General features: G+C 44.5%; 11 protein-coding genes and 4 long non-coding RNA genes across 55 annotated transcripts in view; 10 read left to right on the top strand and 5 right to left on the bottom strand.

The window, feature by feature from the left end:
- The window catches only part of fads6 (fatty acid desaturase 6), an 8,237-nt gene extending 5,127 nt beyond the window's left edge, over positions 1-3,110 (top strand). Inside the window, exons 5-6 of the mRNA XM_023820232.2 lie at positions 750-929; positions 2,117-3,110. Coding sequence (XP_023676000.1) covers positions 750-929; positions 2,117-2,266 — 330 coding nt within the window. The 3' untranslated portion in view covers positions 2,267-3,110. The remainder of the gene's footprint in view (positions 1-749; positions 930-2,116) is intronic.
- Positions 3,111-4,776: 1,666 nt separating this feature from the next.
- Positions 4,777-13,677, top strand: trim16 (tripartite motif containing 16). The gene is made up of 6 exons (XM_023820231.2): positions 4,777-5,813; positions 8,736-8,831; positions 10,278-10,511; positions 11,042-11,213; positions 11,811-11,894; positions 12,358-13,677. Exons 1-6 carry the CDS (start codon positions 5,121-5,123, stop codon positions 12,990-12,992), a joined length of 1,914 nt encoding a protein of 637 aa, XP_023675999.1. The 5' UTR covers positions 4,777-5,120; the 3' UTR covers positions 12,993-13,677.
- A 1,583-nt stretch (positions 13,678-15,260) lies between these two features.
- Positions 15,261-80,235, bottom strand: LOC111848432 (uncharacterized). The gene is made up of 4 exons (XR_002839305.2): positions 80,000-80,235; positions 16,387-17,427; positions 15,811-16,117; positions 15,261-15,671 (listed from the first exon to the last, which is right to left on the bottom strand). It is a non-coding gene; the product is annotated as an uncharacterized lncRNA (long non-coding RNA).
- Positions 27,450-29,733, bottom strand: LOC140581358 (uncharacterized). Its single transcript, XM_072703909.1, has 3 exons — positions 28,952-29,733; positions 28,715-28,860; positions 27,450-28,608 (listed from the first exon to the last, which is right to left on the bottom strand). The coding sequence occupies exons 1-3, from the start codon at positions 29,187-29,189 to the stop codon at positions 27,916-27,918; spliced, it is 1,077 nt and encodes a 358-aa protein (XP_072560010.1). The 5' UTR covers positions 29,190-29,733; the 3' UTR covers positions 27,450-27,915.
- Positions 30,966-33,277, top strand: LOC140581349 (uncharacterized). Its single transcript, XM_072703866.1, has 3 exons — positions 30,966-31,784; positions 31,874-32,019; positions 32,126-33,277. Exons 1-3 carry the CDS (start codon positions 31,547-31,549, stop codon positions 32,816-32,818), a joined length of 1,077 nt encoding a protein of 358 aa, XP_072559967.1. The 5' UTR covers positions 30,966-31,546; the 3' UTR covers positions 32,819-33,277.
- Positions 36,547-39,623, top strand: LOC140581350 (uncharacterized). The gene is made up of 2 exons (XR_011984439.1): positions 36,547-36,736; positions 38,560-39,623. It is a non-coding gene; the product is annotated as an uncharacterized lncRNA (long non-coding RNA).
- On the top strand, positions 48,414-49,013 carry LOC140581340 (uncharacterized). The gene is made up of 3 exons (XR_011984418.1): positions 48,414-48,503; positions 48,666-48,827; positions 48,944-49,013. It is a non-coding gene; the product is annotated as an uncharacterized lncRNA (long non-coding RNA).
- tvp23b (trans-golgi network vesicle protein 23 homolog B (S. cerevisiae)) lies at positions 80,233-84,363 on the top strand. Its single transcript, XM_023820444.2, has 7 exons — positions 80,233-80,469; positions 81,311-81,387; positions 81,571-81,715; positions 82,428-82,517; positions 82,764-82,883; positions 83,300-83,428; positions 83,696-84,363. Exons 1-7 carry the CDS (start codon positions 80,458-80,460, stop codon positions 83,720-83,722), a joined length of 600 nt encoding a protein of 199 aa, XP_023676212.1. The 5' UTR covers positions 80,233-80,457; the 3' UTR covers positions 83,723-84,363.
- A 295-nt stretch (positions 84,364-84,658) lies between these two features.
- Positions 84,659-97,034, top strand: exoc7 (exocyst complex component 7). 13 transcript variants are annotated; one of them, XM_072703483.1, is made up of 22 exons: positions 84,659-84,845; positions 85,788-85,853; positions 86,266-86,450; positions 86,808-86,913; positions 87,167-87,389; positions 87,653-87,820; positions 88,102-88,113; positions 89,596-89,688; positions 90,156-90,224; positions 90,929-91,074; positions 91,377-91,529; positions 91,616-91,714; positions 92,126-92,188; positions 92,353-92,419; positions 93,748-93,786; positions 94,510-94,578; positions 94,952-95,072; positions 95,807-95,902; positions 96,095-96,158; positions 96,354-96,395; positions 96,530-96,663; positions 96,761-97,034. In XM_072703483.1, exons 1-22 carry the CDS (start codon positions 84,774-84,776, stop codon positions 96,861-96,863), a joined length of 2,190 nt encoding a protein of 729 aa, XP_072559584.1. In that variant the 5' UTR covers positions 84,659-84,773; the 3' UTR covers positions 96,864-97,034. The 13 variants fall into 13 exon arrangements, with proteins under 13 accessions (XP_072559584.1, XP_072559585.1, XP_072559576.1 ...); XM_072703484.1 differs by lacking the exon at positions 88,102-88,113; XM_072703475.1 differs by lacking the exon at positions 89,596-89,688 and having other exon boundaries at positions 84,660-84,845.
- Positions 97,035-103,226: 6,192 nt separating this feature from the next.
- Positions 103,227-220,922, bottom strand: LOC111848429 (galanin receptor 2a). 18 transcript variants are annotated; one of them, XM_072703496.1, is made up of 11 exons: positions 220,791-220,922; positions 198,454-198,538; positions 189,966-190,046; positions 143,413-143,534; positions 142,380-142,502; positions 114,897-114,941; positions 106,980-110,204; positions 106,785-106,805; positions 106,263-106,416; positions 105,600-105,858; positions 103,227-105,304 (listed from the first exon to the last, which is right to left on the bottom strand). In XM_072703496.1, the coding sequence occupies exons 7-11, from the start codon at positions 106,992-106,994 to the stop codon at positions 104,545-104,547; spliced, it is 1,209 nt and encodes a 402-aa protein (XP_072559597.1). In that variant the 5' UTR covers positions 106,995-110,204; positions 114,897-114,941; positions 142,380-142,502; positions 143,413-143,534; positions 189,966-190,046; positions 198,454-198,538; positions 220,791-220,922; the 3' UTR covers positions 103,227-104,544. The 18 variants fall into 18 exon arrangements, with proteins under 18 accessions (XP_072559597.1, XP_072559595.1, XP_072559593.1 ...); XM_072703494.1 differs by lacking the exons at positions 198,454-198,538; positions 220,791-220,922 and adding exons at positions 192,112-192,211; positions 192,323-192,422 and having other exon boundaries at positions 189,977-190,046; XM_072703492.1 differs by lacking the exon at positions 198,454-198,538.
- On the top strand, positions 157,669-186,254 carry kcnj16a (potassium inwardly rectifying channel subfamily J member 16a). 3 transcript variants are annotated; one of them, XM_023820441.2, is made up of 5 exons: positions 157,684-157,787; positions 158,119-158,469; positions 167,998-168,076; positions 178,972-179,044; positions 182,076-186,254. In XM_023820441.2, the coding sequence occupies exon 5, from the start codon at positions 182,105-182,107 to the stop codon at positions 183,260-183,262; it is 1,158 nt and encodes a 385-aa protein (XP_023676209.1). In that variant the 5' UTR covers positions 157,684-157,787; positions 158,119-158,469; positions 167,998-168,076; positions 178,972-179,044; positions 182,076-182,104; the 3' UTR covers positions 183,263-186,254. The 3 variants fall into 3 exon arrangements, 2 of the variants coding, with proteins under 2 accessions (XP_023676209.1, XP_023676208.1); XR_011984367.1 differs by lacking the exons at positions 178,972-179,044; positions 182,076-186,254 and adding an exon at positions 181,203-182,066 and having other exon boundaries at positions 157,669-157,787; XM_023820440.2 differs by lacking the exon at positions 178,972-179,044.
- kcnj2a (potassium inwardly rectifying channel subfamily J member 2a) lies at positions 187,496-194,286 on the top strand. Its single transcript, XM_023820424.2, has 2 exons — positions 187,496-187,772; positions 191,653-194,286. Exon 2 carries the CDS (start codon positions 191,888-191,890, stop codon positions 193,175-193,177), a length of 1,290 nt encoding a protein of 429 aa, XP_023676192.1. The 5' UTR covers positions 187,496-187,772; positions 191,653-191,887; the 3' UTR covers positions 193,178-194,286.
- A 10,448-nt stretch (positions 220,923-231,370) lies between the features above and the next one.
- Positions 231,371-244,484, bottom strand: map2k6 (mitogen-activated protein kinase kinase 6). 6 transcript variants are annotated; one of them, XM_072703649.1, is made up of 12 exons: positions 244,392-244,484; positions 238,607-238,679; positions 238,234-238,282; positions 236,726-236,839; positions 236,507-236,626; positions 235,715-235,831; positions 234,771-234,822; positions 234,516-234,643; positions 233,508-233,585; positions 233,125-233,264; positions 232,197-232,242; positions 231,371-231,829 (listed from the first exon to the last, which is right to left on the bottom strand). In XM_072703649.1, the coding sequence occupies exons 4-12, from the start codon at positions 236,762-236,764 to the stop codon at positions 231,752-231,754; spliced, it is 798 nt and encodes a 265-aa protein (XP_072559750.1). In that variant the 5' UTR covers positions 236,765-236,839; positions 238,234-238,282; positions 238,607-238,679; positions 244,392-244,484; the 3' UTR covers positions 231,371-231,751. The 6 variants fall into 6 exon arrangements, with proteins under 6 accessions (XP_072559750.1, XP_023676175.1, XP_023676174.1 ...); XM_023820407.2 differs by having other exon boundaries at positions 238,234-238,285; positions 238,607-238,676; positions 244,106-244,462; XM_023820406.2 differs by having other exon boundaries at positions 238,234-238,285; positions 244,106-244,461.
- A 2,108-nt stretch (positions 244,485-246,592) lies between these two features.
- Positions 246,593-254,176, bottom strand: LOC140581315 (uncharacterized). Its single transcript, XR_011984383.1, has 3 exons — positions 253,452-254,176; positions 252,931-253,092; positions 246,593-246,621 (listed from the first exon to the last, which is right to left on the bottom strand). It is a non-coding gene; the product is annotated as an uncharacterized lncRNA (long non-coding RNA).
- A 2,888-nt stretch (positions 254,177-257,064) lies between these two features.
- On the top strand, positions 257,065-286,510 carry LOC111848394 (LIM domain-binding protein 1). 5 transcript variants are annotated; one of them, XM_072703647.1, is made up of 12 exons: positions 257,065-257,186; positions 257,871-258,012; positions 277,934-278,036; positions 279,561-279,605; positions 280,691-280,766; positions 280,959-281,061; positions 281,164-281,336; positions 282,231-282,353; positions 282,525-282,608; positions 282,914-283,037; positions 283,187-283,335; positions 284,092-286,510. In XM_072703647.1, the coding sequence occupies exons 2-12, from the start codon at positions 257,985-257,987 to the stop codon at positions 284,320-284,322; spliced, it is 1,239 nt and encodes a 412-aa protein (XP_072559748.1). In that variant the 5' UTR covers positions 257,065-257,186; positions 257,871-257,984; the 3' UTR covers positions 284,323-286,510. The 5 variants fall into 5 exon arrangements, with proteins under 5 accessions (XP_072559748.1, XP_072559749.1, XP_023676114.1 ...); XM_072703648.1 differs by lacking the exon at positions 257,065-257,186 and adding an exon at positions 257,213-257,308; XM_023820346.2 differs by lacking the exons at positions 257,065-257,186; positions 257,871-258,012 and adding an exon at positions 266,249-266,385 and having other exon boundaries at positions 283,187-283,329.
- The last annotated feature ends 1,848 nt before the right edge of the window (positions 286,511-288,358 follow it).

Raw genomic sequence — 288,358 nt, 5'->3', positions numbered from 1 at the left:
TGTGACTGTGTGTGTGTGTGTGTGTGTGTGTGTGTTTATGTATGTGTGCGTGTGTGTGTGCGTGTGTTTGTGTGCGTGTGTGAGTGTGTGTGTGTTTATGTATGTGTGCGTGTGTGTGTGTGCGTGTGTTTGTGTACGTGTGTGTGTGTGTGTGTGCGTGTGTTTGTGCGAGCGGGTTTACCTATCCTTATGGGGACACAATGTCCCCATAACGTGATAAATATCCATTTTTTTTCCCTTATGGGGACCGGTTTCCTGGTCCCCATAGGGGAAAACTCTATTTTATAAAAATCGGTGACTGCTATGAAAAAACTAAAACTGCAAAAACTCTTGTATTTTGTTAGGTTACTTATGGTTATGGTTAGGGCAGGGTAGGGGTTAAGGTTGTCATAGTTAGCGTTAGCATTTTTCCCATTGAAATGAATGAGCGGTCCCCATAAGGATATGTTTACCCTACGTGTGTGTGTGTGTGTGTGTGCATGTGTGTGTGTGTGTGTGTGTGTGTGCATGTGCGTGTGTGTGTGTGTGTGTGTGTCTGTCTGTGTGTGTGTGTGTGTCTGTGTGTGTGAGGTGGCAGTGCCTGAATTTCCTTGTGAGATACGTGTGCATGCATGGATGTTAGTGTGTGTGAATGTATTAGATGTGTGTGCAGTATTCCCGTGACACACACGCATGCGACCCCTTGCCTTGTCCTCCTCATTGCACCTCCTCCCATCTCCACCCTTCTCCTCTTGCCTCCGTTCTTGCAGCACATCGGCCTGTCCATGTTCTCCCCGTCCCGCCGACCAAAGCGCATCTACCAGATGACCTACGGGGTCCTGAATCTGCCCCGAAACCCGCTGCTGGACTGGACCTTCGGCCACTCGCTCATCAGCTGCCACGTGGAGCATCACCTCTTCCCCTCCTTGTCTGACAACATGTGTCTGAAGGTAGGGCGCCCCCTACAGGCTAAGGCCTCACCTGCATTCAGGATGAATCCCTGTGCTGTTGTGTGTCTGCGGCTCAGATTTCCGTGATCTCTTGGTAGGCTAAGGGTGCGATAGCAGATGGTCGAAGCAAAGATGTGCACGGTAAGACCTGAGATTCAGTGTTAGGTCACGCCGGCTTGGAGCCCAGCCTGGGATGCACAAGGCTCAAGGGCCACTGTCAGCCAAAAGCACATCCACATCTCACTGCAGCAGCAAGAGCCTTATGTCAGCATCTTTTTAAACCTGCTTAGCTGCTACTTTGAACTTGCTGCTGAAAAGCATGTGAGACGCAGCTCAGTCTTACCAGGCAACATGGCCGTCCCGTTTCAAAATCAATCCCCCACCATTCCTTGTTAGTTCCAGCAGTTGGCCTGGCCATTCTTAGTCCTTCTCTACAAATATGTTACACTCAGCCATGTTGATTCTTTACCATTCAGTTAAAACCAAAATCGGAGAGGCTGCCAGGTCATGGAGTGCAGTGCTAATCATCACATCGCCATGGATACAGCTGGCAACTGTTGCTTAGCAACTACACGTTCTTGGTTAGAATTCGAAAGGTAGAATTTTTGTAAACTTTATAACGAAATCGTAATTAAAAGTATCGTCATGTCCATGACGTATAAAAGATAATAAAAGTAAAATTGTATATCTGTGTACAGCGAAGTGGATCTCTTCATTGGAATCAAGAGAAATGTAGAATTTGGTGACTTGATGGGGTTTCAGGATCTGCAATGGAATCTAGTCTCGTTCCAGAAGGCCTCTTTCTTTGGGAGTTCTTTGGTTACTTTGTTCTTCTTTGTTAACAGAAATGACTCCTGCTGGTTCAGTTTGACTTATCTCAGGCTTACATTATCCTGAGCTTCAAGCCAAGGCGGTGTCTTGATTAATACGCACTAAATGTTGGTCAGAACAGAAAGTCTGGCACCTGCTATTACAAAGTGAAAGGCATACAGGAACCGCTGAGCAAGGGGTCTGAGGGAATCAGTCACCCACACAAAACACTGCAGTCTTTTTACTTCTGAAACTCAGCAGCATGTATATGTCCTTTAAATTGATTTCGATACTGAAAAGCCAGAGAAGCTGGGTGGTCTGAACCGTCCTCCCTTACGTGCGATATTCCCTCTGTTCTATGTACCCCCCATCACCAGGTGAAACCCATCGTGTCTAAATACCTAAAGGAAAAGAAGCTGCCGTACCAGGAGGACAGCTACCTGTCACGGCTGCACCTGTTCTTCCACAAGTACCAGGAGCTGATGGTGTTTGCGCCCCCCATCACAGAGCTGGTCGGTGTGCAGTAGGAGCAGAGGGTCTCTCTCCTGCCAGGGTACAGAAATAGCACAAGCAATGAATGTAGCTCAGACTGAATCCAAAAGACTAAAATGAACTCTTAACAGCAGACAGCTGGAGCCCTTCGATTCGTCCACAGTGCTGCCCAATTAAACATTTTCTTCGTTGGGGTCCTTTAGGAGGGTGATACATGCTACCGCATTTTATCAACAGCGGCTTGTCTTCCTTATGCTTGGGGGTCAGTCATGTGACACTGGCGATTACTACATCGATTTGTCTTCCTGCTGCTGGTCTTCTAGTTTAGATCCTTCTTGGCTTGAAGCTGCAGACCAGGGTCATTTGTCTTTGTTGGAAAAATACTTCACACTAAGAGAAGAAGAAGATGTAAGGTGTTGGCTGTGGTTTATCTAGGCAGGATAAAGGCGTTCTAGGGTCTCACTCGCACCTTTGGCCACAGTGAAATGCTGCTTTCACATACTAATATGCACTTTAACCTGCAGCAGAGCTTCTCATTTCCCGCTTGGTATTTTATTTGCTGGAAGATCAGCCTTTAGCATGAGACACAAGCATAGCAGACAGCTATGTGCTGAACCAAGATGGCGAAGTCCGCAAACTTCATTAAATGATGTCGACTACGTAACCACTAAGTCACACGCAAAAGCTTTAATTATCCCAGAAACTTTTACTAGATCTACAGCTATAAAGGGAAAATGTACTAATTGAGATAAATTAATCGTGTAATACATTTTCAACGATGACCACTGGATTAATGCACTGTTAACAAGCTGAAAATTTTTAAGACTAATTTGTCTATCTTAAACAACTGTAATTAAACTTAATAAACATTTAAATCTATTCTGTTTGTTTTCATTATTTGTCATGTGATTTGTCATTCAATGGCATCCAACATCAATAGTATAAGTAGGGATTTAGTAGGGATACTTAAGTCCAGGAAATTTTCCTTACTTAGCTGTTTTTCATTCTTTTGTTTAACACAACAAAACTGACATACTGATAGTAACCCAGCATTGTGCCCCATTCCCTGACCATGGTAATTGTTTAGGTGATGGATGGATGGATGGATGGATGGATGGATGGATGGACAACAAGAAAAGTTACATTTTTGTGTTAGGTACGCAAAAAATGGACATAATGGGGTACACCACCACTAATGCAATAAAAATCTCAACATTCTCATTTACAGTTACGTCTTGATGATCATCAGGTGACATTAAAATGAGGAGACCACTTCATATTTGTATAACGAGACCAATGTCTTGATGTGTTTCAGCAAGTGGCCATTGAACAAAAGTTCACTTGCTCTGGGTGAAACCTGCAGTTCTAAAGACAGACGTTAAAATAAAAAAGGGAATTTAAAAGTCTCCACCAGGTGTCAGTATTGAGCACCTGAATCAAGCAGCAGGAAAGACCATAACTCAGAGAAAGTAACCTCATCTATCAGTGGGCCTGATGTGTATCATAGGTCAAAATTAATATATCTTAGGCTCATTTGCTTTTCCTGTACAGTGCTAATAGAAAGTCTTCCCTAATTCAGTAAAAATATTGCAACTTTTATAACAAAATAATTATTTAATTCATTTACAAATAATATGTATCACATTAGAAACAACTAGTAGTTTTAAGTAAAACATTTATTTCAAGTAGTAACCCAAACTATAGCTCTGAAAGAGCTGTTCTGAGTAACAAAGTTATTGACAAACATCACTGGGTGCTTTGTAATGAGTAACACCTTTGCAATAACATAGCAACACTAAATATTTGTAGTATCCCTTTGAGAGTCAATGACTACAATTATAATTAATAGCAATTTTTTTTTTTTTCTCTTTTGTTTTTTTTTTCTGTTTTCTTTCCATTCCTCTCTCTCCTTCTCTCTCTCTTCCCTCCTTCTCCTTTGTCCCCCCCTCCCTCTCCTTCTTTTGAGGAAGTAAATAAAAATATAAAATAAAATAAAAAATAAATTAATAAATAATAATAAAAATAGAATAAATTAATTAATAAATAAATAGATACAGATAAAGTAGTCCCCCGCAGAGGGGGGGTGGAGGAGGGAATATAAAAAATAATAATAATAATAAAATAAAATAATTAATAGCAAAATGGCAAGAACAGGACTGAATGAGTCAGTCAAAAAAATGATGACATGAATAAAAAAATGTCTGTGTGGAAGATATGAGCAGATATATTAAACATCGCTTGTCAATGGACTTGTGCTATGAAACCAATAAATCTGCAACATTGTTACAGAATTACACAATCGTCCCAAGACTTTCTGTGAGCACTTTACATAAAGAAATCTTTTGGACTACTGTCTTTCTCGCTGAATGTTACAATAATAAACACTTATAGTCAATACAGAAAACTTGACTTTACTTGACATCTGAATGGGAAAACCTCCCCTTTGGTCTCCCATTATGCCTCCCATTAAGCTCTGTCATTGCCGCCTGCGTGAGACCAGCCTAGCAAGTCCCTCCCATTGCAAATGTAAAGAGTTGATAAGGAAACAAACAGAAACCTGATTTGCTACTTGATTTGGGCACGGCTCTCATTTACGCAACAGATCCTTCTTCCACAGAGACTACCCCACTCCGCTCTTCCTATTCTGCTGTGACTCTCTGAGCTTGGGGAGGGACCAAGAGAGCAGGTGTGGTGGCAGGGGGGGCGGGGTGAGTAAAACTATGAGAACAATGACAGCGGACGTTCCTAAGGTGTAACAAGCTACAGTGCTCCACTCCGCTTCACGAGATACCGCGACAGGTGTGACGGAGCACGCCTGCCAAGGAGGTGGCCAGGAGAACAAGAGCGTGAACAAGCGAGGTCAGAACAAACGAGATCCAAAGATCAGCCATGGCCAACACGGACACAGACTCGCCTGCTGGATCGGCGCAGCCCCAGAACCAGTCTGCTTGCCCAGACGTGTCATCAGACCCAAGGCCGGTCCCCTCACAGCAGCCTGCCAGTAAGTCTTATCACAATGCTCATGGAGGCAAAGCAAAGAGCTGCTCACCAGACAGAGTCTCAGAAGATCCCAGACCTTTGGAGGCTGTGAATATCCAGGTGAACGGCACAGGGGGCAAAACGGGGCCAGACCCCCCCAGGATCATGGGCACCAATAACGAGATAGAAGATCCAGAACTTGGGACATCAGAAGAAGTTCAAGACCAAGAAAAAGGTCCCGAGGAGGCCAGTGAACAGGGAGCTCTCATGGAGGCTGGAGACCCGGAGGACGCCCTGAGCCCAGGAGAGGTGGTGTGTGACTCGTGCATCGACAGCCCCCGCCGGGCATGCAAGTCCTGCCTCACCTGCCTGGTGTCATACTGCGAGGCTCACCTGCGCCCCCACCTGGAGAATGCACGCTTCCAGAGTCACCGGCTGGTGGAGCCACTGCAGGACATGGAGGTCCGCACCTGCGACATCCACCGCTGGCCCCTGGGGCTATACTGCAGTCAGGATGGGTGCTGCGTGTGCCAGGAGTGCGCCGAAGGGGGGCACGGAGGGCATGACATTATGCCCGTCAGACAAGCGCGGCATCTGATCGAGGTACAGTGGGCTAACGCCTCCTTCACAGTGTTAGGTGAAGACAGAATAGGAAGAACAACAGGGGCACCATTAGCTGTCATCAAGCCATGTGAATATTTAACTCATGTTAGCATTCAGTGCTCTGGGAACTACGGGGACTCGTGTTAGCATTCAGTGCTCTGGGAACTATGGGAAATCATGTTAGCATTCAGTGCTCTGGGAACTATGGGAAATCATGTCAGCATTCAGTGCTCTGGGAACTATGGGAAATCATGTTAGCATTCAGTGCTCTGGGAACTATGGGAAATCATGTTAGCATTCAGTGCTCTGGGAACTATGGGAAATCATGTTAGCATTCAGTGCTCTGGGAACTACGGGAAATCATGTTAGCATTCAGTGCTCTGGGAACTACGGGGACTCGTGTTAGCATTCAGTGCTCTGGGAACTACGGGAAATCATGTTAGCATTCAGTGCTCTGGGAACTACGGGGACTCGTGTTAGCATTCAGTGCTCTGGGAACTACGGGGACTCGTGTTAGCATTCAGTGCTCTGGGAACTATGGGAAATCGTGTTAGCATTCAGTGCTCTGGGAACTATGGGAAATCGTGTTAGCATTCAGTGCTCTGGGAACTACGGGAACTCGTGTTAGCATTCAGTGCTCTGGGAACTACGGGGACTCGTGTTAGCATTCAGTGCTCTGGGAACTATGGGAACTCGTGTTAGCATTCAGTGCTCTGGGAACTACGGGGACTCGTGTTAGCATTCAGTGCTCTGGGAACTATGGGAACTCGTGTTAGCATTCAGTGCTCTGGGAACTACGGGGACTCGTGTTAGCATTCAGTGCTCTGGGAACTACGGGAACTCGTGTTAGCATTCAGTGCTCTGGGAACTACGGGAACTCGTGTTAGCATTCAGTGCTCTGAGAACTACGGGAACTCGTGTTAGCATTCAGTGCTCTGGGAACTACGGGGACTCGTGTTAGCATTCAGTGCTCTGAGAACTATGGGGACTCGTGTTAGCATTCAGTGCTCTGGGAACTACGGGGACTCGTGTTAGCATTCAGTGCTCTGAGAACTATGGGGACTCGTGTTAGCATTCAGTGCTCTGGGAACTACGGGGACTCGTGTTAGCATTCAGTGCTCTGAGAACTATGGGAACTCGTGTTAGCATTCAGTGCTCTGGGAACTACGGGGACTCGTGTTAGCATTCAGTGCTCTGAGAACTATGGGAACTCGTGTTAGCATTCAGTGCTCTGGGAACTACGGGGACTCGTGTTAGCATTCAGCGCTCTGGGAACTATGGAAACTTGTGTCAGCATTCAGTGCTCTGAGAACTATAAATAGTCTGTAGGGTTTGCAAACCATTCCATAAGCTTCTGATGTAGCTCATTTTCAGATTATAATGAAATAATATGGATTTGCTGTAATATTACTTGTGTGAGCGTGACAGTTCGGTATTGTGAGTCATGCCAGATGCGTGAGATTCGGCAGCCCTGCTAAACGTGACACTGACTGGGTTTGGCTGCATAGTGACTCAGAAACAGCGAGAGGGACAGCGGCAGGTAATTCACCCACCTGTCCCCTGATTCATGTCCCTTTGTACTGTGTTCAGGGCCTGTGAATGAAGGAGGATGGAGGTCAGAGCTGGGGGTAAAATATACATTCAAATGCTTCCCAACCATGGTGTCCCCCCCCCACAGTGTCTCTGTTGACGCTGAAACAGGTCATTTAACGGGCCAGAGTAGCTGAGCCTGTCACGCTAGTCTTCCCGTTAGGACACCTACACCTGAGGTGTGACTTTACGTTGGCGACAGGGTGCGACGTTAACGCCGTCTGGCTCAGAATCAACAACACAACACAGAAAACCTGCTAAGCGAACCCTTAATCTCTCGTAGATCGACAGCATTAATCATTTCAAATTCCTGTGTTAATTGTCAGTCTGGAAATGGCTACTTGGGATGACATAATAAACAGGGTGGCCAACTTTGGTCAGTTGGCTGGCATGAGATTTTCAGCTTGAGACGAGTCTGCACACGCAATTACATGCATGTAACAGTTTTATTACTTTGTAAATAGTCTGTAGGCTTTGCAAACTACCCAACACTTTTGATGTAGCTAACTATAGGTTTATAATGGAATAATATACATTTGCTGTAAGATTTCTTGTGAGTCTTGTGTGAGTGTGAGAGTCTGAAAGTGTGAGTCACGCCAGATGAATGACAGTTGGAGACCATGAATAAAAACAGAACTGAGAGTCAAAACCAGCTTTCCACACCAGTCAGGAACGACGTGCTCGCAGTGCCCATACGCCCTCCTGACCATTATGACATCGCAGTGCGTTTCTGTCGCCTGAATGGCAAGCTAAGCCTTCTGGGAGCTGGGAACAAGGCGATCGCATGCTAATGGATATGCCCCAAAGGCATGAATACCGTGTGGCTACTGCAGTTTCCCACAAAAGGTCTTTCTGCTCCCTATCTGACCTCAGCAGAACAAAGATAGTGCAAACAATCCTGAAAGAATGATTAAATCCAGAACGGCCCAACAAAGAACTGATTTATCCTCAGAAATATTTGTTTTGTAGCCTACATCAAAATCTCAGCATTTACATTCTGGGAAAGTCTGACCAATTTTTCAAAAATATATCAACACAACTCAAGTCAAGTTGTCATACCGTCCTTATACAGGTATACAGTGGCACAAAATTGCATCCCCCAGGAATTCAGTGCAACATTACCAGTGGCAGGGGAGGGTTTTCATGGGACTTTAAGTGCAAAAATACAGGAGAGTATGAAACAGGGGGGCTGGACACAATTTATTGTACTTTGGTAGGTTGTTCTACTGAAGCATACGCCATCAAATCTTCATTCCAAATCTTCAGTAAATCAGTAACAATCGTTTTTTACCAGCCGTATGTCTGCCTGCTTCCCCATGTCCTCACATGCAGAAGGAGCTGGAACACAAGCGGATGGAGATGCTGAGAAGTGTGACAGCCGCGGAGAACGCCATCCAGAAGCTGCACAGCAACGCCGCCTCCATCGAGGTGCTCCTCCTCCTCCTCCTCCTCCTCCTCCTCACGCCGGCCTCGCTCCTCTCTCCCCCACCCCCAGCTGCTCTGCGCCTCGCTGGTCACTTCGTCCTTCTTCTCAGTAGCCACTTTATCGCTCACTTGGTTAATCACAACTAGAACTGCAACCTCCAAACGAATCAAGGAGACGTGATAAAATCGGTGCGCCTTTGTCCGGTTTATCTCCAGTGTTTGCACTCTACGTGAACTGTGCGAATTCCACTCAGAGAAGCCACTTATTACATACGCCCACAGTGTCAGGGAGATACCTGTGGAGCCTTTTGTAAAAACATTATTCTTCAGAAGGCTGTCATATTATAACCCCCAACTGGCTGTCTGTGTACTGTTGCAAAGTCCATAACATTATAGAGGTGGTACATCGCTCAGTGGGTTCGAACGCTGTTCTTGTGATCGGAAGGTTGCACATTCATATCCCAGGTTTGGCAGAGTGGTTTCAGAGTTGGACCTTTGAGCAAGGCCTTTAATCTCCATGCTCCCGGGACTGTTTGACCCTATATGTCACTTTGAATAAAAGCACCTGGAAAACGTAAAAGCTGTCTTTTGACTGAGCAGCTAGACTCTATAGTGTGTGAGTAATTCCATGTTGATTTACTGCATTCCCGCTTTTGATCACTGAAACCATCGCTACCTCTCCTGGTGGGTGGGGTCCCTTGGATGATGTCATTGAACAGAGGTTTGGTCTGGCCCCCTTGTGATGATCGGGCCCCAAGCAGCTGCCTAGATCCCATCCTGAAGAATCGTGAACCCAACATGTGGGACACTCTCCTTCCCCCAGCCTTACTCACAATGCGACCGCTCCTCATTTAGTGACTAGCGCAACTCACTTCCTGATCAATGCGTGCATTTATGACCAAATTTAGCATGGCTGACAGTAACGCACGCTGGAGTGAGAACCATCTTTGAAGTAGAATATACAAAAGGTCAAAACTGTTAAAAACATCCAATTCATGAAGGATTACAGAAATTAAGTTTGGAAGGCTGGAGGAAAGTTGTACGCACAGTTATAGTCACACCTAGGCTACTGTGATTTTCACTTAGTGACCATTTCGCTGAATGACCTGGTCACTGGTTCACTAAAGGAGGATAGTTCGACGTCCTTCCCTCAACGAATGAAAGGCTAATTCATTTTCTAACAATCAGAAGTCAAAGGCTAAATGGAATAATAGCAGCATCACGTGTTAGGATGTTTATTGTGCCTTCCCCTTTCACTCCCTTCAAGAAAATTCTGTATTTCTTCGATTTACCGTGACACCCATCCAGCCACATAGTAACTAGTCCCTGTACTTTGAAGGCTTCTGGGAAATGGAGTCCTGGAGGGTCGTCCATTTTATTCAGCACTTCTATCAGTCTGCCACATTGGTTATATTCACCCGCCACTCTTTTGTGTTCCCGTCTCCCAAGGCCTCTGTGGCTGAGGTGCACGGCATGATCAGGCAGCAGTTCAGCAGACTCCAGGCCGTGGTCGAGAAGACCCAGAAGGAGGTGACGGAGATCCTGGAGGGTGAAGCCGGGCAGGCCTTCAAGCAGGCCGACGGCATCCGGACGCACCTCGAGCACAAATGCAAAGAGCTGAGGAAGACGCAGGCACACATGGACAAGCTCTCCAGGCAGAGTAACGACATCGACTTCCTGCAGGTACCACCGAGGAAAACAGGCTGTATGTCCTTCACTGGAGCTTGTAACCTTTAATCAAAACCACAAATCAACTAAACAAGACTATGAGCAAGCTGCGTAACTTACAAACAATACTTATGTGTCAACTTTCTGGATTTACTTTAACACCTGACTAACTACAAACTGGTTAGCCTAAGAACTGCAGCCTCCTGCTCAACTGAAGATCCCAATAACACCAATATTATCTCCAGTCCGTTCTGACGATGTATGAAGAATGTAAAAACTCCACATCAGGGATGTGACACATTGTGCTTACATCTCCCTAGGAAATGACCACTACAGAAGGACTTAATTGGTTTAATTACATCTTCTAAGTTTCTAGATGGTCATTTTATTCAGTGTTTTAGCCAAACATCCAGTCTGTGCTTGCGTAGGAGGCTTTGTGATCAGCCCTGAGACATGACAGGAGCCACTTCCTGTGAGAGTAAGAGTCCCCCCTAACTGTGGCCGAGCTTTACTAACAATGTGTATGTGGTGCATTTTGTTGGCAGGAATACTCGCAGTGGAAGCAGGAGTCTCTGGATTTCTCCCTGCCCAGTGTGTACATCAGCCTGGCGGATCGCATGACCTGCTTCAGTCGCCTCGTCATCGAGGCGACCGCGGAACTGAGCGAGCGTCTGCCGTCCATCTACAGGGAGAAGCTGAAGGCATCGGACAAGGCCGGTGAGCCACGGGACTGGCGAAGGGGTCAGAGGTCACCCACAAGCAGAGATGGGTAGTTCAGGTCCAGAGAGTAAAAGTCCAGACCAAGATTTTGTTTCAACGAACCAGTCGAGTACTCTGTGACTGTGACTCTTTATGCTCAACTGATTGGTTGAAACAAAATCCTCGTCTGGACTTTCACTCTCTGGGTCTGAACCACCCATCTCTGCCCATAAGTGCTAATTAAAACAAATACTGAATATGGTTCAAGTTAGGCTTTACTTCAGTTACATTTGTTTAGGGCCCAACATGTTTTCACATGTCGGGGTTAGCAGGGTGGAGTGTAGATTTTTGTTACTCCTTCGCTTGTTGTCCTGTCACCGAAAAGGCACAAGCACAAACATGTACACACACACATGCCACAGACACACATAAGGCTCAGAGAGTTAACCAGGTGTGCTGTGACTAAGCAAATCATTCTGGGTCTCAGCTTGTTGTGACATGAAATTGTGGATTGCGTAATCTCACAGCAACGTGCACTCAAGTGATAAATGATAATCATGTGTGGGATCAGTGATAGTATCACCTGATTGAAATTTTTCACATTCTTCTCTTCAGATAAAATTAGGATAAAGATGATGGTTCATGCATTGACTACCCTGATTCACGTCAATCCGAAGACCCGAAATGACTTTCTGAAGTGTAAGCCTGATCTTCTTCCTTTGAAATGTTATTTATTCAGGGTGACCTTTTACGTACTATATATACATATATATGATTCAGGTGAGGTTCATCAGTCAAGGGTACAAAAGACCCTCTTGCATTTCACAACAACATCCTTTTGATCTCAAGATCAACTTTCCTGATCAACTTTCTAAAGTCCCTAAGGATGTCTAAGGAGATACTTTACTTCATCAGTCTCAAAGCAAAAACCAAGAAAGTTAACCAAGCCCAGAGTCCTGATCTCTTCACTGAGAGTTTAGCAGCCTAATTCCAGTGATGCTGTGGCAATGCCGTAATCTGTACCCAATACAGCTCAGCTACTAACTTTGCTGGAAATAGCTGCACGACTTTAATCGAAGATGAGGTGCAGTTGAAGGACAATGAGATGTTTTTATTCTCACGGTCCACAAGCTCCTCACGGCTGTGCCTGACACCCTTCCAGATTGCACCCCGCTGAGCTTTGACGCTGACACCGTCCACAAGTTCCTGCGGCTGACCAAGGAGAACAGGAAGGTGACCAACACCACGCCATGGCAGCACGACTACCCGGACACGACGCAGCGCTTCGAGCACTGGAGGCAGGTGCTGGCGGCAGAGAGTTTCTACCTGGGCCAACACTACTTAGAGGTGGAGGTGATCGGAGATGGGGTGCATGTGGGCCTCACCTACAAGAGCATCGACCGGAAGGGCGAGGGCACCAGCAGCTGCATCATGGGTAATAACTTCTCCTGGTGCCTGCAGTGCGGGAAGCGTGGCTTCTCCGCCTGGCACGGTGACGCCGAGACGCCCCTGAAGGCGGACGGGTTCACGCGTATCGGCATCTACGTGGACTACAGACGATCCTGGCTGGCCTTCTTTGGTGTGGCCGACACCATGACCCTCCTTCACGAATACCGCGCCGAGTTCCTGGAACCCCTGCACGCTGCCGTCTGGCTGCCCAAGAAGGACGACTCGGTGATGCTCATTGGGCCTGATGACGCCCCATCTGAGACGGGCTCCTTGGCCCCCTCCACACCTCCCGATGCCACCACCGTGGCCACCAACACCAACGGCCCCAGTGCAATGCAACAAAGTTAAGGCCTCAACCGTTTAGTTAGTAAGCGTCAGCAGAATTTGAGACGCTGCTTTAGATTAACGAGGAACCAGATCATAATGGTCCAGCAGAAACATACATGCATCAGTGGAAGCATCACTTCCTAATGGTTTATTGCATCCAAATGATTTCTGGTTTCTTAAATAACATCAACCCTAGCAGATAAAGTATAACATTATTAACATATTTCTGAATGAGTCCGTTTACTTTTCAACACTAAGGGGAATGCAGCTCCTGTGCCCACGGGGCAGCTCCTGTGCCCACGGGGCAGCTCTGCTTTAGCCATTTCAGAGCACCTGCTCCTCGCTGGGTCACCTGACACAGATGAGATTGTGGCGTGACTAACCGCCGGAAACCAAAAGGCATGCGTCACTTTGCATAGCGGTGGAGAGCAGGCAGGTGGCAGGCGACAGGGGCCACGCACAGGGGAAGTGCTGAGGACCTGTTCAGCCTGTTTTCCTCAGGAAGTCCCAAATGCCTTTCAAAACACAACGAAGCAGTGAGTATTATGTTAGCTTGTTTACCTGGGTTGACCTGTATGAATTACTGCCCGGTCAAAACTCAGCATTAACTTCTGGTCACTGTCACTGTCACACCTGAGTTCTGTTTGTCTATTTCTCCCCGACTTGCAAGTCGCTTTTATTTTTAATAAATATTTATGGATAAAAACAGTTTGTGTATCTTTATTATTAAAATCAGTTCAGCAATATTTTTAAAGATGGCACTGCATTTATTACTCTTATAAATTTCACATTTTATATTTCACAGCAAGTTTGCACAGTTCTGTACAATTCTAAGTAAATGAAGATTCACTGAGACCTGGGAGGATCTGGTACCACAATTCAGTGTGAAAACAAAGACAAACAAGAGCAATTGTAAAGTGTGTCTCTCCACAGGGAACGAGCTTAGAACCATTTAAAACAAATACTTATAATAATGATATTTAAGACATGGTTTAATTAAAACAATTATTTAAAACTGAGGATATTTAAATATTGAAAATTACAGCCACAGATGTTACTTAAAATGTGAAATAAAGTATTTCCACACACATTGTAATGTAAAATATCCTCGGACATACACAATATGGACAAAGGTATTGGGGACACCTGACCATCACACCTACAGGAACTTCTATGACGTCCCATTCTAAATCCACAGGCATCAATATGGAGTCGGTCCCCCCCCCTTTGCTGCTATAACAGCTGCCGCTCTTCTGGGGAGGCTTGCCACAAGATTTTTTTTTTGTGGGAATTTTGCTCATTCATCCAGAAGAGCTTTTATGAGGTCAGGGGCTGATTTTTGGCATGAAGACCTGGCTCACAATATCCATTCTAGTTCTGGTTGAGGTCAGGGCTTTTTGGGTGCAGTCAAATTCTTCCACACCAAACCCCCAGTACCATGTCTTTCTGGACCTTTCTTTGTGCACTGGGGCACAGTCATGCTGGAACAGAAAAGGGCCCCAAACTGTTCCCACAAAGTTGGAAGCATAGAATTGCCCATAATGTCCTGGTATGCTGAAGCATTAAGAGTTCCCTTCACTGGAACTAAGGGGCCCAGCCCAACCCCCTCAGGCATCTGACAAACCCAGACTCGTCCATCAGACTGCCCCACAAAGAAGCATAATTCATCATTCCACAGAACATGTTTCCACTGCTCCAGGGTCCAGTGGCAGCGTGCTTTACGCTATACTCCATCCGACACCTGGCCTTGTGCTGGGGTTAATACCAGAGGAAGTTTGAAACTCTGTAGTTACTGAGTCAGTTGAGTGTTGGAGACCTGCACTATGCACTATGCACTTGGTGAGCCTATCCTGTTACTGTACATTGCCACATCGTGGCTGAGTTCCCGCAAAAATATTATTGCATTTTATTTCACGTTAATTCTGTTTTTAATTAAAGCCATTTGATTGTAAAGCTATAAGAATAAAGAAAATGTTCTGCACTTTCAGTGTAAACTGCCCAGAAACATCAACAGCAGAGGTGGACAAAGTACTCACATTCATTACTTAAGTGACAGTACAGATACCACTGGTCAAATGATACTCCAATACAAGTCAAAGTCATGCAGTCAAATTTTTACTTAAGTTAAAGTACTGAAGTACTTGCTTTTAAAGTATTAAAAGTACTTTTTCTTTCACCGCATTGTTGCATTATTGGCACAACACATACGATGCCTAATGCCTCTGACTAGCCTGTAGAACCTCTAGAATAAGAAATTAGTAAAATGTTACAGAATGAAACAACACAAGCTGACAAAGAAAACAAGTAATTTATTTTTAACAAGTAATCAGGACAATCCCAGGGTGGTCAAATTACTCAAACTTGTAAAAGTCCTTATTTATCTTAAGCAGAAGCTGGTTCTCAAAGTTGCATGAGCTGATTGCTGCCCATCTTGTGGCCTAAAGATCAATCCAGCTGTACTAAAAAGCCTCTCGCATGCTGCCGAAGCAGGCAGGGCCGTGTTTAGCTTAAGTGATAGATTACATACAGCAGGATAAGCGGCACATGTTAGGTATGCATCTAACTGTTTGGTTGTCTTCTGTGTCTGTGTATGCTTGATATTAGAGAAGAAATCATCTTCATCAGAAGTACTTAAGGAGTTGTCAGCAGACCGAACACCCTCATCATGGTCAGGAAGGTGCTCCTTAATGTAACTGTGGCCTAAATCAGAAACAATTATAGATTAATCACAATTTTTTTGTACATTGTCATTAAGCTGTAAGCTTATGCAACTACAATATATTTATTTTTTGTCTTCCAAAGAGTAGATGAAATTAGGAAACGATAGGATATTTCTTACCGAGTCTAAGGACCTCTTCATCACTGGTCCAGGAGGTTTTAAACTTTGGATGAAGAATGGCTGCTGCAACTAGTTCAGGATCAGAGATCATATCTCCAAACCGTTTCCTCAAACCATCTAGGAGGGCATCAACTAGCGGCTTGCAGAATCTCAGCGATGCTCTCATTTTGTCAAGTTTGGTCACAAGGGTCGTGATTATAGGGAGCAGCCATCCCATCTGAATGTTGGATTCTCCTTGCAATATGTTTATGATTGGCTCATGGTGGTGGTGTATTCACCCAAAAAGGCTATGTCAGCTGGACTGTACCTAACAAGAAAAAGAAAAAAGACCAATCATAAAAAAAAGAAATATTTTATGTACATTGGAGGAAAAATTAACATACATTAAAGCACCGTCACAAATGGATAATTTCAGATCACACCGGAATTAGCTTTATAAAATCATTTTATAACTGTTCCTTGTTTTTATGTTACTTATTTGCATATAATGCACAAAAGGTGACCTGACCAGGTAATGAGGCAAGCATTTATGTAGCCAATAAAATGAGTAGAAGATCCCAGACATTTGTGACTCACATAGGAATTTTGAGAGCAGTACAGACAGCTCTCATAGGCCCTTCTCCTTGATCTCTGAGGATTCTCACTATGCGCTCCACAGCCAAATAAAAGGAATTCCATCTTGTTGCATTGGGCTGTACCAGGTGAAGCTTACAATGCTTCTCGACGGTCTCTGCAGCAGTAGTAGACCTTGAACTCTTATTCCAGAGAGCCTGGGACTTAGAGAAGGGTGACCTTGAGAGTTTCCTGTAGGCCTCTGCCCTGTTTGCACTCTCAACATCCACTGTGGAAACCAAATTCAGCAAATGACAGGCTTTGATGGTGCTTTGGCAGTAGGTACTGAAGGCCATCATCTTCAGCCATAATTGCATCAACATCAACAAATTTCACTTCTGTCTCTTCATCATCAGAGCAATCATCTTCATCAGTTGCTTTTTCCTCAGTTGCCTCTTCAGCGGCGTCGTTTTCTTCTAGTCCGAACTCACGAAAAGCTTTAATAAAATTTGAACCATTGTCAGTTGTGGTTCTGACTATTTTCTGACGAATTTCATACTCTGTGTGTATGTCATTCATTGCACCTGCCAAAGCATCAAATATATGAGGACCCTTTAACCGATTGCATGCAAGAGCAACAGAATGGCTCTCAAAACTGCATGGATCCAGCCAATGTGCTGTTACACCGATGAAACTCCTCCTTCTCCCAGCAATCAGTTGTTGTGGCAACGTATGAAATCTTCCTCATTGCTTCTTTCACTTGTTCCTTCATGATTGCTGTGGCTGCATCAATCTTGCGCCGCACTGTAGATGGAGACATTACCACACACTTTGGCTGCAAATCCAGGACAAGATTTGGAATGAAGGCTGTTCAACGAGAGAGAAGGGCTGGAGACCTTGAACTACGAAGCGGAGTACAGCGTTATCCACTGTTTTCTGAGAGATTTGTCTTGTTTCTTCAAGCTTCATTTTTTTGACATTTGAAGATGTCCCAAATTCAGTTTTTCTTTTGCAGGCAACCCTGGCTAGTTCACAGTATTTCTGCAACTGACATCCATGCTTCCTCTATAAAAGACAGTGAATAATGTCACAGTTAATAATAATAATAATAACTAGAAACTGCAGGCAGTTACTGAAGGGTCCAAAGGGTATGACAAGTAGGACAGGTAGGACAGGTAGGACAACAGATGGTTTGAGTAGAAGGTAGAAATCAGGATGGAGATTGTTGAGTGTCCGTCTAACAGGTCAGGAAATGTAGGACAGAATGTAGGACCCTGTGGTGTAGTGCCTGAACCTGACTGAATGTAATGTTTTGGTGAGATAGTCTGAGTAGTAGGTAGAAATCAGGATATAGACTAGTTAGTATCGGTCTAACAGGTCAGCAAATGCAGGACAGAATGTAGAACCCTGTGGTGGAGTGCCTTAGCCTGACTTAATACATGTTTTGGGTCAGATGGCCTGACTAGTTGGTAGATTTAGGGACCTTCATACCTGGTCTGGTAAGTGTAGATATTACATAGTTGCTTTTTTATACTGCCTGTGTAAACATAGGCTGTGTTGCATATTCTTAACAAAGTGCTGAGTTGCGGGAGTGTGACATGTAACAGCAGTAATATCATGCTGTATGCTATTCTAGGATGTATATTTAGACAGGAGAAAGGCTAAAAGTATTGAAGGCATTATTGAAATGGAGCGCTGACTCCACCTGCTGGCCAATTTATTATAAAATTGTAATTGCTGTAGTGTACACAGCCTGAAGAAAGATTAAAGTTTGAAAGATTTGTAAAAGTCAAATGGCAGGAGAATATAAGCAGATTAAAAATATGGACTTAGATGAAGGTTAAGGTGATTAATATTTTAATTTTTAAATAAACAATAAGCAGATTTCAGCTGCATTAACCAAGGTTGGTCTTAGACATATTATGACAGTGGCTGTAGTGCCCCCGTTTGACTGATTGCCACCAAACTTGGAAGGTCTTTTGCAGCTTGGCTGAGGCAGTCTAGTAACACAGCCGTGCATCAAATTTTGTGAGGATTGGATGAAGCATGCCAGAGATATAGCTATTTGAATGAAATAGGCATGGAAACAGTGTGGCCAGCAGGTGGAGTCAGCGCTCCATTTTAGAAATTGTATTCAATACTTTCAGGCCTTCTTATGTGTAAATTAAGTCTGATAATGTTCTATGAGGCAAATTGGTGAAAAATGAAAGTGAATAAAAAATATGGACTCAGGTGAAGGGAAAGGTAACAATTCTTTCAAGGTTTTATGAGAAATAAGGACATTTCAGCTGAATTTGCTAAGGTGGGTCTTAGACATATATGGACAGTGGCTGTAGCGCCCCTGTTTGACCGATTGGCACCAATATTGGAGGGTCTGTCTGAGGTCCCTTACTACATTAGGCCGTCAAATTTGATGAGGATTGGCTGAAGCACGGCTGAGATTCAGATGGTTGATTGAAATGAGCATGGATATGGTGCAGGTTTGTTGTAGCTGGTGGCCATAGCATACAGGTCAAGATATTTTTATGAATTATCCATAAGGGCAATGTCCTGATTGATGTACTACCAGAATGACCTACTTGGGCTGGATATTGTAGAAGTTACAGTAATATGTTATTTATTAAGTTATTAAACATCACAAGGGAATGAAAATGACTATCATTGGGCATTGCATATGTCTTGATTTGGCATGACTCACAGAACTGGCAGTACAAAATATTTTAACCAGTAATATGTCACTAGAACAGAAATGAGATAAATGTAAGTTGAACTGATTTTCAAGGTTTATACAGACATGTTATATTGTTGTAGCGCCCCCGTTTGACCGATCGGCACCAAATTTGGAGGGCCCTTCCGGACTACTATTCTACAGGATATATTAAAGTTTGGTGATGATTGGCTGAGGCAGGCCTGAGATATAGCTGTCTGATTGAATTGGGCATGGCACCTGTATGGTTTGTGTGTGGCTGGTGACTATACCTCATGGAAAGTTTATGATTTTTTTATGAATTATTTATTATGACTGTCTCCTGATTTAAATGATACCAGATTTGTGTAGGTTTGGTGAAAATCCTAGGAGGTTAACGAAATGTCTTGTTTTCAGACCAATATGAATTATGCAAAAACGCAAAGATGCAGAAGCAAGTTCTACATGTTGTTTGATTTGGCATGTCGTACTTAATTGACCGGGCAACAATTAGACTGCCATAACAGGATGGAGATTTAGCGTAGCTCTAATGTGACAGGAGATGTAGGGCAAACCGTAGAGGAGGATACTAAAAAGTCAGACAGAACTACAGGTCAGCAGATGTCAGACAGAACAGAACTTGTTTAGGTCAGATGGTTTGAGTAGAAGGTAGAAATCATGATGTAGATTGTTGAGTGTCGGTCTAACAGGTCAGGAAATGTAGGACAGAATGTAGAACCCTGTGGTGTAGTGCCTGAACCTGACTGAATGCATTGTTTTGGTCAGATGGTCTCAGTAGTAGGTAGAAATCAGGATATAGATTAGTTAGTATCGGTCTAACAGGTCAGCAAATGTAGGACAGAATGTAGAACCCTGTGGTGGAGTGCCTTAGCCTGACTGAATGCATGGTTTGGGTCAGATGGCCTGACTAGTTGGTAGATTTAGGGACCTTCATACCTGGTCTGGTAAGTCTAGATATTACAGAGTTTTCTTTTTTATACTGCCTGTGTAAACATAGGCTGTGTTGCATATTCTTAACAAAGTGCTGAGTTGCGTATTGTGACATGTAACAGCAGTAATATCATGCTGTATCATATTCTAGGTTATACATTTAGACAGGAGAAAGGCTAAAAGTATTGAAGGCATTATTGAAATGGAGCGCTGACTCCACCTGCTGGCCAATTTATTATAAAATTGTAATTGCTGCAGTGTACACAGCCTGAAGAAAGATTGAAGTTTGAAAGATTTGTAAAAGTCAAATGGCAGGAAAATATAAGCAGATTAAAAATATGGACTTAGATGAAGGGAAAGGTGATTAATTTTTTAATTTTTAAATAAACGATAAGCAGATTTCAGCTGCATTAACCAAGGTTGGTCTTAGACATATTAGGACAGTGGCTGTAGTGCCCCCGTTTGACCGATTGCCACCAAACTTGGAAGGTCTTTCTGAAGTCTAGTAACACAGATGTGCGTCAAATTTTGTGAGGATTGGATGAAGCATGCCAGAGATATAGCTATTTTAATGAAATGGGCATGGAAACAGTGTGGCCAGCAGGTGGAGTCAGCGCTCCATTTTAGAAATTGTATTCAATACTTTCAGGCCTTCTTATGTGTAAATTAAGTCTGATAATGTTCTATGAGGCAAATCGGTGAAAAATGAAAGTGAATAAGAAATATGGACTCAGGTGAAGGGAAAGGTAACAATTCTTTCAAGGTTTTATGAGAAATAAGGACATTTCAGCTGAATTTGCTAAGGTGGGTCTTAGAAATATATGGACAGTGGCTGTAGCGCCCCCATTTGACCGATTGGAACCAAAATTGGAGGGTCTGTCTGAGGTCCCTTACTACATTAGGCCGTCAAATTTGATGAGGATTGGCTGAAGCACAGCTGAGCTTTAGATGGTTGATTGAAATGAGCATGGATATGGTGCAGGTTTGTTGTAGCTGGTGGCCATAGCGTACAGGTTAAGATATTTTTATGAATTATCCATAATGGCAATGTCCTGATTGATGTACTACCAGAATGACCTACTTGGGCTGAACATTGTAGAAGTTACAGTAATATGTTATTTATTAAGTTTTTAAACATCACAAGGGAATGAAAATGACTATCATTGGGCATTGCATATGTCTTGATTTGGCATGACTCACAGAACTGGCAGTACAAAATATTTTAACCAGTAACATGTCACTAGAACAGAAATGAGATAAATGTAAGTTGAACTGATTTTCAAGGTTTATACAGACATGTTATGTTGTTGTAGCGCCCCCGTTTGACCGATCGGCACCAAATTTGGAGGGCCCTTCCGGACTACTATTCTACAGGATATATTAAAGTTTGGTGATGATTGGCTGAGGCAGGCCTGAGATATAGCTGTCTGATTGAATTGGGCATGGCACCTGTATGGTTTGTGTGTGGCTGGTGACTATACCTCATGGAAAGTTTATGATTTTTTTTATGAATTATTTATTATGACTGTCTCCTGATTTAAATGATACCAGATTTGTGTAGGTTTGGTGAAAATCCTAGGAGGTTAACGAAATGTCTTGTTTTCAGACCAATATGAATTATGCAAAAACGCAAAGATGCAGAAGCAAGTTCTACATGTTGTTTGATTTGGCATGTCGTACTGAATTGACCTGGCAAGAAATGTCGATTGTAGGCTTCACCGTTCTCGAGAAATAGGCAGAAATGCAAAAGTTGTCACTGTTGCGCCCCCATCTGGCCGAGTGAGGTGTCCTTTACAGTTTAGGCAGAGGGTCAGAGCACAAATGTATCACCCAAATTTGATTTAGATTGGTCATTGAGAAGCCTGTGAAATGCCTGCTTGATTTTGATTGGCTGATGGCGGCCACTCTTTAAGGAATAATTACTGCCATTGTAGGTGACTGACCACAGGCTGCTTCCTAGTACATATCTACCAAATTTCAGTTAGATTGGCAAAGGCAGTCAGGAGATATTGCCAGTTTTTAGTTGTAGCGCCCCCTATTGACGAAATGCGGCCCGCCTCGGACCGTGTCCCCAGAATGGTGTAGGGAGGTAGCATTTCAAATTTGGTCAAGGTAGGCCAAGGCACGGCCAAGTTATAGCCGTCAGACCAAAACGGGCCAAATTTGGACATTGTTTGGGCGTGGCTAATGGCCGTAGGATATAAAAATGTCTGAATTTTGTGGATAATTCTTGATCAGCAGAGAATTCTGATTCGTCTGACACCTCATTTGTCTGATTTGGTAGGACAAGCCAGGACTTTAAGGAAAAAGTAGGATTGGCAAATTATGCAAATTAGCAAAAAATCTAAGTAGGCGGAGCTTCATAGTCCAAATGGCAAGTTGGTAGGGCTTTGCTGTCTGTATATGTAGAACAAAGAATTTCGATTGTAGGTCTAACAGGACAGGAGATATCGACCGAAACGTGTTGGGGGGCGCTAAGGCGCCCCCATCTGGCTGGCAGGACTGGGTAGGACAACCTGAGTAGTGGGTAGGAATTGACATCATCTGACCAAGTTTGGTTGGTCTAGCTCTTACAGTTTAGGCTGTACATTCAGTTTTAGGGCAGAAAAATAATAATAATAATAATAACTAGAAACTGCAGGCAGTTACTGAAGGGTCCAAAGGGTATGAAAAGTAGGACAGGTAGGACAAGTAGGACAGGTAGGACAAGTAATAGAGCAATAACGGCAGAGGACTGGTGACCAGGGTAGTAGAAAGTCAGACAGAATTAGACTGCCATAACAGGATGCAGATTTAGTGTAGCTCTATTGCGACAGGAGATGTAGGGCAAACTGTAGAGGAGGGTACTAACAAGTCAGACAGAACTACAGGTCAGCAGATGTCAGACAGAACAGAACTTGTTTCAGTCAGATGGTTTGAGTAGCAGGTAGAAATCAGGATGGAGATTGTTTAGTGTCGGTCTAACAGGTCAGGAAATGTAGGAAAGAATGTAGAACCCTGTGGTGTAGTGCCTGAACCTGACTGAATGCATTATTTTGGTCAGATGGTCTCAGTAGTAGGTAGAAATCAGGATATAGATTAAATATTATCGGTCTAAAAGGTCAGCAAATGTAGGACAGAATGTAGAACCCTGTGGTGGAGTGCCTTAGCCTGACTGAATGCATGGTTTGGGTCAGATGGCCTGACTAGTTGGTAGATTTAGGGACCTTCATACCTGGTCTGGTAAGTCTAGATATTACAGAGTTGCTTTGTTATACTGCCTGTGTAAACATAGGCTGTGTTGCATATTCTTAACAAAGTGCTGAGTTGCGTAGTGTGACATGTAACAGCAGTAATATCATGCTGTATCCTATTCTAGGTCGTACATTTAGACAGGAGAAAGGCTAAAAGTATTGAAGGCATTATTGAAATGGAGCGCTGACTCCACCTGCTGGCCAATTTATTATAAAATTGTAATTGCTGCAGTGTACACAGCCTGAAGAAAGATTGAAGTTTGAAAGATTTGTAAAAGTCAAATGGCAGGAAAATATAAGCAGATTAAAAATATGGACTCAGATGAAGGGAAAGGTGATTAATATTTTAATTTTTAAATAAACAATAAGCAGATTTCAGCTGCATTAACCAAGGTTGGTCTTAGACATAGTAGGACAGTGGCTGTAGTGCCCCCGTTTGACCGATTGCCACCAAACTTGGAAGGTATTTCTGAAGTCTAGTAACACAGATGTGCGTCAAATTTTGTGAGGATTGGATGAAGCACGCCAGAGATATAGCTATTTGAATGAAATGGGCATGGAAATAGTGTGGCCAGCAGGTGGAGTCAGCGCTCCATTTTAGAAATTGTATTCAATACTTTCAGGCCTTCTTATGTGTAAATTAAGTCTGATAATGTTCTATGAGGCAAATTGGTGAAAAATTAAAGCAAATAAAAAATATAGACTCAGGTGAAGGGAAAGGTAACACTTCTTTCAAGGTTTTATGAGAAATAAGGACATTTCAGCTTAATTTGCTAAGGTGGGTCTTAGAAATATATGGACAGTGGTTGTAGCGCCCCCGTTTGACCGATCGGCACCAAATTTGGACGGCCCTTCCGGAGTACTATCCTACACGACATATTAAAGTTTGGTGATGATTGGCTGAGGCATGCCTGAGATATAGCTGTCTGATTGAAATGGCCATGGCACCTGTATGGTTTGGGTGTGGCTGGTGGCCAGCGATTATTGCGGCTGGTGTGGCTGCTTCCCAGCGATTATTAATTGCTTTTATAAAACCAAGACCTAAATGAGAATGATACTAAAAAAACATTAGCATAACTTAAACCATCTAAAAACAGAAAACAGCAAATCGTCAACAAACTACAATTAAAAAGATGTGCCGTCAGACAATATTACAGATATTCTTACCTCTTGCAATGCCAGCAGCAAAATCTAAAAGACAAGCCTTGCAATGGCGGACACCGGAAAGCGGTCACGTACGGCAGCCAATCAGAACCGTAAAAACATGTCCCCCTTTTGGCGAATGTCTACTGAGCACAAACAAAATGTCCGCCACAGAAAGGCGTCTTCGCCGCTATGTAAGGGATAATGTACAGTCAGCCGGTAGTTATCGCAGAAATAAGCCCCGACAGTGTGATCAGGACCCGACGCGAAGCGGAGGGCCTTGTATCACACTGAAGGGGCTTATTTCGCGATGACTACCGGCTGCCTGTACATTATACCGCTTATTACACAGCTATTTGTCACATAAGGAAAAAACCTGGACATCAATATAAATTTGAAACATTTTATTGGCATATTTGTTTTAAATTAGCATTTTTACCCTTCCGCGAAACGATATAGTACCACGTGACCATGCGTTATTACTTTGGAGAGGTTATTTGAAAAGAACGAACCTGCAAATGTCTCAACTGACCAATCAGAATCAAGCATTCCAGAGAGCCATGTAATAAGCCGAATTAATGCTTAACCAGTTTATCCCTTTATGAAGTTAGTTTAGTCTAAATTAATAAATTCAACAGACTTAGCTCTTAAAGCATATAGCAGCAAACCTTTAACATACAACTAAAAACACCTTCGGCTGACAAAGAGCATATGATAACCTAGGCTGACCAGATAATCCATGTCAGGGAGGACACTTTAAGCTACTCCAGGTTTTACAAACTACTTTAAAACTGAAAGGCACCTGTGTTTGGCTAAATAGCTCACTTCTTCTTGTGCTTTGACTGGTTTGATTGAAAAACTCATCCAGCTGTTACACATTAACATTAGTGGCATATGCATGATTATAGGAGACTGATCAATCAGCACACAGCAAGAATTCGGTGCTTAACTGAGATCCAGGTCCTTTTAATTTAAATGGTATTTTACAAATCCTGTCCTAGCTCAATGTGTCCTCCCTGACATGGATTATCTGGTCACCCTAGATAACCCAATTAAAAAAGTAATAAAGTACAACTCCGACACTGACCAAAAAGCAATCATTTGCGTGCCGTTTGCGGTAAATCCCTTGTTGTAAACAATAACTACTAATCGAATTTTAATAACACAGAAGGATTCAAACATCGCCTGGCTGTTTCAGAATGCTTCGTTTTTGCTTAACCCGATAACATGTCTTATTGTAGGCAGTCCGGGCTAAATGTTAGTAAACGAAAATAAAGTTTATTTATTTAAAACTGAGGTACGCCTATCTAAAATCCAACAACAAGCAATCCAGCGAAAGAGGAAATGCTGCTTTCTGAAACTGACCCCAGCCGTTCGTAAAACTATTTATATTCATGGCTATATTTCACTGTTTGTCCGCTTTTTAGTCTTCACCGAGTAGGCCTATAGTCAATTAAACCGCAGATAATACCTAAGTAATAACAGGCGCTCTAAAACTACTAAAACGTTAAAACTGGACTGCATTATGCGTCTAGTTTCGGTCGCAAACCTACAGTCGATTTGTACGACAGACACGCGTATTTAATAAATGCTTCCCAGCGATTATTAATTGCTTTTATAAAACAAAGACCGAACTGAGAATGATACTAAAAAAAACCTTAGCATAACTTAAACCATCTAAAAACAGAAAACAGCAAGTCGTCAACAAACTACAATTAAAAAGATATGTCGTCAGACAATATTACATATATTCTTACCTCTTGCAACGCGACCAGCAAAATCAAAAAGACAAGCCTTGCTGTGGCGGGGGAATGTGGTCACGTACGGCAGCCAATCAGAACCGTAAAAACACATCCCCCTGTCGGCGAATGTCTACTGAGCTTAAACAAGAGAAAGGCGTCTTCGCCGATATGCCGAATTAATGCTTAACCAGCTTATCCCTTTATGAAGTTAGTTTAGTCTAAATTAATAAATTCCACAGACTTAGCTCTTAAAGCATATAGCAGCAAACCTTTAACATACAACTAAAAACACCTTCGGCTGACAAAGAGCATATGATAACCCAATTAAAAAAGTAATAAAGTACAACTCCGACACTGACCAAAAAGCAATCATTTGCGTCCGTTTGCGGTAAATCCCTTGTTGTAAACAATAACTACTAATCGAATTTTAATAACACAGAAGGATTCAAAACATCAAGATTTCAAACATCGCCTGGCTGTTTCAGAATGCTTCGTTTTTGCTTAACCCGATAACATGTCTTATTGTAGGCAGTCCGGGCTAAATGTTAGTAAACGAAAATAAAGTTTATTTATTTAAAACTGAGGTACGCCTATCTAAAACATTAAAACTGGACTGCATTATGCGTTTAGTTTCGGTCGCAAACCTACAATCGATTTGTACGACAGACACGCGTATTTAATAAACGCTTCCCAGCGATTATTAATTGCTTTTGTAAAACCAAGACTGAACTGAGAATGATACTAAAGAAACCTTAGCACAACTTAAACCATCTAAAAACAGAAAACACCAAATCGTAAACAAACTACAGTTAAAAAGATCTGCCGTCAGACAATATTACAAATACACTTACCTCTTGCAACGCCAGCAGCAAAATCTAAAATACAAGCCTTGTATAGCGGACACCTGGAAGCGGTCACGTACAGTACGGCAGCCAATTAGAACCGTAAAAACACGTCCCCCTGTCGGCAAATGTGTGTCAATATGTTGTAATTACATATTCTAAACTACAAACATTTTCTGATATATTAGACTGTGAAACTAACATATTTGGCAAGCTTGTAATAAGTGTAGTCTAACAAAATACAATTAAGCAAATCGCCTGCACTGTTCATTAGCTCAGAAAATGCGGGCTTTGACACAATTTAATGTTATGAAAATGCGCTATACAAATGAACAGTATATTTTCATGAGAGGTCGATTTGGCTACATACAGTATGTATATGCTCTCCTCTCAATAAATAGAACATTTTAAATCATAATGAAGTTCACAAACAAACATTCCCATAGTACGATTTGCCTTTAAACCCAAACAACTTCAAAAACATGAAACATTCACAGTCAATTTGACGTGGTTTTACTTTATAACACATAAAACACAAACCAAAATACAACCGAATTCGCCCTTCTCATGTAATACAAACTGTCATGTCACAAATAAATAGGTCAAACAAGAAGTAATGTACAGTACAATTAGTAGTCCCATACTACTGCCATTTACACAAACTTTATACAAAAAACTTCAAAACTTCACGCTCACAGCAACAGTAATGTACAGTACAAGTAGCCCTATACACCTGCTATTTACACAAACTTTATACAAAAAACTTCAAAACGTCACGCTCACAGCAACAGTAATGTACAGTACAAGTAGTCATATACTACTGCTATTTACACAAACTTTATACAAAAAACCTCAAAACTTCACGCTCAGACTGTCAGAGCAACACAACAAACATATTAAACTAAAAACAGAACACGCTAATACAAAACAAACTACTCCGGCGAGTCATCACATCTCTAGCTAGACGAAGGGACTGCGCTATCTGCAATGTCTACAATAGAAGAAACGTTGCATTCGTCGTCAAAAGAGAACTGAAGGCATTCCTCAAAAAGAAGATGCTCTTCAATAGCTTCCTCTTTGTCCATTAATGATGTTATATTCCGTCGTTTTAAATAGTCCACCAGAGTACAGTGTCCGACAGTCAATGTATAATCTGCGCCGTCATCATTTTTCACTTTTAAAGTTCCGCGTAATACTTTTGAAAATGCCCCCGATTTCTGCAGCATCCTGCAGCTCTGGCATCGTGCAAACCTGCTCTGGCTGTCCCAAGTATCCTGCCGGCTTCCACACAGGGCACACTTCAGGCTTGCCTTAATCTCAGCTCCACATATGGAAGCCTTCACCGTCACAACCGATTCCTCTTCTTGTACAGCGTCCGCGTCTCCCACATCCAAATCGCAGATCTTCTCAATCATGCTCTCTACGGTTGTTGTTAGTTCCACTTTCCCTTCAAAAACTCTAGTCGAAAGCTCCGTAAAGACGTAAGATGAGTCAACCTCCACGTCATGGATCAGTCTCTCCCAAACGCAAAGACTCATCTGGGCAGTTCCATCAAAGACTGTGAATCTCTTCACCTCTTTGTCGCTGCCTCTAATGCTTACAGTTTTCTGCAATGACGCTGCCACGACCTTGGCTTTCACCAAAGGCACCTATAGGAATGAACACCAGTCATTACTTTTCTAAACTTCTCATCCAGAAATAGCGAAATTTTACAAAAGGTGTACATTGTCATTGCAAACTTATTCTTAAACGCACCTTCTTGCCTGCCGGCAGAGCTGTGACATCAACCAGTGTCTGCCTAACGGGTGCTGCAGGTTTCCGAAAAGGAAACGTCACCTTCGTTACAGACAGCTCGGTCAACTGGTTCCCCATCACGTCGAAGTCAGACGTGCCTTTAAAACCTACCAAAAAAAAAAAAAAACCAACAGACATTAATACATACTCAGTAACAACCATGTCCTGGAAAACTGTGCTCTGTAAAGCAATACTTACTCAAAGCCTTTCTGACATGTGTCAGGCGTATTGCCGTGCCATTATCTGAAGCTTGGCTGAACAGCGCACGCTTTCTCGGACTGAAGATGGTCACATCGTGAAATTCTTCACGTCCAGTCTGTAGTACAGCATTAAAAAAACCTCTGTTTTTAGTGGTGAATTTTAATGCTGAGATAGAGTGGATATAGCCACTGACTACGTCTGTGTCCATCCTCATTTTCTTCGCTGGAGTCTCCATGTCGAAAAAGCAATTAGAAAAACATGCAAAACACCCCAATATATATACTGCTGGGACATGCCATTAACCTCCCCTTATTACACGACTCTCTGGAATGCTTGATTCTGATTGGTCAGGTGAGACATTTGCAGGTTTGTTCTTTTCAAATAATAACCGCTCTTTTCAAATAATAACCGCTCCAAAGTAATAACGCATAGCCGCTACTACTTGTATGTTTAAAATGTTAGTCACGTCGTACTATATCGTTTCGCCGAAAGATAAAAATGTTAATTTAAAACAAATATGCCAAGAAAATGTTTCAAATTCATATTCATATATTGTCTCGTGTAGAGTTAATGTTGTCTACACTGACTATAATTTATGTTTTTGTATTTGGGTACATATGTTTGTTCCTTATTTTATTTTTCCTTATTTATATAATTCTCTATGTCCGACATGGGGACTGCACCTAATTTAGTTGTACTTGTTACAATGACAATAAAGTTATTCTGATATTCATGTCCAGTTTTTTTCCTTATGTGGCAAGTAGCCATGTAATAAACTGGATAATGTACAGGCAGCCGGTAATTATCGCGAAATAAGCCCCGACAGTGTGATACAAGAAGCGGAGAGTCTTGTATCACACTGAAGGGGCTTATTTCGCGATAATTACTGGCTGCCTGTACATTATCCCTTACTTACACGGCTACTTGCCACATAAGGAAAAAAACTGGACATGAATATGAATTTGAAACATTGGCGTCGGGTCCTGATCACACGGTCGGGGCTTATTTCGCGATAACTACCGGCTGCCTGTACATTATCCCGCTTATTACACGACTCTCTGGAATGCTTGATTCTGATTGGTCAGTTGAGACATTTGCAGGTTCGTTCTTTTCAAATAATAACCGCTCTTTTCAAATAATAACCGCTCCAAAGTAATAACCCCTAGCCGCTACTACTTGTATGTTTAAAATGTTAGTCACGTTGTACTAATTATCGCGAAATAAGCCCCTTCAGTGTGATACAAGAAGCGGAGGGTCTTGTATCACACTGAAGGGGCTTATTTCGCGATAACTACCGGCTGCCTGTACATTATCCCTTACTTACACGGCTACTTGCCACATAAGGAAAAAAACTGGACATGAATATGAATTTGAAACATTGGCGTCGGGTCCTGATCACACTGTCGGGGCTTATTTCGCGATAACTACCGGCTGCCTGTACATTATCCAGTTTATTACACGGCTACTTGCCACATAAGGAAAAAAACTGGACATGAATATCAGAATAACTTTATTGTCATTGTGACAAGTACAATGAAATTAGGTGCAGTCCCCATGTCGGACATAGAAAATTATATAAATAAGGAAAAATAAAATAAGGAACAAACATATGTACCCAAATACAAAAACATAAATTATAGTCAGTGTAGACAACATTAACTCTACACGAGACAATATATGAATATGAATTTGAAACATTTTCTTGGCATATTTGTTTTAAATTAACATTTTTATCTTTCCGCGAAACGATATAGTACGACGTGACTAACATTTTAAACATACAAGTAGTAGCGGCTATGCATTATTACTTTGGAGCGGTTATTATTTGAAAAGAGCGGTTATTATTTGAAAAGAACGAACCTGCAAATGTCTCAACTGACCAATCAGAATCAAGCATTCCAGAGAGTCGTGTAATAAGCGGGATAATGTACAGGCAGCCGGTAGTTATCGCGAAATAAGCCCCTTCAGTATGATACAAGACTCTCCGCTTCTTGTATCACACTGTCGGGGCTTATTTCGCGATAATTACCGGCTGCCTGTACATTATCCAGTTTATTACACGGCTACTTGCCACATAAGGAAAAAAACTGGACATGAATATCAGAATAACTTTATTGTCATTGTAACAAGTACAACTAAATTAGGTGCAGTCCCCATGTCGGACATAGAGAATTATATAAATAAGGAAAAATAAAATAAGGAACAAACATATGTACCCAAATACAAAAACATAAATTATAGTCAGTGTAGACAACATTAACTCTACACGAGACAATATATGAATATGAATTTGAAACATTTTCTTGGCATATTTGTTTTAAATTAACATTTTTATCTTTCGGCGAAACGATATAGTACGATGTGACTAACATTTTAAACATACAAGTAGTAGCGGCTATGCGTTATTACTTTGGAGCGGTTATTATTTGAAAAGAGCGGTTATTATTTGAAAAGAACAAACCTGCAAATGTCTCACCTGACCAATCAGAATCAAGCATTCCAGAGAGTCGTGTAATAAGGGGAGGTTAATGGCATGTCCCAGCAGTATATATATTGGGGTGTTTTGCATGTTTTTCTAATTGCTTTTTCGACATGGAGACTCCAGCGAAGAAAATGAGGATGGACACAGACGTAGTCAGTGGCTATATCCACTCTATCTCAGCATTAAAATTCACCACTAAAAACAGAGGTTTTTTTAATGCTGTACTACAGACTGGACGTGAAGAATTTCACGATGTGACCATCTTCAGTCCGAGAAAGCGTGCGCTGTTCAGCCAAGCTTCAGATAATGGCACGGCAATACGCCTGACACATGTCAGAAAGGCTTTGAGTAAGTATTGCTTTACAGAGCACAGTTTTCCAGGACATGGTTGTTACTGAGTATGTATTAATGTCTGTTGGGTTTTTTTTTTTTGGTAGGTTTTAAAGGCACGTCTGACTTCGACGTGATGGGGAACCAGTTGACCGAGCTGTCTGTAACGAAGGTGACGTTTCCTTTTCGGAAACCTGCAGCACCCGTTAGGCAGACACTGGTTGATGTCACAGCTCTGCCGGCAGGCAAGAAGGTGCGTTTAAGAATAAGTTTGCAATGACAATGTACACCTTTTGTAAAATTTCGCTATTTCTGGATGAGAAGTTTAGAAAAGTAATGACTGGTGTTCATTCCTATAGGTGCCTTTGGTGAAAGCCAAGGTCGTGGCAGCGTCATTGCAGAAAACTGTAAGCATTAGAGGCAGCGACAAAGAGGTGAAGAGATTCACAGTCTTTGATGGAACTGCCCAGATGAGTCTTTGCGTTTGGGAGAGACTGATCCATGACGTGGAGGTTGACTCATCTTACGTCTTTACGGAGCTTTCGACTAGAGTTTTTGAAGGGAAAGTGGAACTAACAACAACCGTAGAGAGCATGATTGAGAAGATCTGCGATTTGGATGTGGGAGACGCGGACGCTGTACAAGAAGAGGAATCGGTTGTGACGGTGAAGGCTTCCATATGTGGAGCTGAGATTAAGGCAAGCCTGAAGTGTGCCCTGTGTGGAAGCCGGCAGGATACTTGGGACAGCCAGAGCAGGTTTGCACGATGCCAGAGCTGCAGGATGCTGCAGAAATCGGGGGCATTTTCAAAAGTATTACGCGGAACTTTAAAAGTGAAAAATGATGACGGCGCAGATTATACATTGACTGTCGGACACTGTACTCTGGTGGACTATTTAAAACGACGGAATATAACATCATTAATGGACAAAGAGGAAGCTATTGAAGAGCATCTTCTTTTTGAGGAATGCCTTCAGTTCTCTTTTGACGACGAATGCAACGTTTCTTCTATTGTAGACATTGCAGATAGCGCAGTCCCTTCGTCTAGCTAGAGATGTGATGACTCGCCGGAGTAGTTTGTTTTGTATTAGCGTGATCTGTTTTTAGTTTAATATGTTTGTTGTGTTGCTCTGACAGTCTGAGCGTGAAGTTTTGATGTTTTTTGTATAAAGTTTGTGTAAATAGCAGTAGTATATGACTACTTGTACTGTACATTACTGTTGCTGTGAGCGTGACGTTTTGAAGTTTTTTGTATAAAGTTTGTGTAAATAGCAGGTGTATAGGGCTACTTGTACTGTACATTACTGTTGCTGTGAGCGTGAAGTTTTGAAGTTTTTTGTATAAAGTTTGTGTAAATGGCAGTAGTATGGGACTACTAATTGTACTGTACATTACTTCTTGTTTGACCTATTTGTTTGTGACATGACAGTTTGTATTACATGAGAAGGGCGAATTCGGTTGTATTTTGGTTTGTGTTTTATGTGTTATAAAGTAAAACCACGTCAAATTGACTGTGAATGTTTCATGTTTTTGAAGTTGTTTGGGTTTAAAGGCAAATCGTACTATGGGAATGTTTGTTTGTGAACTTCATTATGATTTAAAATGTTCTATTTATTGAGAGGAGAGCATATACATACTGTATGTAGCCAAATCGACCTCTCATGAAAATATACTGTTCATTTGTATAGCTCATTTTCATAACATTAAATTGTGTCAAAGCCCGCATTTTCTGAGCTAATGAACAGTGCAGGCGATTTGCTTAATTGTATTTTGTTAGACTACACTTATTACAAGCTTGCCAAATATGTTAGTTTCACAGTCTAATATATCAGAAAATGTTTGTAGTTTAGAATATGTAATTACAACATATTGACACACATTCGCCGACAGGGGGACGTGTTTTTACGGTTCTAATTGGCTGCCGTACTGTACGTGACCGCTTCCAGGTGTCCGCTATACAAGGCTTGTATTTTAGATTTTGCTGCTGGCGTTGCAAGAGGTAAGTGTATTTGTAATATTGTCTGACGGCAGATCTTTTTAACTGTAGTTTGTTTACGATTTGGTGTTTTCTGTTTTTAGATGGTTTAAGTTGTGCTAAGGTTTCTTTAGTATCATTCTCAGTTCAGTCTTGGTTTTACAAAAGCAATTAATAATCGCTGGGAAGCGTTTATTAAATACGCGTGTCTGTCGTACAAATCGATTGTAGGTTTGCGACCGAAACTAAACGCATAATGCAGTCCAGTTTTAATGTTTTAGATAGGCGTACCTCAGTTTTAAATAAATAAACTTTATTTTCGTTTACTAACATTTAGCCCGGACTGCCTACAATAAGACATGTTATCGGGTTAAGCAAAAACGAAGCATTCTGAAACAGCCAGGCGATGTTTGAAATCTTGATGTTTTGAATCCTTCTGTGTTATTAAAATTCGATTAGTAGTTATTGTTTACAACAAGGGATTTACCGCAAACGGCACGCAAATGATTGCTTTTTGGTCAGTGTCGGAGTTGTACTTTATTACTTTTTTAATTGGGTTATCATATGCTCTTTGTCAGCCGAAGGTGTTTTTAGTTGTATGTTAAAGGTTTGCTGCTATATGCTTTAAGAGCTAAGTCTGTGGAATTTATTAATTTAGACTAAACTAACTTCATAAAGGGATAAACTGGTTAAGCATTAATTGGGCATAGGCGAAGACGCCTTTCTCTTGTTTAAGCTCAGTAGACATTCGCCGACAGGGGGACGTGTTTTTACGGTTCTGATTGGCTGCCGTACGTGACCACATTCCCCCGCCATAGCAAGGCTTGTCTTTTTGATTTTGCTGGTCGCGTTGCAAGAGGTAAGAATATAGGCTATGTAATATTGTCTGACGACACATCTTTTTAATTGTAGTTTGTTGACGACTTGCTGTTTTCTGTTTTTAGATGGTTTAAGTTGTGCTAAGGTTTTTTTTAGTATCATTCTCAGTTCGGTCTTTGTTTTATAAAAGCAATTAATAATCGCTGGGAAGCATTTATTAAATACGCGTGTCTGTCGTACAAATCGATTGTAGGTTTGCGACCGAAACTAGACGCATAATGCAGTCCAGTTTTAACGTTTTAGTAGTTTTAGAGCGCCTGTTATTACTTAGGTATTATCTGCGGTTTAATTGACTATAGGCCTACTCGGTGAAGACTAAAAAGCGGGCAAACAGTGAAATATAGCCATGAATATAAATAGTTTTACGAACGGCTGCGGTCAGTTTCAGAAAGCAGCATTTCCTCTTTCGCTGGATTGCTTGTTGTTGGATTTTAGATAGGCGTACCTCAGTTTTAAATAAATAAACTTTATTTTCGTTTACTAACATTTAGCCCGGACTGCCTACAATAAGACATGTTATCGGGTTAAGCAAAAACGAAGCATTCTGAAACAGCCAGGCGATGTTTGAAATCCTTCTGTGTTATTAAAATTCGATTAGTAGTTATTGTTTACAACAAGGAATTTACCGCAAACGGCACGCAAATGATTGCTTTTTGGTCAGTGTCGGATTTGTACTTTATTACTTTTTTAATTGGGTTATCATATGCTCTTTGTCAGCCGAAGGTGTTTTTAGTTGTATGTTAAAGGTTTGCTGCTATATGCTTTAAGAGCTAAGTCTGTGGAATTTATTAATTTAGACTAAACTAACTTCATAAAGGGATAAGCTGGTTAAGCATTAATTCGGCATAGCGGCGAAGACGCCTTTCTGAGGCGGACATTTTGTTTAAGCTCAGTATAGACATTCGCCGACAGGGGGATGTGTTTTTAGGGTTCTGATTGGCTGCCGTACGTGACCGCTTCCCCCCGCCATAGCAAGGCTTGTCTTTTTGATTTTGCTGCTAGCGTTGCAAGAGGTAAGAATATATGTAATATTGTCTGACGACACATCTTTTTAATTGTTGTTTAAATTGTTGTTTGTTGACGATTTGCTGTTTTCTGTTTTTAGATGGTTTAAGATGTGCTAAGGTTTTTTTTTAGTATTCTCAGTTCGGTCTTGGTTTTATAAAAGCAATTAATAATCGCTGGGAAGCATTTATTAAATACGCGTGTCTGTCGTACAAATCGATTGTAGGTTTGCAACCGAAACTACTAACATTTAGCCCGGACTCCCTACAATAACACATGTTATCGAGTTAAGCAAAAACGAAGTATTCTGAAACAGCCTGGCGATGTTTGAAATCCTTCTGTGTTATTAAAATTCGATTAGTAGTTATTGTTTACAACAAGTGATTGTCAGCCGAAGGTGTTTTTAGTTGTATGTTAAAGGTTTGCTGCTATATGCTTTAAGAGTTAAGTCTGTGGAATATTAATTTAGATTAAACAACTAACTTTATAAAAGGATAAGCTGGTAAAGCATTAATTCGGCATAGCGGCGAAGACGCCTTTCTGTGGCGGACATTTTGTTTTCGCGGCAGACATTTTCTTTACGCTCAGTAGACATTCGCCGAAAGGGGGACTTGTTTTTACGGTTCTGATTGTCTGCCGTACGTGACCGCTTCCAGGTCTCCGCTATAGCAAGGCTTGTGTTTTAGATTTTGCTGCTCGCGTTGCAAGAGGTAAGAATATATGTAGTATTGTCTTTGTGCCATTGCACTACTAAGAATGGTACAGTGCAAAATCTGTCTGTACGTTTATGGGAAGTTTATCATGCAGCTGCATATACTAATGAAATGTATGTACAAATGCACCTGTCAATCATTAACTGATGCATGTTGTCTTTGTAGACTGAAGGGCTGTGATATCACAGGAATCAAAAGTAAATATTTTTAGGGTGATGTCTATCAGCAATCGTGTTTGAGGTTTTCTTAAGTTGAATAACATTGAAAGGTATATCAACTTTACATGGTGTTTTCAATGAAGGTGACTGTTGGCAAATGTTTATGAAATGAAACTTGTGTGTCACTTTTCTCTGCAGAGTTGTGCTGGACTGCCACCCTTGAGGAGAAAGTGATATACGGTATGCTTTGTGTACTTAGACAACATACACTGACATACACTGTGTGCAGAATTAGGCAAGTAATATTTCCGGAGATATTTCTTGCCAACAGTTGGGCAGAATTATACATTCTGAAGTTTTTCTTTTGCTCTAAGTAAATGTACTTAGAGAAAATGTTACATTATAGTTTCACAAAGGAAAATAAAAGAAAAGCACTTCTGTGGGCACAATTATCAAGCAATCAGAAACTAAGTGGATTTTTTTCACTTAACTATCAACAGAAATAATAATGAAATTGTCTGAAGTCTATATAAGGAACAACGAACGTCACCAAGTTTATTGTCCTGTATCGTCACCTTTATTCTGAATGACCATCATCAGCCTGTTTGCCATTGAACCACCGAAGTCTTTGTTTTGATCCTGTCTTATATTAGCCACGTCAGCTAGGACCGTGTCCCAGATGCTGATCTGAGAAGTGTCCTGCTTGCTTGGTAAATCTCATACTTCACTCGGGCTGTGTAGCTCTTAATGGGCGTTGAGTCAGGCGATGATGACAGCCTGGTCATAAGTCAGTGACCTTTTTTGTCTAATCTATGGAATACTTTGATGCATGGGAAGGGGCACTGTCTTGCATGCATATCAAGGAGACAGGCACTGTTGTGCATGAATATCATAGGAAGGGGCAGTGTTCTGCATGCATGTCATAACATTTTTGAAAGCTGCTGAAATTTCCTCTAGAAATTGGCAGTAGTTAATTTTATACCACCTGGAAGTCTGAAAGAGCCAACAAGTTCATCACTGATAACTGCAGCCCACACCATCACTTCTCCACTGCCCTGTGGGTGCTCGAAGAAGATGACCATCCATGGACCTATCCATCTGCTACAAGAGTCACTCTCACCTCATCTGATTTTTTTCACAAAACCTTTATAAAATCATTCTTGACATGTCTGTGTGCATTCTTGACTTTTTAGCTTGCATACCTTTATTGCGTAGAGCTTATATTACAGCAATTCTGATCCTAGTGATTTCATGTAACACACTACAAAGTGCTTCCAGAGCGTTCAGATTGCAGTTGTTAAAAGTGGTGGCATTTGATTCTAAAGTCTTCTTTTTAATTGAACACATAACTTTGGCAGTTATTTTGTTGCCTCGCTATATGCTGCTTCCATCCTCTTTGTGTGTTGCCCACAAAACAATCAATTGTACAATAATTATGTTTTGAATGTTTAGCAGGTTTGGTTATTTCGACTGGCACTTTAATATTTTGATTTTCTTCTGTCTGCAAGGTGCTTTTCTGGCCCATTTCAGTAATCATAAACATGCTTCATTCTGCATAGGAAAGTATGTTTTCCTGTTATCAAAACAAAGTACTCAGATCAAAAACCAAACATTTTGCCATTTTTAAACATTCTGTTTTAGGTTCATCTGGACTGAAAACATTGGTCGACAAGATACAAATAAAGTACATGCCTAATTCTGCACACAGTGTACATATCACAAACGTGGGTCAGTTAGTGTTGAGGTGAAACTTTTGTGTGTAATGCAGATGTGACAGGTAAGTGTTTTGTCTGATTAAAAAAAAAACATAAGTCATGAGGCATATTTATTTTAGGATAATGAGTGTAATGGTTAAAATTCAGTTTGTAGGTTGTGTAACTTCCAGACAGTTGCTGAGTCAGCTGCATCACTGACTTACTGTAAGTGGTGAGAAAGCTGTTAGTGGAACTGCTCCTGATTGATGTGCACTATGTATACACATTTGATGGCTTTGTGACAACATCAGTGCAAAGTACAGTTGCAAGCAGGTGTGCTTCTCCCCCCCCCCCCCCGTTCATCTGCAGATGCCTCGCACAAAGGCTTCCCGGCGTTCCGCAGCAGCGAAGAAGAGGCTGTTGGACCGGCAGCGAGCTCCTGATAGTTTTGATGTGGCTATGACTGATGACGGGGTTAACCCGTTTCCCCCCTCTCGGAATACCAAAACGGCGATGACTGTGACTAATCGGACGAGCCACAACCAACGGACTGACCCCGCTGCTGCTGCCGTCCATGTCGTGGCTATGACTGATGACGGGGTTAACCCGTTTCCCCCCTCTCGGAATACCAAAACGGCGATGACTGTGACTTTCCTGACGAGCCACGACCAACAACCTGAGCAGGCCGCACAGCAGCGGCCTGTGTCCGTCATGGCTATGACTGATGACGGGGTTAACCCGTTCCCCCCCTCTCGGAATACCAAAACGGCGATGACTGTGACTTTTCCGACGAGCCATGACCACCGGGTTCCCGCCCTGGGTGCCATTTGTAGGACCGTCGACGAGTTCTGTATGCCTTTTCTTGATAAAGATAAGGCAAGGACGGACGAGGTACTGCAGCCCCCTCATAAAAGAAAGGCTGCAAAGTGGACTGACCCCAAAAGTGAACCAGAATGTGAACCAGCATGCGAACTTGAAACAAAACTTGAAACAAAACTTGAAACAGAACTTGAAACAGAACTTGAAAGTGAACTTGAACTGAGAAATACCCTGGCAGTGCCAAACTATTACCCAACCGTGGATCAACAACAGCATGTGAACCCTGTAACTATCTGTGTATCTCCTCATTTTCCTCAGGCACGTGCAGTGAGAGGCTCATTCCATCAAGGACACCCACGATTTGGAGTCAACAGTAACAAGCAATGTGTTGCTAATAGTTTGATTGCTATAGTAACGTGTAAGGTAAAGAATGTTTTAACCTGGTCAGTCACAGACATTGATCAAGTGCTGCTGAAAGGAGATGACCTCTACACTACCATCAGAGATGCTAGGAGAATTGGAGATGCTTCTGGGTATCTGTTAGTTAGAGATCTACCAACAGAGTACACATTGAATGGTGATAAATATGAAATAAACTACCATGATGACATGTTTGTTGGCTTGTTTGGTGTCAGTGAATATGGAGATATGGGTGACATTTTCATGTCAGCTGATGCAGCGGTAAGAAGAGTATTCTCACAGTATGATGCGTGTCTTTTTACTCTTAAAGTAAATACATGTGCCATCATTAAGCAAGGGTCATGGTATGTGGTGATCGACTCCCATTCCCGACGAGGAGATGGAGCAAGCGACGCATCAGGCAGAAGTATATTGGTGTGCCACTCTACCATAGATTCTTTGCTAGACCATGTGGATACCCTAGGACTATCTTTAGATGCAACAGGGGAACAGTTTGAGATTACAGCTGTGAGTGTGACTAGTCGAAGCATCCTGCACCAGCATCCAGATGGCAACTGCCCAGCCACCAGCGTCAACCAGCTTACCAGCATGTCAGGCCATCCAGACGGTAAGTCCTCAGTCACCAGTGTCAACCAGCGTACCAACATATCAGACCATCCAGACGACAACTCCTCAGTGACCAGAGTCCAGCAGTTTGCCAGAATGTCAGACAGCCAATATGGTGTGGTAAGGCCAAATGTGACACATGGTACAGACCCTGAGGTTGATGTCCGTGTGAACAATGAAGGTGATGTAGTTTTTATCAGTGAGCTACGCAGTGAGCAGTTTCTGTTCAGTCCTTTGACAATCCAGCAGCAAAGAAGGCTTTCCTGTAAGCTTGGTGTGGTGTACATTGATCATGGCCATGTAAACATGGATGCAGAGTTTCCAATGGGTGATCCTTGCAGAATGGTGCCAATCACTGGTGATGGCAACTGCTTTTTCAGATCTCTGGCTTTTGCTATTACTGGAAATGAGAAAGAACACAGGAAAATTAGGTGTGCTATTGTTGCTCACATACTAAGAAATGAATCCAGGTATGTTGCTTGTCTTAGAGATGGTCACTCTTCTGTCACTGAGTATGTCACTGCATCACGGATGAAATATGTTGGTACTTGGGCATCTGAGGTAGAGATTCAAGCTGCCGCTGATCTGCTTGGTGTGGATATTTTCACATACTCTGACAACAAATGGTTGAAGTACTCCACATGTATTGGTTCTGATCAGAGAGGTATATACCTGAAACATTGTAATGAGTCACATTATGAGGTTGTAATTTGTGTGAAAGGGCATGACACTGAGGGTTGTGCAACACAATGCTCTGAAATCGATAACACACCATCTGAAATGGCATCAAGTCGACGAAAACTTGAACGAGAAAAAAGACGGTATGAAGTAAGTATGGTGTACAAGGAGGAACAACTTGAGAGAAGCATAAAGCGCTACCGTGAGGATGAAGTGTACAGAGAACATGTTAAACAGTCAAGTATAAGTAAGTATGCAACAGATATGGGGCACCGCAAATATGTACAGCAGTCAAGTGTGAGCAAATATGCAACAGATGATAGACACCAGCAACGTGTAAAGCAGTTGAGTGTGAGCAAGTATGCGACAGACGTTGAACACCAGCAACGTGTGAAGCAGTCGAGTGTTAGGAAATATGCCACAAATGTTGAACACCAGCAATGTGTGAAGCAGTCAAGTGTTAGGAAATATGCCACAAATGTTGAACACCAGCAACGTGTGAAGCAGTCAAGTGTAAGTAAATATGCCACAGACATTGAACACCAGCAACGTGCGAAGCAGTCAAGTGTAAGTAAATATGCCACAGACATTGAACACCAGCAACGTGCGAAGCAGTCAAGTGTAAGTAAATATGCCACAGACATTGAACACCAGCAACGTGCGAAGCAGTTAAGTGTTGATAAATACAAAACAAACAGCGATTTTGCTACTGCAGTAAAAAAGAGAAATGTTGAGAAACGAACTAAGCAGAAGGATAAAAGAACAGATATTGCGTATGTGATCGAACAATTTGGAGAGAAAATAAATACAGGCCCTGTATACATTTGCTCAGTTTGTCATCGAATGTTGTTTAAATACCAAGTTGTGATATGCAGAAAAGATGAATACCTAAAAAAATCACAAGGAGTTGCATTACTGGCAATGCAGTGCATAACTGACACATACTTACACAAATGTATAGATACTTGTTCTGATGATTGTAGCAGTCTGTTGGGCCCTACAGGTTCATTATGGATTTGTCACACATGTCATAGAAAGATTCTTGATGGGAAAATGCCAGCAGAGAGCGTTGGAAACTGTCTAGCTCTAGACCCAGTTCCTCCTGAGTTGCAGTGTCTAAATACTCTGGAACAACATCTGATTGGTATTCATATTCCTTTTATGAGAATTGTGTCTTTGCCAAAAGGTGGACAAAATGGTGTTCATGGTCCTGTGACTTGTGTCCCGTCAAGCATTTCGAATGTAGCTGAATCTTTACCAAGAGTGAATAATGATGACCTTATGATCCGTGTGAAGTTGAAGCGGAAGTTAACTTACAAAGGGCATTACAAATATGAATTTGTGCATCCAGAAAAAATAAAGAAGGCTTTGGTGTATCTTACAGAGAATAACAAATTTTATAGCAATGTGCAGTTCAATGATGACTGGATTAATCCCCTGCAGAAAACTGAAGTGCCTGGTGATGTAAGTGACATACATGCAGATGAAGAGCGTAATGAAAATAACATGGAGGATGAGGAGATGGATGAAACTCTGCATGATAGACAACAACATGGCATGCACATGGATACGTGTCTTCAACCTGTCGACATAGCACAAGAGGTGTTGGATCAACACTTTGATGGAATCATGTCTATGGCACCTGCAGAAGGAAACAACCCAGTGAGGCTTCTAACTGATGAGTCAAATGAAGCTAAATGTTTTCCAGTCCTTTTCCCAAAAGGAACAGGCACTTTTCATGACAGAAGGAAGGGAAAACTGACACTGTGTAGGTATTTAAATACAAGAATTCTTAATGCAGATGGACGTTTTGGGAAAAACTTGGACTATATATTTTATGGGCAGTATTTGTCTGAGCTTCAGCAGGTTGTGTCAAATGTGTCAATTGCTGTGAGAAAGGGCTATGATGCACGGGATAAGTGTCCTGTCACATCAGAAACTTTGACAAATAAGGAGTCTCTACAAAAGATGTTCAATTTTGATGAAGGTTATAAATTTCTAAGACCAATCAGAGGCACCCCTGTTTTTTGGCAAAGTGTTCAGAAAGATCTGTTTGCAATGGTAAGACAGCTTGGTATTCCCACATGGTTTTGCTCATTTTCTTCTGCTGATTTACGCTGGAGAGAACTTATGACAGCAATCTTCAAACAAGATGGCATAGATGCATCAAGTGCTGAGCTTGACTGGTCAGAAAGGTGTGCACTGTTGAAAAACAATCCTGTGACAGCTGCCAGAATGTTTGATTATCGATTCCACTGCTTCCTAAAAGATGTCATCATGTCAGAAGCACAACCCATTGGCAAAATAGTTGATTATTTCTACAGAGTAGAATTTCAGCAACGAGGATCACCTCACACTCACTGTTTGTTTTGGGTGGAAGATGCGCCTAAGGTTGGCAAAGATGATGAAGATGAGGTATCAGCTTTCATTGATCAATATGTGACATGTGAAATGCCAGAGGGTGACGATGAAATGCATGAAATTGTATGTAGTGTACAGCAACATAGTAAGAGGCACTCAAAAACATGCAAGAAAAAAGGGAAAACTTGTAGATTCAATTTCCCACGTCCTCCAAGCAACAGAACATTTGTGTCATCATGCAAAGTTGGAGATGGTGAGACAGACGGACAGCCCCTGAAAAAAGAAGTAGCAGACGCTATCATGAAAAAAGTGAAGGATGCTGTACTAAACCCTGAGGCCAACTATGACTCTGTTGATTCCTTATTTAGTACAATTGGTATCAGTCAGGACATATTTCAGGCTGCGTACTCAAGAATCACAAAGAAAACTACCATTGTTCTTAAGAGGAGACCATGTGAAGTGTGGGTCAACCAATATAACAGAGACCTTTTACGCTGTTGGAATGCAAACATGGACATTCAGTTTGTGGTTGATGCATATTCATGTATTGTGTACATCATTTCCTACATTTCCAAAGCTGAGAGAGAGATGGGACTGCTACTGGCAAATGCTCAGAAAGAGGCCTCCCAGCAAGGTAACCTTGATGCAAAAGAAGCTCTTCGCCAACTTGGCAGTGTTTTCCTGCACAATCGTGAAGTTTCGGCCCAGGAAAGTGTTTATCGTCTGACTAACATGAGGTTGAAAGAGGGATCACGAAAGGTGCAGTTTATCCCAACCGGAGAAAATGTGGTAAAAATGAGCCTTCCATTGAACATCATACGGAAGAAAGCTGAGTGTGAGAATGAGGATGAACAAGGTATTTGGATGAACAGTATCACTGATAGATATAAAGCCAGACCAGAAACAAAAGAGTTTGCAGTAATGTGCCTGGCGAGATTTGCATCTGAGTACAGAATACTATGTAAGTCTCAGAGCTCATGCCCTGGAAGTGTGCAGTTGGACAGAAAATTAGGATTTGTGAAGAAAAGGACACGCACAGAGGCAGCCGTTGTTCGGTATGCTCGCTTTTCACCCACAAAGGACCCAGAAAAATATTACCACAGCATTTTGCAACTTTTTCTGCCACATTATTTCGATGCACAATTAAAACCTTCTACTTTTGGCAGTTACCAGGAATTCTATGAGACTGGTTGTGTCAAGTTCTTTGATGATGAATTGCATTCAGTAAAACTGGTTGTGCAGTCAAACATGTCAAGTTTTGAAAAGGAATCACATGCAATTGACAAAGCTGAAGAAGACTTACAGCAGCATGGTGTAATGGAAGATGCCTGGGCAGAGATTTGTCCAGAAACTGAACGTGAACGGCTAGAGTGTCTTGCTAGCAAATCCAACACTACACCAGAAATGAGAGAACAACGTGATGAGATACCAGATTTGTTACCAAGGCCGAGGCGCTATATGTTGCATGACAATCCTTGTGGTATGTCCAGGCAGGAAGCACTGGCTTTGCTTCGCTCACTGAATAACAAGCAGTCTGAGACTTTTTACAAAATACGAAACTGGTGTTTACAGAAGGCACGTGGTGAAAACCCAGAACCATTTCATGTATTCATATCTGGACCTGGAGGTGTGGGCAAGTCAGTCTTGATCAAAGCAATACATTATGAGGCAGCTCGTATCTTGCGTCAGTTGTCACAAAATCCAGATGAGACACACGTGTTACTGACTGCTCCAACTGGGGTTAGTGCTTACAACATCAAAGCTGCAACAATACACGCCTGTTTCCATATTGCAACGGACGCAAAGCTGCCATATGAACCACTTGGAGATGAAAAAATAAATTCATTGAGAGCTGAACTGGGAAACCTGCAAATATTGATCATAGATGAAATTTCAATGGTTGATCACAAGCTGCTTGCATGTATTCATGGCAGATTAAGACAAATCAAACAAATTGGAGATTATTCTGCTTTTGGAAATGTCTCAATCATTGCTGTTGGAGATTTCTACCAGCTTTGTCCTGTGAAAGGGAAAGCTTTGTATACTGAGGGTAAAGCTGTTGATCTATGGCAGAATCATTTCGCTATGGTGGAGCTGACTGAAATTATGAGACAGAAAGACATGCAGTTTGCACAGTTGCTGAATCGGCTAAGGAAACGCAAAAGGGGTGATGCAATGCTGGAGGAAGACATTGCTATGCTGAAACTACGTGTGACAGGTGAAGGACAAGACAGTACTGGTCTTCATATTTATGCAACCAATGATGAAGTTGATCAACATAACTACCATATGCTGCGGAAGATCTGCTCAGACCATGTCATCATTCATGCTCAGGATTTTCAAAGGGTTGCTGCAACTGGCAGACTGGAAAAGAAACATGGACATCATGCTAATGTTCAGAAGACATGTCTCCCCGAATCACTACATGTAGGTGTCAATGCACGAGTAATACTTCTGAAAAATATTGACGTTTCAGACGGCTTGGTAAATGGTGCATTTGGTACAGTTAGTGACATCTGCTTTGATACTGATGAGGATTTTCCATCAGAGATATACATCACATTTGACAACGAAGCAGCTGGAAAGTCACTCAGGGGAAAGAAGCCATGCCTAAAAGCAGGGTTGGACAAAGCTACACAAATCAAAGCAGAGGAGGAGAGAGTGACAAACAGTGGTGGAACACGACGGCAGTTTCCATTGAAATTGGCTTGGGCTTGTACAGTACACAAGGTACAAGGTCTGACAGTAGATAAGGCTGTTGTATCACTAAAGAAGATATTTGCAGCTGGACAGGCATATGTAGCATTAAGCCGTGTCACTTCTCTGGAAGGCCTTATAATAGAAGACTTTAAGGAGACTGCTATATATGCAAAACAAGACATTGAGACTGCAATGCAAAGCATGCCTGCATTTATTGAGCCCGTCATGGAAGTGCCATCATTATGTAAGATTTTACTGCACAATGTTGAAGGACTTACATGTCACCTGGATGACCTAAAGCAAGACAGAAGGTATATGGAAGCTGATATCATCTGCTTGACAGAGACATGGTTAAATTCAAAGGAAGACACAGAAGGTGTACAGCTGCCTGGATTTTCATACCATGGGAAGCCCAGACATCAGGCATATGATGGTAGTGATGCTATCTCTGCTGAACTGAAGAAGCAACAACATGGTGGTGTGGGTTTGTATTATAAAGAACATACCAACTGTACTGTGACTGATGTGCAGTGTGTCAACATTGAGTGTGTGCAGTTCAGTGTGGGCCTACTAAGAACAACAGTCTTGGTACTATACAGACCACCCTTGTATAATCTAACAATCTTTCAGAAGAACCTGATGCAGTTGATCACTCAGTTGGACAGTGTGGAAGGTGGGAAAATCATCATGGGCGACTTCAATGAAAATCTTCTGGCAGTAAGTACAATTGCTAATTTCATGGAAGAACATGGGTATGCTCAACTTGTGAAAGAAGCAACCACTGGGAAAGGCACTTTGATTGATCATGTGTATGTGAAAGACATTGTGACTAACAGCATCTCTGTTTCAGTAATGCCGACGTATTTCAGCCATCATGAATGTGTAGTGCTACATTATCTGTAAGAAACTGTATAAAAAAACAAAAAAAAAATTTGTCATGCAGTAAATCATTTGGCAGTAAGTACAATTGCTAATTTTATGGAAGAACATGGGTATGCTCAACTTGTGAAAGAAGCAACCACTGGGAAAGGCACTTTGATTGATCATGTGTATGTGAAAGACATTGTGACTAACAGCATCTCTGTTTCAGTAATGCCGACGTATTTCAGCCATCATGAATGTATAGTGCTACATCATGTATAAGAAACTGTATAAAAAAATATGAAAAAATTTGTCATGCAGTAAATCATTTGACAGTAAGTACAATTGCTAATTTTATGGAAGAACATGGGTATGCTCAACTTGTCAAAGAAGCAACCACTGGGAAAGGCACTTTGATTGATCATGTGTATGCGAAAAATATTTTGACTAATAGAATTTTTATTTCAGCAATGTAGATGTATTTCAGCCATCATGAATGTGTAGTGCCACATTATCTGTAAGAAACTGTATAAAAGACATTATGAGTAAGAAACATAAATTTTTTGCTGCAGTGATAGTTTTCTGGGGTGCGTCAGCCTCGGGAGGCTGGCACTGCGACTGGGGCTATGGCTGTACTAGGGGGGATTGGCAGGGAGGCTTGGCCTGGTGCCAAGCTTTGGGGGTTAGGCCTGGGGCTGGCCGTCAGCTGCTACCACTGGGGTTGCCGGTAGGCTGTGGGGGGCTAGGACTAGGGCTGGCCTTCAGAAGGCTGCAACTAGGCCTCAGAGGTTGGCAGTGGAGCTGGTGTTCCAGGGCTTGGCATTTAGCCTGAGGCTGATGTTGGGCTTTGGGGGTTGGGGTCGACCTTGAGGGGGCTGCTGCTGGGCCTGGGGCTGGCACCATGCTTTTGGGGGCTGCGGCTGGGCTTCAGGAAGCTGGCACTGGGGCTGAGGCAGGGGGTACTAAAGCTGGACATGGCGGCCTGTTGCTGGGGATAAGTCTGAGGTGGGCTGCTTGGGTTACCACTAGGCATAGGACTAAGGTTACGGGAGGGTCACTAGGGCTAGGCATAAGGGGGCTAGGATGGGGCACATGGCACTGGGGGTTGGTGTGGGGGCTAGGGGAAGTTTAGGACAGAGCAAGCAATGTGGTCTTTGAAAAGGGAGGTAATGTGCTCTGTCAAGTACCTCACAACAGCAGTATGCCAAACTTGTTAATGTCATGAATTTTCCACAAAAAAATAAACAATTTTAGATGTCCTGTGATATAATTCAGTATTTATTAAATGCATTGTTGCCTATATAGAAATTTTGTGTTGTGGGCCAGTACAGTGCACTGAACCTCTTTACAAAGCACCACACACTTGGAAAATGTAAATGTATAGTTGCTTATGTAACGTAGAATATATAATTACAATGAATTAAATGTAAGGAGATGAAGAAGTACCATCAGATGTAGACACTACCAAACTAATGTCTTGTACCACAAAACGTGCTGAAAAGACACAGAATTTCACAAAGCAAGGCTTTGATTGAAAAGAATGGTGAGAGGGTGAAGAGGCACAGACATCTATGGGCAAAGGTAAGACCATATACTGACATGTCTCTGTATAGTGTCGTAGAGTGTACTTTCACACTGTAAAAGGAAATGGACATATGTACACTGACTGTATTATGGCATTATGTATATGATGTAATTTTTGGAGTAATGTGTATGTTTTGTGTGTTTCTTGAAACAGCTAAAATGAAGTAACACTAAACAGTCATACATGTCGATGACCTAAAATCTAAGTGGGAAAGCTGGGCAGTGTGTGTGAGACATTCATCTAGACACAGTGGATGTGCCATGACTGGGTGGGCAAAGCAAAGGTACGTGAGTGACAGTTTCTCACTTAACATGAGCATGCTAGTTAAGACATACCAGTTTGCAGTGTATGAGCTTATAAATTGGGTAACTAAGTATTGTCAGAAATCCCTACTACATTGTTATATTCCATGTTTTAACCTGCCTTCTCCTATGTATAACCTCAGGTTACTAAGGCACAACTGTCATGTGCTTCCCTGATGATCAAGCCAACACACATCTGTCTGTTGAAGCTCTGCTATACTGCATCCTCCGTCATACAGCTGTACATTGGGAGTGTGACACATCACACTGAATGCTGCATAGCCAGAGGAGCAGGCGCTGACCTTGTGAGTTTGCCTTTTTCAGACATTTCTTCCTCTTTGGTGTAGTTCTAGTTTTACTCTGTCAGTGTTTGTCTAACTTACATGCCAGTTCATGCTTTTAATCTTTTAATCTTTTCCAGCGCCTGCTGTTGATGACACTGACCCCATGCCCACCACATCAACTTTCGTTAACACATCACACTGCCTGGTACGTTGGAACAATGAGATGGGCTGGCCTGGTGAGTTTGCCTCTTTGATGGATTATTTTGTCTGTGAAGTAGTTTCACTTTACAACTGCAAGTGTCTGATTGGCTGACATGCAGCTTTCTGGTTTTACTCTCTTTTCCAGTGCCTTATCTTCATATCAGTGACACCGTACTCACCACATCAAGTTTCCCTGCGCCCATGTTGTCGACAACCAAAGCGTTCTCTAAAGGACTCAGAGACTGGACACAGACAGTATGAACTACACACAGATGCCTGAAGTGAAATGCACCAGAAATCATCTCCACACACTATAGTCTGACAGCAAAGGTACTTTGAGTGAAATGTGCTGCTGCTTGTGGATGTTTATTGCTATAATGTCTCACAATTTTTCTTGTAGTATTTATTGAGTTATTTTCACTTTTACTCTGCAATAACAAAACATTAATGATGTGTTGTGACAGTTCTGTAGTACATAATATGTCATGTAATTTACAGTCATGATGCCATGGTTAAATTGATGTCAAAATAACGATCCAGCTTTGTTTGTGATGCCTGTGTTGACTTACACCAAATTGTATATTCAAAAGAATATTGCCATGTAGGGAGTTGTGTAGTATATATATACAGTATGAGTGCTACTATCACACTTTGTGGTCTTTGTACACTGTGTATGTAAGAATGGCATACACATCATATGCGAAATATTATGTCAATTGTGCTGGCTCAACTATTGTGGCCTCAATGTACTTTTTCAGCCTCCTCAAACAATGACACAAACCTAAATGTTTGGTTAAGACAAATGTAGTCAATTGCAATTTTACAATGTGTATAATGTGTTTTATATTATGTCTCTAATGAATAATAATAAATATTATAATCATTAATACAGTCATCATTCTTAAGCATGTTAAATACACATGTAAATGTCAGAATAAATTTTAATTAGCGTATAGGTGAAACAGGCAGTGAAGAAAATACGCATACAAAAAGTGCAGTTGAACCCGGTTATGTTGCCGGCCTAGGTGGTTGCCAAAAAGCGTCGAGATAACCGATGATCGAGATAACAGAAAACCAATATGGGGGCAATATACCATGTTGACATATGCTTGAAATTTATTTATGTGCGTTAATAAATGAGAATGTACATGCACTGGTTTTTGGTGTTTTTTTACACAACAGCGTTGCCGCGATTTGTTTGCTGACGCGATCGGCATGTTATATAAATGTACATACATGTTGGCTAACAACAAAAGGCATATGTGCACCAACCAAAAGCAGACATTTACCAGTATATAATATAAACCACCGTCGATTCTCGATAGAAGCCTTTAATTATATCATCCAACATTGCAAACACAAAGATCGCTCACAAAATCACATAAAAACCTGTGGGGTGTAGTTCGTTGTCACAAAAAGCAAACCAGTGTCAAAATCAAATTCACAAGTAATTTCGCTCTGACAGCTCTGAAAAGTATCGTACACGCAATTAATATGGTTTCTTTACAAAGTCTAAAATGCTTTGTTGCTTTTTGCCTTTGACAGTCTACTTGAAAATAAATGCTTCGATATTACTTATGCTGTCTAAAACAGTTTCATCCCCTGCAAAAGAACCATACCGTCGATTTTTTGTAGCATTTTTATCACCTCACTGGCAGAGGGAATTTGTTCCAAATCTTCGTCCGCATCTTCTTCATCTTCGTTGTCATTGCCGCATGCGGATATGCTTGGCTTTGGTTTTGATGGGGATTTACCTAGATCGCGTTTAACCGCTGCGTTGTTCAGCAAATTACCATGCGAATGGGATTTGAGTACGCGCTGTTTAGCACGTGAGATACATTTTAAAAAGCCGGCGATTAGTCACAGGGATCGAGATAACCGATGTTAAGTGGCGATTTTGGCCCTCTTTCGGGCTCGAGATATTAGGGTTCAGCGACATAAAAGAATCGACATAACCGATGAGAAATGCTAATGCAAAGAGGGAATTTTGGTGATTGCACTTCAAAAACATCGACTTAATAGGGTTGGCGAGTTAGCCGAGGTCGAGATAAGTGGGTTCGACAGTATTACAATGCCCTGAGCAACATTTAAGAAAAAACACACTACACTATAATGACATTCTATAGTGACTGGCCATAATGTATAATATGAACCTGCTGTATGCATGCATTAATGAAATACAGGACGAACTACTGGCCAATCTATAAAAAAAATCCAAAAAAGTACAATATAAGTAGAGCACCATCTCCACCTACTGGCCAATTGAATACAAAAAAGCGAAAAATCTGCAATATACACTGCCTGGTTTATAAATAAAATCTGATAATTTTCTGAGTCAAATAGCAGAAAAATGAAAGGAGCTTAAAATATGGACTGAGGTGAAGGGAAAGTCAACAAGTCTTTGAAGGTATTATGAAGGATATTTCAGATGAATTAGCCAAGGTAGGTCTTAGACATATTAGGACAGCGGCTGTAGCACCCCCGTTTGACAGATTGCCACCAAACTTGGAAGGTCTGTCTGTAGTCCAGTGATACAGAAGCGAGTCAAATTTTGTAAGGATTGGATGAAGCATGCCAGAGATATAGCTGTTTGATTGAAATGGGCAGGGAAATGGTGTGGCCAGCAGGTGGAGTCAGCGCTCCATTTTAGAAATTGTATTCAATACTTTCAGGCCTTCTTATGTGTAAATTAAGTCTGATAATGTTCTATGAGGCAAATGGGTGAAAAATGAAAGTGAATAAAAAATATGGACTCAGGTGAAGGGAAAGGTAACAATTCTTTCAAGGTTTTATGAGAAATAAGGACATTTCAGCTGAATTTGCTAAGGTGGGTCTTAGACATATATGGACAGTGGCTGTAGCGCCCCCGTTTGACCGATTGGCACCAAAATTGGAGGGTCTGTCTGAGGTCCCTTACTACATTAGGCCGTCAAATTTGATGAGGATTGGCTGAAGCACGGCTGAGATTTAGATGGTTGATTGGGTCAGATGGTTTGAGTAGAAGGAAGAAATCATGATGTAGATTGTTGAGTGTCGGTCTAACAGGTCAGGAAATGTAGGACAGAATGTAGAACCCTGTGGTGTAGTGCCTGAACCTGACTGAATGCATTGTTTTGGTCAGATGGTCTGAGTAGTAGGTAGAAATCAGGATATAGATTAGTTAGTATCGGTCTAACAGGTCAGCAAATGTAGGACAGAATGTAGAACCCTGTGGTGGAGTGCCTTAGCCTGACTTAATGCATGGTTTTGGTCAGATGGCCTGACTAGTTGGTAGATTTAGGCACCTTCAAACCTGGTCTGGTAAATCTAGATATTACAGGGTTGCTTTTTTATACTGCCTGTGTAAACATAGGCTGTGTTGCATATTCTTAACCAAGTGCTGAGTTGCGTAGTGTGACATGTAACAGCAGTAATATCATGCTGTATGCTATTCTAGGTTGTATATTTAGACAGGAGAAAGGCTAAAAGTATTGAAGGCATTATTGAAATGGAGCGCTGACTCCACCTGCTGGCCAATTTATTATAAAATTGTAATTGCTGTAGTGTACACAGCCTGAAGAAAGATTGAAGTTTGAAAGATTTGTAAAAGTCAAATGGCAGGAAAATATAAGCAGATTAAAAATATGGACTTAGATGAAGGGAAAGGTGATTAATATTTTAATTTTTAAATAAACAATAAGCAGATTTCAGCTGCATTAACCAAGGTTGGTCTTAGACATATTATGACAGTGGCTGTAGTGCCCCCGTTTGACCGATTGCCACCAAACTTGGAAGGTCTTTCTGAAGTCTAGTAACACAGATGTGCGCCAAATTTTGTGAGGATTGGATGAAGCATGCCAGAGATATAGCTATTTGAATGAAATGGGCATGGAAACAGAGTGGCCAGCAGGTGGAGTCAGCGCTCCATTTTAGAAATTGTATTCAATACTTTCAGGCCTTCTTATGTGTAAATTAAGTCTGATAATGTTCTATGAGGCAAATCGGTGAAAAATGAAAGTGATTAAAAAATATGGACTCAGGTGAAGGGAAAGGTAACAATTCTTTCAAGGTTTTATGAGAAATAAGGACATTTCAGCTGAATTTGCTAAGGTGGGTCTTAGAAATATATGGACAGTGGCTGTAGCGCCCCCGTTTGACCGATTGGCACCAAAATTGGAGGGTCTGTCTGAGGTCCCTTACTACATTAGGCCGTCAAATTTGATGAGGATTGGCTGAAGCACAGCTGAGCTTTAGATGGTTGATTGAAATGAGCATGGATATGGTGCAGGTTTGTTGTAGCTGGTGGCCATAGCGTACAGGTTAAGATATTTTTATGAATTATCCATAATGGCAATGTCCTGATTGATGTACTACCAGAATGACCTACTTGGGCTGAACATTGTAGAAGTTACAGTAATATGTTATTTATTAAGTTTTTAAACATCACAAGGGAATGAAAATGACTATCATTGGGCATTGCATATGTCTTGATTTGGCATGACTCACAGAACTGGCAGTACAAAATATTTTAACCAGTAACATGTCACTAGAACAGAAATGAGATAAATGTAAGTTGAACTGATTTTCAAGGTTTATACAGACATGTTATGTTGTTGTAGCGCCCCCGTTTGACCGATCGGCACCAAATTTGGAGGGCCCTTCCGGACTACTATTCTACAGGATATATTAAAGTTTGGTGATGATTGGCTGAGGCAGGCCTGAGATATAGCTGTCTGATTGAATTGGGCATGGCACCTGTATGGTTTGTGTGTGGCTGGTGACTATACCTCATGGAAAGTTTATGATTTTTTTATGAATTATTTATTATGACTGTCTCCTGATTTAAATGATACCAGATTTGTGTAGGTTTGGTGAAAATCCTAGGAGGTTAACGAAATGTCTTGTTTTCAGACCAATATGAATTATGCAAAAACGCAAAGATGCAGAAGCAAGTTCTACATGTTGTTTGATTTGGCATGTCGTACTGAATTGACCTGGCAAGAAATGTCGATTGTAGGCTTCACCGTTCTCGAGAAATAGGCAGAAATGCAAAAGTTGTCACTGTTGCGCCCCCATCTGGCCGAGTGAGGTGTCCTTTACAGTTTAGGCAGAGGGTCAGAGCACAAATGTATCACCCAAATTTGATTTAGATTGGTCATTGAGAAGCCTGTGAAATGCCTGCTTGATTTTGATTGGCTGATGGCGGCCACTCTTTAAGGAATAATTACTGCCATTGTAGGTGACTGACCACAGGCTGCTTCCTAGTACATATCTACCAAATTTCAGTTAGATTGGCAAAGGCAGTCAGGAGATATTGCCAGTTTTTAGTTGTAGCGCCCCCTATTGACGAAATGCGGCCCGCCTCGGACCGTGTCCCCAGAATGGTGTAGGGAGGTAGCATTTCAAATTTGGTCAAGGTAGGCCAAGGCACGGCCAAGTTATAGCCGTCAGACCAAAACGGGCCAAATTTGGACATTGTTTGGGCGTGGCTAATGGCCGTAGGATATAAAAATGTCTGAATTTTGTGGATAATTCTTGATCAGCAGAGAATTCTGATTCGTCTGACACCTCATTTGTCTGATTTGGTAGGACAAGCCAGGACTTTAAGGAAAAAGTAGGATTGGCAAATTATGCAAATTAGCAAAAAATCTAAGTAGGCGGAGCTTCATAGTCCAAATGGCAAGTTGGTAGGGCTTTGCTGTCTGTATATGTAGAACAAAGAATTTCGATTGTAGGTCTAACAGGACAGGAGATATCGACCGAAACGTGTTGGGGGGCGCTAAGGCGCCCCCATCTGGCTGGCAGGACTGGGTAGGACAACCTGAGTAGTGGGTAGGAATTGACATCATCTGACCAAGTTTGGTTGGTCTAGCTCTTACAGTTTAGGCTGTACATTCAGTTTTAGGGCAGAAAAATAATAATAATAATAATAATAATAATAATCCTAAGAAAAACAATAATGGTCCATAAGGACTTCGTCCTTTGGACCCTTAACTAGAAACTGCAGGCAGTTACTGAAGGGTCCAAAGGGTATGACAAGTAGGACAGGTAGGACAGGTAGGACAACAGATGGTTTGAGTAGAAGGTAGAAATCAGGATGGAGATTGTTGAGTGTCCGTCTAACAGGTCAGGAAATGTAGGACAGAATGTAGGACCCTGTGGTGTAGTGCCTGAACCTGACTGAATGTAATGTTTTGGTGAGATAGTCTGAGTAGTAGGTAGAAATCAGGATATAGACTAGTTAGTATCGGTCTAACAGGTCAGCAAATGCAGGACAGAATGTAGAACCCTGTGGTGGAGTGCCTTAGCCTGACTTAATACATGTTTTGGGTCAGATGGCCTGACTAGTTGGTAGATTTAGGGACCTTCATACCTGGTCTGGTAAGTGTAGATATTACATAGTTGCTTTTTTATACTGCCTGTGTAAACATAGGCTGTGTTGCATATTCTTAACAAAGTGCTGAGTTGCGGGAGTGTGACATGTAACAGCAGTAATATCATGCTGTATGCTATTCTAGGATGTATATTTAGACAGGAGAAAGGCTAAAAGTATTGAAGGCATTATTGAAATGGAGCGCTGACTCCACCTGCTGGCCAATTTATTATAAAATTGTAATTGCTGTAGTGTACACAGCCTGAAGAAAGATTAAAGTTTGAAAGATTTGTAAAAGTCAAATGGCAGGAGAATATAAGCAGATTAAAAATATGGACTTAGATGAAGGTTAAGGTGATTAATATTTTAATTTTTAAATAAACAATAAGCAGATTTCAGCTGCATTAACCAAGGTTGGTCTTAGACATATTATGACAGTGGCTGTAGTGCCCCCGTTTGACTGATTGCCACCAAACTTGGAAGGTCTTTTGCAGCTTGGCTGAGGCAGTCTAGTAACACAGCCGTGCATCAAATTTTGTGAGGATTGGATGAAGCATGCCAGAGATATAGCTATTTGAATGAAATAGGCATGGAAACAGTGTGGCCAGCAGGTGGAGTCAGCGCTCCATTTTAGAAATTGTATTCAATACTTTCAGGCCTTCTTATGTGTAAATTAAGTCTGATAATGTTCTATGAGGCAAATTGGTGAAAAATGAAAGTGAATAAAAAATATGGACTCAGGTGAAGGGAAAGGTAACAATTCTTTCAAGGTTTTATGAGAAATAAGGACATTTCAGCTGAATTTGCTAAGGTGGGTCTTAGACATATATGGACAGTGGCTGTAGCGCCCCTGTTTGACCGATTGGCACCAATATTGGAGGGTCTGTCTGAGGTCCCTTACTACATTAGGCCGTCAAATTTGATGAGGATTGGCTGAAGCACGGCTGAGATTCAGATGGTTGATTGAAATGAGCATGGATATGGTGCAGGTTTGTTGTAGCTGGTGGCCATAGCATACAGGTCAAGATATTTTTATGAATTATCCATAAGGGCAATGTCCTGATTGATGTACTACCAGAATGACCTACTTGGGCTGGATATTGTAGAAGTTACAGTAATATGTTATTTATTAAGTTATTAAACATCACAAGGGAATGAAAATGACTATCATTGGGCATTGCATATGTCTTGATTTGGCATGACTCACAGAACTGGCAGTACAAAATATTTTAACCAGTAATATGTCACTAGAACAGAAATGAGATAAATGTAAGTTGAACTGATTTTCAAGGTTTATACAGACATGTTATATTGTTGTAGCGCCCCCGTTTGACCGATCGGCACCAAATTTGGAGGGCCCTTCCGGACTACTATTCTACAGGATATATTAAAGTTTGGTGATGATTGGCTGAGGCAGGCCTGAGATATAGCTGTCTGATTGAATTGGGCATGGCACCTGTATGGTTTGTGTGTGGCTGGTGACTATACCTCATGGAAAGTTTATGATTTTTTTATGAATTATTTATTATGACTGTCTCCTGATTTAAATGATACCAGATTTGTGTAGGTTTGGTGAAAATCCTAGGAGGTTAACGAAATGTCTTGTTTTCAGACCAATATGAATTATGCAAAAACGCAAAGATGCAGAAGCAAGTTCTACATGTTGTTTGATTTGGCATGTCGTACTTAATTGACCGGGCAACAATTAGACTGCCATAACAGGATGGAGATTTAGCGTAGCTCTAATGTGACAGGAGATGTAGGGCAAACCGTAGAGGAGGATACTAAAAAGTCAGACAGAACTACAGGTCAGCAGATGTCAGACAGAACAGAACTTGTTTAGGTCAGATGGTTTGAGTAGAAGGTAGAAATCATGATGTAGATTGTTGAGTGTCGGTCTAACAGGTCAGGAAATGTAGGACAGAATGTAGAACCCTGTGGTGTAGTGCCTGAACCTGACTGAATGCATTGTTTTGGTCAGATGGTCTCAGTAGTAGGTAGAAATCAGGATATAGATTAGTTAGTATCGGTCTAACAGGTCAGCAAATGTAGGACAGAATGTAGAACCCTGTGGTGGAGTGCCTTAGCCTGACTGAATGCATGGTTTGGGTCAGATGGCCTGACTAGTTGGTAGATTTAGGGACCTTCATACCTGGTCTGGTAAGTCTAGATATTACAGAGTTTTCTTTTTTATACTGCCTGTGTAAACATAGGCTGTGTTGCATATTCTTAACAAAGTGCTGAGTTGCGTATTGTGACATGTAACAGCAGTAATATCATGCTGTATCATATTCTAGGTTATACATTTAGACAGGAGAAAGGCTAAAAGTATTGAAGGCATTATTGAAATGGAGCGCTGACTCCACCTGCTGGCCAATTTATTATAAAATTGTAATTGCTGCAGTGTACACAGCCTGAAGAAAGATTGAAGTTTGAAAGATTTGTAAAAGTCAAATGGCAGGAAAATATAAGCAGATTAAAAATATGGACTTAGATGAAGGGAAAGGTGATTAATTTTTTAATTTTTAAATAAACGATAAGCAGATTTCAGCTGCATTAACCAAGGTTGGTCTTAGACATATTAGGACAGTGGCTGTAGTGCCCCCGTTTGACCGATTGCCACCAAACTTGGAAGGTCTTTCTGAAGTCTAGTAACACAGATGTGCGTCAAATTTTGTGAGGATTGGATGAAGCATGCCAGAGATATAGCTATTTTAATGAAATGGGCATGGAAACAGTGTGGCCAGCAGGTGGAGTCAGCGCTCCATTTTAGAAATTGTATTCAATACTTTCAGGCCTTCTTATGTGTAAATTAAGTCTGATAATGTTCTATGAGGCAAATCGGTGAAAAATGAAAGTGAATAAGAAATATGGACTCAGGTGAAGGGAAAGGTAACAATTCTTTCAAGGTTTTATGAGAAATAAGGACATTTCAGCTGAATTTGCTAAGGTGGGTCTTAGAAATATATGGACAGTGGCTGTAGCGCCCCCATTTGACCGATTGGAACCAAAATTGGAGGGTCTGTCTGAGGTCCCTTACTACATTAGGCCGTCAAATTTGATGAGGATTGGCTGAAGCACAGCTGAGCTTTAGATGGTTGATTGAAATGAGCATGGATATGGTGCAGGTTTGTTGTAGCTGGTGGCCATAGCGTACAGGTTAAGATATTTTTATGAATTATCCATAATGGCAATGTCCTGATTGATGTACTACCAGAATGACCTACTTGGGCTGAACATTGTAGAAGTTACAGTAATATGTTATTTATTAAGTTTTTAAACATCACAAGGGAATGAAAATGACTATCATTGGGCATTGCATATGTCTTGATTTGGCATGACTCACAGAACTGGCAGTACAAAATATTTTAACCAGTAACATGTCACTAGAACAGAAATGAGATAAATGTAAGTTGAACTGATTTTCAAGGTTTATACAGACATGTTATGTTGTTGTAGCGCCCCCGTTTGACCGATCGGCACCAAATTTGGAGGGCCCTTCCGGACTACTATTCTACAGGATATATTAAAGTTTGGTGATGATTGGCTGAGGCAGGCCTGAGATATAGCTGTCTGATTGAATTGGGCATGGCACCTGTATGGTTTGTGTGTGGCTGGTGACTATACCTCATGGAAAGTTTATGATTTTTTTTATGAATTATTTATTATGACTGTCTCCTGATTTAAATGATACCAGATTTGTGTAGGTTTGGTGAAAATCCTAGGAGGTTAACGAAATGTCTTGTTTTCAGACCAATATGAATTATGCAAAAACGCAAAGATGCAGAAGCAAGTTCTACATGTTGTTTGATTTGGCATGTCGTACTGAATTGACCTGGCAAGAAATGTCGATTGTAGGCTTCACCGTTCTCGAGAAATAGGCAGAAATGCAAAAGTTGTCACTGTTGCGCCCCCATCTGGCCGAGTGAGGTGTCCTTTACAGTTTAGGCAGAGGGTCAGAGCACAAATGTATCACCCAAATTTGATTTAGATTGGTCATTGAGAAGCCTGTGAAATGCCTGCTTGATTTTGATTGGCTGATGGCGGCCACTCTTTAAGGAATAATTACTGCCATTGTAGGTGACTGACCACAGGCTGCTTCCTAGTACATATCTACCAAATTTCAGTTAGATTGGCAAAGGCAGTCAGGAGATATTGCCAGTTTTTAGTTGTAGCGCCCCCTATTGACGAAATGCGGCCCGCCTCGGACCGTGTCCCCAGAATGGTGTAGGGAGGTAGCATTTCAAATTTGGTCAAGGTAGGCCAAGGCACGGCCAAGTTATAGCCGTCAGACCAAAACGGGCCAAATTTGGACATTGTTTGGGCGTGGCTAATGGCCGTAGGATATAAAAATGTCTGAATTTTGTGGATAATTCTTGATCAGCAGAGAATTCTGATTCGTCTGACACCTCATTTGTCTGATTTGGTAGGACAAGCCAGGACTTTAAGGAAAAAGTAGGATTGGCAAATTATGCAAATTAGCAAAAAATCTAAGTAGGCGGAGCTTCATAGTCCAAATGGCAAGTTGGTAGGGCTTTGCTGTCTGTATATGTAGAACAAAGAATTTCGATTGTAGGTCTAACAGGACAGGAGATATCGACCGAAACGTGTTGGGGGGCGCTAAGGCGCCCCCATCTGGCTGGCAGGACTGGGTAGGACAACCTGAGTAGTGGGTAGGAATTGACATCATCTGACCAAGTTTGGTTGGTCTAGCTCTTACAGTTTAGGCTGTACATTCAGTTTTAGGGCAGAAAAATAATAATAATAATAATAATAACTAGAAACTGCAGGCAGTTACTGAAGGGTCCAAAGGGTATGACAAGTAGGACAGGTAGGACAGGTAGGACAACAGAAGGTAGAAATCAGGATGGAGATTGTTGAGTGTCCGTCTAACAGGTCAGGAAATGTAGGACAGAATGTAGGACCCTGTGGTGTAGTGCCTGAACCTGACTGAATGCAATGTTTTGGTGAGATAGTCTGAGTAGTAGGTAGAAATCAGGATATAGACTAGTTAGTATCGGTCTAACAGGTCAGCAAATGCAGGACAGAATGTAGAACCCTGTGGTGGAGTGCCTTAGCCTGACTTAATACATGTTTTGGGTCAGATGGCCTGACTAGTTGGTAGATTTAGGGACCTTCATACCTGGTCTGGTAAGTGTAGATATTACATAGTTGCTTTTTTATACTGCCTGTGTAAACATAGGCTGTGTTGCATATTCTTAACAAAGTGCTGAGTTGCGGGAGTGTGACATGTAACAGCAGTAATATCATGCTGTATGCTATTCTAGGATGTATATTTAGACAGGAGAAAGGCTAAAAGTATTGAAGGCATTATTGAAATGGAGCGCTGACTCCACCTGCTGGCCAATTTATTATAAAATTGTAATTGCTGTAGTGTACACAGCCTGAAGAAAGATTAAAGTTTGAAAGATTTGTAAAAGTCAAATGGCAGGAGAATATAAGCAGATTAAAAATATGGACTTAGATGAAGGGAAAGGTGATTAATATTTTAATTTTTAAATAAACAATAAGCAGATTTCAGCTGCATTAACCAAGGTTGGTCTTAGACATATTATGACAGTGGCTGTAGTGCCCCCGTTTGACTGATTGCCACCAAACTTGGAAGGTCTTTTGCAGCTTGGCTGAGGCAGTCTAGTAACACAGCCGTGCATCAAATTTTGTGAGGATTGGATGAAGCATGCCAGAGATATAGCTATTTGAATGAAATAGGCATGGAAACAGTGTGGCCAGCAGGTGGAGTCAGCGCTCCATTTTAGAAATTGTATTCAATACTTTCAGGCCTTCTTATGTGTAAATTAAGTCTGATAATGTTCTATGAGGCAAATTGGTGAAAAATGAAAGTGAATAAAAAATATGGACTCAGGTGAAGGGAAAGGTAACAATTCTTTCAAGGTTTTATGAGAAATAAGGACATTTCAGCTGAATTTGCTAAGGTGGGTCTTAGACATATATGGACAGTGGCTGTAGCGCCCCTGTTTGACCGATTGGCACCAATATTGGAGGGTCTGTCTGAGGTCCCTTACTACATTAGGCCGTCAAATTTGATGAGGATTGGCTGAAGCACGGCTGAGATTTAGATGGTTGATTGAAATGAGCATGGATATGGTGCAGGTTTGTTGTAGCTGGTGGCCATAGCATACAGGTCAAGATATTTTTATGAATTATCCATAAGGGCAATGTCCTGATTGATGTACTACCAGAATGACCTACTTGGGCTGGATATTGTAGAAGTTACAGTAATATGTTATTTATTAAGTTATTAAACATCACAAGGGAATGAAAATGACTATCATTGGGCATTGCATATGTCTTGATTTGGCATGACTCACAGAACTGGCAGTACAAAATATTTTAACCAGTAATATGTCACTAGAACAGAAATGAGATAAATGTAAGTTGAACTGATTTTCAAGGTTTATACAGACATGTTATATTGTTGTAGCGCCCCCGTTTGACCGATCGGCACCAAATTTGGAGGGCCCTTCCGGACTACTATTCTACAGGATATATTAAAGTTTGGTGATGATTGGCTGAGGCAGGCCTGAGATATAGCTGTCTGATTGAATTGGGCATGGCACCTGTATGGTTTGTGTGTGGCTGGTGACTATACCTCATGGAAAGTTTATGATTTTTTTATGAATTATTTATTATGACTGTCTCCTGATTTAAATGATACCAGATTTGTGTAGGTTTGGTGAAAATCCTAGGAGGTTAACGAAATGTCTTGTTTTCAGACCAATATGAATTATGCAAAAACGCAAAGATGCAGAAGCAAGTTCTACATGTTGTTTGATTTGGCATGTCGTACTTAATTGACCGGGCAACAATTAGACTGCCATAACAGGATGGAGATTTAGCGTAGCTCTAATGTGACAGGAGATGTAGGGCAAACCGTAGAGGAGGATACTAAAAAGTCAGACAGAACTACAGGTCAGCAGATGTCAGACAGAACAGAACTTGTTTAGGTCAGATGGTTTGAGTAGAAGGTAGAAATCATGATGTAGATTGTTGAGTGTCGGTCTAACAGGTCAGGAAATGTAGGACAGAATGTAGAACCCTGTGGTGTAGTGCCTGAACCTGACTGAATGCATTGTTTTGGTCAGATGGTCTCAGTAGTAGGTAGAAATCAGGATATAGATTAGTTAGTATCGGTCTAACAGGTCAGCAAATGTAGGACAGAATGTAGAACCCTGTGGTGGAGTGCCTTAGCCTGACTGAATGCATGGTTTGGGTCAGATGGCCTGACTAGTTGGTAGATTTAGGGACCTTCATACCTGGTCTGGTAAGTCTAGATATTACAGAGTTTTCTTTTTTATACTGCCTGTGTAAACATAGGCTGTGTTGCATATTCTTAACAAAGTGCTGAGTTGCGTATTGTGACATGTAACAGCAGTAATATCATGCTGTATCATATTCTAGGTTATACATTTAGACAGGAGAAAGGCTAAAAGTATTGAAGGCATTATTGAAATGGAGCGCTGACTCCACCTGCTGGCCAATTTATTATAAAATTGTAATTGCTGCAGTGTACACAGCCTGAAGAAAGATTGAAGTTTGAAAGATTTGTAAAAGTCAAATGGCAGGAAAATATAAGCAGATTAAAAATATGGACTTAGATGAAGGGAAAGGTGATTAATTTTTTAATTTTTAAATAAACGATAAGCAGATTTCAGCTGCATTAACCAAGGTTGGTCTTAGACATATTAGGACAGTGGCTGTAGTGCCCCCGTTTGACCGATTGCCACCAAACTTGGAAGGTCTTTCTGAAGTCTAGTAACACAGATGTGCGTCAAATTTTGTGAGGATTGGATGAAGCATGCCAGAGATATAGCTATTTTAATAAAATGGGCATGGAAACAGTGTGGCCAGCAGGTGGAGTCAGCGCTCCATTTTAGAAATTGTATTCAATACTTTCAGGCCTTCTTATGTGTAAATTAAGTCTGATAATGTTCTATGAGGCAAATCGGTGAAAAATGAAAGTGAATAAGAAATATGGACTCAGGTGAAGGGAAAGGTAACAATTCTTTCAAGGTTTTATGAGAAATAAGGACATTTCAGCTGAATTTGCTAAGGTGGGTCTTAGAAATATATGGACAGTGGCTGTAGCGCCCCCATTTGACCGATTGGAACCAAAATTGGAGGGTCTGTCTGAGGTCCCTTACTACATTAGGCCGTCAAATTTGATGAGGATTGGCTGAAGCACAGCTGAGCTTTAGATGGTTGATTGAAATGAGCATGGATATGGTGCAGGTTTGTTGTAGCTGGTGGCCATAGCGTACAGGTTAAGATATTTTTATGAATTATCCATAATGGCAATGTCCTGATTGATGTACTACCAGAATGACCTACTTGGGCTGAACATTGTAGAAGTTACAGTAATATGTTATTTATTAAGTTTTTAAACATCACAAGGGAATGAAAATGACTATCATTGGGCATTGCATATGTCTTGATTTGGCATGACTCACAGAACTGGCAGTACAAAATATTTTAACCAGTAACATGTCACTAGAACAGAAATGAGATAAATGTAAGTTGAACTGATTTTCAAGGTTTATACAGACATGTTATGTTGTTGTAGCGCCCCCGTTTGACCGATCGGCACCAAATTTGGAGGGCCCTTCCGGACTACTATTCTACAGGATATATTAAAGTTTGGTGATGATTGGCTGAGGCAGGCCTGAGATATAGCTGTCTGATTGAATTGGGCATGGCACCTGTATGGTTTGTGTGTGGCTGGTGACTATACCTCATGGAAAGTTTATGATTTTTTTATGAATTATTTATTATGACTGTCTCCTGATTTAAATGATACCAGATTTGTGTAGGTTTGGTGAAAATCCTAGGAGGTTAACGAAATGTCTTGTTTTCAGACCAATATGAATTATGCAAAAACGCAAAGATGCAGAAGCAAGTTCTACATGTTGTTTGATTTGGCATGTCGTACTGAATTGACCTGGCAAGAAATGTCGATTGTAGGCTTCACCGTTCTCGAGAAATAGGCAGAAATGCAAAAGTTGTCACTGTTGCGCCCCCATCTGGCCGAGTGAGGTGTCCTTTACAGTTTAGGCAGAGGGTCAGAGCACAAATGTATCACCCAAATTTGATTTAGATTGGTCATTGAGAAGCCTGTGAAATGCCTGCTTGATTTTGATTGGCTGATGGCGGCCACTCTTTAAGGAATAATTACTGCCATTGTAGGTGACTGACCACAGGCTGCTTCCTAGTACATATCTACCAAATTTCAGTTAGATTGGCAAAGGCAGTCAGGAGATATTGCCAGTTTTTAGTTGTAGCGCCCCCTATTGACGAAATGCGGCCCGCCTCGGACCGTGTCCCCAGAATGGTGTAGGGAGGTAGCATTTCAAATTTGGTCAAGGTAGGCCAAGGCACGGCCAAGTTATAGCCGTCAGACCAAAACGGGCCAAATTTGGACATTGTTTGGGCGTGGCTAATGGCCGTAGGATATAAAAATGTCTGAATTTTGTGGATAATTCTTGATCAGCAGAGAATTCTGATTCGTCTGACACCTCATTTGTCTGATTTGGTAGGACAAGCCAGGACTTTAAGGAAAAAGTAGGATTGGCAAATTATGCAAATTAGCAAAAAATCTAAGTAGGCGGAGCTTCATAGTCCAAATGGCAAGTTGGTAGGGCTTTGCTGTCTGTATATGTAGAACAAAGAATTTCGATTGTAGGTCTAACAGGACAGGAGATATCGACCGAAACGTGTTGGGGGGCGCTAAGGCGCCCCCATCTGGCTGGCAGGACTGGGTAGGACAACCTGAGTAGTGGGTAGGAATTGACATCATCTGACCAAGTTTGGTTGGTCTAGCTCTTACAGTTTAGGCTGTACATTCAGTTTTAGGGCAGAAAAATAATAATAATAATAATAATAATAATAATCCTAAGAAAAACAATAATGGTCCATAAGGACTTCGTCCTTTGGACCCTTAATAACTAGAAACTGCAGGCAGTTACTGAAGGGTCCAAAGGGTATGACAAGTAGGACAGGTAGGACAGGTAGGACAACAGATGGTTTGAGTAGAAGGTAGAAATCAGGATGGAGATTGTTGAGTGTCCGTCTAACAGGTCAGGAAATGTAGGACAGAATGTAGGACCCTGTGGTGTAGTGCCTGAACCTGACTGAATGTAATGTTTTGGTGAGATAGTCTGAGTAGTAGGTAGAAATCAGGATATAGACTAGTTAGTATCGGTCTAACAGGTCAGCAAATGCAGGACAGAATGTAGAACCCTGTGGTGGAGTGCCTTAGCCTGACTTAATACATGTTTTGGGTCAGATGGCCTGACTAGTTGGTAGATTTAGGGACCTTCATACCTGGTCTGGTAAGTGTAGATATTACATAGTTGCTTTTTTATACTGCCTGTGTAAACATAGGCTGTGTTGCATATTCTTAACAAAGTGCTGAGTTGCGGGAGTGTGACATGTAACAGCAGTAATATCATGCTGTATGCTATTCTAGGATGTATATTTAGACAGGAGAAAGGCTAAAAGTATTGAAGGCATTATTGAAATGGAGCGCTGACTCCACCTGCTGGCCAATTTATTATAAAATTGTAATTGCTGTAGTGTACACAGCCTGAAGAAAGATTAAAGTTTGAAAGATTTGTAAAAGTCAAATGGCAGGAGAATATAAGCAGATTAAAAATATGGACTTAGATGAAGGTTAAGGTGATTAATATTTTAATTTTTAAATAAACAATAAGCAGATTTCAGCTGCATTAACCAAGGTTGGTCTTAGACATATTATGACAGTGGCTGTAGTGCCCCCGTTTGACTGATTGCCACCAAACTTGGAAGGTCTTTTGCAGCTTGGCTGAGGCAGTCTAGTAACACAGCCGTGCATCAAATTTTGTGAGGATTGGATGAAGCATGCCAGAGATATAGCTATTTGAATGAAATAGGCATGGAAACAGTGTGGCCAGCAGGTGGAGTCAGCGCTCCATTTTAGAAATTGTATTCAATACTTTCAGGCCTTCTTATGTGTAAATTAAGTCTGATAATGTTCTATGAGGCAAATTGGTGAAAAATGAAAGTGAATAAAAAATATGGACTCAGGTGAAGGGAAAGGTAACAATTCTTTCAAGGTTTTATGAGAAATAAGGACATTTCAGCTGAATTTGCTAAGGTGGGTCTTAGACATATATGGACAGTGGCTGTAGCGCCCCTGTTTGACCGATTGGCACCAATATTGGAGGGTCTGTCTGAGGTCCCTTACTACATTAGGCCGTCAAATTTGATGAGGATTGGCTGAAGCACGGCTGAGATTCAGATGGTTGATTGAAATGAGCATGGATATGGTGCAGGTTTGTTGTAGCTGGTGGCCATAGCATACAGGTCAAGATATTTTTATGAATTATCCATAAGGGCAATGTCCTGATTGATGTACTACCAGAATGACCTACTTGGGCTGGATATTGTAGAAGTTACAGTAATATGTTATTTATTAAGTTATTAAACATCACAAGGGAATGAAAATGACTATCATTGGGCATTGCATATGTCTTGATTTGGCATGACTCACAGAACTGGCAGTACAAAATATTTTAACCAGTAATATGTCACTAGAACAGAAATGAGATAAATGTAAGTTGAACTGATTTTCAAGGTTTATACAGACATGTTATATTGTTGTAGCGCCCCCGTTTGACCGATCGGCACCAAATTTGGAGGGCCCTTCCGGACTACTATTCTACAGGATATATTAAAGTTTGGTGATGATTGGCTGAGGCAGGCCTGAGATATAGCTGTCTGATTGAATTGGGCATGGCACCTGTATGGTTTGTGTGTGGCTGGTGACTATACCTCATGGAAAGTTTATGATTTTTTTATGAATTATTTATTATGACTGTCTCCTGATTTAAATGATACCAGATTTGTGTAGGTTTGGTGAAAATCCTAGGAGGTTAACGAAATGTCTTGTTTTCAGACCAATATGAATTATGCAAAAACGCAAAGATGCAGAAGCAAGTTCTACATGTTGTTTGATTTGGCATGTCGTACTTAATTGACCGGGCAACAATTAGACTGCCATAACAGGATGGAGATTTAGCGTAGCTCTAATGTGACAGGAGATGTAGGGCAAACCGTAGAGGAGGATACTAAAAAGTCAGACAGAACTACAGGTCAGCAGATGTCAGACAGAACAGAACTTGTTTAGGTCAGATGGTTTGAGTAGAAGGTAGAAATCATGATGTAGATTGTTGAGTGTCGGTCTAACAGGTCAGGAAATGTAGGACAGAATGTAGAACCCTGTGGTGTAGTGCCTGAACCTGACTGAATGCATTGTTTTGGTCAGATGGTCTCAGTAGTAGGTAGAAATCAGGATATAGATTAGTTAGTATCGGTCTAACAGGTCAGCAAATGTAGGACAGAATGTAGAACCCTGTGGTGGAGTGCCTTAGCCTGACTGAATGCATGGTTTGGGTCAGATGGCCTGACTAGTTGGTAGATTTAGGGACCTTCATACCTGGTCTGGTAAGTCTAGATATTACAGAGTTTTCTTTTTTATACTGCCTGTGTAAACATAGGCTGTGTTGCATATTCTTAACAAAGTGCTGAGTTGCGTATTGTGACATGTAACAGCAGTAATATCATGCTGTATCATATTCTAGGTTATACATTTAGACAGGAGAAAGGCTAAAAGTATTGAAGGCATTATTGAAATGGAGCGCTGACTCCACCTGCTGGCCAATTTATTATAAAATTGTAATTGCTGCAGTGTACACAGCCTGAAGAAAGATTGAAGTTTGAAAGATTTGTAAAAGTCAAATGGCAGGAAAATATAAGCAGATTAAAAATATGGACTTAGATGAAGGGAAAGGTGATTAATTTTTTAATTTTTAAATAAACGATAAGCAGATTTCAGCTGCATTAACCAAGGTTGGTCTTAGACATATTAGGACAGTGGCTGTAGTGCCCCCGTTTGACCGATTGCCACCAAACTTGGAAGGTCTTTCTGAAGTCTAGTAACACAGATGTGCGTCAAATTTTGTGAGGATTGGATGAAGCATGCCAGAGATATAGCTATTTTAATGAAATGGGCATGGAAACAGTGTGGCCAGCAGGTGGAGTCAGCGCTCCATTTTAGAAATTGTATTCAATACTTTCAGGCCTTCTTATGTGTAAATTAAGTCTGATAATGTTCTATGAGGCAAATCGGTGAAAAATGAAAGTGAATAAGAAATATGGACTCAGGTGAAGGGAAAGGTAACAATTCTTTCAAGGTTTTATGAGAAATAAGGACATTTCAGCTGAATTTGCTAAGGTGGGTCTTAGAAATATATGGACAGTGGCTGTAGCGCCCCCATTTGACCGATTGGAACCAAAATTGGAGGGTCTGTCTGAGGTCCCTTACTACATTAGGCCGTCAAATTTGATGAGGATTGGCTGAAGCACAGCTGAGCTTTAGATGGTTGATTGAAATGAGCATGGATATGGTGCAGGTTTGTTGTAGCTGGTGGCCATAGCGTACAGGTTAAGATATTTTTATGAATTATCCATAATGGCAATGTCCTGATTGATGTACTACCAGAATGACCTACTTGGGCTGAACATTGTAGAAGTTACAGTAATATGTTATTTATTAAGTTTTTAAACATCACAAGGGAATGAAAATGACTATCATTGGGCATTGCATATGTCTTGATTTGGCATGACTCACAGAACTGGCAGTACAAAATATTTTAACCAGTAACATGTCACTAGAACAGAAATGAGATAAATGTAAGTTGAACTGATTTTCAAGGTTTATACAGACATGTTATGTTGTTGTAGCGCCCCCGTTTGACCGATCGGCACCAAATTTGGAGGGCCCTTCCGGACTACTATTCTACAGGATATATTAAAGTTTGGTGATGATTGGCTGAGGCAGGCCTGAGATATAGCTGTCTGATTGAATTGGGCATGGCACCTGTATGGTTTGTGTGTGGCTGGTGACTATACCTCATGGAAAGTTTATGATTTTTTTTATGAATTATTTATTATGACTGTCTCCTGATTTAAATGATACCAGATTTGTGTAGGTTTGGTGAAAATCCTAGGAGGTTAACGAAATGTCTTGTTTTCAGACCAATATGAATTATGCAAAAACGCAAAGATGCAGAAGCAAGTTCTACATGTTGTTTGATTTGGCATGTCGTACTGAATTGACCTGGCAAGAAATGTCGATTGTAGGCTTCACCGTTCTCGAGAAATAGGCAGAAATGCAAAAGTTGTCACTGTTGCGCCCCCATCTGGCCGAGTGAGGTGTCCTTTACAGTTTAGGCAGAGGGTCAGAGCACAAATGTATCACCCAAATTTGATTTAGATTGGTCATTGAGAAGCCTGTGAAATGCCTGCTTGATTTTGATTGGCTGATGGCGGCCACTCTTTAAGGAATAATTACTGCCATTGTAGGTGACTGACCACAGGCTGCTTCCTAGTACATATCTACCAAATTTCAGTTAGATTGGCAAAGGCAGTCAGGAGATATTGCCAGTTTTTAGTTGTAGCGCCCCCTATTGACGAAATGCGGCCCGCCTCGGACCGTGTCCCCAGAATGGTGTAGGGAGGTAGCATTTCAAATTTGGTCAAGGTAGGCCAAGGCACGGCCAAGTTATAGCCGTCAGACCAAAACGGGCCAAATTTGGACATTGTTTGGGCGTGGCTAATGGCCGTAGGATATAAAAATGTCTGAATTTTGTGGATAATTCTTGATCAGCAGAGAATTCTGATTCGTCTGACACCTCATTTGTCTGATTTGGTAGGACAAGCCAGGACTTTAAGGAAAAAGTAGGATTGGCAAATTATGCAAATTAGCAAAAAATCTAAGTAGGCGGAGCTTCATAGTCCAAATGGCAAGTTGGTAGGGCTTTGCTGTCTGTATATGTAGAACAAAGAATTTCGATTGTAGGTCTAACAGGACAGGAGATATCGACCGAAACGTGTTGGGGGGCGCTAAGGCGCCCCCATCTGGCTGGCAGGACTGGGTAGGACAACCTGAGTAGTGGGTAGGAATTGACATCATCTGACCAAGTTTGGTTGGTCTAGCTCTTACAGTTTAGGCTGTACATTCAGTTTTAGGGCAGAAAAATAATAATAATAATAACTAGAAACTGCAGGCAGTTACGAAAGGGTCCAAAGCGCAGGACGATCGGACTGGTAGGACAGTAGAGGAATAACGGCAGAGAACCGGCGGCAAGGGTAGTAGAAAGTCAGACAGAATTAGACTGCCATAACAGGATAGGAGATGTAGGACAGAGCAGGACGGTCTCAGTAGTAGGCAGACATTACGATGTAGATGCTTTTAGTGCAGGTGTAACAGGCCAGTAAACATCAGAGAGTACACTGTGCACATCAGGATACCTAGCTGAAACACCAACCTAAGCTGGGTTCGAACCAGCGACCCTCTGATTACAGGCACACAGGATTAGCACACTGAGCCACCCGCTGCTGTTGGTAAAATGAGTGAGCTCAGTAGACACCTTCCTACCTGATCTGGTAACTCATTATACAGTAGCTTAATTAGACTAGGTCGGTTTTAGACATATATGGACAGTGGCTATAGCGCTCCCGTTTGACCTATTGACACAAAATTTCAAGGGTCTCTCTGCGGTACAGTCATACATCAGTGAGCCAAATTTTGTAATGATTGGCTGAAGCATCCCTGAGATATAGCTGTCTGACTGAAATGGGCAAGACAACAGTACAGTCAGGGTGTGGCTGGTGGCTGTATCTTACTGAAAGTTTAAGTTTTTTCTCTAAATCTTTAAAAGGACTGTCTCCTGGTTTTAATGACACCAGATTTATGTATGTTGGGCGAAAATCCTACGAGGTTAACAAAATAACCTATTTTCAAACAACTATAAATCATGCAAAAAGGCAAAGATGTAGAACCAAGTTCTATATGCAGTTGAAATTCGTCATGACATAGTGAATTGGACTGGCAATAAATTTCAACTGTAGGCTTGACAGTTCTGTAGATATAGGCGTAAATGCAAATCGGGGTGCTGTAGCGCCCCCCTCTGACTGACTGCGACGGGTCAGTGGGACTGAGTAGTGGGTAGGAATAGGAATCTTGTTGCCAAATTTGGTCAGTCTAGGACTTACGGTTTAGGCTGGGCATTTAATTGTAGGGAAGAAAAATAATTATTGTTCAACCCTATGAAGGAGTCCCTGAGCCCGTCTAAATTATAAAAAAAGAAGCTTCATTAATCCACATCTCCCCAGCTCACTTTATGGAGGGTATGCTGTGCACATCGGGATGCGTAGCTCGAGTACCCACCGAAGCTGGGTTCAAACCTGCAACCCTCTGATTACAAGCATACAAGTTTAGCCCACTGAGCCACCCACTGCCGTGGGCAAAAAGGGTGAGATCAGTAGACACCTTCCTACCTGATCTGGTAACTCATTTTAGCTCAATGAGCCTAGGTGGGTCTTAGACACATACAGACAGTGGCCGTAGCATTACCGTTTGACCGATCGACAAAAAATTTGTATGGTATCTCTGCGGTACAGCCATACATTTGCGAGAGAAATTTTGTAATGATTGGCTGAAGCATCCCTGAGATATAGCTGTCTGATTGAAATGGGCGAGGTACCAGTACAGTCAGGGTGTGGCTGGTGGCTGTACCTTGCCGAAAGTTTAAGTTTTTTTCTGTAAGTCTTTAAAAGGACTGTTTCCTGATTATAAATACAGCAGATTTATGTAGGTTCGGTGAAAATCCTTGCAGTTTAATGAAATAACCTGTTTTCAAAGAACTATAAATCATGCAAAAACACAAAGATGCAGAACCAAGTTCTATACGTTGTCAGGTTTGACATGACGTTGTGAATTCGATTGGCAATAAATTTCAACTGTAGGCTTGACAGTTCTGTAGATATAGGCAGAAATGCAAATCAGACTGCTGTAGCGCCCCCATCTGACTGACTGGGACGGGTCATAGGGGCTGAGTAGTGGGTAGGAATAGGCATCTTGGTGCCAAATTTGGTCAGCCTAGGTCTTATGGTTTAGGCTGGGCATTCAGTTTTAGGGAAGAAAAATAATTATAATCTAACCGTTTGGAAGAGAGCCTGAGCCCATCTGAATGGCTGGTTTAAATAAAATTTTGTGTATTTTTTTTCCCTCATGTGGAAAACACCTTTACGTCTCCCCACTTGCTTTACGGAGAGCATGCTGCGCACATCGGGCTGTCTAGCTCGAGTACCCACCGAAGCTGGGTTCGAACCGGCGACCCTCTGATTACAAGCATGCAAGTTTAGCCCACTGAGCCACCCGCTGCTGTTGGTAAAATGGGTGAGATCGCTGGACACCTTCCTACCTGATCTGGTAACTCATTTTAGCTGAATTGGCCTAGGTTGGTCTTAGTAACATATGAACAGTGGCCGTAGCGCTCCCATTTGACCAATTGACACAAAATTTGGAGGGTCTCTCCGTGGTAGAGCCCTACAATAGTGAGAGAAATTTGGCAATGATTTGATGAAGAATGCCTTAGATATAGTTGTCTGATTGAAATGGACATGGCATAAGTATGGTCATGGTGTGGCTTTTGGCAGTACCTTACCGAAAGTTTAATTTTTTTTCTGTCAATATTTAAAAGGACTGTCTCCTGATTTTAAAGACAACAGACTTATGCAGGTGAGGTGAAAATCCTAGGAGGATAATGAAAAAGCCTGTTTTCAGAGAAATATAAATCATGCAAAAATGCAAAGATGTAGAACCAAGTGCTATATGCAGTTGCATTCAGCTGGACATAGTGAATTGGACTGGCAATAAAATTAAAGTGTAAGCTTGGCAGTTCTGGAGAAATAGGCAGAAATGCAGATGGGGGTGCTGTCACGCCCCCATCTGGCCTAATGAGATGTCCTTAACAGGGTGGGCTGTGGGTCAGAGCACAAATGTACCAGCTAAATTTGATTTGGATTGGTCATCATTAAGCCAGTCAAATTGCTGCTTGATATTGATTGGCTGATGACGGCCACTGTTTCAGGACTTATGACTGTCATTGTAGGTGACTGACCTCAGGCTGGGACCTAGTACATATGGGCCAAATTTCACTCGGATTGGCCAAGGCAGTCAGGAGATATTGGCAGTTTTTAGTTGTAGCGCCCCCTATGGACGAAATGCGGACCGGTTTGGACGATGTCCCCAGAATGCTGTACGGAGCTGGCATTTCAAATTTGGTCAACGTAGGCCAAGGCACGGCCAAGTTATAGCCATCAGACCAAAACAGGACAAATTTGGACATTGTTTCGGCGTGGCTAATGGCCGTACAATACAAAAATGTCTAAATTTTTTTAGAAATTCTCGATTAGCTCACAGTTCTGATTCGTTTGACAACTCATTTGTCTGATTTGGTAGGACAAGCTAGGACTTTAAGAGATAAGTAGTATTTGCAAAATATGCAAATTAGCAAAAAATCTAAGTAGGCGGAGCTTCATGGTCCCATTGACTTTTTGGTAGGGCATGGCTGTCTGTATAAGCAGAAAAAAGAATTTCGGTTGTAGGACAAACAGGACAGGAGATATCGACCGAAACGTGTTGGGGGGCGCTACGGCGCCCCCCTCTGGCTGAGTCGGACGGGTCGGACAACCTGAGTAGTGGGTAGGAATTCCAATCATCGTACCAAGTTTGGTCAGCCTAGGACTTACGGTTTAGGCTGGGCATTCAGTTTTAGGGAAGAAAAATAATAAAAATAAAAATAAAAATAATAATAATCCTAACAAAAACAATAAGGTTCCATAGCACTACGTGCTTTGGACCCTTAATAATAATAATAATCCTAAGAAAAACAATAATGGTCCATAAGGACTTCGTCCTTTGGACCCTTAATAATAATCCTAAGAAAAACAATAATGGTCCATAAGGACTTCGTCCTTTGGACCCTTAATAATAACTAGAAACTGCAGGCAGTTACTGAAGGGTCCAAAGGGTATGACAAGTAGGACAGGTAGGACAGGTAGGACAACAGATGGTTTGAGTAGAAGGTAGAAATCAGGATGGAGATTGTTGAGTGTCCGTCTAACAGGTCAGGAAATGTAGGACAGAATGTAGGACCCTGTGGTGTAGTGCCTGAACCTGACTGAATGTAATGTTTTGGTGAGATAGTCTGAGTAGTAGGTAGAAATCAGGATATAGACTAGTTAGTATCGGTCTAACAGGTCAGCAAATGCAGGACAGAATGTAGAACCCTGTGGTGGAGTGCCTTAGCCTGACTTAATACATGTTTTGGGTCAGATGGCCTGACTAGTTGGTAGATTTAGGGACCTTCATACCTGGTCTGGTAAGTGTAGATATTACATAGTTGCTTTTTTATACTGCCTGTGTAAACATAGGCTGTGTTGCATATTCTTAACAAAGTGCTGAGTTGCGGGAGTGTGACATGTAACAGCAGTAATATCATGCTGTATGCTATTCTAGGATGTATATTTAGACAGGAGAAAGGCTAAAAGTATTGAAGGCATTATTGAAATGGAGCGCTGACTCCACCTGCTGGCCAATTTATTATAAAATTGTAATTGCTGTAGTGTACACAGCCTGAAGAAAGATTAAAGTTTGAAAGATTTGTAAAAGTCAAATGGCAGGAGAATATAAGCAGATTAAAAATATGGACTTAGATGAAGGTTAAGGTGATTAATATTTTAATTTTTAAATAAACAATAAGCAGATTTCAGCTGCATTAACCAAGGTTGGTCTTAGACATATTATGACAGTGGCTGTAGTGCCCCCGTTTGACTGATTGCCACCAAACTTGGAAGGTCTTTTGCAGCTTGGCTGAGGCAGTCTAGTAACACAGCCGTGCATCAAATTTTGTGAGGATTGGATGAAGCATGCCAGAGATATAGCTATTTGAATGAAATAGGCATGGAAACAGTGTGGCCAGCAGGTGGAGTCAGCGCTCCATTTTAGAAATTGTATTCAATACTTTCAGGCCTTCTTATGTGTAAATTAAGTCTGATAATGTTCTATGAGGCAAATTGGTGAAAAATGAAAGTGAATAAAAAATATGGACTCAGGTGAAGGGAAAGGTAACAATTCTTTCAAGGTTTTATGAGAAATAAGGACATTTCAGCTGAATTTGCTAAGGTGGGTCTTAGACATATATGGACAGTGGCTGTAGCGCCCCTGTTTGACCGATTGGCACCAATATTGGAGGGTCTGTCTGAGGTCCCTTACTACATTAGGCCGTCAAATTTGATGAGGATTGGCTGAAGCACGGCTGAGATTCAGATGGTTGATTGAAATGAGCATGGATATGGTGCAGGTTTGTTGTAGCTGGTGGCCATAGCATACAGGTCAAGATATTTTTATGAATTATCCATAAGGGCAATGTCCTGATTGATGTACTACCAGAATGACCTACTTGGGCTGGATATTGTAGAAGTTACAGTAATATGTTATTTATTAAGTTATTAAACATCACAAGGGAATGAAAATGACTATCATTGGGCATTGCATATGTCTTGATTTGGCATGACTCACAGAACTGGCAGTACAAAATATTTTAACCAGTAATATGTCACTAGAACAGAAATGAGATAAATGTAAGTTGAACTGATTTTCAAGGTTTATACAGACATGTTATATTGTTGTAGCGCCCCCGTTTGACCGATCGGCACCAAATTTGGAGGGCCCTTCCGGACTACTATTCTACAGGATATATTAAAGTTTGGTGATGATTGGCTGAGGCAGGCCTGAGATATAGCTGTCTGATTGAATTGGGCATGGCACCTGTATGGTTTGTGTGTGGCTGGTGACTATACCTCATGGAAAGTTTATGATTTTTTTATGAATTATTTATTATGACTGTCTCCTGATTTAAATGATACCAGATTTGTGTAGGTTTGGTGAAAATCCTAGGAGGTTAACGAAATGTCTTGTTTTCAGACCAATATGAATTATGCAAAAACGCAAAGATGCAGAAGCAAGTTCTACATGTTGTTTGATTTGGCATGTCGTACTTAATTGACCGGGCAACAATTAGACTGCCATAACAGGATGGAGATTTAGCGTAGCTCTAATGTGACAGGAGATGTAGGGCAAACCGTAGAGGAGGATACTAAAAAGTCAGACAGAACTACAGGTCAGCAGATGTCAGACAGAACAGAACTTGTTTAGGTCAGATGGTTTGAGTAGAAGGTAGAAATCATGATGTAGATTGTTGAGTGTCGGTCTAACAGGTCAGGAAATGTAGGACAGAATGTAGAACCCTGTGGTGTAGTGCCTGAACCTGACTGAATGCATTGTTTTGGTCAGATGGTCTCAGTAGTAGGTAGAAATCAGGATATAGATTAGTTAGTATCGGTCTAACAGGTCAGCAAATGTAGGACAGAATGTAGAACCCTGTGGTGGAGTGCCTTAGCCTGACTGAATGCATGGTTTGGGTCAGATGGCCTGACTAGTTGGTAGATTTAGGGACCTTCATACCTGGTCTGGTAAGTCTAGATATTACAGTTTTCTTTTTTATACTGCCTGTGTAAACATAGGCTGTGTTGCATATTCTTAACAAAGTGCTGAGTTGCGTATTGTGACATGTAACAGCAGTAATATCATGCTGTATCATATTCTAGGTTATACATTTAGACAGGAGAAAGGCTAAAAGTATTGAAGGCATTATTGAAATGGAGCGCTGACTCCACCTGCTGGCCAATTTATTATAAAATTGTAATTGCTGCAGTGTACACAGCCTGAAGAAAGATTGAAGTTTGAAAGATTTGTAAAAGTCAAATGGCAGGAAAATATAAGCAGATTAAAAATATGGACTTAGATGAAGGGAAAGGTGATTAATTTTTTAATTTTTAAATAAACGATAAGCAGATTTCAGCTGCATTAACCAAGGTTGGTCTTAGACATATTAGGACAGTGGCTGTAGTGCCCCCGTTTGACCGATTGCCACCAAACTTGGAAGGTCTTTCTGAAGTCTAGTAACACAGATGTGCGTCAAATTTTGTGAGGATTGGATGAAGCATGCCAGAGATATAGCTATTTTAATGAAATGGGCATGGAAACAGTGTGGCCAGCAGGTGGAGTCAGCGCTCCATTTTAGAAATTGTATTCAATACTTTCAGGCCTTCTTATGTGTAAATTAAGTCTGATAATGTTCTATGAGGCAAATCGGTGAAAAATGAAAGTGAATAAGAAATATGGACTCAGGTGAAGGGAAAGGTAACAATTCTTTCAAGGTTTTATGAGAAATAAGGACATTTCAGCTGAATTTGCTAAGGTGGGTCTTAGAAATATATGGACAGTGGCTGTAGCGCCCCCATTTGACCGATTGGAACCAAAATTGGAGGGTCTGTCTGAGGTCCCTTACTACATTAGGCCGTCAAATTTGATGAGGATTGGCTGAAGCACAGCTGAGCTTTAGATGGTTGATTGAAATGAGCATGGATATGGTGCAGGTTTGTTGTAGCTGGTGGCCATAGCGTACAGGTTAAGATATTTTTATGAATTATCCATAATGGCAATGTCCTGATTGATGTACTACCAGAATGACCTACTTGGGCTGAACATTGTAGAAGTTACAGTAATATGTTATTTATTAAGTTTTTAAACATCACAAGGGAATGAAAATGACTATCATTGGGCATTGCATATGTCTTGATTTGGCATGACTCACAGAACTGGCAGTACAAAATATTTTAACCAGTAACATGTCACTAGAACAGAAATGAGATAAATGTAAGTTGAACTGATTTTCAAGGTTTATACAGACATGTTATGTTGTTGTAGCGCCCCCGTTTGACCGATCGGCACCAAATTTGGAGGGCCCTTCCGGACTACTATTCTACAGGATATATTAAAGTTTGGTGATGATTGGCTGAGGCAGGCCTGAGATATAGCTGTCTGATTGAATTGGGCATGGCACCTGTATGGTTTGTGTGTGGCTGGTGACTATACCTCATGGAAAGTTTATGATTTTTTTTATGAATTATTTATTATGACTGTCTCCTGATTTAAATGATACCAGATTTGTGTAGGTTTGGTGAAAATCCTAGGAGGTTAACGAAATGTCTTGTTTTCAGACCAATATGAATTATGCAAAAACGCAAAGATGCAGAAGCAAGTTCTACATGTTGTTTGATTTGGCATGTCGTACTGAATTGACCTGGCAAGAAATGTCGATTGTAGGCTTCACCGTTCTCGAGAAATAGGCAGAAATGCAAAAGTTGTCACTGTTGCGCCCCCATCTGGCCGAGTGAGGTGTCCTTTACAGTTTAGGCAGAGGGTCAGAGCACAAATGTATCACCCAAATTTGATTTAGATTGGTCATTGAGAAGCCTGTGAAATGCCTGCTTGATTTTGATTGGCTGATGGCGGCCACTCTTTAAGGAATAATTACTGCCATTGTAGGTGACTGACCACAGGCTGCTTCCTAGTACATATCTACCAAATTTCAGTTAGATTGGCAAAGGCAGTCAGGAGATATTGCCAGTTTTTAGTTGTAGCGCCCCCTATTGACGAAATGCGGCCCGCCTCGGACCGTGTCCCCAGAATGGTGTAGGGAGGTAGCATTTCAAATTTGGTCAAGGTAGGCCAAGGCACGGCCAAGTTATAGCCGTCAGACCAAAACGGGCCAAATTTGGACATTGTTTGGGCGTGGCTAATGGCCGTAGGATATAAAAATGTCTGAATTTTGTGGATAATTCTTGATCAGCAGAGAATTCTGATTCGTCTGACACCTCATTTGTCTGATTTGGTAGGACAAGCCAGGACTTTAAGGAAAAAGTAGGATTGGCAAATTATGCAAATTAGCAAAAAATCTAAGTAGGCGGAGCTTCATAGTCCAAATGGCAAGTTGGTAGGGCTTTGCTGTCTGTATATGTAGAACAAAGAATTTCGATTGTAGGTCTAACAGGACAGGAGATATCGACCGAAACGTGTTGGGGGGCGCTAAGGCGCCCCCATCTGGCTGGCAGGACTGGGTAGGACAACCTGAGTAGTGGGTAGGAATTGACATCATCTGACCAAGTTTGGTTGGTCTAGCTCTTACAGTTTAGGCTGTACATTCAGTTTTAGGGCAGAAAAATAATAATAATAATAATAATAATAATAATCCTAAGAAAAACAATAATGGTCCATAAGGACTTCGTCCTTTGGACCCTTAATAATCCTAAGAAAAACAATAATGGTCCATAAGGACTTCGTCCTTTGGACCCTTAATAATAATAATAATAAAACAACATCTCAATGCCTCCAAAGCAGTAGGACCAGACAGGGTACAAGGCTGCACACTGAAGTCATGTGCTGATCAACTAGCAGGGGTGCTAACAAACATGTTTAATCTGTCTCTGCAAGAGGCTATAGTTCCCACATGCCTCAAAACCACTACCATCGTCCCAGTGCCCAGTCAGGAAGAAATATTGAATCTACGTTGATACGCGACGTTGAAACCAAATTGAAAGCGCTCGTTATGTTTTAAGTTGAATCAACAGCGGATTTTAATCCGATTAATTGAAAATAAATCAACATCAATTTAACCCTAATCTAAAATGTCAATCTGGAGCTATTTTTAGTTGATTTTATATTGAGAAAACATTATCGATATTGATTCAACCATCATCTAAATTCTAAAGCCAGTCCTCCGCTATCATGCTATGTTTTGAAATGTTTACATACCTCAATATGTTGGCGCAGGTTGGAGGGCGAGTTCTTGTAGGCCGTTATATAGTTCGTTTTAGGCAAACACAGCACACAATTAAAACGAAATGAATCTTTGATCCTTTCGGAAAATATAAACATTTTATCAAGATATGGCAAAGGATGCGAAAAAGTCACCGAAGAATCACCATCTCCGTCCATCGTCTCGCGTTGCTGAACCGCAATACCGGCACACACTGCCACAACAAACATGGCTGCCGACCGCCAGTCTTTCGTTGGGGTCCTTTCTTAAGTTTTGGCGCAAGTGTTTCGCGTTAATTGCTTCGTCAAAACTGTACATTTTCAGGGATGCGTGTTGATTAATTCCCGGTTGATAAGTAAATACAGGATCGCTGCTTTGGGTCTTTCAGGCGCGAGAGGGACACGCTTTGTTTGGTTGGGGACACGTTACCAGGAAGTGTAAGGCTGAATTCAGCATGATGAGACAAGTAAGTTAGTGACTAGCTGTGTAATATTTTAAACAGACATACGGCGAACTTTTTGTTTCGGAGAGAAATAACATGTAGTGTGGTTTAAATACACGTGTTTACGTTTTAGGCGGTGTTACAGTATCATTGTTGACTAGTGACAGCAGAATAATCAGTGTTGCAAAGTGTGACGGCTGGTTGATTTTTTTTTTTTTTTAACTCGTCACTCCAGTTTTTTAAGTTTGTTACTTGCAGAACAGTTTCCAATTTAGATACTAACTTGCCGTGTTTATAATTTTCTTCTTATGGCTAAGTGTATGTAAAGAATTTCAATATCTTTAAAATGTAAACCGTTTAAGTACTAAAATCATTACAAGGGCAGAATATACCTTAATGGTCAAGGTATTAAGGTCACTACACTCTTACGGGGTTTAGGTCATTAGCTGTTTCTCATTTGCCTGCTCAGTTATTTTTTTTATTAACTTTATTTTTTTACTGAAATAAATTTGCCCCGGTCTGTTTGTTGAAGTGAAGTGAAGTGAAGTGAAGTCTAGGCATGTCACTCCAGCGATTGATCGTGTTAGTAGTCCTGATGAGGCGTCTGCATCTTAAAGATCCAGGATCCATGTCTGAGGCGTTACTCCTACAGTGTCCGCTGCAGCTGTCTGCCTTCCTGCCTTATTCTGCCCTGACGTTGGAACTGATGATGAACACTGTTACGGTTGCCTTGGTTACCGGTTGTTGTGCCCCATACTGTTAATATATTTTATTAAACACCCTTTCCAGTTATAATAAATTGATGAGGATGATATATACATTTAACACTTCAGTGATTTTTACAGTTGATGCCTTTCTTTGACAGAACTTGAGTGAAGAGGATGTGTCGCTTTTTGATGCAGAAGAAGATGTTCCTGGAAGGTCACGCAAATCGAAAATCAAGTGAGTTCAGCATGAGCTAATTCTCCTTGAAAATCATATAATTAACCAGTAATGGTGTAAAATTCACTTGGATGTGCTGTGGCCGGTGTAGGAAATGCAGGGTCACGAATGCAGTGAGTCAGAGGGGACTTTGCGGGACCGTGGTTGGTGCTTCTGATCCCCAGCCTGCCGCTCTGCCCCCAGGCACCCTATGGCCAGCTTCTTCCACCTGTTCTTCCGCGTCAGCGCCATCCTCGTCTACCTGCTCTGTGAGATTTTGAGCAGCAGTTTCATCGCCTGCATGGTCACCATCATCCTGCTGCTGTCCTGCGACTTTTGGGCCGTCAAGGTGCATGTCTAAGCGATTACAATTTTGAAGTTACATTGTCTCATGTGAAGATCACTTGGCTGGCTGGCAGTTTTGCTAATCCGTTGTTAAGCACTTAGTAAAATACTACGCTATGCTCTCTTCCCAGCTTATCTGGCACTAAGTGCATAAAGAAATACATAGTTATCCGACATACACATTGTGATTAAACCATAAGCATCTGTATCCAATTTCCACCTGAAAATTCGAAACAACGGAAAATCTCTTATCCACCCTGGTGTTTGCTGTGGCACTGTCTGGATTTTGCTGAAAATGATCAACTCCGGAGCCTGTTTAGTTCTGTAGTGATTAACTTTAATGCATACTAGAAAAAAATAATGGAAGTATGAAATAAAAGAAAAGAGAAAGATGAGCACTGTTGGATATGTGAAACGTTTTTCAGTTTCTAAACCTGTCTGGGGCTCTCCACAAAGATTCGATGTTCTTAGCCTCTAATGCCAAGGACGTATACTAGTGTTTTTCGCAAAAACTGTCCTTGCCATATGAAAAACAGCCTGTCAGTCCACGTTGTAGGTGACACAGTGTGGAGAACACTGCAGTTATGAGGGAGAAAGGCAGGGGGCATGTGTTGTACCGTAGCGACGTGTCGCAAATAACGTGATTAAAAATACATGAATTCCCACACCCCATAGTCATGAGACATTAACATCTGCTTTGTTCTGGATTCCCTCAGAATGTCACTGGCCGCCTGATGGTGGGTCTCAGGTGGTGGAACCAGGTGGATGACGATGGAAAGAGCCACTGGGTATTTGAGTCCAGAAAGGTATGTAACCACCCACCCAGTTTGGTCTGCGTTTGTATTCTGCATCCCAAAGAGCTTCTGTACCAGCCCCACTTTCATTTGTTTTCTTGGACTTATTTTATCCTTCTTGATGGAAAAACTGTAGCCACATGACATTAAAAGCTCCCTAAAGTCTTCAGTGCCAACATGCCGGTGTTTCTGTATTTTCTCATATTAACCTAACGACCAGTTTGAGATACCAACCTGTAGAAATGTCCTCCATCGTAGGATAAGAAGGCATCCTCGGATTCCGAGGCTCGGATCTTCTGGCTGGGCCTGGTCGTGTGTCCTGTAATCTGGGTTATCTTTGTGTTCAGCACCCTCTTCTCCTTTAAGATCAAATGGCTGGTGAGTTTAGGGGGAGTACCATCTCTACCCTCCCCATGATCAGGTCCTTCCTGTCTTAGTCATGCTGCCATATTAGGCTAAGCAGTTAGCATTTTGGGCTTATGACCTGAATGGTGTTGGTTCAGATCCTAGCTGCGAACAAGGTACTTGAATTGCTGCAGTAAATTGTCAAGCAGCCCCCCAGCCTTGTGCTCTACACTATCTGGGCTAGGCTCCAGGCCCCTCAGCTTTGTGCTCTATACTGTCTGGGATAGGCTCCAGGCCCCTCAGCCTTGTGGTCTATACTGTCTGGGCTAGGCTCCAGGCCCCTCAGCAACTCTGACCATAATAAGTGTTTAGAAAGTGGATGGATCTGTAAAGTGAATTGATGATTAAAAATGGAAGGAAGGGATAACCCCCCTCCTCCCCCCCCCCAGGCAGTGGTGATCATGGGGGTGGTTCTCCAGGGTGCCAACCTGTACGGCTACATCCGCTGCAAGGTGGGCGGCGGGACCAACCTGAAGAACATGGCCACCAGCTTCCTGGGTCGTCAGTTCTTCAAGCAGGTGTGCAAACCTTAAGCTTTGCTAACATGGATATCGAAAGACACACAGCTGCACCCTCCAACCCCCCCCCCCCCACATACACACACACAGTGCACCCACGAATCTGCATCATCTCCTGTAGCCGTTGGATCACTATATGCAGTATTTCTGTGTGAATTTGCCCGTATGTTGTATGTTGGCCCCATGTTTTGGCAGATGTACAAACATGATCCGTATCCTTGTCTGTAAAGAGTTTCATGTTTCTTCCGGTTTTTTTTCCCCCCACAGGCAATGGCTAAGCAAGAAGGATCGTGAGAGATTCGGACTTGTGGTTACAACGCATTCTGGATCAGTTGATATTAGCTATGGGATTTTTTATAAATGTAATTAGAAAAATCTTTCTCAGAATTCCTTATTAATTGGAAGGAGTATCCTGACCTACTTTTTCAGCTACTGTATAACACCATTTTGACATCCCAATTATTTGTTATTAACGTTAGTGCTACAGAGACTAACAAATTAAGTCTGTTTGGTTTCTATGTTTCCTCTCATTTAGAATGTTTTACTAATGAATGGGATTATTAATGATTTCGGCGACCTACCACAGTTTTGTACATACAGAGATGAGTTCATGATTTCTGTGGTGACAGAATGGTATAACGTTGTAAATATTTATTTATATAAAGATGGAAGAAGGACTTTCAGCTATTTTTTGTGTTTCCGGTTTGAGCGGTTCTGGGGAAGCCGGGTGCTAAACGGTAACTACTCGTTTTGGTGAAACTGGGTGTCCAACACTGCTGCTGTCTTAATATTCATAGCTGTAGGACATTTGTCTTTGTTCTTTTTTGTCTCTTTCACATCTGAAGGCTGAAATACAGCACTTTGTCCCAGTAGATGCCCTTGCTGCACCATAAACTGGAGTCACAACCACAATAAAGTTACTTTAAAAAACTGTATTTTGCATCCAGCTAAAGACAGCTGACATGGGGGTCGAATCTATTCTGATCTGAGTCGGTAAAAGCATTATACATTCTGCAGCACAGCGTCACATTGTGGCACACGGGGGTATTACAACAGCTCAGTTTCAAAGAGACGACTTCGGGGCAAAATTGTGTTTTAAGACCGTTTATCGACTTTTTTTGGTTAAGTAGAAGTCGCAGATCACACCAGTGAAATGAGTCTGGAGATAAACTGTGGATGTCTTTTGCCACAACACTAATGGAGGCTGGAGCTGGCTGGGTGGAACCGGAACGAAGCCCGGAACGGGATCACGGGACTTCCTGGGGATCCCTTCGAGCAGGGAGTTCCTGTAGGGTTTGTGTTTTCTAACTGAACCCGCTACCGCGGAAAGTCCAGCGGAGCCCGGATGCGTCCCAGGATGATCCCGACCGAGGATGCGTCGGCCCGGAAGAGGGAGATCGAGGAGAAGCTGAAGCAGGTCGGTTCGGGGGACGTGGAGAGATGGACCGGGAGGCCCGGGGACCGTATGGGGCGGCTCCAAACCGCTCCATCTGAACCCGATCATGCCGCTGTCACTGGTCGCCGCAGCACCGAGCCGTCCGCATATCTACAGACGCGACACTGCACACTCCTTTCCGACATTTGCTAGCATGAACATTTATTTTTTATCGAGAAATGTTCTTGATTTATTTGTATTGGCAGGGGCACCGTCTGCTGCATAGTGGGCACTACGATCGGTGTTTTTAAACCATATATGTATCATAGCCAGATGTACAACAATCAGACGGATGCATGTGTGTATAGTTACAATGTAAATTTAAATGCTTTCAGAAACGCACGAAAACGAACTATGTACTACACCAACGCATCCAAATACTACAACCTAACCGCTAGTACGGGGATATAACACACAAATAGGTTTTACTTAATATTGATTTTAAACAGATTGGGGGATTTTTTCATGTGTCAACCCTGTATTTTTGTACTAGCATGACGAATGTAAATAGGTAAATTAAATCGCATTTATAGTTAAGTGCCGTCATGTAGGTACGAATTGCTGGTTTCCAAATGTCATGTTCATGTTATAACTAAATCCTTCCGCCTGCTTACTGGTCGTCCACATTCTCTTTTTTCAGCTTTTGCAGTCATCACTGTCTTCTCACATGCACCAAGTCTATTCATAACATGCTCAAAATAAGCTTTATTCTGGTAATTTTAATTCCACTCGCGCTTCCTCAGGCTCCCCGTCATCTTGAATCGGGCAGTGAGGTCATTATCCGTGTCATTCAGACTTGCACATGAGTAGTTCATGATCTGCTCCGCGATCTCCTCCAGGCCACACCTTCGCCGTTTCATTCGTGCTCTTCCGTCATTCCGGAATGCTCCCTGACCCTCCTTTCGTTTCGCGTTTGTTTCACAGGAGCAGGACCAGCTTTCCTTCATTCGTGAAAACCTGGATAAAAGCAACCAGTTAACCAAAAGCATGGTAAGAGCAGGTAGAGCCCCAGAGGTCTGGCTGTGTGTCGCTCTCTGTGGTTTCGCACGGCTGTGCAAGGACAGTGACAGACAGTGAATGACAGTGGCTGACAGTGACACAGCTGGCCACAAAACTTGAATTATTTTAATACCAAGTTAATCTTTTTTTTTTGTTAGTGCTGTATATTAGCATGTGGTTTGTAGTTTTTAGCTAAGTGTCTTTGGACCCTAGGGGTGTGTGTGGGGTGGGGGGGGGGTCCTGTTTATACCCAGCCCTGTAGCTGCACTGACAGTCAGGGAAGTTCTGAGCATCTCTGCTTAAAGAAGCATTTTCACTCTGCGTGGGTGAGCAGCAGATTTAATTGAATGCAATGGAATGAGGTGTGTAAATACTGCCCCCCCGCCACCCCCCCACGTGCCAGGTGTCCATCCTGTCATCGTTCGAGAGCCGCCTCATGCAGCTGGAGAACTCCATCATCCCCGTGCACAAGCAGACGGAGAATCTGCAGCGGCTTCAGGAGAACGTGGACAAGACCCTGTCCTGCCTGGACCACGTCATCAGCTACTACCACGTGGCCAAGGAGACCGACAAGATCATCAAGGAAGGGTGAGGGTGGTGTGGGGGCGGATGTGGCTGCTGTGAGGGATGATGCTGTTGCAGTGCCCCTTACCCCTCCTTAACCGAGCAGAGTCTGATGTACATGTCAAGCTTGCCAATTGGGCAGCCACAGGAAGCAGCATGGGATTATGGGAATTCTGTGATGATGTCACCTAAAAAAGAATTGCTTCACCAGAAAGGTGATCAATTCCAGGAAGTTTTTTTTTTTTAAGTTGCCTGTAAAGCCTATGTTTTGCCGTGTGTCGGTATTCAGGTTTCTGAGTGAGATAAATGGCAGTAATGTTGGTGTCTGATAACAGAAGGATCATTCTGTATGTTGTTTTATTTTATTTCTTTTTTATTCAGACCTGCTGGTCGCCTGGACGAGTACCTGGCCTGCATTGCAAAGATCCAGAAAGCGGTGGAGTACTTTCAGGATAACAACCCCGACAGTCCTGAGCTCAACACTGTGGTAGGAGACACCGTTTCACGTGTTTTATTTCTTTTTACTGGGAGAACGAGCCTGATTGTTGCTCCAGGCCCATAACAACCTCAGATATAGTTTTTGTCAGACGTAAACCGCCCCGTGGACATCAGTAGGCTGGGAACCCCTGATCTAGTTGACTAATAGATATACTAATTAAATCCTGAGGTAAGAACGTGATATGTGTGTCGGATCCCCTGAGCCGGCTTACTTGCATGCTGCTGTCATTGGCCATTTGCAGAAAGCACGTTTCGAGAAGGGCAAGGAGCTGCTGGAGGCGGAGTTCCGCAGCCTGCTGACACGCTACAGCAAGCCGGTGCCACCCATCCTCATCCTGGATGCCATCGGGACGGACGAAGACCTGGAGGTGCAGGAAGAAGTGGTGCTGGAGCACCTCCCCGAGGCCGCATTGCAGGACATCATCTGCATCTCGGCCTGGCTGGTGGAGTACGGACGCAACCAGGGTACAGGACCACGTCGCTAGCGAGCGTGTTCTGTCGGGGTTTCCCCACAGGGTCGTGGTTGCGTGTCCTTGGGAGTTAGGAGGTCCAGGTGCTCCCAGACCTCGAGGCGAGGGAGGGGCCAGGAATGGGGGGACGTCCACTGACGGGTCAGGTGACAGGTTATGTGACACAGATGTTTTGCAAAGGCAGGGGGCCTCACATGGGTGTCCGATGTACTCGTCTTTCTGACCAGGAGTTTGCCTCGTCCTGCTTCCCCCCCACAGACTTCATGAATGTATACTATCAGATCCGCTCCAGCCAGTTGGATCGCTCCATCAAGGGCCTGAAGGAGCACTTCCGCAAAAACAGCGCCTCCTCGGGAGTGCTCTACTCCCCTGCTGTGCCAATCAAGCGCAAGGACACGCCCACGAAGAAGCCGCCCAAGAGGCCGGGTAAGCACCCCTCTGCCCTCCTGCGTAGCGGACGTACTCCACGGTTCCCCCTGCAGGCTCAGCCTGTGCATCGCACCCAGCGATATCCCACAATCCCCTGCACTGGTCTTAAATCTCAGCCAGACACGCCCGGAAATCGAATTTATCACAAAAAAGGGGGCGCTTAGAGCACTGATGATGGGTAAATGGCTGTCCCTGTACATTTGCCCCCCCCCACTTGAATATACTCTAATTAACAGGCTCTCTCTTCTCTTTTGTTTGTTTGTTGATGTCAATGGCAGTGTACATCCCAGGTAAAAATCCTCCCTCAGTTTGTCATGCACCCTCTGCCATCGCTTGCTTGTGTCCGACTGAAACTCGTGTTTCACTGCACTGCAAGAGTGCCTTGGCCACCAGGGCGGCGCCACAGCCCCCCCGGAGGCATAATCGTGAGGCGGCGTGCACTCTGACGCCGCTCAAGAGGGCCCGAGCATTCACGTAGACAGTTTTAAGTTGTCTGGGCCTTCAGGGCTCGTCGTGATTGGGTGAAGCGTCAGCCAGAGGGGATGTTAAACCTCCAACAGTTTGCAGAGACCCAGAATGCAGGACCCCCCCCCAAGCCAGGAAGCTGTACTCACTGCTAATGTGGCGGGCAACACAGAGGCGGAGTGACTAATACAAAGAGGGTGGGCCAATGGGAGAGGTCCCACTGCATTGGCCGACCAATAAAAACAAGCCAGAGAAGCTTAATATTCACGGAATCGGTACTCAGGTTGCCTCCCGCCACTGGCCCGGATGATTCCGCCAACGTCATGCTAACCTCTAGCAAGAGTCGTCTCTTCGCGCTCCTAGTCCCACACCCGTGTCTCATCTCTGATTTCCACGCGTCACCAGGCTTTCATTTTCTTAATTTTGTTCCCTGTTCCCAGCACAAGAGAAGCATAGTCAGAATCTGCAGAATTAAGATCGAGGTGTTTCAGGAAGCGTTAGCGATATAGCTGAATCCTTGACACATCTGTTAGCTCAGCATCTGTTTTTATCGGAGCGTGTCATGCTCCTGCATTTCCCATAATGCTTTGGGGCAGCAGTTAGCCGGTTGTACGGCGCTGCCGCGGAGGATCCGGCTTGACATCAGGAGGTCAGTGATAGTGATAGGCTGATCATCTTACCCCCCTTGGTAATTACCACGGCATCGCATGAATACCCATAATCCATCTGTTTAAACTCATCGGCTCATGGTCTCTCTGTGATGTGCACTTACTAACACAGCACGCCGATCAGGCCATCGCTGACTGCGCCAGCTTTGCCATGTGCCCGTGAAGTGTAGGCATGCTCAGCTCACAGTGAAACTGAGGAACACGATTAAAACATGCTATGAGAAGATGATGATGATAGTGATGATGCATCTGTAACTGAATGACAGTATTAACACTGTTATTGATGAAATGCATTGGTCTGTGTGTATTTTCATGTGAATAATGACGAATAACCTCCACTGTATGTGTTTGCTTTAGCTGCTGTTGTGTGTTCCTCCACCCTGAGGTTGGGGTGTGTGTTGTTCTGCTGTGTTCTGCTGTGTTCTGCTGTGTCCTGCTGTGTCGTGTAGCTAGCCCGTGGTCTCCAAGGACTCCCCCCACCTCGGTTCTGTGGTGTTTGGTGGAGGGACTTTGGGGCTGCTGGTCCAGTTCTCACTTCCTAGCTTTCCTCCCTGTTTTCTGACCGATCCTTTCACTTCCTGGGCTGCCCCCCTCCCCCACCCCGTCTCTCTTTCTCTCTCTCTGTCTCCGTGGGAACAGGGACGATCCGTAAGGCTCAGAACCTTCTGAAACAGTACTCTCAGCACGCGCTCGAAGGGAAAAGGGGGGGCTGTAACTTCACTCCTCTGGAAGGTAATCCATCCTCGCCTCTTTCCCGGTGCCGAGTTGCTGTCCCCCCCCCCCTCCCATCCTGGGATTTTCTTTTGCTCTTTTGTTTTTTTAACGCGTTCCGTTGTTTTTGACCCAAAGCCAGCGGACAGGAGCCAGCCGGACCGCAGCAGCTCTGCTGATGCTTTTATTTAAAGATTTTATTTTTTAATTGGTTGGGCAAGTCCTGTAAATCACACGTGTAAAATGACACAGAGCTCCGTTGACGTCCGGCTTCCCCTGTAGCGTATAACAACACGGGTAAAACACACGCACACACACAGGGTCTTGTGCCAAGCCCCCCACCCTCTGCTTTTGCTTCTGGGTGTCTGGTGGTCGGGGAATTTCTCTAGGGGAGTCCCAAGTCGACCCTTTGGCCCAGCCGCACGCACAACTGGATTAACAGCCAGTTGCGTGACGCATCCCCCCCCCCCCCCCCAATACTCCATTAGGTCACGATCTTGACCTGCGGGTCAGACACGTCTCTGACGCCCTGAACGAGAAGCACGGGGCAGCCGCAGGTGAGTACGCCCGAGGCGGACACGGGGTGGGCGTGTCTACATCACCCACAGGATTCTGGGTAGAGTGGGAATCTCCCCTATCATTCAGGGGAGAAATGAGTCCAGTCATTACCTTATGGACAAATACCTTTTTTTACATACATTTTATGAAGGTTTCCAGCTGAAATTTCTGTTCCTGGAGGTTTTCTTTGACCATTTATGAAACGCCACCTATATTCGGGACGGACGTGCAGCGTTATGATGTCGCCTGAGCATTTCTCACGCTGGGTTGAGATTTCCCGCTGCCTGTATTGCTATGCCCTCCTACCAGATTTTTCATTTTAATCCTATTTATCTGCATAATGTATTGTAATAAGCATTGGATGGAGCAGGAGAGAGCAGAGCGTGGCAGGTGACCTTCAGGTCACTCTCATCCCTATCGTGTGATTATGTGCTATTATGTGCTATTGGCTGCCTTGTCGCTTTGGGTGAACTAGCACCTGTTCAGTATAATAATAGCCATCAGGTCTGCAGGCATTATGAAGTTTAGAAGTTATCATGTAAGACTAAACCGTAGAGCCCCCCTCATTTTCATATGCGGCCCCTCCGAAAAGGCAGCCCCATCAGATATGACAGGAAAACAGTTAATATGTTTAGGAGTGTGAAATCTGATGGCCAGGCTGAAAGCCCCCTCGTTTACCGGCTCCCTGCCGCACCCTCCTCAGGCAAGGACGACATGCTGGACGTGGAGATCGACTCCTACATCCACTGCATCAGCGCGTTCGTGAAGCTGGCGCAGAGCGAGTACGCCCTGCTCACGGAGATCATCCCCGAGCACCACCAAAAGAAGACCTTCGACTCGCTCATCCAGGTCCGGGGGCGCCGGCTTTGCCTGCTGCATCGTGGTGACCTCTGAGGTCTTTCACGGCCGAACCTTAAAGCTTCAGGATATCTGAGGGAATTCAGAAATGATATGCAGGTGGCTGCGGACGCTGTTGACCTCATTTCCTGATTAAACATGGGAGTGAGTGGCCATATCAGGCTGTTTCCTTGTAACCACCGCGCCTCCTGTCCCTGAACAGCCTTAGGGTTAGGTGTTATGGGTAGGGTTAGGTGTTAGGGTTTTCCTCTCTAGCGCCCCCTGGTGTTGGATGAGCCACCTCTCGTCTTCAGGAGGCCCTGGACAGCCTGATGCTGGAGGGTGAAGGCATCGTGTCCGCGGCGCGCCGAGCCACCCTGCGGCACGACTACTCGGCTGTGCTGACCATCTTCCCCATCCTGCGGCACCTGAAGCAGACCAAGCCGGAGTTTGACACCACGCTGCAGGTGGGGAACCGGGATGGTCGTTCCTGTGTCGTGAGACGGAGGAGGCTTTCCGTCACATGACACCGTGACGCCACATTGTCCCCCAGGGAACTGCAGCCAGCACCAAGAACAAGCTCCCCACCCTCATAACCTCCATGGAGACAGTTGGTGCGAAGGCTCTGGAGGAGTTCGCCGACAGCATCAAGGTGCGGCTCTGTCTCTTCCAAAACCTTTAACTAGTAAAATATCCTGCTAGGCAGTGGTGTTTACTGCCACTCAAACCACATGTCTGTGCGAGGACTTCGATGTACTCTGCTGAGTGCTGCCCTTTCTGGCTCGGTCCGGCTCGGTGCTGTCCGTACCGGCTCGGTCCGGCTCGGTGCTGTCCGTACCGGCTCGGTGCTGTCCGTACCGGCTCAGTGCTGTCCGTACCGGCTCGGTCCGGCTCGGTGCTGTCCGTACCGGCTCGAGAGGAGAGCCTCTGTGTGTCTATCTGTGTGTCTGTCTATGTCTGACTGCATCTGTATGTGACTGCGTCTGCGTGTGACTGCGTTTTGGAGACTAGCTACGTCACAGGATCCATCCGTAACTCACATCCGCTCCCCTCCTTGTGACAGAATGACCCAGACAAGGAGTACAACATGCCCAAGGATGGCACTGTGCACGAGCTGACCAGCAATGTAAGCAGGCCACCGGGAAGTGCCAGGGAAGACGCTAGAACAAGCGGGGATATCGTAATGACCTGCCGCTGGCCTCTGGCGACTGCTTTCCTGTGCCGTGTTGTATTTGCTCCCCACTTCCCTGATTCTCCTTGCATCCTTGCCGTGTCTTTGTGCCCCCGCAGGCCATTCTGTTCCTGCAGCAGCTGCTGGATTTCCAAGAGACGGCAGGGGCCATGCTGGCTTCGCAAGGTGGGGCAGAAGGCGTGGGGGGGGGGGTGATTGTGGTGCATGGGTATCATTATGTAGAACCGTTCTGTCAATTACAGTGCAGCGTGAGGGTTTTACTGTATGTTTTGTCCTACGTCTTCGTTTTTAGCAAAGACTGAGGCTCCTCCCTTTCCTGTCATGTGACAGTGTACAGAGCACATGGGTCTCCAGCTTACAATGGAGTTCATCCACCACTTAATCGGTTTATTGACAAATTAATATAGAAGCTATTTTAACAAGCAGCCCTGCACTGTGACTCCAGGCTGGTGAAGAGTGGGATGCATATTAATCTTGTCCTGTGAGCTTGCTGCTGCACCCCAGTGGTGGCAAACGTTTGGTACATACACTTGTTTGTGCTGAAACAGCAGGCCATGTCATTTCCATGGTGGGGACCTCAACCTCATTTCTTGGAGTCCCTTCATTTGAAATTGCTGTCCCATTTGCCCTACATCGCCCCCTGGTGGGATACATCTCCTGCATCTTTATTTCTTGTACCTTTGCCTCCTGTCGCTCGGCTCCCTGTGTACCTCCCTCACTTTCCCGGCATGTTGGCTTACCCGTTTCCTTGCCGTCTCTGCAGCTTCCTGGCCAGCAGGGGGAGCTGTCCTCTCCCTAGAGAGTGCCTACATTAGCAGGCATATCCACTGCTTCTCTGTACCTGAAGGTGATGATGTTATAGTAGATCTTACCAGACTCTGAGAGTGGTGGCAGGTGGACCACAACATCTAGCAGCAGACGTCAGCTGTCAGTTATATTGGGAAGGGTCACTGTGGAAGCTGAAATGAAGCTGAAATGAAGCTGAAATGAGCTGTTACCAAATTAATGAGCTGTTACCAAATTAATTCGGCAAATAATCAAAATCAGTGTTTATATTTGTAATATACAGGTGTGACTTTAGTCAAGATGGAAGCTCTAGTACTGATTGAGAAGTCCCAAATTGTGATGCTTTGTGAAACCTCTTTTTGAAGATGACTTTTTGATGTAGAACCCCTTGTACACTCTGGTGTAATGACTGTAACTCGCCTGAGAGCTTCACAGCGCCCCCTTCCTGTCGCACAGGTCTCAGTGTAAGCTTTATAAGATGCTGATGACCCCTGACTTCAGCAGCTGTTTTTGGTCATTCTGTCTCTGTGGATGTCGGATGGCGCCCCCTGCAGGTTCATCGTCCCCCCCATCAGGCCATGGCGGGTGGGGCTGCTTACTGTGTACTAACAAGACTTTTTAACCTGTTGCACTGTGCCTCTTTCTCCCTTCCCTCGTTCTCTCTTTCTCTCTCTCTTCTGTTTCCCTCCTATGCCTCTGCCTTGTAGTCCTTGGGGATACTTACAATATACCCTTAGACCCCCGAGGTAAGCAGAGAAGAGCGCCCCCTTTTGGGAATGGAGGGGTGTATATGTCAGACTGTTTTGAAATTTAGAATAGGAAAAAGAAAGGATGTAAAGAAATCGTTCAACCACCTTCCCCCCAGTATCCAAGGACTAGTTGAGCCACTATAATGGCAAATTGGTGAGTTAAGTCGCTGTCCTCGTTAGAATTTTTTCATCACTTTTATTTTAATTTGTGAAATTCTCAGGTACAGCTCACTTACTCTGCCATCGTTGCATGAACAGGTGCTCTGCTGCTGTTTATGACGATGGCAGTATGATGTTGATGATTTGTAAAGGCAGTTTACTCTGCTGTCTCGGTTGTTACCCTGCTATCTCAGTCATTACTCTGCTGTCTCAGTCGTTACTCTGCTTTCTCGGTCGTTTCTCTGCTGTCTCGGTCATTACTCTGCAATCTCAGTCGTTACTCTGCTGTCTCGGTCATTACTCTGCTGTCTCAGTCGTTACTCTGCTATCTTGGTTGTTTTCTTTTTCCTCCAAGTGTTTCTCCCTGTAGTTAATTCTTGCCAAACATTCAGGAGAGATCCATGTAAAAGGTATTCCATGTGTTGTTCAGAAAAGTGACATTAGTGTCTTTAGTGAGTCAGACAGAGCTGACGTCATTATTGGGGTGATTTAGCAGCAGTTTGTAGTTACTGTAGAAGCTGCTGTGATTTTTACTTTGTTTTTCTCACACTCCTTTTTCAGAGACGAGCTCCTCAGCCAGCAGCTACAGCTCCTTAGAGTTTAGCCGAAAACTTCTCAGCACCTACATCTGTAAGTCCCTCAGCTGCCAGGACTGAGATTGTATGCATGGAGAAGTGAATGGATCTTCTCATCCTTAAACCAAAAGGTTATAGGTTGAAGCCCTGGGAGAGTCTCATGTCATTGTGCTCTTGTGAAAGGCTCCCCCCTGTGGACTGTTCCTGAACTACTGCTGTGATTGCCTTTATGTATATATGTGCTTTGTGCAACCAAGGATTGCTCTGCTCGAAGGACTTTGTCAACACGACATTGATGGTAGCTATTCATAATATGAACTGATGTGTTTGACGAGGGGTCCATCAAAGTGTGGGTTTTGCAGGTCGCCCTTCCTACAGCGAATGGTTTGTGTTGAGAGTCACAATGGGGGATGCTTTTCTGTTCTCAGGCAAGGTGCTAGGGAACCTGCAGCTGAACCTTCTCAGCAAGTCTAAGGTGTATGAGGACTCTGCCCTAAGCGCCATTTTCCTGCACAACAACTATAACTACATCCTCAAGTCCCTGGAGAAGTAGGTGCCTCTGTTTACCCGTCTACTCGTCCATCCATCCGCGTGCCCGTCTATCGCACTGTTATACGTATTACAAACAGAGACTCAGCTGATGCTTAAAGGGACAGTTCACCCCAAAACTGAAAAACATATGTTTTAGGGGGGCTTTAGTGCTGTCTATCCATCTCGGTTGTTCTGCTGGCAGTTGCCTAATGTTGTAGATATCGGCCGTGGGAATGTCAGGCTTCTCTCGAATATAATGGGAGTGAATGGCATTCTTTCTGCGGTGATTAAAGGGCTGAAAAATACATCAGGAAAATTGAACAGCAGCGTCTCTTACTAGAAATCATGACCCTGTTACTCAAGACAATACTCAAGACTTTGAAGTGAGCAGTTTAATGTAGGAACTATTTTCTTCTACCGAACTCCACACACCGATACATGGATACATGGCACTAAAGTCCCTCTAAAACGTTCTTATTATTAATCTTATTTCAGTTTTGGGGTGACCTGCCCTGTTAAGATTACGTTGGCTAACTGCAGACATAACCACATGATGACCGCAGACGTACAGATCCATACACCATGACTACACTATGGCTACCTGCTGAAGTCCAGCATCTCCAGGATGGTCACGCTGAAAGCCCCACCCACTGACCGCTCACTGCACACGTAGCTGGCTGATACTGACCCACAGCCTCTTGTCGACTGGGTTTTTTCACATGTCAGAACCTGACCCAGCGCTAACCTTGCAGGTCAGAGCTGATCCAGCTGGTGGCCGTCACCCAGAAGAGGGCGGAGAGCTCCTACCGTGAGCTGATCAAGGAGCAGATTAAGATATACCAGCAAAGGTGAGCATTCCACCCAGTCTGTGAAGTGGGGGAACTGGCTGGAATGACCACCATCGTACCACCTGAATGTCTGAATGTGGATTGTGGAAGGTGTGAAACCTGCATTTATGATGTCAGGGTGAGGATCAGTGCTTATGGTCAGTCTTTTGACCCCCCCCCCCCCCCCCCTTTGTGCTCTGTCATGTTTTGCAGCTGGGTTAAGGTCACAGACTACCTGAATGACAGAAACATGCCCATGTTTCAGCCAGGAACCAAGGTGAGAAGCTTCTCCTGGTCTGCATGATACATGCAAGCTTCAGCAGAAGAGAAGGCGTCTTCAAAGAGACCTGTTGCAGGCTGACATTGTGTTTTCTCCTGTTAGCTCTTGTGAGGACTTGCGTAATTGGTCGGCTTGATGCTTTCCTCTCGCTCACAAAACCTTTTGATCTGTGTTTCTGTTTCCCTTCTTCAGCTGAAGGATAAAGAGCGTCAGATGATCAAAGACAAGTTCAAGGTAGGAACGTTGAAGAGCCACTATCTGGTGGGGGCCATTATGAGCCCCAGCCTGGATCGATTTTCACGATAGCGGTTCCTCTACGAGCCTCTCGTGGTTAGAGGTGAACTTTAACCTTGGGAATGTGCCTGCAGGGCTTTAATGACGGGCTTGAAGAGCTGTGCAAGATCCAGAAGGTGTGGGCCATCCCAGACAAGGAGCAACGAGATGCCATACGGCAGGCCCAGAAGAAGGTGGTCTCTGAGGCCTACCGGGCATTCCTAAACAGGTGGGAAGGCCCTTCCATGCCGCCTGCTGACACGGCCTCTTATTCCCATAATGCTTTGCTTTCTGTTGATGCGTGATCCCTCACCTGCCCCTCACAGGTACGCCAACATTTCATTCACCAAAAATCCCGAGAAGTACCACAAGTACAGGCCAGATCAGGTGGAGGAGATGATCGAGAAGCTGTTTGACACTTCGGCCTGAAGCTCCGCCCCTCCCAGCTGCACCCACCCGCCCGTCCAGACCACGCCTGGTTCTTCTGTCTCCCGCATCTTTGTCTTCTGGGAGTCTGATTCGCTCTTTTTTTGTATAAAGATATTTATGTATTAATTTCCTCTCTGCTGGGACTAATAAAGAAAGTCCTTTCAATATTGAGTTTTGTTGATTGAACATGAATTATTTAATCTAATAATTATTCTGCAAGAAGATTAAGAAAATTTTCATATAACTGTGTTCATATTCTCACTTTGATTTACACCAATCCAGTAACACATACCTCAGATTCTTTTCCGTAAAACAGTCAAATAGCAGAAAACAATAGCAAATGCAAATTAAAATAGTTTTTAAGACACAATATCCCAGGAATTCTGTTTTCTACATAATGTCCTGATAACGTCCTTCCACGATAAAGCATTGTATTTTGGTATCCAAACATTGTATTTACGATTCACCTGTTCCACATATTTTCTCCATTCAGAAGGGTTGAATTATCAAAGGATTGGTCAGCAGTCCCTTGAAATTGGATGATTAAATCATGATTTATTCTGTTTTAAATTCAAACAAGATGAGGACCGTATATGTTAAAATATATAAATCCTGTTTTTGATGAGAGTGCTGGTGTACAACTCAAAAATGCAAAGAAACACTATCAGAGGAAGGCTTTGTTTTTTAAGTATATACTGCACACCCACCCTGGCTGAACCACCTCAGGCTCGCTGTGAATTACACATTACAGATGTACTTTAAAGATTCAGGCCTTCATATTGTTTCAGGTGTGGCTTGGACGTAGTGATGGACTAAATGACTTCATATACCATTCACTGTGATTTTTGACCCCACTAGATGGTGCTCTTGGTTTGTTTGGGGACATGCTTTGTGCCATTTTTTTTTCCAGAGAGCTCCATCTAGTGGGGACAAAAAATACAGCAAATGGTTCAGGAAGCATCACTACTCAGACGACTTATTTGTACAGACTATGTGTGACTAATGTATGACCTCCATGTGCCAATACTCATTAGCTGCTGCATGCAGAATGTCCACGTTTTGCATATGATTCTAATTGCATATCAGGAAAAAAAAAACAAAAAACGTCAAACTAGTACTTTGTTTACGGAGCCGTGTTTTTCTCTGTGAGCCTGGCAGGTCAGCGTAGCCCCAGCACCGCCCTCCCGCCTCGTGTTGTTGTTCTTGCTAGGACAGATCGCTAATTAGTCTGCTTTGGCCCTGGCGTGGTATTCCAGCCTGGGGGATACTTAAGGGGGGCTTCCACCACATGAACTGGTGGCCATTTTCAGCTTCTCACTGTCACAGGAAGGGGGTGGCTTTAAAAAGGTATAAAATGATAGGATGTACTACACCAACAGTGGGGGGGGGGGTTACAAAATTATGTTGGTTTATGTGGCAATCCCATAATGTACGTCACCAAACAATATTAATAATTTATGATGTCACACAGCTGAGATCAAATTAAATTAAGGAGATCCGTTAAATAGATTAAGTAAATTAACACACCTTAATTAGCTATTTAGCTAAACTATACTCGGTCCGAACCAAAAGGCAGGGGCGACACTGTGCTACATGCACATTTTGCACTGAAACATCTAGTTTGTTTCAGCATCCGACTGCTTAAAGGTCTGCTCTGAATGTCAGGCCAGGGACCTCATTTATAAAATGTGCTTATGCAAAATCCATGCCAAAGTTCAGATTTATTAAGGGAAAAGTACTTATATCCATGTCAGATTCAGACTTGGCGTACGCACTTTTCCTTGTAGCAATGTTGGGGTACTGCCGGTACTCAGAACCCTAAGAGCACCAGCATGCCATTTGCCATTGGATCTGCATAATGATAATAATAATAATAATAATAATAATCGCCAAGCACTACAGTATCTACAGTATTAGAGTTTTGTGACCGGAAGGCCCCAATTTAACAGAATATAGGCATCACAAAAATAATACTTCAGTACCAAGTCTATGCCAAAATTCTGAAACATGAAACAACAGTACGACAGGTACAGGGGATGCAGTTCTTCCAGACATGACGGGACCAGCATATATGCCTACAAGTGTTCTAGCCCCCCTCTGACGTGCCCCCCGCCCTTTAAAAATAGAAAAAAATAGGCCATACCCATAAAAATAGGCCATAAAATGCTTATCGCTCTTGAGCCACTTGTGCTGTATGTGGTCTGGTTCAAAACCTGGCAGCCACAAAATGTTAACAGGTCACAAGCTGATTTCTAAACGTGTTACTTACATGGAGAAAAAATACTTTTACTGTAAAGTTACCAACCTACATATGGCCAAGATATGAAAAAACATGGGAATATTAAATAGATGTAATACATAAAAACAACTATTACTATTACAAAAAAATAAGACACAGGGACAGTGCAGTGCCCGTGCAGTGCCCGTGCAGTAGGACATTAGTAGGACATCTTTTCAGCCTGCTGCATCGCTGTTCGCCTGGCCTTTAGTGTTTCAAAGAGACTACGCATTCCTGACACCACCACCGACCAGTAACGACCAGTAACGACCAGTAACGACCAGTAACGGGCAACCATGCTCAATGAGGATGTGCCTTCATAACCGATCACTGCCAGCCTGTAACCGTACACACGCATCATTAAATGACTACCAGTTACACTGAAAACTGAACACGGTAAATAAATCTCTTTCTTAAAAAAAACTGCTCACTGATGGACAATTAATTGCGAAAAGGGCTGGAACAGATCCCAGAATGCACTTGCAGAAGTTTGGCGAACTCCGAGATGTGGCAGCGTTGGGCTGAGAACACTGGACCATCCATGTGGTACCCTTCTGTAAACAGTGGGCCTCGGTCCCGTCCCATGCCTGTCCGCCCCCGAGCCTGGACTGTGTCAGGGATGGAAAGTCCCCCTAAGCAGAGTTCTCTTGCATCACTCTTTATTTAAAGAAAACTGCCGCTGAATAATATTAAAATGGAAGAATCTGGAAATAACATGAATCACTAAGAGGTGTGAGATAAATCAGACACAGACATGGTCAGTGACTGCAGAATAGAAACGATTTTTCTCATTTTACTTTAATAATGCAGTGGTCCCCCCTTATCTGTGGTTTTGCTTTCTGCGGATTCAATTATCTGTCAGGTCAAAAACATTAAACGGAAAATTCCAGAAAAAAACAATTCATAAGTTTAAATTGCCCGCTGTTCTGAGTAGGATGATATCTCACGCCATTCCCCCCACCATATACACAACCCACCCCTAAATCACTTGGTAGCTGTCTCAGTTATCCGACTCATTGTCATGGTATTGTAGTGCTTGTGTTTAAGTAACCTTTTTTTTAAATCAATGTGTCGCTCAGGGGGTTGGGATACTGTTCTCGGGGTCAGAAGGTTGTTGGTTCAAATCCCCTGGGCGGCAGCATGATTTCACCCTTAAGCAGGGCCTATAAGTTCCAGTTGCTCCAGGGACAGCCTGACCTTGCTTCTTCAATTCTATGTCAGCTAAATAAAGAAAATGTGTCTAGAGGGTCAGAACAAACACCTACCTGAAATTTTACTCCATTTAAAAAAAAATCAACAGCTACCACTCCCCAATCAGTGATAACGGCAGTGTTTACTTGACACAACAAGTGCTTAGGTGAGATTAGGCAGAGTGGCGCACAAACTGAGGGTGTGATACAAACTGAGGGTGTGATTCAAATTCCCATCCCTGGGATGGGAGGTGTGGGGAGAGACTTGGTTATGGTTAGGGACGCGCACTTGTAATTGAAAAATTGCTGGTTTGAATCTCCAACCAACAAAGTACCACTGAGGTACCCTGAGCAAGGTACCGCCCCAAGCACTGCTCCCCGGGCGCTGAATTAGCTCCCCCTGCTATGTCACATTGTCACATATGGGTTTAATGCAGAGGACACATTTCTTTGTTGTGAACTGTGTGCTGTGGTGCATCAGCAATGACAGCTAATTACTTTCCCTTTCCCCTTAATAAGGTCCTCAGGCCCCCCGCTTTAATACAAGTGATCAGATGAACGACTCAGTGAACATCATGATCAGACTTGCAAATTCACATATCTGATCGGATGACAGATGCACCCACAGGAGGAGCGATTAAATGTGATTAACACACCATAAAATATTATAATAACAAGGGATATCTTTGAGCCAGATTAAACCCGGACTTCCAAAAGCAATCCCCTAACCAGCTTGTCACAAATGTGTGGAAGAGGACAGACCAACAATATACTAAGCGTTAAGTACAAGTTAATATAAAAGGCAGCTACACGCTGTAGGTGATTTACAGACCTCAGCTAGCCTAGCTACATGTCCCTGGCATGCTAACAAAGTGTCTTTTGTCTTTGGTATGCAATGTGGATTTCGTTTTCTGCGTACCTGTCACTTTAAGATGACTAAGAAGGAGATAATTAGCTTGTTAGTGGAGGGCGTGAATCAGATGCTAGTTTTCTGAGCTCCTTTTGCATTATGGCTGCACTGAGGCTGCTCGGGGAAATGGCAGGTGTGTCAAAGTACTTATTTACATCTACCAGATACTTCCATCCAAATAGGAAGTACAAGTGAGGAAGTGCAGGCCAACCCAGCATCCCTGGAGCAGTTGGGGTTAAGGGCCCTGCTCAAGGGCCCAACAGTGATATTATCCGAGGTGGAAAGTCCAGGCTCAGAAAGTACAAATCCAGACCAAGATTTTGATTCAACCAACCACTTGAGTATAAAGAGTCAGACTCCCAAGGGTACTCAACTGATCGGTTGGAACAAAATCTTGGTCTGGATTTGTACTTTCTGGACCCGAACTTTCCACCTCTGGATATGATTACTCTGCTGGCTCCAGAATTCGAACCCATGACTTTCTGGACACTGGCACAGCTCTCTAACCCATTAAGACAGATACCACCCAGCAGCTGAGTTAAAACCAAAATGTGGTCACAGGAATCAACAATTACCTGTCTTAAGGAAATGTTCTTAAGGGGCGTGTGGTTTCTAGGCTGTCTGCAGGTGAAACAGAGGAGCCATTCTTCTGGGCTGTTGGTCCGGAACACCGGCCCGCTTCCTGGGGGCTCGTCTTCCCTGAAACATGGTTCCCAGAAAACTGAGTGGGACACGGGGGAAGACTAAAAAAGGGATTCATGCTGAAAAGGCACCTGCTTTTTGGAGGGGGCTGGGACCCCCTCTAACGGCACAGAGAAGGTTGGCCTCATTTGCCTCTGTCTGCGCTGACAGCACTTAAATAAAACCGTCAGCGTGAGGTGATGCAGGCCTTGCCTCGCCGATGTTCCCTCAGATTACTCTGATCTCAGTTCACCATCAATTACCCAGACACGAAAAAGCTCTCGTTCCACTAAAGGACAGAACCGGTGCTTGGGTGGAAATATGATGTGTTATATTCCGAGTACTGGCTGCTGTGCCCCCCTCCGCATGCAACACCATGTGTCTATTTTTGTTATTTTAACAATTATTAATACATTTGTTTTTTTTCTGCAGCTATTGGAAAGAATAGCTTGGGGATTAAAGTTATACCCACTATCATTTATCACGCACCCCCAGAAAAGCCCCTTACCAGCCCTTCTGTCTCGATCGCCATTCTGACCATGTATGCTGATTTGTTACTTCTGGCAATCAAATCGTGATGCTTAAGTAATGAGCCTTAAGTTCCCCCAGCAGACGACTTTCCTGAAAAAATGTACAATTCACTGACTCTTACATGTTATATGTGTAAAAAAATTCACATCAATATTGTATATATTATTTGATATTGTACATCTATAGTGTATATACTTCGGTTCCATGTTATTTTCTTATTCATTTCTATTTTATTTATCTTTTATAGCTTTGATAGGAAGCACACAGAATTTTATTGTTCAGGTAAAATAATAAAAAAATTCTATTCTATTCTATTCACACGGTCACTCACACCCTCTGCTTGACAGGGCCAATCAGCTTTGCTCATATTGCATAGTGGCCTGCCAATGGCGTGATCCGAGCCTTGCCAGCCAATCAGAGACTCAGCCGAGTTTATTGATGTGGAACTTAATGTAGAGGCGTCAGTAGCAAAATATATGCTAGGAAACCCGAAACTGACAAAGCCGAAGCACCTCGTAGTAGATAAAGGCACTGACGTGTCTCCTTTCTTTAAACCAGTGACATGGTGTTTGCCCAAAGAAAGCTGCTTTAACGGGACAGGAAGCTCAACACATGATCCTGCTTGTTGGCTGAGAGGACTAGCGTGGACACGGTCAGTCAGTGGGGACTACCTGAGTGGCCAAGATATCACTTTCAATATAGTGTTTCATCCCAGTCTGCTTTCAACAAAACTACAACGTGGCTGAACTCTCACCAAAAACAGCGGCCTCATAGCAGACACACCAAACTGAGAATTTATTTGTGAGCCACAGAACTGAACAGTTAATACGGTTCACTCAATCTAAAAACGGGCATGACAAAACAAAGATATTCGGTAAGACTTTCTGTGAATGCCATGTGTATAAGAATGTATATCACGTTATAATGCATTCATAGAGCATTATAAACATGGCTATAAATATTTATAAAAAGGCATAAGACATTATAGCCTTGTTTATTATGCATTATGAATACAGTACTTTATGAAGCTCTCGTTTATAATGCACTATAGATACCTTCATAATGCAGTACAGAGCATCCCTAATTCTTATACCAATCATTACAATGCATTATGAAGGTATTAATAGTGAATTTCATTGGAGCTTATTTAGTATTATAATCAACATTATAATGCCTTATAACTCTCAATAGAAGATGCTATAATGCTTTATTAATTCGTATACCAACCTTTATAATGCACTATGAAGTGCACTATAGATGGCAGCTTTAAGTAGAGTTACCAAATATTCTTTTGAAAATGAAACCATTCTCATATGAACAAAACACACAAAATCACAGAACTGACTGCCAATGGGCAATCTACTACAAACTGCCAAGGTGTACAGGTCCACAAAGTCATTTAACCTTTAATACAATCCTGGAAATTCACTAGAGTCAAAGGTAGGGTGATGACAGCCTCTTGCTGTTAAAAGATGACACGAGAGGTGAGATCATTTTACAGATTAAATACATTTTGCTGAAGCCGCTTGTGTATCCAGCTTAATCAGCAGTGAACGGCACTACATTTCAGTTTTACCAGAATCATCTTTTCTTGTTTGTCTTTTTCTGGTTTGTGCTCCTTCTTTCCAGAAGCTAATCGATATGACGCAGGTGCACTGAGCACTGCTGACAGCGGTAAATGAGCGTTAAATTGCCCGTGTTTTGTTTTTGTCGATAGTCCTGTCCTTTTGCTAAGGACAGGTGGTCTGGGAAAAACATGGCTGCCGGGCTCTAATGTCGGTGTAGAGGCAGCGGGATGCTGGGACACCGTGTTAATCACCCTAAATGTGTGTGAGTGTGCTTCTAAGCTGGTTTCCACTTCATCGTGGAGTAAAGTACAATGCACTCTACCAATGGAAACAGCCCCCCCGGCAAGTACAAAGAAGAATCACAAAGCAAACACACAGCAAACATCAAAGCCCCCCTGTCAGGCAAAGTCTCTCCTCTAATGATCTGTAACTAAAGGAGAACAAACCCTCTTTGTGTTCAGGTCCGGCATACTCCAAAAGCGGCAGGAACCTAGAGACGAGGGTGGAGTGGGTACGAGAGTGACTATGTCACATTGAAGGTCAAAAAGGTGCTGCTTGCCTTAACCTGGCAGCTGGAGCGGTCCACTGAAGCCCAGGGTCCGGAGCCGGGGACACCCTGCTGGGCCTGGGAGACCTCCACGGTGGCCTGCTCTGCCACACTGGCAGTGTGCGCAGGCGGCACTGCGTGCACACGGCCCGCCACCCTTCCACGCCGCAGCACGGGGCAGCTGAAGGCCTTGCGGAAGCCCTTGCGGAAGTGGCGGGACACCAGGGCGTAGACGACGGGGTTGAGGCAGGAGTTTGCGTAGGCCACCAGGTGGGAGAGGATGCGTAGGGCGTAGGTGGCCTGGTTGAGCGGGAAGCGGCCCGACCACATGCACAGGATGACCAGGTGATGCGGCAGCCAGCAGAGGCAGAAAAGGGTCGCCACCACGACGATCATCTTGGTGACCTTGCGCTTGCCGCGACGGGATTCGCCGGCGTCCTCCAGCGGGTCCACGGCCGTCCACAGGTGGCGGATGGTGCAGGCGTACGTCAGGCCCAGGACACAGACGGGCACCAGGTAGCCAAAGATGAAGGTGCAGACGTCCATGGCCCGCCTGTCCCGGGGCCCCCACACGGGGATGCAGACCACGCTGCCGTTTAGCACCATCTGCTGGTAGTAGCTGAGGTAGGGGCCCGAGAAGACCAGTGAGAGGCCCCATACGCAGCTAATGGACAGGACGGCGTTCCGCGGGGTCCTGAGCTCCCTTGATCGGAGGGGATACCTGATGGCCAGATACCTGGTGATGCATATCAACTGTCACTGAGACATCTGTACAATTTATTTATCAAAATTTTTTTTTTATTTAATTTTATGTATTATACAATAAAGTAAATAAAAACACATTAAATAACATAAATGCCTTTTCCATTTTTTATTATTAATAATTATATTTAAAAACCGTTCCGCTGCAGTATCTATAAATGAGCATGCGTTATATGTAATATAAAGTTGATGGGGCATTAGTGTTAAACGATTAACAGGTTAAACCGTATTATGGCTGTATGAATCAGAATCAGATATGCGGTCCTCACCTGTCCAGAGACACCGCGGCCAGCGTGAAGACGCTGGCGTACATGGTAAGGTATATTAAGAAGTGCACCGCTTTGCATAGAAAGGAGCCGAAGACCCATTCGTCCATGGTGTAGATGGTGGCTTGGAAAGGCACGCAAAAAACGATGAAGCAAAGGTCCGCCACTCCGAGATTCAGGATGAACAAGTTGGTGGTCTTGGTGTTCATCTGGCCGTTTCGGAGAAGAACGGCCAGCACCAGCGAGTTCCCCACCGTACCGACTAAGAAGATGAGCGAGAAGACCAGGGAAATTATGACAGACTCCGCTTTCCAGGTCGTGGCGGTATGGTTCACATGAGATGCGTTCATTGCTTTCTCGGCTGGTCTTTAAAAGCTCCCGATGCCTCCGTTTCCGTTACCGAAAGCCGCAAGTGTGCGTCACTGAGGCGCGCATAGCTTTACTTCTAAAACGCAGGATCATTTTCACACGGACCCTTCTCCAAAGCCCGTCACTGATTAACTATACCATGAAATAGCAGCCCTTTTATATAAGACTAATGGTTAAAAACGTTAACTTTAAATGATTTCTCATATCGCCCAGATCTCATTGAGGACTTTAAACGCGGACTTCTTTTGGGAAAAAATAAGCAGTATGAAATCACGGCATGTGATAAATCTACTTTACCGTCGTGGCACGCCGTAGCATTTACAGAACTCCGCCCGATTCCCGTATCTTCTCTACCTCTTTCTGGAGCCTGTGGCCGCTTTTTGAGCTGCGCTCTCCCTGACCGCCTCGCCGGGCGTCGTGCGGAGCCAAACGTGGCGTTTCTGAGTCGCTCCTGATCATTGCCTCCAATCACACAGTCACCACGGAGACAGCAAGAGCTACCAAATTGATGGTGACTCTGCACCCCGCTACTCTGAAACCCCAGCTACTTACTGCCGTGGTGTAACAATAACTCCCTAAATGTGGGTACGCTTCACAGAAAAGATTCCAATTTAATTGTTCACACATCAGCATTAGTTAGAAACGCGCGGCTGATAGCGTTGAATTTTGTATCCAAATAACTGCAATATACATTACAGTTCGGACTGATTTTCTACAGTCTGGCAACTTTTTATTGCTTTAACGCAATAAAACTCATTTCCATAAATTAACACATCTCCGTGGTATTTTATCTGGCTTGTTCTGCATCTAACCTCTCACCTGCTCACACATCAGGTAGACCTAGATAAAGGCATATAACGGGCAGTTATTAGACAGAAAAACATACCCCTATACCCATAACTCGGCTGCTATGTTTGCCATTTGACTGCTACTGCTGCTGCAGATGCATCTACTTGCACATCACCATTCCTCCAGCCAAAGAGTCTGTTCTTCTGGCCCTGTGTACTCAAATACCTGGAGGGGGGTCATGTCAGACGTGATATTTTACTGCAGAAAGTGGTGGTGGGTGGGATTAAGATGATGACTGATGGATTGACTTTTTGGCTTCTTCTTCCTGACTGCGCTCAGCAGAACAGTGAAGTTCAGATGTTTTTCTTCTGTATCCAGTAAAACCTGAAACTCTGAAAACAACAGAATTCCTGTACTATGAACAAAATGCAAGAAGAGAAACGGAACACCCTTAAAATAAATACCTACCTATCTAAAAAATAATGATACACCAAATATACAAATTAATTATCAACAGACATACCTGTAAGTCCCATAGGTCTTTGTCTCAATTCCATAATTTGCTGCAATGCAAGCAGCCCACCCAGCCTAGATCAGATTTAACCCCCTTGGACTAAGGTGACACAGTGGTGCCCACAATGTAACCTAGAGAGGTGACAGCATTGCTGGCTGAGATGCCTTTGACAGCATTTTTGAGGTCATGTGATCCCCATTTCCTTTCAGTTTTCACCAGTATAAACGCAGGTTTCTGATTTAAATTCTGACATTTTTGTGGGTACTGTCCTGTTGACGACCCAGAAGCTGGCTTCTGGGCTTTGGCTACAGCAAGCCTACTGCAGATTACAGCTGTTTACATTCCTCTGCGTTCACACAGATGGCTGCATGATTCGACAGCAGGGTACAGGCCGCAGATCTCCACGGTGACCTGAGCCAAGCGGGAGGCAGCTCCAGACCGGATCTGCTTGAGCTGGGGCATGATGTTAAGGATTTGACTTTAAGATTTTCAGTGCTGGCTAGATGAATCATACGTAGCGACCCATCTACTTCTGAAGCACTGACCTCATGTTCAAGGTGGGATTGGCTCTCAGGAACTGAAACTAAATATGTTAACTGAGCTGCTGGGGGTGCAAGCATCCTCAGAAATTGTTAGCTTTCAGACCAGGCTTTTGAACAGCTAAAAAAACACAAACATCCCTTTATATAGACACAGGCTAACAGCTGGTCTTGGTTGCTCTGACAGTTTTTCTTATCAGTTACAGAACAATCTCCTACATCTGAATAATGTCATTTTTATTGTCAGTAATAACATTTTTTGCTAATTATAAGCCAGATATTTTTCATATATGTTAGCAGAGTACAATTAGGAGATTTGTTTTTGGAACATGAACTTTCCTGAACTTCCCATCAATTACCAAGAGAGGGCAGCACTGTAATAGTAAATGGAATGTGCCTCTGGAAACTGCACTTGTCTGCCTTTAGATCCAGCCCGCTGTCTCCCCCTGTGGCCAAGCACCCACAATGCGTGCAGGTACAACAGAGTGCCACTGATACTGTGAATATCACCCTAGCACAGTATTTCTCACCCGGGTCCTTGGGGACCCCAGACAGTCCACGTTTTCGCTCCCTTCTAGCTCCCTGCTAGATAAAATCCATCATACTGGGAGTTGGGAGGCAGCAAAAACAAGCAGCCTGACCAGTTTGATAAAAACTCCCCATGCCATATAGGGACCTTTTCCACCGCACCAGATACCGTACTTTCGGTACTTCCATAAAGTACCAAAAGTATGGTACTTCTTTTGTGTCGGTTTTCCACTAGTGTAAAAACTGGTACTGGCACCAAATGACATCATCAGTGACATCATCAGCGCGGCATGGTATTTCTTTCGCTGAATTCTATTATTATGTTATTATTTCACTCCTGTTATTATGATCCTTCACTTTCCTGTAGTCCTGCTTAAGTTTTTTGATTTTCAAGCAGCATTGTTCGGTGTTTCGCATGTGCCCCATTTCTTCCAAGCAGCTTGTTATTACAGTAAATACGTTTTTATTTCGAGTCGTGCCATCCAAATCCCGCTGGATCTGTTCATCCGACGATATGACGATTAAAGCCTGTGTTTCCTCGTTTGTCCATCCTTCCATTTTACTTTTTAAATATTTTTGTTTGTACTGCTTTTTATTTAGTTTCTCGCTGTTGGCTGTGTGTTTCAAAAAATGGCGGTTGTATTTTGTGTTTCAGCGGAAGGCTATTTGCAAACCAATACATTTGCAAGTCCCACCCCAAAGTACCAAAGTACCAGAGAAGTACCCCAGCTGGTTTGGCAGTTTTGGTACTGGAACTTTCGGTACTGGTACTCAACGGGAAGTCAATGGAAAAGTGAAAGTACCGAAAGTACCGTACTTTGAGCAGTGGAAAAGCGCCCACAGTGAGCCAAAATGTCCTCATTTCTCCCACCTTCATGACACCCCAGCTCGTCCATCCAGGTGGAAATTAGATGCAGCAGGACGTAAATTAGTCACTGAAATCTATGGTGGCCTTAAAAAGCAATTGCTACAGAACCCTGAGGATGAGGTTTGCAGTGCATACCAAAGCAGCTGAGTCTTCTCAATGTCGCCCTCATGTGGCTAGATAGAGATAAGCGGTTTTCGCAACTACATGTCCGCTCATACCACTGAATTGTGGATGCTAACAAAATGTAGAAAAACACAAACTCCTGCTCCGCCCCCCCCTCCTTTGTGTATTTATTTGTTTATATTCATGTTCATATATTTAGGAGCCACCCCAGTCAGTTAGGCTAGTTAGCTTATATCCCCAAGCTCAGGACTGCTGGACTGAAAACTGATCCTAAATCAGTGAACATCAGGAATTCACCAAAGCTCCAGCAGCACATGTTTTTTCTCCCAGAGCCAAATTTGCAGGTCCATTTGTAATGGCATTACCAGGCCATGCCTGGAAGACAAAGGGACACCACCCACGACATCCTCCCGCGGTTCCCACCGGATCAAAGCGGCGGGCAGCGACCACAGCGATTCACACCGGGACGCATGTGGAAGCGCTTCCAAGGAGAACAGGAGCAGGCGTGGGTCTCCAGGCGGGCGGTCATGGGCATGCGACACTTATACAGCTTCCCGCAGCGTTACTTCCAGCTGACCACAGGATGGCACATGAACTGGGAATGCTGGGAAGTCACTCAATCCCCAGCTCACTGGTTATTTTCTCTCTTCCACAGGAAACTTGCAGTAGTACAAGATAAATATCAAAGATGCCAGGGATCTGAGGCAGAGCAAGCAGAGAGGAGTCTGTTTCCGTCCTGCCGGCTGGCCACCTGTACGGCCTATCACTGTGATCTCGCTGCTCCTGTAGGGTCCTGTGGAGACAGTCCAGCCTGTTTCCGTCCTGCCGGCTGGCCACCTGTACGGCCATCACTGTGATCTCGCTGCTCCTGTAGGGTCCTGTGGAGACAGTCCAGTGTGTCCCATTTCGAGATATACACCAGGACAACAGGCCGCCCGATTTCCCAGCCACATCCTTAGCAGGAAACGTCAGCCCCTTGGCATGGTTTCCCGAGTCGGCGAGGACACGCCAAAATGCACCATGCGATCTCTGCGCCTGTTTCTTGAAAATGCAATCTTCCCGGTCGCTCTCCGGCACCAGCTGCAAGGACCTTCATGGGGACGTCCTGCCTTCACCATCGCTGGCCACATCCTCGCACCCCAAGGATTTGCAAGCCATTTTGTTTTTTGAACCGTCCCGGTGCCTGGTCATAAAACGGCTTGTAAGAGACAGTGTAAGAGCCAAATGATGTTATAAGCTCCCTTTTAGCAGGATCCTCCCCTCCTAGCTGGGAGTGCCCCTCTTAATTATCGCTTTGGGGGGGGGGTTCACTTAGACAACTGCCTATACGATGGAAAAATTACAGAAGCGTCCGATTTTAATCAGTATTTTGGGGTGATGTTTGGGGTGTGCGCTGACCAGGAATGCTAATCCATTACTGAGCACTCACGCACACACACACACACACACACACACACACACACACACACACACACCTGTGGACATGAAGGGCCAGTCAGACTGTACAATCAGTGAAAGCATGGCTGTGAGAGGTCACCAGACAGCCTGGAGGGACCCGAGCAGACAGAGAGAAAATGTACTCTCCACAAAGACAGATTCAAACACGCGTTCCTTGGCCGATTTTACATGTTATAAATTGGCTACTGCTGCTTCATATCCATGCAGCCGATGAATAACATTACAGTCTCCTGCCATTAAAAATTTATGAGCGCACACACACAGACACACACATACTGACACACAGACACCGACACACACATACTGACACACAGACACACACATACTGACACACAGACACCGACACACACATACTGACACACAGACACAGAGACACCGACACACACATACTGACACACACACACAGACACTGACACACAGACACAGAGACACCGACACACACATACTGACACACACACACAGACACCGACACACACATACTGACACACAGACACACACACACACACAGTCACCGACACACACATACTGACACACACACACAGACACCGACACACACATACTGACACACACACACAGACACCGACACACACATACTGACACACAGACACACACACACACACAGTCACCGACACACACATACTGACACACACACAGAGACACCGACACACACACACAGACATACTGACACACACACACAGACACACACATACTGACAAACACGGACACCGACACACACATACTGACACACACGCATACACTGACACACGCACACACATACATACATACACACACACACACCCTCCCTGCTCTCTATAACCGCCATTTGGCTCTCATCCCCCCTTTTTCCCCCCACAATTATTTCGGAATCGAAATCTCAAAATGCTATATATCGTGAGGCACGCGAAGGGGGGAAATCCATATGGAAAAATGAGTGAAAAAAGCAATGGATGCCGTCTGAACGTCTGGAATTCTGCTGCCGTCGTTTCCTCATTCTGGTTCTGGGCTCGCTTGGGTTGGCCAGACCTGGGGCAGCGGATGGAACGAGCAGCGGAAGGCGATAGTCACTCCAGACTGGACCGTGCCTCTGGTCAGGTGGGGGGGGCATGCTGGTGCTCTGGTGGAATTGGCATTGGGGGGGTGGGGTTCTGGGGAGGGGGGTGACTGGAGTAGACCGAGCTGCAGTGTGGTCACGCGAGCCGTGTGTGGTTTACCCCCACGCCCAATACCTCTCACTCTCCTACGTCCCAGACGCTCTCCGAGGGCCACCTGATCTCCGTGCGCCAGTCTCCCCCAACTGCCCCCCCCATGCAGCCCCGCCCCTAACCGCATGCAGGAATGGTTTGAATAAAGGCCGGCACGACTGCGCGCCCACTCCGCATAACGTCCCGACGACTGATCGTTTACTTAGTCTCCGCCTGAAGAAGCGAAACATTGTTTTTCGTGCGGTGGAAACTGAAAGAGCCGCTGGCTGGGGCCGGTACCTTCAGACGGAAAGGCCGGCCTGCCGGGGCTGCCTTGGCCCAGCCCGGCCCAGCTCAGCACAGTGGGGGGAGGCAAGGGAACAGTGAAGCAAAACAAGATCCAAAACATAATTCATGAGGAAGGCACACACAACGGCACTTCCTACCCCCTCGGAAAAAAACACATCTGACCACAGGCTGCCCCGGACGGCCCAGGCATTGCGGGCAGTGTGAGGTCACATTTTCCCCTTAACGTTAACACGATCTGCGGGGTTGTGCAACCAGTTACCAAGTTACCGTAGTTACCGTCGGCAGTCTGGCGGCCATGAGTGGCGTGGCGGCCGAGGGATGGTTCCAGGTCTTGTCACTGAGATCCCCACCCGGCACACGGTCTGAGTAAATATTGTGTCGAGTCGTGAGACGTGGACTTATCTGTATCTCTGGAGCGTGAATATAAGCAGGGGACTGGGAAACCGCACACAGTGAGTCAGAGAAATGGTGTCCTCACCTTCCTCACATAGAGGCTCATCGCAGGCACACACACACACACACAAACAAACACACACCCCAATGTCTGGTGACCCAGTAACCTGTGGTTTCTGTGCCTCATGCTTGGCTTTGAAGGATGGGAGCAAACCAAACGTTCCTGAAAAGTGAGATTTGAAATGACCCCCCTGCCTTGTCCAAATCTGGGTCATCGAGAAAACCACACACATACACAGACACTCACACTCACAGACACTCACACACACATACACAGACACTCACACACACAGACACTCACACACACATACAATCACAGACACTCACACTCACAGACACTCACACACACATACACAGACACTCACACACACATACAATCACAGACACTCACACTCACAGACACTCACACACACATACACAGACACTCACACACACATACACAGACACACACAGACACTCACACACACAGACGCACACACACACATACAGAGACACACACAGACACTCACACACACAGATGCACACACACATACACAGACACTCACACACACATACACAGACACTCACACACACAGACACTCACACACACATACACAGACACTCACACACACAGACGCACACACAGACACTCACACACACATACAGAGACACACACAGACACTCACACACACAGATGCACACACACACACAGACACTCACACACACATACACAGACACACACAGACACTCACACACACAGACGCACACACAGACACTCACACACACATACAGAGACACACACAGACACTCACACACACAGATGCACACACACATACACAGACACTCACACACACATACACAGACACTCACATACACAGACACTCACACACACACACAGACACTCACACACACATACACAGACACTCACACACACACACACACAGACACTCACACACACATACACAGACACTCACACACACACACACACACAGACACTCACATACACACACACAGACACTCACACACACATACACAGACACTCACACACACAGACACTCACACACACATACACAGACACTCACACACAGACACACACACACACAGACACTCACACACACACACACACACAGACACTCACACACACACACACAGACACTCACACACACAGACACTGACACACATACACAGACACTCACACACACACACACACACAGACACTCACACACACTGTCTCCTGGGCAGGTATCTCTGCTCCCACACAGAATAGCCATAGTGGATCAGTTGCTGGGATATCGCTGAAGGAATCCAAGCTGCTATGAGTTGCCCCCGGTTTCACACAGACCTTACTAAGGGCCCTTCTGCCACTGCTACTCCTCCCAATGCACCATCCATGGTGCGTCGTGGCCGTCCTTTGAAGCTCACGTAGAAAGTCCTTAGGGGGCCACTCAACTCCCACCCTCGGAGGGCAAGGACTCGCTCTCGCAGACAGCAACCCCCAAGATTAAAGGCTATCTGGGCTGGGGGGGATCGCGTGCGTAGTGGGCCCCCACGTTCCTCACCGGGCCCCCGCCATGTGTCTGAGGTGTCAGGCAACAGGGGAAGAAGCTCAGACCGGCATCGTGTCCAAAAAGCCTCTGCGTCGACTCGATCGGAAACGACCCAGGGCTTTAGCAGAGAGTGGGGGACGGGGGGGAGCGATCTGTGTGTATGTGTTCGGGGGGGGGGGGATGCTTGGTTGATGACATCGAATAGAGGAACAGGGAAGAGTGGGAAATGGGAGCCCGGGGCCGGAGTTTCCACGGCAGAGCTGCACTCGCACGCTAGCGTGACGTCAGAAGGCCTCATCTACATAAAGCTCCATCCCGCTGTACCTTCATGACGGGCCGAGAGGATTCCCAGCCGCTGGGGTGGGGCGGCGTTCAAGGAAAATTGGTTGCACTCTCTCCAAAGAGAGTTAGGGGTGTAACACTGAGGCAGAGGGCTTGATAATTCACACTGGACAGTGTTATTTACTAACGACTGTAAGCTCACCGTTTTATAAAGTTATTTTCCCAAACGTGATAAAAGCACCTCATTTTCCATTACGATGACCTCATGTATTCATTAGATAGTAATTCGGAGCTCCCGGGGTCAACTAGTGTCGTTTATAAGGTCACCATGGTGCGGCTGAACTGGGTCGGACCGACTTACAATACAAATCCTGCTGCATCACTGTTGTTGAATCCTCTAGCGAATCTGGCAAAAAACAAAAAAAAAAAAAATGACTTGTATAAAAAAAAAGAACAACCCGTTAAAGTATCTGGAAAGCAAATAAAAATACACAAACACAAACTCATAACTGTCTGAAAAATAAGCTTGGGAAGACTGCTTCTGATTCAGCTGCGACAGAGTGGAAATAGACACCACACAGCCTAGTGCCTTCTCCAAAGTCTGCTGTGAAACATCACAGACCGAGCTTCTGCAAATCCTCTGGGGTCTTTGATTCGTTCAGAAACACAGCGTTGCCATGTCAGTCTGACCTTGTAACTATTGTTGCATGAGGAGCAATCAGCATAATGTTATGTAGGCGATTAAAATGAAATGACGTAGAGGAATGATTTACTATAGAAATGTGTGGAGCCCATTGCCACCATTGGGTAACCTTACAGCACAGTCAGCAGTGAAGGTCACATGACCTACATTTTACAGGCTGGTTTTACAGGACTGTCTTGACTGGCAGCATCGAAGAGCGGGTTTGACACACCATGACACATTAACCACAAAGTTCGACTGCCTCAGTTGCTGCTGGGCATCAGCAAATTAATATCAACTGGTTTTAATGGCAAATCTGAATGTTTTCATCTGATATTCCTAAGGTATAAATTTAAACACAATTAAAGTGCATAAAAGTGGTTCGTACTCTATGCAGTATAGGCAAAAATATATGTACAGTATGGCTGTCTTATAGATTGTTTATTTGCTATTGTACTGTTTATTTAGCGCAGTTACCCAAGCCGGGCTGACCTGTTTAAGTGGACACATCTGTGCCTTACTAACCAATACATCGGGATTTAAATGAAGCCCAAAGTTCACATTTATTCTTTCCCTCTGGGCCAATTAACTTATAAAGTGGAGCTGTTTGGCCCACCGTCCTCAGCCTTTTTTATAAGTAATGTTTCTAGGAAAGACTTTCTTCTGTAACGACTTAATAAGAAACTAATGGAAATCTTGTTTTAAAGCCCCCTCAATCATTCTTCTCCCCCTGAAAGAATTACCATAAAAAGGAAAAAACTGAAAACGTCCAAAAAATAATGATCTCCACCCTCGCCTCTGCGAGCCCCCCCTCACTCGTAGCCACCGGTGGTGAGAGGTTGACTGAGGAGGAAAATGGCAACGGACGGAACATTGTAAAGGGGCTTTGGGGGGGGGGGGGGTAGTAGTGTGGGGTGTGTATTGAGGGGAAAATTCAATAACTCATAATATCAACCTCTCAACCTTCTCTACCCTCCCGTCCTCCATGACACCAGACATATCCTTCCCTGCTCTGCCTGCCCCCTCAGCAGCCCGTCTGCCCAGTGGTGACCCCTGTGGTGAACCACTCTCTGGTTCTGTTTACAAGGGCCAAAACTTCAACGGCAGACAACAGGCCAATTACCGTGGACCTGCGCTCTCCAGCCTGACAGAAACCTCCGCATGCAAAAGTCACTGGTTCTGCTTAGAGCACTGAGGGGTTTGCCCTCATCCCAGAAGGACACAAGGTTCACTGTGACCCAGCACCAGATAGGCAGTTAGGAAAGATGGTAGGTAAGATGTTTCTAGAATCTGTTATGTCATTTAACCATAAGCAAGACATCTACATCTACATAATGTAATAACATCAGTTTATCTCCCAATCACTTGTCCAGAGGGGGCTTGGAGCCTATCCCAGGAAACACAGCAGATGTATACATGTTAGACAGGGTGCCAGGCCACAGGAGGAAAGCAGAGAACCCAGAGGAAATGTGATGTTAAGATTCGAACCCCCAACCCTGGAGGTGGGAAGCAAAAGTATAGCCTACTCAGCCAGACGTTAAATGAAGATGCAGTTGTGCAATTGTGTTTAATTAGTTACTTTATTTGTTTTACTAACCAATGCAGAGATAAACAGTAAATAAATGTAAAGAAATGGATGGGCTGTGAGACTGGGTTCCAGTGCAATAAGAGGACCGTGTCCTTGGAGACGATGACACAGAAAAGTGCCTCTTCCTTCGGCCACTTCTACGGAGACTGACCTGAACACGACTGGGAAACTATTTACATTTTCAGCCATTAGCAATCAGCCCAATTTTTTTTTCTGCTGCCAGATTTAGTTAAAGAAAACTCTCATTCATGCAGTATTTATAGCTTCTGTTTGGTCTCCAGTTGCTGTCTTTATTATTGTTTCATTATAAATGGAAACAGAAAACCAGCCAAAGAAAACCATACTCCGTATGAAAACCATACTCCGTATGAAAACCATACTCCACAACCCATCTATGTCCGGCACATGCAGCATGGATGCGATGCCATTGGGTGGCGCCACGGCTGATCCAAGATGGCTCCATTGCAAAGTCTGAGTAGGAGCAGCAGTTGCCAAATTCACGCTGCCCAGTCATAGGTGGTGCCACATGCAGACATATGTGCAAACACACACACACACACGGATACCGATGTTTGTATTCATATCTTTGTGGGGACTGTTAATTTCTTTGGGCATAATCCTAATCCCAATATGAGGACCTTAACCCCTATCCAGCCCTAACCTTAACTTCAAGTAACCAAACAAAATACAAGACTTGATGGAAAAATGGTCTCCACAACATCCAAAAAACAGGTTTTTATTACATTGTGGGGGACATTTGGTCCCCACAATGTAATATAAACCTAATCCACACACACACACACACACACACAAAACAATGAGCATCCTGAAAAGCCATGTTCAGTCTGGATCAAGTAAAACTGTCACAATGGTTTAAATACATTTAATAGGTTAGCAGTGGTAGTTAGTCTGGTTTCCTGTAGTATAATTTTGGTCTTTTTGATAGATGTACTGGCTAGTACTCTGCTGGTTGCAAAGCCCATCACAACCACAAGAAGGACCTTCAAACTAGAGTCCATGCTTTCACAGGTAATCTTCTATACATCAATGAATGGGACTGAAGGGACTCAGATGTCAGATGTATGTAAGGAATGTATCTCTAAAGCTTGATGCAAAAATGAAAAAAGAAAAAAAAAACTAAGCTGGTGGAATAAGCCCTAAGACTTTGTTTTTCATTTGCTTTCGGAAGAGTTTGCTTGCTGTGTACCTGCGTCTTGCAAAACGGCTAACATTGCAGAACGAAAACCACGCAAGGTACAGGTGAAATGTGCACCCCCGCTCCCAAAACGTCTCCCTCTCGCCTCATCTGGCACTCCGCCACCCCCCATTCTCGGAGTCTGGGGTACAGAGGGAGTCACATCCAAAGCAGACAGAGTTTCCACCGTTGATGAGGATTGCAGATGGAGGGGGGGGGACAGAGGAAACAGATTAGTATTTATAGAAACATGAGGAATGTGAGCCCCATGGTCTATCACTGCCAGCATAATCTGTTCAAGATTATGGTCCTGTCTTGTAACAGCGGCTTGCTAAGGGCAAAATGAATGGAAAAGAGATGGGCTCGTGACAAAAGCCGAAAGACACCAACAACCTTTTCCTCTTTTAAAGTACAAAGTGGGGATATTGGGGAGAAAGGCTTTTCCAGCAGGCCATGCGCATGTGCACACACAAAGCAGACAAAGGTGCCCTGTCTGTGGGATGGAGGACCACCCAAGAGATGGAAGTCCTTGTTGTTTTGAAGGGTCACATGGGAAGCATATTTGCCTCTGGTCTAAGAAACCCAAGCAGCACCCTCCCAGAGAGGGTCTTCAGGATATTTAAGGTTAGATGTTGAACCAAGGTGGCAAGTCCTCCCTGGTCTTTACACACCCAGAGAAATCCCAGAGTTTCTGCTTCAAACCACCCCCCATCCCCCCACCCCTAAGGGTCTTCTGCAGGTATAATCCCATAGCCACGTTCCTGGATTCAGACCTTCCTGGGCCACTGGGTGCACAATGGAAGAGAAATTTGTTGGGGCTTCTGACCTATCTGATGTTATCTGCTTTAGCCTTTCCTGCCCATCTGGGTGTGCATCCACCACCATGATTTGGAGCCAGCATCAGAAAGGACAGGCCTGGATGAGATGCCACTGTGACACAGGATAAAGAATATTAAGGTGGATTTATATCGCTGAATCACTGCTGATAAGGGCCAGAAATCTCAACATAGTACAGACTGGTGATCACAATCAAGAATGTGAGGTTCTGGAAAACAAATTAGCATTTGATTGGAAGAGGGTGAGTGGAGAACTCACAACGACAATTTTTCTGAAAAAAGATTCAGACGTGGCATTCAAGAGAAATACAGCTAATTGTCTGTGAATAGAACAAAAGTCTCTGTTGATGATGTGCATTAAACCAGGAGAAAGCCATCACACGTAATATCCTGTACATAGAACACATTCAAGCCCTTCAGGGACTGTTTCCTCAAAACCACGTGGGCTCATCCACAAACTTTTGGCTGTATTGACAGGATTAAGGGGGAAAATATTGGTTACTATCTTCCTAAAAGAAGAGTACTGGGATGAGATAACACTCAAATAAAATAGTCCAAAATAGAATGGGTCTTGAAAACTAGTACTGCATTACTTGTTCCTGTTAGTTTAGCAGGACTTTTGATAGTTTATTAGTGCCAGTTAAACCACACAGCCTTAGACCCCTAACATTCAAAGGTGATGATGTATTTGACAGCCATACTGATTTTCTAGAGCCTGTCAGAAAGTGCGTTACTCCTGAAACCGCTATGGGAAACACATGCAACCACCAATCAAGGTTTTTGCATTTGCTGCATGGGGGGGAAGCAAAGGGCCTAGATCATCTGTAACCTTTGTCGCATCTGTACCACACAAGACAGACAGGAAGTGGTTTGAGGGGCCATTTCCTGTTTACCTTTGTGAACCAGCCCTTCAGTTCTGAGAACAGCCAAAAAAAAACAAAATGACCTGACAAGGATTATTATTCCTTCTTGTTCTTTATTTGAAGGGCCTCTCATATAATTTTAATAGGAATAATCAAAAACAAATGTAGACCATATTTTTATAGTATGAAATGATTGTGCTGTAATTTTTAATGATTTCTTTGCTGTGTTTCTCTCCCACCCCGCCTTGCTGGTTTCTCAGAGGCAGAGCTAACCCAGGATGCCAAGAATGGCAGAGACAGGACAGGTTAGTGAGCTAGCCGTTGTGTCTGGGTGCGAGGGCCAGTGCCTTCAGGGGGCAGGGGGTCTGCCAGAGGCTGTAAATACCCCGACCTCTTTAGACTGCACTGCACTGCAGGCATCCCACCATGACACGTTTCCGCATCGTCACTCGCCAGCAGTCCTGCGGTGGCCACCAGTGAATGAGGACAGCAGGCAATGACAGCTTTACTTTTTCCCAGCTACTTACCCCCATGGGTTCTCTGGGAACCTTTTTGCTCGAGTCAGCGCCTGTCCTGTGGGCCAACAGTATTATGGGATGTGAGCATATTTCTGGCCCCTGTGCTGGCGTGCCACGTTATTGCTGCTATAACGATCTACACTGCCTCCAGTGCAAGTTGACGGTTTTGGTTATGATGTCAGTGGTCCATTTCAGTGGACTGTTTCAGATGGAGGGCATTTCAGGTAAATCCAGTGAGATGTACTACAACCCCATCTGTGGGAGGGGGGGCAGTTTCTCATTGAAAGCAAATAATTCGCATCAGTTAAATTCCCCATCATGCCTCACACTCAATTACCAGTTGTCTAAGCTGCCACCTGAAGGTACAGTTTGTCATTTAGCTCTAAGAATAGATTAAAAGAGCCAGAGCAGCGAGGGGATGGTAGAGCGTCTGTGGGCACCGTGAGCGGATGTGGACTGGAGCAGAGGGGGGACGGTAGAGCGTCTGTGGGCACCGTGAGCGGATGTGGACTGGACCTCCTGTGTTTTTGGGCCCCAGGCTACTTTCCTCCTGAGCTCTCTCTCATGCTGGGAAGGTGGGGGAACAGCAGCAGACGGGGGCATGACATCTCTTTCATTTGTGTTTCCTCCACACTGATTTTTTAGCTTTTCCCAACACTAAACAAGTACCTGACACACTAAGTATGTAAGAGGAAATTTGTGAGATAGTGGTAATGAGGTTTGACCAACGGGGGATAGAAGCCGCCAGCTGGGTCCCCTCCGTCTCCCTCCTACCTGCCCCTGAAATGAGCGGCCCAGTCCTACCGGGATCTGCTTCCCGTCATCCTCACAGTCCTGATCTGGAGTCTGCAGACTCCCAGACCTTCTGTGCAAGCCAGGGCCCGGGATCTGAACCCCGTGGAAGTTTGTCTAGGGGCAATTAATTGCTCACTAAATTTGGGTGTCTTAATCCTGTTCCTGGAAAACTAACACATGCACTGTTTTTTGTTCTAGCTGAGTTCCGGGTTAATAAGCTTTGGTTTTTGGATAAATTGCATGATTCTGATCTTGATAAAGCAAATGAATTTAGTCACTGTCATGACTTTTAAATGTGCTAAATTCAATATGTATTATTCATGGAGTACCTGTACTATGTGCCTGAATGAAGTAAACAATGAATGTTATCCATAAAAATACTGTGTAACATCCTTCAGTGTTAGGTACTTTAATAATTAGTTACTTAATGACCTGGTATACAAGTGTTACAGCTGTTTTACATTAATTGTATTTGATTATTCGTGAAACACACACTAAATTGGCATTGAACTTAATTTAATATAAACCACAGCTTATTCCTTGCCATTCATTCAATTAACAGTTCCCCAGGCTCGTGCATTAACATACACTGTGGACTAGCTATTCCTCTCTACCTTTAGATAAACTGTGCTGAATTGAAGTAGGGTATTTCTTGGGAAGACAAGTGAAGAGAAGACAAGTGAAGAGACTGAATTAAAAACTTCTGTTAGAAAGTTCTGATCCTTTGGGATTACCCAAGATCTTTGTTTTGAAGTCATTATCTTGCTTGAAGTTCCAAATGTCTTTGCAGTGTAATCCAGAGGGGACCAGAGATCTTAAACAGCAGACTTCAAGACCGCTGTGCAAATCCAGGTGCTCAAAATGACAATGTACGATGTGACCTTAGGTAAAGTGTGTAAGCTGGAGTAGACACTGAAGGCAACCCAAGATCGTGGAGTTGATTTTCCAGCACAAACATAGAAACAAAAACATGCAGGTGGTGTATCACATTTTAACCAGGTGGATTAAGCAACTGCGAGAGGCCAGGTTGTACTACAAGGTCAACTCCAGTAGGAAAATGATTTTGTAAGCTGAAGGTAGCAAAAATAAATATGGCCGTGCCTCTTACTCTGGCCCTTAGACACAGAGGAGCACCAAAGAAATGGAAACCACCCAGAAAGAAGGCTATCTAATGAGGCCAGAAGGTCACAGATTCAAACTCTTTCCAGCAATGGTCTTCAACTAAATATTTGGGTAAAACACTGAAACATTTTGGTGCATAAAAAAATAAAGTGATTATGTCAAAGTAAAAGTACTGGCCGGGAACTGAGAGGACTATGTTCCATTCCCCTGTCTCCAGTCTGGGATGATGGAAATTTGACTCCATGAGCCAAAAAAGTGCTTGGTTCTCACTGCATTTAACTGGCAGTCAAGGTAAACGAGCAATAGAGCAGTTCAATTCAGGGCGGAACTCGAAGATCCTTCATCACCTCTGGTTGGGTGCACCAGCAAAGCCGAATGGGAACCAGCTCGACCGTGTGCTCACAAACACGGCTCACCGAAGTCTAGAACACAGGCTAACACACGCCTTGTCTGCTCCATTTGCTCATGTACCTGGTGAGAAAACCTCCCACTGGAGGTATCATTTCCATCATCCATTGTGAGCCGTTTCACGTGTCTTACATAGTCCCCTGCGCTAGGGTTCAGTATACATATATGGACCTTATATAACCTTGTAGATAATCAGTTTCAGATAAAATCAGGCTGCTCCAATGTTGAGCCTCTCAGAAGTTAATAACAGCAATCTGGGCCTGTGGGCAGTTTCCTTAAACTTTTTTTCAGATTCAGGGAGCAGTGGAAACAACTCATTAGGAGGTGTGAGCTCCCACCCCCATGTAGATCATGCCTTGCCAGCTGCCCCCCCCCCTCCCCCCAGTGGGAGTGAGACTGCATGGGTCTCAAAGGAGAATGCTTTAATATCCCGAAAGCTTATAGCCTGAAATGCTCAGACATATACACCCAAAGTAACACAGAGAATCAGAGTATTACATTAGCTTCACATGCAATTCACTTTGTTGTTTCTATTTTTGCTGCAGTTAATGGTCATGTAACGTTAAAATGAAAACAGGTTGAACCCACTGTTGGCATGTGTCTGCGTGAGGTCATCATTGATCCGGGAACGGCCTGCCAGCCCTGGGCGCAGAGCAATGGGGGTGATTGGACAATCACTTGTTGTCACAGCTCCCATTGCATTCTGGGAAAAAACAACGAGCCCCATTGTTCCATGCATGTGCCTTCAAACATGATGCCATTTTCTCCGACTGACTTGCAGCCAAGCAAACGACCTGTATTCTCGCACGGATCCTTCATTTTTGCTTTTCTAGGAAGCACTTGTAAGGCTTTTATAAAACATTACAAAGTGTTTTTTCTGGCCTGAGTTTTGAAACTGGCAGGGTCCTCATCTTGGGCAGATGATATTTTGAGACAAAAAAAAAACAGGGGGGTGGGGAGGACGAAAAACGAAGACTGACACGGCAGTCACTAGTTATATCGAAACAATGTCTTGGCAAATGCTTAAAATAAAATTTTGGCCGCTGGTCTACATCACTTCAAAGGCAAGTGTCACTTTAATGCAGCAACAATGGATTATAAATAGGCTCCAGATTCTCTAATTTTGTCATTAACCTACAATTGGTAGCCTATGCAACCGCAGAAATTTCCATAGACATGGGGCCTTTTTTTCAGTCCCTAATGGAATAACTGCCATCGTTAGTGATTCTGAAATATTTAGCAGGGATCATTCAGCAGACCGGGAATGTAATTCTTACCCCCGAAATAGGAGACACACCCTGCCAACACTTCAACCATTACAGCAGAGACACAAAACCCTAAATATTAAATAGTCTTATTGAATGAGATGCGTGTGAGGTTTGACAGTGCGACTCAACGTGATGCTTTTTTTCCTCAAAACAGTTCCCTCAAAGAGCCTAGCATACAATCCAGGGAAAACATTACGAATAGACACAAAATTAGTGATGACATCAACATAGGGTGGGGGGGGGGTTGTCATGCATCTCAGGAGGGAGAGGCAGGTAACTGGTTATCCATATTAATTTGTTCCACCTGTTCAACTTTCCAGGCACTTAGCGTAAATTTGCATGTTCTGCTTTGTTTCACATGAAGCTGCATGGTCACTTACGGAATGAGCTATTCTGTGGGTGCGTTCTCTCTCACGCAGCAACACAGCATAGGCCTTTTTTATTAGAATTCCAGCACAGTTCCTATAAGGGGAATCCGGACAAAGAAAACGGAGGCTTGGTGGCACATTTCCGTGTTTCCTTGGTTCTGTTTATTGTCCCGGGCCTGAGTCTTCCTCATGATGACATACAGGGTTTATTGGGAAGCCAGTGGTACCTTTGGGCAGAAAAATGGGCTTGGCACCAGTGTCAAAATGCAACCAACAAATAAACCTATTTTTCCCTGTATATTGGGATACGACAGTTAGTCAACTTCCTATAACCAGTCATATGTAACCACACAAAGGCCCCAGTCATTCAGTGACTCCTGTGTGGCTTGTACACAGCAAGCCTCCCAGCTGGTCTGCTGGTTCTGGATGAAACAGGCTGCATCCACTCTCTCCCCCCATTCCCTCGGTGTCTGTTGATACAGTTGTCTGCCCAATGGCATGACAACATGCTCCCCAGGGAGAGGGGACTAGTGGCTTGTTGACGGAGTCCCCAACCTTGGCTAACCGCCTATTTTCCCCCTCCAGGTCAAGTGCATCCCTGGTCCTGTCTGTCGAATCTTACCTCCGAAACCCCAGGCTCTAGATTAGATAGATAACTTTATTGTCATTGTCATAAAACAACGAAATTGAAGTGCCTCTTCTGTACAACATTCATCCAAGGTAAATTAATAAATACGTTAAGCCACATAAATTCCTTCTGGCCCCTCCACCTTTGCCCCCACACCCCCCACTATCTTCATTCTTCACAAGTTTTTGTCAAATTTATCTAATGTGGACAAAAGCCTTCTTCTGGCCCCCTTCTGTCCCCTATCTCCCGTCCTCCTGTGTTCTTGTCCCCATCTTCTGTCCTCCCATTTCCCTTCTCCTGTCCTCTTGTCCCCCATCTCCCCTCTTCTGTGCTCTTGTTCCTCCATCTCCACTCAGCTTTTTTCTTATTACCTCATCTCCACTCCACTGTCCTCTTGTCCTCCAACTCCTCTCTCATGTCCTCTTGTCTCCCATCTCCTTACTCCTGTCCTTTTGTCCCCCGATCTCCACTCTCCCGTCCTCATCAGCCATCTCCTCTCTCCTGTCCTCCCATCTCCTCTCTCCTGTCCTCTTTTCCCCCATGTCTTCTTTCCTGTCCTCTTGTCCACCATGTCCTCTTCTATCCACCTGTCCCTACCTCCTCTCTCCTATTCTCTTGTCCCATCTCCACTCCACTGTCCTCTTGTCCTCCATCTCCTCTCTCATGTCCTCTTGTCTCCCATCTCCTTACTCCTGTCCTTTTGTCCCCTGATCTCCACTCTCCCGTCCTCATCAGCCATCTCCTCTCTCCTATCCTCCCATCTCCACTCCTCTGTCCTCTTGTTTCCCATGTCCTTGCTCCTCTCCGTTTGTCCCCTGGTCTCCACTCTCCCATCCTCATCAGCCATCTCCTCTCTCCTATCCTCCCATCTCCTCTCTCCTGCCCTCCCATCTCCTCTCTCCTGTCCTCTTTTCCCCCATGTCTTCTTTCCTGTCCTCTTGTCCACCATGTCCTCTTCTATCCACCTGTCCCTACCTCCTCTCTCCTATTCTCTTGTCCCATCTCCACTCCACTGTCCTCTTGTCCTCCATCTCCTCTCTCATGTCCTCTTGTCTCCCATCTCCTTACTCCTGTCCTTTTGTCCCCCGATCTCCACTCTCCCGTCCTCATCAGCCATCTCCTCTCTCCTGTCCTCCCATCTCCTCTCTCCTGTCCTCTTTTCCCCCATGTCTTCTTTCCTGTCCTCTTGTCCACCATGTCCTCTTCTATCCACCTGTCCCTACCTCCTCTCTCCTATTCTCTTGTCCCATCTCCACTCCTCTGTCCTCTTGTCTCCCATGTCCTTGCTCCTGTCCTTTTGTCCCCTGGTCTCCACTCTCCCGTCCTCATCAGCCATCTCCTCTCTCCTATCCTCCCATCTCCTCTCTCCTATCCTCCCATCTCCTCTCTCCTGTTCTCCTGTCCCAACTCTTCTCGTCTGTCATCTTGACCCCCCATTTCCCATCCTCTTTTTCTCCCATCCCTCCTCTCTTCTGTCCCCCATCTCCCCTGTGCTGTCCTCTTGTCTCCCCATCTCCTCTTTCCTGTCCTCATCAGCATGCCCTAAAGTAGACAGGATGTAACTCTGTTGCTCGGACGTCTAACATTCCCAGCGGTCTGATTTTGGCTCTGTCCAGCCTTTGGTCTGTTTCTTCTGTTGGCCCCCCATCAATGAAATATTTTTTTGGATGGTCACTGTGTCACTCAGGTGGTTTCATCAAGGCAGCCATCCAGTATTTACTTACATATGATTTTTTTTTTACAATGAGGAAAGAAATACGACAGGACCACCCCTGTTTTATTCATGCATCTCTCTCAGATGCGAAAGATACCAATCTGAATGTCCACCCCCACCTCCGACCACCACTCTCGGAAAACATGAATCACCCCATCACTTAAAATCTGGTTTGAAAATCAGATCGAATTCGGAGATGGGTTTTTTGCATGGTTTTGCTGAGGAATTCTGTATATTTCCAGTTAGAAAAGTGATACTTCCTGAACCTTTTCTGTGTTAGTTTATTCAAGGTTATAACTCGACTCAGGCGAGGTGAAAGGGAGGTAAAACATGCAACTGGCTGGCTGTAGATATCCTCAAATCAGCCCGCCGATCTCCAGCCTACTGGAGCACCCTGTCGACAGATAAATGAAGGCAAAAGAAAAAAAGAGAAACCCCAAAGAAACAATCCAGCCTGTGTGGCACACACGTCACATGAGTACATGGAAAGAGCACTGGCACAGCATCAGGGTGGACTGGCAGCAAAAACGTTTTTACAAAATGAAAAAGAAAGAATAACTTTTCTCGATGTGTTCTGACAGGCTGTGCAATAAAACCTAGGCTTTAGTGTCGTGCTTACTGAATTATGATCTCACCATCCCCCCACACACCTGACCCATCAGACTCCTCGCACTGATGTGTCTTCTCACAGACCTCCCAGGGCGGCAGAGAAATTTCTGGAGACAGCAGTGAAGTCCTTCTCCGCCCACAGGTCAGTCACGCAGATGTTTGCATCGACTGTATGTTGTGGAAAGCCAGTTGTTGTGATGTCCTTAAAACTTCATTAATCACAAATATCTGGATTTCAGCAGCAGTGATGAACTGAAGTGTCAGAAAACTGAAGAAAGCTTTACAGTGATGCTTTTACCCACATAGTTCTGTAACATGCACACAGTTCTTCATTTTCACTGGACATGGAGAAGACTGTAAGAGCAGGGACATCCCTGGGAAACCTATGGTGGGAAATTTACTGTGCTCTGTCATTTACTGACTGGGTTAACCCCACAGCAACAACCAAGAAGAGGAAGTGAGTTAAACAATACAGTGGTCCCCATCTACTCTATTGGTTTGAATCTTCATTGCTCCTTGGCCCGTGTGCGTGTCCTTATCCAGCTCTGTAACAAACATGGTTTGAGGTCCAAGTGCAGAAATATAGAAGGTTTACTGGAGCTTAATCTGGGCACATAACTGAAATCAAAAATTTCACAGTCAAAACCCAGGGTCGTAATGGTCGCCCAGAAAATCCAAGGCTTAGAAAGAATAGGTTCAATATCTCACAAAGGACCTGCTTCAGAGTGACTCCTATAGTATATCAACCGTAGTCTATGGGCATGTTTGGAATCCAGGTGAGAGGGGGCCTAGTTTGGTTTTCCTGGTGTGTTTGAGTGTAGCAACAGGGTCTGTCAACTACAGCTAAGTATGATGAGCACATTGTCCCCTATTCTCCATTTAGCTTTATGCAAGACTGCTTTACCCATTCATTCAGCTGGGTATTCATCACTGGGGCAGTTCGGGTTCAGCATCTCGCTTGAAGGTAAATACTATGGACTCACGCCCTCTAATATACCTCATTTACATGGGTATGTTTGGGACCAGTAGCCTAGATTGTGAGCCCAGGAGCCTCCCAGAGGATTTCAGCCTGCTGTGTCGTCTTTCGTCTCCACCAATGCAAGACCAAAACGAAATGCTCTGTCCTGCCAGCTGAACATTCAAGATAGTAGAATATAGTGCCCTAGCCCTGGATGGTTGGGTTAACAGAAGCTTTCCGAAATGTGATTTTCTCAAACTGTTGATGCATTCAATTGATACTTTTGAAAGCATATTTATTTCTGAAAAATAAAAACAATGTGTATTTCTCCATAGATCCTGAGAACATGGCTGTCACAGAAGTAATGTTTCAGTGAAAACTTACACCTTTATATGTATTTCATACATGGTTCATTTTTCCTTAAAAAAATGTAAGCAAATTCCTGATCCACTGACATTCCTGCCTTCTCACTTAGATCCCATAGCTGTCCTGAGACAATGCTCCACTCTGTGGAAAATCACAGAAGATGCAGTGAATTTCCTTGCATTTCTGGGTTCTGGACAAACCACATCCTACTTACTGATGAAGACTTATCTCATCCCTGCTTGAATCTGGCCTTCATTGCAAAAAATAGTACAGTTTAAATGCAGACTAGTATTTCTTTGCTAATTATATTATTTAAAAAAAATTATCTTCCTTTCTGGTACCATTGTTGATCATAAACCAATTTTGTACTGTCTGTGTGGGAATCTGAGGGGCAGATCTTTCCGTAAGGCTTGAAGCTGTCCTGTGTCTGTGTATGGACAGCATGAATCATGTTTTTGACAAGCAGGGTGATTCAATGGAGTAAAATCTCTTCCTTCCAGAATTATTAAAAACAGCATCTTGAAAGAATAAAAAAAAACAACAACAAAATATTTCCTATATTGCTGAGCATTGTCACACTCTACCCCATGTCTAGAAATCACTGGCTTCTGCTGGGAAGAAGAAAAAAAAACAGATGTTCCTCTTGTGTTTTCCATGTGTTTCTTAAAAGTAATTTCATATTTGACTCAAATAGATGTGGATTAATAAATGGTTTGCAGCCCCAGCCTTTTCCTGTTGATAAAAGGCGGTGAGTGGGGGGGGGTGACTAATGTAGGCAGTTTGCATAGCTACGCATGTTATCATACCTACCCCACCCCCTGCCTCCACCCCATTTACCCCCGTCCACCATCCGCTTTGGCACCACCCCTCTGTACAGTGTGTAATCTTAGCATTTTTAACACCACCCTGCTGCACGTGTGTCTGGATCACTGTTCCTGGCTGCACCTTGTTGTTGGAGTGTATTACCATTTTGCTCAATGCCAAGACTGTGTAGACTGTGACCCGGGTTACTTAAGCATTAAGCCGGACCAGCTCTCTTGTATGAGACCTCGACATTCTTTATTAGAATCCAGCCACATTCCGGTCCTGGAATGTTCACTGAGGACTGCCTCTGTGATGCGATGGCGATTGAAATATTTGGTGTGAGTAACATTCCGACAGGCCTGGGACGTTCTGGCATTTAACACGCAGCTTGCCTGAGCTGGCCCACGGGACCAGATTTCGAGCTGCGTCAGGCTAGCACATGGTTGGGTGGTGCAACCACAAATATAGCCTCGCTCCCACGGGGGAGCCAAAGGACAGTGGACTTGGAGAACTTGTAGAGAATTCATAGCTAGTCTTGTAATCCCAGTTGTTCCCCCGGCTGACACCAAATCCTGGTCTTTCTTCTATATCACCCAGTTTCACTCTTACACACAACCTCTGTCACATTCAGGAGGCAGTTCTGTAATCAGCCCTAGGGAGACCTGCATTATGAATAGTGGAATTCTGCTTGAGCAGCACAGCTGGCTTACTGTCCGTAAACCTTTATGAGATATTTCATTTAGACTTAGCAAGAGTAATGGCCGGCCCAGTTTTCCATTCAGCTGCATGACACGCAGTGAAACAGGAAGCCACTGTGAGCATGATATGTGTTAGGGTGCTGTGCCTATGACCGGAAGGTTGCCAGTTTGAATTCCAGGCTTGGGGGATTGACTTCACCGTTGGGTCCTTGAGCAAGGCCCTCAACTCCCAAATGCTCCAGGGAATGCTATAAATACTATCTGGTTAAAAATGTGATGTGTGTTCCATGGTTACCATTGGGGTTACCTTTGGTTGTGTGTTTGGGATTAGGCCCCTACGGGAAATCTTGACATTAGGGGCGGGCGGTAAGATAGTATTATAGCTATTACCGGTGTGATTGTGCGCTACGATATGGATTTGAATAATACCGTTAAGACCGCAAGAAGTCAACAGCCCAAATATACTACAGCCTATTAATAAAAATAAAGCATTTTTTTCCAAGTTTCAGTTGTAATCTGAATAGTTGTTCTAATATATAGTATATGTAATCTGCATTGTGTGAATAATACTCTGATGCCACATCCTGATATCACATTAACAATTGAAAAAAATTTTTTAAACAGATTTTGTTTAATTATACACATTAAACAATAATAACCGGGTTATATATATATGATAAGTAGCAAATTAAAAAGTAAAACACATATTCGCTAAATCAGCATATGTATGCGTTGCTGATTTCATGCAAGGTGCGTGGTAGAAGGCAGGACTGCGCAGTGGTCACGCAGGAAATCTTACAGCAAATCTGCATAATACCATTATAAACCTAACATTTGTGACATCAAAAGCATTGGGGAAATTTGCAAATCCTACAGACTATTTACAGTGCATGGTAATAAAACTGTTACATACATGTAAATGCGCATGCATGTGTGTGCCGTCTTAAACTGAAAATCTCGCTCCAGCCAGCTGACCATAGTTGGTACAGTAACCCTGCGTTTTATCTTCGGCTGAAACGGCTTATCATTCACTTTGCGTTATGAAATGAATATGAGAAAACATTACTTATCTCACTTTTTATATCTTTTCAAAGTAAGACCACCCATACCCAACTGTAATAGCGATTACAGTGTATGTATAAAATATATCTTTAAAGTTTAGCTGTATAAAAGGCCAGGACATGCTACTCCTCCCAAAACTTGGTAAAAAGTAATACTGTAATATAATACTGTCACCGTACAAAAAGTGAAAAATACCATGATAATAATTTTAAGGCATATCGCCCACCCCTACTTGGCATGTTGCATATTATGTATCAAACTTTGATCCGGGATTCTGGACTGGTTCTGGGGCAGCATCAGATCCAGAGCCAAGTCTCTATCTCCCATCCCTAGTCCAACTGACAATGTGTGTGGGTGGACACAAAAGAAGTTGCATTCCTTTCTCTCTTTCAATTTCTTTACAGGTAAATGTTTCCACAGACAGAACACAGTTGTAAATGAGAGAGAAATGGGTTTTGTGTAATTAGCTGACTATCTGTCATTAGCTTTTCCACAGAAAATAAATAACACCACTGCAAGTGTCCAGAATGAACCCCCTGACTTCATGGAAAGGTGATTCCAGGGTAGACAGTGAGTTTCGTCTGACCAATGGTTCGGGTTGGGGAACATGCACTGGTACAGCATATTACCATGCCCACCACATGAGGAAACACCTCAGGATCCCAGCTGGTGACCCCCCCATGCCAATGCGTGGTCCGGTCACGCCCTCTGGAAGTGCCCATCTATCTGCCGCAGCTAGGTTTAGATCCCATAGTACCAAAGGAGTCCAATCTTTGTGTCAGGTCATTGGATAACTGGTAGACATCTAAATAACCACTGATGCTGTGTGTCAGCCTGGCAAAGTTGAGCCCTGCCATGTCAGTTTGGAGAATCAGGATACAATCAGGAAATAACCACAGACCAACCAGGAAGGTATATCAACTGATCAAACTGTTTGGAAGTCCTGCTCTCCATCCACCTCCTGCCTTTCTAGTCCTGGGGGTGATGACAGGGCGGTACTGGGCACAGAAGGTACTGGAAAGCAGAAACTGCCTAACTGCTTTGTGCCTCGTGTAAGAATTTCCTTTTTTTGACACCCAATCTTCGGAATGCTCTCTCACTCGGAGATGAGGTCATGTTTCTCAGGATTGGCATCACCGGTCGAGACAATGAGTTTGGGCAGTAAATCGAACAGGAACCAGCGAATGGTAGGTCCAGAGCCAGCCTGAAGCCTCGCCCCCGTTTCCTCATGAGCTCCTGGTGTTACGGTCAGTCTCCACCTTCATCTTCCTGCACCTGATAGTCATCTCACATTATTGGAAAATTCACAGATTTTCACAAGACAATTAAGTCATGTTACTCACTGCCGGCAATTCAAAACAAGCCTGTGCTTCAATTCCCTTACTTCAGAAATGCCTGATGCTATATATAGTGTGCCCTGCTTTCTGTTTTTTTTTTTTCATGGCATAAATGCCAGTGAATGTGCCATACCACACCAAGACTTGTCAGGCAGAGATCCACTGTCCTCATACTGTACATCTCAGCCCTCCAGCTCCCCTGAGGGGGGCACTTAGATCCACTCAGGCCCTTCCCATGCTTGCTTGTGTCACGCCCAGCTCGTCTGATCCTCCTGTGTGCCACGCCCCCTCATTTACCTCATGTGAAACCCCAATTGTAACCAGCTGTTTCCGGTTTTGGTTGTTTAATCCTGTGTATTTAAGTCCAAGTCTGAGTCTGTAACCCCAGATCCGTCATTAATGTTAGTTCGTCACTGCCCTGTGCTTCCCTGGTTTCCCCGTAATAAGCCCCATTTATCGATAATCCGTCTACCTGCTCCTACTTTCCCGGACGCTGCCTGCTGAATATCGGGCGGAACCCCTCCCAATCCGGGATCCGGCAGGGCTCACCCGGGATATCACCGCTGCTTCGCTTCGGCAAGCACTCAAAACCCGCACCGCCGACAGAAGACAGAGCTGCCTCCTCTAGCAGCGTACCGCTTCCAGGTGGCACACCTGGCTAATAGGGGGGCCAGAGCCTGAGGCTCCTGCTGCAGCCCCGCCCGTGCCTGACGCTCCGGCCCCGGCTCAGCCTGCACCTGAGGTCCCGGCTCCGCCTCCGCTCCACCTTCGCCTGAAGCTCCTGCCCCTACTCCAGCTCCACCCGAGGTCACGGCTCCGCCTCCTTTGATGGAGGGAGAAGAGGACCTAGAATGGGACCCCTCGGGCATCTCCCTGATAGCCCCACTGGACCCCCTCTAGGGGACTGACCTCTCCACCTTCGCCCCAGCGCGGTCGATCCCGGCCAGGTCCCTGCCTGTCGGTGTCCCGAAAGAGGAGGGGACACCAATGCAGGGTTCGGGTCCCGCCCACCCTGCCCCCTGGCTCGCCTTGGCTGGGGCTCAGGGGGTGCCTGCGGGTCCATTAGCTCCTGCTCGACGGTCGCCTGCAGGTCCCCCTCTGACGCCTCGTTGGTCGCCTGCAGATCCCCCTCCTCTGGCTCGTCGGTCGGCTGCGCCTTTGCCGGCTTTGGCTGCGCTGTCGCCCGCCGCGGCTCCACCTCCCTCCTCGCCTGCGTTTTGACTCCACTCCGATTTCCTCCTCACCTCCCCTGGTGCCCCCTCCGACTTCCTCCTCGACTCCTTCACCTGACCGTCGGCCTGTCTCCTTGCCCCCTTCGTGGTCCCCTCCTGCTCCTGCCCTTCCGGCTGCCGCCCGTCGCCCACTGTGGTTCCCTCGGGCTCCCCATTGTCCCCCAACCTTTCCAGTCTGGCCTCCCATGGTTGCTCCTTGTTCCTCTGTGCCTCCCATGTTTGCTCCTCGTCCCTCTGTCCCTCCTGTCTCAGCTCCTCGTCCCCCTGTGGTTCCTCCGTTCACTCCCAGTCCTTTTTTTCCTCCCTTTGGTGTTTCTCTTGTGTCTCCCTTCCTGGTCTGACTATCAGTGTTTGCCGTCTTGTGTCAGGTGTTGTCTTGGCTTTTGCCCTTGTGTGTGTTTTGTGTTTCTGTTCCGTTCCCTGTACTCCGGTGATGTTCTTGGTCTTGTTTTCCAGGTCCCGTGTCCCCGGTCTCGTCTCGTCCATCGCCTCCCCTGAGGCATGCCTGGAGTGCACGTCTTTGGGGAGGGGGGGGGGTTCTGTCATGCCCGCCTCGTCCGATCCTCCTATGTGCCAAGCCCCCTCATTTACCTCATGTGAAACCCTGATTGTAACCAGCTGTTTCCTTTTTTTGCATGTTTAATCCTGTGTATTTAAGTCCACATCTGAGTCTTTAACCCCAGATCCATCATTAATTTTAGTTCGTCACTGCCCTGTGCTTCCCTGGATTCCCCGTAACAAACCCCGTTTTCTAATAATCCGTGTACCTGCTCCTGCTTTCCCGGAAATGATCGCAATAGCTTGGATGCAGTTACAAGACTGGGAAACACTGAGTTCACAGACATTCACCCTTGAGTCCTCTTTGAGGTCTCCAGGGTTGTCCTTCATGGTGTTGAATGGAAAAGGTACCAAAATCTACCTACACCAGCCCTTAATATCAACTGAATTGCCAGGAATTATTCAAAAATGCCATTCAACAAAAATTACAAGAAAGAACGAAAAAGTAGAAGGCCAAACAGTGGACGGTTACTGCCGGCGGCCGTCCCCTCGCTTGGACCTACCTGGCCATGACATCATGGAATGTCCCTTGTTTAGGCAGCTGGACTTTCGCATGGGCCTCATAAATTCGTTTTGTTATGGAACAACAAAAGCCATAGCCATGGAAATGAGCAAAAAAGGAGGAGGGAAACGTTATTAAACATAGGCCAGTCTTAAAATGAAGAAGAACACACCATGCCTGAGACGGCAACTTTTGGGGGATGGTGAAGGGGTGATGCGATGGGAGTGAGGAGCAGAGAAACTGGAGGAGGAGCATTATCCCACCTCCCTGTGAGCTAACCTCTAACAGGGACAGTTATGTTACTATTATCATTTTCCTAATATTTAGTGAATGCCTAATTATTACTGTGGACCCGATACCTGAATGAAAACTTCATGGGCAACAAGTACATATATGGGGGCGAGGCCACAGTGGTACTGGCCCCAGTTGAAAGCTCACTGGGCCCCAGAGTGTCCTCTCCCCTGTCAACCACCAATTAAAAATACATTATTGGCTAATAATAAAGTTGCCCCCTGAATAAAATCGTCCCTGATGTGCAATTAAAATGTGAGAGGGGACTTTGTCACAGGTCAGTTTCAGTGAAGTGTCCTACCAGGGACAAAAGCACACTGGACCACTGCTACACCACATTAAAGGACTTTGACCACGCTGTCCCCCGCGCTGCTTTGGGACTCTCTGACCAATGTATGATACATCTTCTCACTACTTACATGCAGAACTGGTGATCAATACAGTGAGGAGATGAACCAGAGAGGCTAAGCTGGAACTACAAAGCTTGCTTTGATTGCATTGATTGGAGTGTTTTTTGAGGCTGCAGCTACCGACCTGCACGATCTGTGACACAGCGACATCTTACATCTTACAGTTTTTTTGAGGACGTTTGTGTGCCAACTAAAACTTTCCGCTCATACAACAATAAACCCTGGTTTACAGCCAAACTCAGGCAGCTTTGTCTGGAAAAGGAGGAGGCCTACCGAAGTGGGGACAGAATGCTGTACAACTAGGCCAGAAACACACTGACAAAGGAGATCAGAGTAGCAAAGAGGTGCTACACGATAAAACTAGAAAACAGGTTTTCAGCTAACGACCCTGCGTTGGAGAGGCCTGCAAGACAACACAACTACAGAAGACCATCCCCCAACACTGCATAGATTCATCAACTGGACCTGAATGTGTATTACTGCAGGTTCGACAAGCCCACTTTTCACACCACTCCCCAACCACATCACACAACTAGCAGGAGACAGAAGACCAGAAAGGCACTAGGTCCAGGTGGCGTGTCGCCCTCCTGCCTCAAAGTCTGCACTGACCAGCTGGCCCCCATCTTCACACAGATCTTCAACAGATCCTTGGAGCTGTGCAAAGTCCCCACCTGCTTCAAGTGCTCCTCATCATCCCAGTCCCCAAGCCTCTGGCCCTGACGTCTGTGGTCATAAAATCCCTTGAGAGACTGGTGTTGACCTACTTGATATCACAGGCCCCCTGCTAGACTCCTTCCAGTTTGCTTACTGGGCAAACAGGTCAGCTGACAATGCAGTCAACTTGGGACAACGCTACATCCTGCAACATCTTGACTCCCCATGGACATATGCTAGGGTCCTGTTTGTGGACTTTAGCTCAGCGTTTAACGTCACTGTGCCAGCTCCCATCTGTCATCGGATAACTAACTTTCTGACAGACAGTTAGGCTTCAGGAGGTGTCCCCCAGCACTGCCTCACTTACCCTATGCAAAAGCACGGTGTCGACTGTGGAAACTTTCAGGTTTCTGGGATCCACAATTTCCCAGGACCTTAAGGGGGTGGCCAACATAGACATAATAGTCAAAAAGGCCCAGCAGAGTATGTACTTCCTGCACCAACTCAGGGCAGCCCTGGCAGAGTCCAACACCATCCAGGAGCAAGTTTGACCTGCTGCCAGCTCACTTATGAACACCCATTATGCTTGAACATGCTGTTTATTAGGGACAAATTTTCACTAGTACTAGCACAAATTTTCACTAGCTACCCACATTAGTGTTGAAGTCCCTGCAGGACAAATGTGGCCCAAATAGGATTTTTTGCTCATATGTGACTCAGATAGCATTTCTTCATGACAATGTGAACAAGTCACATGGAATCCCATTTTTTCAATTCCGATTTGGGCCACTTCAGTATGTGGTCATAAATCAGATATAGGTCTGATTTTTTGCAATGCGACCTCAGTCTGAACAGCGAAATCGGAAATCATGCGATTTTTACGTCATTCATCTGTTCAGGCAAAACTGGAAGGCTCATATCGTAACCAGGCAGTTTTCGAGTCAATAAAGTGACGTCTTTGTTTTTGCGCATGTGCGTCATTGCGTCTTTGTTGTTTTGTGTGCATGCGGGTCAGTTCAGTATAGTGAACCGTTCACATTGAAATCTGATATGTTCATTTAGGGAACTGCAACATCCTGCTGCTGGACTGGAGGGCAACATCCATACCTGCCTGGTACCTCTGACCCAGGACAACTCCAGAATGAAATAGAGTCCAACCCCTCTTCAAGAGTTTGGTTCCAGAGCCTGAACTGTGCGTTGAAGTGAGTCAGACTATATCTAGATGGTATTGCTGTACGGCCTGCTCAAGCTTCTTTACCATCAGAGGTTAAGTTCCATGTTCCTAAAACCAGTTTCAGTAGCTGAGGATTGGTCTAACAAGGCCTTCCTGCTTTGGATTGCTGCCCAATTCACACAGCACCAGACCCCCATGGCCCCCTTACAGGTGATGGGCCCACAAGAAGGTGGACCCATGTACCACTTTTGGGCAATTTGGTTGCCTGCGCACATTGTTAAGTCCCTCCCCTCCATTTCTTGCAGCCATTCAACCCCCCTGCTCTGTCACCCTGAAAAGGGGAACTGTGCGGCAGTGTGTGTTTAGGACACTGTGACCATGATAAGAAGGGAGATGACTTGCATTCCTTTGCTGGCAGAGTGATTTCACCGTTGGACCCCTGAGGTCTTCAACCCAAAATTGCTCCAGGAACACTGTCTAACCCTACTTTCTCACTTACATCACTTTGCACAAAAGCATCTGCTAAATAAATAAATGGAAATGTCTATAATACATTTTGCAAGTGCTTTCCTAACTTCTTCAGATCACATAGGTCTTGGGCCATGCTGAGCTTGACTTCCTGCAATACAATTTAAGTCGTGACTACTAAATAATTCATCAAAATGTTACCATAATAATCAGGAGTGATAAGTTAGGCCTGTGATTGGGATACTTTTTTCAAAGCAGTTAGAAACGGTTGCAAGAAAATATCACTAGGTCACATGTGTCTCTGCAATATTCTAAAAATAAAACACTATAAAACTCTTCTGAAAGCACAAGCCATGCCTCGCTTCACTCCACTCCCTCTGTGGTTCCTTCCATATCATCCATGCCAGTGTAAAGGTTTTCTTAATGCCAAGCTCTGCCAACCTCGGACCTGAAAAACCACAAATGCCGTCTGGCGTTCTGTGGCAGAACTGGAACCCGTGGGGTCCAAAGGCAACAGGAGAAGAACAATAGCTGGTGTGGACGCAGCGGGAAATGAGATCCGGGCAGCCGGCACAGGCGACAGCAGAGGTTTGGTCTCCGATTCCATCTCAGACCACACCGGGTGACCGACTGGAAGATGAGAGCACCATTCACACTCCAGCTGGGCCTTATTTAAGTGCTTTATTTTTTTCCTTATTATTGATTTTAATCATAAATGTTTCCTGTGGAGGTTATGCTAATATCTGGAGGTAAGCTCTCAAAGCCACAAATGCTTCAGAAGTGTTTGTATTCATTGTAATTTAGGACAAAAGCAAACAATATTCCACGGTTAGTGTGCTGTCAGACTTTCCTGGAATATGACAAGTATATCCTCCTGAGACCCAAGTTCAGTTTTAGGTTAATTGTGATTTTCTTTGTCTTTGGAGGAAATAAGACATAATTTTTAATTTCACAGCATGTCCTCTTTAGTGTACAACAGGAATAAATATGTTTCCTTACATCAGTGGAAAGATATATGCAGAAACAAAATGTCCACTGCAATGGACATAAATGAATGGGTGGGGTCTCAGGAGGATATCAGGTAATATGCATGCCTAGGAAAAAGAGTTTTGTCCCTCATATTTGCCCCCCCCCATTTTGAACAAGAATAATGTCAAGCATCACATTCACACTTCATTCGCTGTCACGCTTCATCCCAACGTAATTTACACAAATTTGCGCTAAACTCCGCCTTGTTACCTCACTTAATGATACAATGATACATTGTAACAAGTGCTCTATAGAAATGGTAATTAATAGTACATCACAGAATTGATGTCTTCATGGCAACACTGTCCCTTTTTTTCAAACTTAATGTCATGCAAGTAAAGACAGCAACCCAGGAGGAATAAACAGGACAGCTGACAGCAGAAGGATTTTTATTTATTTTTTTAATGGCAAGAAAAAATTAGATACGGCTAACGTCTCAAGTGAGTGAGATTCTCTCGGTTCTCGTGTTGGACCTAAAGCCCTTGGCTGTCTGTTTAGTCCTGGTGGGACAGTGAGGTCTGTTATCACTGTTATTAAGAACTGTTTTGCAGCCAGGTCCAGCTGTAGGGGATTAGTGGAGGACCAAGACGGTGGCCTTCGCATGCAGTACAAGACTCGGGTCACTGGTCGGGTGGACATGACCCGTGGCCTGGCTTCGCTGCCACAGAAAGCCCTCTGAGTTACCGTGCAGTGTTGACGGCTAGGCACAGGAAATCTAAATGGAGTGTGATTTTTGGAAGACCAAAATTCTTGGACATGGACTCAACTTTTCATTTGCAAATGGTATCATTTTTGGCAAATTGGTGCTTCTCTCTCTCCCTGTAAGAAAGGGAGGGAATTATGTCATTTTCTTTTCATAGTGCTCTTCCGTGCTTCAGCACACTTGACCGCACAAGGCGATGCTGTAATACAAATGGATCTTATCAATTCTGTGGTCAGGTTGCCACGGGAACCTATGTAAAGAAAGAGGCTTGTTACAGCAGAAAAGGAAAAGGGAAGAGGCCCTCATTAAAGCAAAACACCACCTGCTGACAGCCTCCAAAAACCAGGTGCACCTATTGCATGTGGATGCAGTGGGTCTCAAGCAGAAGATGTGACCCCAGTGGGGAGGAATCAGTGCCAGGACTGGCTCAACTTATTCAATGCCCCACCCCAGCATACTTGAGAAGGTATTGAGCAGCCCGAGAGGGGCCATAGATATGTCCTGCATTCATAGATATGTCAACACTGTCCTTGTCTGTCACTCAGCCGACCCTGGATGTTGATGATAATGGTGTGCGTGCATAATCATGGTTCACAGACAAACGGCTGCCATTCGTGTCAGAGTGACTGGCTTTAGTTCTCGTCTGTTTTCTTTGGAGTCTGCCGAAAGCGCAATACATGCTCCGCGCCTGACTTATGAATAAAAAAAGAATGCCATAATTCAAAAGTCCGATGTTGTTTGCGTGCATTTAAATTAAATTCATTACATGGTGACAAAGCGTCGGGGGGAAATCCTTTCCCACAAAGCACTTGCAGACGCCCCATTGGTCTAACCAGCTGCCAGCGAGGGACACGACATCAAAGGCCAGAACCGGCACGGTTCCAGTCTCTGACATGAAAATAACATTTCGGGAAAACAGCATACAGACTTAACGGGACAGATCGTCTCCTGTCCGGTGCTGGGCTCTTCTGTTGCCATGGATATGTCCCCTAGTCCTTGTCTGTGAGCCATAAGTGACTGAGTCTCCAGGGTCCTCTCCAATGTCACTGAAATGACCGCACGCAAGCATCGACACAGAGGGATTTCACTTGCAAAATTCTTAAGAGATCCTCGACTGTTTTAGCTGGGGTAATTAATTAATTGCTGGGTAATTCAGAGGCCATGCACATACTGTAAACGGCTCTGGATAAGGCCACTTGCCAAGCGTATAACTAACACCAGGCTGCCCTAATGTCTAGGCCTCATGAGAAGGGAAGGCCCTAGCAAACCTGTTTGTTTACACGCCCGTTTTAATGCCAGGCAGTTGCCTAAAATAAAGGGGAACAGACAGCAGTGCCACCTGTGCCTGGAGTTTACGTGCAACGCGGTGGAAACTGAGCCCAAACTGAACAGATTCAGTGTAGGTGGCCCAGTTGTTATTTTTTTTACTAGAAAGCTCTGTGTAACTCAAGAAAAACTCATTTTCGTTCTGTTTATACACATGGCCCCAGCCGTCGAATGAGCGCAGGCGAAACCTAATACCCTCCATGACAACCTGCACGTAAGGCCATGCCACACACACACGCGCACGCACACACGCACACACATACAGCCCAATGCATGTGCACACACACAGGCACATGCCTGACTTCACCTGCACTGAAAGTGCGGCACAGCAGCTCATGAGGGAAGTCAGACTTTCAAACATTTTTTAAAAATTACGGCTTTTTGGTGGCACTGGAATCAGCCAGGGAAAACAAAAATATACATTTCCATTCAAAGCCCATCCAACCTTGTCAATGCTGGATGTTTTGGTGGAAAAGTAATACTTGAACCACAATTAAAAAAAAAAAAAAAAACAAGAAAGAAAATTCCAAGAATTATTTCCAGTGCTCAGACATGCATTAAGTATTTTTCCGATAATACTCTTGGTTAGTCAGGTGGTTGGGCTGTTCCATAATGCTGTGGAGCAGAAGATCAGTGCCAGCTTTTCTTGATGGGTTGCAGCCCCATCGACAGTCATTCGCTGCCCCCCCCCCGCCGCCCCTCCCCAGATACACATGCTAAAATCTTCATCTCATCCCACAGTCACGCTAGCACACAACCTGCAAGCAGCGTGGTGGATAAGGACAGGAACTGGCAACCTGAAGGCGAGTCCTCTGATGGAATACCCAGCTGCATGCCTGTGAACTGCCCTGAAGAAATGTGTGGGCTAGACAGGCAGAAATGCTCATTGTAGAACCCTATGAAATACAGGACATGCAGTGACCTTCTAGGAGGCGATGTAAGCGGGTGGTGGTATTAGATGAACTGATAAAGACGCCTACAACAGAGATAAGTTTTACACACTACACCTTCGTGCTAATTAACTGAAAAAAAATTGTCATGCAGACAGTGGCCTGGGACCTGCACAGCCAACAGGGCAGAGAGTACACTGAGAGGATGGACAGAGGAGGCACTGCTGAGGTGGGGTTATAGATAGGTGGTATGACAGTGCTTTAGCCTTCCTGAGGGTCAGGCATGACCCTGTGTTGTCATGGGGTTTCCTCTGGGTTCCCCCATAGTCTGATACCATGCTAAGGTTACAATAATGATAGATACTTTATTGATCCCCATGGGGAAATTGTCTTTACGCCTCCCTCAACTTGCGCTTTATAGAGCGAGCTGTCTGCGAAGGGCAGGCACCCAGGGAGTTGGGGGTTAAGGGCCATACTCAAGGACCTGCAGATTTGCTGAGGCTGGGTTTGAACCAGCAACCTTCTGAATACAGGCACACAGGCTAAGCCCACTGAGCCACACAGTGCCCCTTAAAGGGAGCGGCCAAATTTTCCATAGATATGAATGGTGTGTGTGCTCTGCGCTGGATTGGCGCCCCATCCTGGGTTATTCCCATGCGATTTGTATTAATCCACCAGGTACTAAATCCAGACGTGAGGGTGTACAGCAGTATATGACAGAGTACTGTCCAGGAACAAATAAAGAAATACCATAACACTTTGTTATGGGCTTCATTCTCAGCATTTACCTGTGACAGCCTGCAAATGCACACGTCCTTTAATATTATAGACAATCCAACTTGTTTTGGAGTTTTCAGCAGTGTCCTCGGAGAGCTCTGTTCCTGGGACTGGGATGGGAGGGGGCAGCATTGCTGTAGAGCAGGGAAGGGGGGGGAGTATGTGGCTTAGAGCAGCTGACATAACACACATTTTGTGACGAAGGCATTGTGAAACAATCCCTACATCAAACCTTGTCCGTCACTTAGTGGTTCAGATGTAAAAAGACTGTAATCTTATTTGCCCACTCTAGGGGGCGACAGTGTAAAACAGCCACTTGGCCAGCTGTACTTCATGATACCTTATCCTACCGTCTAGACCATGTTTCGTTGCTAGTCAGGTGCACAACATGTATTTTACAAGCTGATGATACCAACAATTCATCATGAATGAATTTATGAATGAGACTGTTGGCACGTTGTCTCATAGCGACATCAGTAAGTAATAACATCACCCATGTTGTCTGCGTGAAGGCCTCATTCAGATTATAGGCTTGGTTGGAGAGCATTCACAAACACATCCACCTCAGAATTTGTTTAAAGATGGAGAGCTTTGTCCAGCAAAGCCACAGTGTGAATCCCTGGCTTCCCAGAGATATTTTAGTGAATGTCCTTTGGCCAGGCACTTTCCTTCATATGCCCAGCTGTACTGACTGCTCTCATTGATGCCCCTCTCTCTTCTTCGCCCCGCACTGCATCTTGAACAGTTCTAATTATAGCCAGAAGCGACATACTGAAACCATACAGTAAAGGCAAAAGAAAATAATGCAGCAGAGTTTCTCTGTCTGCTTTTGCAGTAGCTCTCTCCATTGGCAGTTGCTGGGGCGCATAATGAATTCTGCTGTTTGCTCCCATTCCTGACCTTGTTATGTGAAAACTGATTGTATGGTTCAGTCGTCCCCAGGATGAGGAAGAGTCTGACCACCAAATGGAGACCAGGGTGGGGGGGGGGGGGGGGGGTCATATGAGGGACACGCTGCATATGATGCAACAGGATGTTCCTAACCTCAGTGTGGTTCTCCTGGTCTCCTTGTGCTCTGTGGCTATTTCAACAAACCAGCCTGAGGTCAAAGCGTTCAGGTTTGGGGAGTCCTCATAGGTTTCACTCCCAGACTTCACGTACTCCAGCTGAAATCGGAAGGCACATGAAATTCACCCCTACAGTAGAGCTGCTGCCTTTGCAATTGTGCTCTTAGTATGGCGGAAACATCACCTCCCCCCCCCCCCCCCCCCACGCTCTCACCTCCGCCACGCCCTTTCCCCTCCCCTAAAACCTGAGAAAGACCAGAATTAGGCTGCGCACGTACAGGAGCTACCAGTACCTGGAAAAAATTATACAGTCTAAATATATTCGATCTATTTTTACCTCCACACCGAAATGTGTTTTTAGAGAGGCTCTCGGGTTTTTTTACGCGCAGCGCAGCGTGTAATTAGTGTGTACGGTTAACTAATTCCCAGCTGAACAATTTGAACACTTTCCACTGACGCACAATCTCACTGAGCCGGTGCAGTATGGAACACAGAGAGGGATCACAGTCCTGTATTTAATATGTTGTCGGGAAAAGTGCTGTTTGATCATTCAGGTTTTAATCTTCACACACAGTCGTCCTGTTTGCAGGCTGGTCTCACAGACTGGCTCAAGACAGAGACACGTAGCCTCTGCTGGAGCAACGGGACGTCAGATGCGATGCTGAGTGTTTTTGTTTTGGACTGGCCTGACCTGGGCCAGGCATGAGGCTGGCTGCGTCACGGAGACTTCTGGAATTCCGGGTCCCGTGACATACCCGGGTTCTCAGCAATGGTCGAGGTTTTGGATCGGCGTCATCCGAGGCCTTGGTGAGGCCTGCCTCATGCGATGGAAAAATTGGACCTGTGACACGCAGCGCGTGTGTGTGTCTGTGAGAATATATGTGTGTGTGTGTCTGTGCGAAAGGCCCGTGCACAAGGCATCTGGATCTGATGAGCGACCACATGGTCTGTGGCAGCACAGGGCGCTTGACAATGAGAAAACTTTCACACCAGACAAAGAAGCTTGCCGATTCGGAGCTCGCCTCACGAAGCCCATGGGGGGCGGGAGGCAACCTCAGGAAAGTTGCAAAAGGCTACCAAGAACGAATGAGGGAAAGTCAAAATCCAATTTCTGTCAAAATATGTAACTAGAATATCTGCCGCTGTTTAGCATCCACTGATTGATTATATGGGCAGACAGACAGAGAGAGGAAGTCCACAGAAATAAAGATGAGAGGAAGAAGTAGAAACTTTGTGAAAGAAGCGAGAACAGAAAAGAAATATAGGCAGAAAATAAGTGTCGGAAGAAAGAGAAGCTAAAGGAGTGGTGGAAGTGGAGAAAGAAGGAGGGTTCCCTCATTCTTGAAAGAAGAATGAGGGAAGGGACATCATGCAGCTGACCAGAAGATCACCCTGAAAATCACAGGTGAAGCATGCACTGGCATGGCAGAGCACAGGAAGTGAAATCACAGCTGCATGTGGAACGGCTGAGCAGATACCAGTAATCCCAGTTAAATGTTTATCTGGCCCGAGCAGCGTCAGCTCATTAGCATGTGGTGTGTGCAGAGCGACCATATGGCGCCAACATGCCTCCGTCCCGTTCACACGCCGCCCGGCTCACGCAAACCTAGACCTGTCTTCCCCGCTGCACCCCGACGTGTCACTGCACATTTTGTTTTCATTTTCATATTTTTTATTTCTATTTTTTGAAAAGCATCTGCAGCAATTCAAATTCAATTCCATTCGGCGTTCTTTATTGGCATGGAAATTTAACATCTATGCCGCCAACGCGCGAGCATGAGTAAAAAGAAAATAATGAAAACTATTTCTTCAACAGTGATAGTAACGACAACAACAACTACTACAACAATAGCGGCACCTCTATTCTGGACGTCAGCTGGACGTCAGAGGTTGATAAATATGATGCTAACGGCAATAATTATCACACACCATCCTTGAACAGAGGCCAAATTAAAAGTTTCATCCCAACTGCCAGGGCTCCTGCATGTCCCCTCAGTGATCCAAACTGGGTACTGGGTAACAAACCCACGGTACCAAATGTATTGCTGCCACCAAACATTGTGGATCCCACCCCTCCCAGGTTATAACTCTCTGAAAACAAGGCCCCCTCTTACTTTCATCCTCCATGACGTCCATCAGAACGACACAGGACGGGCAGCTGCAAACGGCGCCGGTTACGACCCAGACGGCTGCTGCCTTGACGACTCACGGTAGCGATTGTTTGCTGGGCAGCTGATGTTGGTCTCCAAGGCAATGACCCGTGCAAATGAATATTTCCCCGAACAATGATGGCTTTGTCGCTCATGCTGAACTCACAAACGTACCTGGTGCCCAAGTGATAACCTCCCAGTTAAAATATGGCTAATTGACTCTTCTATTGTTACCCATACATTGGCAAGCACACAAATGCCAGTCTGGTCCAAGTACTAAGAAGTATTTATTATGAATAACTCACTTAACTGAGGATGTACTCTTCCTGCTTGAATAACAGAGGGAATCTGAGATCCTCCCAGCAGGGCCCTCTGAGATCAGAGAGGCTGGTAGATAGATCACTTGCTCTTCTTTCGGCTGCCCTTTTGATTATTGTTAGAACTAAGGTGAAAAAGTGAATGGAAAATTGCATTCTTGGCTCCCCTGCAAGATGTCGAGGCCCTTGGTGCTTTGGGGGGGGGGGGATGTTTTTTCCGTGGCGGGTCGTGGGGTCTGACCATAAACAGTTCTTGGGCCTCAAGGCCACCTTGATCCACTCCTGCTTCATTTTCATACCTTTTCTTCCCCAATCTCCATTTTTCTCACTAACTGGTAAGGCTGAGATGTATAAGCCCAAGGATTGTTCATCTGACAGCCTTTATGCTATAATACATAATACAAAACATCACGGCAGAAGAGTCTTTTTATATTGGGGACACAAAAAAGCATAAAAGTTCAACTGGTGCCACTTATATGGAAGGATATAGAAACATCTAGCTTCCAGGGATGTTGGTTAACAAAAGAAGACTGTGCAATGTAGCGACAGAAAATGAAATTTCATTTAGATAAAAATGCATAGTTGCATCCTTTTTGAAATGTCTCACTGTCGTAACCCTATCATGTCTCAGTCAGAAAAAATTGCTTAAACACAAGGATTGTGAGAAGGTGACATCGATTGGACTGGCTGTGATAACCAGCCCTCTGCTGGGCAGCTCATTACGAACCCCCACACGGATCTGTGTAGAGAAATGCTTTCCTCATCTCCCTCTAGAATTATCTCTCCTCCTTCGACCTCTCCACAGTGGTGCCCCATCTTTAACCCCGGCGTCCCTTCGACCCCCCCACCCCCCCACCCCCGCTTCCTCAGTCCGTCCGCCACCCCAGTCCGTCCTGGCCAAATGCTCGTTAAGCTCACCCACGAGAATGTGGAACAGCTCCACTTCATGCAAGGAGAAACCACAAGTGCTGCTCTCGCTGGAGGCAGCCCAGAAAACTGCCGCTGCTCAGAGTGGCTTTGGTTTGCACTCTGACAACAAAAGAAAGCAAGAAAGTTGGAAAAAAAACAGAATGACTGCTCTCCCTCTCTCTGTGGCGTGTCTGTTTCCCAGGCCACTGCTGCACGTTCGTCACATTCCCCAGCTCATGGGAAGTGCCGGCTGGCCAGAACTGGAGGACGAAGTAGCAGCAGTAACTTCAATAACACAGATGATTTTGCATTACTGTAGTGGTAATGTTTTTTTGCGCCTTACACATTGTATGAAAAAAAGAAAACTTATATTCCCTTTCTCAACAATGGAGGTTCATGGAGGAGCGTGGTTTGGTTTAGATGAAGCTCGGCCACACGCCCATCTAAGCCTGAGGCCAATGCCCGGGGCAGAGACGGCTGACTGCCACTACAGGGTGGGGCCTGTCAGGGTCACCAGAGGTTCATTTTCACTCTTGGGCTGACCAGCACCGGGCCACATTGACTGCAGACCATAAAAACTGGGTCCAGACGCCTCTTGGTATCAGGCAGGAGATGAAACGTGCAGGAGCAATGCACAGAGGCTGCCCCGCCCCCGGATCCCCGAGAGCCTCACCATTTGCACGTCCGGATTGGCTAATGTGACGTGAGTGAATCTCATTATGCACAGATGCACATACTCATGGGTAAACGTCCAGTCCAATTTGCAATCAGCGAGATGAGGATCACATGGCATCTTGTGTATGTTCATTTATGTATAGCATACAAATATGACCTTTATAAAAATCTCTTTTTAATACATGTGTATGTATATATGCAGGTTCTGCACCTTGTATCAGCTTCCTCTTTCCACATTTTTAAAATAACACAGCGGCAAAATGAAGGGAACTCAACACCCTCGATATAACCTAATATTTCGTGACACTGCCTTGCTAAAAGCAGAAACGAATAATAAAAAAAACACAAACGAGTAAGCCAGCCTCACAGTCTATTATTATTATAAGAAATATTTGTGTTCATTTTCATCTGGTGTTTTTTGAATTCGTGTAGTGACTGCACCGTTTAAATATTCGCTTCTAGGTGCTTTCACTGCCAAAAAACGCACAATAATAATGAGAGCTCAGAGGCTGAAAGAAGCAAGCTTTCATAAAATAAAAGTAGCTAATATTAACTTCACCTAAAATAACCAACTATAGTAAGAATATCAATGCTATATGGGGTCATTTTCCCGCAAGCTATACTTACATATTTCTCATTTAAAGGTGTCACTTCCTATTTTGCGACTTGAAAAGTGACACGTGAACTGATTGGCCAGTTTGGCTCCCTGCCCTGCAAGACAGAGACCCAAATTTATTTTGTAGAATAAAACTGAGAATGAAACTTAATTACTGCAAGACCACTCTTCTGCCAAAACGGAAAGCAAGGAATCAATTACAGTGCCCCCCTCCAACCCCCCAAACACACCAAAGTTTTCTCTGGCCAAAATGATTGTCTGTAGTCTAACAAGAAAAACGACCAGACAAGCGCAGCCTAACGAGAGGATTAGTTTGCCTGACCCAGGGTCCAGTGCCACTTTTTTCTGCTGTGTGAGATTTACTGTCTAGCCAAGAGTTCAAAGTGCAGAGGTAAATTTCTCATTTACAAACAGGACCAGCAAACTACAACCTTATTACACGTCAAACTACTTTCTTTTACTGTCTGGGATTAATAAGACGGTCCTTGGATTTACCTCAATGACTCCTCACCTTGCTCAGTGTCTTGATCAAACAATAAACAATTTCTGAAAAGGTAAGGTCCTCACGTCATCTTGGAGCTCAGGCTCTACCCCAAGTGTGGGCTATTTAGTGGCTAATGACTTTGCGGGAGGTTTGTGGTGGGGGCTGGAATGGAAAAGGACTGCTCAGATCCCTCCTGGAGGCTGCCCTGCTCTGAGACACCCTGTGGTCTATGGCAACAAAGTGATACTGAGGCTGTTATTAGATTCCAAATTGTTTATGGCAAATTCAACCTTTCTGTCGCCCACCTACATCCACACCAAAGGCCGTGACTACATCTCACAAACTGGCTCCAGACAAGCTTTTCACTGTCCCAGTTGCAGAAAGCTGAGTGTGATGTTGTTAATATGTGCCCTACCTCCTTCTGCAGCCAAGCTAAGTGTAGCTAAGACACCATGAAGGGAGGACAGTAAGGGGAGACACTAAGCTGGAAGTGAGGACAGTTGATGCGTACATGATGGGCGGGTCTATGTCCAAAATGACACAGAACACATAGGCAGTCTGAAATGAACCATCGTTTTGTCTTCTCAGTAACTAGCAGAGGAATACTCTAGGCCCATCAGTAACTAGCAGAGGAATACTCTAGGCCCATCAGTAACTAGCAGAGGAATACTCTAGGCCCATCAGTAACAGGCAGAGGAATACTCTAGGCCCATCAGTAACAGGCAGAGGAATACTCTAGCCCCATCAGTAACTGAGATTCACAACTTCTTTTTGTGCTCAAAGCAGCTGGTGTTTCAGGCTGATTAGCAAGCATGACTGGACTAGGGTCCCTCTGGCTCTAGAAAGCAGAAGAAACAGCAGGTCCACTGTGTGAACAGATTTCACATTGTGTGAAACATACAGGGTTTGTTGTGTTTTACCCTTGAGGAACCTCACAAATAATGTCACATAGATATCATATGTACAGCTGGTCTCAGATGCTGGACTTGGGCCCAATACTAAATGCTGGTTAAATATCATTCTATGATCTTTGAACCTTCTGCAGAGCAGAGAGCAATGCGATGACACTGCATATGAGGAATGATGTCAACAATGTTTTAAAAAAAGTAGTCCTCAGGCTGGCCAAGATGCCCCTCTAAGGGGGGGGTGGAGGGATCAACAGGTTAGTTCAATTTCACAAACTTTATTGTTGTTCCATGCCGCCAAACAGTTCCATATGACATGAAACACATCTACGTATCACATTTCATTATAAATCATTTACCGCCACAGTATGAAGACAATGCATCATTACATCATACTTTTACATGCTTAGAGTTTTATGATGATGTCATTATTACAGTGTTTGGAAGGTCAAATGGAATAAGTAGAAACATATTATGATGGATTTCTTCTAATTTGGTTTACTATTCTTATCCGTATAATTAATAATTCTCAAGAAAAACAAATTAAGCAATCTATGATAGAATTATGGTCAGACTTGGAAGAAACTGTTGTGTGAAAAAAGTCATGGAAAATATTAGCAAAATGGAAAATATTGCAGGTACTTGGAATCAGATAGATATTATACTGTTACGATATATTCTGCGAGTGGACTTCCAGTGAAACACGCAATGTCTCACCCACGCATGGAAGGGGAAATGTTTAGCTAATGAGCCAGTCTGGCATGAGCAAAGCCAAGGCGGTAGAGTGAAGGGGCGGCGCTCGCCCTGCCTTTGGAGGGGCTCCTACAGGTATGTATTCTACTCGCAGACCAAAAAACCAAGCAGGAGTGGACATGTCTGCAGAGAGGTAGACTGACATATCTGCATTATAACCCCACACCTTCACCCTGGTCTTGTGGTCCACTTTGCCCAAACTGCCAGCACCTGAGATCTAAGCACCCAGGGGGACTGTAAGCCGATGTACAAAAACAGAAAGAGGGAGACAAGTGGGGGGTGGTGGACGGTGAGTGCAGGCGGGCCGGTAATCACCTGCAGCTGCTGAGCTTAGTTGGGGGGCATAAATTTGTAACTACATCAGAAATTATCCATAAAATTTACAGCTTAGGAAAACTGTGTGTGTGGCTCCTTAACACTCCTGCATCTGTGAGGGCTCCTATTACATTATCTTCAGTAGTTCCAGCTGATTTTATTGTTTTTATTATTATTTTTGTTTCTTTGCAGTGAAGCAATAGGAAGACTGGAATGCATTACCCAAGCACCTACCTGTGCACAACAAATAATATCCAATAAACATCAGGAATAATACATTCTGTTGTCTCTCAAGATGCAAAATCTAAGCTTTCCAGTCTGCTTGCTCTGTGACTTCACATATGCACAATGCTGTGTGTGTGTGCGTGTGTGTGTGTGTGTGTGTATATATATATATATATATATATATATATATATATATATATATATATATATATATATATATATGAGCCTTTAAAATTGAGTCCCAGAGTTGCCTATCAATCAACATAATGAGCTACAATGACTTAATCACTTCAAGGCAAAGTTATGAGGACCAGGCAAAATACGACTCCCAAAATATTTATAAATATGTTTGTTTGAAACACTGGGTGGCTGTTAAAGACAGAGGCACTGCCAAGTTCTGGAACCATCTGCTCATCTGAGATCAATAAATACATCTGTCCGCTTACCTGTCCGTCAGCCTGAACAAACACACGGTTCTGAGCTACTGTATTTAGGGTACCAGCGGTCAGAAGCAAGGCCCTTTGTTCACTAATGAAAATGGGGATTAAGACCTTTAGACAAGCAATGCCTTGCAATTTTCACCTAATTTAAGCAGCTTCTTGTTGTTAAGGGAAAGTTATGGTGGAGATGAAAAAAGTCACAGTTGGGTATGTTTTGGGTCCTAATTTCTATCCCAGACGGGGACATGTGGCTCAAACCTTGAGCTATAAGATCAGTGTTGATATGATTCAAGACTTCCATGGTAGATATATGTCCACAGCACTGTCCTTGGGACAACTTCCAGTTACAGCATGAAAAGGCACCAGAGGAGAGGGAATGGCGGTTGGGAGGGGGTGTGAAGCTCTGTTGTTATCACAGGTGGACCTGGAGATGGTCATTCACACAGCTGCAGGGCCCGTCGCCTGCGTTTTGGGGGCCAGTTCGTGTCCCACTCTGGGGTTCCTTTTGTGATACTGCTGACAGAGTAGACAGCCTGATAGCACCAACATCAATCTCATTCCAAGCCCTTGTTAGGACTGTGGGGGTCACAGTGGGTATACTGAAGAGGGAGATGATGACCATGCATTTGCATCTCTGCCCTCCTGAATTATCTGTCCAAAGTATGGGGGGGATCTCAATGCTCTCTCTCAGGAATGTTCTAAAATGACTGGGCGGAGCCCCGCTTTACCTTACTAATGCTCTAAGTTATTGCTTAGAGGAGGACATTAGATGCTTTCTGCAACAATGAGCCCTAGTACTGCGAGCATAAAAACAGGTGTGGCTGCTTTGTTAGGAAAACAATGAGAAGTTGGCGTTGGCTGCAATGAGTTGGTGCCCAATCCTGTGATATTCTCTGTCTCATGCCTGTAGGCTCCGGATCCCTGCAGTCATGCATAGGACAAGCGGGTATGAAAAATGGATGGATGGAAGAAGTTGGTATTGGTTCAAAACATCTCCATCCTAAAAAACTGACCACAAGCCGTAAGCTGTATTGCCAGCAGCTACGGAAAGACAGACAGCATTCTATCTTCCAAATTCAGACTTTCTGTACCATTATCTATGCCTCAATGTAAGCATGTTCTACATGTTGATGTATTTTGCATGATCAACTGGTGTCGTTAATCAGACTGGACTATTCAGACAAGTTATGTACAACACTGCTGCAGAATCCATGATGTCAGCCTCATCTAAAAAGAAAATGAGTCCAACAGAAAGACGCTTCCTTTTTTCCAAGTCATGCAGGTCCTATTTATAGACCCTCATCCATCTCTGTCTGCGGCTGCTTTGATGGGCAGCCCATCAATAGCTATGCTGAAGGGCACAAGAACCTTTATGAGAAGCACATAAAATGAGCAGAAAGTGCAGTTCTGACAGCTAATCAGCTGCCACTCAGCCCTGGGTAAAGTTCGAGCCTGGGTGGGGGGTGACCCTATGAGTGATGCTGGGAGGGGTGAATCCTTAGCAGGAGAGTATGAAGAGATGTCGAGGTGCTCATACAGGTATCTGAAGATTTACAAGTTCTTCCAGGTCTCTAAAGGCATGTAGAAATACAATCACAACAGGCTTTGATCCCAAGTTCCATTTTTATAGAATATGCAATTCATATCATATATACATAATTTTTGAGTCCATGCTGTTTTCATTGGTCTGGTGGGAAGTTTTGACAGTTTCTTCTCTAACAGAGTTGGCAGGAACTGATATATATTACAGTTGATTATTCAGCCGTCTTTGCCAAAGCACTTGGAGGGAGGCAGGAGCGGGGGATAGGATGGACATTGTGACTGGTGTGAGTGTTCACTAGGTATTGGTCGACATGCTCTTCCTCAGAAGCTGACCTCGCCACCCCCGTCTTTGTGCCTGTAGATGGTTAGTTACTCAGAGGTCATGCCAGGACAGATGCTGCTCCCACATACTCCTCTCACCCCCTTTCACCCTCCCTTTTGCACTCTGGAAATGGCTTTAATAATACAGTAATTACCACTGCTGGGACATCTACTGTACAGGCCTGTGTCTTCCTGTGCAGACCATCCTTATATGGAGAGTAGACCAGGGTCTATATATCTCTCTTTCAATAAAACCTTAATTACTTTCCCACCTCATTGTGTGTGTGTGCATGTGTGTGAGTACATGTTGATGGACAAACACATGCTTAAGCATTTCCTATTATTCAGATTGACACAATGATACTTTGTAAGGCATCTTGCGTTATAGTTATCAAGGTTTTTTTGTAGGTTTTATTTTCCTCTGTAGCCTTTCTATTTACTTTCTAGGACTGTGAAAGCGTCACCTGATCAAACCAAGAAAGGTATTATTTGCAACAACAGAACAGCTGCATGAAACAGACATAAATCGCCACAATTAATACCAAGCTATATAAGCATCACACCTACCTAATATACAACAAAAAACAGCGTTTTAAGGAAGGACTTATACAAGGATTCCTCACTACCATTTAATATATTTTTTATTAATTCACCTGTCCTTGATAGCTGCTGGACTCATCCCTGAAGGGACCAAAGAGAATATGGGTTTGGCTAATGCAGCCAGTGGAGAATGCTCAGCCCATAAACAAACGTAAATACACTGCAAGTTATCACAGCATTTCTGAAAACTCACTGTCACTGTGCTGCAGATCCCACCACAAAAGAGAGGAAGGCATGGAAAATTTCGAAGGCTGGAAGCACTTACACAAGCCCATTCAAAAAAGCTCTTTCCTCCACTCGTTCGAACTACAAATAAACTCCAGCACATTTTCCAAAGCTATGCTGAAGTAGGAAGGAGAGAGAGAGAGAGAGAGAGGGGGGGGGAGGAAATTGTCATTTGATTTCCCTTTTCCATGCCTGGTACATTTACTTTTTTCCTCTAAGGATGCCCACCCTATTTTGTAAGTACATTCCTATAAGAACTGTAATGCACCCAGAAAGTGGCTAGCAGGGTGCCCTGGTGTACAGATATGTGCATGAAGGGTACGGAACAGCACATCAGGCCTACACACACTCTCCAGGCGATGGGCTAGTCAGCAGTACGCCTTTGGCTTATGAGTGCCTTATCCCACCCATCATTTGCAGATTGCTGAAACAGGTCTCGGTATGAAGCATAACTCTGGAATAACTCCGTTTGGCAGGACAGAAGAGTGGATCACATTAGGCATTTTGTGGTTTTGGTGACTTTCAATGGACGTTTTCTTGACATGGTTAGACATGGTGTACCAGTACCAACAATGTATCCCAGAAAAACACACTCATATGAAATGATATTTTAGGTTTGTGTTTATCTTGGATCTTTTTGGTCCTGAAGGTGAAATGAGATGAAATAAAAGACAACATCAAAACACGAGATGTGGAAAGATTTCAACCTTCGTCTGTAAAATTGGGTGTATGTGTCAGTGTGTGTATGTGTTCAGCCAAATTCACGCCTTCCTCCCTGTTGCTGGTTGCTCACATGTACTGATTTAATAAGCCCTGGATTCTATTTTCTAGTTACCAAGAAGCCCTCATGTTATACCTTCTGTAGCTCAACAATTAGAGCATTACGCTAACAACACAAAGGTTGTGGGCCCAAATCCCAGGGAGCACATATAAATTGCAAACCTTTCCTCTACTGTAAGTCAGTTTGGATTAAAGGTGTTAGATAAATGCAAATGCTCCCCGCTAGAACCAATTAAGACCATTGTCTAGAAGAATGAAAACCTGATTGGCTGAGATTGAGCCATTCATGCAGAAACCAGGTTACATTAACAGTTCAATGCCTTTTTTGGGGCGACACAAAGGTAAACATCTCGGTACAGTGTATTTCCTGCCAGCTCAAATGGTTTTCTTCACTCAGCAATGTCTTGGAGAGTAAAGTTTTAAACACAGTGGGTCCATCAGAGCTGACAACGGGAAGCCTGCAGGTGTGTCCAACAGAAACATCCTGACTGACTCAACAGCTTCCACAGAGGACGTCAATTGTGGCCTGTCTGTGTGAAACTGGTGGACGGCTGCCAAAGAATATAGCTTTTGGACCACAGCTTAGGCTGCTACCCTAAGATGCATTTAGGAAGAGCAATTTCTCTGGCTGAGCAACTTAGGAGCCTCTTCCTCTCAATTCCCTCCTAATAAGAATTCAGGGATGCACATCAAAAAGATAAATCAAGTCTTCTTTGCCCAGTTCAGGACTATAATATTAATTCCATAAGCTGAGCCCTGCCTAAACATTTAGGCCATTATGGGCCATAGGGAAATACCTGGTGACTACATGAGAGAAATTTCAAAATGCTTCTAGGTACCCAGGTTCTGGTCAACAAAGTATTCTTTCTACAAAAACATTGTTCTTCATCAAAGTATTTGACCAAATTAAGTCAGTGATTAAGCCGGAAGATTCTACACCTATTAAGGTACTGACAGGCAAATGTTTACTTTGCTAACAATTTGTCTAAACTGGAGAAAACACTTTATCCAACATAGCAGGCAGTGTGATAATGAGGGACATCCCTAACCTGATGTTTGCTGGTTTGAGTCATACAAGATGCTCTATTACTGTACCCTTGAGCAAGGCATATAATCTGAATTACTCCAGTGAAACAGTCCAGTCAAGAGGAGACTGAAAGAGCCTGAGCTTGTCTGGAAGAAGACGAGACTATTCTGGAAGACACACTTATCCTGGTTGACTTTAAAGACCAGCAAGGTGTACAGTATCTATGGCTGTTTACTGTAATCAGCTGTAATCATTAGACTAGGCCGAATCATTTGACCTAATGATTGCTTCCTTGGATATCACTTATATTATGCATCAGCTTTATAACACAGGTTTTCTGCTGGGCATTTTGTAAAGTTCGTAGATGAGCACCAGCTTTAAACCCTATAATGTTTAGGTTTTTCTTCAGCTGTGAACCTGTTTGCACAATTTAGATTTTATAATTCTGGAAGTTTACATTTAAGCAATCTGTCATTTCCCTGAGAAAGCTCAGCTGATATTGTGTACAAGAAGTAACAGTGACAATGACTGTTATGTATTGCTGCTCTTAGCATTGTTTCATTGCCTGTGTGTAAAGTGATTAACAGTGAAAACTCAGATCGTCTTGCTTATGTACTGTGGCCTCTAGTCCGAAGGCAGGGTGCTGATAATTCACCCTTTTTTTCCGTAAATTCAACTAACAAGGCTGTCAGCTCTCATCACCCAGCTATTCACTCAAAATCATCTTCTCAACAGAGCTTCTAAGCAGCACTTCTCATTTTGATGACTTCTAGATACAAGCCCAGTAGAAAATAGTTTATTTCCAAGTCTTTTTAAGACTGATAATGTCTGTTGCCTGCTGTCTGTTGAAGGTATGGACTGACTCAAAATTACATTCCTACCCACTATGCAGTGTTTACATTAAGTACTAAAAATATATATATATACAATACATAAAATTTATTAGAGAACATTGTGGATTGTTTAATTCTAGCCTTCTAAACTACACAGTTTGGGACACTATAGGAAATTACCCTTCTGTTACCCTACGGCAGGGATCACCAACCTTTTTGAAACTGGGAGCTGCTTCATGGGTACTGAGCCATATGAAGGGCTACCAGTTTGAAACGCCCTCCTAAACTTACTGCAGCGTCGCAGAACAAGGGAAGAAGCAGACCCCGTAATGAAGGAGAAGGATTTATTGAAGGAAAAGCCAGGTGTAACCAAAGCCAAAGGGGAAATCCAAAAGGGTAATCGGTTCGATCGCGGGAGGTCCAAAGCCAGAGAGATCAGTCCTACGGGCAATGACGGGATGAGGAGACGATGGGATGGAACAGAGGATGCAGGCAGACCGGGAAAACAAGGCAGGGAAGGCAGGCAGGGCAATCGGGGAAGACGCTCAGTAAAGGTCATTAGCATGGCAACAATACTTCACAACATCAGGTAGTTTGCTTTCGCTTTAAGTAGCTGTTAGCCACTGTGCTGCCCCGCCCCTGTGGGCATGACACTTATCTAAACTTCATGTATAAAAAACATGTTTAAATGCTTTTTTTCTTAGATATTGTCATTTTCAAATCTATATAAATGCAAATGTAAATAAAGAAGAATAGCAACAGGATAAAATGAAATTTTGGATGCTGCTCACTGAGTTGTGCTATTTTTAGAACAGGTTGGCAGGCGACTCATGCGGTCCTTGGGGGCATCCTGGTGCCCGTGGGCACCATGTTGGTTACCCCTGTCCTACGGAGTCTCTCAGGCTCAATATTACTCTCTCCATTGATTTGGCAATAGCATTAAACAGGGAGATGCCTGACAGATGCCCTGCATAAATGTTCACTGCTGGGTCATAGCTGGCTGAGAAACATGAAACACGTGTTGTACTGGCTGGGGTGTGGATGCAGCAGCACTGCTGGTCTCTGTTAGGTGTTCAGGTGCAGAGGTTAATCTACTGAAAAATGAGTGACAAAGAAGAGCCTGGATCAGGCTTTCCTATACAACATGCCTCATACACCTTAGGCAGAGGACGGTGAACAACAGTGCAATCCACAGCAGAAAAAGGATCGCTTGAAGAAAGAGGCCATTGTCCCCGGTATCTCATTTTTCACATAATCCTGCTTTCTTTACTTAATACCTCTATATTAGATGGTCTGCAGTAATTTAGTTTTTATGGATACTGCTTGTATACTTTCATGGAAAGCACTTTTTTAGTTCATGTGGTTTGTAGATTACTCTGTATTATTCTGTCTTAATGATGTTGTAATGTACCACGATACACCCATGTACAGCGCCTTGGGGCGACTCTGTTGTGAAATGCACTATGTAAAAATAAATTGAACTGAAGTTTGTAGATGAGTAAATACGTAAAGTAATAATTGATTTTATCATGCACAATTTTGTGAAATGTTCCATTACTGTTGTAGGTTTCTTCCAACTCATTGAGCCTCTGCCACATATAATGAGCCTCCATTCATCTCCATCTCTGGCCTACCCAAATGCTGCACATGGAATTACAGTAAAGGAATAAGCTATGGAAGAAATTAGCTGTTGCCATCTTTTCCCGAGGGGGTGCAGGGGTTTTGTGTCAGACTTTGAGACAAGGCCACTGGGCTCGAGCTTCACCTCCCCAGTCTGGACTGTCGCCAGGCTAGTTAAGGGTGAGGGCGCAGTGGATGCAGACTTAGCTCTGGATGCTTGGCACATGCCACCTGTTATAACTCTTCTCCTACACAGTTGGCTCCTTCTCTTAACCTCGCTCTACACCTTGTATCAAGGTAAGTGTTAAACCGGTAAAGTCGAAGGGTGCTAACATCTCTAACTGGGCTGGAGGTTAGTGTTCTCCTGTCTTCTGGTTGATTGACAGTTAGTTTGGTTAAACTCTACAGCGAGACAATCTTCTGTAAACAATCATTATCAAAACATAATTTCTGAAGAAGAATGCCAACAAATAAAAAAATAGTTACGTGTAGCGACATGTTTTACACTAAACCAAAAACTCCATGAATGCAAAAAAACAAACGCTGTTGGTACAGTGCTCACACTGTTGTTATATTAATGATTGACGGAAGGAGTTGGGCCCGTTGACCGGAGGTCACAATGAACACGGGTCAGTGACGCAGACTCAGAGGCATGCGCTAAGAAGCCAAAGCCCAGACACTCATCTCTGCCTCCACCTCAGGACCTCGCTTTTTTGAAAAAAAAAGAAAAGAAAAAAAGAAAAGGAATGTTGTTTACAAAGAAGCATTCAAATCGAGCTTCACGCCTCTTCAGATGGTCTGGGCTGAACGGCAAGTCAATGGTAATGTCATTTCTTGAGTATATACAGAATATTTATCCTTTCCAGTGCAGATGAAAATAAATACTTCAGACATAAGTTTATGGCAATACTTCTCTACTTTTCTGATCAGGGTGGTTTCGTTCAAAGTCTCATCGCTTTATGAATTCGCTCACGATTCTATAGCGTGCGTTCCTCAAGAAGTCTGTTGATCTTTGAGGACGCTTAAGGCCCATCCAACAACATCCAAACCAAGCAAGTAAACTCCAAACCACAGAGGCACAAAATGACCACATTATTTTTAGTTCTACTGGAGTCAGAGCGCTTAGATGATACAATTTCCAAATGGAGGGGAATATTGTTTTTAACCATGTTACTAAATAGTCTGGCGAAAGGGGGCTTTGTAAAACGGAAGAAAAACAGGAAAAGGACACTTTTTTTTAAATGACTAAATTTGTTTTTATTTTCAGCTGTGCTGTAAACTAATAAAAAATAGGCAAATGCATTTTACACAATGTAATTCAGGACAAACAGTTTAACTGAACTTGTTTTTTTTTTAGCTTTTAGTTAAAAAATAACCAGCTTTGGAAACTTTGATGAATCCAGGGCGATAATCAGTTAATTCTTTACTGATTATTGATATTGATTGATAAGAACCATACTAGTTCTGTTCCGGAACTCTCGAGCCCTGACCGAGTCTGACCCTGACAGTGGTATTATGTGATGGCAGCAGGAAATGGCCGTGGACATGCACTTTCTCTGGGGGGAGCACATGGCTGGACAGGACTTAGAGGGCACAACACAAACCAAGCTGGTGTCATTTCAGGGTGGACAGACCATGATGATATCCAGGGTCATAATTTCATAAAAAGAAACAATGACCCATAAGTCTGATGCTCTGTGGACGAGACACTAACCAACCAAGCTAACAGCAATGTATTGCAGAGAGAACGTCACTTAATTGGCGGTGCTTAAATTTTATTGATTTAAATTCCTAAGAAGGGGGTGGGGTGGGGGCAGGGGAGGGGGGGTTCTGCCACAAAAGAAAGTGTTTACAAACCTTTAAAAGTCCGGAACCTATGTTTAGCGCCCAATTACTTTATGAGTCAAATTAAATGTGTTTACTGTTTTAGCTTTGTGAAGGGAGAGCTCTGTGAAAACGTAAAATCCCTGTCAAAACAGTAATGAAAAGACGCATGATGAGATTAGCAGATACAAGCAACAGGCTCTTATATTCCTGGAGCTTGTTCTTGATAAAAGCTTTATTTTAAATAGAAAATATGGACAAAACTTTTTTACTTTATTTTTTTTTTTCATATTTTTACTTGGTGTTGTATTTGTCATAAACCTCCATGGTATAAAAAAAATCACTTATTATGGAATAATCGCAGTCACAACCTACTACCTGACGAAGACACAGTTGGATATTTTATCTGATCAATGTAGGGTGCCTCGCACAAAGGTATAACAGCCAGTCCTCCTAGGGAACTCTGGTCATTTTCACATACATTCAGACTATGTCACATAACTGAAACACTTTATAATGCTTAGTACACAAAATTCGGAGCAAAAACTCAAAGCTTTCCTCCCCGTGATATGAATGCCTAGTATAGGAATATATATATATATATATATATATATATATATATATATATATATATATATATATATCTGGTCACAAACTGCAGGCAACCAGCTTGCTTAAGCCCATGATATATGTGAATTTTCTTATTGAATAAACACATTTTAGTGTTTTTGTTAATACATGTTATCTAATGTTCTTAAGACAAATCATTTAGTCCTCTTTGAAACAGGGATTAATGAAGTGGGCCTCAGCTTCATGGCATTTCCCATCATGCAACACTTCCCCAGTGTGTATGCGTGTGTGTGAAAAGGAAATGCGTGAGCCGAGGTGTCAGTTATTTCATTGGCTGCGAATTGTAACAAACTCCAGGTTGCAGGATCCAGGCCTCTGTTATCAGAGCAAGAAGTACTCAGGGAACAGGAAGCTGGATGTAGGCAGGAGGAAGTCTTGAGCCTCAGTTTATAATATGCACTTTTTTTATTATTTTAAATGCCCCCTGGTTGTCTGGCTCCACATTTTAATGCTTTAAAATAAGTATGATTTTATAACCCTACTTTTCTCTCTTCGTCCATATCAGCAACATTGTGTCCAGACATTATATATTTGTCCAGATATTTTTATATTTGTTCATCGCATTGAAGCAAAAAAAAAAACAGAACAAAGTTTAAGATGCTTACTTAGACTGACCTTCATGGATTTAATAATTACAATTAATCAACGACATAATAAATTTAATATGATAAATAAACAGCCCAACTGTTTTAAGTAAAACGGGTTCCATAAATCAATAAAATTACATAATTATCGTACGGCATGGTCCTAAATCAGAACTAAGCCTTTTGTTTACACAGTTGCAAGCTGACCAGAGCACTCAATGGGTTGTGGATGACACAAAAGCAGTTTTCCTCTAGGGACTTAAAAAAGCATCTTTCTGGTAGTGTAATTAATCTCATATGAGCTAGTCAATGATTAACGAGTTTAAAAATAGACTAACATTCAGCTAATGACCTGCAGCCCAGAATGTCAGCAAGGGCTGCTCTGAGTGAGAGATGCTGTTCTGCTCAGTGTTGTAGAAAACATCAAGGGTGGCCTATATGGTCTCTGCTAGGTTTTTCTGAGTCATTAGGCATTAAATGTCTTAAACACAAACACACACTCTTCTTCTGTTCACATACAGACTGTGTCTCTCTATCTTTAGCTCTTTCACCCGTGCGTGCACTGTTCTTACACACACACGCTCTCAAATTATCTGTCATGCATACACAAATACAGTTATACACACCATTGCAACTTCCTCTTTCAGATGCTGTTAGAGACACACACAGAGTTCTTTATCAGATTTGCATGGGTCACTTGTCATGAGAAGTGCAGGTCCTGTCTCATGACAAATGCACGCACCCACACACACAGTCCTGTGACAGTGCTGCCTCCTCTGGACTAGAGCAACAGGCTTCACTGGCAGCTAATTGTGCGGGAAGGGGAACCCCCATAGCCCCCTTGTCCCCATAGACCCCCTCCATTACGAAAACTGGGCAGGATGCAGGACACGGCAGCTTCCTGAGCAGTCTAAACATGATAGGAAACAAAGCAGGTGACGCTGAACCATCCAGACCCCAGAATATGTTCCAAAAGGTGCAATGCAGGGTCCAACCTTTTCATCTGTTCTGCTTGCTTGGTTTTAATTCTCCCACTAACATATGGACTCGACAAACACGACAGAATTAATCATTTGATATAAAAAAAAGTCTAAACATGTGTTACTAAGGAATAGTTAAACACTTAGTAATAGCTGGCCCAGCAGGACTGTTGAGTCAACCACTGCAAAAGCAGCAAAACCCCATGATCCCCAGCAGAAAAATGACACATTCTCTAACTATGTAGTCAAATTATGGAATTTGATTTAATTACATCCCTAAAAAGAGAAATCATGCACAAAGCGGAGCTCCAAAACAGCTCATTGGAAAGCCAGAGTTTGCCTCCTCCAGTACTTTTCAGAAGCACGTCTAAGGTCATCTGAGGATCATTAGGCAGCAGAGAGGAGTCAGGGTTATGGTCAGGGCTGCAGGTTCAAACCCCACACAGCTCACCTGGGGAGGGTCCTTTGATTATTTCCCCAGCTGTATGAATGGGAAATCAATACAGCATAGTTACTACCATGGTATGAATTTCAATCTTTGACCGGATGTTTTATGCTCAAATCTATAACAGCATTAAATTTTAACAAGTTAACCAACTCACTAGAGCTCTTCTCCACATGAAAAGGAAAACTCGGGCAAAGCAAAAAGGACACTGGAAAATCAAAAATGATGAAGTAAAGTGATACGTAACACAGATAGAATACAGACCTTCTGAAATTCCTGTAATGTACAATGGAATAAAATCTTTAACAGATTCCTTCAGCAGTGCAAATGTGGAAAAATTGTAAGCTAAGTTGCTTTTGGACAAAAGCATTCACATGTAAATAAATATGTAAAAACTTGGTAAAAAGGAACAAGGCTCATTAGAGCTGGCTAGGATAAAACCATTAGAAAACAGGAAATTATGAGAGTCAACATTAAATCTAACCATTGGCAAAAATGCATCATAATCTTGTTATCATGAAAACCTTGTAAAACATTTTCCTCGCTACCCCTTTTTTACAAACTCCTTTTCCAAACCAACTTCCACACAGCAGGCTTTGGCAAGATGCAGGCAGAGTTTGCAAAGCTCAGCATCTGGCCTTGCGCAGGGACCGAAGCCTTTAGGCTGCAGTGCTGAGCTAAAAGGTAGCCATGGAAACGCTGTATTGGACCGTGGACTCATGGCAATGCCTCACAGGAATGAGCATCTATCAGGAAGCCGTGGTTTCACAGTCGTCCGTGGCAGGTACTGTATTACGTCACTTATCGAGTCATGTGACTTAAAGGGAGAAACAGAAAGTGGACTGGCAATGCGTCTGCCACCCTATGTTTCCTGGCAGGCGGGGAGTAGACAGCTGAGGCTGATAGTGGATTGGAAACCTAGATAGCAGAGCTTCACACTGTGATATACAGCCTTCAGCCCTGGTGGATACAAACAGACTGACCGTCTGGACCTTGGCTCATTATTTATTATTGTTATTACATTATTTATTTTCCTAGCAGACGTCTTTTTCCAAAGCGACTTACATTGCTTACAGTTTCACACTTTTATCCCATTTGTACAGCTGGGTATTTACCAGTTCAAACTAGTGTGCTCAGGGGTACTAACAGCAGGTTCCCTCCTGGGACGCGACACATGTGCACAAATCAGTTTCTCATCCCCAGTCGCTCCAGGTTCCCTTTCAGCAGACTTCAGGTGCGGTGCGTTCAATGACCTTCTATTTTTATATGGAACACGGCCTCCCAGAGCTACCTGGAAAAGGTGCTTGAGTGTCACCCCACTGTGAGAACCTCCCACCACTTACACCCCCAGCGATACAAAATGCATGGAGGCTCAGAGACCTCCACCCTGAAGGCATCCCGGCAGAAAGCCTGCAGTGAAACTTGATCTATGTGACTTTTCAGTTCATGAAATCTTCAGGTGTCAAACAGCATGTATCAATGTTTTGCATCACCATCACTCCCAAAACACACGTCAGACACTTTCTCATTTTGGACTTTAAGGTGATTTCCCTTTAGTTCTTTTACTGTGATTAATTAATTATATCTGACAAAACAGAAAAAAGAATATGAATTTATAATAAGCAAAAATGTATAAAGGCTGTAAAAACATAGAGTAATAAAAAAACGTGGGAACTGTCCTAACACTGTGTATCAAGAGTAACTGACATTTATCCCGACAAAGATATCAAATCCTGAGTACACACACATGGAGGGAGCTACATCTACGTGTAGTTTCGTTATTCTCAGTTCCGAGTTGGGCTGTGCACCATCTATGGTGATTATCCATTAGAGTTTTGAAAGCAAACCATAGACATTTCTGAAAGGAAAGCTGAATCTGCTTCTGTAGCAGTATGTCAGTGAGACCTAACACAGTCTTTGAATGTACAGCTGCTTATGGACCGCTTCTTATTTATCTGCTCTTTCCATTTGGACCAGTTTTTGACTGTGAACATTAAAAATGTTCAAATTTCATGAGATTCTGTCCATGATGCCTGGGCCTAGGAGATATTTATGCAAGTCAGGCCTGGGGATGGGTGAGAAAACTCCTAAAGTTTGTAACTTTAGGGCACACCAGTGAACATGTAGAGAATGGCAGTGTTATGATTTCATGTTACTTTCTCAGACTAACCCCGAAGTAATTCTTCAAATAACAATCACACTGCCACTGACAATACATTAAGCAGAAAGACTAATCTGGATGAAACCCTAATAACGGATTTGCAACAACATTTGGGTGACTGGACACAAGGAGCCCAGGAAGCAAACCAAGCAACACCAGAACTGGTGAAGGAATGTGAAAAGGGCTGCATGATCCAAGATCAAAACTGCATGGGCTATTAAGGGATCTATCTCCATCATCCCAAGGAGACTTCTCTCTGCCAAAATCCCTTTTGTGTTGTTTTTTTTTTGTTCGATTTCCCTCTGTGCTTTACTTTCTTTTTTGGCCTTTTCAGAAATTTGAACAAAAGACATCTGAGGTGGAAAAGAGTATGTCCCTTGCAACTAGACACAGAGAATGCTGTTGCGGTCAACAGCAATCGGAAATTGTATCTCTGCTCCAAGGCATCCGCAGACATTTACTAGAACCGGACCAGGAAAGCATCAAAAACGGCATACTGAAGGTCCAGAGATGATGTGGAAGCTGGAGAATCAAACAGTGCCCAATATGATATTGGCAAAAGAATGCCTCTGTGTCATCCAGCTTTTATGAGTTAAAAATTTCAAAGATATTCCCCTCACAAAGTTGCACAGAACACAAGAAACGCAGGCCGACGATTGCGGTTTTTAACCAGAGCAAATTCAATTTCTCCTTTGCTGTTGGAATCCTTGGGACCTCAGTTTTGTTGTTTTGTCTTGGGGAGTTATGACACTTGGCAGATGGAAAACATTGCTGAAATAACCCAAGCGTTGTGGTTTGAAGGGGGGCAGCAACACGGCGGGATAAGCGAAGAATATCAGCTGTATAATTTTACACGGAAGCTTCTTGGTTGGCTACCTCAGCAGGTCAAGCCCTCAGGGTGGTTCGTGAATGCAACAGGGCACTGGATTGAAACCTCAAATAACCTTATGCTCAGTCAAACATGGAATGGACTAACCTGATTAGCACTGTAATTAATGGCCTGGCCGCTACTGTACTCCATTCCGGCTTGCAGCCTAAGCCAGACAACACGCTTTGGCGAGAAGAGCCACTATGACAATAGAATAATGTGACCAAGGGAAGGTTTTCCATGGCCTCTGGTTGTACAGTTACGGCAGCCAAGTAAACAGGTTTCAGAAAATTATGGGGGTGTAGTATCAAGGTCAGACAAATGCTCACGATTCTTCTCCAATCTGCTGATTCATTCAGAGATGGATTAACTTATCTGGGGGCCCTGGCCTGTCAACAGCTTAGATATTCAGATGTCGCCTATTTGATTGTTTCATTTTTTCTGAGGTGGGCCAGAGCCCAGGTGATTGCCGGGTCCCTAGGCTGTAGCCTAGGATAGCATATGCAACCCTGGTTTCTTTGGTACAACTGTGACAGAAGTCAGAAGACTCTGTTCTGCTTCCCATTGCCTTTGTTCCAAGTTGACAGCATCAATATGCAGGGAGGAAACGGCACAGTGGCCTATGACCATTTCTTTTGGCCTGATGCTAGAGCCGATCAAATTTAAAAAAACAGTATAAACTCCTGTGGGAAACCAATTTTCTTTTCACATATGAAACCCAACTTCATCTTGTTACAAAGTGTACAGATTAAACTGAGACAAATCCATGACGGAACAAGGTGAGATGCATATCATGTGTCAGCTTGTCTGAACAATTTAAAGACAAGGACAAGCTTTTCAATAGCCCTTCAAACTCTCCTCTTCCCTTACTAATGGTGCCTCGATGTTCAAAACATAAAACAGGTTCTGCGGTTTATTGTTTTCTGTTCTGAAATGGGTGAACAAAGATGCTTTCTTACTCAAAGTCTTGGGTGCTACAAGGGGTTTTAGTTTCCCTGGAAATGGGTCATACCCACTCATGAAAACAAAGAGGCTGGAAATGTCAAAGAAAACTGAGAAAATAATGATTGTTCACAGAAATCTGAATTCACTGCCGTGTGGACAAAGATTTCTTGTGGAATGGTGGGGGGGGGGGGGGGGGGGGCTTGGCATTGGTGTTTTTACACCAACTTAGATATAACACTTTAACCTTGATGAGAACATGCCCCTTTTTACTTATCTTTCTGTATTAGAGATTTTGTTGTGGATAGGCCTAAAGTCCAATGTTTTTTTTTTTAAAGCAGACTTTATATTGCAGCTAAAAGGAAGAGTATTGGCAGGGATGCACATAACTGGTATGCAAATATGCAATCATCTTTAAAAGCGATACATGCCACAATCGATTGTTATAACAGCGCAAATGCATACTTAATTAATGTGCACTTGCTTTGCTATGACAAGAAATTATTGTGCATTTTAACCTTTATATGCTAAATCGTACTTCATAATTTCTTTTCATAGCAGCGCAAATGCACATAAACTATGCATGCATGTGTGCAGTTACACCCACCGATTGCCACACATATCACTTTTAAGGATGAATGTGTACTTGCAAACTAGTTATGTACTGTTGAATATTGGTCAATACCAGATTTTCAGAGGAGACACAGCTGTCAATTTTAAGTTCAAACTGCTGTACACCTGACCATGTGAGTTCTCACAGAAGCCAACTTTGTTGCTTGTTTGGTAGGGTACAGAATACATGTTTCCAAAGCCATGAACCTCAAATAATCAAAACCACTCTGGCTACACAAACAAAAAGGCAGAAACAAACCCTCAATATATAATGCTCTCTTGCATTTACACTGGAGAGAAAAAACAGTTTTTGCATTACATTACAATTTCAACCTGCTTTCTCTATCAAACTCCCAAAGCCACAATTACCCTTCATTCATATGACAATGCTCCCAGGATATATGCAATAAAGTTGATGTACTCAAGAATTACCAGGCCCTAGTGATTGATGGAGAAGGTTGGGGTGACTCATTGTGACCCAACCTCGCAGGTGTGTAGTGCCAGCAAAAACACCTTGAGCTGTAAAGACAGCACTTATTTACCAAGAACAGTGATTAATTCTAACTGTTTTCAAGTTAGGTCCGCCTCTGCATTACTGACACAATCAGGTACGCAGGCAAGGACACACGCTTACCCACACAAACAATGCACAAACCATTCTGTTCCTACAACCTTACAACCAAGAAGTGTGTGTGTGTGTGTGTGGGGGGGGGTGTTAATATTTACCTTCTGCAACAACTAAATGCCAGATTCATTCTGACACTTTCCTCCCACTGCAGCTCTTGACGCTCCAGAGAGACGGAGAGAAGAACCAGCATTACCTTGTCACTTAAACAGTTAAACGAGTACAAAGTAGAGGTAAGAATTGTTGGTTACCGCTTCTTTTTACAGTATGTCCCGTACATGCTTACTCTTTCTCCCTTTTGTGTAGCCATTTACTCTTTTAATCTGCAGACACAAAGAAGGATATTAAGTTATATAATGTGAGAAGTTTGCGGTTTTTACTGGACAGTAGCAATTTACTAAGAGTGATGCAACTAGCTTAAGAAGTCGACACTAACGGGACTTTGACTTGCCTCAGTGTAAAATTATAATCAGCTATAAAACTGTTGTATCATTTACTTCTGCATAAATGTGAGGCTTAAAATTATATCTGCCCAACAAATTCAATCATCTGCTGTTGGAAAATTTGATATTGACATGTATGTGTGGTTGTCTGTATGTCTGTAAAATATACATAAGCAAATGCATGTTTTATGCTACTACTGCATGCTTAAATATACACATTAAATTAATCAGGTCTACAACATTACAGGGTGATTGTGGGTGAGGGGGCAGAGGAAGTTTTTATACCAGAGAAGGTAGCAGTAGAACAACTAATGTGTGGTTTTTAAAGTAAAAAGACCAATGAACCCTGAGGTTCCATTAATGGTTCTGAACATTACACAATTCCAAAAAGCAACAGCATTGATAGGAGATATGAACTAAAAGCAATCAATGCTGTATTTGTTGAATCAGCACTGTAAATAGAGATGGAATTAGGCAATTTATGTAATTTATTTGTTTAAATTAAACAGGGACAGTGCACAATAAAACCTTGTGTAAAACAAGGAAAGATGCATTGTACCAGGTTTTTACCAACTATTGCTATTTTCCGCCCATATTCCTTGAGCAGGTAGATGGAATGTTAAATTAAAGACAGAATAATATGTAAATGGTGTATATAATACAGGTCATAAAATCTTACATATATTTCATCTCCATATCTCACCCCATCTAATCACTAAATTTCAGGTTGCAACGCAAAGTTCCAGGAACAAAAATTTGAAAGGCACAATCATTCCCATATTGCAAAACTAGTTTGCTCATCCCAACTCTCAAAAATATCTGCAAACACTGCAATGCCGAAATCCGGAACCTCCCACCACACACTTGCACATACACACACACACACTTAATTCATAAACGTGTGCAAGTTTGCTTTAATAACTAATTGCTGAGCAGGAAAAGGACAGAAAGGGTATACATGAAATCAGCTCTGTTGGAAGTGTATTGCACTGATTTATGGCTAATGTTCAAACATTAATGCATTGTTAGGTTCACTACAGTGATGTCCAGCCTTTTTACTAGTGACAGCTACTTTTATAAAGAAAATAATCTGGGCAACTTCTAAGTTGCAACAGTATATTTTGCCGATCAGGGGGTCCTCCTCCCCCTTGCTAGATTTGGCAGTCAGGCGGGAGGGATGGGGGCTGGGGGTGCCGCGATCAACTGAATATCTTGAAAATCGACCTGTCCATTGTACTGTAATTCACCAGTTGCCAACCACTAATCTACAGCAATAAGCAGGGATGAAAAATGTGCAAAGCATATGAGCCTATACACATATGCAAACTAACACAAGAGAAGCACTCAAACTGTTCTGTGGTATTTGTGTTTATGGCAAAGCTGAGTTCCTATCAGACCAGAAGAGTCACTGTTTTATAAATACCTGCCTATTGAGCTTACAAACACCAAAATAGGAGGAATGGGGGCTTCCAAGTAGCGGCTGTTGAAGGGCATCAAGATTTTTCAATAGCATTATCAATAATGCACTTTGCACATGCAGACAATGGGAAATATTTGAAAAATGTATTAATAGCATCTTGGTTGGAGTGAAGAGGTACCTATAAACTAGCCCAAAACAAACCAATGCTTGTTAGATCAATGGTTGCAAAATGTAAATTTCAAATAATGCACATGTTGATCTTTCTTCCAAAAACTGTAAACAAAAATTAGTGACAATTATATCAGAAATATAACAGTAGCTGAAGGGCAAAGCACTGAACTGAACATGTCCATCCCTGGTGGATTTATTTCAAAACGGCGAGTATGAGATAAAGTCCTTTTGTAGATGCTTTATAAGGTTACATTTATTATTTTACTTCTGCTGTTTATAAATGCTTTCTAGGAACTTTCTTTCACACTGTGGTGTTCACGTGAAGTACCTGTCAGGTCTTGGTGATATGGCTGTAAAATAATATCTCGATATTTTAGGTCACTGTAGCGATATTATATATTAGATATTAAGTCAGGACAGAATATGAATTATGGTTTTATTTATTTACATCAATGTCTCCCAACTGGAACACAACAAAATGCATCTCTGCCGAACATAACAATATCACATAAGATGTCAAAAAAATCTCTTTTTAGAAAAAAAATGCTAATTGACTAAATATCCAAGTGCCTGAAATGTAAACAAATATTAAGTGTTGAATAATTAGATTGTTCAGTTAAATGCTTATATTCAAAATAAGACATCAGAAAACATTTTCTGCACTGTTTTGTTGTTCTGCTGAACTGATTCATCAACTGAAAATTACAAATTGACTAAACACGAGTGCCTGAAATGTAAAAAAATTGTATTTCAGGTATTTAACAACTAGGTTATTCTAAAGTTAAGTGTATGGAATCAAACTGCGACTACATACATGTATCATAAACAGAAGCAGGCATACATTGCAAACAAAATCAATATATTAATACATCGTCCAGCCCTAGTAGCTGCCATGTGTGGTAATGGTTATCTTACACTGCAGTTGAAAACAGCATGTTCAAATCCCAAAAGAAGAGCAAGAACTGCTGCTGTGCAGTAGGCAAATAATTTGCTTTACAAAACCTTATATGTACCTTGTTCCATTTTCACCTGCTTATCCTGGACAGGTCAGCAGGAAGGCCTGGATTCTAACCTGGCCAGTGTAGGGAATAAGACTGGGCTACATTCTAAATGTGATGCTTTTCAATCAGGGGCAGACACACACAGAACCACAATTTAAATGGAAATTTAAAGACACAGTTCAGTCTGACTGCAGGTCTTATGCTTGTAGAAAGGAATACCTGCATCAAGTGCACGTGAAATGGGGCAATATGCAAACTGGTAGGGAGGTTAGTTAAGAATTTAGGTGGGGAGAGACGGAAAGCCCCAATAAATATTAAAAGTGGGCACTGTAAAAGGCCTACCCTTTGCGGTCTGTATTTAAATACAGTATTAGAAACAAAATTCATGATTTAGAGGCTTTAATTTCATCAGACACTTACGACATTATAGGAATAACTGAAACATGGATGAGTGACAATGATGGTGAAGAATATAATATAACACGTTGTTCCGTAGAGACCGGATAGGCAAGAAGGGAGGTGGTGTTGCAGTATACAGTACATAAAAGAAAACTTGCAGGCAAGGGAGCTCACTGATAAAAATAAAAGTACAGAAGCTGTATGGATAAAACTAGATGCTAAAAAACTCAAATGGCCTAATTGTAGGGGTTTGTTATAGAGCACCTAATGTAGCTGCAGAGGAAAGTAGAATGTTATATGACAATATCAGGATTATGAGTAATAAAAATGATGTGGTAGTTCGAGGTTAATTTTAGTTTCCGGAGAGCAAAGTCCAAAACAAAAGTATACAATGTTAGGTAGGCTAACTGGTATGAGACTGAAACTAGAAACTGTAAACTGGATGGAGTTAAATAGCAAAATGGTTGAAGAGGCATGGGAATTTTTTAAAAGCACATTGTTGCTAGAGCAAGAGGACTTCATACCTGTTTCCAGCTAAACTAAATCTAGGAAACTACAACCAAGGTGGTTTACTAAGGAAATAAAGAATAAAGTCAGGAGGAAAAGGGCTCTGTTCCACAAATGGAAATTAACTAATGATTTCAAAAATAAGCAGAAATATCTAAGTCTACAGGTTGAGTTAAAAAACAACATTAGACTCTAAAAGGAATGTAGAAAGAAAAATTGCATTGGAGGCTAAGGATGACAATAAAAGTTTCTTCCAATATTTTAACTCCAAAAGAGCTCTAAAAGCTGAAATCACTAATTTGCAGGATAGTAAGGGCCTTATAATTGAAAATGAAATTGATATACTAAATGAGTTTCATGATTATTTTACATGGGTGTTCACAGTAGAGAACATGAGTAACTTACCACCATTTAATACGAATACAGCGTCGTCTTTGACCAATATATGTATAACTGAGGTTGATGTGGTACTATAAGCCTAGCTAAGCTCAAAATAAATAAATCGCAGGGCCCTGATGGCATCTTACCTATAGTTTTAAAAGAGATGAGGGATATTATTAGCCAACTTTTAACTTTAATATTCCAGAAATCGTTATCTGCGGGTGTGGTACCTTCTGATTGGAAGCATGCTAATATAACACCCATATTCAAAAAAGGGGATAGAAGTAATCCAGCAAACTATAGGCCAATCAGTTTAACTAGCATTGCTGGAAAAATAATGGAAGCTATAATCCAAGTGAAAATGGTAGATTACCTGGATGCAAATAACATTCTGAGGGATAGCCAACATGGATTTAGGAGAGGTAGATCCTGTTTAACGAATTTACTTGAGTTCTTTGAGGAAGCTACAAGAGAAATTGATCACAAAAAGGCCTACGATGTGATCTACTTAGATTTCCAGAAGGCTTTTGATGTTGTCCCCCACAAACGGCTCTTGCTTAAGCTCAAAGCTGCAGGGATTTTAGGAACTGTGGCAGCTTGGATCAAAAACTGGTTAACTGACAGGAAGCAGCGAGTAGTTATTAGAGGCACAATGTCACAGTGGGCCTGCGTTCATAGTGGGGAACCGCAGGGTTCAATTTTAGGACCACTATTGTCCCTAACTTACATTAATGATATTGACACCAATACATACAGTAAACTGGTTAAATTTGCCGACCACACCAAGATGGGTGGTGTAGCAGATACTGATCTAGCAGCGGAGAGGCTACAACGGGATCTGGATTTAATTAGTGACTGGGCTGATACCTGGCAGATGAAATTTAACATAGATAAATGTAAGGTAATCCATGCAGAGAGCAGAAATATAAAGTACAGATATTTTATGGGTTCTACGGAAATAAAGGTAGCTGATTACGAGAAAGATCTATGTGTGTATGTTGATGCTACCATGTTCCACTCTCACCAGTGTGGGGAAGCAATAAAAAAAGCCAATAGAATGCTGGGTTACATCTCTAGGTGTGTGGAGTTTAAGTCAAGGGAAGTGATGCTACGATTATATAACCCCACCTAGCATATTGTGTGCAGGTTTGGTCACCATACCTTAAGAAGGACATTGCTGCCTTGGAAAAGATGCAACGTAGGGCTACGAGAATGATTCCTGGTCTTAGAGGAATGTCTTATGAGGAGAGGTTAGCTGAGCTGAATCTGTTTAACCTTGAGCAAAGGAGACTAAGGGGGGACATGATCCAGGTCTATAAGATTCTAATGGGTCTGGATGCTGTTCAGCCAAATGGCTATTTCAATATTAGTTTAAATACTAGAATTTGTGACCATAAGTGGAAATTAGCGGGAGAACATTTTAAAACGAATTTGAGGAAGCACTTCTTTACACAGCGTGTAGTTAGATTATGGAATAGTCTTCCTACTAGTGTAGCGCAAGCTAAAACCCTGGGTTCCTTTAAATCAGAACTAGATAAGATTTTAACAACTCTGAGCTTAAGTTTAGTTAAGTTCTCCCCAAACGAGCTTGATGGCCTCCTCTCGTTTGTAAATTCCTTATGTTCTTATACCCAGGGGGAGGGGGATTCAAACCCCCAACCCTAAAGTTGTGCTGCACAAACCATAAATGCTATTTTATGTAAGTTTATAAACTGTTGAATATGCTCCGAATAACATATTTGCTTTGCGAACAGTAACAATAATTACCCAGAAATACTCCACTGGTCAGACTACCAGTCAGTCATGTTCACCCACCCATGGTGATATGAACTACAGCCTGGACATTACATAAGAGCTGTCACACGGAACGACGGCAGGCAGTGTTCTGCATCATTTGGGTGATCGTGGCTTTTGCTCAAACATTTTCCCCGAATGCTACGTAATGTGCCCTTGGAGGCCAGGCATGTAGACATGGAAAGCGGATCATGGCAAGGGTAACCGAACGGAGACTGGGTGACATGTGACGCAGGTAGCTGAACTGGGGCGGCTTCACTTCACTGGGCATGGAATGGCTGGCCGGGTGCCACCTGCATCCAAAGAGCGTGTAATGGACTTGTCAGAACTCCTTGCAAGTACAAGAAAAGAGTCTGTAAAAATGCACCTCTTGCCCCCACCCCCCCAATCCGCCCCATCTTCCCTCCTATCCCGAGGAAGGGGATGTCTTTGCAGACTTACCTACCACAGCCAAGAAGAGGGACCGTGTCGATTCACTCCACTTATTTTCAGTTTGGAACTACTGGATTCATCAACAGGAACAAACAGATGTAGAACAGAATATAACTACTATGTTACAGCCATGAAAGGACTGTGAAAAAAACACTCAGACTATTCAGCAGAGCCCATAATTCATCAATGTAAACATCTACAGAACACTTCCCAAGTTATTCATTCACACCTGCCAATAATATTATCAGGAGACCAAAAAACTCAAGATGAATGAAAACTAGCTAAGTATGGTGACCTATAAGAAGGCATTTTCAAAAGCCAGTTTGCTTATACAAATTAAAACATAAATGTCCCTCAAGAATCTGACCTGAGCTCCTGCATGCTTTTGAGAAAGTCATAGCCTGGAGATGCCAACCTTCTGGGGTGTGTGTGTGGGTCAGCAGGTGGGAGCCCAGCACAGCTGCGTGCTGCCACCTGTGTGACCTTAATTAAGCCCTATATTATAGCCCCGAGCTTCCAGTGGAAAAATGAGGGCATCAATGTCCAGCACATGACAGAACCTGTTTCTGCAGCTTCCTTCTCCTGTGTCCTTCATTCTTTCCCCCATCTAATAACTGTTTAAAAATCGAAGCCAGATCCAGAACGTACCCTTTGGCAAAAGACAGAGTCCGGCCTGCCTGATCATTGCACACACAAACCCACTGATTCACACTGCAAAGAGAAGTTACAGTCACTGATTCACCTGAACAGCATGTCCTGGGAATGTAAGAGGAAACTTAGATTACCCAGAGGAGAACATGCCGTCCCTCATTTACACTTTTACCAACACCAAGCAATGGGCCTCAATCAGGCATGGAAATTAGGAGCAGGATCACAAAGGGACCATATGTCCTCTGTGTTATGGGTGAACATCCAAGAAAGGCAGACAAGCAAGGACAAGACCCATCTGATGCTGGGGTGGGTTGAACTCATGAACAGGTTTGCAGCAAGGAACCTGCACAAAAAATAGTCATCATTCACCAACACTATAATGTAGAAATTCCACTAAAGTAATCATCCCATGGTCAATCAATCCAATTTCAAAACATTATTTTATTAGAATAATATTTTTTTAATCCAGTTGTATATGACTTTGTGAATTGAGAAATTATTTCCTGACATCATACAGGGAATGTTACAATAAAATGTAAAATTAAATTATACCGCAAAGCTAAATTGTGCAAGCACAACCTACTACCTCTCTTCATATACATCTATCATTTTTAAAGATATGACTCAGTGGTACCTTTATACCCCATTCTGAGTGCGAATCTGATTGGAAGACCAAGGGATGACAAGTCAGTTTCGCAAGTGACTCACAACATTACCCTGACATCTGACATCATGGCATCATCATGAGCATTTTCTAGACCGGAACTTTTAAAGAAACTGCCCCAACATTGACCCTTTTCTGGTCCATCATTCCACAGATGGCATATCTGAGACTCCCCCCCCTTTCAAGAGGCATGCACATTGTTTGGTGTTTGTTACCATGTCGTATGTGTAAGAGGATAAACAGCTGTCCACCTGCACCTGAAAGCTTGTCACTATGGAGTTTCGCTGCTTCAACCAACTAAAATGCAAACAACAAAAAGAATTTGATTTCGTTTTATTTTCTGCTGAATGCTGTGCCCATAGGCGATAGCTCCTATGTCTACTCATTTATTGATCAAACAAATAACTTATACTAATCATTATAAAACAAATTATTAACTATTTCAGAGGATAAGTAATCTTAGTGTTTATTAGACCCAAGTGTACCTTAAAACAATATTTCTGACATTTACAACCAAACTGCATTCTCAGTGGGCAGCTCATTCTGTTTATGACAAAGGCAACCAAACAGGGCTTAGAGACACTAAACAGACAACAGAAAATAAGACAATAAGACAACTTCTGTTGCTTCTCATGTGCAATACGTATGGATTAAAATGAAATAACTATTTCTTGGGCAATAATTACAAATTATTAGGTGACAAACGACTAACATTAATACAAGATGTATACAAATTATATATACAGATATTTGTATATTATCTGAACCAGACTGTCTTCATTTTAATTTGTTTTTCCTTTTCTGGGTATGCGAGGTGACACCATTCGTCATATTTTCTATTATCTATTAATCTTGATCACTCTCTTTTGGTCACTGTGAACTTCATTCAAGCAGATAGCGGTGATTCAAAACCAATTTATTTTGGGCAGGCCTGTTCTTAGACCATTTTCTCTGTGGTTTGGCTCTCATTGACCTCAGGATATCCATTTTGGACTAACCCAAACATTGGAGAGCCAATAAGCTCTTACAGTCATGTCAATTCAGGAGAGCCATGAATCAGAGTCCTTACAAAGCATGTGAAATTACACCACATTTTGAGGAAATGTGCATTTTTGCCATTTTTAAATGTGATTTTCTGTTTACAAGCGGCTTGGTGGGTAGTGCTGTTGCCTCTCCCAAGACTGCGACCCCAGCTCCATCTATGTAGAATCTGCATGTTCTCCCCATGCAAGCACGGATTTCTGACCTCAAATTCCGACAAAGCTCAAGTTCCAAAGATACATAAATGTCAGATACACTATATAGGTAAAAGTTATATTCTGCGTTTTCCATTTCATCGTTGCTTTACTGGAAGAATCAGATGGAGGACTTCCATTTCCAAAAGTAGATACATTGTACATTGGCAGATATAAGTCTTTACACTTGGCTGTTTTTCACCATCTCCTGCACCACTGTTCCTGCCTATTTCCCCTCAAGTCAGAACATAGCAGAGCTCCTTCTAAGCTGAGAAGGGCCAAAAGTACCATCATAAAATGAAGACATCGCACAATGGATAAGAACACAAAACATCAAGAGCGTGCTCCCAGTCCTGTGAGAGCATCTGTGAGGTCCTCACTGGGTTCGTTCTAACAGCTGCTTCAGCAGTGCTATTCTGGGCCAGCAGCCCTAACAAGCTTGACCGCTGTTTGGCACTGTTACTGGATATAACTTTGGGTTTCTGGCCACTTCTTGATGGATCTGATGATTAATTAATTGCGCATTGGCATGTGACACTACCTCACTAGCTGAAGTAGCGGCGTATTTGTTGATCCCGATCGGGTCACAATCTGCACCTCTTATGTGTCACTACCTGTGTGTTCCCTTGCGAAAAAATTACATTCTGGAGAGTTTGTCTGGCTGGAAAAGTCAACTCACACAACACGTTTAAAAGGATGGCTTTGCCATTGAACTGGAACCGTGAAACAAAGGCGAAAGGAGCCAGGGCTCGTTGTTCGGTGATGTGATCATCGCTGTTTACAAGATATAAAAAATTATAATGAATAGATGACGATGAAAGGTATTAATAATAAACAGAAAACCTTTTGAATAAAGTCTGAGCGGAGGTTCGATGATGTAACTGTCTTTGAATTTCATTCGGTTTGGAAAGACTTAATCATGGACAAAATTACAAACAACTTGTGATGGGAATGTGTTCAGAAAAATAGAGAAACAAATGAACTTTTCTCTTCCCCCTTAATTGTTCTAGTCACTTATAGCCATAGTCAAGGCCTATTAAGTGCCTTGCAATGTAGTTAATGTAATACATAATGTCTGCCTTTGCACTGCATAAGCATTAGCTCATGATCCATCTAGCCAATATCCAGCCATTTTCAGCTTGAATTTGTGCATTATAACAAAGGATTTTAACAGACCATTACTTTTCCAAGCGCTGCAGCGTCTTATCACCTTGTCTAGTTTGGATGGTTCTTGATGGCTTTATTACAGGTGACTGCAAAACGTGGTACACACTAATTTAATTTCCTTTGGTTGAAGCACGATCATGGAGAAAAAGTAAAATACAAAAAAGGGCAGGAATGAGCCTTTGATTGTCAGGAATAGTGCATTCCCTCTCAGTCCTTTATCGATATGATACACCCTCACTGGTTACTCATGATTTTTTTTGGGTTACAGACAGTGACAATATCATCTGTTTTCGGTTTTGAATCCTGCATTTATCTTGATGCTAGATGAAATTCCCATTTAACATGTAAGTCAAATAACAGAAAAGCAATTTGTTTAGAGGGTATCCCTTGCTCTACAGCACTACAGAGAACAAGATAAGTGCAGTGCAATAAAAAATTCCAGAAGGTTGCCTTTCAGTACCCTTAACGTGCTAAGAAAGCCGCAAAAAAAAATCCATAGTCGTCGCAATTTATTCTTTTAAGTTCCAACATGTCCAGCCAACGCCATATTATGATGAACTATACTGACAAACCTCATGGTGGGAAATGAGGTAACAGGGATGGAGGATGGAAGGCTAGATAGCAAACCCCAGGTGAAATCCCCAGACTGACTACATAAAACAGGGCAAAGGAGCAGGCAAAGTGCATCACTGACCGCAAAATACAGATGAACACACACCACACATAAATAATATTTGAAGTGGGAAAAAAACACTATGGGGTGGTGTAAAAAATAACGGAAAAATAAAGAGGACAAACTCAAGCAATGGCCTAATTTATTTTGAGATGTGGCAGACATTTGGCTTTATTCCTTCCTCCAACAGTAACTGTGGAAGGGCGAGCGAAAAGGAAGCAGGTGAACTGTAGGTGAAAAAGCAGAGTGCAGCTTCACAAACGGTAAGTTTGTGAGAGCAAACGGCATGGAGACACGAAGAAGCAGAAGGGTAGGGTGCAGGAAGCATGTGCAACCAGTAAATAGCGGCAAATACCTGAAAGCCTTCAGTAGTCCACAGGCTTAACACATGTTTATTTTTTGAGTGCAGGTCTTCATGCACGTATGAGTTTGTACTTAGTATTTATGAGCACTCTTTTAGAAATGAGGGAGAAGAAAAATATCGATGCCAGAAACAGACTGAAATACTTTCCTCCCAGTGTGTACTGGGTTGGATTTCCCACTTTCGATTCTTCCACCCTGGCTGGAAAGTTCCCCCCCATCCAGGCAGGCGACACACGCAAGGAGAGGTCAGAGGTCACCTTGGAGCAGAATAAAAACATGAAACAGAAGTAGTACGTCAAGTGCAATTATAGGCATCCATTCTTGACCCTGCTATGTTAAACCAGACATTCCTTATCATTAGGAGTGTGTGGAAAATTTGGTGGAATGTACCAACAGAAGCGAGCCCCACAGGGGGAGCTCAGATGAATACAGGCCCCTTCCCCAGCCATAGCTTGTGAGTTCCTCCTCGTTAGGGAGAGATGGGAGGTGGGGGCTGCAAGTGTTTTTGCAAACAACAAGCTTGTCACCCAAGCTTCAGATTCAGTCAGCACAAAGACTTGTGACATGGATAAGTGAAGGCAGGTTGCATAATGACCAGGTGGTCCAAGTTGTGATGCTTTTGTTTCTTTATAACCATGTGTGACACTGCATGTTTGTATATAAGTGTGTCTGAGAAAGAGCAAGAGAGTGACAAAAAATAGAGGGCAGACTTTCAATATTTAGCAGTAGGAATTGCTACTTTCACTACAATGATATTGACATCGGTTGCCAGATGCAACCCAAGTCATCATCTCCCTGACTCGCCACATAATCATAATTCAGTTATAGAGTCTGTATTAAAATGATCATCCCAGAACACTAGGGCTTCTTTAGTATGTCCCTTTACACCTTCAAACTTCACTTAGACCTTGAAAGATGTGAGCCTGTCTGGTATGTGAAGCTCAGACACACACACACAAACACACACACACACACACACACACACACACACTAAAAACACAATGCCTTGACCTTTCTGTATTGCCCAGGGCTACTTTTTAGATTAAGTATATCAATTTTCCAACGGCTTACCTTAAGGCACGAGCATGCCTCAATGTATGAAACACATTTCCAACAACGTGGTTAGCCCACTTACGGAGTCTGTTAACATTGGGCTGCAGCAGGGTCAAAATTAACAAAACGTACAAAAATCGCAAATGTTACACTCTCTGCATCTGCTTGTAGTCAGTTAACATGGTAAAATGGCTCCCGTAATTGAAAACAAACAAGAAAAGAAAACAGACTCCACCTTAAACAACTGTACCTTGTTACATAAGAGCATACTGCTTCCCTCTGGGACTTAGTGCGGTTTCACCAGCCAAAATGTTTCCATGTCAACCGCCAGTGCTCTAGTTGCTGACATCAGTGCACCACTGTCACCTGTGGCTGACAACGGCTCAGAGCAGCCGACAAACACAACCTGCGGTCGACATTCTTGCGCCCTCCGCATCCCCCCCTCCTCCACACACACAGTGGCCCCTAGAAATTTGCCTTTGGTGTTTGAAGGTGTTTCATTTAGCTTATACAGCCAGTTCTTTATTGTCTGCAAGGAGCCCACCCCATCACAGTTAATATATGTAACATACAGCATACAGGCTAAAGATATACCTTTTGACTGTAAGTGCTGTTAAACCTGAGGGAAGTCTGGGCACAAAGAAATTGTTTCAATTTAAATCCTGTTCATTTATCCCAAACTGGTCTCAAGAGTGACAAAACACCAAACACTTTGCAAAAGAAATCCAGATAAAATAACACCCAGGCTAGCATCAACATGCATGAGAAGAAAAGTACTAAATCTTAATTTTTAGAGAGATGTGTAGTTCAAATGGGTAATTATTTTGTTTGAGGTCGATAAGGGGAAGAGTAACTCATACAGCACTGGGCCAAACTATGAAAACTAGTGAAGAAATGAGAGAAAACATTACATTACTACAGTGACAGTACATATATCTCCTCCATTTTTGGTTGACTGTCTGTCTGTTGTTGCTTCACTTTCCATTGTACATTTTTCACTGACAGGTCTACGTTCTTCTAGTGAACTTCATAACACTACAGAATAATGCTGCATTCCATTTGCCCTCGGAACTCGGATTCCAAGTCGGATTCCGAGTTTCGAAGCGGGAAGTGATGACATGCGCGCTCCCGTTTCTCGGAGGTCCGAGAAATATCTCGGACAACACAGAGGATCCCGAGTTCAGAATCCAAGATGGCTGCGCCCTTTATCAACAGAAGGGAAAGTTGTAGTTTTATCCTTTTTAAGCACTACTTCTCATTTGTGGCTCATTAAATCGGTCGCACACACTATACCGTCCAAGTTATCTGTGGACGTGTTGCTACAGAGTTTTATATGTGAAGCACCGCGCGTAATGTGTTATCAAGTGATATTGCTAACAATGGCTACCAATTAACCGGTCTGGAATTGGATTTCATGATTAGTCGGATTATTTGTCAGATTTAAGGTAGTTCGAGCTAATTGTAAGTGAACGAAGATAAAGGCCATTTAAACTGAGGTACCTTAAATCCGACAAGTTGTCCGGCTAAGCAAAAAATCTTGCTTTTTCATATGGGTCCATGGTATTGCTACTTCTGTGGCAAATGGAACGCATCTGACTCGGTTTTCCCGAGTTTTTAGCGGATGTGACGTAATATCGGAATCCGAAAATCGGATCCCAAGGCAAATGGAATGCAGCATAAGCCTTGCTACCGTAAAGCCTAAAGCATGAAGTAATGACACTAGTCCTGGGAAGGCTGCATGAGAATTACCAGATAAAGACGTAAAATCTTCACAAGTTAGATTATGCTTTGGGGGACCTTTCCCTTTGCCTGTTCATGCTCTCTAGGGCACTTCTTTAATGTGCATCAAAAGGACCTTTCTTGGGTTTCTCCTTACAGGGACAACTGAAAGGGCAGTCCTGGACAGAATGAGCTTCCAGAAATCCGAATACACGTCTGTCCTTCAATCTGACAAACATAAAGGAAAAAGACAGCGATACATGCAGAGGGATGGCAGCTGTGACCTGAGGTTCAGCCATGTGCCGGGAGAGTGGAGTCTGTACATTACGGACATCTTCACCACCCTGGTGGAGATCCGGTGGCGGGTCATGCTCCTGACTTTCACCCTCTCGTACATCCTATCCTGGCTCTTTTTTGGGCTGATATACTGGGTAATCGCGCTGATCCATGGCGATGTAAAGGACCCATCTCAGGAACCTTGCATGTACAATGTGCACAGCTTCACAGCGGCCTTCCTCTTCTCCCTGGAGACCCAGACCACCATTGGCTACGGTTTCCGTGGCATGGCTGAGAACTGCATGGTGGCTATTGTGGTTGTGACTGTGCATGACGTCCTCAGCTGCCTCATTGACACGTTCATCATTGGCATCGCCGTGGCTAAGATGGCGTCAGCACGTAAACGGGCACAGACGGTGGGCTTCAGTAGCTGTGCCGTAGTTAATCTACGCGACAACATGATGTGCCTGTCCTGGCGTGTGGGCGATTTCCGGCCAAACCACATGGTGGAGGGCACCGCCCGGGCCCAGATTGTCCAACACGCAAAACACCAAACGGGCAGAGTCACAGTGTCCTACCAAGACCTGGACATACAATACAGTGACATCATCCTGGCCACACCAGTCACAATCATTCACCAAATCAAACCTGCCAGCCCTCTATACAGCCTGAGCCCGCAAGACCTGCAGAACATGAACTTTGAGCTAGTCGTGTCCTTCACCTACACCAGTGACTCTACAGGGATACTGCACCAGACACGCACTTCCTACACCCCTGCAGAAATCCGATGGGGCCATAGGTTCCAGGACATGCTGAGAGTAAAGAGAAAATTCTACAAGGTTGACTACTCACTCTTCCACCAGATCACCAGAACACTGGTGCCAGAGATCAGTGCTGAGGAGTATGACAGGAAGATAGAGAAGCTGACTGACAGTTCAAATCATGAGCTGCAGAACAATGAAACTCAAAGCGTAGGAGCTGCTGTCCTCAACAACCAGACTACGGAGGCTACTGGGGTCACTGCCACCACTGAATCCACTGCTAATGCAGGCATGGTAGATCAGCCTTAGTGCACGTGCATGAAAATCACAAACAACCGCAAAATGGCCCAACAAAGAACAGCAGTACTTGTGAAGCTTTTAGGAAGCCACATAGCAACATAGCTCAGTGAAAAAATATAACATCATCAAATATTCATATTCTAGACGCAGTGCGAACATTGGCTTAATCTTAATTCTAAGTACTGCATAGCAGAATCTACATAATAAACCTTAGCACTATTTTAAAGGTGAAAAGTGATGTAATATTTGGAGGAGCATACTGTTCAGTGATTTCACTAACAGGAGTAAAAGCAGATGAGTGTCAGCTGTAGGTTGGGTTTTCCCATTTTGCGCAAGTGTATTATACAAGGATTTTCCTCCAGTGCGTAGAAGTCGACACATTAGGTTATTACACAGTGCCCTGGGATCATTATCTTGGTTTGTCTATCTACATTATTTTTATTCGATCCACTGTGAATGCATTCAGCTGGTGATGCTTCGATACAACAAGTAATTCTTCCTGCAGATCTTAAAACCTTTCTCAAACCATTCTTCAAACCTTATTTTATGCTTCCTGTTATTATGACTAAATATATTCCAGAGCTTCTGCAACATATAATGGGATATTGGCATGGTTTAGTATAAACTCAATACATAATTTATGGCTAATATTAAGAATGAAAACATGCCAGGTGGCCTCACAATACCAGAATGACCCAGAAAGTAATTTCATATTTATACAGAAAGGTACCTTCCCCAAGAGTCCTTCATGGGATTTTGACTTGCAGTTATTTATAATATCAGACTTTAGTTAGACACAATACACAATACTGCTATTATTAAATTTAAAACCTCACCAATTTTTTTTCCTCCAACGAATGCTGGCTTACCCATACTAGAAATACAAACCAGTTCAACAAACCAGTCAGATTAAAAATATGTGAGGAAGTCACTGACATTCAGCTACACGTTCATATCCTCTGAGTTCATAGATCAAATCATTTCAACATATGTATAATGAATGATAATGCATTTTCTACAAACACCTCGTTAAATAGATAAGCTTGAGCCACACACATACCCACGAAACAAGACAAGTGACAAAACTCCAGAGTCCCTATCCAGAGTGTGCCCCTACCGTGTGCCCTGTAGTGGACTGGCACCCTATCCAGAGTATGCCCCTACCATGTGCCCTGTAGTGGACTGGCACCCTATCCAGAGTGTGCCCCTACCATGTCCCCTGTAGTGGACTGGCACCCTATCCAGAGTGTGCCCCTACCGTGTGCCCTGTAGTGGACTGGCACCCTATCCAGAGTGTGCCCCTACCGTGTGCCCTGTAGTGGACTGGCACCCTATCCAGAGTATGCCCCTACCATGTGCCCTGTAGTGGACTGGCACCCTATCCAGAGTGTGCCCCTACCGTGTGCCCTGTAGTGGACTGGCACCGTATCCAGAGTGTGCCCCTACCGTGTGCCCTGTAGTGGACTGGCACCCTATCCAGAGTGTTCCCCTACCGTGTGCCCTGTAGTGGACTGGCACCCTATCCAGAGTGTTCCCCTACCATGTCCCCTGTAGTGGACTGGCACCCTATCCAGAGTGTTCCCCTACCATGTGCCCTGTAGTGGACTGGCACCCTATCCAGAGTGTGCCCCTACCATGTGCCCTGTAGTGGACTGGCACCGTATCCAGAGTGTGCCCCTACCGTGTGCCCTGTAGTGGACTGGCACCCTATCCAGAGTGTTCCCCTACCGTGTGCCCTGTAGTGGACTGGCACCCTATCCAGAGTGTTCCCCTACCATGTCCCCTGTAGTGGACTGGCACCCTATCCAGAGTGTTCCCCTACCATGTGCCCTGTAGTGGACTGGCACCCTATCCAGAGTGTGCCCCTACCGTGTGCCCTGTAGTGGACTGGCACCCTATCCAGAGTGTTCCCCTACCATGTCCCCTGTAGTGGACTGGCACCCTATCCAGAGTGTGCCCCTACCGTGTGCCCTGTAGTGGACTGGCACCCTATCCAGAGTGTGCCCCTACCATGTGCCCTTTACTGGTTGGAAGCTGGATAGATGGATATCTTGTTGCAAATCTTTTTAGCAATTGCCATTCTTTTGCTTTACTCAGACTTTACAGAATAATCTTTAATTATATCAGAACGCAGCAACGTGTCCTGGAGTAACCACTTAGATCTGCAGTCTGCAATATAATCCATAATGGCCAGACTACACACTATAGTTGAGTGTGCTGTATAGTACCATATAAGGTGGTAGGTCAGCATTAAGGTAGAGTAATAGGAAGTTTTCTCTCGGGCGTTTATCACTTTATCTTTCACAAGTAAACAAAATGGAGCCTATGTGACTGTATTTTTTTCAGGCATTTTAATAATAAGCTCAATCCAGCACGACACGTTTTGTGTATGCCCCTACTACACCGACTGATGCTCCGCGCATCATATAATAAGATCAGTATTATTCTCATACATGCGGACCCTCTTTGCAGCTATTAAGTTTCTAGCTCGCCATCTTGTGGTCCGTAACCAGCATGATCTGCATCTACTACGGCTTTTTCCAATGGCAAGGAAAATCTAATTTCAGGAACTTCAAGACGGCCAATTCACACAGCTTGTCCGGACTAAAAATAATCTCTTTTATTTATAGTAGGGACTAAACGGTAACAAAAGAAAAAAATCACCCAGGATAAGTGTAGCGAAAGGGGGCACGCCATGGCCACTGAAATTCCCAGCTACGGCTAGTTGGACAGGACCTGCTACTGCTACGCGTGACAAATAATAAACTTTCTTTCTAATGGATACCCGATTGCGAAAGGAATCAGAAATATGGACGTGTAGTTCAAGTCCGGAAACAGCTTCAAAGTGTGCTGGAAACCTATGAAAATCCATCGGTTAAATAAATGAATCGGGTAAATTACTACGAAATACATGGATGGAGTCGATGTATATGTATCAAATAATTGAATTCTCGAAATCTCTGTATATATAGCCTACTAATGATACTGTTTTTATTTCTCACACTTGTATTATGTGTCAATTCTTAACCTACGACTTCTTTCGGACCTCCAAGCGTACCCCAGGATTTTCCACTTTGTTACTTTGTTCAATAAATACGATTTAACATTTTTCTTCGTTAAGCACCAACCCGGAAAATGCACGAATATTTCCATAGGATACTTCTTCTGAGTATTACAAAAAAAAACACTTCCTGTACTAGATGAATGTAAGTCCGGGAAAGTTGTCGTGTAAGTTTTGAATGCGCAGGTATTCTATAAATTACGCCAAACTTACTGTCCCTGTACATTTATTTCGATGCACCATGCATTCGACACGAGGCTAATTAGCGCCCGTTTGCTTATCCAGATGGAAAAGAAGACCCGAACTGATGTTCACTTTATTTGAGCGTTTGCTTAATGAATCAACATGTTACTTACGTGCTAAATTTACTACAGACAAGAGATCGGAATGGCAAAAAAAATCCACTTTCAGATTAACTATGTCGTGTCGGCAAATTGTGATACTTTGCAACTTATTCTAATGGAATCATAAGGAGTACATTTTCCATGAGTTTCGGCGAGTTCCATGAGTTTATTCAATTTCGCTGTAATTGCATTTGGAGGTATTCATAAATTTGTTCGGAGGTGCCGCCTCTTTCGAGATGGGAGTAAAAGATGGGGACAGAACTATATCTGTTCAGATGTCACACGTGGAAATTTATAAATGAGGTCGCTACTGTCGTCGTAACGGTTCATTACGAGTGAATTAAAATCGCCACTAATTTATGTCTAGAGAATGATTTTTTTTTTGTTGCTTATAAAACATTAGAAAGTTCGTCAAAATGAAAACTTAAACCTGTCTGATAGCTCTGGACTGTCGGAAGTAGGTTACGTTAATATAAATCAATCAACAACATATCACTATGTAATCGGGCAATGAGATTCTTGTAGATGTAATTAATTAAAATTTCATGAACGAGTGGTGCCGGGGCACGTCTCCGCGTGACACATTCAATGCGATGGAAATCAGAAAAAGTTAATCAATCAGTGTAATGTGATAATACTTGGTGTCAAACAATTTTCCTCAATAAACTCTTGGGGTTTGTCAACGGTAGTGAGACGGGCATTTTCCGTCTCGACTTACTGCTGTAAAAAAAAAGCTAGGAGTTTTGTTTATTTTTCTTGGATGTGCACTTAAAGCATCTGTTCATTTCCCTGTGTGCCACACGCTTGAGCTGAGTTCACCAACAGTCTGCGCTCAGCTTTACCCTTCGGCGATTTGTTTGGCCCGTTGACGACATGGGGGCGGAGAGCGCCGGTACGAGCTATTTAAAATGCTTTGGCGAAACTGCAGGCTTAACCATACTCAGTCATCGGCCCAGCATTTGCGGGTTTCGGTGTTCGAAGTCATAACAGAAGCATTTACGTAGAGAAGAACCGAACTCGGAGCCCAGAACGACAGTTGGATATTCAAGACATTTTACGCCCGGGAATATATTGGAACAAACTGGTACACATTTTGCATCCCAATGAGCAACAGGTAAGGATTACTCAACAACTTCATGTGAAGTTATTGAAATTAACAGCGGACAGCCATGAAGAGACATGTTAAGGTCTAAATCAGGGTAGTTTACATTAATTACTTAAAGACTGTAGAAATGAAGGTGTAATCTCCAGCAATCTTTGACACTTTATATCCAAAAATCAAACATATATGTATTATCTACGGATGTGCATCTCCATTACTGTGGCTGATGCCATACACATTTCCGTGCTTTGCCAACGGTCCGTTATATTAGAGATACATATATGAGGCAACTACAAACGCGATATATGATTCACCCATATTGCGACGCAGTGCGATTCGACACGATTTGATTCAACGCGATACGATGCGATGCAAAAGAATATGAAATCTACGAAAATCAACCTGGTACAGACACAGAAAGTTCTGAGACAGGGAATCAATTTAAGTATAAAAATATTAGTTCAAATAAATTTGTCACAATTCTAAATAAAGGCACACGATACTTACTAATAATCACATATTAATAATAACCCTGTACACACTTTTTAAATCGGGGCAATCATATGGTGAACTTTTACGCCGGTGCACCAATGCGATTCAGTGAATCTTACCATCCCTAATGTCATCTTAGTGTAAACTAGGACCTACATAACAAATACAATTAAATCAGTGTCTTGAAATTTCAGAAAATTAAATTAGATTGTACTTTGCACGTTAACATACTAAAACACGATTCATGTTAATGCTTTATGAAGTAAGGCTGAACTCGCAAAACGGTATAGCATAAACTACAGTTATGGCGGAGCAGTTTCTGTAGCCAAAAACAGCGTTATCCAGACAGAATTTAGGGACTTTGTCTGGCTGAAACTTTACTACGAGAACTGGAACACTGAAATTTTACTACAAACACTTCTTTCTATTTCAGATCTCAACTATAGTTAAAATTATTTGTAAATATTGGCTTAGCTATCAATTAATTAAAACTCGATAATGCTAACAACAGATTTAACTGCTCGCTGTAGATTTCCATTCATGCTTCCTTAAAGGTCAATGGAAAATATTTATTTCGTCTCATTTTACACCTGTTCCCTAGCTCCGTGCGCAATGAATGGTGCTTCTGGTGCAGATCAAGCTAACGTAACCAGTAACTTACTGCTGCTTTACTGAGAAAACAATTTGACGCGAACAGGGTCAGAATAAGGCAGCCTAGTATATGCTTATCCATCTTCGCATATAATGTGTACCTCGCTTAATTAAACAGTAACAGCGTTCTTAGTAGATTATATTAGGCCTATAACTGAAGAAAACTTTGAGCAATAAGTAACGCCGCTTTTCCTTAGAGGTACGCGTGTGTTTTTCTCCCAGTAATGAATTCCCCGAGATCCACAGGCATCCGCAGCAGCGGGTAACATATCTTCGTTTAGGGACGACAGTTACAGTCGTACGACATCCAAGATCTAGTTTTGTATAGTATATTCGGCATGCCAGTTTTACTGTCCGGATACCCTCTCAGGCTGACGTCTTGATGACTGTTTTATACACATCTGATAAACCCTTACGAACTGAACCCTCAAACAAACAAAAAACATTATGAAAGTCGTTCATCAAATAAATACAAATACAACATTCAATTTTTAAGAAAGCGAGCTTCATTCCAGCGCACTTCGTCAGTATCGATAATGAAACCGCAGAAGTTCCACTTGATACAGGGAAGTGGATGTCATATCTACACTTAATGTAGGCAGCGAAGCATACGCAGTTTTAAAGGAATTGCAAGTTAACTGCAGAGTCCATTTGGACTCAAATTGGTGCAGGTTGATTTTGGCGACTGTAAAAATGACCCTAATTTGTAATGCATATCGGGAAGGTTGTATGGAGACCGTCAAACTCTTGACTTAGCAAAGTACTACTCAGCCATACTGGAGCGAGTTACAGTGAAGTGATCCGTTTTGACACATCAGCTAACGGGGCTGGCCGGTCAGAAACGCTACACTAATATCTTTATGCCACAGTTAAGGACATATTTACATATAACTACAATAAGAACTGCTCTCCAGTTTAAACATTAGACAGTTACACTGGTCAGCTAAGCTGTGATTAGAAAAGATCTCTCTGTAACACTTTCTCCACCTGTGCTGATTTCTGTAGAATTAAAAGGCCTTTCACAAGATCATAAAAAAACTGCTGCCCGGATGGAAGTATCACCTGTGCTGTACCTTGGAGGTAGCTGGTAGGGTGTTCACCACCAGGGTGTGTCTGCTGCCTTCCACGGCGGATCGACAGGGCCTGTGTGGCGGCATGGCAGAAACACACATTACTTGAAGCAATGGCATCTTTGGATAATTGTGCAGAAAAACAGTGAGCATCACAGCAGTACTACAAGCTACAAACAACATATTGAGAGAGTCACTTCAGCATCTCTCATTTTAGTGTTGAAACACCTTACAATGGAATGTCTTTCACAACTGTTGTTGAAGGGTTCACTACCAAGTGTGATTTTTTAAAAAACACATATGTTTGTTGCTAGGACAGTAGGAGACGTGCAGTGTAAGAGGTGGCTGATTTTAATGAGTTCTGTAGCACCAGAGAGAATCCTCACTGGGACCACCATTCTGCTGCTGTGATGATTCGAGGTCCCAGCAGACCCACTCTTAGTCAACAAGGTCTGCACTGTCTCAAGCACAAACTAAGGAGAAAGACTACTATCATTAAAAAAAAACAAAAGACATTTTAAATTTGTGCCCTGGATTTGTTCTTTTTAAGAATCCCAGAACCTATTTATGTCCCATAGGGTCCATTCTTCTAGCAAAAGTCTTAAATGAACAATGGAGTTATTAGTTGAAAAAAAATATTGTGTTTTCATAATTTGTCGATCACACTTAGTCAATTCATATTATAAGCAAAGTGACATTTAATTACTGGGGATCAAAGATAACAAACTACTGGACTTAGCAGACTGACCTAATTCTTGTGGGTCTTTAGAAAGCGCTGGGGGTGGGGGGGGGGCACATAAGTCACATTGCATTTATCCGAGGTCCTAAATAAGCTTCTTCTATAAGAGCTGGCTATGGTGGCTTACACTTCATCAACCTGTCATTTTTACACACTCAAAATCTTCCCAATGAGCCTCATCTTACAGTAAAAAGCAACATGCTAAACGTCCAAGACATTGTGGCCCACCACGTTCCGAATGTATTATGGTATATGCTTAGGAAGATCAATACTTGGTGTGAATAGGGAAGATCCCCTCTCCTACATAGTAGAAATTACCTTAAGATAATTGGTGCCTAAATAGGTCTTCTTTATGAATTACCAAAATGTTCATCGAGAATTGTCATAATTATCTGATGAACCTTTCTAAAAGCAATGGCATCTATGACAACAATGTAAATTATCAGTGAGAAGACAAATGTTATGCCAGTCATTAAGTCTGTATGGCTGTGCTCTTGGTCAGACAGAGTAAAATTCAATATACTGTAATACACTAAAACCTCTCTCATAAAGAGTTGGTGAATTTTGTGCCTATGCTGAGAGTCAACTGTTTAAACAGTGGACACTTCTCCGTATTTTTTCTGAACATTGTTACATTCCTGCTGAAGTATTCTGCAATTCAAGCCAGCCATCATTAGTCACAGCAAAACCCGTATTAATTATGCAAAAAGCACAAAGCTTTTCTATATTGACTGACATGTACCTATGTTAAAAACTCTTTACAGGTTAAAAAAGCCTTGGCAGTTATATTGTGACGTAATAATAATAATATAAAAAAAACTGTGTTGAAGTAGTACTACAGGAATTAAAAGGATTACTGTAAAACAGGTAATATGTTCAGTGTTTTTGTATTTTTTGGTATAATGCTGACACTGCCTTTCTTTGTGTCTCAATCCCCCAGCACAGTTCATTGATGACATCTGAAAACCTGACAAGTGTGGACTGATCAGCTCCTCTATACCGAACAGCCAAGGGTCTGCTGAGAGTTGAGGGGCACCTCCTCTACCTGGTCCCTCCCATTTCCTGCCTGAGTTGGTCCCTGTGAACGTTCAAAACTGTTTCTCCAACGGTTTTTTCAAAAACTCAGACTGTTTTCCAAGGCAGACACAGTTGCACGCCCCTCGCGGGCAGAAGCGATGGGGAGTGTGCGAGCCAGCCGCTATAGCATAGTGTCGTCAGAGGAGGACGGAATGAAGCTAGCCACCGTGGCCGTACCCAATGGCCACGGTAATGGCAAGACGAGGGTGCATACTCAGCAGCAGGCTAAGAGCCGCCTTGTCAGGAAGGATGGCCACTGCAACGTGCAGTTTGTCAACGTCAGTGAAAAGGGCCAGCGCTTCCTGGCCGATATTTTCACCACCTGTGTGGACATCCGTTGGCGGTGGATGCTCGTCATCTTCTGCCTGACCTTCTTAATGTCGTGGCTGTTCTTTGGCTGTATCTTCTGGTTAGTGGCCTTCCTTTATGGGGATATTGGAAGCACCAAGGCAAAATGCATCACAAATGTCAATAACTTCCTAGGAGCCTTTCTCTTTTCTGTTGAAACGCAGACCACTATCGGCTATGGCTACCGTGTTGTGACAGATGAATGTCCAGTTGGTGTCTTTATGGTGGTGTTACAGAGCATTGTGGCCTGCATCCTTGAAGCCTTCATCATTGGGGCAGTCATGGCTAAAATGGCCAAGCCTAAAAAACGGAATGAGACGCTGGTGTTTAGCCACAATGCCACTGTGGCCATGCGGGACAACAAGCTGTGCTTAATGTGGCGCGTTGGCAACCTCCGTAGGAGTCACCTGGTGGAGTCCCATGTAAGAGCCCAGCTCCTCAAGTCCCGTGTCACACCAGAGGGGGAATTCATCCCCCTGGATAAAAAGGACATTGACGTAGGCTATGACACTGGAATTGACCGCATATTCCTGGTTTCCCCCGTCACCATCATTCACGAGATCGATGAGGAAAGCCCCTTCTATGATATGAGCAAACAGGAGTTTGAGAACTCACACTTTGAGATCGTGGTCATCCTGGAGGGCATGGTAGAGGCCACGGCCATGACGACCCAGTGTCGTAGCTCCTATCTGTCAGGAGAGATCCTCTGGGGTCACCGCTTTGAGCCAGTCCTGTTTGAGGAGAAGAACTACTATAAAGTGGACTATTCACGTTTCCACAAAACCTATGAAGTTCCCAGCACCCCTCTGTGCAGTGCTAGAGAGTTGGACGAGAAGAAATCTATCATGTCTGGCTCCAACTCCTTCTGCTATGAGAACGAGGTGGTGCTTGGAAACAAAGACAATTCCGAGCAGGGAAGTGAGGGCAACGTGGGCCCTGAGAGCACAAACATGGGCACAGTCTCAGACTCAGACTCTGAACACAACCAAGCCACAGTGCCCCTAGAACCACGGCCGCTGAGGCGGGAGTCTGAGATATGACTCTTCAACCAAGTCGGCTGGGAGGAGCACTGCAGAAACCTGTTGTTTGAAAAGGCACATTGAGCTGGATACAGTTCAGCCCAGAGATGGTGACTGTTTTCACACTGATGGTACTGTTGTGAGAGGTGTTCAGCAAGGACCGAAACATGAGTGTTAAAAAATGAGATGAAGACAACCAAAACAAAACTGCGCACTGGCACAAAACTCTGACATTTGTGCATAGACAGACAAGTTTGCCTGTGAGGGGTGTTAAAAAAAAAAAAGATGCAATACAGTTCTATTTATTATTACAACAGTTTATAGATCTGTGTGACAAAGGGGGAAGGTATAGGGAAATGTTGGTATGGTTTTCAAAACTTGAAATACCAAGCATGTCTCTGTGTTCAACTTTCCAACTAGAAAAATTAGATTAGGTTGGTTAGTGAGATTTTCGTTCCACTTATCTGCCTTTATGGTCTTTATTTGCTGCTATAGAAATTACGGTATTTTTGGGGGGGGCACAGAATTCAGTTTGGATAATAGAGCATTTTTTTAGGTCAATGCACTTAAATGGTCAATTATATATAAATATAATTGCATCACTTCGATTTCTCAACAAATGAACTATTTTTTTTTTTTGCAGTTTTACACATAAAATTGGTCTTGAATGATGGCCCTGCAGTTGGTTGAGTATCTCCCTGGACCATGTGGGAGAATCCTAAAAACCAAGACATAAACGTTAAGCTGGACATGCCGTGCCATGCCACATCAAATCTTCAAGATCCCCTGAGTGACATACAAAATGATTGAACCTGTAAACTTCTGCTGCTGGGGCTGAAACCTTAGCTTCTCCATTTCTCTTTTTGCCCGTGCTGAATGGACACAGTCAGATCACTTTTAATGAGCCGTGCAATACAGTGGTTTGCTATCAGACACTTGCAAGATGACCACAAAAGATGCAACATGTTTGCCGGCTAAGCTGCTGCACTTTCATTCCCAGCTGAGACGCACCAAAAGTGCCCTGTCAGCGAGCTGGCCTCGCGACAGTGCAGTGAATATGCCTCATGCAGCATGTTGTGTGTTGCTTTGAGCCCGTGAATTTTTTTCCCCACAAGCCGCTTTTAAAATACTCATTAGACAACAGCTGGCACCACTGGAAACTGGGAGGAGAGTACACAAGCGTGTGTACTGAATATGCCGGCCAATCTTCTGCTGTGTCAGGGCCTGCAACTTGCATGGGCAATCTAAAAACAAACTAGAAAAACTCCCAGAGGAATATTTTGTAAAATTTGGAAGGATTAAGACAATATATGAACATGGTATGTGATATTAGCATGAAGGCGGAAGTTAGCCCTCCAGACCTGGATGTAACCCTTAAGTGAATAGCAAAAAAAAAAAAGCCTGTTTTTTTAGAAGGGTCAGAGGTCATTAGTGTCAGAATGAACCACACTTTTTCTGCAGACTTCCTGGGTTGTAAACAAATGAGTAAACGAATGTTTAACAAAGTGCTGCTATGTTGCATATTAAGTGTTTTTTTTATTATTTTGGGGGATGTTGAAACTGAAGAGTATTACTGTTAAAAAATAACAATTCTAAATAAATAAAGGTTAAGACAGTTAGAAATAAACAGAAATAAAGCACAATGTTTGTGAGTTTAGCAAACCAAAATGGCTCAGCTATTTTACAAGTAAATTATCCATCCTTGTATCTCTTTGTCCTATTTGGGGTCATGGGTGCTTGGAGCCTATCCCAGAAGTTAGGGGCATGAGGCAAAGAATAACCCAGGAAGGGACACCAACCCATCACAGGGCACATATACATTCATACCCACAGACAGCTTGGCAACTCCAAATCACCTTAGTATGTTGTTGGATTGTGGGCAGGGGGGGAACCAGAGTACCCAGAGGAAATCCCATGACAAAGGGAGAACATGCAAACTCCACACACATGGAACCAGGGTGGAGACTTGAACCCTGGTCCTTAAAGGTGTGAGGTAATACTGCTACCCACTGAGCCACCACACTGCCCCAGGTAAATTACTCCTTTTTCAAATATTTTCATAACTGAAGCAGAATGTAAACAAGACAATTTGCAGGTAACACATATTCAGACCCTTACTTTTTTTGTAAAGCCTTAATCTTCATTTATATGAACTGTTACCCACCAAATGATTTTGTTTTCAGCATTAAGGGCATCTTGGGTGATATTCTGGAGAAAAGCCTAGAAATTGCTACTTTACACAAGCCATCCTCATAGATTGAAAGTCCCAGGTCTCACTTGTCAAGGTGGAAATTGCAGTTTTACTAATCATTCCCCCAAGTTAAACACACAAACTCACACCTGAAGACATATGTCTTTTTTTCTGTAGTTCCAGTCCATTGTTGTAGACACCCTGGCATCAGATGTTAGGATATGATTTTAAGTATATTTAGGTTTTTTTTCTTTCTCATTAGCAAAAAAAGAACCAAAAGTACTGTAACTGCTCCATTTTAAGGCTCTCTGTAATCTCTTTGGGTTTCGTGCTGTGACACATTGCAGTATTGGTCGCTAACATGATTCCCTGGTTTTGTATCAATGACTGAAAGCCTTTTGGTAGCACTTTTTGTAAATATCCCCCCGTCCCTGTGGCAGCCTTTTTGTATCACAGTCTTCCTATTGTACTGCAAAAACAACAGAATGTACAGATTTTTATATTATTAATATTGTTATTATTATTATTATTAATAATTATTATTATTGTATGACCTATTTTATTTTTTTCAATAAAACAATAATTATTTTAAAAAATGGCATTGGTGTTCTTTGAGAGCTATGTATATCAAGCCCAGACACATGTACCAATGTATCTGTGAGAAACCCTTGGCAGTGTATCAGGGATAATAAACTGGTTAAGAAAGTGAACAACTGGTCACAGTGTTGCAGGTAAAGGTGCTAGGTGGGGGCCTTTTTCTGCAACAATCACTTTGGATGAAAGTGATGTAGAAGCATCTTGTAAATATCTACAGTGACTTGCAGACAGGTGTGCGTCAAGATCTGCCAGCAGTATCTCTCCATTTCTGTTAGTCACAGGTCCTTCTGTTTTGCGCCCTATTTCTCCATCTCTGCTCATGCAACAAACATCCAGAGACACAATGACTAAACATATGTTTAATGTTTGCATTTATAGCATTTGAAACATTAAACTTGAATTTACAAAAATATATAATTATATACCCCTTGCTGCAGCACTGTTCATTTAGAGACAAGAAATAAGAAATAAGACAAGATTGCCTTTAAATGTCACTGCAAAAATAATTAGTATTTCTTACAAAATCAATGGCACTGGGCCTTCTGTTAAAATTAAGCCCAAAACAATTACATAAATCCCCGTGGAATCTCAGCCACCAGTTAGTGATTGTGTGATTACATGCTGAATATTTCTGACAGCTACTGTAACTTCCATGTTTATTTAAATACATTACAATGACCACAAAGCAAGAAAACGTGCACATAATTCAACCCCCATTGAGTACTGAGGAACACCATGAGAAGGTTTTTCAGAGGGATGAGTGGCCCAGGGATTCAAAAAGGATCCAAGCAGCAAACAGCCCTCCCATGAGGGTAAGTCATGGAACACAGATGTTGTGCACACCCTCTGCCTACCCAGGGATCCAACAGGTCTAGAAGAACATACTCGAGGGCAACCCAATGGGGACTATTCGGCCATCAGCTTCGAGAACCATGAACCATAGAGTCTGTAATGACTGCTCACATTATCTAAAGTTTATTGGCAAAAAATGAAAAAAAAACTACTTATATTTCAGGCCCGATCAGCTGAGTTTACATACAGTTGAGTGCCAATCCTGACAATAAACAATCCAGCCACCTTTAAAATTTAGCAAGCGTTTTTATACTTTTGTTGCTAATGGCACCAGTCAGGGTGAAATCTGGCCTTTAGCAAAAGAGCTTTTTCTCTGGCTTAATCAAATACTGAGTAGTACGTTACAGATCCTTCAACAAAGATTATTAACCATTATTAATTACTATTACTACTTATTACAAATAATAATAATGATGAATGCAAAAGTAAGGAAAAAGGGAAGGAGAATGCTGAAGGAACATTACCATTATTTGCAATTATATCAGTGTCATTCTCAAAATATTTTTTGGAAATATTGGTATTTCGCTATCATTAAAATATGAATAAAAGACAAAGCTGGCAAATAAAAATAAAGTATTAATTGAGATATTAAGGTGGTGTTTAACACTGCATCAGCTACAACATGCTGATAAACACTTGAGTCTGTTCCTGCGTGAGAGATTCCCTGTACCGCCTTAAAAAACAGAATTGATGGTAAGTAACGTGTGGGAAAGTAAGGAGCAAAAAGCCGACCTTTTCCGGTCACACCATTTAATATTAGGTTCATTTATTGAATGATTAACTTTTCAGTTGTGACCAGGAAAGGCACATTCAGGCACTACTTCCTGTTAAAAAGGAATTTCATCATTGTTAGTGCTTGCAGTTGTTGACGAGATGTACAGTAACTCAAGATTGTTCACTCCTACTCTTAGTCCATGAAACCAACATGAGTTCTGAAAGACAAATATTCAACAAGAAGTTGCATCCAACTTACAATAAACACTGATCAAGTGTGAGAGATAACCAAACCAAAGTATTCTTCCTATTGGTTCATTTTACATTTTACTTCCTTTCTCAGAAATTGCAAAACAAATCCCTTCTGGATATCGTTGATTGACTCATTGGCCTGAACATTAACCCCTCTTTGTTCACCTGGAAATGTAGTCAGTGAAAAAAATGACTAATGCTATAAAACTATGGTGTGATTCCCCACTCCCTTTCCCATCAAGCCTGATATAGACAGGCTGAGTTTGTCCCCAACCACCCCCCCCCCCCCCCAAAAGAAATACTACCATCTACTGCCATTGGAAAAATAGAGTACTGAAAAACTACGTGTTGACTCCCCTGTTGCAATCTAAGGTTAGCACAAATGCAATTTGTGGCTGTGAGACCTTTCGTGGAATATTTACAGTTTATGTTCCCCTGCCACAACTATGGTTATCCATTTAGCTCACAGATACTCTGTCCACAGAAAACTTACCAGATGGCACCCATGGGCCAACATATCTCCCTGTTAAACATTCTTCACATAACGCTTTTGGAGAACAGTACCTTAATGTCACTGAAATGGTTCTATGGGTTCTATATATGGCCCAAAACATTTAGTCTCTGGAAGAGTACTCCCAATGCACATATAAATGGTCCTGCTTAAAGTAATATTCTATAGTCAAATGCTAACCTGCAGACAATGTTCTCCAAATGGCTGGGACTACTGGCTGTGGATCCACGGTGCAGTGGTTTTGCTACATGGCTTCCATCAAGAGCTGTGGTAGAGATGGGCGATCCACGTTTTTTCAGTTCCGATCCGATTTCGATACACAACTGCCGATTCCGATACAAGAGCTCTTTTTACTTTGTTATACTTTACATATTATTTTTTTTAAGCTAGTAAATACAGATGGAAAAAATGTATGACAAAAAATATTTAATTAGCCTACTACAAACATACATAACGTACTGTTCCACCTCATTTGTTTTAAGCGTTTTTGAGGCATTTGCAGTTCAATATGAATATCTTCAAAGCAAATATACACAAGTGGCGAATGCTTAAAATTTTAACAGTTTTTCTCCCATTGGCATCAGCGCAGTTACACTTTTGTTGCGATGGCAGCCCCTCTTGTATCTCAAGCAACGAGTTCGCAAAACAGTCCAATTAAGTTAGCGACTCCCAAATCATCCATTGCTTTGTTTTGTCTCGCAGTTGCGTGCGCTTTGTTAAATGGGATTTTCCATTAAACGCTATTCCCACCTCAAAACCTTATTTTACATAGATTGCAAAACGCTGTGCTTCCGATTTCTGTTAAAAGCCTAAAATACTCCCAGATCGTCACGTCTTATCTTACGCTCCTCGTACTGCGAAGGGTATGCGCATGACCTCACAGCAGGCGGAAGTCACTGTACTCACACCCACTGAGTAGCAAAAAAGACTTAGGGGCAGTGATAGCGTTCGATTTGAATTCCGCAAAAACACACATGTAAAATGGGAAAGAGCTGTCGTGCGATTGATTGCCAAAAACTAAATAAGTAAGTATAGGGCGTGGATCGGTCAAGCATGGCCGATTCCCGATCCGTCAAATATAGGGTGACCAGATAATCCATGTCAGGGAGGACACTTTGAGCTACTTCGGGTTTTACAAACTAATTTCAAACTGAAAGGCTCCTGTGTTCGGCTAATTAGTTCAGCTCTTCTTCTAGTGACACATGCATGATTATAGGAGACTGACCAATTAGCACACAGTAAGAACTCGGTGCTCAAGTGAAATCCAGGTCCTTTTAATTGAAATGGTAGTTTACAAATCCTGTCCTAGCTCAGAGTGTCCTCCCTGACATGGATTATCTGGTCACCCTAGTCAAATAGGTCTGGATCGGCGCCGATACCGATCCGAATATCGGTATCGGTGCATCTCTAAGCTGTGGTTTGAAAATTTGGCTCAGTTTCCAAAGAGAGCCCCCCTACTGCACCTTTAAATGGATTAAACTGGTGAGCAGTAAAGGGGAGGGTGGTGGGGGGACGACTGGAGTTGTGGTAAACAATGCCACACCTCTCCCCCCTCAAACACTATCACAGGAACAACTCCCGCTGTCTGGGAACTTCACTTTCAGAGGCATTCGGCTTTCTTGCCGGCCTGTGATCCCCTCTGTTGTGTCTGCAGACACAAGGAGACCTTCCTGCTTCACAGAGAATCCCAGCATCAGGCTAAAGAGAAAGCAGCCCAAAGCTGGTCTCACATGAGAAGCTTCCCTGTGTAACGAGGAAATCTGAATCAAACCAGAACTATATATTTAAATATGCAGATTTTAATATAATTAAAGGCTCCTATATGAGGCTGTGACACATCATTGCATTTGGTCCTTTAACTACAGCAAACAAGGCTGAAATCAGGGAAGGGATGAAAATGGCTGTGTCACTGACTGCCACAATTGCATAGACATCCAATGCACCTGCTTGACACAATCCCCCCATTATACAAATGCTTCCCAGCAGTCTTATCTACTGTCTGATTAACTTTGCTTGACATTTCCCATAAGTGCCACTCGCCCTCCACTCTCCATTTTGGTTTCATGCATAAATAGCATAATTTGGCAAAGCACTTCCTGGCACAACATGAGGGAGGTTAAGCTTACCTGCCTTGTATGGATATCGAGAGCAACCTACACCCCCTGCACCCACCAATGAGCAATGCTTGGGTGAGGGTGGATCCTGGAGGTCTGCAGCACCAGTTTCACGAGCCTTCATCCTTCTGTCAGTGGGAAATTCAGCACAGTTCCCATGGACCCTTAGGAGTCTGTGCTATGCTTTAACCCACCACCTCCCTTCAGTAATGCCCCACTTACAGCAATGCCTCAATGCCACACATCCTTCTTATGGTAAGCTGATGCTTTGTCTTTTCATATTTAATAGGATTCAATGTGAGAAGCACTCAATCGGGGGTGGTGGCCCAGTGGCAGAGCACATACTTGTGTTTAAGTCCTGGGCACAGTCCCTACCATCTCAAATCATTTTCACCTTTTTGTTCAGAAAGAGCCCTTCACAGCATAGCTGCACAAGAGTACTTTACAAACATTTATCAAAAACATTATAAAACTGCCTGGAAACATATTAAGAACAACCTCACCAAAAGACATGAGTGGTTAATGTTTTTACAATGCTAAAATTAAGTAGACGGCAGGAAATGGGAGAAAAAGAAAACCAAAGACCACCACCCCCACCACCACCCTCCCTGGATGGTTTAGCTTTGTACAAGTCAGAAAACAGGAATGCAAGTATTAACATCACAGAAGATCTAAACAGTGCCATTCCAGGTAGCCCCCCAAGCTTTGTGGGGTTGGGGTGGCACCTGCTACAAAAACCTGAATGGAAACAGCACCGAGGACATCAATTAGGCATATTTGGATAATTGCATTGTCCTCCTTATAAAACTGGAGGATCATGGGGCTGAGAAAAAATGCCTATGTGGGTGAGGATCTTAGCTTAATAATAATTTTGAGTACATAGTTTAGGTGTCCCTGTGCGCAAATTTATATATATATATATATATATATATAAAAATTCAGAAGAAATGAAAAAGTAGCAGAATGCCAAATTTACTAATAACAAATTGGCCAAGAACAACAGTTCCTTGTCCATTTTCTGCTGTTTTTCTGGCAATAAAAATATTTACAAGATATTCACTTTGAGAATAACCAAATGCTGTCCTTGCAAATAAGTACTTAATACACAATGTCTGTTAAAATGGCAAACTGTATGTCTTCTTTTTTGTGAACAAAAAGCTCCTCTAACAGATTGGAGGGGCAAACATACAATACTGTTATCAGAAAAATCCAAAACCAGAGTGACCACAAAAGCACAGAAGAATGTTCTGGGTACTGGTTATAGCATTGGCTTAAAGGCTTTCAAATAATTCCAATAGATGACATGAGCCTAAATATTTTGCTCAGAAAAGCTGACATATTATTTATATAGGAAGTGAATGGACCCTGCACAATTTTTGTTCTTGACAAAGTTTGACATATATCATGAACCAGGAGGCCATGAGCCAAGACCTAGAGTTCTTCTATGAATCTCACAATATGATGGGACTTACTCATTTTTAATTCAGGTGGTCAAGGTGTCTGCTTCTTCAGCCAATAATAAAACAGTGGTTCTCAACTCCAGTTCTGGGAACCCACTGTTATTGGCTGATTGAGAGGTCATCCCAAAAACCCACACCCACATCGGCCTTCCATGGAACAGGTTCCCCACCCCGGGTCTAAATGCTAGACAGTGACATTCAATTCATATAAATACAGTATTATAAGTACAACCTTATCAGCAAATAACAGCAGAAAGAAAAGGACGATTAAATGAGTTGCCTTAAATAATTTGTGCTTCTTTAGTGATTGACGGAACACCGAACAGAAAGCTCCATATTAAAGTCAAGTAAAGTGGGCTTTATTATCATGCCAGCCATATATGTACATTAAAGGCAGGATTAATTAAAAAAGCAGGAGCAGCACACTGGTTTCAGGTCCCACCTCAGCTGTGTGTGGGCTTTTCATGTTATCCCCATGCTGTGCAGATTTCCTCTCTCTGACATGAAGTTAGGCTAATTTCTGTCCATAAACGTACTTGAGATCAGCGTCCCATCTTTGTGCCCTCTGCCATGTGGGATACCCCCCCCGTGACCCTGACCAGGATCTATGACTAACACAGCTTTGCAATAACATGTTCTGCAATCTAAAATTAGACATGCAATTTGTTCCTTTTTGGACATATTGTAACACACTATGTAGTATTATTATGTATTTATTATTTAGTGCATGATTTTGAAAAATGGATAATATTGCAGATACAGCACAGCTATTTTAATACACTGCCTGAATGACAGCTTAAACATGCTTATGTGAAACAATTACATATATTCAAAAAAAAGTGTGCCACCACACTACATTCCCCAGTGCCTGTCTTAATTAACATGGAATAACAGAGGTGGCCAGCCACATGCCAGAGAACAGGGCCCAAATTATTACGAAGAACTAGAGGATTGCCACATTTGGTGGTCTACTGGATCACTCAACCCGTCACAGCTGTCATTGCCCCTGCCCCTATCATTTATAGACTTGGATGTGGAGGCTTAGTCGCCAATTAGGGTGAGAAAAGGGGGTGAGGGATGGCAGTTGTTGGGGGTGTCTGACCAAAAACAACTTATCTCTTCTGCCTCCTTACCCCAGCAACATGGCATCATCCAATAACATTTATAGGCTTTGATGTAAAAGCTAAGCCCCTAAGATCAAGGTGGGTGAGAGGCTGGGCTTTGAAGGGGGGGAGGTAAAAAAAAAAAAACACACGTGTTGTAAAGCCTCATCCTTTGTGTGACAATCTCCTAGTAATCATCAGCAGACGCAGGAAAGGGCAGCTGGGGGAAGGCTGCAGAATTTTCCACTGGAACCGGCTGGTCAGAAATAGCAGTCCCGTAAAAGAGGAAAAAAGGCATTTAAAAACAGAAGCTGACTGTAACTAGACCTCAGAGGTGTTAATACCCCCCAAGTCGCAAAGAGACGGGAAAGGTGACTGATTTTCCGCTCCTTACAGATGGAGGGAAGCTCATTGTGAATCTTCTATCACTATTTGTTTTTGTGACAGCTAGCTAAAGACAGCTCTACCTCATCCGCAGTTAGAGCCAGACATTATTCCTTTGCAGGTAAACAGGCCTACTGCACTTTGTGCACAGTAATAATGTATTTGCTTATACATACAGTACTGTGCAGAACTCTTAGGCAGGCAAAGATAATTATGTTTAAATGATCTTCATATTGGTGTAAAACTATGATAGTATGCCTGTCACAGTGTATTAGCTCAGTCATTTCAAAACTTCTGCTAAAATCACCCAAGTATTTGCAACAACCATCCACAAACCCATGTGTTTTTTTGACTCGACCACTAGCACACCTTGAACAGTTAATCAATAAAAGAATGACTTTTTTAACTAATTAGCTTAATTTAGGGAGCTAGTAGTGGTGAAACTGGGAACTGAATCGGTATTCATCTATCCATCCAATTAGATATTAATAACTTTTTGGAGAACTGAAGAAATTTTTACTTGTTATTATTGTCTGATTTTACTGTCTGATGCTAAATTGTGTTTTTTGCAGAATGCACTTTCTACCCAGACAGATAACATTGCATCTAAATGCTTAGGACATTTGCACAGTACTGTATATTGTGTTTTATTTTGTTTTGGGGAACCAAAACAGAATGCTCTCTTGTTCTTCAGTGAAATTCCTGTGACATGTATAAATTAATTTTCTTCCACAAATTTCACATACAATTAACCTGGATCCATGCTACAAAATCAGAGCTTCCACCAAGGCTGTAACACAAACAGCTTTGATTGTGGAAGTGGCAAATGCCTTCCACATAAGAGCTTTAACAGAGGAGAAAGTGGGTGTTTTTTTCAGTTTTTATAACAGAGGGTATTGTCAACTGCTAGAACATCAAAAGCCAAAAAGGAAAAGTTCCCAGATGTTTTGTTTTTAGAGAACCATATTTCCATTTAACTTAACACCAGTTAGACTACTGAATTGTATTTCTATTGGGTAGAGTTCTTACATATGAAATTATACACCACAGGTGTACTTCAACTAAGAAGACTATTGGGGTGACCAGTACAGTCAAAACACCATTTCAGAGGTTACACTGTCCTGGGAAAGAATTCAGATCACTGCAGTGCGTGGCAGAATTTTTTGCCCATCTGTGCCCTTGCATGAACTGCGCGACATCCAGTTGCAGCATCCAGAAAGGTAGGCTTTTAAACTGGACTTGTCCCAGTGGCCCTGGTTTCATAACAGGAACTCTTGCATAGAAAGGAATGTGACCAACGGCTGCTAAAGAAACATTAGAATCTTACATAAAACTGTGCCCTGAATCATCTGCTTGAACCCGTGGCCGTCATGACACAACTCCCCGTGGAATGCACGTAAAACTGTTTGTGCATATCACGGAATGATCTCTATAATGTACACTCCATTCCCAAGCAGTGGTATGAAGGGGATAATTCTTAAGGAAGAAGTGCTGGCACATGACACTGCATGGCATAGCTACCAAAGCCCTTCGAAAAAGGCCATCCAAAAGGTACAACACCTTGCCATATACATCGGCCGTCACTATGTACTGGCCTTAGATAATTACCAGTGTGAAAGATAGAAGTTCACAAAATGTGCACACATGTGCGTGCACACACATGCGCACACACACACACACACACACACACACAGTGTATAGGGCTGTAACCTGATTGTACAGCTTTCTTTCTCATGGCCTACATATATATTCTGGTTCTTACTCACCCCCAGTTCTTAATCCCTGGTGCTGTCATTATTTGGCTAGGTATTTAGTTCACCTGGCCTAGCAGGTGTGAACTAGTGAATTAAAACATTTTCTAAAACATACAGGATCGCATCCCTGCATAGCTACAATAATCCATTTACATTTCATTTATTTAGCAGATAATTTTTCCAAAGCAGTGCACAATTGAGACGGCAGGGTCAGACAGTTCCATCCCAACCCGCTGAGCAACAGAGAGCCCCCAACACATTACATGCCACTTCCATCATCACATCATTCTTAAATACTCAGAGCAGTCAATGGAACTTAATACACAATTTTACTCATAAAGTTTATCTGATGGCAAGAGTTTTAGAAATAACAATCATAATAGTCATTGTACCTGAATTTTTGAAAGCTGATGGACACTCTGTGCAGGATGCTAGCCCATTACAGGAAACATACACACAATATGAGCAACTAGAGACACCAATTCATTTACCTGTATATCTTTGTACTGCACGTGGAAGCTGGAGTACCCACACAAAATAGGGAGAACATGAGTCCACACAAGCAGCGCAACCCTAAGCCCCAACCATACAGGTGTAAAGCAATAATGCTAAACACTGCACCACCACACCCTTACATGTTGTCAGTAATTGCTAAGCCATTTCAAATTAAATCCTACTTTTCTTGGTTTTACCTCTTCATCAAAACAATATAGCATCACACTGGATCTGTGAGGGCTCATCCTGACCTGACACTGGAGTGTTTAAAACAGGGCCTCCATGTCTGGCTGTGTGTACTCTGTCAGTAATAAATAAGGTTTGCTCTCAGGGAATTCTCACCCTCTTTGTACTGCAAGTGGTCACTACTTTTTATGCATTTGAAAGACTCACATTTCACTTTTGAAAGACACTTTCTCACTTCCCTTATCATAAAGCAGAATAAGTATAGCACAACTTCAACATGATTTTCACACAACACACTTAATAATATCACAGCTTATTACAGCATTTATAGTGCATTCAAAGTACAGCAGATTGAATTATTACTAGGAGCAAAAAGTATGAGCATTTAACCCCTTTTCTTAGTTCCCTTCACTGGCTTCCTGTAGAGTACAGGACCGACCTCCTTTAACTTACGTATGAAGATGCCAGACAGACACAACTCACTAACTACTGTAAACTTTTGAGAAAAGTAGTAAAACATGACAGAATAGCAAAGTTTGAAGCACCATAAAGATGTACCAATGACTTGTGTGTGTGTGTATTTGGTTTGCAAAGTCATCATCCTAAAATGTAGGATTTCAAGAACTAGAAAAAAGAATCAACTTCAAACTTCCGGGGTGAGGGACAGTGGGGGAAGCAATAAATCACAAGGCATGTGTTCAGAGCTGAAAGAGATATGGTATAATACTTGCTCATGACAGTGGGGACTAAGGGCTCTGGAATAGAAGGCTTGATTCACATCACACCACCATTGCCGCTCCTGCTGCTGGAGTGATCAAAATTCCACAGTTGCTTTTAGTAGCAATGGCATGTTTCCCGGACAAGGGGCAGCACTACGCTGTCATGATTCGATTTGTACAGAAAGGCCCAATTCTGCCGCCCCGCTGCATACCCCAGCCACCTCCGGCCCTCCTGGACAGTAAAAAGCAAGAGTGGAGGCTTTTATGAGCTCACCAGATCCCACCAAAAAGGAACAGAGGAGGCACGTTGAGAGACACCCCTGGGGCCAGTTTCTGTCTGCACTCACACTGACTACTGCTTCCTACAGCCAAGTTCCTACTGTACTGAGTTGGAATATAATCATTTAAAAAGTGACAAGTTTCAGTGGCTAAGCTGCTAGCTGGTTGTTGCCGATTATGAATATGCTGAATACACAGAATCCACAGTCACAAACAATAAAAAAAACTTGACACCACTTTTGGCACATCTTGCTTCTGCATGAAAAGCTCCAACTCATTCCAACTCTAAAACTTGACCACAAGCACCGGTAAAGTCACTGTGTTATAGCTTTGCCATTCAGATTAATTTATTGCCAGACTAATTTTCATAACAAACTGACTGATTTTTAGTTTGGGTTTAGATGCTAAACTGAGGAAAGGTAATCTTTCTTAGTCGATAAATTTGCATGATAGCTGAAAGGAAGTGGCTTGGTTAACCAAGAAGTCTCCAGATCACACAGAGAGGCTGACCTATTTAGAAAAGTGGCAAATAAAGCCAGTGTCATCTTTCACAGGTTGCAAGCTTCTTATCTTACACTCATTCCACATCTACTTGCTTACAGACTGTAGGTTTTCGCTGTTCTCTCCACCTTATGTTAACGTGAACTCATTAACTGACATTACTGTTGCCTGAAGTAAAAAGAAGCACATAATAGCTGCAAGAGGAGAGACAGTAACTTCAGTGACAGACGCGGGACTCCAGGGCAGAATGGCTGTAAAGTAAGGAAGCTTGCGGTTAGGCTCATTTTCTGGCAGTCTGGAGCACTGCTGATTCATCATTCCCAACTACAGGACACGCCACCACGATAGCCTTGTCACAAAGGTTTTCGCTAGGCTAACGACTTTACCCTCTCAGTTCATATAATTAGTGTCGGAAACCTTATTATGATTCTTTTCTTAATATTTCGTACTATTTGCCCATAGAAACTGTTGAATCGCAATGCGCAACCCCATCTTTCACTCCTATCTTGTCATATACAGTATAGCAACAAAACTGCAATAAAATTAGGGTTATAATTAGCACATTCCGGTCCGGTGACAGCTTCAAAGTTGAGGGAGTGGTCAGTGCCACCATCTGGTCTGGGATCATAAGGGATCACATTCCTTAGGTATATGTCCTCCATTCATATAACATGTATGCCAAGCGCTCATGAAATGTGTACCTCATTTTAGACTTGTAAAATTAGTAAGATGTATTGAAAATAAACATGGCCATTGGTGATTTCCGATGGCTGACCATACGTAACTCATATAAAGAAGCTTTGTTGGGAGAGCATCAGGCACTTGACACCTAACCCCACTAACATTTGCACTATTTTACTTTAAAATGAAATTTGGTTTGACAGCCTCAATAAAAGCATTTGAAATTCCAAACATTTTAATACAGGAAGCTCATTGACTCCCACCCTAGTAGACAGTTTAGCAAAAGAGACTCGCCACAAGACTTTGCAAAGTCTTCCTATGCCAATATCCCAAGTATGTTTAGAATTGGTTTGGTGGGCATACCATTTAGACTGCATATATAACGCATGATTAATTATTAGATAACTTCAGTCAGATATTTCAGCTTTTTGTGAACTTTGAAAAGAACTGAAGGAACGAAACCAAAGAAAACTGCATAAAAAATGACAAGCTTTCATAGATTCCTAAAAATAGTTTTTTACAATGTGGTTAAACAGGTCCAGTTGAGCACACAAATTTCTGTTTAGAACAATGTCATCAAGGTCTGAAATCTAAGAACAGTAAATATGAAAGGAGACTACATATAAATGGTGAGGAGTGGCTGGGCCCATGTGTGCGTCAGTGAGTGTAATGAGTGAGCATGTCTGTTTTGCAGCATGCTCAGTGACAAACAACTGTTGTGTTGGCAATATGGAATCCTAGTTAGAAAGGTCACAGGGACTTACAAAAAAGTAACCAGTTGTGGCTATTGAGTTACAAATACCAGGTCACAAATGTGATGACTACAAGCTGCAAAGCAACAAGTCACCTAATGTGAAGCCCTCATATTACTACTTTAACTAGAAAGAAATACTCAGGATAACATGCCTCATTTCTCGACAGAATCCCAGATGTAACATAAAACTCTGTGTACAATATCAATATGAATATGCATGTCTTTGGAAACCCAAGTCAGAGTTCCAGACGGTACTGCCAGGCCTTGTCCCAGTGCCAACAACTGTTTGACCTTACGCAGGGAAGCAGAGTCCCTAGACATTTGGAACACTGGTCAGCACAGTTGCCAGTCAGTTGCTCCATTATACCAGTGCTGCTCTCACTGTACCAGCTCATCCAATGCCAGCCCCCTTCAGACCTGACAGCTGAGAGTTTTCACAGCGCTTAAGGTATGGCAACCAGAGAGGGAATAAAAAGAGTGAGATGGATAGGTAGGGGAGAATATGTTGTGGGCTGAATTTTTTTTCTAATCAGTAAAGCCTTTTAGGGCTGGTCATTGGTATATAACATGCATGACTGTTAAGAGATGCCATGCAGGAAGCTGAACAGAACCACGTCTAATGGGAAATACCCAAACGCCTGTTCAATCCCACCTCTATTTTGAAATTCACATTATGTGCGACTAAAATCACACAAAATGGTCACATGGTCTAAAACTTGTGTGTGCATGAAAGGTCAGGATTATTGTGTAGCTAAGCAGCGGTAATAAATAAAATACATTCATATACCAGCAATCTTTTCTACATATAGACAAACAGGGAGAAAGATGTCGACTCTAAGCGTGTCAAAAGGTATCTTGTTACCTCGGAGAAGTGCGGCTTGCAGCTCATCAAGGCAAGGCCAGCTTAGCTCTGTCAGGAAATGACAGGTCATATTTCTCTTCTCTTCACATGCACAACTGGCAGCACACTAAGTGTGTGGGGTAGCTCCTGACTATTTCACACAAATCCTGCCCTGCATGGCACAGTAGCAATGTTAAGGGTTATATGTAGGTGCCCACGGGAGAAGTTGTCTTCTAAAGAACTAAATGGGGTGACAGCAGTGCCTGGTCCACCATAGGACACTACCCTTATTACCAAACAAGTTACAGAAAGTTTGACAAACAGGTGTGAATGAGCATGTAGACAAACTGGCAGCTTGGGACGATTGTACATGCACACACGAACATGTTACTTCATCTACAGATGAGTCGCACAGCGAGAGGTGACAGTGCAGTATGATCATTTCAGTATAAAACAGGATTAAACTCCATAGCTCTGATGGCATTTTTTGTCCAAACATACACTGAAAGCCCTGACAGGTGTTCCTTTCCCACTGTACAGGTCATCATCCGGTCAGGAATGGTGGGGGGGGAGGCTTCTATAGTTAATGGCCCCCCAGATGTCCACATACCCTGCCAAACCACCCCAGGGATAACTGACCAAGGGTTACAACTGACAAGCGAGAGGGAACGTGGCCCCCTTCTTATTTTTATGGTGAGGGGGTTTTGATGGGGGAAGGACAGGAGACAATTAACCTGCTGTCAACTTCCTATGAATCTTTGTCAAGAAAACATGAACACAAAATCCTGAAAGACTGAGTTTGTGAATGAACAGCTGGCAGTAAAGGAGTGAGTACTGGGAAATGACCCACTGGATGAATGAGTACGTAAATGATATTTAACCTTGCAGTGTAACTCACTGCTGATTCACAGCAGAGCATATGAGCTTGGTGGTTTACACTGCCATCAAGGAGCTTGTGGAACGACCAAGTGTATTCCAAATTCATTAGAAGGGTTTATTTTCCATCTATGAGGTTTCCAGACACGCAAAATGAATGACATCCAACTGCCAGACAGCCACTGCCTACTGGGTCTGATGGCCTACCACGATCATTGTAAATGACATGAAAAATGATGGTCTTTAATTCTGTTAACCGCAAGCAGAAGCCGATGGTCACATCATGGGACAAAAACGTTTACTCTTATGGCATGTTGGGCAAGAGGAGAAAAACATCTTATGTCATTCTTCTTAGGTTGTTTTATTTTTCATTTTGCTCAACAAACCCATATAAACATTGCGCTATTGTAATTAATGCTCAGTCAGAGCAGTGGAAAAAAAAGAGACCATGAAAATTCCACAAAAGGCCACTGGGAGAAAATGGCATCTGTGAGCTATAAACAAACAATCAGATGAGGCATTAGCTTTTCCAGGGCTAGGAGAGGGTATAGAACATTCGACAAGCTGGGGAAATGGGCCAGGGAGGTCAGAATGGTGCGTGTTGCGTATTAGGAGTCTGGGGGAAGCAGTAGTGACAATTTGGGGTCTGTTCTAATGCTGGAGATGTATGGAACTACTAGAGCTGCATGATATTGGAAAATTTAATATTCTTATTTTCAAATATCAAAATGTGAATTTTCTGTGATAAATACTGTAATATTTATAAAGCAAAAAAGATAATAATTAATTGAAAATATACCAAAAATAAAACTATAACCAAAATGGAACTGTGGTTGGTCATTATCTACCAACAGAATCTGTCAAATAAGTTGATGGTGTTGCCAAAAGTTGTGCCAACATAGCATTGGGGCTGGGTTATATGACAATATTATCAATAATTGAATTAAGTAACCTGGCGTCGGTATCTGACAGTGGCTTTGTTGCAGAAGTAGGCTCAGGTTATAGACAAAGCAAAATAAAGATCCACAGAGGCTAAAAATGTTGGTCAGCACACTTAATCAGTAAACTATATCGCCAAGATTTCAAAATACCAGAATAGCATTGCTTTTGAAAATACCATCAAAATACCAAATATTTGTATGGTGATCTTAATACCAATGTCTGGACGATATGCCAGTATGGAGAATTAGATACCGCCCAAACCTAATCTTAATCCAGCTATCGCAGTCCTTGCAAAGTGTCAACTGCATGTGCATAACATGCAATGGTGATATTAACATATCAACATTAACATAACAAATATTGGTTCATTTCCTGTGGATGGTCTCTTAATATACACTAAACTTGTAGCATCCTAACCAAGACTGATAAATACAGCAGCCACTGACAATTATATCCACAGCCCCTAACATCATGCAAACAAATGCATGCACGTCTTGAGTAGAATCTGTCTCCAGGCACTTGAGACCAAGAAGAACACCTGCCAACAGCTGTGTGTTACCATGATATAAGGTATGCCAGCAACTGGTTTTGTTGACATGTTAAGAGTACTAAAAAGAGAGAGTTAAAGGGACAGAAAGTATGAGAGAGGAACAGGAATAAACAACCTAATCCATTCCCCTGGTAAAACGAAGGTCCACAGACTGGTTCTGACTGCAGGGTTGGCCTGTGGAGAGGCTTAGAAGAGTATTCAGGAGGCGTGCTTCAAGTAACTACTGCCATGTAAACATGGAGTGGTTACCCAAAACCTTCTCACTCATCTCCCCATAAGATGGTTCCATTCTGCTCAATCAATATTTTATTCTTTGGCTGTCAATTACAGGACTTGCAATGTTTACAGGTGGAATTAAGGAACTGAAGACCTGACAATGTGTTGTCATCAAAGAAGCAATGCGAGCTTCATGCTGACAGCAATGGAGAAGGTCACAGGGGTGAGGAAAAAGGCTGCTTTTGGTTCTTTACCAGCCAGTTTCCTCGGCCAGACCCATACTGCCAGAGCCGATTGTGTCATCGTAATTAACTCGACCCAGCAAACAGAGCTGAGGTCAGCCCAGACTAACAGATCAAAGGCAATCCAGAGGTATGGGGGGAGCAAAGAAAAAAATGAAATAAAACAGTTTATTGTTGTTTTTTTTTTATTACTATTGCCTCTGTCAGATATTAATTCTCACATAAAAAAAGAATAATGAGGATGATAATGGCTGAGTTCACCTGTTACTACGCCGCCAACGAGCTGTGCCCATGCTCAAGCTAATGAGTCAGACTCCTGGAGGAACCTGAAACCTGCTTTCCAGGCCTTCGCTGTTCCCTCCATATGGATTAACCTGTCCCACCTTTTTAACTTTTCCTTAAAGGCAACAGTTGGTGCACCAATTAAGGGCTGCTGGACTACGGACTGAAAGCCTTACAGGTTCATTCAGGAAAAGAAACTACCCTTCAGCTTAACCTGAATTAAAAAAATATCTTAAATCACTTTGTAGAGAAAAAAACACATATTCTCTCTTCCAATATACTTTAAAAATATTGATTTCAACGGAGAGAGGCAGTCCGATCCCTACTGGTGAGGATCCGTCTACATGACATACATGGTAGGAAAGTTTTGCCTTTCCAAAAACCCCCAGTCTAAACTCAGCAGATGTTATATTACTTACTCACCAGTGGGAACCCAGCAATTTAACATTTCGTAATTTGTGTAGGTTCACCATTGCTGTCACAGTAGAAATAAAATAATCTTCTCATTGCCCCTTGGAGATCAGCCAGCACCAGGTTTGGGTACTGGCTTGTGTGAGATCACTGCTGTTAAATGCTGCTGGCTGAATGTGTCGTGCCTCGATGGGTCAGGTGACCAATTCCCTTGCTAAATGTTTGGTTACCAGTTGCCTGGGATGGAACTGATATAGGATGGAGGGTTGGGGGGGGCTATGATCACGTGATGTTCACAACACAAGTTGCTTAAGGTAGGAGAGTAAAAAGAGTAAGAAGGAAAGATTGATACTGACAAGTCTTCTTACTACTAGCTCTAATTGCCTGAATTTGTCTCTGTTTGCCCATTATCACCTGACATGCCAGCCCATGCTCCTGGATACAATCTGTACCCTGCACTTAGTGGTCTCCGTGGTAACAGTGGGCAGGGACTGTGTGGTAAACAGCATACCCATAACACAGCTCTCCTGCACCCTGTGCTGAAAAGCAGTGCAAGCATTCTGTGCATCTGGAAAGCTGAAAAAGTCCTATTGCAGCCTTAATCACGACAGCGCATAAAAAACATCATTTCATGCAAAAAAGCTACTAAATCAGTACCTGAGAATTTCTTTTCCATGTGTGCACTGCACAGTTTTTATTTTTCCTCATTTATGTTTGTTAACAATTTATTCCAGAAAATAATTTTTACCCAAGCACCAGCCAGTAAAAACAATCCAGCCTTTACTACAGTGATAGGACCATTCCAATAACAATAGCAGATGATTAAAGCAAAACTTTAACGTAAAAACACGCACGTACACACACACGTGCACGCACACACACACACACACACACACACAAGGAGCATGTGCATATGGAGCCTTAATCATCTCGTTTCCCTAGGCTAGAACTCAGTGTCTCCCCAAGTGTGATACCATTATTCAAGGGTCTCTACATGGGCCTGGTGATCTTAATCCCAAGGAGGGATGATATCAGTAGCAATAGCAGTGGCCTGAAGTGTGCTAATATGGCATTATAGAAACCGTGTAGTTCCTCTTTGTATCAGTGTGTGTACGAAGAAATTTTAAAACCCCAAAACATTCAATTTTTAATTATGCTGATTTTTTTTTACTGGGTTCCAGGCACTAATTAGGTGGACTGCCAAACTCGTAGCAACAAAAGCAGTTCCATTCACTGGGCTTTACTGTATGCTTTACTGCTATTGTACCTGTTTCCTTACTCACACACTGAAGAATTGGCCACTGATGTGCAAGGATGGTAAACAAGATGCACATTCACATCCCAATATCATGATAAATGCATCTGAATATAATCACTATGTTAAATTTGTTACATTTTTATGGACAATCATATCCTCAGTCTGTACTCAAAGTTACATTTAATAATGCATTTGTAAGTGTGACCATGAGAATTTTTCTGCATGTGTGCGAGACGTGTACACATAAGGTCTGGAATAGCATGTGAGGTGCTGGTAAGGTAGTGAACTGGGGGCCATGTAAGCACTCTGCTCTCATGAAATGATGTAGTACGCCAGCCTTACCCATTGTCTCACTTTTCCACAAGAGAATGGAAAAAAGATTTAAATCCTAAAATATTACCCCTAGTTCCATCTGAGTTTATGTTTGGTTGGCTTATGTCTGGCTCAAAATTAAAATGGCAAGAGAATCAAAACTCTGCTACCCTTAACAACCAACAAAAGAGACGGAAAAACAAAGTCTGAAAAGAGATGCACACTATTTATATATTAATGCTGTGAATAGAATTAAAGAGACGTCTTTAGCTCTCTAAGACACTAACCAGGAGTTTTGTAACACACAGACTGTCTGCCATAACCTCATAATACAATTCGATACCCAGTGCAGCTTACCTAATGTCAGTTCATTATTTTTTGATTACCAAGATTATAAATGAGATTTTGGCTAGACCACAAAACAGTATTAGTGATGCTTAATACCATTCCAGCTTTACTACTTGTCAATAATGAGGACTGACTTAAGATGTGTCACTACAACAAATCATTTTGGTGTTCTTTTTTTAAGGTAAGTTTTAGTTCCCAGGAAGTAACAATACGGTCAGTTAATCAGTTAGTTAATCCAATGAGATGGATAGTCTAAACTACACCTACACAGACTGCAAGGTGACCGAATTGAGACAAACCACGGTGCCATGGTGGAACAGTCACCAGTAAAGAATGATAAAGCCAGACTGAACAAATGAAATAAAAATGGGGTTGCTTATTCTGCACCTGGTCTCAACATCAGGTAATAGGAGATTATTGAAAGGAGCTAATAGAGGAAGTCTGAGGTAAGCGTTTGTGTAAGGGGGTACAGCTTCTTACAAAAGATCCTGTAAAGTCAATGCCTTCATTTTTTCCATCCCATGAGGCCTCACGTGGTCAGTCACAATCCCTCATTAGACTCACTAACTCCAATTTAAAGAATGTAAGGTGGATGCCTTGAAACCCATAAAACTGTTTCTTGGATTAATGTCTCACCCCAACCAATTCAAAGCTCCTGATAGAAACCTAAAATCTATGTAAGGGGACTATCTATACCTTGATCAGCGTAGCTCTGAAAATGGCTCTTTCTACATCAAGTCTGTCACAGCCAATTTCTCCATTTTCCAGAGTCACTTTGGCCTGATTATTTAATTCTTCATAGAAGCAACAACTAAACCCCACTCCCCAGACAAACAAGCATTCTGACACTACTTTCCCAAAATGACAAAGCATAGTAGGCTGGAAAAAAAAATTATATATATATATATATAGATCCACTGTCTGTTTTACTTTGTGCCATCATTCTCCATTTCTACTTGTACTCATTACCTACAGTATAAAGAACAGTCATTGAGTGACACAAGAAGTCACCTACTGTAATGCCATGCATGTCCCCCTTTGGGGTCTGTATTGACAATTCTGTTCTCTTTTTTCTTGTCACAATGATTTCATTACTAATAACGTTACTGAGACACTTGCAAAATTGAGGCCTTTTACTGAACTTCTCCATAGTCAATGAACCAGTTTACACTTACAACGTGCCCCTCATTGCCGCGTTACTCCAATGCAACATCCGAGAGGCGGTACTTCCACAATCAGGATGCTAATCAGGTGCGAGGCTCCATTCTCAGTGTAGGCCATGAATCAAGATCTCATGAGCTCTAAGAGAACTACCGCAGAAGGGAAGAGCCACCCACACGATGTATTGAATTTTCAGACAGGCACAGGCTACAGGGCAAGCAAAATACCCAGAAGGATCCATGCAGCTGCACCCTTGAGCAGAGTTTTCATTTGAATTTTTTTTTAAATGCCACCAGACATATCCAATAACATAAAAGACTATTATGTATTATACACTTAGTACTTTTTCCCAGAGACCAGATCCAACAACTTGAACCTTTAGGATGCAAACCTAGGTTCTTATACTACTGTCTGCTCAGTTATCATTAAAAAACAACACAGAACTATAATCAGTGCCTGAGAAAAATTAACAGCTGGCAAAACCAGTAGTCGGTAATCCTCCTGAGAAATGCTTAAGTCTTAGACTTACTGAAAGACCAGACTTGACATTCATACAACAATGAGTAGTGATAATTTTGCTCTAAACACAGCCTTGTCTAGACAGCTAGTCTCAGATGGAATGATTTTGCTGACTGTTAATCACTTTTAAAACTGAGGTTGATATCCTGGTACAAAAGTGGAAATGGTGACGTCATTGAGGCAACAAACAGAGGAAAATAGGAATGGGCAACATAGCAAAAATATTATATCACAATATTTCATTATAATCATGATATTCATTCTGTTATAATAATAGTGTTAAGTAGAGCTGTCATGATTCCTCAATTAATTTCAACGACTCAAGAAGAACACATCGTTTAAAATTTGCTTCAGATTAAAAGTTAATGAAAATGCTGTCATCGCATAAGTTAAATAGGCCTATTACATTACCGGAACTGCAATTAGGGATGGATGTCGAGAACCGGTACTGAATTGGTACCAGTTCGGAACTGAGCGATACCAATACTATCGATATGTTCCAGGACAAACAGTGCCACTATTGGTATTTTTGTCGTTAATTCATTCTAAGCCTTATGTCACCAAGTATTTTTTGTCCTGATCTTGTTGTATCTGTTCTTCCAGTTAATGCTTGGGTGTTACATTTGTCCATGCATCCATTATTATTGCTTTTATTTTTTACTTCATTTATTGTTGCTCTGAGTATACAACTTTTTTAAAGATGGCAGTTGTATTGTGTTTCAGAGGCAGGCTATTTGCATAACCAATCAACATAGAAAATGTTTCAAGTCCCTCTCCAAAGTACCAAAAAAGCACCCCAGTTTGGCACTTTCGATACTGGAACTTTTGAAACTGGTACGCGACCGGAAGTCAATGGAAAAAGGAAAGTAGTGAAAGTACTGTACCATAAGTACAGTGCCTGTTACGGTGGAAAAGAGCCCTCACATGGCAACGTTTTTAAATTGTCCCCTAATGATGATGACTGCAGGCATCAGGAGATCACATTTTACTTGCATAAGTGCATGTTCATATACTGTTCTCTCCAGTCATCGTGACAGATAGAGTATAGTGTTCAACAGTATGGGTTCACTTTAGTAAATGCAGTGCTTATGGAAATAAATTAATGACAAAAGTCATTGATGCAAAACAGCACACTGAATTACAATAGTCGAATAAAATTGCATTGTATTTAATAAAGCTTGAATAAAAACGCATTTAATTTAATAATGCTTGAGTAAAAATGCAACAATTGAGTATGATATTGATATGATATTGGTATCGGTAAAATCTTAACAATACTTACCCCTAACTGCAATGCAACAATATCTTAAGAGAAGACATCTACAGCCTCAATAAGTTGAGGTTAACAATGGATAACTATAAGCTATGTGCTCTTTAGCCTCTTGGAGTACCCTAGCCTTTGTCATCACTTTGAATTTAATTATTTTGCTAAACTTACCTGTATTTTCAGTGGTGTAATGGATAGCTCTCACCATACACTGTCATCTTGTGTGTGTGGAGCTTGCAAGTTCTCCCCGTGTGTGTGTGTGTGTTTTTACACAGGATCCTTTGGTTTCCCTCAATAATCCAAAAACATGCAATTTAAGTTAAAGTGAACTGGAGTGCCTAAACTGACCGAATGTATGAGTGTGCACCCTGAAATGGGCTGGCACCATGATCAATTTCTATACTTGTGTGTGTGTGTGTGTATATATATATATGCCTTTACTTGATACAGCTAGCAGTACCTTCACTTTTTTATCATTTAAAATTTTTAATTGAGGGTACTACTTCTCTTTTTTTATACAAAAGCATTGACCAGCCAGGGGTCTTTCCCTGGTATAGGAGTACTGAATTCCAGATTCAGATGAATACGCAGAGGTCACTTCAATGGTTATCTACAGGTGGAGTTCCTAAAAGCTAATTTGGCCAGCATTTTATTTACACTTCTGAAATCAAGTTCCAGCATCACACAATCGCAGCATGAACATATTCTCGCTATGGCACCCATCCAGCGTCAGTGAGCACAGACGTGAAAGACTGCAAGAGCGCCTTTCCCTCCCATATCCGCACCCCAACCGTCCATCCACCGTCCATCAGGGGGCCTTGAATGTTTCCATCGAGGACAGCTGTGTGCTAAATATACCGGCCACTTCCTTTACCTTTCAGGAAATGATAGAGAGAAGGCCAGTGATTTCAAAGCCTCACCCCAGTTTCCTGACTTCGATCCTCCCATAATACTGCCTATGGAAAAAAAAACCTACATACACAGCAGCAACCTCAAGGGGTCCAAGGACCAGCACAAAGGGCTGTGAAATGGAGAACAGATATGTTATTTATTCATACTACTCATTTATTTGGTACATAGACTACCTGCAACTCAATTATATTCCCAGCAAAGATAAAAAAGCTATTTATTCAGGTAGCATTTAAAGTGGAACAAATGTCAAAAATCAAAACTAAGAGGAACAGAATCAAATGAAACCTTAGGACTTGTGCCCAGCAAGTACCTTCTGCATAATTTATAATTTGTGAAAATGTCATGTCATCTTTGAGAGTTAACACAGATGGCGGCACCTCTTACTGTCAGCAATGTCATGGATTAACGCCGACCACATCTTACAAGTAAAAAAAGGGGTTTGAACCCGTCAGGTCCTATAGTGACCTCATTTTTTAGTTGGAAGCTTAAAAAAGTACCCATAAAGCAGCAATAATTAAGGAATATAGTGAAAGGAGTTGCAAATTCAGATACAATGCAATGATTCAACATGAAGGCTATTACAGAGGTTTCTCAGACAGGATTTGTTGTGGACCTTTCCTTGCAGGGTGTGACAAACAAAACAGCAGGGACACAGTAGGGGTTGTCTGAGGGGTGGGGGGTGCACAATCACACATCTTGATTCAAAAAAGATCTCACGAGCCTTTTGATCGCCAATGTTTGTTATTGTATTCTCGTATGTTAAAAACAAAGAGGTTAAAAAAGGGCACCCGTTTTAGCTATATCTACTGGGCCATGTGTCATCCAAGGCTTAGGCAGAGCCCAGACCTTTGCCTTACACATGCCCCCAAACAGTGGCCATGATAACCTGAAGGGGGCATGACGTAGGGCAGCATCCGGGGGTTGAGAACCCAAAGTTCACCTGGCAAAAAGCAGGCCATTTTACCATCCAGTCCCCCTTAGGACTGTCTGTTTGTAAACAGGCTTCTTCACTCTACATCCCAGCTGGTTCCGTCAATTGTTCTCCACATGCTGCAGGCTGACATTTGGGGGCGAATGTGCCCACACCATGTGGTATCACTGTCACAGATTCAGATAAAAACAGAGCACAAACCCATACTAATACTCATACCTTCTTCTTTAACATATACTTTTCACAAGTCAGCATATACCCTAAACATGATTATGCATCACCAAACACAAGCATGAAGAAAAGTACCAATTCAAACCAAACATCTCCTTCCCATTACATATGTTTTAATAGAAAATCAGTAAATGACCTGTTGGGGTTGAAAAAAAAAATCATTTTTCCATTGTTTTAAAAATATGTATTTAAACCAGATTTTATGATGCAACAAGGTGTAACTGTGGGACAAAGCTGTGCAGGAGGGGTGATTAACAGGCTTCTGTAGGCTCATGCTGCGATCTTTGCAGCTGTTTTCCATCATGACAGAGTAGTGAGAAATAGTGGGTGAGCCACGTGCACCACAGACACTAGTGTGGCATCAGCTCAAACTCTAACAGTGCCCTTCATTTAAAATATTCATGACTATTGTGTACCTGTAATGTGTACAATTAATTACTCCTGGATTTAATGCAATGATAATATGACTGCGGACTCCCGCTCCGCCCCCAAACAAAGAGCTGTAAAATATTTAGTGTCGCTACCAGTTAATGCTGTTCTTATTTTTAAAGTGTGTAATTTATCTCATCTTGAGGACTCTGTCAGAGTGTTTGAAATGTGTTTGTTGGGATAGTAACATCACATCCCTTTGCCAATGAACAGTAGGCTACTAAACTTGGACCTCACTCAGAATAGTCGCCAACCATCCATCTGAGGTTTATTTTAAGACGGGAAATTTACTGGCTACTGTGTGACTTGGCAGAAACTTTACTCGGTGATTTTTGTATCGTAAGCCAACGTCTACTTACCAGAAGCTGTCAACGGGCAGAAATTGCACGGTTTTCAGACGTCGCCCCGTGTGTAAGTTCATATTTAATGATGCCGCCAGAGTGTCCGACCGTTAGAAGATTGAATGAGATCGCCGCGCGCCCCGTCGCGGACCGCCCACGCGCCTCGCACGCAAGCAGGTCCGATTTCATTCATTTATGGGCAGATTCACACTCACGTGCTGCGTTATTATAACGCGCCGTTTTCGACGAAAGGGGGGCGAAACATTTTTCGAAACAAAATCCGAACTGCTGTTTAATTAATATACACCGAAATCACAGACTTACCCAGCTCTCTCCAATTATATCGTGTACGGTATACCCTGAACCGTACCGTCCTTCTTTATTTGGTCCCAAGGTATCAGAAATAAACTGCAGTTTGTTCATCCTGAATCGTAAACAGAGCAGGTACTGATTATCATTATACAGCACTTTGAAACTTTGGTGCAAGGTAGATATATATTTATGACAGCTAATATTTTACTGGAGAAATTCAGGTTAAGCACAAGATTCAAGTCAGGGATAGCCTGACATTCTCAATTCAAGACAAGTCTGCACACACAAACATACGTATTTACATATATGTAGCAGTTTTATTACCTTCGAAATAGTTTGCAAACTACCGCAAAGATTTGATGTTGCTAATTTTAGGTGTATAATGGAATAATAATGGAATAATATAGATTTCCTGTAAGATTCCTTGCATAAGTTTACATGAGAGTCTGAATGTGTGAGTGTCACACCAGATGCGTGAGAGTTGGCAGCCTTGTCAAGGGGTCTGAGGCAAAGCTGGTCCTGGGACTTGAACTGGTTATGAAATAGCTGTTGCATGCTGCATTTTTAGATAGTAGGATGCAGGTTAGAGTCACAGGAGGGACTTGTTTTTGTGAAAGTCTATTCAGATGTGACTCCTATGGCCTTTTGTCCTCGTCCGTCACATGCAGTGCATACTTGCAAGTGTCTGGTGTCATTTCTGCTGTCCAATCAGTGCACCAAGACAAAGCTAAACAAAATACGCTCCAGGAAATAAACCAAACACATGACACGTGGGCTTCTGGGAATCATTGACCGCAGCATCTTTCACAGACCAATCTCCAAAGCTGCACATATATACCTACACACAAACTCACAAAAATTTCACTCTCTTTCATGTAGCAAAACCACAATGAGGTCCGTCAGAGGCAACATCAGTGAGCTTTGTTGTTTTTCGTATTACCTGATGGTTCAAATTATTCACAGCATACTTGTACTAGCAATGACACAACCTTTCAGTAGGAAGAGGCAAGTGTAAACAAGACTCAAACATAGGATGATGGCAGCATAAACAACCCAAGGAGCATGCTGAGCATTCTATTGCAGCATTTTGCTTGTTTTTGCATTGTAAATGTTTAGCTTCTCAGCCCAGCCTCAACCAGGGTGCATAATGCCACCTAAAATTACATGGTGGGCACACAGAACATTTGATCCAAAGGGCTCATGAGTTGAGACTGTGAAACGATGCCAAAGGCCCCTTTTCCTGTCCTCTCTTATCCTTTATCCACACATAATGATACCATAACCAGTGCTCACCTTTAGCCTGTTTGGAAGCAACAGGGAAGCGAGAGAACCTAAGAGCGTCAGACCTTTTTTGTGGAGGGGAAACTCTTCTCGCGCTCTTGCATAAGATACAGAGCAGCTTCATTAAACAGCCAGCTGAATAAATAGCAAAATATTGTAGAATTACAAGCCAGATAAGATTAATGTAAACATGGGTGAAAAGTGGACATTGAATAATTGAGTGTATCCTAAGAATACAAGAATATACGAATCGTTTTCTTTGATCCCAAAGCTCTTTTCTTTCATGTTCTTTTTGTCTATAAATATACTCCAAGTTGCTAATGAAGAGAAACATTTAAATCTGATTTGACTTTTTGTTAGATTCTGCAAAAAGAGTATGTATCTAGTACATCCCTACCCACATCAGAGCTGTCATTAATTGCACATGTTGGACACTTGAACGTCAATGTTTGGGAAGTGAAACAAAGGCATTCCAGGGGAGAAAATCATGAAAGTTCTAATTGCCTCCTCTTCCTCTTGAGTGCCACATGAGTGTTACACCACACACCCTACCTACCCCTCACTCAATAGGAGTGTCATGACTTCATGCCACAAAACAATAATTTTGCTAAGATAAAAAAATATATATTATTCCTCCCAGTGGTGATATCCTTCTGTCACCGCCTCTCTATACAAGTATCTTGTTAAATGTTGCTTCTCCATAATCATTTGTTTATCGAAGGCCCTGCATTCTACCAGCTGCTATTCCCCTCCAGTCTTTAAAGCACTTGACCCAGTTCAAGAATCACATCAACTGCTTGCTCGAGCAGTCTGACTGTCATCAGATCTGGGGCTGTTGTGATTGGCAGAGCTTCAGTTTGTCGTTGTGAGGGCTGCAAGGCACATTGGACACATCAAAATGCAATCACGGTGCTTCTGCAGCTCTGAGGCCCACAGTCAATTAATTCTCCTTAGTCTGAGCCAGAATGCAGGATGAGTTTTCCAAATGCAATCTGCAGAACGTCAACAGAGAGATAAAACCCTAGATGCCTGGGCTACACCCTGGAAGGGATGCCAATGCATCGCAGGGCACATACACACACACACACACACACAGCATGGGAAATTTAGGGATGTGCATTTAGATATTACCCATTTTTTCTGGCACCTGATACATGTCTCTGAAGACGACTGTAACTTAAAACCTTCAGAGTGGTATGACTGTAAGTGAGCCACATGGGCTCAAAGGGGAAGGACGGGTATCAGTCAAGCGCACCCACAACATCGAGGAGAACCCATTCTGCCTATCCCATAGACTCTTTGGCACAAGGAACAGGAACATCCGCGCCAGTTCAGTCAGGTTCTTCCCCGAGGCTATAAGGACACCCATCTCCCAGAAACTCCTGCCACCAGCTACCCATTCTTAAAAATATCCCCCCTCCTCCTCCACTAGACACTAGTCACTTTACCTTATTATTATTTATATATCGTCAGTCTATTGACACTATTAATTCTACTGTTTATTCTGCTGCATTAACCACGCTTGTTTACATACTTTCAAAGTGCTATGCACAGCATATAGACCCTTGCATCCAGCCCCCCTGTCCTGTGAAAGCCCTCCCCTGTCACTGTTGTTGTACTGTAGGTTGCGCCATGATCGTAGGGGAATGCTATTTCATGCCACCATATACCAGTGTAAGAATGGTGTGACAATAAGCCACACTAGACTTGACTTGAAAACTAGGACTTTTTTCAGTTTTTGTTTTATTAAGTATAGAACCCAGAAGTATAAACACACCCAGTGATGTCATAAAGCACCCTACTTTATTCAAGAATTATGTACCTATAAAAACGCATAAACATGAACAGTATGTTCGCGATCAGGTGATGTTTGCCAAGACTGGGCAACAGATGGTATTGGGATTTAAGCCATTTGTGGGAGTGAAATATCTAGCAGGTCTGAATAGCAGGATTTCACTGATTTCATAAGCATTTTGCTTTTTTTCTTTCAAGAAACATAGCAACTAACATATCACTAATAACCTCATACTACTCCACTAGGTTTACAAAGCTGGAATAACATTATTATGTCTGTCTTTCCATAAAATGTTTCAAATCTCAGCCACCTGATTTGGTTGCTTTGTCATTTATTTTTCTCCTTGCTTTAGAATGTTAAAGGTAGATTTGCCCCTAACCCCACTTATTTCCCAGCACTTGTTTCAACAGATTATCTTTGCCTTTTTCTATTATGCCTTATCAGAGCAGCACTGACCAATGGAAAGAGGTCTAGGCTCAAACCCTGATGTGACACTGAGCTTAGCAGAGCATCCTGGCTGGTTAAATCAATCACACTACAAGGACATCAGGCTTTAACTGAAAAAGACGTCTGGAAGGTGGAATTAGAATTAACACAGCACACAAATACCTCATGTCCCTCATAGTTAATATGGTGCTACACTAAGACTTTGACATTGAGTTGCCTGCTTAATGTGACCATTGTTTTGAAAAATTCTGAAGAATTAAAATATCGAGAAGGCAATATAATCATTTAACAAAGCTGTTATGATATAAGTTGCTCATATTCCAAAATAACCCAAACAATTTTGGGGTAAGTTCTTGATGTGACACCCTTCAACACATAATCCAGGCACCTTGGGTGAAAACACCCAGTTTGGTAAATGCACATCACGAGCCGCACTTGGGGACAGCAGCCAGGAACGGCCGTAGAGTTTCATGGTGAGCGTCGTGCCAGTAACACCGGGTGACCAATCATCCAATTCCACCGATAAATCACTTTAATAAAGTGATTCTCATCCAGGCCACCGCAAAAAGAGCTGAAGGGGAGGGAGTTATGCAGCTCCTGGGAAAATTAAGGCATTAAGGGGCCCACAAAAATGAAGCAGGCTGTTCGTTGTGACAGCACAGGCCAAAGACCTTGGACGGGCTCCAGTTGACCTAAGCTATGGGTAACAACTTGCAGTTGCTGCCCCTCCCCCCGTTCCTCTTGTTTTGCGATACAGAGGCAGGAAGTGTTTGTGGTACACAGGATACCCTCCCCGCAACATTCTGATCCCTCTTGGCTAATAACTCTAACACTTAGCTTCCCCAACCCCCCACCCCCCCAGAACCAACAGGTTGCAAACAAACGGGACAAGCTCCACGGCCACCCGCTTCCTGTGTGACGATACCATCCGCATTCACTTCAGGTGCGTGTAGTGTGCCAGTACTTGCCTGCACACCTTCAGAGAAAACCACTTTAGAAACAGTTGGGATTAGATTTGTGGGGTTGGGGGGAGTATAATTATTCCAGGAAAATTCCCCTGGCACAGGTATGCAAGGCAGAGAGACGCGCATCATGGATCACCACCTCATCACAGGCAGTAATGGGAACGAAAGCTTCAGGATCACCACAAAATGGGATGCTGAATCACCCGGTTAGGTACTGTAGCACGTAACTGTTATAATTATTGCTGATGCCGGGTAGGGGAGAAGAGCGGAATTTCCAAGAAGCAAAAACGGAAAAGATCTCCTCAAATTCAGCACCATCACTCAGTTCAGCTTTTGGCTAAGAGCAGGGGAATTACTTCAGGGGTGTCTACAGCAGCAAGAGCGAGGCAGCGTCAAATGACTCTCTAATTACAGATGGCTATCATCATACTCAGAAAGTTCCGAAAATCAGTTCAGAAATACCAGCGTTCCACGTCCCAGCTGCTGGGCTCGGAGCACTGATTTCCCATTCATGATAAAGATGTTTTCCAGTATTCAGGAAAGGTCTGGTCTATTCAGAAGCCAGTAAGCCTTCTGCGGGCTGCTTGGCTGCGTTTTTATAGTCTGTGCATGGCAAGGTTTTTTTTTCAATGACAAAAAAAATGAATCTGTTTATTAGCAAAAGTCTCTTTGTTGCAAACACTGCCTCCTTTGCACATATAAGCAAATGACATGCAGGAGACAATATTTTTTCCTCTCAGGAAAGACACACATAATGCGTGGCTATATGTGAAACTGTTATAGCAGAGACAGACGAAATGAACACCGTGCAGATTTGCAGCCTAAGACTTTGCTGGGGGCTTGAAGTGAAACGGTTAGGTTGTATTTTTGGACTACTGAGGGAAATTGCGTGCCCTTTGACAGATCTATTTATAGATAAAGTGCTTTCGCATTCAAATGCACAATGTAAACAGGATCTCGCGGTTCCTTTTGCCCGCCTGGCATCCGGTAATCCCCCTCGCCAATTTAAATAAAAAACATGAATGGAGGAATGGACGTCAGCTTGGCCAACAGGGTGATGAGAAAACGTCAGACCCCCCATCTGCGGACGCTGGAAGCTGGGCCAGCCTTGATTCTTCCTCCTTCCCACTTTCTAGATGAGGCAGGAACCGCCACACAAACAGCCATGGATGGAGGCGGGGGTCACTGGAGGGAAAAGGAAGAGGAAACACCAGGATGTTGTTCGCGATTGAGATCCTGTTTTCTTTCCTACACCCTGCCCCCCCGAAGACTGACCTGGTGCAGGTGCACTCACCGCCCCCGCCACCTTGAAACCCCCATCCGTGTGAAGGTACTGCCAGGATTCTCACACTCACAAACAGACCCAGACACACACACTCTCAAACTTACTTTCATCAGTCTCCCTGGAGTCCATTCAGTCTCTGCCTGTTACAGCTACTCCCAGCTGAGCTGAAACTAGAGGCACGACTGCAAAAGTTCAGCCCAGGACGGACAGACCTGTTTGCTAATGAACAGGACCTGGGCCCGATAGAGCGGGCCGTCCCTCATTTACACTTCGTTCTCCAATTTAAGGGCCCTCATAACTATTTCCATGATGTCATAGGCTGTCAGTGTGGGAAGTCAAGTCGCTTACATAGTGAAACCTAAGCCAGATACCCAGAAGAAACGTTCAGCAAATGTGGTTCCAATGTGAGCAACGTCGCCTTCAGAGAAAAATGAAGAAGCGTGCACATTCACACACAGAGAAACAGGGATCGAAAAAGAGAGCCGATGCCAAACCAATAAAGAATGACCACAATTACAGGAAAGAAAACTACTAAGAATACAAGACCGCTTAGATCCTGCTTAGCACTTGGCTAACCTCTTCCGTGTATTTATAATCCAAAGGATGAAAATGGATTGAAAACCGTTTTCAGTGAGGCTGACGACTGCACATACGGGTATGGCTTTCGAATGCATGCCAGCATAGAGCATCCCAGCACAGACGTACAGAGATAAGGCACTAACTCCACTCTGACCTTAAACATTTACAGACATTTTCCCAAAGTCCTAACTCGGCTGCTCTGTCAAGGCTTTGAGATTTCACTGTTCCTTGTTGTCCTCACACTGATAAGTGGATTCCTTTACATGCGATTCTTTTTGATTCCTTTCACTGAAAGTCATTTTGTGATCTCCCTTATAAAGTGAACTCCTCTTCATTTATTTATATGTCCATTGATCTCCTGCGGGTCATTTGCTTATGTGTGCAAAGGAGAGGGCGAGTGCGACGCTTACGCTCGTCAGGGCGATGGGGAGGAGGGTTACCCCTTTGACAGAAGGTCAGCCCGTCGTTGGGACACAAACCACACTTTGGAAAACTCAGGGACACCAACAAGCCCTGGCGCCTGCCTTTGGATTGCGGAAGGAGAGCAGTAGAGAGGAAGCCCCCAGCACCCATGTTCCTCCCCCCCCCCCCCCGCATTATGAGAGTGAAAACATGAAGGCTCAGCCCTGGGGAAGCCTTCACGCAGCCTAAGCACACACAAAGGTCACGTGGAGCACATGCTTCTCTGCAATGCCATAATGCCCCTGTCTCAACTGGGAAGAAAATTTCAAGAGGCAAGGAGGCGCTATTTATTGTGTAAAAATACCTCTTTTATTTTAGTCTCCTTTATTACAATTGCACACCAACAATTCTTGGGCACACTAAAATATTCATAGAAACGTATCGCCCGCTAAAACAGTCATCAGTCTTTAAATGCCTTGTAGAGAGGTGCAGGTATGTTGAGAACTTTACTCTCCTGGGAAGGCACATGCTGTTCAGTCCCCCCCCCCCCACGTATGCCTACAGTAGCAGATGCAATTGTACATTTTGATACCATTCAGCAAAATAAGAGTGACAGCAGGGAAGGGGCAGAGGGGGATGGATGGCAAACATGTCAGCTAGCAGAGCTACACGTAGCTGCGGACAGCCTGCCGACTCACTTCCTCAGTGTGAGAGCGTTATACTACTTACTTTCAAAGTCTGCATTTCTAAGCGTCTCAATAAGTCACTGCAGGAAACTGGCCCGACCCACGACCAGGCAGGAGCAGCAACGGCAAAAAAAAAAAGAAAAAATACAGAAAATAAAAAGGGAAACGGCACAAAACACAGAAGCATCACAAGGCTGGTCTTCCTTAAGCTTGTGGGTGCAGGCGTAGCGGAATGGGGGGGGGGGGTTCTCGGGATTCAGCGGTAAAAAGCATTTTCAAGGTCGGTGGTGTGCAGACGCAGAAAGGACAGGTGGGGCCCTTAGACCCAAGGGGGGGGGGGGGGCACGGAACAGCAGGGCAGTACTGTACAGTGCCTGGGGGGGGGGGGTAGCTGGACAGGAAAGCTCGCTGTGGGGGGTGCAGGTATATTTTATGTGGACCCAAAGCAACACCCTTGCCATTTATACCCAAGCAGACAGGAGCAGGGGTGTGGAAAAGGCCAGTTCGTTCCTGGTGCCCAATGCATAGCATGGGTTAGATTACCCTCTGACGGGGATCATAAACACTGGTTATCGATGCACGATTGGATTGTTGAAGAAGGTCTGTGCCTTAATACAGCAAAGGTGATACAGCACTCATACCTTCACTCCATCCGTATTCCTCTCTCAAACCATACCCAATTCATCAGACTTCTACGTAGCATGCCCCCCCCCACCCCGATTCCATGGGAGGTTGGGAGGGTGAGGGTCCACTAGGTTCCCTGGTTCTCATTTCACTATTAAAAACCCAGAATAAAAAGTCAAGCTCTAGGTGACACCGAATTCTAACACTTCAGGTGGTCTGGCACGCTGCCGGCGGTGCTGGGGGGGGCTTTGATGTCATAACCGAGCCAGGCAGCCAACAGGGCTGCTTACGATCGTGCGAGATCGATTCCCTTAGCAAGTCCTGCAAAGTGCAGCACAAAGTCAGCAGCACAGGTACCCAGAGTTCCAAGCACTGGCTTTAAAGGGGTCGTACAAAATAAGGACACTTATTCTGATATAACCTAGAATTAAGACGTGTTATACAGTGCATGTTTCTATTGTATATACACACACAAAAGAACCTTTGTTCTAGAGCATTTGAGTATGAAGGTCAAAGCAGGCCTTCTGCTGAAGCTCTACCTGCGCGGTCCTCTCACCCGAGTCCACGCCAGTTTGCAAAACTATCCCAAAAGGGCAACGGCCTCGGGTTCCAACATGTGGAGAAACGAGTGCCGACAGGTGCTACCCTGACCTCCTCACGCCTCGCCCGGGGAAAGCGTGCCCGCCAGTAGCTCCGAAAGCCCAGGAGTGCCACGACACACAGGTGCTGGCTACATGCAGCGCCAAGGGGAACACCACCAGGTACCAGGGACCTGTGCGCGGCCTTAGGTGGCAGCTCCTAGTGGTGGTTTTGTTTTGTTTGTTTTTTAATGAGCAGGAGATTGAAAAGGTGTTAAGGACTCACTAACAGTATGTGGGGAATCAAAGTAGACAGTTAGAACAGCCCAAGGAGCAATCTCACGAGCCGGTCCATCGTAAGCAGTATAATATGGGCATAGAGAGATAAGGACGGCACGGAGAACATCACGGCATTGCATAGAGCGCCGAAAATGCAGCAAAAACAGCCGATCCACCAAAAAACACACCAGTTCAAGGTAGTGTATCAGAATTAGCAGCCGGTGCATGATGTGATAAGAGTGGAATAAGACACAAGTAGTCCTGCAATGCCGGAAAAGGGCTCATTCAGCCCCTCTGCCTGGCCAGAGGCCACCGAACCCGAGGAGGGGTGTCACCAGAACCCCCGGCATGCAGGCTTTGGGTCTGCCTCTAATTTCAATTACGGTTAACTGACATTGCCTCCCCAACCCCACACAGGAAGACTACCAAACAGAGGCATTGTGAAGACCAGGATACAGTACAGACCCCCACTGCTAAACAGCCCCTGCCCCCCCCCTCCCCCTCAGGATTAAAAGACAGTCATGCTGGGCCACCTTGACGCTTCCCACGTCCAGCTAACATGTCATGAGAGTAGAATGTGTGATGTCTGTAACCAAACAGGGAAGACACTGAGCCACAACTCCATAAATGAGAGGGCGGCTGAGAAACGGCGAGGGGGCATCTCAAAATTATGGCGGTGGGGAGAAGGGGGAGGGGCACTGGAGCTGCCGGCCAGATCTGCACTACAAACGGACAGTGGTCATTTCATAATGAGGATGATAATCTGGACCACAATCACTAGCATGCTACACGATCTGGGCGCTCTTGACGTGCACCGGAGAAAGATGATTTTGCAAGTCGCTAGCAAGGACAGCGACATCAGTCACCCCACCACCACACACACGCACATAAAAATCAAGAAAACGTCAAGTTATCAAGGGGGAGGGGAGAAACAGCAGTTAGAATAAATACAGGAACTGCATAACCACTTAATTCAAGGAGAAAAAATATATATATATATATAAGCAACTGATATTGGATGATGATAATTAAAAATAACAATAATATATTCTGCTTTCCAGTTCCTTGCAACAAGATCACACAGAGGCGAGTCCACAGAATGGCTCAGAAATGAAGACTGGTCACTCCTTAAACCAATCACAGCACAGATGTGCAACAGGTAGAAGGAGCATGCAAACATAGACACAAAAATCACATCAGTGGCATGTGGACCCCAGATGTACGGATGTTCCCGCCTGGGTCCTGTGCTCGCCCTTCTGTCACTCAAAAGGCAGAATTCATAATCGGATATGAACAACTTTGCCTCGTTTCTGCATGCGTTCGGTTACTCAAACACCTCACTGTGTAGGCATGCATATACAGATATAGCAGATAAATATCTTTATTTTCCCTGTGCTTGGCCACCTGCCCGTTAAATGAAACATTTCAGAAAATATAACCAGGCAGACAGACAAGTCAAAATTCGATGCGTAGAAGAATAGATTTTGGGGGTAGGTGTAAGGAGCTAAATAACTCTTTGAACTTGAGGGTGGGATGGAAATATAAAGTTCAGAATTTGAAAGCATATTCAAAGTGGAAGAGCACCCCCTAGTGGGTTAACCCCCCTGCTGCGGTGGACAACAGCTCCCTAAGGGCAGACAGGAGAGGATGTGAAGGTTTCCCACGGGGAGCTGGATTGTGATTTTTTTTGGAGTAGTCCCGCCTTCCCAGAGCATGTGGGCAGAGTCACGGGGAGAGGCCCCGCCCTCAGGCCCCCAGGATGATCTTAACAAAGCCGGCCACGTCAGTGTCTTTGGAGTCGTGGAGCAGGAAGAATGGATGTTGCTGCAGAATATCAGACATGAATAAACCATTAACAGAAAAAGGACAGTCGCTGACATGCATTTCTGTAAACTGCACTTTTTGATAAACAACATATTGCCGAAGCACAGAACCAAATGTGTGGTAAAGAACAAAATCATAATAAATAATAATAAAAACAAAGCACAGTCAATTCAATCACTGGGTTTAGTTCGCCCCCTTGTGGCTATTTAAGAAGAACAAGAGACAAAAATGAAATCCCATTAGTCTCCATAGTAACGGGTTTCCCTCAATAAAAAGGTACTTTCAGTCTTGGTAAATACTATCTGGTACATTGGCATCATGCTCTGAATCTCAGGAAGCTGTCACTGAGAAATGGTTGAATTCTTACCATGAGTTCTGTGTAAGTAGGACGTTCTACGGCATTCTTCTTCAAACTGCGGGTAGAAAACAAAATTGCAAAAAAAAAAAAAAGTGAAAAACTATACAAACATGTACAGCACGGGGCAGAGGGGATGGCTTCCGGTGCAAAGGGACGTGGCAAAACGGGATGTGTAAATTTTGCCCATGGAAAGTGGCAGAGAAGAACGACAGGAATGTGCAAGAATCTGCCCGTAGGTCAGCTTGACGGTAAAGGATCACCGCTGTCAAATGCACCTGCTCTTTCTGCCCAGCAGGTGGAGCAAGGGTGGAAATATTGGAGAGGGGCGGGGCTTTGTCCCAGTGCTTCCAGAACAGGGAGACAGTGGGGAGGGAGAGCAGCATTAACAGGAACCGGGACAGGAAGAGGCTGTGGTCAGAGGGCACAGCATTACCGGGACACCTGCCCAAAACAGGCTGTGGCGCGTTCAGCCAAACCAACAGGCTTCCTCCTTCAAAAGCAGAGCCCCCCCCGGCCCCCACCCCCTGCATTCCACATTCTGTAGCTGAAGATACAAGCTACACCTCAACCACCAAGGGAGGAACCATTACACAGGTCACCAGCTGCATCTCACTCCAAACAGACATGCAACAGGTGACTAGACCACTGCAAGACAACAGAATTTTCTCTATGCAAAGAAAACCAAGATGACAATATTTGGCCCGCAGAGTTGTGGTGACAGACAGGCTGTCTAAACAAGTTTGCGTCTTCAGTCATTTTAGCTGGGGTACAGATACACAGGCAGATGTGCAGCATCTTGCCAGAACTCATGTGGTTTACCAGAGTCACAACAGACGCATTGCACGGCCTTCACGCGTCAAGGTTGGGCGTCAGAGAAAGGAGACGCCGAGATTGCCGTCAAACGCCAAACCTAAACCGGCCCCAGAGAGGAACATACCACTGGGAGGTGAAGGCTACGAACTCCGGCGAGAAGCGGTCGGCCGGAAGCTGCGGCGACGGCTCCTCCACCACCTGTTTGAGCTGCTGGAACGGCGTTCCCCACGAGTCATAGGGGAACCGGAGGATGGCGAGCTCGATCTGTGGAGGAAGGCCGCGGGACGGAGTTTGCAATTCACAAGCACTCAGAAAAATCTTTCCTTGTTCAGACATAATACAAGCAAAGGATAAGCATTCCAGCGTTGGCGGGATTTCAGGCAACAAGAGGTACGGCTTCTCAAAGGATGACTGCCGAGTGCTTTGATGTGACCTCACTCTGCCGGCACATGAAGGAGCAGCAAGAATGGAGGAAGGAGAAGGGAAGGAGGACAGGAATGTACCCACCATGGTGATCCCTAAACTCCAGATGTCAGACTTGACGTTATAACCTTTCTGGTTCGTCTCCGGGTTGATCCTCTCAGGCTGAAACACACAAACACAGAATTCCATCACGGCCTGGCATCCGAAGCCTCCCAAACCCCCCAGCACCCACGAACACTTTATCCATGACCTTTTCAACCCAGTCTTCAGGGACCCCCAGACCGTCCACATTTTTGCTCCCTCCCAGATCCCAGCCCACCTGAACCAAACAATTAAGAAATCAAGAACTCGGAATACCTGGTACAGGCATACGGGAAAGTGGGAGGGAGCAAAAATGCGGACTGTCTGGTGGTCTCCGAGGGCTGGGTTGAGCAACACTGTTCTAAACGATCATTTACCAAAGGCATAGGGCACACTTGGACTCCTTCAATCTAACTGGAATCATTAAAACCTCACACACGGCATAAAATAAGACTGACCACAGAAGTGTCTCTGGCATACCGCAGCAACGTTCTGCTGCCAAGCCGCCATGATTTACTGCCGATTCCCACTCAGAATTATAATTTCTCTCCTGACATAACTGAATCCCCAAGGCGCACAAATTTACACAGCTGGCTGACAGGCACGCGGCTCAGCGGAAAGACGTTCATGGGGTTTAAACCCACAAATTGCTGCTAAGACTTCAGTCGAGTCTCCGCCTCCAGCAACGAAAGAGCATCCCGCCCCAAACAGCTTCCCTTAAGGAGATTGTTTGTGCGTGCGTCCGCGTGTGAATTACATTAAATTACACACACACACGTAAAATTTTTTAACAGATTTCGGGAACACACAGGTGAATTATATTGGAGGAAACCAAAACATTTGTAAATAGTACGTCCAATGCGAGCCATTGTCAAATGGGGAATTCTCATAATGTAAATTGAAAGCAAGAAAAAAAAGCTCTTCAAAAGAAACATTAAAACTATTTGTAAATTGTCAGTTTCCAAGCTAATTAGCATGCTGGCCGCCCAGGTGCTAATCTGGCCCCCTTACCGCCATGTAAGGCTTGCAACCAGCGTCCATGGTCTTGGCCACAGAGTCCACCAGGTAGCCGCTGATCCCGAAGTCGCACATCTTGACCTGGCCCTGCGCATTGATGAGCACGTTGGACGGCTTCACGTCTGCAGGCGGGAGGCACGAGGAGAGAGGGCACAAGCCAGAGGGTGACCTCACTTTAAAGCGTAGGGATGGGCCACATAAGATCAAAGGAAAGGGCTATGCAGCCTTGGGCAGCCAGCAGCAACTCACCTCGGTGTATCACTGAGAGATTGCTATGCAGATGCTCCAGAGCCTTCACAATCTGCCAGAGGGGGGGAGAGCAGGTCAGGCAGCCACTCGACATCCCTGAACTTCACTTTAACTCATCCTACCAAACTTCCCGGGTTATCTACACTCCCTGCCAACATGCCACCCCTTCTGATGAAGTGTCAGTGTGTGTGTGTGCGTGCGTGTGTGTGTGTGGGGGGGGGGGGCAGTAGGTCACGGCAAGGATGACCACCCAGTGCTGAATTAAATGTGCAAACCACGGTGAACTGTGTGAATTACGTGTGCCCCAAAAATACCAGTTTCATCTAATGGTACTCTAAGCCCAAAAAATCAGCTATCAGCATGAACACTGATAGGACACTGCGGGTCGTATCTGTAACAGGACCGAAGAGCGATTCATTCCACAGCAGCGACACCACTACTGCCAGCAGAGGACCATTTCATTCTCTACCATCACCCTGCAAGGGGGGGGGGGGGGGGGGGGCGGTGTTCAACATCTGTCTGAATCACAGAATCACTTCCCTTAATGTGAATTATTCTCTGTACACTTGGGTTCAGTGGATGACACTGAGGCACTAAAAGGGTGATGTCTGTGGGTTAGGGACATGTACCCATGTCCGGAAGGTCATGGGTTCGAATCTCATAGCTCACAGTGTAATGATATCACTACTGGGCTCTTGAGCAAGATTAGGTAATAAAAACTACCCCAATTTCCCCACATAAATGAATAAAGTACCACTATTCCATTCTAACCAGTTTGTCTTCATTAGCAAAGACAGGAATTATCTGTTGTTGACGCCCTGGATGTTTTTATCTGGCTCAACTATGTCAATCCTAACAAAGGCTGAAGCCTAAGCAAAAAACATGCAGTCTTAACCAAAAACATCTAACGGTATCTACGACAACAAGAGACTCCGCCCACTCACAGACACCGCCATTTTTCCCAGGATGTCTTCTGGGATGGTCATCCTCTTCTCAATAACCTGCTTGTAGAATTTGTCCAATGAGGTGTCCAACAGCTCCATACAGATCCACACGTCACCCTGGAAACACCAAGGCAACCGGGTCAGAATATTTGGGGGGGGTGGGCTGTGTGCAGGAAGTACAGGCAGGAGAGGGGTAGCCACATTCCTGAGATGCTAATCGACCAACAGAAAGTGGGCCAAGGTGCCCAGTGTGGAACTTCCGGTGCAACGCTCACTGGAGGAAGGTATCCACATGAGGAAATCTTCCACCCCCTCAACTCCCAGCTCCCCCACCCCCCACGCACCAACAACAAGCTACATCCGTCGCTACATGATTTGTCCAAAAAGGCTAATTTTCACAAAAGCAAGCCTTTAGCCGGAACAAACAAAACAACAGCAGTAACACATAATGAGCTGCCATGTTGTGCAGGTCCACCAGACAGTCAGAGTGGGGCGTCTATTCTGTAATTACCAGGATTCGCTCAACCACAGACTTCAAACCACTGAACTGTGTATTGAGCAGATGGCCAGGTATTTCAATGCAAAAAATGACTTGATCACAAGTAGCTTACACATACACAGCTGCTATAGAGGTGAGAGATTTTTCCGGAAACCTGCCACCAGAGGGGGTGGAAAGGGGAACCAGAGCATCTGCAGAGATGCTATCAATTAGCCAGGACAGCCTGCTGCTGAATGGACTACAGTTAATGACACTATGGTTGTGCTGAGGGGACTGAAGGTGAGAGACGGCACCTCTCTGAAGAGAGCCCCGTAGAAGGTGACCGTGTAGAAACAGTCCACAGTCCTCATGGAGATGTCCAGGTCCATCAGCAGCCTCTTCTGCTCCTGCGTGTTCACTGTGGCTCTGATCCGCTAAAGGAACATTCAGGAAATAAGGCAGTGGCTCACCAGCAGGAGGCGCTCCCCTCTCTACAATCCGCCAGACGAGTCCCGGCACGCCTCCCTGCTCACCTTCACCGCCATGATCTGACCACTGGGCACATGCCGCATCTTGTCCACCACCCCATAGGCCCCGCGGCCCAGCTCGCTGATCTGCTCCAAGTCGTCCGCCTTCACCTCGAAGTTCTAGGGGGGACAGAGAGACCAGCGGAGATTGGGGGGGGCAGCGTATGGATTAGTGGGCTCAGCCTCCGTGCCTGTGACCCCAAGGTCGCCGGTTCGAGCCTGGCCTGGGTAGAATAGTCATGTCTGTGGGTCCTTCAGCAAGGCACTTAACTCCCAGTCCAGTGGGAACTACTGCCAGTGGCTGCCCTTCACTGTCAAGCTCACTGTCACCTACATGTGTAACTGTGTGTCATGGACAGTAAGATGGCGTAGGCAAAAGGAATTTCCCCACAAGGATCAAAAAGTGTCATTATTATTATTATTATTATTATTATTATTATTATTATTATTATTAACTGGTCAAATGGGGATTGAGAAAATGAATAAGTACAAGAAGAAGAAGCAGAGCTTGAGAGCGAGAGCGGAAGAGGAGTCGATTAAGGTGGCGGCCACCAAATACCTCATTAACAGGGACAAAGAATAATCAAAATGCCACAACAACAACAGAGGCACTTATAGCATGAAGACTCCAGGCCAGTAAAATGCCTTAGAATGAAATCACTAACAGACAGACTTTCAATCAGATGAGCTTTGTCCTCATCCTCCAATAATATTACTCTATTTAAGGAAATTAAATGTGATCAGGAAAAGGGAAGGACATCATCCATTACCAGGAGCGTTAATCACGTTTATTCAGGCACCTGTGTCAAGGCCAAGCAGCAATTGATTAGTCACAGAAGTCAATTAATGACATACATAACTGCTAATTAAATTACATTTTTGGTAACTGAGTGCTGCATATTATAGTATTTGATTCTTTTCCGGTACCGTTTGTGACCAATTATCCCCAAAACTGGTGATTTTAACCTTCTCCAAGTTCTTTAAAAAAATGCAACGCAACTAATACGAAAAGGGAATTGAAACACTTCTAATCTTACGTTTACAAAACAGTGGTTACTCTCACTTATAAGGGAAGAAAACTGTCACCACTGCCAATGGAAAATTCCACTAATTTTAGAAGTTTAAAATAAATATTTTCTCTGCTGCTCGGAAGGACACGAAGAACATTCCCAAGAGCCTTCAGTTGGTCTGCTTCAATGATTCGCTTGTAATGTACAGTGGGTGTCGCTTTGGGTTGGGGCATGACTGACTGCCTCAAGCGACTGTAAAAGCATGGGCTTCACATGTAGAGATGCTAACACAGCAAGAACGCCGCAAAACCAGCCAGCGATGACTCTCTGAGTTACGCAAAGTCTTTTCAGCAGATGCTGAATGCACATCTCAAAGGCGCCGGTGAAATACAGAATGGCGGGTGCTTAATAACCATGGGACACTCTCATTGGCAGATGAGGAAATAGCTGCTGGTCAGATGAACCAATAAAATCGAAGAGGAGACACGTAGGATTGGACTGTACCTTCCCTCCAATGGTCACACAGGCTTTCGAATCCAAATCTCTCGGGGGTCTGCTGGTATAAGGAAAAATATAAAAAATTATGCTGGTTTGATTATGATATAAAGAATGGAGATTTCTGACCGAATCGCTGTGGTAAGAGTCACTAGGGGTCCCATCTGTGGGCCCACGGGGTATAAGTGTGAAAAATCACGGCTGCATAAATTGGTGGGCAATGAAGTCATGGACTATATGCTGAGCTGTAATACACCACCAATATCGTCTTTTCATAAAGTATAAAACACTTGAATTTGTACCCATAATGCCCCAGGCCCCCCTCCCTGACATATACTGCCTATCTTCCTGTCTGTCTAAAGAGGGTTGGGAAATCTCTTACGGTGCTGTTTGAGGCGGCTGCTCGAAAACTTCCTTTGACAGCTTGAGTTTGGCTCTGCCTCTTGCTTTTCCTGCTGGAGGACACCAAGGAGGAGGCGAGGTTGGGTCATGAAGCAGAAAAAAGGCTCATGGACAGATCAGTTTCACATATGAGCATTTCAAGAGCGACATTTCAGACGTTAACCTGTCCATCCATCAAAATGCTCACGCGTTACTCTGCTTGGCTTTCCGATCCAATCCAAGTAAGCCCCACCGCCAAAGGTTTGTTCACGTTTCACCGACGACACCACAAAAATCAAGACATCTTTGTCCAAACAAACAAGCCACGACGACCAAATACCTTTCACAAGGTCACTAACACCAGATGCATCAATTTAACAAACCACAACCCAAAAACCAGGAACTGTGTGGCACAGCAGGTTAGGAATCTGGACCCATGCCCATCGGGTTGTGGGTTTGAATCCCGTGGCTGGTACTCTTGGGCCCTGAACCCTTAAACTTCTCTAGGGTCTTGGGTGTTGGCTGACTCTGCGTCACTTCTATGTTGCTTTAGACAAACGTGCCTGCAAAATAAGTACAATTCAATTGGACATGAACTGAAATATTCAGCAAAACACAACCGTTCATCAAACTGGTGTCTCCACGGAGTGGAAAGCTACCCTTGAATTATTCGACTTTACCTCCCAAAAGATGCAACAGCGACTTAGTCTGAACTAGTAATCCTGACAGCCTCAGCAGACAGCAGATTTCAGCCACTCGCACCCACAGCCCATTGCACGTTTGACACTGGCATCTATGAAAGGCTTAAGTGGAATAAGGAACTTCGAAAGAAAGGGGAGGGGGGGGTGGGGGATCATGCTCAGCGCTCCTTTCCACGTTTGATCTTTAAGTCACAGCAAATTCCTCTACTGCTTCCATTCCTGGGACTGAGTAACTCCGCTCTACAAACACAGCGGTACAAAACACAGAAAGGCGGTGAGCCCGCTCCCCCTCTCCCGCCACACACGAATGGAATTCCGGAGAGCCGCCGGCCCCAAAGGCAGCGGCTCATTGGACAAGACCAGGCACGCTCCGCATGAGTGGGAAGGCCTCCGTGGTCTCGATGGCGGCCGCGTGGGCCTTGGAGCACACAAGGCCGAACACGCGCGCCAGCGGGGACACTGGAGCGCACATGCACACGTCCCCATTCCACTGGAAAGAAAACCCCTTAAAACCAACAATGAAAGAATGACTCGGGACAAGTAGTCTGCTCTTAGTAAGATCCAACAGGCATCATAAAATGAAATCTTAAATAAGAACACTGCAAAAAAAAAAAACGTAATGCAAAGAACAGAAAAGAAGGAAATTTACCTCATCTACCAACATGTGTAGGTTTTTCTAACCTGTGCCAGATTGATTGGGAACCTGGAACTGCTATTCGTGTGTAAACAGAAGAACAAAGTGGTAAGAAGCTGCAAAGTGGGAATCTCGGTGGCGCAAGGATATTCTGCGTATTTTATTTTCCAAGTAGGAAGAGACATGGTGCAGTGCGGCCACAGCCATAAAAGTAACCGGCCCCTGATGAGCGTCACCCGCCGCGATGACCCTGAGACCTGGGCAAACAGCGACAGACATCCCCTCAAATGCCGCTACGCTTATCCGTATCATAGATGGAGGACGGCATGTTTCGGTCCCACCGCATCCACATGCTCGAAGCATTTAAGACGTGGGACTTGCTAGACTACAGAAGGAAAGGCTTCTGAATATCAACGTCCAGGGCAGGGATTGGCACTGTGATGCCCCTGACTGCCCCAGGATCTGCGTGATTTGGTTCTTTCGAAGGTATTAAAGTGATGGAAGGCATCAACGAGAAAGAACTAATTGCACAGAAGCTCACCAATAAAACACGGCAAAGGACAAATTTAGAAACAACTCAATTCAGGGAAAGGATAGTTCACTGGAAGCGGGGGAATCAGATACTCATCAACTGCCTTTTGGCAGCAAGCCCTGCATCGCTAAGATTCCTACCCCCCTCCCCCATTCCTTAGTCCATCTCTATTCTGCCCAATTCCTGCCTGGACTCCGCCCAGAATCTCAAGCGGTCTTCAATGGAATTCCGGAACCAGTAGAAGGGAACGGGGGCGGGTTCAGCACAGAATATCCGCTTCAAACTGCCTCCCACCCACAAACTCGTTGCCTCGCGGTTCACTCCCGGTGGCTCGATTTCAATAAGAGTTCATTCAGTTCCTTTAAAGCCCCCTCCAGCATGACACAGCAAGCAGCATACAATCCCTCCCTGTGCACCATTAGTGACCCAGCAGCCTGTCTGACAGCCAGCCGGTACATGATAGTGACCATGCGCGGGGTGAGCCAGCATTGCCGGCATACGTGCACTGGTGCAGCGGACACCTTATGATGACAGACCTGGACTTTGTGCCCTATCACTGGTACGGCCCTTAATTCCGAATCCCCCGATCGCTATGGCTACCCAAGCCACACAGCTGTCGTACCTTAGCCAGGTCAAAAAAATTGTTGTATAAACAGTGCGGACATGTCTCTGAGCAATGTTGTGTATGCAAGCAGCATTCGGAAACGATCAATGCTTCCACGATCGTGTCGTGCTGCATGTTTTCAATCCTAAATCAGAGAAATGGATGACGAGGACGTATATAGTCTACAGTACGTGTGATGATGAGGTAATAGGAGGAACGTACGGATTACGAAGTCTCCGGTTTCGACACGCCTCGGGGTTTTACACAACGGCAAATCAGAGTCGGCTGGGGCCGCGGCGAAGACTCCGCCACGTCTGAGCCTTCCTGCAGACAGCGGCAGGTCATTCACTGCCTCCCGTGAAGCAGCAAAGCTCACCAGCCTCTCCGGCGGAGGGCAGAAGTGCTTCAGGATCCGCGGCATTAGCCAGAGAGGCACGCTGGGCCTTCCCCGGCTCTCAGAACGACGCGGGGAAGCGTCACATGATGCTGAACCGTCAGCTGAAGCAGACTTCTGTGCCTCTGCGTCGCATTGAAAATGACACAAAACATGCATACCAACTGAAGCACGAATGCGTTCCTTATACTATTCGGCAGCTGTCCAGATTTCATTTGCACAAAATCTGTTCACCAATAGCGACTCAATGTAAAGCCGGTTTCTGCACCAAACACTTAACGTTACCTTGATCTCTTATTAAATTCACCTTGAGCATACGCTGCCACACTCTCCAGCAGAACTACGGGCCTAAGGTGCCGTATAAAAATAAGGCAAATAAATAAATAAATACAGTCGGCAAGCGGCATGCTGTGCTCGCACACCCACGGCCCTGGAAGAGATGCAGACTCGGCACGAACCAGCCAGCATTACAGCAGGAACGCTGAACACACACCTTGGAGACACATTTCTTGTTAAAAGGACTAAATGTATATCTTGTAACAGTTTAGTGCATTTCAGAGCTTAATAAAGGCTGGGGGAGGGAGACCAACCACATAAAACCAAAAAAAGAGAGAAAATCAGAGAAAGCTCTTACTGTGTGAGCTGCAGAATTCCTCTACAGGTCTGGACCAAGGCCAGTGAAAGGATTGGAGACTGCAAGCTGAGGCAGAACTGATTTGCATGGACTTTATGCCACATCCTTCGTACACAAATGAACTCACAGCATAAAGTCGCCACGTTTGTGAAGACACGGGCCACATTACCTGCAGCCCTCGGGGTCCCCCCCCCCCCCAACTTCCCATAAGTCAATGTGGCAAACAATCTGGACGGCAACAAGTCAAATAATGGGCCGGGAGTTAGGGGAAGGCCTAACAAAGCATGGATTCCCGGGAGGTTCACCAGCAAGATCACAAGAGGAAGTAGACAGGGACACTGTTTGCAATGACTTCAGAGTTTATAAGTTTACTTTCTCAGGTATTAGAACACCCAGTTCCCACTTTAATCGACTTTAAATATAGTTAAACCGTGAAACATTCAGCAGGTTAGTCAAGACAAGCAAAACTCTATTTTAACAATCGAGTTCAGTCTCATCTAATTTCAAGGGGTGCACAGGCCTATGAATCTACACAAGCAGTTTAAAAGAGGCAGGTTCCAAATCATGCAACGTTCCGCTGTCATGCAACGTTCCGCTGTCATGCAAACCACAGTGGACAAGCACCGAGTGCTTTCAAAATAACCAAAAAACGTGCAAACGTGCGTAACGTGCGTGACTCCTATAAACGTCACACTTGCTTGCTAATTTTGAAATGACGTCAAGCAGGAGCAAGACTAAGGTGGCATTTGGGAACCTCCGTAGTACAGGTATACAATGGGCTCCATGCAGACGTCTCTTACAGGTAAGATTACGCCTCAAGCCCACAGCCAAGGAGAAAATAAAAATGACACATTGCGGGGTTCAACTAAAACATGCACTATCCCAGAGCAGCGATTATAAAAATCAGTTTTATTCACTGCAGACAGTTTCACCACTTCCTGAACACAACCACGAAAAGGGTCTCAAATTCAGAGAATAAAACACCCTGTTTGGTCGCAGGGCGTTGCTCGATGTTCGGATCCATGGAAGCTACAATTAGGCCCAGTGTGTGAGAAGTCATGCACCCTCACGGGACTTAAAGGGATCGGGGCACCGAAACCCCCCTCTGACATCTGAAATGTGCGAAGTTATTCAAGGAATGCGTTACACTGCTATTTTATTTATTTGCTTTCTCGACGCCACACGCAATATTCAACGTGCAGTCATGCTTCTGATAAAGAAGGCATTTTCCTCATAATTCAATACAGCTTGGATTATTTTCTCATCCATTTTTGCATTTAAGTACTCCGTAGCCCCGTTCCTTGAACTGTTTTGTGGCAGCTACGTGTGTGCAACAAAACTATTTTTAGCGTGTTATTTTTGCAGTGTCTACCTATTTGTTACTGGGTGCAGAAACAAAACTTCGCCCCCCAAGACGAGCCGCCTGAGCTCAATTTAATATGTTTTCCATTACGTTACATCGAGGGCGAAAACAAAATTGCAAGCAGCAGACTTGGCCTTACACTTGTGCCTTATATCCTGGCCGGTCGTACCTGACACAGCAAGGAGGCCAAACCGTCCACAAGAATGCGCGTGCTGAGCGATTTTGCAAATAATAGATGCGCAGCGAAAAAGACGCGCATTAGCAAATGTGCAACGATTATAGTCTTTAATAAGCAAAAATTATCACTTTAACTTATGCATTTGTAAGACGGAACGCTGGCATTGCGTGCAGTTCAATGTTCACACTTTTCATGGGGCTGCCAACAAATTACAAAGACAGATTCCTGGTATCGAAGCGAAAGGTAAGCGAATAATACAGTTATTACAGTAACTAGTGCTGGCATCGTCTTACCAGGAACTCTGCAAAGTACTGATCCTAAACAGGAAATGCAACTGACCATTTAAACGCATTAAAATTAAATGCATTGGCTGTGTTCGACTTGCTGCACCGATCTTTGCAAAGACTGGAGCCCTGAATGCAATGCTACAGTTTTGCACGGATCGTTTAAATATTCTTACCTCCCTTGGTTGGAGACATTTCTCCTCTGGGGGGAGGGGAAGCACAAAAGACTTTGCCTTCTCTATCGCTCCCTCCCTCCATCTCTCGTTCTGGCTGTAGCTTCAGCGGCTCGATTTGCAACAATGATGCAAAATCCTAGCCGGGATCTTCATGCAACTAGAGCCGTTTGGCCTCTATACTCCAGGTTTCCTTGCTTGGAGCAAATGTAGAATTGCACGCCTTGCAAAACAGGCTGAAACGAGAAATTTTGCAATTCAACTGCAGGGAATGTTCCGCAGCACTTACATGATGGGCCAAGGGTGGCAGCTGAACTCCAGCAGGCGCTTCGTCTTCTTCTTGTGGGGAGCTATGGCAGATTTCACGCTCGTCTGTCTTGTTGCTGCCACCTACTGTGGCGGAGATGAAAGTCTCCACAAATGAAATGTTCATTCACACCAGATAGGAAGAACCTAGAAAAGTTAAAATACGTCGTGGGTCCCCTTCCATAATTACTGCTCGACAGTCAGATAATTTAAAAAAAACGAACAAAAGAGAAATATTAAATATCAAATAAACTTTACAGATAACGTTCACATTCGCTTTCCGACAGATAATGTTATTTGTTATTTTAAAAGTGTTTATATAGCAATCTGCCTTGCCTCACTGACGTATAGACAGCCAGGGGCTATAGCTGTGTTCCCTTTCGGAGACCGACGGTAGCATATCGCCACTAATCACTGCAAAGGACTAACATCACCCACAGGTCTAGACAGCCTGACTTTCTGCAGGCAGTGTGTTTACACTTGGTGCCTGTGTGTGTATGTGTGTGTATGTGTGTGTGTATGTGTGTGTGTGTATTTGTATATATGTATGTATATATATGTGTGTGTGTGTGTGTACACATAGAAATGTTCTGCATAGTGTTTTTTTAAATGTAAAATTATTATTTAGCACCCCCCCCCCCCATCCATTGCTGGTAACATTATTCATTAAGGCCAGCAATGTTCAAGCCTAAAAGGCAGAACTGTCGGCTCTGACCTGGAGCAGCAGACATGACAGTAGCCCTCTAACAGGGAGGGGCTGTAGGTCAGAAAGACCTCCCTAAGCTCACCTCACCATCGGTTAGGGTCACTATTCATGCAAAGTTAGGTTCATTAGGAAATCCGAAGGAAGAAAGAAAGAAAGAAAGAAAGAAAGAAAGAAAGAAAGAAAGAAAGAAATTGCAGCACAAGGTTTATCTGTCATGGCGGGACGCATAACAAATGAGACATTAGTGACCTTTTCCAGCCACCAGATGCTGCCAAAGTGCAGGGAAGGGCTTCCTTAAAGGGCAGAGCCTTTGATGCTAAAGGAGTGTAAATGAGGCCCAAAGACAAATGTGTCACGGAGGGGAGGGGAGGGGGGGGGGGGCGGAGCAGAACTAAAAGCCTGCAGTCATCAAAGACACGCGACACAAATAGGATCTGCATACCTGCTACACAGCATATGGAAAACAACACACAGACCGCCAGGATTATATGATGGAGAATAACATCGGTGTGTTTTTCTTCTTCAGTGTCACATTAATTATGCACCCGTTTGGGCTGCTTTCCCGTTTCCTCCGCTACTCAGTCAGACTTTCAAATCAGAGTTTGCAGCTTTGTCCTTACAAAGTATTTTGAATCAGCCTCAACCAAAACATTAAAAGGGCATAAATAAATTGCTTGGTTGCTATGGTACAGTAATAAACATGTTTTTCCAATAGTGAGCATAACAGAAAAGTAGAATATGTAATGTGACAGATGTGCGTACATGTACAACCTCCTGCCAGTAGGTGGCCCCACTGGACAAGAACAGCAGTGACATACGGAATACAAACTTGACACAATTAACCAAAATATTTAACCCATGAACACTGAATGAAAAACGGCCAACGTGGCCGTGATTAAATTGTTTTTTCAAACACAAAATCTTGTCCTTAAATGTTCCTTATACATGACTCGGGTTACATCACTCCCAGCACAAAACACAACAGCCTTGAATATAGTGGTGCTGCTCTCTGCCTGCTGGGCCGAGATTCTGAAGAAGTCCTCTGCCATATGTGCCCCCCCCCCCGCCATCAACATGGAGCTGCTCCCCCTCCCCCCCCCATCTTTGCAGCTAAAAAAGAATAGAGATTGAGAGTCAGGCCTCCACGTCCAAGATCAGTGCCTGACCTCACAAATGTTCTCTGGATGAATGAGCAAAAATTCCCACACTCTCCAAAATCTTGTGTAAAGCCTCCCCAGAAGAGCGGCAGCTGTTACAGCTGCAAAGGGGGGGGACCGGCTCCATATTGATGCCCTTGGATTTAGAATGGGACGTCATAAAAGTTCCTGTGGGTGTAATGGCCAGGTGAGGTTTTACTTTACAATACTGCGTCCAGCACGTCTCGTTCCACCTTGGCATCGCCGCGTCCTGATGTCGTCAAAAGTCTTGCCTGTGACTCGGACGGGGGCCAGCCGCCCACAAGGGTGGCATTCGTCAGCGGTCCACCTGCGGAATTCCCACGCCAGATCTAGAAAAAGGGAACAAGGATGCAAAAACAGGGTTATATTCTTGGCTTCTGAAGCGCACTCTGCCGTTGCTGGTGAATGACAGATCCCAGCATTGTTCTTGATTGAGACAGGAACACAGGAAATGTATCCGCTGAACCTGACACTGTGATATTGCCTCCATACTGTCCTGGCTCATCTACAAGCCTGTGACGTTCCTGCCGCAGTGTCCCATCTGTGACGAGGCTGACGGCAGCATGCAGAGATGCCTGGATCTGTGCAAGGGCACGTTTGTTGATTCTGTGGCCTGAAAAAGTTCTATAAGGTGCTCTGGGTGTCTTGAAAAGTGCCACATAAATGTAACATTAATTCATTCAGATGTATAGCCTATGGAGACGAAATAAAGTACCACTACACTGTTAATTACCCACAGTCAGTCCCTGCTATTTTGAAAAAGATAATAGCATATCACTTCTGGCCTGGTTGCCCAATTATTCCAGATTCCCGTAAACCTTGGGTCTGGTGATCTTGTTTGGCTCTAAGTTCAGGTCAGTGTGATGGTGTCTGATCTTCTTCGGTGTCCACCCGTCTGCCACATCCGCCTGTCCTGCGATGCCGAAAGCCAGCTGGGGGTTGACAGCCACCCCTGCAGGGGCCCAGTCTGACCAGTGAGGTGACTGTGTTACATCTGGTGGGCCATCTGTCAACGATCCATCCAACGTTCACCAGAGTAGTTTGTCATTTTCCTTCTTTTTTCTCACATACCTATTTCCAGTTGCACCTTATCCTTCTAAGCTCAGCTGTCCGTGTCACAGCAGTGTTTGTATCAGCCAATAGCCTGAGAGCAGCTGAAGCATCCTTCTGCCATTAATACTGCTGTGATCACAGCCTTTCCCTGAACACCAATAAGCTGACACCATGTGATGGGGCCAAGTGCTGATTGGACAAGCCGCACGACACCTACCCCTGGCAACCAGTATGTCACATCTGGATCAACAACTGTTTAAGGCACTTGCTGGGCAGATCCGGAGTCCTGCTGATTATCCTCTCGCCGCGGAGGAATGAACCCAATTAATTCCACCGGTAAGAGATCTAGGTCACAATCAACAAATGACAGTGCAGTTTTGAACCATAACTCGCACCAAAGGAAGGTGATTGGGCCATTGGGTAGTGCACAGAACCATCGATGCTCAGGTAGCATATGAGACAATTTATCATCTCCCATGTTGGTCTGTTTTACTGAGAGCGACTAGACTTGCACTTCCAAGAACATGCTGCAGCTGCACGCACAGAAACATACTAAGCAACAAACTAAATCAGTGTTTCCCAACTCGGTCCTCGGCGACGCACAGACGGTCCGCGTTTTTTCTCCCTCCCAGCTCCCTGCCAGAGTGTCCACGGTTTTTTTTTGGACCAGATTGTGCACTAAATGGATTCAGCTGATATCCAGCTAAATGAAAAGCCTCACAGTGAAGCAATGCGCTCTTAAATCATTCTCTGCAAAGTCAGGGTAGTAGGGAGTATAGCGGCTGAGGCTGTGGGCCACGTATCCCGGCTGGATAAGAGCAGTCACATCCTTGGGCAAGATATTTACATCAGAAAGGGGGTAAAGATAGGGCTCGATTCCCGCGGTCGAATCGAGTGAATGGACGCCTGACTGTGGCCTTCAAGAGTGAGATTTCCTTTTTTTGTTGTGAAAAGACCCCATTTAAATATCTTCACAGGGTATGTTTCAATTAGGCTGGAAAACGGGGGAGAGGAATAGCAGGTCTGTCATCTTCCTGTCGCCGCCTGACGCCTTCGATCGCTGGCAGAGTCGCTCTGCTGGTAAATGAACGACCTTTGCGGCACAGACAGGTGACCTTTTAAAAATAACAGCCCCATGGCGGGGGTCAAACAGCGACTGGGGCACCCAGCAAGGCATAGAGCAAAGGCTGCCCCCCCCCCGCGTCACTGTGCAGGGGGTCTCCAGCATCCCCTTTTGCGAGCTTAACTGCGGCTCACTGGCACGGTTTCTACGGTTACCCTCTGCTCGCTGCCGTAAAGTGGGGCAGCCTTAAGCATGCTGGTTAAGAGACTAACTATGGTGCACAAGCTGGGGGGGGGGGCGGGGGGGTAATCACAGCCGTGTGCTGGGCAATGGTGCTTCCCTGGGGTGTTTCAGGAAATTCTCAGTTTAAAAAAAAAAAAAGTAAAGGAAAACTGTAAGATGTCCAGTTAAATCGTAGACACCCCAGCGCTGATTTTGGAGTAAGAGTCCAAACTAGGGCCAGCCCTTCCAGTGAGAGGCTGCTCCCCCATGAAAGCATGCGGCAAATGAAATTAAACTTTATTTGCCATTTGCACAAGAACAGGTATCTCAGAATGTGTGTTCTTTTCCACATTTCCCATCTTGCTCTTTTTTTTCTAAGACTTCCTCACATCTTACATACGGAGGTGAGAGCAAAGCTTCCGTCTAGCAACCCCAGAGGTGCTTATCGGGAGGTTAAAGGCCTCGCTTACGGGCCTAACAGATACATTGTGACTGCTCTGCCAAGAATGGGATTAGAACTAGCGCCCTTCTGATCACAGGCAGTTCGGCGTAAATCGCCAAGCTACACGCCGCCCCCTAGGGTGAGTGTGAGTATCTGCACCTCAGGGTCTTACACCAACCCCCTCCCCCCAACCCCAAAGTCAGTTTCATACCCCTAACCCTTTGTCATTTCAGTAAAAGCACAGAGCGCCTCTCAGATCTCCCCTCTAGGTGTTATTCTCTCGTCTCTTTGTTGACTCGCTGCCTGCGTTGTCCCAGGCTACTCCTGCGGGTGACTTTGGGAATTTGCCTGGCAGCTAGGCAGCATGTCCCCTACAGACCTCCTCCTCAGCGTTGCCGGAACCCCAAAATTTGGTCAGAGCCGGGCTGGTTTCCTTTCATAGGCCCCGCGGGAGCGTTAACCCAGGAGCGATGCGACCCCGTCGCCGTGCCGACACCACAGCCGCCGTTACATCAGAGAGTTTAGCCGACCATGTGACTCCGCCTCCGGGAGCCAAGCTACAGGTCCAGAGGAGATAAAACTCACGGAAAAAGGGGGACAGAGTGTCTTTGGAGACAAATACGAGTCAGAAGGGCTGAGTGACCTTGCAGAATGTGTGTCAGCCGCTGCCAGCTCCGTGTCCCCTGCCGGGACTCACACAGCGACTACGGCCACACAGGAAGCACCACCAGGAAGTTCTGTCCCAAGCGCCCTGCCTGCCCTTCCTCTTCCTCACCCTCTTTTACTATTTCCAGGGCCTCAATATAAAATAGAGAGACAGAAAAAAATCCCCGGACACTCGAATTCTGGGCTGTCTCGTGTTGTCTGAGGGCACCAATATTACCTCAACGATCAGCGCTGGGCCGGCAAGATGGCAGCGCTCCCGGGCGACGCTGAGCGATCAGCGCTGGGCCGGCAAGATGGCAGCGCTCCCGGGCGACGCTGAGCGATCAGCGCTGGGCCGGCAAGATGGCAGCGCTCCCGGGCGACGCTGAGCGATCAGCGCTGGGCCGGCAAGATGGCAGCGCTCCCGGGCGACGCTGAGCGATCAGCGCTGGGCCGGCAAGATGGCAGCGCTCCCGGGCGACGCTGAGCGATCAGCGCTGGGCCGGCAAGATGGCAGCGCTCCCGGGCGACGCTGAGCGATCAGCGCTGGGCCGGCAAGATGGCAGCGCTCCCGGGCGACGCTGAGCGATCAGCGCTGGGCCGGCAAGATGGCAGCGCTCCCGGGCGACGCTGAGCGATCAGCGCTGGGCCGGCAAGATGGCAGCGCTCCCGGGCGACGCTGAGCGATCAGCGCTGGGCCGGCAAGATGGCAGCGCTCCCGGGCGACGCTGAGCGATCAGCGCTGGGCCGGCAAGATGGCAGCGCTCCCGGGCGACGCTGAGCGATCAGCGCTGGGCCGGCAAGATGGCAGCGCTCCCGGGTAACGCTGAGCGATCAGCGCTGGGCCGGCAAGATGGCAGCGCTCCCGGGCAACGCTGAGCGATCAGCGCTGGGCCGGCAAGATGGCAGCGCTCCCGGGTAACGCTGAGCGATCAGCGCTGGGCCGGCAAGATGGCAGCGCTCCCGGGTAACGCTGAGCGATCAGCGCTGGGCCGGCAAGATGGCAGCGCTCCCGGGTAACGCTGAGCGATCAGCGCTGGGCCGGCAAGATGGCAGCGCTCCCGGGCAACGCTGAGCGATCAGCGCTGGGCCGGCAAGATGGCAGCGCTCCCGGGCAACGCTGAGCGATCAGCGCTGGGCCGGCAAGATGGCAGCGCTCCCGGGCAACGCTGAGCGATCAGCGCTGGGCCGGCAAGATGGCAGCGCTCCCGGGCAACGCTGAGCGATCAGCGCTGGGCCGGCAAGATGGCAGCGCTCCCGGGCAACGCTGAGCGATCAGCGCTGGGCCGGCAAGATGGCAGCGCTCCCGGGTAACGCTGAGCGATCAGCGCTGGGCCGGCAAGATGGCAGCGCTCCCGGGTAACGCTGAGCGATCAGCGCTGGGCCGGCAAGATGGCAGCGCTCCCGGGCAACGCTGAGCGATCAGCGCTGGGCCGGCAAGATGGCAGCGCTCCCGGGCAACGCTGAGCGATCAGCGCTGGGCCGGCAAGATGGCAGCGCTCCCGGGCAACGCTGAGCGATCAGCGCTGGGCCGGCAAGATGGCAGCGCTCCCGGGCAACGCTGAGCGATCAGCGCTGGGCCGGCAAGATGGCAGCGCTCCCGGGCAACGCTGAGCGATCAGCGCTGGGCCGGCAAGATGGCAGCGCTCCCGGGTAACGCTGAGCGATCAGCGCTGGGCCGGCAAGATGGCAGCGCTCCCGGGTAACGCTGAGCGATCAGCGCTGGGCCGGCAAGATGGCAGCGCTCCCGGGTAACGCTGAGCGATCAGCGCTGGGCCGGCAAGATGGCAGCGCTCCCGGGTAACGCTGAGCGATCAGCGCTGGGCCGGCAAGATGGCAGCGCTCCCGGGTAACGCTGAGCGATCAGCGCTGGGCCGGCAAGATGGCAGCGCTCCCGGGCGACGCTGAGCGATCAGCGCTGGGCCGGCAAGATGGCAGCGCTCCCGGGCGACGCTGAGCGATCAGCGCTGGGCCGGCAAGATGGCAGCGCTCCCGGGCGACGCTGAGCGATCAGCGCTGGGCCGGCAAGATGGCAGCGCTCCCGGGCGACGCTGAGCGATCAGCGCTGGGCCGGCAAGATGGCAGCGCTCCCGGGCGACGCTGAGCGATCAGCGCTGGGCCGGCAAGATGGCAGCGCTCCCGGGCGACGCTGAGCGATCAGCGCTGGGCCGGCAAGATGGCAGCGCTCCCGGGCGACGCTGAGCGATCAGCGCTGGGCCGGCAAGATGGCAGCGCTCCCGGGCGACGCTGAGCGATCAGCGCTGGGCCGGCAAGATGGCAGCGCTCCCGGGCGACGCTGAGCGATCAGCGCTGGGCCGGCAAGATGGCAGCGCTCCCGGGCGACGCTGAGCGATCAGCGCTGGGCCGGCAAGATGGCAGCGCTCCCGGGCGACGCTGAGCGATCAGCGCTGGGCCGGCAAGATGGCAGCGCTCCCGGGCGACGCTGAGCGATCAGCGCTGGGCCGGCAAGATGGCAGCGCTCCCGGGCGACGCTGAGCGATCAGCGCTGGGCCGGCAAGATGGCAGCGCTCCCGGGTAACGCTGAGATAGCTGTGATATGAGATGTTCCGATACGGGCAGGTCTGTGCTCCGCACGGCCTCCTGCAGAAACAGGGGCAGGTATTTTGGGCCGCGCTGCCGTTCTGCTGTGAACTTTATCAGTGCCATCTACCTTTGTGGCTGTTTGCATGTCCTTCCCCGATGCACCATGTATTTCTTGTATATTCCCGTCTTTTGTCTTGCTCTGTCTTGTCTCTTATCGCACTGCTGTTTGTCCCATTGTCCTCCCCCCATACCTGCCCCCCCCCCTCCTGTGCCCATAAGCATTTCACTGTCTCAACACAATAAAAACTTGAAAATATGTTGGCCTTTTAAAATCAAAACTGCCTCCCTTCCCCTGAACTGGGTGTGTGTGTGTGTGTGTGTGTGTGAGTGTGTACGGGTCAGATATACATTACATTGTGGGGACCAAATGTCCCCACAATGTGATAAAAACCTGTTTTTCGGTCCCTACAAGGGGAAATTCATTTTTATAATAATCTGTGACTGCAATCAAAAAACTAAACACAACAAAAATCTTGCATTTTGTTTGGTCACGTATGGTTGGGTAGGGGTTAAGGGTGTTATTGCTGGGATTAGGGTTATGCCCATAGAAATCAATGGATGGTCCCCACAAAGATATAAGCCCAGGTTGGTGTGTGTGCGCATATCTACCTGCTCTCTGTGTGTTGTGTGGCTTTTCTCCAGCTTCCTCCCGCAGTCCAAACTCACACTGTTAGGCTGATCGGTGCCATTAACTGGCCAAAGTGTGTGAGAGGCTGTGCCCTGGCATTGTTCGGCATTCCAGGGAGTCCTCAGGCACCAGGCACTACCATCCTATAATGGATAAGCATTTGGATGGATGGATGGATGGATGGATGGATGGATGGATGGATTGATTGATGGATGGATGGATTGATTGATGGATGGATGGTTTGAAGGATAGATGGATTGATTGATGGATGGATGGATGGATGGATGAAGGCCAAATCATACATGTCACCAGGTCATTATTCAGCACTGTCTGCATTAATGTTACTCTTCCCCCTCTGACTGCGCTTTTTGCTGAATCGGTATTTTAGGATAATTTGTCTTTGCTGTAAATAACATCGCCCCGATTCTGGCTACACCAGTAGCTATGAGTTTATACATCACAGCACATCATTACCAGCGGCTGTGGATGTTTGTCATCTTACCGCAGAGCTTCCGGTTATTTGACGCCTTGGAAAGTGGTGCTGCAGGCAGCCTTTTCATCCCTCTCTTCATCCCTCTTTTTTTACCTTCCAGGAAAAGAAGGACGTGGCTGAAAGCAGGAGGGCCAGGCGGCGAGCGATGCTGCAGTGGAGGCGGCCCGGCCGGACCGACACACCTTCACTCTGCGGACATCTGCGGCAGGTATTTCAGCAGGTCCTCCATGGCACAGTAATACAATCTGACATTAATAATGCAGCTCGTTAGTGGGGGGGGGGGGGCTGCAGAGCACAGATTTCCTCATTACGTAACGTCACTTAACTGCAAGGCGCGAGACACATGCAGCCCCACATGCATGCCACGCGGGGGTCGTGGCTTAACTGGACATAGTGCCAGTCTAGTATACAGTACTTTCTGGGTTTGAATACCAGCTATGGTGTGTGGCTCACTGGAACGGGATGCTGTAATTAGAGGCCTGTAGGCCTGAATTATTTGCTTGTAGGCCTGAATTATTTGCTTGTAGGCCTGAATCCCAGGGTGGATGGAATGATTTCATAGCCAGGCCATTAACCCCCATTGCTGCAGGGATTTCTTAATTAGCAGACATCTTTTTCGATAAAAGCACCTGCTAAATAAATAAAGTTTAAGCTAGCACTACTTCATTACATTCAAAAGGTGCTAAATTAGAGTTGTGAAATGACCACGCAGAAATTAGTCGAAACTGTGGGTATGTGGGTGGACTCAAAAAAAAAAAACACTTTGGGGGGTCCCTGCCCCCACCCCCCACCCAGATAATTCAGAAGATGGTAGCTAGCTAGCTGGTTAGCAGAACATGCTGCTTCAGCATCTCCTAAACAAGTGTTTATTTTCTTTTTGGTGTAGTGGCAGTTCACAGCCAACAGGGGGCCACGAAACCCTGGGGTCCCACGTAAATGGGTGCTTGTAGCACTCGGTCTTGTCCCATCCAAGACGGGCCGCACGGAGAGCCGGCAGGCCGCCTCCCACCCTCGCAGGGGCCCCCGCGGGCGAGCAGGCCTCCGCCGCTCCAGGAGACGTGGAGTTAATGGGATGGCTGGCGCCCGCTGGCCTTCTCGGCTGGCTGCTCCCGGGCCGCCGCTTTCCAGCGAGCTCGGGCGGAATAATGCGGCGCGCTCACGCTCACACACTCCAGCCTCGCGCGGCTGGTTCTCGTCGCTGCTCTGCCGTTGCCATGGCGACAGTGTCCTCTCCGGGTATGTCTGCTGGAGAAGTTTCTCAGACTCGGCGCTGTCGTTAGTGCGCGCGGATCCTCCGTTTCCCGCCTCCTCCTGTTATCCTCCCCCCCCCCCCCAGTTTCATCCTTTCCTCTTTCATTTCTTTTGCAAGACGTACGTCAAAATACAGCGCGCAAAGAAGGGTTCGCCCCCAGGGGACAATATAGCACAATGCTGGAATTCACCCAGATATAAATAAAGATAAATAATAACAATGGTGGCTGATCAGAGGATGTGGCGTCTGTGACGTTTCACTATATCCTCATAGCTGTGCGCTGTTCCGCGACGGTGAGTTTCCTCACAGGGAAATGCTGGCAGCTGAAACCTCACTTTACCTTCAGCGTCTTACCGGCGCCTGTGACACAAAATGCCTCACGCCGGGTGTGCGTGTGTTCGCGAGCCCCACGACTCTGACTCGGCCCGGCCGACTCGGCTGATTGCTTGACCCGCCGTCCTTTGTCAGGGCCGAGGGAGAGGAGACCAGGGGGAGCGGGAATCATGGAGGGAGGGAGGCGGAGACGGGCAGGTGCGAGCGGGGAGACGGGCGTGCAGCAGAATGCAGCGCTCGCTCTCCCGCGGACGTGTGATGCGTGACCCGGGGCTGAACCCTGGCGGCTTCGCAAACCGCGGAGATGTTTCTGAAGGAGGACGCCATCAGAATCTTAAAAGCATGTCAAGACGTGGAGAAGACCGATCCGACGGGAAGCAGGAAAGGAGGATTCCAGAGAGGCGGCACAAAGAGAGAGAGCGAGAGACGGCTAGTCGTCTGTTTAAGCTGGCAGGAGTCGTTCGATATTCGCAGGGCTATAGGAGTTCAAATTATTAACGCTTAGTACATGTGGGCCTCAAGCAGATATCCCTCAGACGAAAAAGCGGGCGAAGGGAGATTGACAGCTCTTTGGTAAAAACGTGCATGAACAGCAGCACATTTTCCATGCCAGGGGGCAAAGACTGGATGGACACAATACAGGGCGTGACTTCCCATAAGCCCCCGCTTCCAGCCCAACACCGAGTTTCTGTAAAAACACGAGGTTTAGGAGTTCCGTTGTCTTTAATGCGCTCACCGCGCACGCTCAGGTGCAGCTGAAACACAAGCATCTCGGCTAGAGAGACAGCCAGCCGGCATTAAGCCTTAATGAGCCTTTAGCTTATAAAATTGGTAAACAGGAATGCAGACAAATCCAGAATGAAAAACCTGCAATCGTTTTTTCCCCCACTGTCAAGTTCATCTTCAGATGTTACAAGCAGTGCACAGGACTGAAGTTAAACTGCCAAGATTTTGCTGTGAAGGCATTTTAGGTACAGAAAACGCCCCAGTACATGCAGCAGTGAATGAGACCTTCATTTTAACCAGCAGGTTTAAATGCAGGTTGGCAGAGTCTCCCAGGTTTGCGACACCACAAAAAAGTGGGCAAAGTACAATGAAGGGGCCGTTTGGAGGTGAGCGGACTGGCCAGCTGGAAACTCGGAGCCGACGCCCCCGCTTTCCGGTAAATTCTCGTGGTTGGGGCAGCCCTGTTTTTCTGGATGTCTGAGCTGCAGTTCATCCTGCTAGACGCACACAAGCCTCTGGCAGGTTTGGTGGAACGTCACCGCGTGTTTGTTAGATCACAGCCAGAGACTGACTTCCAACACTGCGCGCCGGCTTCTGTCTTCTCGACATCCGCAGGCAGTCAGGGAGAAGCCGGCGTCGGAACAGAGCCGCGGGGGAACGAAGGTGGTGGGGGGACGGATACGGTGGCTGCTTCCCGCCATTTTTTTCCGGCACACGGCGACGAGAGGAGGTTCGATCACGGAGTCGGCGGTCTTGCACGATTGCCGGCGTATTACAGGGGCAGCGTGTGGCTCAAAACCCCCTGGTGTCTCTCTTTATTCACCACTCTCTTCCAGCCTTTCTTTAGTTTCACTAAACGCTCTGAAGCCCACAGGAAATGCCCAGCGAATGTTTTTAAGCCCCAAAGCCTGGACGCTGGATGGTCCGTTGGCTTGCATTTGTTAAGGCTGACAGTCAGATGACCTGCGAACGGATCTAATGAAATAGTACTACAGATCGATATTGAGGTGTTTCTTTCAGGTCATTTTGGCCAAAGTGTGCCACACAGTTATCCCACGCCAGCTGGACGGCGTCTGTAAAAGCCCCCCCCCCCCCCCCAGATTCTTGCCTTGACTCAGACCCTGAAGCAGTGGGCGCATGTACATTTATGGTGGATGAGCCATCCCAGAGGACCGCTGAGTGAGGGACTTTCAGTGGTGGGGGGGGGGGCAAGGGCAGCGCTGCGGCCAATCAGGAATCAATCAGGTCGGAGATAAGAGTGACCAGCAGGGTCAGCTGGCCAGTACGCATGGGTGGGGGGGGGGGATCTCACATGACCTGGGGATGTTTTAGGGGTAAAACGCCAGTGGTATTCTGGAGTATCGGGAGGCAGGGGGGACTAAGAAGGTAGAGAAATCCTCCCCTTTTCTCCTTCCGCCTGTCTAGCTCCGTCGGTGAGTTTCGTTTTTTCCTGCATGCGGGAGTTTCCCCCGTATCCTTCAAATCCCATCCGCACGCCGTCGTTAACAAGCCTACTCGCTCCGCCGTGCGACAGAACTGCAGAAAATACCAGAGGGTAAGTGAGAGAGAGAGAGACGGGGGGAGTGACTGAAATGGGAGAGTCGAGGAAGGGGGGGGTGTGTGTGTCGGGGGGGGGGGGCAGGGAGCAGTCATGCAGGAGGCGACGTAGCAGTTCACTCCTGAAAGGGTGAGCTGCGCGACAGGCTCCAGGAACAACAATAACGTCACAGTCCCCCCCCCTCACCAAAAACAGCCCCCCACGGGGTCCGAAAAATAGCCAGTACATCTTTAAAAAAGAGAAGGTTCATCACATGGCTGTTATTCTCTGAAATCTGTCTCACGGGTCACTTTGACAAGCCTCTCTCTCTCCCTCTCTTCGCTCACTCGCTCTCGGTCACTCTCTCCCGCACGCGCTCACTCTGCCTCTCTGTCACTCTCGGATTACTCTCCTCCCACCCGTGTGGCAATTTGCATGCTAATGAGCCAGAGGCACAGCTAGCCGTACAGGAATATAATTCCCCTCTTCCTGCCTCTCCAAGCTCTCCTTTCTTTGTTTTATTCCTTTTTTTTCTCCCCCCTTCTTCACTCCCATCCCCCCCCCCTCCTGCCCCACACAGCCCACCTTCCTCTCCTCTCCCTGCCGTTCACTGGTGCTCCGGAGAAGCCCATGTGAGCGGTGAGCGGACAGACCGCAGTCATTCCTTTCAGAGTGGGGACAAACATGTGAGAAGATGTCGGTGGGAGGCTGTGCGTGTCCCGGTAAGTGCTGCCGTCTCGCCGCTCCGCCTCGGGCTCCGCTGGCATCGCCGCCGACGCTCTGGAGGTTTTTCTGACTGCCTTTTTTCGTGGCAATGGGGGGGGGGGGTGTTGTGCGTGTAATAAATGTAACTGTTTTGGTCTGCATGCAGATTCTCGCCGCCCGGCGGCTTGTTCTTTGTGTGTGACGTTCTATTCCTGCTCATTTTTCGGGGGCACGGGCAAGCAGTCAGGGAAATGGACAAAGGGATGAGAGCAGAGCGAAGGAAAGGTCGCGGGCGGCTGCGGCGGTGGCACGGGGTGGTGAAAGTTATCCTAGCGTGGCTGGTACTGTCAGCTTGTGGCGCCGCGGATGCCGAGCGGGCACGTTGAGGGAGGACCTCCAGTGGCACCAGAGGTTCTCAAAGTGGGGGCCCGTAATCAGATGTGCTACCCTTTACTAAGGTTGAAGAAGTTTTGGGAGTATGGGGTTGGCGGGTGGGTGGGGGGGGGGGTCATTTGGGGGTTGGTTCCCTCAAACTGGTAAGGGAGTAATTCTGAGGTTGAGGTTGACCAGAGTTGTGGCTTGCAGTCGATTGCTGGGGCTACAAGGTGGCAGGTGGGAATGGCGAAGAAAGCCACAGCATACCTCGGGATACAACAGCGCCTCCAACAGGCCGGAGCTGTTCATTGCAGGCTTGCACGTTTTCAGGGCTGTTATGATCTGTCGCTTATCATCACCACATTAACTGCATTGATAGGGTACTGATAGGGCCCCAGAGAAACATGGATCATCTTTGTTTGGTGAATGATTTGTTTTTGGTCTGATTCGCTCAGGCAATGTGTTGTTTGTGTGCTACTGCTGGCTGTCTGAACGTAGCCCAGGGGACACAAGGGGGGGGGACCGTATGACCAACATGTGGCCGGCAGATCTACTGCTCCTCCAGGACAGGAAGTGGCAAGGTGACAGAGAAACAAAGTCATTTCTTCAACCTTGGGATCTGCAACAAAACCCAAACTGATCAGATGGCCTTTGGCAGCCTCAAGTTCCCCTCCTCATCTTCTGAAATACGTTAAAGGCAATTGACGGGTGTCAGGAAACATTTTTTGCAGACAGAGACAAACTGTTCTATTCCATTTCTGTCTTGCTGCCAAATCTGACACTGACATCCAAAGGGAAAATCTCAGCTTGGTCTTGAAAACCTCCTTCATCGTCTAGATCTGAGACAAGCTGCCATCTTCTTCTTTTGCTCCTGATCGTCTCTGCATGGATAGTTTTCATCTCCTCTCCTCCCCCAGTCTTCTGTTTTGCCAAAAATGAGCCCAGGATTCTATAGGTGACCCCTCACCGACTTCTTAAGCTTCTGCTAAAACTTCTGGGCAGTGACTGAAGTAGGAATTATGGGATGGACGTCCTGCACATGGGGGTGAGATTTGTGCCTGACTGCAGTTGCCAATGCCATGCCATAATAGCCTGTGTCCACATTCTCGACCCATATGGCTCGATGAGGCGGGACTTGTCACAGAGTCCCAATCATCGCTGGAGGTTCCTGATGACAGCAGTTCCTGATGACGTGTGAGGGCCATTCTTGGCATTGTCGGGCAATACTGGTGGCATAAGCCAAGGGAAGAAGCGGCCAGAACTGTTGCCGGGCACTGGGCACTCTCAGAGCAGTGTCTACATGCACGAGGCCGGCGCAGCCGCTGGCGGCATCCCACGCGTCGAATTGTGAGCTGGCAACGCAACTATTGCGATGGGCCATAATGCGCTGGCATTAGATGCGGCTGACGAGGCGTGTGAGACAGGGACGTCTTTACCACCGCTCTCGGCTGTGGTGGCGTCCGCCCCCGCCCCCCCGACCGCTGGTGCTCGTTCCATGTCTTTGGGGTGCGGGAAAGGGACGCGTCGAGTGAGAGGAGCATGTTTAGCATCGTGTCTGGCGACGTTTCCGCTAAATGCGTCGATTAGGTGACTGAGTGCAAGGGGCCCAATCGCATGGCCAGTCACACATTTAGTGGCATGGGACGACCCCCCGGACCCCCCCCCGATCCCCCGGACCCCCTGAGTCCAGACCTAGACTGGCAGGGAGCTTCAGACGCTCCGCAGCCCGATCCTTATCTCGGGCCGAGTTCCTGCTTTGAAGCCGATAAACAGGCCAGCATTTTGCGTGTGTGTATATGGTAGTGCCGGGGGGTGGGGGGGGGGCAGAGGTTGGGGGGGTAGCTTGTGTTTAAAATCAAGGCGAATACGTGCACTAGGGTGCATATTTCAAGAACTCAGTCATGGAAATTTCCACGGACATGTGTGATCCTCGATTTGTTTTTTCTTGCCTCGTCTCTCTCTCTCTCTCTCTCTCTCTTTCTCTCTCTCTCTTTCTGGGAGCAGCACATAAGGAGGGCGAAGCAGGGAGCGAGAGAGCGTGAAAGGAAAAGAGAGGGAAAGACAGAGGGAAGACAGAGAGAGGCGTTTCTCCCTCTAGCCTGCCGTTTTTCACATTCCCTCGTTCCGTGCATGTGGACTACGCTCTTATCCCCTGCTCTTGTTTTTGCGAGGCGCGCCGCTCGTCCAGCCCCCCCCCCAAGGGGCGGCCTTTGCTCCTGGAGCCGAGATGAGTCTGTTTTTCCGTGTCCCTGTCCAATTCACCATGGAGCCCGAGCTGTTGTTTGTGGAGCGCCGATCCCTGCATGCTGCCCCCGTGGCATAAGCCCCGACTCCCAGCACAGGCCCCGTTTGAAGTCAGGTTTGTTTACATTCCCGTGCTCAGATGGAGGGGGGGAGAGAGGGAGTGGGCCCCGCCCCCTTTCCCATGTGGGTTGTGCACGGACAGAGCGCTGTGTGTGTGTGTGTGTGTGTGTGCATGTTTGGGAGGCTTTGCTCCAGACATGCGACGCTCAAATGACATCATACAGGACAGGAAGGCGGCACTGTGATCTCCGCTGGGGCGGGAACATCGCACTGCTGCATGTGTGTGAGCGTGAGTGTAAACATGTGTGTGAGCGTGAGTGTAAACATGTGTGTGAGCGTGAGGGTGAGTGTGAGTGAGCTTGTGTGTGAGCATGCGGATGAGCATGTGTGGGCAGGTGTGTGTGAGCGTGTGAGAGTGAGTGTGAACATGTGGGTGAGCATGTGTGGGCAGGTGTGTGTGAGCGTGTGAGAGTGAGTGTGAACATGTGGGTGAGCATGTGGGCAGGTGTGTGAGCGTGTGTGTGAGCATGTGTGTGTGGGCGGGTGTGTGAGCGTGTGTGTGTGTGTGTGTGAGCGTGTGTGTGTGTGTGTGTGTGTGTGTGAGCGTGTGTGTGTGCGTGTGTGTGTGTGTGTGGGCGGGTGTGTGAGCGTGTGTGCGTGTGTGTGTGCGTGTGTGTGTGAGTATGTGTGTGTGTGTGTGGGCGGGTGTGCCACATTTCACTCAGAGCCAACGAATCGTAATTAGAATGATTGTGGTAAAAACTCAGTCAGTGGATGTACGCCGATGTTGAGGCAAATCTGTAAAAGTACAAAGCTCCGGAGCCCCCCCAAGCCACCGCACCCCCACGGTGCAATCTCTGTCCTTCTCTCTGCCCCTCGCGAGCACACGCCCGCACACACACACTCACACTCACACACGCGCACTTGATATCAGTCAGAGCTCTGCCACCTCATGCAGAAAGTCACATGATCCCCTTGATTAGAGGGAAAATTGCTTAAAGCGGCGGCACTAAAATGGCAACCAAACAAAGGCAGGCTGTTAGGCATTTTACGGCAGCCAGCGCCGAGCGGCCCGGTGGGGCACGTCTGCTGGAGGGGGGCGGGGGGGCGCCAAGCCGACCCAAAGCCACCCTCCCACTGCCCTGCTGGCACTGGATGCTCCAAAATCCTCACGCAGACCCCACCTCGGCAGCGACAGCAAGCAGAAAGAAAATGGCTCCCTCCCCCCCCCAAGGGGAACACACCGATGCTCGTCATTTGGTTTGTTCCGCCCAGCACGAATGTTGCAAACGCCGTGCGCGTTCTGTCCTCCCACACCCGGGCTTCAGTAACATTTTCCGAAACTCTGCTTCACTACGGCACAAAGGAAGGGTTGTGGGTTCAACTCCCAGGAGAGGGTTTGCTATTATGCTGCTCAGAAAGGTTACATTAACCTGTTCATCTTAAAATTTTATGTTCAGCTGCAAGGTCTGGCAACCTGTAAGGTGTATACTGTATATTACTATCAATTAACCATGATATTAGGAGCAGAGGGAGGAGCCTCCGGAAGCGATGTGATTGGCTGCACGTGACGGGCTCTCCTCAAAAACACGAGCTGTGCCAACAAGCTCGCAGCCGAACTGGAACTACACGCTTAGTGTGACACAGCTCAGTGCGTGAAGAGACACGATTCTGTGTGCCAGTTACCGTCCCGTTAGTGAGACTGCGAGCCCCTCTCTGTACAATACAGCCCAGTGCATGTCATAGAAATATTTGTCGTTAGGTGACGCCAGTATTTCCTTAACGTGATCGGAAAGAACGATAAAATCGCAGAATCTTAATGCAGTGTTCCGTTTTAGAGTAGCACTGGCAGAACACTGGATTCGGGGGCCTCCGGGTGCTATAACGTAAATGAGCGTCGCGAGCCGTGCCAGCGCGTCCCTGCACGTGAGAAGCGGCTGCAGGAAAGATGGATGGCTGGATTATCCGAGTCCGATGAAGAAGCTGCCGTACCACAGAGAGAGGCCCTTAGGCTGAGCGTGGAGCCTGTCTGGGATGTGAGACTGTCCCCAGGAGATGTGTGCAGAGCCACGGTGTGTGTGGGGGGGCGGGAGTCGTCGGGCCGCTGTCTGGCAGCTTCCCGGCACGGTCTGGCATTGACACACACCTGTTACGCCTGGGTACACGCAGGCTGCACTGTGCTTCCCGCCGCTGCCAAACGCAGTGGAAGTGCAGGCCTCTGCCTTTACGCGCCTGCTGAGCCGCGCACAGACGCACCCAGAGCGCCGCACTGAGCCCTATTTTCATACCGCTGCATATCTGCCACTCGGCTCGGCTCCCCTCTGAGCAGCATGGCAGCGGCACCTCAGCGCTGGGTAGCTCCAGTGCAGCACACTCTGCCAACCCCTTCGAGGTTTGTCCGCTCCGCCGAGACCGCGGAGATCTCAGGCGTCGGCACCGACCGCACTGTAAGAGACGCGTGGCGTTTCACCCGCCCTGAAAGCACATGGCGTGCAGTGCGTGCAGTGCGTGCAGTGCTGGTCGATGTCCACATGGCACCATAGGAATTGACTTGTTAAGTCGGGGCCTCCTCAGGAGATGCCTGGGCGCCTGCCTGTGTCGCCTAATCCGATGACTAGAACTGATGGCATGAGTGGGAACATGTCAGCCCTCCCACCCCTCCCAGAAGTTCCGTAAGTCTCCCGCAAATTGGCAGCAGCTCCCAGACACCCGCCAATGACGCGCGACGCCCCGGAAATCTGTCATTCTGCTACTCAGCGGCTGCAGTCCAACCCCCCAATCAGTCGGCAAATTCTACCACCGCCAGAACCCCCTCTCCCCCTGGGTTGGTAAATTTTACTGCCAGCAATATTTCTGATACATGTAATTAAAATATGTATTTTAAATACAAAATTGTATTTAATTTGCATTTGACTTCATATAAATAATTGCGTAAATTGGATCAAAATATTTTCTGATGTATTTTTGCTCATCTGTGTCTACTCTCACTTTTTCACAGACCGTCAAACCGTCTAGATATTATACCATGGCATATGGTATTTTAATATTTCCCCATAAAGTTTCCCGGGGGGGGTAGTAGTTATACCTTCATCTGCTCCCCTGAAATCAATATGTATAAGGTGGCATTTCTAATATGTTACCCCCTTAAGACGTTCCCCTTTTTTGCTGGGCCTGAGTCAGTCTGCTGTGGTTTCGACAGCTGTGCAGTTTTGTTACTGTAACTGCCTGTCCTACACTGGACCATGCGGCCGTTTTAAGTCGCCTGACTGCAACATCACCTTATTTCCAAATGAATACTTCGCGCTACATGCAATTTATGTAAACGTGTATAAATGTAACGTAATTACTGTTTCTTTAGCTGTCTGAATAACAAATGGTATCTTTCACAAAAGAAATCCGTATTCCTTTGTTTTGATTAAACGTGACTGACGCAGATTTTTTTAAATGACTTGCGTTCATTTGGTCGGCCACAAGGTGGCGCCAAGAGTCCCACAGCGCAACGTCTGATTACAAAAACAGGCCTTTGATCATTTACAAGATGCCTTTTGATGTGGATTCTAAATGGATATCGGAGCCTTTTCCAGTTCAACAAATCAGCACAATTGTGTACTGTTGTGCTATTCTGAGTGTATAACGGAGCTTCATCAGAGGGGTGTAGAGCAGAGTCGGTCATTATCAAGGATACCGGGAGATAGCTTTGAAAATGATTACAGCTCCGTCACCAAGATTTATTTATTTATTTATTTTGTAGTTCCCCGAAATAATCACAAGGCTTTCAAGTATCTGTACTGCTATGCAAATAATGTGAGAGAAAAGCAAGACCTGGTCCCGTCGGCTGCAGGGTCTCTGTCCCACGGTTTTGCATTTACAAAGAAAAATTAACAAAGAATTCTGTTTTAGTTCACTGCCTCTCTCATTTACCCAGCGACAGAAATCACCCTCAGCCCCTGCGCTCCTTTGAGTTTCCTGCCAATGTTTCAGAGTAGTGAGGAACAAAACACAAAACAATGGTGGAGGCTAGCAGGCAGGAGACACCCAGACTGCCCTTAGGGGGCGTTAGTGAGCTCTCATGTTTGTAGTGAGAAGGATGAGAGTCTGGCTTGCAATTGGATTACATGGTTGTTTCCACTCCGTCTCGTCTCACGGAAGAGACATCAACTTTGGCCCGTAGAGCATTCATGGGTGACAGGGCACAAATACTTAGTAATAACTCAGTTACTACTGAAGTAAAAATCATGAACAATTTGTGAACAAACGCAGTCGCTACTTGAGATAAAAGATACGTCACGGTTCATTAATGATGAACAAACATGAGACCAGTATGTCACTTATGTTATTCATGACTTGTTTCTTCAGTAGTTCCTTAGTTCCTTTATAGTTCACAGAATTAACACATAGTAACAAATATAGTAACTTCTTGGGATAAAGGTTGTGTCATGATTCATTAATGATGAACAAACATGAGATCAGTATTTAACCTCCTTCAGTAGTTCACAAAAACTTACAGAATTTGAGTCACAAATATAGTAACTGCTTGATAAAATATGTATCATGATTGATTAATGATGTATTAACATGAGAACAGTATGTAACTCAGACTTAGTTTGTGGTTAATTAATACATGAGTAATAGCATAATGCTATACTATTTGTGCCCCCTCATGTAAAGTGTGACCCGCACGGAGCAGGTGGCTGTCTGCACACGGGCTGGAACCCAGGCAGCCTGAGCTGCCGTTAACGCCGTGGATCGGGTCGGAGACGTACGCTGACACTGACTCGCCACTCCGGGGAACCAAAAAGCATATTGGCATTAACAGCGGGACACCAGTCAGCTTCAGACACTCCGGCGGAGGAGGGACATGCAAAGAAGAAAGATAGTGCCCCCCCCACCCTCCCCCGTCATTCCCCTACACCTCTCTCGTTTCCATGCCAACAGCAAACCGGCCGTGAGTGTGCTGGGATCATGGTTTTACCTCACTGGGTCTCGCCGGCTGGGGAAAAAAAATAAACAAAAAAGCCTCGCAGTGTAAATGGGTCACGGGATGAGACACGAGATCATAAGCCGTCCTAGATATGGGTTTGCAGGAATGAGAATGGATAACTGAGCCTGGAGCGCGGGTTGCTGTGGTAACGCCATGATGCTCTCCGCCTCTGCCAGTCGGGCGGGTCGCCTAGGAGAGTCATGTGACACGAGGGGAAGATGTTACGCTTAGGAAGACTGTGCATGCACACATGCAACATGAACGTCCAACCCGAGACTATGAGATCGGTGACGTCCTCTTTGATGGTTCCTTCTGTCAAAGTCCTATGAGTCCAAGCCCATTTACTTCATCCACACTGATTCTTCATTGCCACATGTAAAAGGAGAGTCATAACCCCCGGACGCCTCTCCACACTCCCACCCCCAGGGTCCTTCTCTGTGGGGATGTCATGCATTGGATGTCCCACCCTGACTCATGCTTTTTTTTCTATATTTGAAGGGGGGATCAGTTGGGTGTGGTGGTGTGCTTATCAGGCCCCTGACAGATCGCCTCGTGGTTTCCTGTTGCGGTTGCGAGAATGACATGGGGGGCGGAGCCACCTACACTTACCATAAACACCTGACCCAGCTACAGTGGGTGCAGAACCAGTGTCCCAGTGAGTCGTGGTCAGGGTACAAGGCTGCAGCTTCTCCTGGTCACAATACCATGGCCGACCAGTTTGTCGCCGCAGGTAGGGAACCTTCCCTCTCTTCCCGTCCCTCCGGTGTGGCTGAAATCGCCCTTCCTGCTCCGGTGAAGCCCCAGTATTACCGATGGGCCTTAGCAGATGGGCGTTGTAGTGAGGTGGCGAAGTTTCTAAAAACCTCCTGCCTGGAATGCGGAATGCGCCAGCTGTGCATGACCCATCTGTTCTGGCAGGGCAGAGAACGCCGAAGGCCACCCACCGACATGTCAGTCGGCGTGTTACACGCCACGGCAACAGAAATGCGACCGAGAGATGTTCGTTTGTTTACTTGCGAGGTCGTTGACTGGCTGGCTGTGTGGTGGCCCCCGATATCAGCAAACACGCGCTTTGTTAAGACCGAGATAAGCCAGGATGTGTAACGGCAACTGCCTGCGCATATTTTGCTAAATTTCTGTGCCTGTTAGCGTGGCATATGCTGCATTTCTGCCGGCCTGCTTTTTGTCGCAGGAAACTATGAAGCATGTTCTGAAAGGTCAACGGCATTGCTCTGCAGCAGGCGGGACATCAGGCAGGATGTGAGCATCAAGCTGCAGGGATGATGAAACATCCAAGCTAGAATGACCTGCTTTAAAATGCGATCCATGCGTCCATTTAAATGCATTTATTTGTTTTCTTTGTTTTTTGCATGACAATAAATAGTTTGTTGCCAATCCCAGAGTTAGGTATAAACTCAGTTTATTTTGGTGTCTCTGGATATATGTTGCTGTTGTCTGGTTTATAAAGTGCAAATATACTATAATCATACTAAGTTTTACACGGTCATACAGGTGTATATTTTTATGTTGCTGTTTCTTGTACAGATGATTCACCCTTAATACCATGTTCTGTGGTGCTGGGGTTGTGTGTGTGGCTACCCTTCAACGTATTGTGTTGAGGTTGGGTATGTCCCCAACATTCTGTGCTGTGTACAGTTGTGTCGAGGTTGGTTATATAACTAACCCTTGGTGTTGTGTACTGATGGTGTTCAGATTGCATATGTAGTTTATCATCAGTCCTGTGTACTGTTGTGTTGAGGTTATGTAGCTTGACCATCCTTAATGTTGCGCTCAGGGGCTACCTCTGTGGAAACAGTCACCATCCCCCATCCTGTTCTCCAGTGTTTCATAATCCTGACATTTAACTGTAAGCAAAGGAGGTTCACTTCTTACAGTGTGAAGGAAAGCCGGATGGTGAAAGCTAATTAGCAGCGAAATAGCAATCCAGCTTTTTTTTTTTTAAATAGCGTTACCACGTGGGAACCATTTTCCCTGTTGTGACGATGTGGAGGCGTACGTGACATCTGAAAATGTAAGTGGGCACAGGCGGCTCACGCGGCGACACGATCAGCTCTGACATCTCGCCCTCCGAGCGAAATCCATCCCGATGTCTCCCTAATGAGCCACGCAATTAGTCTTTTGTGTCTCCCGAGGCTCCTTGAAAGCGACGGATCTTCAAAGTGAGCTGGGATGTGAAGCGACCAGGCAGCCTGGGTGTTCCCCGGGCGCAGGAGGGTTTTGCCAGAGGCGCACGGACGCAGCTCGACCGATGGGTCGCTGCCGGTTTCCGGCATCAGAGGTTACGCCACTGTGACAGACTGAGCCTATGGCTTCAAAGGGGAGTGACGCCATCACTTTCTGAAGGCTGAACCCCAATCCGACGTGAGAAAAGTGACATAAACTTTCCACTTTTCACTTTCCACGTATGAGGCGCCCGCGCTGCATGCAAAGGGTCGGGAAGCCGTTTCCTCTAGCCGCCTTTTTGTCGTTGCTGTTGGCAGAGCTTCCCGCTCCCAGCCGCACGAACATCTGGTACGTCGGCACCATGTGTGAAAATGTCTTTGGAACAAATACTGCAAGGAGGCCGTTAATCTAATGAGGATGTAGGGCGATGAGGGCGCGCCCTTTACAGGTGGAGAACTCTTCTAGCGCAGCTGTTGTTGGCGGAGGCAAGAAAGCGAGGCAGCCAAGCCCGGTGCCCTGGGGGGGGGGAGGGGGACTTTCGTCCTCTATGTCCCTTCATCTGCAAAACAAAAACTTTCATCGCTGCATGCGCCCCTCCCCCCACTTTTGATTTTTTTAAACAGAACGAACAGGCCAAACGAAGGAGAGAAAAGCATGCAAGAGATCAAACAGAGACAGCATGACCAGCAAGCAGTGTGATGGTTAAGAGGATAGACGTCTAACCTAAGAGTTATGGGTTCAAGTCCGAAGTCAGGAGAACCCTGCTGTTGGACCCACAAGAGTATTTCACCTAGATTACTTCAGTGACCCTTAGCTTTATAAAAATTAGCGTCAAAAACACATATATTTACACATGAGAAGTTTTCATACTTGACTTGATTTGGGTGCTTATTGTTGCGTTATGAGCTCTCCAGACATTTCCTATTTGTGGCCGGTGCAAAGGTGACATGAGGACGGCCACAGAGCACCTGCAGGTGCTGATGAGAGAGCCAGGTCCTCGAGAGCAGGATTATCACCAGCCGTCAGTCACTGACGAGCTCAGTCCTCTCCTCATTGGATACTTCTTTGGCTCTCTTATGGTTAATCCAGACAGCAATCGGCAGCACGTGACAAATTACACCCGCAGTGGGTTTTGAAGCTTCGTTTCCCTCATCAGAACATCCCACCAGCTTCGTTCTGTTACCACTGCTGTGACATGGCAGCGACTCATGCAGTTGTGATTAAAGAGCAGTCCGCCTGCCAAAAGGCAGGGATAAAGGCAGGGAGATGCCATGCGCATTTTATGGAAAAACCTCCTCAGCTGAAAGTAGGCAGATCTAAAACTTCAGGAATAGTCTGTTCTGCTGGGGTTCTGACAATTCTGATGGCAAATGGCTGTGAGTTTGACTTCTGCTGCCTGTCATCTCTGGCTTTTGTTTTTCATCCGAAGCCATTCATTTTATATGACACAAAGGCAGACAAAAAGAGCCGCCAACACAGAACGGCTTCGCACTCGAAGTATTTCTACTGAATATTTTTAAAGAGGTGCAACGTTCTTATAGGTCTCGGAGCTCTTCAAGGCATCAAATAGTCACACTATTTGACTTTAAAACACAATGCTAGTCTGACGGCCCCCAAGTGATTTGCTCAACCAACCAATCAGAAAGTCTCTCACTAACGATCCTCCAATTACAAAGCACAGACTTAAAGGCACATTCGGCAAAATATTTTAGTTCTCAACTTGTCCTGAACCTGTTTGACTGAATTATAACTGAATTTTCCAGTTGTTTGATCCCATAAAAATGATACTGAGAGCTAAACTGGTTGAATTAGTGCAGTAACTTGTTCAACCAAGAGCTTTACTGTTTGTGTAGACTGGAAACCTTCAAAGATTGTGGCCCACCAGCACCAGAGATGACCAAACACCACCCAAACTCCATTTGTGTACCGTAAAGAACTTTACTAATTAGTTATCGACTTACCACCTTAATCATAATAATAATAATCATCATCATCATAACTATTATTATTATTGTGACAGGTTATAATAAATCACCTGTTCAAAGGCTATAAAGTATTAAGCTAGTGCTTAAGTAATACTTCATAATTAAATATAGGAATGTACTATTATGGTTTTAGATCTTCTCTTCTCTTGAGAGTTCTAGTTGAAATAAACACACCGCCGAGCATCTCAAAGAGTTTAATGTCAAGAGGTCCGAGAAAGGTGAGAATTAAACTTTTACTCGGGATATATTGAATATGCTCACCCAATATTTCCATTGTTAAACCAATTTTAAAATATATATCATGGCTCAATAAAGGCAGTAAATTCAGTGTGGCTGTATTCAATACTGATAGTATCATTACTGCATATATTGGCAAACTGGTATGGCTGATTTCTGTGCTAGTTGATTCATCTGAGTGATTGTGAGTAACATGGCTGAATGTGAGCGCTTGTGAACACTGAGTGCCCGTAAGAATTTGAAACCAGTTTGACAGATATCATTTGGACAGCCCAAACCCTTGACTTCCGTTGTTGTGGACCCAGGCATTCAGGGGATTATCGTCCATGCACAGTTAAATGGGTGACATTAATCACTGCTCAGGTTGCACTATTGACTGTTGCCATGGATACATGGGACAGTGGACGCAGGGTACAGCTAAACTTTTGTACAGTATTATTCTGCAACAATTGCTACCTACATCTCGAAATTAAGTCGTTATTCCCAAAAGACTAACAGACATCACATTTTTATTTTACCACTGTTTTTTTGAAATTACAGGTTTTTGAGATTCACTACAGCTGTTTACTTTTGGCCGCAAAATGCCGTCCACAAACCGATTGAAACTGTCCGAATTCAGGTGTTGCGCCATCCAGATTTACTGCACAAGTTCAGCGGCTGGGAGCTGAATGATAGCAGTGAGCTTTAACTGCGCCCGCAGCGAAGGGGTTCGCCAGTTAGAAGGAACAGCGGCATTCTCCTGGGAAACGGGCGTGGGACCCGGGGGAGGAGACGGAGTGCCACTCGTACCGTAATACCTATTGTAGACCACACCAGTGTTTTTTAGGAGTATTTTGAAATGAGGGGACCTTCGTTACACATTTCATTGTCTGGTTGAATTTACACATTTGGGCCGCTTAGTTATTCATAATAAACAATTTACACATTAGTTAGCTAAATTGTGGGCAAACCTAATATGTGTGATTAGTATAGTAATGGAAGATTCCGACAAACAGCGGGGCCGTTTGTTGACATGTTGAGAACACGAGCTGTAGATTAGCCGTTAACAGCTCGTCCCGAATTATTAACTGAACATATTCGAAGCAGTTTTATCTAAAGCCAACTTTTCAATAATCCCGTGAAGAATGTATAATTGTACCAGCAGAAACAGCGGCTAAAATCTCGCCATGATCTTATCCGTGGGAAAGTTGCCTTGATACTGTGACTACAAGGGCCATACTGAAAAGTCCATTTGGTTTGTTTTGAAGATTTTATGTACAATAAACCCAGTGATGAACGAGGCATCGTATTTATTAAAGCTCGTAGTTTAATGTCACCACTTGGTCTGAATGCGCGGTGGACATAGCGTGAGGAGCGGCTACTCCGGCTCGTGCGGCGCGAGGCAGCGTGCACACACAGCCGATGGGGGGGCCGCGGGGGGGTTCGCGACGCCGCGCCGCAGTCGCTCGCGTTGTAAAGCGGCCGCTGCAGCGGAGGGAGGGTGAGAGAAGGGCGGCTGGCGGCGCTGCCGGGCTCCCGGGCCTCACTCTCTGAGAGGAGTCCGAGAGGCTTAGCGCCGTTTTCCAGAGCGGAGGGGGACCGGTGGGGGGGACGCATCGACGGAGAAAGAGGAGGGCCCACAGCTATTGTTCATGTCTGTCCACGAACAAAGGGCTCTTCGGGGAGCGTACCCTTGTCTACTACAGGCTTTCGGCACCGGACAAGGCCGCGTATGAAAGAAAAATATTACGGAGCGCTAAACGCCCGCTTTCTTTTTAAGCGCCAATGCTACTTTAATCTTTTAAAATTATTATTTTTTATTTAAAGAAGGGGATTTAAGGCACTCCTGCCGCCGTACTGAGCGCACACGCCGGGCAGCAGCGATTTGCGGGATCCGTAAGCGCCGGTTCTGTCAGCACTTCTTCCCCAGGTACAGTTACGCCTGCAGGGCCAAATCCGCCGCCGCCGGTTCGGGCTGCGCTTACCGCCCGCGCTTATCTTGTGGCCGCAAGCCGAGCGGTCCGAGCCGGCTGGCCGAACCGCGATTGGTGGTCTGTTCTGGGGCCTGGTCAGCCGGCCGACCGGCGGCGTCTGGCTACTGGAGCGGAGGTCTGTCAGCCGGGGACGGCGGTGATTATCATGTGGGTGGCGGAGCTTGGTCGCTGAATGCTGCGGTGTTTAAAGTCAGGAGCGCCGCACAGCTTCTACTAGTACTAGTGCCGTCCTGGATGTCGCTCTTTTATTAAGCAGAATTACAAATTACATCCCTCTTTGCTAATATGTATCCAGTTCTTGCTTATAAATGTGTGTAGAGATATGTGGAGATAAACGCCGAGGTCCGTCCTTCGGACCTGGTGCTAGGCTGCTGGATGTAACTTCATCCTAATTATCTCCGGGGCTGTAGTGAGGAGACGCCGGGGACACCCCCGCAAAGCTCGGCTGGTAGGGTTACCCCCGCGCTGCGAGTAAGTTAGGGTATGAACAAGTTAGTGTCTAGCTTATGTACCGCGGCCGCATCGTGCTTAATAGGATATCGTCTTGGTAAGAAGATGTTTAAAGATAGAGTAAAAATCAGTTATTATATATATATATATATATCTCACACACACGCACAGATGTGTATGTATAGTAAATGTATGCATTCAGGTACACGTCGCCTCAAACAATAATGTCTTCGTTTCTTTCACATATAGCTGCATATATTTTGTCCATATTCATTAAATGTCAAATGTTACTGACGTTTTATGAATTTCATCTTGGGTCTTCAGTGTGGGTCGGTGATTTCTGCGTTAGCTTCTGTTGTCCTTAATAATAACGAACCCCTTCATTGCTTCTGCGTTGGTTAATTAGAAAATGCAGTGGTTAATTGAAAGAAAAACTGAAATGTAAAGTAAATGTGCAGTCGAAGGAAGTGCCCGGTCGGTTTTCGAGTATGCGCACGTTGCCCTGGTTGTTAGAGAATGAACACCCCCCCCCCCCCAAAAAAGACACACAACAATAATAATAATTTGGACACAACAGGTTACGGACTGTTTGCCCTGTATTTTAAAAATGCCACTTAAAGTGATGTGTTGGGGACAGCTTTAAAAGCATTTTGAAATACCAGAGATTTAGTAGAGTAGATTGGTGCATTTATTTACCTTAAACTGTAGCCAGTAATTTACTAGCTGTAAGGGTACGTTTGTTAGGCAGGGGGGCAGCTGGGTGCTTTAAGCAGGGTATGTTTCTCTCCCGTCTGATCATGTCGTCTGGGTGATGTTACAATCTTGCATTGATGAGTTGTGTGTAGGTTTGCGGCTGTATGAGATGTCCACGCCCTGTGCACAGTATAGCTGTGATTCTACTGATGATGTCAGTGTGTCAAGTATCTGTGAAGCGGTTGACTTAAAAAGACACAAACTACCTACAGTGGCCTCTCTGAGAGTGACCCCGCGCAGGTGACTCCCTTGAATAATTCTTGCACACTCATAAATGTGGCAGGGCTTGTGCTGTTTGCCACATGATATGAGCAGTGGCGCGAGCAGCTTGACAAACACTGAACCCCGAGAAACAGGAAACTGCCCCATCAGTGCAGTCAGTGAACTAGCAAGCCAGAAATTACAGCAGGAAGCGGAGTTTGTCGCCTGATTAAATTTAATCTTGGCAGTGGTTGGTACTGTTGTTAAGAGTATATGCTTGATGCTCAGGACAGAAATGCTCCGGACAGTAACATTTCCGTTTGTTTGGGGAGCCGTACGGACTGCTGGCGATGAGGCTGTATTTAGCTTCAGACCAAATTTCTTGCATCAGCCTTTTCTGAACAGTGAATTTTTAATGGCAGAAGTCTTCACCATGAATGTTTAATGAGCTCCGTCTCCCAATGGGCAAACCTCATTTCCTGTGTGTCTGTTTGTAAACTCCACTCTTTGTTAATGAGCCAACAGGTGCTCCCAGATTCATCCGGTACTACATTTACCTACTCAGCAGACTTGTCCCAGGCAATCATTTTGCCATTGTGCAGGTGGGTGTTTCAATGGAAATATGCAAGGAAGACGTTCAGGGCTACATCGGTGCGCCCCATCGGACTTAAATTTGTCGATGTATTCCTTGTGTGCTGCCCTAAATGGGTGATTTCTGGGGAAAATATCAAATGATCTGCTTTTCAGCTAAGGATGCTGAAACTGCTGAAACGACAGCTTATCACACAGTTGTTTCTCAAACGGCTGGAGCTCAGTGTTTACCTCTCCGGTGACCTGAGTGAAATAATGGTCTGTGTCTACCTCACGTTGGGAGGCTGTTCCTGTTGATGCATTTGACTCAGGAAGCTCCTGTCAGTGTGTGAGTTGGATGTTTAGCTCTCGTGAAAATGGAGAAGGGTTGTAATGAACCCTTTGGTAAGTCCTACAGAGAAACCAGCAAGAACCACACTTGTCAGTAACAGTGCCCTTATAGCCATGTTGAATGATTGTGGAATGGTATTTTTACTGATTCTAGCACACCATTGTAGGATCAAAATGAATGTGCAGCTTTCATTTTGCATGAGCAGCTGAGGTGCTGAAGATCGTCATGCTCAATACACTGAAGGTGATCGTACAACCAACACCCAAACTTCTAACAACAGCACATGTAGAGCTGAGAAAAAGAAACTCAATTGGCTTTGGAGAAATCTAAATTCTTTAGTGTTTGTGACACCATCGTGGACTTTAAGTTCATGTCTTCTGCTGGGTTTGGTTCTCTCACTCATAATTCCTGTTGTTTGATTTCATCATGTACTTGACCAGCTGAACTGGTGACTGAGTTACCAAGTTCTGGTCACGCCACATTCCATGTCTGTGTCATTCACGTATAGCTGGGAGGCTGCAGGTCCGAGTTTGTGGCCGAGCCCCAGATCATGCCTTAGCTGAAATTCTTTTGCCAAAAGCATAATGGGCACTTAAAAGGTGCATATGCATCGCAAAAACAGAGCTGTGAAAGTTGCTTTGGGTACCAGCAGCTCCAGTCCGGCGAGATATTCCTGCTGCGTTCACTCCCCTCCTTTTTTTTTTTTCCAGTGACAAACTAACGACGATGTTGTGAGGATCGTTCCGAGTTGCGGCGGTTGCAGACTCACGATCGATCCGCAGTTAGTGGGCAATTTGAAATGGGCGATCGATTCCGTGTGCAGGGATGTTCACATGTACGCTAGCGGCCCAGTTTGAAAAACACACACTGTTTGCACGACTCTCGTGTGTTGGCGTTTTGTGCTTTGTTGTCTTTGCAGCGGCGATATTGTGAGTCGTCGTGGATGAGTGTCTGGTAAGGGGATCGTATGCATGCATAAAGTGGTTAGTAGAATTGTAGCTCTTCTCTCTGACTCAGGCTAATGTCCAGCATCAAACCCCGAGCCATTAGATGTGCTCTTGTGGGCAGCTCACATTCCCTCTCTGGTTTTCGCTGTAGATGACTGTTGGTTTTCTGTCTTTGTTGTGACAGCTTCTGCTTGGTGTTTTTCCTCGAGGCCTCCTTCTAAAGGGAAAACAGATACGTAATGGGTGGGGGGGGGGGGGGGGGCGGCTGTGTTGCCGTGGGGATGGGGCTGGCTATCTTGCTTTTCCCACGTGGGAAGTTCACCAAAGCACCGTCCAGGTTTCCTGCACCCTGATCTGCTACTGGGCACAGCAGGGTTTCACTGTAGGTGGGGCTGTCTGCAGTGCCCAAACTCTACACTGCTTTTAATAGAACTAGATTTGGAAAGTAGTTAAAAAAATAAATAATCTTAATATCTTATAATACATTATACTTTAAGTGCTTGTATTTAAAAAAAAATGTATTAGAAAGTTATGAATTTTGCGGATGATTTCCTTATCCAGAAACTTTGCAGCTGCATGATTTTCCTGTTGGATAGAAAAAAGGATGGATTTAAGCTCCTCTGATGTTGTTTGGAGCTAAACGAGTAGGCAGGGTGCATAATTACTGATGGGACTGGCAATGCTGACAAATCGGAGTAAATGGGTGGTGACGTTCTTGCTGGGATTTGTGTTTAAACTGACAACTTGCAGCTCTGATTCGTACAGTCGGAGATGAGGTGCGGAAATCTGTGTCATATTACATCTGGAAATGTAAATATTTGTTTAGATTCCGTCTAGGTATGAGGACTAACGGATAATATGATGATTTTTTTGTTATCTGTACTTGCGCTCACAGGTGACTGTAATGCAGCAGTAGAAATGCTCTATACACTGGCTAGCTGCTTAGCTGAATTGTGTTACACATAGCCTTGGACGTGGGGAATCGCTGACATCCAGCTTATTGATGTCATTCACTGAATCGGGGATAATCTACTTTGATACTATGAATGCCTTATGTTTTCTCACACAGCAGGTTGATATTTTTCTTTGTAATATGAAATATCTAACTGTAATATGTTCCCACATGGACTATTTGTCAATGGAGAATGAAATTTATCCTTCAGGATTAAGAATAATCATCTGCTGAAAACATGGAGGTTGGGTATAGGCAGAGCATCAGTCCAAAGTCAGCACAGAGAAATTTCTCTTGCCTCTGGGCCATTATTATTGCAAATGGCTGTATTGATTGTGCAGTTGGACCAAATTGTTTTGGGCTTTGCTGACACAGTCGGCATTGTTCTGTAACAGGGCCTGGAGTGCTTGGCCATCTAGAGCGATGTTCATAAGTGAACTAACCTGTAACATGTGTCGTGCCCATTATGGGCTAGCCTGCGATACAGATGTCACCCGTTTCATAATAGTCACGCTTATTATGTCAGTCTGGCATCGTTAATCTAAGTAATGTTATTGAGTCAAACCTTGAGTGTTAGGAAAGGTCCATAATGACTTCGGCTTGCATGACCCAGTTTGCTTAATTGGTATAACGGTCCGTACCGTCCACAATCGGGTAGCTAATTTATTTGTGTTTGTCATGCTACTTGTGTCAGTCACCTTATGAATCACGCGCCACAGAGCCTGTTTGGTCCTGTGTCTACATCAATCAATCGCGGTCTTTGAAATGCGCTGATCGTCGTAATTAGATGGAGCCATTCACGCTGTCGGGGGTTCACGACCCCGGCTTGACTTGATGCCTTTTCATGAGCGACCTGTTTAATTGGGTGCCGGGTGGGGCTAGCGTGCCGCCTTCACCCGCAGACTCCCAGGAACGGCGTCGGCAGTCGTATGGAGGGGACGCCACCGGGTCTTTAAATTGGCTCGGACCCCTGTGAGGCGCAGTGGGCCGGAACAAGACTGGGGGAGGCCTCTGCCCCCTTGTGCTAGGTGCTGATGACCCCCACCCCACCCCCAGCCAGCCGAAGCGGTTGACAGCTAAATGTGACACACGCTGCCTGGTGATGCGGTGGGGGGTTGGGCCCCTGTTTATCTGTCTGAGAGACGAGCGACTCACTGGCTTGTTTTTATGGCTGCCTCCGTGCTTATGATCTGCGGGGGGGGTGAGGGGGTGGGCCGTTAGACATAAAGACGCAAAATGTCCTGTGGGCCCGAAACGGCTGCAGACAGAATACCCTTCGTTTTGTCTGCCTTTTGAATGCCTGCCTGGCTTTGCCTTGAACAGCAGCTATAAAATGCTTTTAAATAGACATAGTTGCATATTATATAGCTACTAAATGACTTTTTGCAGAGCGATGTAAATGAAGGCTGCATACGCTGCTGCCCTCGTCTGTAACATGCTCCTTTTATATACAACAGCACTGGCCCGCTGCACAGGTTGGGCACTGGTTAATGGTTATAGTCAGTAACGCACTGCTTAAAGCAGAAGTGTGCACTAGTATGTCACTGGCAGTGACACGGGTCCCACAAGCGACTTTGTTCCGGTTTGCTCTCTGAATGAGCGTCGCTGTTAAAGGCCGTCGTCTGCGTGCCCCTGCCTGACGTCACTCCCCCCCCCTTTCCTCTGTCCCCGCAGGCTGTTCCTCTAAGTCTTTCAAGCTGTACTCCCCAAAGGAGCCCCCGAACGGTAGTGCCTTCCCCCCCTTCCACCCAGGCACCATGCTGGACAGAGACGTGGGGTAAGTGGCTGTCTGCTTACTGCTGGCATGGGGTGGGGGTGGGGGGGGGTTTACTGGCTTCACTAGGATGCTTCATGGAGATTTTAAACCTGATCCATCGCTCAGAGCCTTTAGTGGAGAAGCAGGGAGAGCAGGCACTGGGCGAGGCTCTGTCTACAGTGTCACATGGGAGGCGGGTCTGTGTTTGTGCTACACGCATTTGTCCCTTGTGTCTTTCACACTCAAACTGAGGTTGTGTTAAAGAGCTTGCATTACATTTCAATTTCAGTTGATTTCTATAGCACGTTTTCTCAACATTACATTGTCTCCAAGAGCTTGACGAGTTCCCTGCTCATTTGTCCCCAGAGAGCAAGCCAGAGGTGATAGTGGCAAGGAAAAACCCAAAGGGGGGGCCCATCCTCCAGGGGCCGGTAGAGGAAGTCCAAAATAACAAAGTCCTGATTTATAAAGCAGAACAGAGAATAGTCCAGATATTAATGTAGAGGGACCTGCAGTATTATTTATTTTTATATATATATATATATTATGTAAATGCTGCTGCAAGTTTTTAACTGGCATTGTTAGTCATGTAGTGTCATGCAGATCATGACCTTCGCCGCTGAAAAAGGTGCTTTGACCCCCCAGTATCCGTCCATTTTACTTTAGACATAAAGATCCTCTGTCTTGTTAAAAATTCATATCGTGGTTCATAAATTTTGTGTGCTGGTGTAAGTGTACAAATGCCGGGGTCTTGGCAAGTGGGCCCTCATACGAGATGTTTGGTCTGCCAGGAGATGGAGGACTGATCTTCTATCATTATTGATCGATTTTTTAATTTTTTTTTTGTGGGCATAAGCCACCAGTAGCAGGAGGTCCAGGAAGACGGAAGAGTAGCGCAGAGGCAGGCATGAGTAGCGCAGAGGCAGGCATGAGTAGCGCAGAGGCAGGCATGAGTAGCGCAGAGGCAGGCATGAGTAGCGCAGAGGCAGGCATGAGTAGCGCAGAGGCAGCTTCACTTGCACATGGCGCGTATGAAAACACAGCTGGTCTTCTTAGGGTGGCTGTAAGTGGAGCATAGTGACCCACAGGATATAAATCCAGTGCGCGCCTCGCTTGCTGCCCCCCACCCCACCGCAGAATCACTACGCTCGATTCAGCTCGCCCACAAGGAGAGAACCTGTGGGCTGGCCCCCGCCCCATCCACCATAATTCAGCCGGGGCCTCGCTGAGTCAGCACCATCGGTTAAGCCGTTGCTTTGCTGTCGAGATAAAACAGGAGGGGGGTGGTGTATCCTGGGCTCTTAAGGATGATTGATTGAGCCGTTGGCGGGACCTGGAAGTGCTGTGAAGTAGCCTTCCTCGCTGTACCCGAGCGATAAGGCACTGGGAAGCTGGCCCGGGGATGCGCGATGGCAGGCCGAAGCCACTGCACCGGAGCTCATTGGGACGTCGTAGGCGTGACCCGCGCTTGTGAGATTCACCCAGGGGAAGGTCCAAGCGCTTAGCCCCTCCAGTGGTGCTAACTCTCAGCTTTTCTTCTTGCAGTCCAACACCAATGTATCCTCCTACGTACCTGGAGCCTGGAATAGGGTAAGACTGGCCTGCGACTTTTTTTTTTTGTGTTTTTTTTTCCAATTTTATTAGAATATTACTGTAAGGTGATATATTCAGTGCCTCATAAAATGTAAGACAGGGAAACTGCAAGACCAAATCCGCTTGCGTGTCTCCCGGGGGCTATGCCTGGTCTCTCTTAGAGCTGGTCTGCAAAGTTCTGTTCCTAAAACAGCAGGGAAAATTTAATGGTGTGATAAGACTTAAAATGGTTTCAGTTTAATTTTTTATCTCATTCTGAACGTCAGTAGCTATCATGAATATCCTCAGAGTCCTTGTTTCAAACCTGCTATAGCCACCTCCTCTATCACTCACCTCACTACCCGCTGCTTTGGTTAGCCAGTCGTTTATGCAGTGTTACCCGCTGCTTTGGTTAGCCAGTCGTTTATGCAGTGTTACCCGCTGCTTTGGTTAGCCAGTCGTTTATGCAGTGTTACCCGCTGCTTTGGTTAGCCAGTCGTTTATGCAGTGTTACCCGCTGCTTTGGTTAGCCAGTCGTTTATGCAGTGTTACCCGCTGCTTTGGTTAGCCAGTCGTTTATGCAGTGTTACCCGCTGCTTTGGTTAGCCAGCCTTTTATGCAGTGTTACCCTCTGCTTTGGTTAGCCAGTCGGCCAGGCCATGTTACCCACTGGTTGTTAGCCAGTTGTTTATGCAGTGTTACCTGCTTCTTTGGTTAGCCAGTTGGCCAGGCTGTGTTACCCGCTGCTTTGGTTAGCCAGTCGGCCAGGCTGTGTTACCCGCTGCTTTGGTTAGCCAGTCGGCCAGGCTGTGTTACCCGCTGCTTTGGTTAGCCAGTCGGCCAGGCCATGTTACCCGCTGGTTTGGTTAGCCAGTTTTTTATGCAGTGTTACCCGCTGGTTTGGTTAGCCAGTTTTTTATGCAGTGTTACCCGCTGCTTTGGTTAGCCAGTCGGCCAGGCTGTGTTACCCGCTGCTTTGATTAGCCAGTCTGCCAGGCTGTGTTACCCGCTGCTTTGATTAGCCAGTCGGCCAGGCTGTGTTACCTACTGAAGCTAACCTTGCTAGACTAAGACTCCTAAGCGCCCCGCTCTGCTCTTGGCAGGAGACACACGCCGTACGGGAACCAGACCGACTACAGGATATTCGAGCTCAACAAACGGCTACAGAACTGGACAGAGGCGAGTATCCGCCCCCCATGATCATTTATGCTTATGGTAGTACTGACCCCAATTCTGAGTGAGCTTCTCAATGAGAAACAGTTGATGGATTTTGCAATGAGAAACACAAGTGGTATTTTGGTCATCCTGTCTTCTGGAGGCCCCCCCAGGAATTACACCTAGGCTCACCTCTGCCCCCCCTTCCCCTCTCAGGAGTGTGATAACCTATGGTGGGATGCCTTTACCACTGAGTTCTTTGAGGATGATGCCATGTTGACCATCACCTTTTGTTTGGAGGATGGCCCTAAGAGATACAGTAAGTCGACACTATATACTTTCAGCTCCTTTCCGTCGACTAGATGATTGTTTCGTTTCGTTTGTATGACTGGCTACTCGTTTGTCCGTTGCCCCCACACAGCGATCGGCCGGACCCTGATTCCGCGGTACTTCCGCAGCATCTTCGAAGGCGGTGCCACCGAGCTCTATTACGTCCTGAAGCACCCCAAAGAGTCCTTCCACAACAACTTTGTGTCCCTGGACTGTGACCAATGCACCATGGTCACGCAGAACGGCAAGCCCATGTTCACGCAGGTACCGTTGCCACTATGCCAGCGTCAGATACTGTGGTGCTGGTGGTACAGATGGGCCGGATTGGACAAGGGGTGGGAGACTTGGCCGCAGTTCAGTCATTTCGGGTTTATTTTAAAACCGGTGTCGGCAGCCCTGATCCTGGAGTGCTGGTTTCCAGCAGATTTTTTGTCCTTCCTGATGAGTTTCTATCTGCCTGAGATCAGGTGTGGTTCATCAGAGACCAGGTAAGATGGGAAACCTGCAGGATACCGGCGCTCTAGGATCAGGGCTCCCTGTCACTATTTTAAAATATTACATTTTATTTATTTAGCAGACGCCGTTATACGAGGTGACTTACAATTGAGAAAGCAGGGTCAGACAATCCTTGGGTCAATTGGGGGTTAAGGGTCAAGGGTCAGGGAGTGGTGAAATCGCTGTATCGGCCACGGGACTTGAACTGGTGACCTTCTGATCACAGGCACAACATGCTAACCCGCTGAGTCACACTTTGCCCCCAGAGAACAGATTTCTCTTTTGAATTAAATTTTTTCCACTGTTTTTAAATAGTTTTAGTTGCGATCTGGTTACCGTTTCTGCGGCAGGAGTTTGCTCTATGCCCTGCAGCGAATTCATGCGATTCCCACTCCCTGAAAGAACATCCTTCAGAACAACACATTGTGTCATCTATTGTTCAAGTTCCGTCATGCCGGTGAACATTGCGTGAAATCTGGCACGCCCTGCGCTCCCGAGCACCTGGAGCCGATCAGCCCTTAGCCTCTGTCACCAAAGAATTCGGGCCCATTTTCAGACAAAGTGGCGTTCGAGGCTGTGGTGTCGCCGAGCTTGTTTAAGCCGACGGGGTCCTGGCCGTTAGAAGACTCCGTGCCGTCATGTGACTCGGCGCTGTCCCCTCAGGTGTGCGTGGAGGGACGACTGTATCTGGAGTTCATGTTCGACGACATGATGAGGATCAAGACGTGGCATTTCAGCATCCGCCAGCACCGTGAGCTCATCCCGCGCAGCATTCTGGCCATGCATGTGAGTGGGGGTTCGTCATACGTTTCGGTTTTGCGTGTCTATTTCTTAACTGGAAGAGTGTGTGTAAGTCAAGTTTCCTTGCCTTGGGAGCCATGTTCTCGTTCACCCGCATGCCTTACCAGGGCTAATGTGAATGAGATCACTGCTTTGTTTTCGCCACCCCATCGATAGGCCCAAGATCCACAGATGCTGGACCAGCTGTCAAAGAACATGACGAGGTGTGGCCTCTCCAACTCCACACTGAACTACCTCCGAGTGAGCCTTCCTCGCTGGCCCTCTTCCTTCAGCGCAGGCTTCAAAGTGGACTGCTCCTCTAAAAATAACTTGAATGACCAGTATTGCAGGCAGATTCGATGTTTAATGACACATTTGTAGAGTTCTGTCAGTCACCCTGTCTAAGATTTAAAAGCAGGTCAACAGATTGAGACATTTTCGAACAAACGGCGAGATATTTTTTCCACACTTACAGAGCTTTAGTCTCCTTGTACTGCTTGAAATCTCTGGTTATGCGAGAAAAATGATGGGTTGAGGATTAACCAAGTTGTACCCCTGGCCCCTAGCTGTGTGTGATCCTGGAGCCCATGCAGGAGCTTATGTCCAGGCACAAGACCTACAGCCTCAGCCCCCGGGACTGCCTGAAGACCTGCCTCTTCCAGAAGTGGCAGCGGATGGTGGCCCCCCCAGGTGAGCACCGGTATCAAACCCACTTACCCCGAACCAGAACAACAACCTAGAAAAGTAGCTCAAGGAACCATGGCCTGTTTAGTTGGTAATCCATAACACAACATGGATACTGACTTGTTCGTCCCTCACGGCCTCCCCCTCCCCCATAGCGGAGCCAGCAAGGCAGCCGCCTAATAAGCGGCGGAAAAGGAAGATGTCGGGCGGAAGCACCATGAGCACGGGGGGTGGCAGCAACAGCAACAGCAACAGCAAGAAGAAGAGCCCCGCTGGCAGCTTTGCGCTCTCCAGCCAGGTACCTGTAAGCATCTGGTCTCCTGTTCCTATTGGGGGCGGGGCTTGTGTGGGAGATGGGCAGGGCTTGTGTGGGAGAGGGGCGGGGCTTGTGTGGGAGAGGGGCGGGACCAATTGAAACCATATAATGTGGTTTAAATATGTGATGTTAGATGGGCTTTATTCTTCATCCAGAATGAGTAGCGCTAAATTGCAACATTTCTCAGCAGAAAGCATTTCCTGAGTTCGAGAGAGTGGGCTATATGTGTTTTCTCGTGGATTTTAATCAAATAGAAAAACAATATGTCTCCCTCACCTAGAAAACACAGGCCAGCGGCCCCCCTGATGCACTGTCCTCCATCTTTTGGGGCCTTTTCAGGATTAACCGTCCGTTGATTTGTGTCACGCGCTACGTGTGCGCCGGTCCTGCTGGGCCGACCTACATCCAGAGCCCGGAAAAGTGCAGCCTGACGAGAACTGCCGGCTCCGTATGGGGAGCGCGTTCAGCAGCCAGGCTGCTGTGTACCCGTGTTTACTGAACACCGGGTAGCTCTGTGATGATCAATAAAGGTGGAGGGCAAAAAATAATACTTTAAAGAAAGGCTGTTTGAAAAAGGTATTAATAATGGATGTGTTGAAGCAGTCAGGGTGTAACAAATGACATTTCTCAGATTTACAAGTGCTCTCATTGACACACTGAAGTGTATCCATTGGCCCATAAGGATTCACCTCCCTTTCCCCTTCATTTCGGGGATAATGTTTGCTCCTCTTGCGCCCCACCCAGGACGTGATGGTGGTGGGAGAGCCCACCTTGATGGGGGGGGAGTTTGGCGACGAGGACGAGCGGCTGATCACCCGGCTGGAGAACACGCAGTTCGACGCCGCCAACGGCATCGACGACGAGGACAGTTTCAACAACTCCCCAGCGCTGGGCTCCAACAGCCCCTGGAACAACAAGGCGCCCTCTAGCCAGGAGAGCAAGAACGACAACCCCACGTCTCAGGCTTCTCAGTGAACTGGGGCGGGGTGGAATGCGGGGGGGGGTCGGAGGTGGAGGGTGGGGGTGGGGATGGTGAAGGGAGGGTGGGATCACTGGTCTACCTGCAGAACAGCGCTCATGAAATGGGGCTTGGCCACAGCCTTTATGAGGGTCGGGGGGGAGGAGGCAAGAGGACTGAAGGATCAAGTCTGGTTCATTTTTAGTTTTACTTATGTCCCACCCCCTTTAAAAAAAACTGAAGAAGTTGCCGTTAATTCTTTTAAAACGATAGGATGGTTTTTCTATGACATTGGTCTGTGCCCACAAGCTTTTAAAAGCCAGTGTGGCGCCCCCGTCAGGCCGACATTTGCGTCCTCCTCAGCACATGCCCATCTGAGCAGGAAGAAAGTTGGGGAGGGTTCTGATTACCTGCTTTGTGTGACCTGGACGGATCATAAATGTGCCCCCTTGTCACCATGGCAACGCTGCCTCCTCGAAGTCACCGTAGTTTCTCTTCGAGAAGAAACCTCCACGTTCACTCTATAAAGCATCCGATCGCCATTTGGTTTCTCAAAACATCGTTTTTGTATTTTGCAAATTGTTCATTGTCGGGAAAGGTCTAAAACTTAGAGACGGTAACGCTGCGTATGGATTCGTGTCTCCTGAGCGTCACTGCCATCGCTGTGGGCCGTGTTAGACGTCACGTGACTCACGGTGGTGCCTTGACTTTCCGGCACTGAGCACAGTGCAGACTCTTGCTGGTGCCGCTCCGATGTTATAGGAGTGTAGGTGTGTTTTTGTTTGAGCGCCTTGAATAAGAGTGAAAGGCACTGCTGTTGACAGCGGTGAAGAGGTGGAACGATCTGGCAGCAGGAGTCGAAGGTCCAGTAGCAGTGGGCGTCGGGTCATTCCACCGGGGGCTGTGGTGTGGGGGTGTTCAGGCTTGATCAGAACTGGCTGTCAGAATCTCTTGGGTAAACCACCTCCCACCCCACCCTCTTGGAGTCCAGTTACGGGGAGGAGTGGCCTCCGTGGCTTTCTTTTTCTGATCCACTTAAAAAAAACAAAAAAAACAAAAAAAGACTTTGACCACCATCTTAAAATGAAGCGTCCCCTGCCCCATATATTTGCATGGTTCCAGAAGTCCAGTACCTCAGCTTGTATTTGTAATAGTTAAAAAAGTTAGTTCCTCCCATTTAAAGCATTTAACACAGAATTTTTAAGGATGTAATCAAGTTTTATACTCTTATCTTTCCCAAGAACTTTTCTTTTTTGGATCTCCCCCCCCCCCCCCACCCCCCCCCCCCCCCCCCCCGACGTTAAAAGCTACAGACCAAGGAGCTACAGGACTTGCAGGATACTTTTAATTCTCACCCTGAAATGTATTGATTTGTATTTTTTTTAAGGAAAGTAATTATGTGTGGGCTTTTCTTTTTAAGAATTTTTATGATTTCTGTGTATTTGTGCTTGTATATTTAAGGTAGTAGCAAAGTTCTGTATAACTGTAATTAAATGTATTCTTCTCTAGAGCTCTCCCGTAAGCCATCCTTATCTAATATTAAAAAGGAAAAAAAAATCCCCAACCAAATACTTCTTTTTGAACTTGTATTAAATTAAATTAGGGGTACAATCACCATTCAAATGTAAGATTGTTCTTTGCCAGTCCAGAAACATTGTCATGTACATGTTTTTTCCAGTCCATTATCCTCGTTCACACACACACTCGTCTCACTGTAGAGTTAATACCATAACATGCCGAAATCCCTTTTAAGACCTGGGATGTTAGAGATGCATCTTGACAAGCACAGTAGTCAGCCTTTCGGTTAATGCGAGCTAAAGCAAGATGAGGTACAAAAGGTCTAAGATCTATTTTGTTTGAGAACTGATAAAAGCAAGCTTTTGAGTATTTTTATATAAATCCTGAAATGCCAACACTGGAAGGTTTCGTGCTCTGTTTGTACAATTCTTACCTATCCGCACTGCATTATGAATACCCAGGAGAGAAGCCCCAGTGAATGCCCAGGTACGACTCGCCAGTTGTAGCATCTGCACCTGAGGAGGACGCTGAATGGTGACACGTACCCACACACTGCCCCCTACAGCACCTCGTCTTTAGGGCAGTTTCATTATTTTTTTATTTTTATTTTTTTGTGGTTTTTTTTTTCCCTAGATTCTGCCATTGATAATTCATGTATGGTACCAATAAAGATGAATTTTCACTTTACAGTAACTGGTCTTCTATCTTCTGTCTTATTTTGGCAGAGGGTGTCTGATCAGTGCAGGCGTGTGTGTGTGTGGTTTCGGGGTCATGTCTGCAGGGCTGCTAGCCGACCATTCTGCCCCCTGCTGTACACTTGTGAACCTGCAGCCGCCTTGTACATAGGTGCAGCATTTCCCAAACTGGTCCTTGGGGATTCCCAGCCGGTCCATGTTTTTGCTCCCTCCCAGGTCCCTGTCTTTGGGTCAGAGAAGACCGGATTGGGAAGCACTGCGCTACTGAATACCTTTGTGTTCAACTAAGGCGGCATAATGTATTCTACAGTATATATCTGTGAATTTCAGACATGAGCACTGATGATTTACAAGAACTCTCCAGTCCCCCCCTTCCCCCAACAGCTCAGTGTCTGCTTTCACAATCATGCCTGTTGATGACAGTCTGTTCACCCTGCACTGTCACCATGGTAACATCACAGTAGTAAACGCAGCTATAAATGAACGCATCTCCTGCAGTGTGTTTGGTTTTGGAGCAAACACAGTCTGGGGCCTACAGTGGCTTTATTATACATCCGTTACATGTATAATGCTTGGTAAGCACTTGATGTGATTGTCACATACTAACTTACACAACTTAAACACCTGGAAGGGAATTCAATGCACAGGAGACGGGGACTTGAGTTTGCAGACAGCCTTGTGTAACTGTCTTGCAGCTCTGGTTTTCCCAGATACCTCAAGCGAATCAGGCAATCTACTACTTGAGTAACAGGAACTCCCTTCTCTCGTCCTTACCCGTGATTGGCTGAAAAGGTACTACCCAATCAACCAATGGCAGACAACCTGCACAATGATCTTTAGGGTTTGAACGCCTATGGGAGAAGAATTGCTGTTCTGGGGCCAGCTGAGGTTATTAAAGGAAATAAAATGTGTGCAGAATTGTTTGTTTTGCAGGGCAAAGAGCATCACTTTTAAATTCTGAGCTGGTTATGTAAGCATTTGGGTCACTTCCAGTGAATGTGCTTCCTGATCATGGAAGTGTCCCTTTCAGTATCTCCGCCCCCCATCCCCGCCTCTCGCACCCCATTCGCTGTCCCTGCTGAGAGAGGGGCGGCGCTGAGCAACAACGTTTGCTTGGTGTGCACATCTGTGTGCGGCGCTGTTCCGTGATAAACGGCATGATGTCACGCTGTACGACTGGAACATGAGCCTGTGCATTGGTGTAGCTGTGCCATCTATGCTAACAGCACGCCTGCAAATAAACAAGGTAGATTTGAGGCCTGCTGCGGTATTCTGCTGGCCTTGCTCTTATCCAACCCCAAGACCTTCTACAGAGACAAAATGAATGAGATGGTCACTCTCCCTGGGGGACAGGCTGACCGCAGTGAAAGGGGTCTCCCAAACACTCCCTGCTCCTTTGAGGCATTGTGACCATCTGCAGCCCCCCAAGGCAGTTTGAGGGGGGTGGGGTGGGGGGTGCAGGACCATCTGCCAAGGAGGGCCGCAAAGAAAATACTGGCTGGGGGGGTTAAGGGCCGTCCTTAGATTGTGGGTATAAATGAATAAAATCCTCCATGTTGGAAATGTGTCTTAGGAAAACAATAAAGGGGGGGGGGGGCTGTTTCAGCGTATAAAGGCCTCGAGCGGTCTTCCAGCTCGTGCCTTTTGCTTTGTACGGTTAATGCTCACCAGTGAGCGTTGTTGTTTTAACAACAGTCACTTCAGAGAAATGGTAAAAGATTCAGTTTGCTCCATGCACATAGAAAGCCAATATCATCAACACGGATCATGTCCTACGTCACGATACACGTATATCCAAATAATGCATTTTGCTCAGTACAGCGTGATTTATTAAATCAAT

The sequence above is a fragment of the Paramormyrops kingsleyae genome, chromosome 20 (assembly GCF_048594095.1).
Source record: "Paramormyrops kingsleyae isolate MSU_618 chromosome 20, PKINGS_0.4, whole genome shotgun sequence".
In the NCBI taxonomy this organism is placed as follows: domain Eukaryota; kingdom Metazoa; phylum Chordata; class Actinopteri; order Osteoglossiformes; family Mormyridae; genus Paramormyrops; species Paramormyrops kingsleyae.
This window is presented reverse-complemented; position numbering and strand designations above follow the sequence as displayed.

What these genes read in the sequence shown, in the direction of transcription:
- trim16 (XM_023820231.2), top strand. Translation starts at nt 5,121, where the DNA reads ATGGCCAACACGGACACAGACTCGCCTGCTGGATCGGCGCAGCCCCAG. An exon ending in AAGCGCGGCATCTGATCGAG is followed by an intron (nt 5,814 to 8,735) that starts GTACAGTGGGCT and finishes CCTCACATGCAG; the next exon opens with AAGGAGCTGGAACACAAGCG. An exon ending in GAAGGCATCGGACAAGGCCG is followed by an intron (nt 11,214 to 11,810) that starts GTGAGCCACGGG and finishes TCTTCTCTTCAG; the next exon opens with ATAAAATTAGGATAAAGATG.
- LOC140581358 (XM_072703909.1), bottom strand. Translation starts at nt 29,189, where the DNA reads ATGGAGACTCCAGCGAAGAAAATGAGGATGGACACAGACGTAGTCAGT. An exon ending in ACATGTCAGAAAGGCTTTGA is followed by an intron (nt 28,861 to 28,951) that starts GTAAGTATTGCT and finishes TTTTTTTGGTAG; the next exon opens with GTTTTAAAGGCACGTCTGAC. An exon ending in CTCTGCCGGCAGGCAAGAAG is followed by an intron (nt 28,609 to 28,714) that starts GTGCGTTTAAGA and finishes TCATTCCTATAG; the next exon opens with GTGCCTTTGGTGAAAGCCAA.
- LOC140581349 (XM_072703866.1), top strand. Translation starts at nt 31,547, where the DNA reads ATGGAGACTCCAGCGAAGAAAATGAGGATGGACACAGACGTAGTCAGT. An exon ending in ACATGTCAGAAAGGCTTTGA is followed by an intron (nt 31,785 to 31,873) that starts GTAAGTATTGCT and finishes TTTTTTTGGTAG; the next exon opens with GTTTTAAAGGCACGTCTGAC. An exon ending in CTCTGCCGGCAGGCAAGAAG is followed by an intron (nt 32,020 to 32,125) that starts GTGCGTTTAAGA and finishes TCATTCCTATAG; the next exon opens with GTGCCTTTGGTGAAAGCCAA.
- tvp23b (XM_023820444.2), top strand. An exon ending in GGGTATTTGAGTCCAGAAAG is followed by an intron (nt 82,518 to 82,763) that starts GTATGTAACCAC and finishes CCTCCATCGTAG; the next exon opens with GATAAGAAGGCATCCTCGGA. An exon ending in CCTTTAAGATCAAATGGCTG is followed by an intron (nt 82,884 to 83,299) that starts GTGAGTTTAGGG and finishes CCCCCCCCCCAG; the next exon opens with GCAGTGGTGATCATGGGGGT.
- exoc7 (XM_072703485.1), top strand. Translation starts at nt 84,774, where the DNA reads ATGCGTCCCAGGATGATCCCGACCGAGGATGCGTCGGCCCGGAAGAGG. An exon ending in ACCAGTTAACCAAAAGCATG is followed by an intron (nt 85,854 to 86,265) that starts GTAAGAGCAGGT and finishes CCCACGTGCCAG; the next exon opens with GTGTCCATCCTGTCATCGTT. An exon ending in GAAGCACGGGGCAGCCGCAG is followed by an intron (nt 90,225 to 90,928) that starts GTGAGTACGCCC and finishes CACCCTCCTCAG; the next exon opens with GCAAGGACGACATGCTGGAC.
- LOC111848429 (XM_072703496.1), bottom strand. An exon ending in TGCTACGGCGTGCCACGACG is followed by an intron (nt 105,859 to 106,262) that starts GTAAAGTAGATT and finishes TCATCTTCTTAG; the next exon opens with TCGGTACGGTGGGGAACTCG. An exon ending in GCCGCGGTGTCTCTGGACAG is followed by an intron (nt 105,305 to 105,599) that starts GTGAGGACCGCA and finishes ATGCATCACCAG; the next exon opens with GTATCTGGCCATCAGGTATC.
- kcnj16a (XM_023820440.2), top strand. Translation starts at nt 182,105, where the DNA reads ATGAGCTTCCAGAAATCCGAATACACGTCTGTCCTTCAATCTGACAAA.
- kcnj2a (XM_023820424.2), top strand. Translation starts at nt 191,888, where the DNA reads ATGGGGAGTGTGCGAGCCAGCCGCTATAGCATAGTGTCGTCAGAGGAG.
- map2k6 (XM_023820403.2), bottom strand. Translation starts at nt 242,312, where the DNA reads ATGGGAAGTTGGGGGGGGGGGGGACCCCGAGGGCTGCAGGTAATGTGG. An exon ending in GGAATTCTGCAGCTCACACA is followed by an intron (nt 238,680 to 242,104) that starts GTAAGAGCTTTC and finishes GGTGTCCTCCAG; the next exon opens with CAGGAAAAGCAAGAGGCAGA. An exon ending in GTAGCCTTCACCTCCCAGTG is followed by an intron (nt 232,243 to 233,124) that starts GTATGTTCCTCT and finishes TTCTACCCGCAG; the next exon opens with TTTGAAGAAGAATGCCGTAG.
- LOC111848394 (XM_072703647.1), top strand. Translation starts at nt 257,985, where the DNA reads ATGTCGGTGGGAGGCTGTGCGTGTCCCG. An exon ending in ATGCTGGACAGAGACGTGGG is followed by an intron (nt 278,037 to 279,560) that starts GTAAGTGGCTGT and finishes TTCTTCTTGCAG; the next exon opens with TCCAACACCAATGTATCCTC. An exon ending in GCAAGCCCATGTTCACGCAG is followed by an intron (nt 281,337 to 282,230) that starts GTACCGTTGCCA and finishes CTGTCCCCTCAG; the next exon opens with GTGTGCGTGGAGGGACGACT.